This window comes from Podarcis vaucheri, assembly GCF_965113315.1.
Source record: "Podarcis vaucheri genome assembly, chromosome: 11".
NCBI lineage: Eukaryota > Metazoa > Chordata > Lepidosauria > Squamata > Lacertidae > Podarcis > Podarcis vaucheri.
This window is the reverse complement of record NC_138749.1, coordinates 65,957,903-66,163,721: the sequence shown is the minus strand read 5'-3', so window position 1 is coordinate 66,163,721 and position 205,819 is coordinate 65,957,903. Positions and strand designations below refer to the sequence as shown.

At 46.2% G+C, this 205,819-nt stretch overlaps 2 protein-coding genes across 2 annotated transcripts; one reads left to right on the top strand and one right to left on the bottom strand.

Moving 5' to 3' along the window:
- Positions 1–82,872: 82,872 nt before the first annotated feature.
- Positions 82,873–192,294, top strand: PGM5 (phosphoglucomutase 5; the record flags this gene model as incomplete). The annotated part of the gene is made up of 11 exons (XM_082241588.1): positions 82,873–83,133; positions 103,591–103,753; positions 105,407–105,553; positions 106,590–106,715; positions 114,805–114,995; positions 117,480–117,634; positions 154,584–154,699; positions 160,125–160,260; positions 162,374–162,557; positions 163,732–163,866; positions 191,954–192,294. 11 exons carry the CDS (start codon positions 82,873–82,875, stop codon positions 192,041–192,043), a joined length of 1,704 nt encoding a protein of 567 aa, XP_082097714.1. The 3' UTR covers positions 192,044–192,294.
- Positions 192,295–197,988: 5,694 nt separating this feature from the next.
- On the bottom strand, positions 197,989–202,624 carry TMEM252 (transmembrane protein 252). The gene is made up of 2 exons (XM_082241684.1): positions 201,518–202,624; positions 197,989–199,160 (listed from the first exon to the last, which is right to left on the bottom strand). Exons 1-2 carry the CDS (start codon positions 201,793–201,795, stop codon positions 198,890–198,892), a joined length of 549 nt encoding a protein of 182 aa, XP_082097810.1. The 5' UTR covers positions 201,796–202,624; the 3' UTR covers positions 197,989–198,889.
- Positions 202,625–205,819: the final 3,195 nt, after the last annotated feature.

Sequence of the window (205,819 nt, the reverse complement as noted above, 5' to 3'; positions counted from 1 at the left end):
TGTGGCCAACCAAGACTCCTAGATCCTTTTCACATGTACTTCTCTCAAGCCAGGTGTCACCCATCTTGTATTTGTGCCTCTCATTTTTTTTGCCCAAGTGCAATACTTTACATTTCTCCCTGTTAAAGTTCATCGTTTTTGTTTTGGCCCAGTTCTCTAATCTGTCAAGGTTGTTTTGCAGTGTGATCCTGTCCACTGGGGTGTTGGCCACCCCTTCCAGTTTCCCCCGGGATTTTATCCAATTTATCTGAATTTTCTCTTAACTCTTGTCTCAAAACCATTAAAATGTCTGCAATCTCCACCTTTGGTTCTGTCTCTATAACTGAACCCCTTCTCATCTGTGTGGGAGTTGCACTTCCTGCAACTGATTATAACTTTTTTTGCTGCCACATTGTTTTCCTGTAATTTATTTTAAGTAAATTACCTTTGTATGTTGCTCTTTTTCCTCTCAAACCTTTGTTCCCCTTGTTTCAATTCTTACTTTCCTCTCCTTTACTTGGAGAGGTACAGCCAGACCATCTAAATGTAGCTGGGTGTATATAAAAGGGGGGGGGGTTCCCTTCCCTGCAGTTACCACTTTTCACCACTAGATGCCCTTCTCTCCCATCCACTCCCTCCACCTTGCCTACCTCCCTCTTTCTCCTTTTGTCCTTTTATTATTATTTCTATACCACCCAGCTGAAGATCACAGGACAGTTTACACTATAAAAATACAAAAATATATACCATAATAACAAACAACTCCCCACACGCTTGCACACACACAAAGCACAATTTAAAAGGTCATGTTGTTGTTGTTTAGTTGTTTAGTCGTGTCCGACTTCGTGACCCCATGGACCAGAGCACACCAGGCACTCCTATCTTCCACTGCCTCCCGCAGTTTGGTCAAATAAAAGGTCATAGATTGGCTAATTAGCCCAAAGCCTGGGAGAAGAGGGATGTTTATGAAGGCACCAGGAGAGCTTTACCACAAGTAGGGAGCCACCACAGAAAAGGCAGAAGCTAGGCTATATCAAGATAGGGGTGTGGCTGGGTTACCAGCCAAAGCTGATGGAAGGCACTACGCCACTGAGGCCACCTGAGCCTCAAACGACAGCAATGGGCCCAGTAATATACCCCCAAGCTACGTACCCGCTGCTTCAGAGGAAATATAACCCCATCAAGGGCAGACAACCTCCCATCCATCAGTCTAGGATGAGTGTGGCAGGAGGCAAAGAACAAGAACTAAAAATTTAAACAATGCCCTGATTAAATGAATTGTGGTAAAATTAATCCATATGGATCAAGCGAGACAGATTGTGCCACACTCCTGGAAAGAATCACTTGGTCACTTGGCTGATCAAAAAAGGGTTTTTGTCGCAATAAACACAATGCTAAGATTAGTTTGTTTTTCTTCTTCTGTAAATCAAATTACATGCCATCCCTCCCTTTGCCATGGTTCCTGCCCATTGCCTCTGTCATTATGTGACCTGCAGTGATAGTCTTATCAGCAAAAGGGGTAAGGCTTCCCTTGGCACCTTCCCTATAGCTTTGTGTGCTGGACAGTAGCATCCAGGTGGTGACTGTTTTCTCAAGGAATTCCCTAGTCTCCTGGTACATTACAGGCACCAGTAAGCCTTTTGGAGGTCTCCCACTTTTGCATTCCACCTTTTGTTGCCAGAGCAAGCTCAGAGGAGGGGGAGACAGTGGTAGTTCATGGGGGGGGGTGTCTGAATGAGAGAACTATTACTTTCCCCAGTTACATCACTGCAAATGCAACAGCATTTCAAAACGGAATTCCTCCTCTAGTCTGGGTCTTGTGTGAGGATGCTTGTGTGACTGGTCTTTCTTGATCCCAGTGAGCAGCAACTGAAGGCTGAAACTAATATAGCCTTAATAAATCTCCGAATCTATTTTAAATTACATATGGGTTTTGTTCCATTATTAAGTCATTCTAATGCATTTTATTTCCCCCAGAGTGGCTGTGGGAACCGAGCCAGATGGGCAGGGTATAAATAATAAATCATAATTAATAATAATTATTATAATTATTATTTTCTACTTTAAATTCTATTCTAATCCATGAGCATAGCCAGGATTTTTGTTGTGGCGGGCACTGGCCATGCTTGTTGGGACTGATGGGAGCTGGAGCTCAGCAACATCGGGAGGGCAAAAGGTTTCGCTCGCCTGCTGTAAAGGAACCACAACTGAATGTAAAAAGATTCATTTGCACTTAGAAAATGTAAAGTGGACGTTTTTTAAAAAACAAATATAAGTACGTTGCTTGGAACCTCGCACGTTAAGAAGGAATTCATAACAGCTGGAAGGTTTGGCCAGTTCTGGAGCTCCAGAAAAGAAGTCCCTGCCTGGCTTCGAAGATGTTTCAGTCAGTGCCTCCCCTCTTTCAGAATAGAAGTAGCTTCCGGTTGGAAGCTGAACAAAGAGGATGGAGGAAAAGCTGCTGAAATGATGTGTCAGCGGCAGCCACCGGCCGCTCGAAACCGTCACGCGGGCGAAACACCTGCCACTCACCCGACACTTGCAGCCATGGCCAGCTCCCTTTGGCGCCTCCGGCCATCGCGTTTCCTCTTGTCGGCTATAGGAGAGGAAATGGCGGTGTCTCTGCCAGCCTTTCTCAACCTGTGGGTCCCCAGATGCTGTTGAAGTCCAACAACATCTGGGGACCGCAGGTTGAGACCCTTCTTGGAGCCAGGACACGAAAGGCAAAACGATTTTAACAGCTATAAACGCATTTCAGGCTTGGCTTAAATCTTAATAAGCTCCCCCAGCCCCAGGTTGCTTTAAACTTGCCAGGGCTTCTCATCCCTTAAGCTCCTGTAGTGGACCTTAAGAAGAAGAATCTTATCCATAAATTAAAACAATACTTTAAAAAGATAGTTAAAAAGACTACTCTTAAAAACTCCCTTAAAAGAATCAAGTCTTCAAAAAAAGTTATATGATCTACGAAAGTCCTTAAAAGAATCCTTCCAAAAGAATTTAACAATTATAATATAGCACCTTAAAGAACTGAGTAGTTTACCTAAAAGAGTCGGACACGACTAATCGACTAAACAAGTTTAATGCAACTAAAAAACAGAAAAAGGAAAGGGAGTTCATGATGGCTGGGAGTTTAAGAGGGAGATAGTAAAAGCACAACGTCAGGCAATACCAATGAGACGGAAACATGGAAGGTGTCTAAAGAAGCCAGGGTGGCTATCTAAAGAACTTTTAACTGAGTTAAGATTGAAAAAGGATGTGTACAAAAAATGGAAAAGGGGGGAAACCACCAAAGAGAATTCAAACAAATAGCCAGCACGTGTAGACACAAAGTCAGAAAAGCTAAAGCACAGAATGAACTCAGGCTTGCTAGAGAAGTTAAAAGCAACAAAAAAGGCTTTTATGGGTATGTTCGTAGCAAAAGGAAGAACAAAGAAACAGTGGGGTCACTCAGAGGAGAAGCTGGTGAAATGCAAACAGGGTGTAGCCTTATTGGAGTTCACCGATTGGTCTGCGTTGCTCCGTGACAGGAGGAAGGAAGTCAAAATGACACCGAGTTGGTTCAAAGAAAGAGTTTATTCTGCTCTCCGGATAGCAGAAGGCACTTGCGTGGTGAGTCCACAGCAAGTCCAAAGAAATGACAAGTTTCATGCAGTATTTATATCCTCCAGGCACCCTCTCCCTCCTTCCAACCACGTCAGCCTATGTATGCAGGTTGACATCACATATGTTCCTGCTCTGGTACTCTCAACCATAAAAGGGATTTCCTTCCTGCACTCCTGACCATAAAAGGATATTCCTGTTCCTACTCCTATCTTGGAGCAAAAGGTCACTACTTCCGAGAACATGCTCTGGCGTTAGTCCCAGACTTGGGTCTCCCCGTCATTTGTGGTCAGAACATAAGATATGTCTGTATCTGTTCTACTGGTAAAGTCAAGGCCAGTCTTGCCGTCAAACTGATAAGGGAGAGAGCTGTGTTCTTGTTTTGCATTTGCTCAACGGCTAAAGTTTATGCATTTTAGCTAAGGAGAAATGGGGATTTTGGTGCAGTTTAAAAATGCCTGCACAGTCAGTTTTGGGTTTGGGAAACCCATTCCTTCATTTCCTCCTCTTCTTTTGGACAGCCTTTCGGCTCGTCCCAAGGTACTGGCTGGTATTCTCGTGTCACTGCTATAATCTGGGGCCGAATCATTCGTGACATCATTTTACACATCATATTTTGCAAGCATTGCATTAAGCAGTGTATACAGGAGCAGAAAAGAAGCAAGATTAGTCCATTAACATCATTACAAGTCCTCTAAGCCACCCAAGGTTTGGAAGCCACTCAGTCAACCAAGACATGTCCCATCCCTTCCTGGTTGGGACAGGAGCATGGGCTACTTTCTCTCTTTCTGTTGCCAGGTGTCGAATAGCTACACCATGGTCAGAAATGTTAAAGCCACAGGCTCCTTCTGTCAAATTTAATGCAGCCCAAAATCCGGCGGAACCCAAAATCGGGGCCGTAACTGAGGACTCATTCCAAGGCACAGGGAGGATTGGTATTCCTTCCAAAGCATCTGTTGGTCCCAGAGTGCAGACCGTGCGATTGGTTCGGTTTGCAGAATAGGCTTCCATTTCTGCGTGTTGCGGGCACCCCATTCTCTTATTAGCCTTAAGTGGTTACCTCAAGTGGTGTGGGCGCAGCGATGGCCAGAAATCAGAAGACTACCATCCTGGCCAAAACCATGTCCCCCCACAGCCCTACCTGCATCATTTGGGCACAGGGATATATCTATTTCCTAATACCTTCTTCTTCTAATACCTGGGGTACCTCCCACAAAGCTATATACAAAGCTACATATTCAAAGGGAAAGAAAAGAAAATGTCCTATTTTTAGTCCACGCTGGATTTTTCTCTTGCCGTGCATAGAGATGCCAGCTTCCAGGGGTGGCATCAGCAGGGCAGCCGTCTGGTGGGTGCCGAGCCGATGCGGTGAGGAGAAGCGTGAGGCGGCGTCTGTAGGGTGAGTCGAAGGGGTTGGTGTAGATCAATTGTAGCAGTCCAATCTGATACTGCCTGGGGTTTGCTTCATCCTTCAAATCAGGCCTGCTGGGATATATGCAGTCAGGTGTTGGAGGGCCATCCTCTCCCATAGGTGGCAGCGTAACCGGGTTAAGAACCTCAGTAACTCGAAGCTGCAACTGCGGGTGCAGGAGCAGTGCTTGGCAAAGGGAGATAGAAAAATAAGTTCCTTTCATGTCCAGCAATGCTGGCCCAGCGTGAGGAGTGACGCACGTGGTTTCCTGTCCAAAGGTGAACTTGTCAGCTTTTGTAATCAGGGTGGCAGCAGTCACTGCTGTTCGCATGCAGGGAGGCAAACCTTGTTTCGTAGTGGTTAATTTTTCAGACAAATAGGCTATGGGTTGGTCATCATCAGGGTCTAACAAATTACCTTGATAAAATTACCTTGATAAAAAAACATATTTCGCCATGTGCAAATGGCTTTGGATACCTACTAGGTCCACAAATCACCATATAGCATATATTCAATACACACACAAAAACGACAATTTGAGCCCAACAAAGGACTGCTGGACATCCAAAGGACCCCATTACCCCTTTAATGCCTTCTGTTTCTTCAGCCAATTCCCATCCCTGTACTCAGCTGCCCTCAGGACCAAAGGCCCACTTTATCGCTATATGATCTTATATACTGAAACACCCCTAATAATAATAATAATAATTTATTATTTATACCCCTCCCATCTGGCTGGGTTTCCCCAGCCACTCTGGGCGGCTTCCAAAAGAATATTAAAATACTATGATACATCAAACATTAAAAGCTTCCCTAAACAGGGTTGCCTTCAGATGTCTTTTTTACTGTCCTTTTGTCTACTTCACCTCCTTTTCTTAAGTCCATTCTAAATTATTCAATCCCAACATCATCATCATTATTTTTTTCCCTTCTCATCCTCTCTCTCTCTCTCTCTCTCTCTTTGTGTGTGTGTGACACTGACACAAAGATGAAGTACATTAACAAGGTAACACAGGTGATGATCTGGCATCTGAAATCATTTACACAAACAGAATGCTTCAAAACACATTAAAAACAAAACAAAACATGTACCAAATGCTGGCTCTCTTCCAGGGCTAAATGTGATTGTAGCATATACACACAAATTGCTAGCAGAGATTAAATCACAAAAGAATGAGATCCTCTCGAAAGGTAGCGTATTACCGTGATTATCCTACCTTTGCCTCTTAAGATATGCTTCTGTTTTAAATTCTTTCTGCAGATTCTGTTGGGCTGCATTTGGAAGTTGATTGACCTTTTAAATAAACTATAGGACAGTCCTTCCTAGTTTTCCCCAATTATTTTATTTTCTCTGCAAATAATTTAATCCTTGATATACATATTCACGTGCTTAATTGACTTGGGACAGTAGTTCAGTTAGAATTATGGTACAACAATAAGTTAAGTGCTACCTGCTGTATGGCTGAATTTTCTTATAAGAAGACATCTGATGACAGTCAGAAAGGGTATTCTTATTAAACAGGAGAAATAAGCAACTCATGCTGACTAAATATAAACTCATTCCTGCATCTGTATATATCACACACAGAAGGAGACAGAGTGCAATTCAGCTCTTTAACACCAAGTCCCCCCCCCCCATTTCTATTCAATTCAATCCTATATAGAGCAGATGGGGGGTATCGGGAAGGGGGGTTGAGAGAGCAGGTACCAAGACACTGTTTAGGGGAAAGGTTCCTGCTTGTTCCTTTTCATAATGTGAAACTAAATATCTGACCTAGAGCACTAGGAACATTTTAGGGAACACCACCATGTCAGAGAAGGCTACGAAAGCATATGACATCAGCAGCCCTGATAAGAAGAAGTGCCTGATAGCTCCCATATTTGAAACCACAAAGGGCACAAACCACAAACGAATGAACACAGACAGTGGGGCCTCTTGCTTGGTGTGTGTTATTTGCGTTATGAATTAAGGTCCCAGTTTCCCAATACACACATTTGCTATTTCACCCCAACACTCTTCCTAAATGGATTCACACATTCATGCATTCAGTTGGGCCAGTGTTCACATCATTCTGTTTTACTTAGCATTTCGGTTTGAAAACCGAAGTTCCACTTTCTCTGCACTTCCTGCAAGATTGTATAGTTGAAGGAAAGAGCCTCTAATAGAGCTTTTGTTTGCTCTTGAAGCTGTAGACATTATTAACACACAAATATTGGGTTGGATCTACCCACTAGTCCTCTAGTCTAGTGGGAGGGGGGTAATTGCATCAATAAGCATTGAGGTATTTGTCTATCAACATCTTGATTCTGCTGTCACTAATGCATTTGACAACTTTGGAGGTTCAATCAACACAAAGAGCTTCAATATCTCCCTTTCTCATATAAGATGTCTGTTTTGGAACACTTTCCACAGCCTAATGTAAACAGGGAAATAAAAGTTATTTTGCCTAAGACCTCTCCTGGCATGTACACTTAGAAATCAAAAAGGCCCATCTCAATTTTCAATTAATAGATATCCAAGGAGTATCTTTCATGGGAGGGACATACTAAAAAGCGCACAAACAATATTCCAGGTCCCTAATCTTGCTGTTAATTTATGGATGGTTAGCTGTCCAGCCAGCCAAAAAGAGGGCTGCTCCATAATATATTATATTCTTAATTCTTAATTCAGAATTCATTAAAAGCTGGTTTTTACTCATGAAAACCTCAACGAATAATCTGAGTGCATTTTAACAGCACATGCAAGACTTTGACTAAGTGTGTCGCTGGTCACACACAGCCTTTATGCAATTCAGCTTTTACTATATTTAGTAAACTCTCTCTCAATAATAGCATTTTAATATATTAATTTCATTAATACTAATCAGCAAAAACACTCTCACCTTCTTTTCTACTTCCCTCTACCTTCTCCAGCCCAGACCACTACTTCACCTTCTGCATACAATTGTTCATCCCTTTTACAAATAAAAATTATACGCATTTCAAAAATATATCAGAAGAAAGGTAGTGCAAAAATCAATTTTGGTATCAAATAGTGTGCTATTCCTTATTTTAAACTGAGCTGAGATTTATAATAAAATCTAACTTGCACGCCCCTTTAAGTTTTAAAACACAGGTCTGCAAGTATTGCAAATTCCCTTTTGCTGCTACCTGCAAGATGTAAAGGTGTGTCAAATTTACAGAACCACCTCTATGATAACAAAAGAGGCCATATGTTTAAATGACACAGGTACTCTTGCTCTGGGGGGTTGGCCTGCTATGCAATATTTGGTAATTTGTAATTTTCCTGACTGTTCTCTGGCCCCATTTTAACCTGGTTTCCAGACTCCACCAAGGGCTGCATAGCCTCTTTGTTTCTGTGTTAAACACAGACACTGCAAGGGGGATAATTTACTGCTTTGTCCCCGTAACCCTCTCACTTCTCATCTGTCTGAACATGGGATGGGGGGGGGGGGTTAAAACCCCATCCCTTTTGACAGCACTACCTTTTCCCATACATTTGTACATTTTTACTTTTGATCAACATTTAACAAGCGGTTTCTAAATCCACCAGGGTACCTTATGCAACAGAGTCAATAAGAAACAATCTTATTAACAAAAACATCTTAACATACCAAGTACCGTATTTTTCGCCCCATAAGACGCACCGGCCCATAAGACGCACCTAGTTTTTTGGGGGGGAAACAAAGGGGGAAAAATTTATTTCCCCCCCAGGTGCGCTACGCTAATCCCGAAGCTTGGGGCGCGCTGAGCTCAGCGCGCCCCAAGCTTCTGGGTGCCGGCAAGGTCTCCTTCATTGGGACACAGAAAGGGCAGAACTGATCAATGCCTTCTTTGCCTCAGTCTTCTCCAATAAAGAAAACAATGCCCGACCTGAAGAATTTGGAGCAAATGATTCAGCAGTGGAAACACAGCCCAGAATAACTAAGGAGATAGTACAAGAATACTTGGCTAGTTTAGATGTATTCAAGTCTCCAGGGCCAGATGAACTGCATCCAAGAGTATTAAAAGAACTGGCAGATGTGATCTCAGAACCACTGGCAGTCATCTTTGAGAATTCCTGGAGAACAGGCGAAGTCCCGGGAGGAGGGCAAATATTGTCCCTATTTTCAAAAGGGGGGAAAGAGAGGACCCAAATAATTACCGCCCAGTCAGTCTGACATCAATACCAGGGAAGATTCTGGAGCAGATCATTAAGCAAACAGTCTGTGAGCACCTAGAAAGGAATGCCGTGATCACCAATAGTCAGCATGGATTTCTGAAAAATAAGTCATGTCAGACTAACCTGATCTCGTTTTTTGAGAGAATTACAAGCCTGGTAGATGAAGGGAACGCAGTGGATGTAGCCTACCTTGATTTCAGCAAGGCATTTGACAAGGTGCCCCATGATATTTTTGTAAAGAAGCTGGTAAAATGCGATCTTGACTCTGCTACCACTCAGTGGATTTGTAACTGGCTGACTGCCCGAACCCAAAGGGTGCTCATCAATGGTTCCTCTTCATCCTGGAGAAGAGTGACTAGTGGGGTGCCACAGGGTTCTGTCTTGGGCCCGGTCCTATTCAACATCTTTATCAACGACTTGGATGATGGACTCAAGAGCATCCTGATCAAATTTGCAGATGACACCAAACTGGGAGGGGTGGCTAACACCCCAGAGGACAAGATCACGCTTCAAAACGACCTTGACAGATTAGAGAACTGGGCCAAAACAAACAAGATGAATTTTAACAGGGAGAAGTGTAAAATATTGCACTTGGGCAAAAAAAAATGAGAGGCACAAATACAAGATGGGTGACACCTGGCTTGAGAGCAGTACATCTGAAAAGGATCTAGGAGTCTTGGTTGACCACAAACTTGACATGAGCCAACAGTGTGACGCGGCAGCTAAAAAAGCCAATGCAATTCTGGGCTGCATCAATAGGAGTATAGCATCTAGATCAAGGGAAGTAATGGTCAAAGGCCTGGAAACGATGCCTTATGAGGAACGGCTAAGGCAGCTGGGCATGTTTAGCCTGGAGAAGAGGAGGTTAAGGGGTGATATGATAGCCATGTTCAAATATATAAAAGGATGTCCCATAGAGGAGGGAGAAAGGTTGTTTTCTGCTGCTCCAGACAAGCGTACACGGAGCAATGGATCCAAACTACAAGAAAGAAGATTCCACCTAAACATTAGGAAGAACTTCCTGACAGTAAGAGCTGTTTGACAGTGGAATTTGCTGCCAAGGAGTGTGGTGGAGTCTCCTACTTTGGAGGTCTTTAAGCAGAGGCTTGACAACCATATGTCAGGAGTGCTCTGATGGTGTTTCCTGCTTGGCAGGGGGTTGGACTCGATGGCCCTTGTGGTCTCTTCCAACTCTATGATTCTATGAAAGTAGAACTCGCGTGACCTCCGCAATTACTTTTAAATCTCAAAAGGTGCATTGAAAGAACAGCGAAGTGGTTTTCCACGGAAATGTTTCTCTGCGCCGCGTCCCCCAGGCGCGCTCCCGGAGCCAGAGGGCAGAGCCCGGAAAGGGAGCGGGCGGCCAGGGAAAGTCCCTCCCGCCTGTTGGTGCGAGCCAGACACCGAAACAGGTCCTCGGCCTTTTTGAAGCAGCCTCAGGCCGAAGATGCTTTGCTCCTGCCACGTCTCCGGGCTGCAACGCGCTTACTGTTGCGTCACCATCATTATGACGTCATACACGCCGTGCACAAGAGACGAATACTGTCACCTTGAGAGACGAGGGAGGGAGGGAGCGGCGCAGAAATGATAGGGAACCAACGGGTGAGAAAATATTCCGTAATGGGGGACGCATCCTACACGTCACAAAAATTCTAGAGGGATTTTGTGGGGAAGGGCAATAACGCTGAACGGGAGACGTGGGGGCGGCTGGGGGGCTCCGTCGGGGGCGCGCCTCCCGTGGCAGAGCTGCTTTCACAATGTCTGCCCCTGAAGCGAGCGCTCGTGAGAATTTGGCCGACGTCGGACAGGGCTCCTGGGCTGCCCTCGCGGGGAAGCGGCGCCTGGCTGCCCGCGGCGCCCGCAGACACTCGAGGCTCCTCCGCGGCCTCCTTTCCTCTCCGGCCCCAATCCTAAGCGCGCTTGCCGGGGAGTAAGCCGCCTCTGGCACAGGGCGAGCGGCCCAGCCTTGGCTGCTCGGGGGTGGGGGTGGGGTCCCTAGGGGTCGGAAACCGTGGGCTGCGCTTCTAGTGCGCTTCGGAGTCAGCCTGCCTCGGACTGGACGGCCGGGCTTTAAAGGGCAGCTTCTGATTCGGAAGCGAAAACGGGCGTGTTCTTCAAGATTGTGATGTTACTAAGACGACAATTCTCTGTTGATATTTTTATTAAACACGTACTATGCTAATATATGGAAATATATACTTTGATACTTGTATGCAATATATGTATGCTGATGGCATTGTGTTAATTTTATAGGAAAACTATTATATTTGAATGGAATCAGACAGTTCTTTTTAAAACTTTATTTAAAAAAAAATATCCCCTGAACGTGCTCAAAAGAACTCCCTGTTTATATTTACTTTCGTTTAATAAGCTTGCAGAACATAATTTCGGAACTAAAAATAAATGGCAGCATAAAAAGTATCGTTTTCACACCAGTAAGCAAGAAACACAAAGTGTGGCGAAGCTCATGTTCTACAACTTGATACAGATTGATATGGATCTGCAGTCAAAGTACTTTACTTTTATCAAGTTAAATAGGCACCCAGTAGAAAACTGGGCACCATATTTGGCAGGATTTTTATATGGCGCTTGGGGGACTGCCAAATTAACTTTCCTTGAAGCTGTTTCCTAAATTGTAAATAGTAATTGTAGTTCCTTTTTAATTCCTGTTAAAGAACAACTACTCAGTAGTACTTCGTGCTAGAATTTACTATTTGATGCTTATAGTATTTGATTTCTCTGACCCTCTAATATTCGCATGTTATCGCTTCCCTTGTTCAAGGGAGCGGAAAATATGTTTGCACCCTTTCTCCATCTACTTCCTTTTGGAGTGCGGGCTAAATTCACCTAAGGGAATACAGAGTACGTGAGCGACCGACAGTAGTCTTGTTTGGTACTAAATGTGCATTTATATTAATGTGCTGTATTTGGTCTGCTTGGACATCTGTTGGAATACTGTTGGCAGGAGAAGTAGGAAGGATAGTAAAGAATACTTTTCTAACCCACGTTTTTTATAAATTGCTGTTCTTTCCTTGTTGATTTTTTTTTGGGGGGGCACTACTATAAACACAACATGGCTGTTTCCCCAGCATTTCCCCTAATTGTCGTCTTCTTTCTGCTACACCTGTGATGTTGCCTGGTTATCCCCCCCCCCCCGCAGATAATAATTTCCGTTTATATAATCTTTTTGTGTGGTGGTGCCCATCTTGGCTTGCTCTCTAGAGAGCTGCGAAATGCTTTATCGCAGTAATTCCCACTTAGCTAAGCACTGCAGACTCTCTCTTTTTCAAAAGCCAAGCCATGGATCTCCTACTTTTGAAAATGTTGATATCTCTATGATAGTTTTTGTTATGAGAATGGAGCCACGGACCCCCTGGGTGGGTTATGCGCACCCCCTGAGGTCCACAGACCACCAGTTGGGAACCACAGCTTTATTGTGTTGCTCTAAGCAGTAGCCTTTCGCTCATTTCCCCACCCTCACGTATTTTGGTAGCAGGTTTTGTGTTTGTTTGTGTTTTGTATTTAAGACTGGAAAACAAATTCAGATTTTGATTTGAGATTACAAATCTTGGTACTCCTGAATACTTTCTGAACCCTGACTCGTGCAAGTATAAGTAGTTGTTTTTAAACTGCTGTACTGGGCTCTAAATAGTTTCAGGGGTCACCTCAGTCAAAGATGATTGACTGAGGCAGTCAGTCTTAGGCAGGACCTTAGGCAGCCTTCTGCCCGCGTTGCTGATCCAGCTGCACGTCCACTTTCAAAGTCCGTTCTAGTCCAGTGCTCTGCCGGTAGGAATAGGGACACACATCTTCAACCCTGATGGTGACCAGTTTGCTCATGACAGCTGGACCTGCTTTCCGTGTTGTCTTCACATTTGGGAGGAGAGATGGCAACCTGCAGGTGTTGCACCCATGTCGCCCTTGTCGGTGAGACGTGATCCGTTTCCCCACTTGCCTATTGCTGTATATATCCTGTTTTATGTTCAGAACCTCACTAATGAAAGAAAAACCGCGTGTGCTTTGATTTCCAACTCGTGTTCCCCACCATTGCTCACTCAAGTGGCAGCCAATGGGCAGCAGGATCCCCAGTGGGGTAGCGTGGGGGGTGCAGGGGGGCCGGCCGCACCAGGCACAACATGGGGGGGGGGCGCTCGCACTCGCAGCTCTCTGCCCCTACCTGGCTCACTCGCTCTCTCTCACTGCAGTGCTGGCTGTGCGAATCCGATCCGAGCCGCCGGGTCGCCGCCCACTGTGGAGGGGGGGGTGCCAGGTGTGTGGTGCGGTGCGGAGAGAGAGCGAGGGACTATCTGGGGGAGGAACAGGTTAGGGGGCGCAAATTACTTGCCTTGCCCCGGGTGCTGACAACCCACGCTACGCCACTGAGGATCCCTCCCTCCCTCCCTCTTCCAGGGTAAGGAAAGTCCCCGCGGGTCTCCCTGGGCAGAGCCAGCGAGCCAGAGGCGGCTTGGCGCGGACTTTGCTCGCGATGAGTCTCCGTGGTGAGGAGGCAGCTTTCGAGCCGCTCCGCTGCCCGGGCTCCGATGGGGAGGAAGAGCTCGCCGTCTCGACGGCCGGACGTTGCTCCGCGGGCAGGAGGCGCCCTACTCCTGCATCGCGCTGATCGCTATGGCCATCGCGCAGAGTCCGCGGCAGAAGCTGTCTCTGCGCCTTCATCCGCGGCTGCTGCCCCTACTACGGCGAGCGCTTCCCCGCCTGGCAGAGCTCCATCCGCCACAACCTGTCGCTCCACGACTGCTTCGTCCAGGTGCCCCGCAAGCCCGGCCAGCGACTGGAGCCTGCACCCGGCCGCGCAGGGCATGTTCCGCCGCGGCAGCTTCCTCCGCCGCAGGAGGCGCTTCAGGCGGCCCCCGCTGCCTTCCCCGGCCGCCCCCGGCGCCGGGACCCCGCTCCTCCTCCCGCCGCCGCCCGGCTCCGCGCGGCCCCCGGGGGCGGAGGGGGGCCTTGGCCGCGGCCCCCGCAGCTGCTCTTTCAGCGTCGAGAGCATCCTGAGGGGCCCCTCGCCGATCCCGCCTGCGCTGCGCTCCTCGCGATCCCCACCCGAGGAAGGGCAGCCGCGCGCCCGGGTCGCCGCTGAAGGATGCGAGCGGTGCTAGCTCGGATTGCTCAGGCGCCTCTGTTCCTGCACAGACTCACTTTCTGGCGTTGCTCCTCCTCCGGGAGGGTTTCTGCCGACATCCCCATCTCAACTGGTCTGGGATTTAGGGAGGGTTACTCTTGGACATGAAGTGTTCACAGCGGCGAAGATCTGAAGAAAGGCAGTCTAGTACTTCCTGATGTTTTAAAATAACTCAGAAAAAGACTTTACTGTAGTATGTTTGTAGAATGGCTATGATGTGATAAACCTGTTAGTCTTTAAAGTGCCACCAGGTCACTGTTGATTACCTCTCCGGTTTATTCTGCTTTATTAGATGTTCAGTGACCACATTGTTGTACAGAGGAGCTAAAAATCACAACAAAAGCAAACATTTGGTATGAAAAGTTACAAGATTTCAACAGGAAGTTCATATATGCATTGACTGGAAATTAAGCAGCATAACTGCCTGAAAACCTTTATAGGTGCAAAAAGATTTGAAAGCAGGGTCGTATATGACCATCCCAATAACGTGAGCACAAAGCATCATGAATTGCACAATAAGAAGGGCAACTGAAGAGTCCCTAACAGCGCTACCACAGTTTGATGTTCTGAGAAATCTACTTGCCTGTGCAAAATTAATCAAAAGTAGAAACAAAATTGAGAATCACCCCATATCAGTTTACCAAAGATTTTTAAATGCCAAATGGATGTTAGACATATCTAAATAGAAAGTCCAGCTAAATATTTATTACATGTGACCTCGGTTATTGGAATTTGCTGTAGTGCATTGTTGAAGTGATGTCTTGTTTGGGACTCAGATAAAATTATACGTAAAATCTCTCACTGCCTCCATTTCTTCCCCTTCTATTTGCCAGGAGGTGATGGGCCCAGTGGCCATGATCTTAGTTTTTTGATGTTGAGCTTCAGGCCATATTTTGCGCTCTCCTCTTTCACCCTCAATAAAAGGTTCTTTAATTCCTCCTCACTTTCTGCCATCAATGAAGCAGAAGTAGATGTCTTTCTGGAACTCTCTAGCTTTCTCCATAATCCAGCACATGTTTGCAATTTGGTCTCTGGTTCCTCTGCCTCTTCTAAATCCAGCTTGCACTTCTGGGAGTTCTCGGTCCTCATACTGCTTAAGCCTGCCTTGTAGAATTTTAAGCATAACCTTGCTAGCATGTGAAATGAGTGTGATTGTGCAGTAGTTGGAGCATTCTTTGGCACTGCCCTTCTTTGGGATTGGGATGTAAACTGATCTTCTCCAATCCTCTGGCCACTGCTGAGTTTTCCAAACTTGCTGGCACATTGAGTGTAGCACCTTAACAGCATCATCTTTTAAAATTTTTAATAGTTCAGCTGGAATACCATCACTTCCACTGGCCTTGTTATTAGCAGTGCTTTCTAAGGCCCATTTGACTTCACTCTCCAGGATGTCTGGCTCAAGGTCAGCAACCACACTACCTGGGGTATACGAGCCATCCATATATTTCTGGTATAATTCCTCTGTGTATTCTTGCCACCTCTTCTTGATGTCTTCTGCTTCTGTTAGGTCCTTACCACTTTTGTCCTTTATTATGGTAATCTTTGTACGAAATGTTCCTTTCATATCTCCTATTTTCTTGAACAGATCTCTGGTTCTTTCCATTCTGTTGTTTTCCTCTATTTCTTTGCATTGCTCGTTTAAGAAGGCCTTCTTGTCTCACCTTGCTATTTTTTGGAAATCTGCATTCAATTTCCTATATCTTTCACTATCTCCCTCGCATTTTGCTTGCCTTCTCTCTCCCGCTATTTGTAAGGCCTCATTGGACAGCCACTTTGCTTTCTTGCATTTGCTTTTCGTTGGGATGGTTTTAGTTGCTGCCTCCTGTATAATGTTGCGAGCCTCCACCCATAGTTCTTCAGGCACTCTGTCCACCAAATCTAAAACTTGTTCCTCACTTCCACTGTGTATTCATAAGGGATTTGATTTAGATTGTATCTTACCGGCCCAGTGGTTTTTCCTACTTTCTTCAGTTTAAGCTTGAATTTTGCTATAAGAAGCTGATGATCTGAGCCACAGTCAGCTCCAGGTCTTGTTTTTGCTGACTGTATAGAGCTTCTCCATATTTGGCTGCAGAGAATATAATCAATCTGATTTCGATGTTGCCCATCTGGTGATGTCCATATGTAGAGTCGTCTCTTGTGTTGTTGGAAAAGCGTGTTTGTGATGACCAGCTTGTTCTCTTGACAGAACTCTATTAGCCTTTGCCCTGCTTCGTTTTGATCTCCAAGGCCAAACTTGCCAGTTGTTCCTTTTATCTCTTGATTCCCTACTTTAGCATTCCAATCCCCTATAATGAGAAGAACATCCTTCTTTGGTGTCACTTCTATAAGGTGTTGTAAGTCTTCATAGAATTGGTCAATTTCAGTTTCTTCAGCACCAGTAGTTGGTGCATAAACTTGGATTACTGTGATGTTAGAAGGTCTGCCTTGGATTCGTATTGAGATCATTCTATCATTTTTGAGATTGCATCCCAATACAGCTTTCGCCACTCTTTTGTTGACTATGAGGGCCACTCCATTTCTTTTGCGGGTTTCTTGCCCACAGTAGTAGACATGATGGTCATCCGAACTGAATTCACCCATTCCCGTCCATTTTAGTTCACTGATGCCCAGGATGTCAATATTTATTCTTGCCATCTCATTTTTGACCACATCTAACTTACCCAGGTTCATGGTTCTTACATTCCAGGTTCCTATGCAATATTTTTCTTTACAGCATTGGTCTTTCCTTTCACCTCCAGGCATATCTGCAACTGAGCGTCCTTTCGGCTTTGGCCCAGCCGCTTCATCAGCTCTGGGTCTACTTGTCCTCCGCTCTTCTTCAGTAGTATGTTGGACGCCTTCCGACCTGAGGGGCTCATCTTCCAGCGTCATAACTTTTATATGCCTGTTGTCTTTGTCCATGGAGTTTTCTTGGCAGGGATACTGGAGTGGCTTGCCGGTTCCTCCTCCAGGTGGATCATGTTTGGTCAAAACTCTCCACTATGACCTGTTCATCTTGGGTGCCCTGCTCGGCATAGCTCATAGCTTCTCTGAGTTCTTCAAGCCCCTTCGCCACGGCAAGGCAGTGAACCATTAGTTAGAACTAATGGAGGGATAATGTCATTCTGGAGAGGTGACTCCACAGAAGAAACAAGTACTAGTCACAAGTTAAGTGGTATGACAGGTGGCAGTACCTAGGAGTTCATAAATATCGACAAAGTAGCTAGCATGGTGAGCAGCCACTGGTTTTGGTGAAGCCCTCAGGAGTGTGGTGAGTGGTGTCATAAGTGTCTGTTCTGATAAGGTATCAGTCATCAGGACTGATAGTGAGAGCTATTCTGATGTTTTTTCTAATGTGCACAGAAACAAGGGGGGAAAAAGGTCCACAATTTTGGAGCAATTTCCTTTAGGCTAGCTTGAGTGTGGGCAAGATTTCTTCAGCAGGAATAAGTCCCACAGTGAGAATGTATTTGGACTGCCAGCCACTAAGCAGTTATTTACAGCGTTTAAAAATACTACCATGCTGCCTGAGCCAAGGAGTTAAAATAAATATCGGAAAACACTGAATTTTGCTGCCCTCTAGTGGAAACATTAATTAATCTTCCAAGATTTAGGATATCAGAGTCACAGATACCGAATGAAGAAAACTACCGTATTTTTTGCTCTATAGGACGCACCTGACCATAGGGCGCACCTAGTTTTCAGAGGGGGAAATCAAGGGAAAAAATATGATCCCCCCCCCCCAGCTCCGGGAGCTGCAGACAGGCTGCAGGCAGCCTGTGCGCTTCTCCCAGACCTTCTCCCTGCTTTTGCGGGAGGTGGGGGAATTCCCCCATCTCCCGCAAAAGCCCACAGGAGGGAGAAGGGACTGACTCGGCCAGTCAGTCCCTTCTCCCTCCTTGGGGAAAAGCCCCCAAGAGCGGCACACTCTTTAAAGGCTGCGTGGCTCCTGCGGGCTTTTCTAGAGGTGGGGGAAGGGAGTGATGCGGCCAGTCAGTCCCTTCTCCCTCCTGGGGAAAATCCCGCAAGAGCCACATGGAGCTTGTGTGCAGCTCTTGGGGGCTTTTCCCGCCTGCCTCCATCCTGCATTCGCTCCATAGGACGCACACATATTTCCCCTTGCTTTTTAGGAGGGAAAAAGTGCGTCCTATAGAGCAAAAAATACGGTACTTCTTTTTTTCATTTTTGAGAAATCCGCTGATGGACTCTGAAAGTTAACACATTTATGTGATACATCTAAATCAAGTTAAGCTAACAGAAATATAGTCGAACCTGTGCTGGATAACCAAAGTCAGCCTGCTCAGTTTCCTTCATGCCCCCACAGGAAGGCGCAAGAAAATCATGAAGTCAACAGCCCTCCCCCATTCTATACCTCTGGCACCTATAATTATGTTTGAAAATGGAGCTTCCAATTACCTATCATGGCTTTTGATAGATTCCTTATGATTTCATTTAATTCTTTATAAGCTAGGGGCTATCATCACATCCTATCACAGTGAATTCCATAAGTTATTCCATTTTATACTGATTAATGAGACAGTGTTTTTTCTCTCTGTCCATTGTAAATTTCTTTCATGTCCACTCCCAGCCACATTTTTGTCCCAGATATTTGAGCCATCTAGTGACTGCAGAGTTCATAATACAAATTTGCCGAGCTGGGCTGAAAGCCAAATGGAGTGCCATTTCCCCCTCAAAGTTTCCTTCTGTGTATAAGTGCTCAAAGACAAGTTAACATTTAATACCATCCCTTACTCTCTATGAAACTGAGAGCCATTCGTTTACAGTGAAACACATATGAACCAATTGAAATGGTCATGTAGTTTATTACCCTCCCCCAATTGCTTTTTTGCATGAATAAATAAATGAATTTTCACTAAATTAAACCTGGCTAAATTTGACATCTGCAAGTTTGAGGTGTGTATGTGTCAGACTACCCAGCCTCTCACACAAAGAGTACATAAAGACTACAGGAAATAGCACACATATGGTTGTATAATGATTTGTTTGGGGTTTGGACCATATGGCTTCCAAATGATTGGTCTTGTGTCTCAGCTGATATGGAGGGCCTTGTTTAAGAACAGGCCGTCCCCCCTCCCCATCCCTTACAATGAGTGGGAGGGGGGGGATCAGTGAGATGGTGTCAAGCTCCTTTGTGGCACTTGGATTGTCTTGAACCAGCAATAGGTTTCTAAACAATGTTGTCAATACCACTAATAATGAAACATATGTTGTAGATATTTTTCCACATCTATTATGCTCTTTTTGTCATATACAAATGACACGAGAAAACTTGATATATTTATTTGTATAACATTATTCTTGTTTATAAAAAAAAACCCTGATGAGAATAGTAGTAGCAACATTGTGGGTTCGTTTGGGTGCAGGGTTAGTGATGCACCCATTGGCACGTTCTGGCACCACCTTTAGGTTGTTAATGTATTTGATTTTAGCCTGTTAGTGACTTATTTTGATGGGCTGGGGAGTACTGTTCTGGTTAGTATTGTGTTGTGCTTCTATGTGTATGATTAAGCGGGGCTGCATTGTTTCAGTATGGGGTGGTGGTAGGTGTTGGCTTTGTAGGGTTGCTGGGGTCTAGTGGGGCAGGCTGTGTGGGGGAGATACTTGGGGTAAGGTTGTGGTGGGTAGGTCTGTGGGCTGGAGTGGGGGAGTGAGTAGGTTTTTGTTTGAGGTGTATGGTTGGGGTGGGGGAAGTTTAGAGAGATTGAGAGTGAGTTTTGGAGTGGTGGTGGGGACAGGATGGGGATGGGGGTTGACGGGTGTGCGTGGTAGGGGTGGAGAGGGAAGAGGGATTTTACCAGTCTGTCAATTTGGGTAAGTGTCTGGTTGCCATGTTTGGCATTCAGTGTGTGAGGTCAATGGGTCTTGGTGTCTTTGTCAGAGGTTTCTTTTGGTTTGGAAAGCTTGTGTGTATGTCATTGTGGAGTGTTGTGAGGTTTGGTTGGTTCTTTTTTTCTTCCAACTTTTCCCCAGCTGTCTTCCATTTTTCCATTGTGATCTTCTCCTGTCAGGTTTGTGATTGCCATTTGGGTGGGGGTCAAGGTTGAGGCCTTTTAGCAGTTGTAGGGCTTTGGGTTTGTTGGTGGCCATGAATTGCATTGTTTTGGTGTTTTTGATTAGGTGGAAGGAGAAGCCAAGGGCTTTCTGGTGGTTCCCTCATTGTAAGAAGTGAGGTTACAGGGAAACAGGCAGAGGGCCCTCTCAGTAGTGGCACCTGCACTGTGGAACACCCTCCCATCAAGGAAATAAACAAATATCTGACTTTTAGAAGATGTCTGGAGGCAGTCCTGTTTAGAGAAGTTTTTAATGTTTGAAGTTTTATTCTGTTTTTAGTCTTATGTTGGGAGTTGCCCAGGGTGGCTGGGGAAACCCAGCCAGATGGGTGGGGTATTATGATTATTAAAGTACCATTGGTACTTGAGTCTTGCTTTCCGAAGAAGTGAGATATGAGGCTCTAGATTTTTTTTCTTTGGTTCAAGATTTCTTGGGTGAGATCTTGTAGGGTCATGATGGGAGTGTTCCCATGTCAATGGTGCTTAGCTTCTTGAGGTTGTTCCAGATTTCGTCTTTTTTCCTGCAGCATCTGAAGCATACTATATTGTGGTTGGGGGTGCTAGTTTATGGCATAGGTCTTACAGTCCTGTGTGCCCTCTCCACATAATCTACTTTGAGCTCCAGGTCTGGGAACAGGTTTTTTTAGCTAGTTTATGATGAAGCTTGCTGGGCTTTTCTCCTCCTCTTGTTCAGGGAAGTTGTGGAATCAGATGTTGTAGCATTTGCTGCAGTTCTCAAGGTCGGCTAGCTTGTTTCTCATGTGTATGTTTTCCTTCTGGAGGTAGTTTATTTTCTCTTCTTATATCTGAGTCTTCTTCTCCAGGGTAGTGATGGGCTATGGGTCTTAAATGTTTCAATATTTGGACTTCCGGGTCAGCGCCATCGGTGAATGGCGGAGTTCCTCCGTTCGGAGGAACGGGCTCCGTGGAAACTGGGTCTTCCCGCCGTGGCGAAGGTGGGGACCCGCTAGAAATCCCAGGCGGAGGAAGCCTGGGAACGTGGGGTTCAGCAGGGCGCCAGGAGCGCCCCCCTACTCGCAGGGAATCCCATTTAGGGGCTCTGGAGCGAAGTGGGGCGAGAAGCGCGGTGCTGCTACTTTCACGGAGTGAAGCCGCACAGCCATTGCTGGAGAGCGCTGACTTTTTCCTATGGACAATTGGATTTAAAACAAGTACCCATGAGTAGAAACGGAAAATTGGATCAAGAAATTTCTTAATTTGGTAACGAAGCGGGAAGGTTCAAAACAGGAAGTCTGCCTTCCGCTTTTTGTATATAGACTAAAGCAAAAACTTTGTAAGCTAAAGCCTGGAAAGCTGTCAAAAAAGTCTAAATTTCCTTCATTTAGAATTACTGAAACCCCCTTGGAAGTAGGAGAAAGGGGGGGGACTTTGTTCAACCCTAGCAGGAGAGGGAGTGAAGAAGGATAAGTTTCCACCGTCTCTAACCTGGGAACGGGGTGTCAGAGACAGAAATTGTTGGAGAGGTTCATTGACTGTCAATGGAATATTTTGACAGATAGCTAAAGAAGAGAAACAAGCTGATTTCAATGTTGCCTTTTGCATCTTAAAGAAACAAAATATCTGAAAAATATCTGAAAAACGAAAGTAATTTTCCTTTGTTGGACTTGCCTAAAAGAAATGGATACAAATAGAAATTGTCTCTTCTAGAGGGAGCTTGTCAAATTGTTGCTGCAGTACATTTGAGGGCTCAACAGATGTGAGATTAAGACCGTGGGAACAGGCTTTTCTGACCTTGACTAAAGATGAGTTGGAAAGAAGAATGGGTGCTTGCCTTATGCAAGACAAGTGCCCTGCTGGAACAGATGCATGAGAAGATGGACTTGATGAATGAGAAAATGGATTTGACTGTTGCAGTTAATAACTGTGGGCAAATAGGGAATATTGATACAGAAATTATCCAGGGACCAACTCATGAATCTGTACTGACTGGGCAACTGCAGAAGATAATGGAGGAGGATGCGGTTGCACCCCAAATAATACAAATGGAGAGTCCCGAGGCTCTACAGGAGTATGAGCCATTGTTATTGAAGCTTGAAGTTGGAGTGGGCCAGGGGGCGTGTGGAGTTGAGGAGGTTCCCAACGTTGGAGAGACCTTGGAATATGCTTTTAAATACTTTTTGGACTATATTGAGGATTGTGGGGAGTGGGACTGTGGGGAATGGGCGGGTTTGATGAAGGGAGATGGAGACAATTTTGGCTTGGAATCCCCCAGAGGCCTACCCCTCAATGAGAAAGGAAAGAAACTAAGAAAGAGACCAACAAAAGACAAGGAAAAGGGCAAGTATAAACAAGAAGAAGACGAATTGCAGAAGGGACATGGAAGAGACTTAAGGGCCTCGGACATAAGGCTTCCAGGTTGATGGACTAGATGGAATGGACAGTAAGGACTGACACGATACGAAACCAGGAAGAAGGGACGTTGGATGAAGATTGGAAGATCTATAAAGAAAATTTCCTATTTGGGGAATTGGTTAAAAATTAATGAATATTAGGGGAAATGCTGGAATGAAACTATATGACTTTAGCAGAAATGATATCAGGAGTAATGTATATTTGATAACTAAGATTCAAGCTTTAAGGTGTTTTAGGGTAAGATAAGGTTAAATTAATTAAGGTAATGTGAATAATAGAATATGGGGAAAGATGGAAAGGATTGGTTGAGTTAATTATTAGATTAAATTAGGATAGGATAAATTTTTTTAACAAAAATTGAGAAAGATGGAAAGATTTGCTGAAATAACTAATTAAACTAGAATACAAAAAGGGAGGTGTGAGTAAGTCAGTGAAACAAGCAAATGGAAGTTTTAGATATGTAATCTGGGATCTGTGTTGTTTTCTTTTTTCTTTTTATCTTTTTGTTGTATTCTTGTATTGGTTTTTGTGTTTTTTCTTTCTTTTTTGTCTATTATAGTGTTGTTTTTTAATGTTTCTTCTTCTTATAATTCTGAAAACTACTAATAAATATTATTATTTTTTAAAAAATAAATGTTTCAATATTTGCCTCTTCTCTCTGTGCCTTTGTTCTGCTCCTGCTTCTTTTGAGTGCACTAGAGACAGCTGATTTCCCAGGAGCAGGCTGATTGGTTCAAGGACTTTTCTTGGACTATGGTAGCTGCATCAACAAGGGTGACAAGCTGAAAGATAAACAAACAAACAAACAAACAAACAAGCAAAAGGACAAAATGACAAATAAGGAAACATAAACAAACAAACAAAAGTAAAGCCAAAAGGAGAGAAGGGTGGTAGAGGATTACACACACACACACACACACACACGTATATCTAGAAGAGGGGGGAAGGAAAAGGGAGATGTATGTGGAGAGAGAGAGAAAATAAAAATGAAAATAAAACAATATAAAAATAAGTCTAGGACTTTAAGGATAAAAGTAAAAAAACAAAGTAGAATCAAAAAATCATAGAGTTGGAAGAGACCACAAGGGCCATCGAGTCCAACCCCCTGCCAAGCAGGAAACACCATCAGAGCACTCCTGACATATGGTTGTCAAGCCTCTGCTTAAAGACCTCCAAAGAAGGAGACTCCACCACACTCCTTGGCAGCAAATACCACTGTCAAACAGCTCTTACTGTCAGGAAGTTCTTCCTAATGTTTAGGTGGAATCTTCTTTCTTGTAGTTTGGATCCATTGCTCCGTGTCCGCTTCTCTGGAGCAGCAGAAAACAACCTTTCTCCCTCCTCTATGGGACATCCTTTTATATATTTGAACATGGCTATCATATCACCCCTTAACCTCCTCTTCTCCAGGCTAAACATGCCCAGCTCCCTTAGCCGTTCCTCATATGGCATCGTTTCCAGGCCTTTGACCATTACTTCCCTTGATCTAGATGCTATACTCCTATTGATGCAGCCCAGAATTGCATTGGCTTTTTTAGCTGCCGCGTCACACTGTTGGCTCATGTCAAGTTTGTGGTCAACCAAGACTCCTAGATCCTTTTCACATGTACTGCTCTCAAGCCAGGTGTCCCCCATCTTGTATTTGTGCCTCTCATTTTTTTGCCCAAGTGCAATACTTTACATTTCTCCCTGTTAAAATTCATCTTGTTTGTTTTGGCCCAGTTCTCTAATCTGTCAAGGTCGTTTTGAAGTGTGATCCTGTCCTCTGGGGTGTTAGCCACCCCTCCCAGTTTGGTGTCATCTTCAAATTTGATCAGGATGCCCTTGAGTCCATCATCCAAGTCGTTGATAAAGATGTTGAATAGGACCGGGCCCAAGACAGAACCCTGTGGCACCCCACTAGTCACTCTTCTCCAGGATGAAGAGGAATCATTGATGAGCACCCTTTGGGTTCGGTCAGTCAGCCAGTTACAAATCCACTGAGTGGTAGCATAGTCAAGACCGCATTTTACCTACTTCTTTACAAGAATATCATGGGGCACCTTGTCAAATGCCTTGCTGAAATCAAGGTAGGCTACATCCACTGCGTTCCCTTCATCTACCAGGCTTGTAATTCTGTCAAAAAACGAGATCAGGTTAGTCTGACATGACTTATTTTTCAGAAATCTATGCTGACTATTGGTGATCACAGCATTCCTTTCTAGGTGCTCACAGACTGTTTGCTTAATGATCTGCTCCAGAATCTTCCCTGGTATTGATGTCAGACTGACTGGGCGGTAATTATTTGGGTCCTCTCTTTTCCCCTTTTTGAAAATAGGGACAACATTTGCCCTCCTCCAGTCTGCCGGGACTTCGCCTGTTCTCCAGGAATTCTCAAAGATGACTGCCAGTGGTTCTGAGATCACATCTGCCAGTTCTTTTAATACTCTTGGATGCAGTTCATCTGGCCCTGGAGACTTGAATACAGCTAAACTAGCCAAGTATTCTTGTACTATCTCCTTAGTTATTCTGGGCTGTGTTTCCTTTGCTGAATCATTTGCTCCAAATTCTTCAGGTCGGGCATTGTTTTCTTTATCGGAGAAGACTGAGGCAAAGAAGGCATTGAGGAGTTCAGCCCTTTCTGTGTCCCCTGTTTGCATTTCACCAGCTTCTCCTCTGAGTGACCCCACTGTTTCTTTGTTCTTCCTTTTCCTACGAACATACCCATAAAAGCCTTTTTTGTTGCTTTTAACCTCTCTAGCAAGCCTGAGTTCATTCTGTGATTCAGCTTTTCTGACTTTGTGTCTACACATGCTGGCTATTTGTTTGAATTCCTCTTTGGTGGTTTCCCCCCTTTTCCATTTTTTGTACACATCCTTTTTTAATCTTAACTCAGTTAAAAGTTCTTTAGATAGCCACCCTGGCTTCTTTAGGCACCTTCCATGTTTCCGTCTCATTGGTATTGCCTGATGTTGTGCTTTTACTATCTCCCTCTTAACAAACTCCCAGCCATCATGAACTCCCTTTCCTTTTAGTATTACTGTCCATGGGATCTCACCCAGCACTTCCCTAAGTTTTATGAAGTCGGCTTTCTTAAAGTCAAGAAATTGAGTCCTAGTATGCTTGGCTGCTCCTTTGCGCTGTACAGTAAACTTCAGAAGAGCATGATCACTCGCGCCTAATGATCCTTCCACTTCTACCCCACTAACCAGGTCATCAACATTGGTTAGGACCAGATCTAAAATGGCTGTTCCTCTTGTTGCTTCTCCCACTTTCTGGACAATGAAGTTGTCTGCAAGGCCAGTGAGGAATCTGTTTGACCTTATGCTCTTGGCTGAGTTTGACGTCCAACAAATATCTGGGTAATTGAAGTCCCCCATTACTACTATCTCCCTTCCTTTTGCATGCTTGGCCATCTGTTCCAGGAAGGCATCATCTGTGTCCTCCGTTTGGCTTGGGGATCTATAGTAAACTCCCACAATGAGGTCTCTGTTATTCTTCTCTCCCTTAATTTTGACCCAAATGCTCTCACTTTGGCTTTGAGGTTCTAAATCTTGGATCTCTTCACAGGTATACACATCCCTGACATATAACACCACTCCTCCTCCTTTCTTGTCTGGTCTGTTTCTCTGAAATAGATTGTATCCCCCATTATTACATTCCAGTCGTGGGACTTATCCCACCAGGTTTCAGTGATGCCTATTATGTCATATTTAGTTTGCTGTACCAAGAGCTCAAGCTCATCTTGTTTATTTCCCATGCTTTGCGCATTAGTGTACAGACATTGAAGTCCATTAATCATTCCCCCGTGTCTCTTATTTAAGGATTTTTTCCTCCCACCACTAGGTCTGCGTGCTGTTTGCTCCATTTGGTCTATGACATTTGGATGATCATCTTCATCAATTGATAGACTCCTACCTTCAGGAGCACTGTCTCCCTCCCCCACATTAATCAGTTTAAAGCCCTCCTGACGAAGTTTCTGAGATTTTTGGCAAAAACATTTCTCCCAACCATTGTGAGGTGCAGCCCATCGCTTGCCAGAAGTCCATCTTCAAGAAACTGCAGTCCGTGATCTAAGAATCCAAACCGTTCCTGTTTACACCATTTGCGAAGCCAGCTGTTCACTTCCACTATTTTTCCCTCTCTCCCTGGGCCACGTCGTTCAACTGGGAGGACAGATGAGATGACAATTTGTGCATTTAGTTGCTTCAATTTCCTGCCGAGAGCCTCGTAGTCTATTTTGATCTTCTGGAGGCTATTGCTTGCAGTGTCATTGGTTCCCACATGAACCAAGAGGAAGGGGTATTTGTCAGTGGGTTTTATGATTCCTTGCAGTCGTTCAGTTACATCTTGGATCTTAGCCCCAGGGAGATAGCACACTTCCCGAGACATCTTGTCAGGCCTACAGATGACTGCTTCTGTTCCCCTCAGTAGGGAATCCCCTATCACCACTACACGCCTCCTCTTAGGTTTGGTCGGGGTTCTTCCATGAGCTGTCCATTCCAAGGTCGCCTACTGTGATGGCCTGGGATTCCGAGTCTGAGAGTGAACCGGAGGAATCCCAGCCGGCACAGGAGTCCCCGCCTCCAGGGCCGGCTGAACTGGGGCAAGGCCTAGATGCTGAGGAGCCTGCACCTGTGCCAGATCCTCAGGGGCAGGCACCAGGTGAGACCATTCTGGCCCCAGAGGTGCTGGAGGACTCAGTGGCTACAGGTGAGCCTCCCCCGGGGCCCAGTAACCCTTCGGCCTCTCCTGAACTGCAGAGGCTTACGGCAGAGAGGCGAAGGGAACTGGTCTCTCCCAGGAGGAGTGCTCGCCTTAAGGCCAGGAGAGGCGGGGCTCCTGGGGGCCGGGACCACCCCCGGCCTTAGAAGAAGATAAAGGTCAGGCAGCCCGGTCCCAGGTTGCGGGAGCAACGTCGTTGTGGAGTACCTGCTTTTACCCAGACCTAGATCTGCACTCCCGGTGTGCCTGTTCCTCGCCCGGCTTCCTGCTCCTGACTCTCCGGTGTTCCTGTTCCTCGCCCGGCTGCCCGCTGCTGACCCACCAGTGTTCCTGTTCCCCGCCTGGCTCCCTGCTTCTGCTCTACCAGTGTTCCTGTTACCCGCCTGGCTTCCTGCTGCTGCCCTACCAGCGTTCCTGCTCCCCCGCCCGGCTCCCTGTTTCGGACCTCGCGTCTCATCTAGTGATCGTCTACCCTGCTAGTGACTCTGGACTGAACCTTGGCTACGGTATTAGTACCTTTCCCCCCCCCCCCCGGGACCAGCACAGTTTGCTCCCGCCACACCCGCACTCCCTCTTTGTTGGGGTGCGTTCGGGAAGAGTCAGAGGCCATGGCCGACCAAGCGGCTAGACTGTTGGCAATAGCCCAGGAGAACCAGGCCTTGACGCACACCGTGCAGCAGCTCGGTAACGCGGTGATGGCACTTCAGCAGCGGTTGGACGCCCTACCGGCTCCTGGGGCCGACGCCCCGGCTCCTGGCAAGTACCCAGTGGCCTTGCCTGAGAAATTTGATGGGGCGTCGGCCAGCTTTCCCATGTTTCTTGCCCAGGCCAAGCTGTATATTAAGGGGCGCGCCTGGAACTTCCCTGATGACCGCACCAAGGTGCACTTTTTGATTAGTTTGTTAAAGGACCAGGCGGCCAAGTGGGCGTTGCCGCTGCTCAGGCAAGACTCCCCCTTGCTGGCGGACTATGTGGGGTTTTGCAATCTGTTGGAGGCCGCGTTCGGCAACCCCCAGAAGGGGAGTCAAGCCAACCGGGCGATTCGGCGGTTGAAACAGGGCAAGTCCACGGTTGCCGCATACACCACGGAATTCCGGCTGCTGGCACAGGACTTGACCTGGAATGACTCTGCTCTTCGGGACCAGTATCTCGAGGGGCTTTCAGACGAGATACTGGACCAGCTGGCCACAATGGAACGCCCCACCACGCTAGACACCCTCATTCAACAGAGTCTACAGATAGACGATCGGCTAGAGGACCGTCGTCAGGCTCGGGGCCGCCGGTACTTCCAGTTCTCGGCACCAGTTTCTACCAGCAGCCCCACAGGTACAGCTGAGTCATTGGAGGAACCTATGCAGCTTGGGGCAGTGCGGCCACGCCTCTCCCCCGCAGAGAAGTCACGGCGTTGGGAGGGGAATCTATGTCTCTATTGTGGCGGAAGCGGACACTATGCCCGGTCCTGTCCTGAGAAACGCCAGCCACAGGGGAAACCGCCAACCCCAGTAGCTGATGGCCCTGGCAACCTGGGGTCCCAAACAGCACAGAATGGGGCCGCACCAATTGAACTACAACACCTTATGGTTCCGGTACGTCTATACCCTCCAGGTGGACCCTGGATCCTTACCCATGCTCTAGAGGATTCGGGGGCAACCCACTCCTATATGGACGCTGCTTTTGCTGCCCATCATCGGGTGCCACTTCGGAACAAGCCAGAACCGGTACAGGTGGAGGCAATCGACGGACGGCTCCTGCGTTCGGGTGCCGTTACTCAGGAGACCCAGCCCCTGGTCCTGTGCCTCCAGCAGCACCGTGAGATGCGAACTTTGGATATTGCCTCCATGCCCCGGTTCCCCCTGGTGCTTGGGATGGACTGGCTGGAGGCTCACAATGTGCAGATTGACTGGGTCAAACGGACTGTACACTTCCCAGACCCAAGTTCTTCTGCTGAGACTGAGATGCTAGCAGCTGCGCCCACTGAGGAGGCTGCTGCAACGCTCCCCGCTGAGTACCGGGACTATCACGACGTGTTCGAGGAACGGGGGGCAGACCAGCTGCCGCCGCATCGGTCCTTTGACTGCGGCATAGACCTCCAGCCCGGAGTGCCCCTACCGGTGAGTCGCTTATACTCTTTAACAGAGCCAGAGCGTGAGGCTTTGCAGGACTTCTTGCGCAAGAACCTGGAGCGTGGGTTCATTAGGCCTTCTACCTCGCCCACTGCTGCACCAGTGCTCTTTGTTAAAAAGAAATGTGGGGAGCTCCGCCTTTGCCATGATTACCGGGCCCTGAACAAAATTACCATCCCAGACCGGTACCCCTTGCACCTTATTTCGGAGTTACTGGAGCGGGTGCAAGGGGCGCAGGTGTTCACCAAGCTAGACCTCCGGGGTGCCTACAATTTGATTCGGATCCGAGCCGGGGATGAGTGGAAGACAGCATTCGGGACCCGGTACGGGCAGTTCGAATACCTAGTCATGCCCTTCGGTTTGTGCAACGCGCCTGCTGTGTTCCAACGGTACATCAACCACGTGTTCCAGGACTTGCTAGACAAGTACGTGGTGGTGTACTTGGATGACATTCTGGTTTACTCCCGTGACCCGGCGCGCCACGAGGGTCATGTCCGGACCGTGCTGCAGCGCTTGCGCGAGCACCGTTTGTATGCAAAGCTCAGCAAGTGCGAGTTCCATCAGCGGTCAGTGGACTTCCTGGGTCACCGACTCTCACCAGGTGGGGTGCAGATGGATCCTGGGAAGGTGGCAGCGGTTCGAGAATGGGCGGCACCTCGGAACCGGAAGGACCTACAGCGTTTCCTGGGGTTCGCCAACTATTACCGGACCTTCATTGCGGATTATGCTCATCGCACCACCCCGTTGACCCGGCTACTGCGCCCCAAGACGCCGTTTTCCTGGGACAAGGAGGCAGAGGAGGCATTTCAAGGGTTGAAGGCCTGTTTCCAGAGAGCGCCAATCCTGCAACATCCGGATCCTTCTCGACCTTTTGTGGTAGAGACTGACGCCTCCAGTACGGCTCTCGGTGCCGTCTTGTCTCAGCAGTGCGGACCGGAAGCGCCACTCTTACCCTGCGCCTTCTATTCCCGCCAGCTCCTTCCAGCGGAGCGTAACTATACCGTGTGGGAGCGGGAACTACTGGCCATCAAGGTGGCCTTTGAGGTTTGGCGCCACCATCTTGAGGGGGCACGACACCCGGTGGAGGTGAGAACCGACCACCGGAACCTGGAGTACCTCCAGACCACCCGCAAGCTGAACCAAAGGCAGATCCGGTGGCCGTTGTTCTTTTCCCGGTTCCAGTTCCGGATCCGCTACATCCCTAGCTCCCAAAACCAGAAGGCGGATGCCCTGTCCCGGAAACCTGAAGACAACGCAGACACGGTACAGCAAGCAGTACCCACCACGATCCTACCACCAGCTGCATTCCTGGCCACTCAGGAGGTTGAGCCACTGCAGGCTCGGGTGCGGGAACAGCAGCGGGCCAACGCTTGGGCCCAGGAACGACTCCGGGAACTGGCCGAAGGGTCATGCCCTCAGTATCCAGGGCTAGTCTTGCATCAGGGTCTTCTGCTGCACCACGGGCACCTGTACATCCCACCAGGGCCGCTGCGGGCTGAGGTTCTCCGGATGACCCATGATGCTCCAGCAGCGGGGCACTTTGGGCGGTATCGGACCACCCATCTGGTAAGCCGTGAGTTTTGGTGGCCCCGTCTGAAGGCTGACGTGGCTCGCTACGTCGCTGGTTGTGATGTCTGCAGGCGGGTCAAGGGGCCTACCGGGCGACCCCCCGGCCTTCTTCAGCCGTTGCCGGTTCCACCACGTCCGTGGCACAGTTTCTCTGGACTTTGTAGTGGAGCTACCCCCGTCTCGGGGCTGCACCTGCCTTCTAGTTTTCTCCGACCATTTCACGAAGATGGTGCACTGTGCCCCCTGCTCATCCGTACCCTCAGCTAAGGAAACCACTCAGCTGTACCTTCAGCATGTCTTCCGCCTGCATGGCCTACCTGAGCATGTGGTGTCCGACCGTGGCGTTCAGTTCACGTCCTGGTTTTGGCGTGCTTTGCACCAGGCCCTCGGAACAGAGGTCTGTCTCTCATCTGCTTACCACCCACAGACTGATGGCCAGACGGAACGGGCGAACGCGGTGCTGGAGCAGTACCTCCGGTGTTACTGCAGCTACCAGCAGGATGACTGGGTCAACCACCTAGCCTTGGCGGAGTTCGCTTATAACAACGCGGTGAATGCGTCCACCCAGCAGACCCCGTTCCAGGCCAGCTATGGTTTTCATCCACGGTTGTTTCCGGATGTGCTGCCGGCATCTGCGGTCCCTGTGGTGACAGAGTGGCTTCAGGAGCTCCAGTCCCAGCAACAGCTGTTGATGGAGCAGCTGCGCCAGGCCAAGGAGGCGTACAAGGTCCAGGCCGACCGCCACCGCCAGGTGGGGCCGGAACTCCACGTCGGTGACCTGGTATGGCTCTCCACTCGCCACCTCCACCCTTCTCGACCTTCGCGGAAGCTGGACGCCCGTTTCACCGGCCCGTTCCCCATCGTACACCAGGTCTCACCGGTGGCATTCCGTCTCCGGTTGCCAGCAACCCTGAAGGTTCACCACAGATCCCTTCTGAGTCCGGTGGCCCCACCCGACGAGTTCCACCCGAACCGTCCCCGACCGCAGCCAGTTTTGGTTCAGGGAGAGCCTGAGTACGAGGTGGAACGCATTCTGGACTCCCGATACCGCAGGGGAAAGCTGCAGTATCTCATAGACTGGAAGGGGTATGGGCCGGAGGACCGTTCCTGGGAACCAGCGGCCAACGTCCACGTGCCTGCCTGCCTCCGAGAGTTTCATGCGGCGTACCCCAACAAGCCGGGTCCGGACCCTCAATTGAGGGGGGGCCTGGGAGGGGGGATGGTGTGATGGCCTGGGATTCCGAGTCTGAGAGTGAACCGGAGGAATCCCAGCCGGCACAGGAGTCCCCGCCTCCAGGGCCGGCTGAACTGGGGCAAGGCCTAGATGCTGAGGAGCCTGCACCTGTGCCAGATCCTCAGGGGCAGGCACCAGGTGAGACCATTCTGGCCCCAGAGGTGCTGGAGGACTCAGTGGCTACAGGTGAGCCTCCCCCGGGGCCCAGTAACCCTTCGGCCTCTCCTGAACTGCAGAGGCTTACGGCAGAGAGGCGAAGGGAACTGGTCTCTCCCAGGAGGAGTGCTCGCCTTAAGGCCAGGAGAGGCGGGGCTCCTGGGGGCCGGGACCACCCCCGGCCTTAGAAGAAGATAAAGGTCAGGCAGCCCGGTCCCAGGTTGCGGGAGCAACGTCGTTGTGGAGTATCTGCTTTTACCCAGACCTAGATCTGCACTCCCGGTGTGCCTGTTCCTCGCCCGGCTTCCTGCTCCTGAATCTCCGGTGTTCCTGTTCCTCGCCCAGCTGCCCGCTGCTGACCCACCAGTGTTCCTGTTCCCCGCCTGGCTCCCTGCTTCTGCTCTACCAGTGTTCCTGTTACCCGCCTGGCTTCCTGCTGCTGCCCTACCAGCGTTCCTGCTCCCCCGCCTGGCTCCCTGTTTCGGACCTCGCGTCTCATCTAGTGATCGTCTACCCTGCTAGTGACTCTGGACTGAACCTCGGCTACGGTATTAGTACCTTTCCCCCCCGGGACCAGCATACCTACACATTCCCTGAGGACTGACTTTGCTGCTCATCTTCATATACCTGATTGAGTGTAATGAGGGAGAGATCCTCAAATGAAGTTTGCTCTTCGTCTTCAATGCTAGGGGAGATCCTCAAATGGAGTCTGCTCTTCGTCTTCCATGCTAGTAGTCAAGTTAAAATTCAAGGGTAAAATTTTAAATAAAATTAAAGTGGTAAAAACAACAAAATGAAAAAGTGAAAAATGAAGTTGAAAAATGAAGAGTGTAAGATGCGATAGCATAGGAATGTTTTCTTTTATGGGTGGTGCACATCAGTTAATGGTGAGATATAATCTAAAGTAGGGTAAAAGGAACGAGATTTTAAATGTAAAAGAAAAATGGGGAAAAATGGAAAATATGTATAGGTATGTACACATACACAAAGTAAAAATAAAGGATGTTTGTGTAAGGAATAAAATCAAAAAGGTAGAAAAAAATAAAGTTTAAAAATAATAGAAATAATGGTGGCTGGCTTGTGGCTTTTCCCTGGCCCATAGTCCCGGCTCTTTTGGCTGAGTGGCCACCTCAGCCTTATTCTCCCTGGCCTGGTGGGGGGGTTGCAGCCAGTAACTGTACACGTGGAGACTATTTATTTACTGATTTATTTTTGTGGGCGCTTAGCTGGTTGGCACGCGCCTCTCCTTGGCCTGGGGATTCTGGCTCTCCTGGTGAGTTAGGAGCTGCAGCCTCCCCAGTTCAGCTGGTGGTGTGCAGCGGGTAAAATTTAAAAAGAAAAGGGATATTTAAAAGAGGGGGGGAAATAAAAGCAAAGCTTTTAAGCTTGGCCAACGATCAGGATGCTGGATCCGGAGCTCTGGTGCCTGGATCCCGAAGTGGGGGAGCTGGGGGGCAAGACCTCTCTGGTTTTGCCTCCCCCCCCCCAACGTGTGCACTGAGGCTGGTGCCGGTCAGGAGAGGTTTCCCTCCAAAGTGACTAGAATGGACAAACCTGGTGGTGGTTAAAGTGTCCCGGGAGACCTGCAGGGCTCAACGGCTGAGGCGATGGCCATCCCCTCAGGGGGAAGCCTATTGGGAGAGAGCATCATTTCAGGCTTCCCTCCTGGGCACCACCATCTTCCTCCCTCGCACGTGTCCTCGGGTGCCTCAACCTTGACCCCCCCACCTTTCTCAATTCCCCTTCCCTTCCTACACGTCTCCTTACTTTTCTTCCTTCTCCTGGGGGTTTTGTGGGCAGCCCTGCTTTGGGGGAGCCCGGGATCTACCAGATAGTGGGGGAGGCTCCCCTCAGTCTGCCATCTTAAGTGGAAGTCTGTATTTAATTGCTATAAGAGGAAGGTACAAAACTGGGCCTTCTCAATGACTGCACCTAAGCTGGGAAACTCTCCTTCTTAGGTTTTTGCTTATGTTCCTAGCATAAAAAAATCTGCCCATCCATGTGTTAACGGAAAAATCTGAGGGCTCCCTTGGACAAAAAGTAAAGACACCAACCAGGATAACTTGGAGCAAAACAGCAGCCTGTAGGCTTGGCCTTTATTAAACTGTTGCAACAGGGTGTTCCCTTCCCTTGCAAGAGAGAGGAAAGACCCAGAACAATGGGCTGCAAGACCTTATAAAAACTTTTGAAATTCCCCTCCTCTAGCTCAAGCCCACCCCCAGAAACATCATGCATACATTTCAGAAAGGAGGGGTTGACATCATGCATACATTACAGAAAGGAGGGGTTGAGGGAGGAGTTGTGGTGGTAACCTGAGTGTCCTGTCACCTGGCTGGTTCCTCCTTTCCCCCTCCCCATGAGTACTTTCCAGGTGACAATGGGGAGTTTGCAGTTTCCTGTCCCCAGAGGGAAGATCTGATCATTGTCCTTTGTTTCAGTCTGTGGTGAATCCACTGTTCTTTGTGATTTTGATTGTCTTCTGTCTGGGATTATCAGGGTTGACATAGCAACTGGGCAGGGCTCCTGTGGATGTGCTGGGATGGTGAAGGGATTATGGCTGACCAGAAACCAAGCCACCCCCCTTTGATAGTCCTTGTCACATGGAGTAAAAAAAATGGAAGAGTGCAAATCCGATGTATGGTTGATTTTCTATGAATTTATAACAGAAATGTGGCGTATGTAGTGTGTGAGTCTGAGTGTGTGTGAAGTTTGTACAAACAGAATGATTGGGGTGGGGGGGTTCCTGCTACACATGCCTAATAGCCTACTGCATAGATTGCACTTTGGTGCTGATTGCTGGTTTTTACTTTAGCAGGCTGTTTTCATTCACTTCAGTCTTTATGTGTTTGATTATGTGTTTTGATAGTACTTTTTGTTGGAATTGTATGTTTTATTGCTGTTAACTATCTTGGGTGCCTCAGTGTGGATAGTCAACTGAAGTAATAAATAAAACAATTAAAATAATCAACCACCTATTATGTGTATTTGTTATTTCTTTAGACCAGTGGTTTTCAACCAGTGTGCCGTGGCACCCTGAGGTGCTTTGAATGATGGTCAGGGGTGCTGCGGACAACACAGCCTCTGTCCTTCTTCCTTCTCTCCCTCCTCGGACGCCCTCTCGCATCTCGACCTCCAAAGCTGTTCATTGCAGCAGCAGCCCTGGCTACAAGTTCCCCAGGTGCTGGGTGCCAGGAGCTGAGGCGGCCTCAGAGCAAGCAAGCAGGGGAGGGAGCCCAGCCAGCCAGTCCGCCAGCCCTTGCCGTTGGGAAGAGTCTGGGCAGGCAGGCAATCACTGCATTGGCCTTTCTTGTGCTTGCTGTATGCAAGGCCTGCCTGGGAGCGAGGTGCCTGGCGCTGACGGGGAGCCTTTCCCGCACACAGGCCCAGCAGCACCTGCTGCCGCCACTGCCGCCTCCCAAGGTGAGCAAGGTGCTGGCCTCCCGTTCATCTTTGGGCCACTAAGGCTGGGGAGATCCCCTTGGCAGGCCCCTGTGGGGCAGTGTGAGGAGGCACCTCTCTTTGGAGCGGGGGGGGCAGCAGCAGTGAGAGGCTGCCAGCTCTGCAGGCAAAGGGGGACATAACTGGGCTCCTGGGCCCCACAGGGGTGCGGCAGAAAGAATGTAGTTGGTCAAGGGAGGTGTGAACTCAAAAAGGTTGAAAACCTCTGCTTTTTGGTTATTCAACCGTCATCCAGCAAAGCTGCAGAGATTGCATTTTGAACTGGAATATCTGTGTAGGATGAAGGGAGAGATGCACTCATGTACTCAGGTTGTTTGAGAGATTTCCCTTTGATCCATATAAGGGGAAAATGAACATGAGAAATCACTTTAATGGAGAAGATACACACACAAAAATAGCTTAATGAGTCAATTGGTCAATTGCTTACCATTGAATGGAATTATTATAAAAGGTCCAGCAAAAGATCACTGACGTTGCACACACTAGTCCTGGTCTCGCCTTAGTTTGATCACAGAACTCCAGATGGCACTATTCAACCACTTTCAAAAACATGAACAGAATATGTTTTTTAAAAACTTCTTTAATAAGGTACCTGAAGGATTAGGGTGCTCTGGTTTTCAGATGGCACAAGAACAGGGTGGCCCTAGATTAGGCAGAGGGAGGTGGTCACCTCAGCTGGCCAATACTGGGGGTGGGTGGGGAAATGCTGGAGGACAGAGCTGGGTGTCCCACGCAGTCTGCTGTGCGCCCCCGAAGCAAGCTTGGCACTCTCAGATGTGGTGGAGGATGCTGTCCCTATGCCATTGTTGAAGTAAGCTTGAAATGCCATTCCAGCCAGCATGGAATCGGGAGCCAGGCTCCATCCTGTCCTTTTAACTAATGCATCAAAAAGTCTTGGGCTGGCCCTGCATGAGCGACATTTAATGTTACAACTGTCTGATTCACTAGTGCATGTGGCCAGCAAACAATATTTATAAGAGAAGATACAATGCCAAGATTGCAAGTTTGAGCCTCACCTGAATCATTTACTTTAAATTATTGTGGGCTTTGTTTGAAATGAAGCCATACTGGTTGCTGCATGCAGACAGACGTGGAAAAACCAAAGTGGGCTATGCTGTCTTCAGAGAAGCAGGCCACTCCCTAGGTCACTGCTTTTGTACATGCCATTGCTTTTGAAGATACTCCAGGCAGTGTGTGATACTCTGTAATAGGAGCTGATTTAATGCTAAGGCTGTGAGTTTAATGTTCTGGATAATTTCCTTTAAATCTCATGAGTATGGAGCAGATGAGGTGTATTTAGGAAACCTCGCCTGATTTTACTCTCTTGGTAGCTGAGGCGTTTACTATGAAAAAAGCCTCTCAATAGACGATAAAAGTTAATTAAGAGAAAAAGAGAGATACAAAGCCAGGTGTAGTACCTGCAGGTAGTAAAGCAGGAACTTCAGTTCACCTTTACCAGATAGACATTAATTGCCATGAGGGCAAGGAAAGGCGACCACCTCAAGCAGCAGGATCCACAGGGGCAGCAAATCTGGTCTCCAAGGAGCACATTGCCTGCCGAGGCCACTGTTGTTACAGTGTCAGCGAGTTAGAGGCTCAACTGCCGCCTCCTCAGCAGCCCCCCCCCCCAATTGCAACCTCTGCAGCAGTGGCTTGGTGAATAGGAGGCACTGCTGGTCGTCTCCCACATTTGTTCCCAATGTAGATTTCCCCCCCTCCCCTTTTCCTGAGCTCTCCACTCACTCCTTCTTCCCTGGCCGGGAGGGTCCACCATTTTGTGGTTGTGTCAGATGCAAAAATATCTTGGACCCTGTTAGGAGTTGAGGAATCCTGTGGAGTCTCTGTTATGGACCAGAGTCATCTTAGCTGGAAAGTACTGGTAAGCGTAATGTGAAGCAAGGGAGACCATACTCAGAGAGGAATATGACAGCAGATGAGCCCTGTTTAAGTTGTGTGGTAAAAGCAATAGAAAAGTCATGTTGTGATATAATCTGTTCAGATAACATCCCAGTAAACACTATTTTTTCCTGCAGAGAGAAAGTAAACTAAGAATCTAATTAAGATGGCTCTATGACCTTGTTTAAAATAAATGCCCTTCTTTGCTAAAATAATGATCCTTCTGACGAAAGAAATTGAAATTTTTAACTCTGGGTTGGAGCCTATGCTTTTGTATGCCTGAATTACTGTTACCCAAATCTCTTGCTAGGAGATTTGTGCAATTTGTAATGTTGTGTTGTTGTTCATTTGTCAACTCCTCTTACATATGTTACAAGTGTGAGTTTCTCTGTGAAAGTGATTACCACCTTATGCTTTTAATATCCTGAAATATGTTACCTGTCCCTGCTAAAAAGCAAGCAGTGTCTGGCTTTTGTCCTGGATGGTGTGTTTTTTCTTTACTGGGTATAAGTGGCACTGTTTCAGCCGTAGGTGCCATGTCCAAGATGCCGAACTACCTTCGCCCCCCCTTAAATTATTTGAGGGGCCCCCTGCCCGGTTGATGCATACCCTGCAAGCCAGAACAGCCAATTCCTAGAGCAGAAGGCCATTGGCCCTTGCATGGAACACCAACAGCCTGCGAAGGGTTGGGGCAGCCTCACACCCACCTTTTCCCAGGGCAAGCCAAAAAAGCCCAGGTTCCATCAGATAATATTTTGTACCATTTGTGTGTGTCAACATTTCCCTTGCAGGAAAGGTGGTATACAAATGCAACGACTAACTAACAGATTAAGGAGGCCTGGGATCAGATGGGGGGGGGGATAAGGGGAGATTCAGTACCCTCCTTCTGCATGCACCTTGGAATATTACACACTGCTCCCTTCTTTATACAGTGGTACTGTTAAGTTGTGGGTGAACATATCAGATGACACAGCGATTCTTCAAACAGCTCTTGTTTATTCACAGGCTAGAACAGAACTGAACTGAAGGGTTCAGTCAGCCTGCTTATATAGAGCTCCACTAGAACACAACAGTAACAATTTTCTGTAACTATCCAATCACTGAAAGTCACTTTTGATCCCTTATTTGCATATGTGGACCTGAACTATCTACAGTACCCCCCTGCTGGCCCAGGGTGAGAACTTCAGTACCGTATTTTTCGCCCTATAGGACGCACTTTTTCCCCTCCAAAAATGAAGGGGAAATGTGGGTGCGTCTTATGGGGCGAATGCAGGCTTTCGCTGAAGCCTGGAGAGCGAGAGTGGTTGGTGCGCACCAACCCCTCTTGCTCTCCATGCTTCAGGAGAGCCCCAGCGCCAGCCCCACAAGGTCGGGGGACAGAGGGAGGCGGAACGCCGCCATCCCACTGTCTCCCGAAGTGGTTTGGAGGCTGACGGCGGGGAGAAGAGCGCTTATTCCCGCTGCCTGGCCCACCACTCCGGGGACAGCAGGTGCGTCTCCCTGCTGTCCCCGGACCTGATCTCCAGGCGGGCGGCGGGGAGAAGAGCGCTTCTCCCTGCTGCCTGCCCCACCACTCCGGGGACAGCAGGGAGACGCAGCGCGTCTCCCAGCTGTCCCCGGACCTGATCGCAAGGCGGGCGGCGGGGAGAAGAGCGCTTCTCCCCGCTGCCTGCCCCACAAGCGCCTGGGGGGGGAATAATTTTTTTTCTTTTTTTCCACCCCAAAAAACTTGATGCGTCCTATGGGCCGGTGCGTCCTATGGGGCGAAAAATACGGTACATAACACCCCTCCCCACCGAGATAAGGCGTTAGTTACAATCGTAATGGTTTCCTTATATATATGCCTGCCGGAAGGAGAAAACGAGGTGCAAAGAGCCAGAAGATCATTATTGGGACTCACAATTCCTCTAAAACAAAGAATCGCCGAGAGCCAACGCCATCTTCCCTGGCTCAGAAACAGCTCGCTCAGGAAGCCAAGAAAACGGAGCAAATTGAACAAACAGTGAGTAACAACGTTGGGGGAACCTTACCCCCCCTTAAGGAGGATGACAATGACCCAATCCCCCTCCTCCCAGAAAAAGCTAATCCGTCCAAGAGGGCAAGAGCAGGAGCAGGAGGGATTCCTCCCACTCCCAACGCTGACCCACCCATGCCTCTAGAACAAGATATCAGAGGAGCCTGCTTTCAACTGATTCCGGATATGCACCCCTACCAAGAGATTTGCATGCTGTCTGCAGAAACTATGGTTCTGGTTCTCCAAAGACTGAATGAAATCCTCACCAAAATAGTTAACATTGAGAAACAATTGGATACTAGTTCCTCCCCTTTAAATGCCCAAGGGCTTAAAAGGATGATAAGAAATGGCTTTGTTAACAACTCACCAACTCAATCTATGGATGAGGTGAGGTCCTGTCAAGTCTTGCAAATGAACCAGATAATGCTTGAGATTCACCAATACACTCATAGGTGGATGAACCGCAGACAAATTACTATGTTCTTGTCTCAGCTCCTGACATTACCGAAATGTAGATCTAGAAAATTTCCACTTCCTGCCTACCGTGAGAAACACCACGCGCCTATTTATGACCTTTAGGTCATCAGCCCTCCCATCTCGACTCATGGAGATAAAGGATACTCTATGGTGGTTCCATTCTCTCCGCCCAGTGAGGGTATTTACGGATGAAACAAGGAGGCAATTGGTCCCTTGCATAGAGTCAAAGCTAATGCGGATAAGGGAAACCAAGCTCAACACTAGAAATACTAATTGCCCGAAGGAAGAAAAGAACTTTGTAAGCCTAGAATTACAAGACCTGAAGAAGAGGCTAATGAATATAAAGACTGAGATTTCTACCTCTCTATTGAGCCTAGAGCACAATATTTAAAGGCGTCCAACAGCTCTTTATCCCATAGAAAGACTTAGGTGCAACTCCCTGTTCCCGAATTAGATGAGGAATTTGGCGCCTCCGACATTTCTATGGCAACAACATCTAAAGAACTCTATGTTGCTGACAATCTGGAGATATCCAGCACCAAATCTACATCTGGACCTTTGCCTAATGTTCCAAAAACTTATCAAAATGATCAACCTTCTCTGCTGTACTCCTGGCGAGACAGGATGGACAGATCTTCCGAAGCTGGCTCTTTATTGGCCAGTGATCCACATTTTATAGCACATGCCTCATTAATACTCCCACAGCCACAGATAGAACCAACAATCCTCCAATTAACCCAGGAGGGAGAGGGGGATTGACAGTTAACGAAACACCATGGGACTGCCCTCCCCGCTTGGGGTGCGGTTAGTTGGGTTTTATCTTCTAGGGATACTTACCTTATCAAACCTCCACCTCTTCCCATACCATTTTGACCCAGGAGTCCTGGCCCAAGAATGACTTGTTATTGAGGGGATGTTACCCCTCTATTGGGGAGGCTAGTATGGGGTCTGGGATTTCCAGGGCTAGGGAGGAATGGCGGTGGGGCTAGATATCTCTATTGGCGAAGGGTTTTGAGATGCAGTGATCCTTGAACCCCTTCCAATCTACGCCCTATCCCAAGGGATGAGGGTAGGGCGAGCAGGGATTACCCACCTCCGTCATTGGTGCTGTGCAATGCCAGGTCCATAGGCAACAAAACCGCCACCATGCATGACTTTTTTGTCTCACAGGGGATTGACCTGGCTTGCGTGACCGGAGACCTGGGTACAAGAAGGCAAAGTAGTCTCCCTACATGAGATAGCAGCCCCAGGTTTCTCTGTCCTCCATCAATCGCAGACTGTGGGTCAGGGGGGAGGAGTAGCGTTGTTAATCCGGGAGGATTGCTCTTTCAGAGCTCTGCCATCACCGGTGATCTCCGGCATTGAATCTGTTGGTCTCGTGTGGGGCACCAAGGAGAGCTTGGCTGTCTGGCTGGTGTACTGACCACCCAGCACACCAGCAGCCACCCTGTCAGACCTGCTGGAGGTGGCGGCGGGCTGGGCCTTGGAGTTCCCAAACTTACTGGTTTTGGGAGACTTCAACGTCCATGCCGATGCCGCTCCCTCCTCACAGGCTCTGGACCTAGTGACTTCCATGGCAACACTAGGGCTCTCCCAGTTTGTTTTGGGCCCCACCCATCAAGCAGGCCACACGCTGGATCTGATCTTTGGGGCTGGCATAGATGTGATCATGCTCCCTCCTGTGGAAGTGTCATGGTCTGATCACTACGCTCTGAAAGCCAAGATTGGCTTCTCGCTCCTCCCCTGCTCGGGTGGCGAGCCTATTTGGGCTCGTCCGCAAAAACTGATGGATCCTGATAGATTCCGACAAGCCTTGCGGGACCCAGCTCCTCCTGGCGACTCATTAGGTGACCTTGTTGAGGACTGGAATAACCGGCTCTTGGCAGCCATTGATGAGATCGCGCCTAAGCGCCCTCTGCGACCCCGTCGAAACCGGGCCCCTTGGTTTACTGAGGAGCTCCGAAAAATGAAGCGGGATCTCAGATGGCTAGAGCGACTATGGCGACGGACTCGTGACGGAGCCTCAAGAACATCTTATAGGACGCTTATGAAAGCCTATGAGATGGCTATGAAAGCTGCTAAGAAATCTTACTTTGCAGCTTCCATTGCATCCACTAGCTCTCGCCCGGCACAACTTTTAGAATAATTAGGTCAATAACGTCCTTAGGAGGACAACCAAATTTAAGCACAAATTCGACCCACAGTTGTGAAGCATTCACAAGCTTTTTTGCGGAGAAAGTCCTGTTGCTCTGCCGTGACCGCCCTGCCAATTTAGATACAGTGACTGAACTGGAGGCCCCTCGACTGACTTCAGGTCCAGTGTTGGACCATTTCGATCGGATACTCCCTGCTGATGTGGATAGATTCCTCCAAGTTGGTAGGCCCACCACCTGCCTCCTTGATCCGTGCCCATCTTGGCTGATTAGGGAGTGTCCAGATGTTGCGTGGACCCCCCTGGTTGAAATTATCAATTTGGCCCTTCACAAGGGGACATTCCCAGGGGAACTGAAGGAAGCAGTAGTGTGTCCACTCTTAAAGAAAACTTCATTAGATCCCTTAGACCTATCCAATTACCACCCAGTTTCAAATCTTCCATATCTGGGTAAGGTAATTGAGAGAGCTTGGTAGGTTTCTGGAGGAAACATTGGCTTTAGATCCATTTTTGTCCGGTTCCCGTCCTGGTTTTGGGACCGAGACGGCTCTGGTTGCCCTAACAGATGATCTCCGTAGACAACTGGATCGAGGCGGGTCAGGACTGCTAAACCTTTTAGTTTTGTCAGCAGCCTTTGACATGGTCGAGCATGATCTTCTGGACCACCGCCTCGCAGACGTGGGGATACAGGGCATAGCCCGTAACTGGCTGTGCTCTTTTATCTCTGGTCGGGGACAGAGGGTGGCACTAGGGAGGGAAATGTCGTCGCACCATTCCTTGGTGTGTGGAGTGCCGCAGGGCGCAATCCTCTCCCCGATGCTTTTTAACATCTTTATGCACCCCCTTGCCCAGATTATCCGGAGCTTTGGGCTGGGCTGTCACCAATATGCTGATGACACTCAGCTCTGTCTGCTGATGGATGGCCACACCGACTCGGCCCCGAACACACTGACCAGATGCTTGGAAGCTGTGGCGGGATGCTTTTGTGGGAGCCGATTGAAACTAAATCCTTCGAAGACAGAGGTCCTATGGCTGGGTCAGGATGGCATGGGGATGAGGGACCAACTCCCTTCTCTTGCGGGGGCCCAATTAGTGCCATTGCCTTCCGTTAAGAGTTTGGGTGTAATCCTTGACTCCTCCCTTTCCATGGAGGCGCAAGTTATAGCAACAGTCAAGGCGACATTTTTCCACCTTCGCTGCATCAAGCAGTTGGTCCCTTACCTTTCCTGCCCCGATCTGGCCACAGTGATCCATGTGACAGTCATCTCCAGGCTTGACTACTGTAATTCGCTCTATGCGGGGCTGCCCTTGAAGCTGAACCAGAAACTCCAGAGGGTGTAGAATGGGGCAGCAAGGCTCCTCACGGGGTCTCTGCCATGGGAGCATATTCACCCAGTACAGGGTCAGATTTAAGGTGCTGCTTTTGACCTTTAAAGCCCTTCATGGCCTAGGACCCTCATACCTACGGGACCGCCTCTCCCGGTATGCCCTACAGAGAGCCTCAAGGTCCATAAATAGCAACACCCTAGTGGTCCCGGGCCCTAAGGAAGTTAGATTGGCTTCAACCAGAGCCAGGGCCTTTTCAACTCTGGCTCCGGCCTGGTGGAACGCTCTGCCTCATGAGACCAGTTCTCCAGGAATTCTCAAAGATCACTGCCAGTGGTTCTGAGATCACATCTGCCAGTACTTTTAATACTCTTGGATGCAGTTCATCTGGCCCTGGAGACTTGAATACATCTAAACTAGCCAAGTATTCTTGTACTATCTCCTTAGTTATTCTGGGCTGTGTTTCCTCTGCTGAATCATTTGCTCCAAATTCTTCAGGTCGGGCATTGTTTTCTTTATCGGAGAAGACTGAGGCAAAGAAGGCATTGAGGAGTTCAGCCCTTTCTCTGTCCCCTGTTTGCATTTCACCATCTTCTCCTCTGAGTGACCCCACTGTTTCTTTGTTCTTCCTTTTGCTACGGACATACCCATAAAAGCCTTTTTTGTTGCTTTTAACCTCTCTAGCAAGCCTGAGTTCATTCTGTGATTCAGCTTTTCTGACTTTGTGTCTACATGTGCTGGCTATTTGTTTGAATTCCTCTTTGGTGGTTTTCCCCCTTTTCCATTTTTTGTACACATCCTTTTTTAATCTTAACTCAGTTAAAAGTTCTTTAGATAGCCACCCTGGCTTCTTTAGGCACCTTCCATGTTTCCGTCTCATTGGTATTGCCTGACGTTGTGCTTTTACTATCTCCCTCTTAACAAACTCCCAGCCATCATGAACTCCCTTTCCTTTTAGTCTTACTGTCCATGGGATCTCACCCAGCACTTCCCTAGGTTTTATGAAGTCGGCTTTCTTAAAGTCAAGAAATTGAGTCCTAGTATGCTTGGCTGCTCCTTTCCGCTGTATAGTAAACTTCAGAAGAGCAGGATCACTCGCGCCTAATGATGCTTCCACTTCTACCCCACTAACCAGATCATCAACATTGGTTAGGACCAGATCTAAAATGGCTGTTCCTCTTGTTGCTTCTCCCACTTTCTGGACAATGAGGTTGTCTGCAAGGCCAGTGAGGAATCTGTTTGACCTTACGCTCTTGGCTGAGTTTGACATCCAATAAATATCCGGGTAATTGAAGTCCCCCATTACTACTATCTCCCTTCCTTTTGCATGCTTGGCCATCTGTTCCAGGAAGGCATCATCTATGTCCTCCGTTTGTAAGTCCCCTGGATCCACTGCTGTGGGTGGAACATCCGCAAGTGGAGTTGGCGGAACGTCAGGCACAGCAGTGGTCTGAGTCTGTGGGAAGTCCGGCAGACTCTCTGAAGCGGCTTGGTTCGGCTCCATGCCGGCAGTTTGCGAGAGAGGTGTGGGTGGAACCTCTGTAAGTGTCTGTTCTGGAGCCACGAGCACAGTTGGGGGCATTGCGGTAGTGTCCAAGTCTCCAACCCTGCGCCTAAGCTGGTCTATGTGCCGGCGCCACAAACGTCCATCTTCGAGTGCCACCTGGTATGAGCAAGGTCCAGTGACTCCCACTACTGTGGCTGGCACCCAAGGAATGTCCCCCACAAAGTTCCGGGCAAAGACCTGGTTTCCTGGAACACAGCCTGGGGGTTCGGCCATGGCAAAGTCTGGGTGCAGCCGGTCAAGCGGAGATCTGATGCGGTGGCAGTTCAGCAGGACTCCACCCTGTGGCCGCATGAGGGGTGATGTGTTGCACAAACAAATATTTGGTGACCCGCTTGTGCCAGTCTCCTTGGTCCAGGCGCACCAGTGCCTCTTTTGCCAAGCACACCATTCTCTCCGCTTGCCTGTTGCTGGATGGATGAAATGGTGCCATTAGGGCATGGCAGATGCCCAGTCCCAAAAGGTATTGCTCAAAAGTGCCTGACGTGAACTGCGGTCCGTTGTGGGAGACAAGGACATCAGGACACCCATGCGTCGCAAAGAGGCCTTGCAGCACCCGGATGACGGCCTCGGTAGTGGTGGAGGGCATCAGGGCCACCTCCAGCCATTTGGAATAGGCGTCCACCACTACCATAAAGGTCCGGCCGCGAAAGGGGCCAGCCATATCAATGTGCACCCTCAACCAGGGTGTCTTGGGCATCTCCCAGGTGTGTCCCTTAGCTGCTGGTGGCACAGGCCTAGATTCTTGGCATGCTTGACAGGCGGAAACCCAGGCAGTGATGGCATCGTCCATGTTAGGCCACCAGATGTAACACTGAGCCAACGCCTTCATTTTGACGATTCCCGGGTGGCCAACGTGCAGAGCCTCAAGGACGCGTTGGCGGAGTCTTTGGGGAATCATGACACGGTCTCCCCACAGCAGACAGCCGCGATGAGCCGAGAGTTTGTGTTGTCTGGTTGCGAAGGGCTGGAACTCTGATGCAAAAGGCCCTTGTGGCCACCCCCTCCACACCCAGTTGAGCACACGGCTGATGGTGCGATCCTGGGCAGATGCGGAGGCCACAGTGGCAGCCGATACAGGCGCTGCCGGAAGATCCTCAATCAGGAGGAGCGATGAAGCAGGAGCCAGGTCTTCCACAAACGCTGGAAGAGGGCAACTGCTGAGGGCATCAGCATGGCCCATCGATTTCCAGAGGCGATGGACGAGCCGGTAGTGGTAGGCAGCCAGGAAAACTGTCCATCGCAGCATGTGCGGTGAGAGGACCGGTGGAGTTGGTCGATCACTGGCGAGGAGGCCCAGGCACGGCTTGTGGTCGGTGATGAGGTCGAAAGTTCCTGGTGAAAACCTAGAGAAAGCAACGTCTCAGTGAGTTTCATGTTTCAACACCTGGCACTCTGCTTGAGACCATATAAGGATTTTCGCAGTTTACAGACCATTCCCTTCTGTATCTGCATTCCATCAGGTGGAAGCATAAACAGCTCCTCCCCCAAAATCCCGTACAAAAAAGCTGTATTAATGTCATGGTGGGAAACATGCAGTTTCTCCTCCGCAGCGATCTTGAGCATCAGCCGAATGCTCTCATATTTAATGGTGGGTGAGTAGGTCTCGTGGTAATCCTGTCCTGGTACCTGTGAAAAACCTCTGGCAACCAATCTGGCTTTGTGTCTAACTACATTGCCATTCTGGTCTGTCTTGGCCTTGAAGACCCATTTGCTGCCAACCAGTCTCATTCCTGGGACTACCGGTACCAGTTCCCAAGTTTGGTTCCTGTTCAAGGAATCAACTTCAGCCTTCATGGCATTAAGCCATGGTTCAGCATCTTTAGAGGTTAACTCCTGAACCTCTTTGAAGCTTGAAGGTTCCCACACCTTCTCTGAGCTACTAAGAACAGCAGTTGCCGTCTTAGCAAACTCATCAGCAAATCTCTTTGGAGGTCTGCCCTTGGTCGCTCTCTCAGATCTGTGTACTAGACGCAAGTCTTCTGGACTCATCTCTTTCTTAGGAGAAAAGTGACCAATGGTGAACAGTGGTTCTTCCAGTTCATTGTCAGACGCATCAGATGGTCTGACTGAGGCCTTTGCACTCTTGTAGTCTGCTGTGTCATCACTGTTGCTGACACCAGCAGCAGTGCCGCCCACTGAACTGGAATCCGAACTCTGATCATCATCATCATCCTCAGCTTCCTCAGCATTTTCTGCTTGCTTGACATCACCTTCATCTTCCGCAGAAACTGCTGCTTGCCTTCTATCACTGTGCCATTGAGAGTGTGCTCACTTATGGCTTATGTGTGTGGTACGGAAGCTGTACTACCCGGGACAGGTTGGGGTTGTGCAGAGTTGTTAAGGCAACAGAGAGCATTGTTGGCTGCCCACTCTCCACCTTAGAGCAGATTTATGCCACAAGGTGCCATAGGAAGGCACTGGACATAGTAAAAGATCCATCGCATCCTGGTCACTGTCTCTTCGAGCTCCTGCCGTCGGGACGGAGATACAGGACGATGAAGACAAGAACGAGCCGTCTTAAGAACAGCTTCTTCTCCAGAGCGATCTCGGCCCTGAATGGGAAGCCTGGACTTTGAAAGTCATCTAATCTTCCTTGCTATATTATACTGTATTGTTTTAATTAGTGTTTTTATAGTTGTTTTGATTTTGTGTGGAGTGCCCTACCTGGGTGGATGGAGCAGCCAAGTAATTTCGTTGTCCCCGAGAGGGGGCAATGACAATAAAGATATTATTATTATTATTATTATTATTATTATTATTATTATTATTATTATTATTATTATCATCCTCTGGGTAACTCTGGAAAATTCCCACATTTCCCCCCCACTTAGGATTGTATTCAACACTCTTTGTGAACTTAATGGACTTAGAGTTAGTCATCCATACCCTGTATGCACCCTTTTCGTACCCCATGAACATACCATGTGCCCCACACTTCCAAAGCTTGTTGCTTTGTGGGGTGTGTACCCACATGTCAGAACCAAAGATTCTCATGTGCTCGATGTTGGGTTTTTTACCAAACATCTTCTCATAGGGGGTACAACCAATAGGTGATGACAATCTGCAATTAAAAGTGTAAACAAAATTCGCCAGAGCCTCCCCCCAAAACTTATCAGGGAGATTGGCATCATGCAACAAGGTTTTCATTCCTTGCAGCAACGTTTGATTTGCTCGCTCCGCAAGTCCATTCATCCATGGCGATCTGGGCGTTGACATGTCATGCTGGATTCCCTTCTCAGTCAGGAAAGCTTCAAACTGCTGAGAAGTGAACTCCCCACCCCGATCAGTAAAGAGACAGCCAATACGTTTACCGTGAACATTCTCCAACCAAGCACAGAATGCCTTGAACTTCGGAAATGCTTGCGATTTCTGCTCGAGCATAAACACATGAATGTACCTGGAAAAAGAATCAATTAGAACCATGAAGTACCTTGCTCCTCCTAAAGAGGGCGCAAGAGGACCAACCAGGTCTGCGTGCACTAGCTGGTAGGGTTTGGAAGCCTGCCTGCTAGACTCCTTGCCTTTTGGAGCAACCTTCACCTTGTTCTCTGCACAAGATACACATTTCATGTGAAACCTACAGGGTTTGATGTTCAAACCCTCTACTATATCTGGCATCTTGGCCAGTGCCTTCCAAGAGAGGTGACAAAACCTTCTGTGTACATCGTGAATGCATCCTGCATGAAGAACTTTGTTAGTTTGTGCAACACAAGAATCAACATTAGACACAACAGCACTGTCGTCATAAGTTATACAGAACAAACCATCCATAAACTTTGCATGCAAAATGTCCTCTTTGCCTTTTCTGATGACACAAACGCTCCTCTTGAAGGAAATCTCAAAACCACGCCCAGTAAGCTGTGGGACACTGAGCAAGTTGTCTGCAGCGCCTGGAACATAAAGTACACCTTTGATGGTAGTGTGCAGACTTGCCAGTTTCACAGTCCCTTCTCCTGCGATTCACAGCGTCTTTCCGTCAGCCAGGTGGATCTCACCTTCTTGAGGTTTGAAGGAGATAAATAGGTGGCGGTCCTTCGTGACATGGCGGGTACTACCTGACTCCACAACAAACCTGGCTTTGGCTTTTGGAGCAGTCTTTCCAGCAAGCAAAACCCTGTTTGCCACCGGCGTGGGCTTTTGCAGCTTGCCCCCCTGCTCTTGCCATCAGACTTGCCTTTAGCCTTTGGTGAAGCTGTGCCAGCAAACAAAACCTTGTTTTCCACTGGCGTGGGCTTTTGCAGCTTGCCCCCCTGCTCCTGGCCATCAGACGTGCCTTTAGCCTTTGGTGAAGCTGTGCCAGCAAACAAAGCCTTGTTTTCCACTGGCGTGGGCTCTTCACCCTCCCTCTGCTTCTGGCCATCTGCAGGCATCTGCCTCTGTTTACCTCTAGCCTTCCGGCCTCTGCAAAGGCGATGACCTTGGTTCCCATGAGAAACAGAGCTCTCAGCTGCCGACTCCTTGGCTCCCCCTGGAGGCTGGAATGCTGCCTGGGATGACGTGACAGTCAGCTCCTCCTGCAGCTTGCAACCGGTGCCCTCAGCATCCCTGCATTCACTCACATTCTGGGAAACAGCCAGGACCTCCGATGCAGTCAAACTCTGGGCTGGGATGACTGGCTGCTGGGCTATTTTCAAAGCATTCCACATCTTACATGCAGTCACGTGGCCAGCTAACGCCACAATTTCCTCCAGAGAGACGGACAAGACTATTACATCTATCGCCCTCAAATTTCCGGCCGTCCATCTATCTGTCAGAGGAACTGGAGGGGCTTCAGACACAGTATGCCACACTCCAAACTGACGCAGCAAACTCTCACACCATTTTGCCCAGGTTTTATAATTGTGCCCATTTAGCTTTGGGCACTCAGCAGCTTGGAAAAACTCCATTCCAGCTTTTCCTTTGAGCCGTGAGCCTTTCACACTTCAGAAATGTCTTATCTCAGCAGCCATAAATCTTGAGGCCTGCTGGGCTCGACTCCCAGACCAATTAGGCTGCCGGAGTTCAAAGGCAAACAAAAAAACCTTACTTTCGCTTTTCCTCCACATACCTCTCAACGCAGTCTGTCGCAGTCTTACTCTCCTGTAAGTGCCGTGAATCTGGGACCATAACCTGTTGTTGGGATACTGCCAGGGAGATAAAGTCCATCATGGCCCCAAGCCGTTTGCCGGACGATCCATCGATCTCCCGTAGTCACGCAGTATCAGCAATTAGCGACATGAGTTTCTTCTAGAGCTCATGCACACTTTATCAGCAGATAATGCACAGCCAAAAGTTGCACTCAGGAGAGCATTATTTACAAGCTTTATTCAGCGTTGATCAGAACAAAGAAAGACATGACTGCCTGCGCCACTGTCTCAGACAGAGAGAGAAACGAAAGCAATAGCAAACATAAACATCCTGTGAACAGGAAATACGCAGGCTGTGACACAAACATCCTGCTCCCTTTAAGGTGGAACGGAAATATCCTAACAGGAGCAGGCCCAAAAAATCCTTGAAGGCGATCCGGAACCAGCCAACGCCTACCACGGGAATGTCATTTCCCTGGTAGTCTCTCAGGTGTACGCGGTGAGAGTTGACTTGCCTTTTAGACACTCTGGGTACCAGTCTTTTGATGGTGCTCCAAGACACGATGGACAGGGCAGACCCGGTGTCGATTTCCATGTCACATGGAGCTCCTTCAATGAGCACCGTGACGTTCAGCTTGCATCACGTAGGCGAGTCGGTTTGGCCAATCGTGGTTCCAGACAGGCAGCAGCAGTTGGTGAGAGCGAAACAGCTTTCCTTGATGGACTGGAGACTTGGACTTGTGAGTCGGTGAAGGGGGGGTGTCATACAGAGCCTATCAGCAGACCTTAGCGATGTGGCCCCTTCTGGAACACTTCCGACAGATGGCCTCTATGAATCGACACTTGGCACGGGAATGGTTGCCTCCACAGCCAGCACATTCTGATTGGCCCTTGGACTTCTTTTGGAACTTCCTGCACTCCCGCTTTGTCTGGTGCACGTCATCGTCTTCACTGGAGGATGCCTCATCACTGCTGGCCTCTTCATGATGCACCATTGCAGATGGATGTCCCGGACCCCGCAGACGATTCAATCCATCAGGGCATCGTCTAAGTCTTGGAACTTGCAGTGCATTGCGGCCTGTCGGAGGGCAGCGGTGTAGTTGTTAATTGACTCCCCCTCTGCCTGGTTCCCATGGTAGAACGCATGGCGGGCAGCAATCTTGGATGGCTTTGGTGCATAGTGGTTGCGGAGCTTCTCTTCAATCGTGTCCCACAGTGTTGCCTGGACTGCTACAGGTGCAACCAATGCTCGGACCGTCTTGAACACCTCAGGCCCACAGAGGCTGAGGAATAGGCCCCGCTTACGCTCCTGTGATACTTCCGTCAGCTCGTTGGCTTGGAGGTAGCAGTCGAACCGAGCAAGGTAGGAGTCCCATGATTCAGAGGCTGGCGCAAACGGCGGTAGAGGCACAAGTGAAGCCATGGTTCCGATGCCGATGTGGGGCGATGGATGGAACACAGTGCTCTAGCCAGAACGGTCAGCTCTGAATTGGTTCTGTTCAGTGATTTCGCTCGGTGTTTCAGCTGAGTGATTCAGCTCCGCTCAGAGGGTGGCTGCATCTGGCTGTGCTCTGTTGTCTATCCATCCCATCTTCGTTGCCAGTGTTAAGTTGTGGGTGAACATATCAGACGACACAGCGATTCTTCAAACAGCTCTTGTTTATTCGCAGGCCAGAACAGAACTGAACTGAAGAGTTCAGCCAGCCTGCTTATATAGAGCTCCACTAGAATGCAACTGTAACCATTTTCTGTAACTATCCAATCACTGAATGTCACTTTCGATCCCTTATTTGCATATGTGAACCTGAACTATCTACAGTATCCCCCTGCTGGCCCAGGGTGAGAACTTCAGTACATAACAGGTATCTTGGGTTACAGACGGTTCAGGTTACAGACGGTTCATGTTACAGACTCCGCTAACCCAGAAATAGTACCTTGGGTTAAGAACTTTTCTTCAGGATGAGAACAGAAATTGTGTGGCAGCAGCAGCAGGAGGCCTCAGGTTAACCTGGTGCCTCAGGTTAAAAAAAATTCAGGTTAAGAACGGACCACCAGAACAAATTAAGTTCTAACCTGAGGTACCACTGTACGCAGACAGGGCAGACATAGAAAAAGAACTATGGTATGTTTGTCCCCACCACATCTACCGTAGCTAGGCACTCCTAAGTAAGGAGATGGGACTCAGAGCTCTGCCATTGTGATATCCACCCCCACCCCCACTCCGTCAGCATTTGCAAAAGGATCCTTAGTCCTCTGTGAGGTTTTCCCCATTGCAATGGTTAAACAAAGTATGTATACTGGGGGACACTTCCCACAAATTCATAAAGCATACAGAAGTATCTCCACTGTGAACAATTTAAATAGCTCAGAGCCTGATTAACAATGCAACACAGCAAAAGCAGTTAAGAAAATAGTTACAAGTTTGCTGGGAAGAATTAACGCTCACACAAGTGCGACACAACCATTTCTCAAAAACATTTCAATACTTGTTTTTGTTTTGTTTCAACTTGCCTTTGGCCACTAACTGGCTATTGTGTCAGGGAAGTTCCCCCACCCTTTTCTACTGTGCTTTTAAATGGTTTTAAGATTTTAAATGATGTTTTAATAGGATTACTCATTAAACTGGCTTGTAATATTTATACTTATTGCATGTTTTTAGTTGTATCTGTTTAATTTATGCTGTAAACTGCCTTGGGTCTTAAAAGAGTAATTTAATTTGACTTTATTATTTCAGAATTTCCTCACAATTAATATCAGTCATGGACAATCACCACAAATCTGATCCATTAAAATACAGAGGTGAAATCCTAATTTTTCTAGAAACCACAGAGCTTGAAGTTTATGTCTCACCAAACTAATGAAAGTTATTTTTCTTTAGACTATCACAGCAGTAGATAATGAGGGACAAGCTGGTGTTCCCTCTGTAATTTGTAATAATTTTTATACCTGTTATGTTTACTAGGGGTTGCTTGTGCGCAAGCAGGGCAAACCTCTCCCTGGCTGGCTGCTAATGTAAACTTTATCTGTCTGGAGAGCCACTCGTCTGTGGCCGCCTCAATCGCTGGCAGAATCCGTGAGTGGGCGTTTCTTAAACTTCTTCCAGCATAAAAGCTCCTTGACGCCCAGTCTCCGCCTTCCCTCTCTGCGCGAAAGCCTTCTGCGCAGAGAGGGCGTGGGCAGCGGAGGACCCCTTCCTTCCCCGCTTGTCCCAGGCAAGGAGTCGTGGGACTGCCTCGCCACATCCGACTCCTGCACCCCCTCTCCCCTGGACCTGCGTTTATTCTCTTCCCCAGAAGAGGAGCTGCTTCTCCCGATCCCTGGAGGCTCTCTATAATCCCTCTGGCTTTTGCTCTCTCCCTCCGGCACTGATGGCAGTTAATCATAGAATCATAGAGTTGGAAGAGACCACAAGGGCCATCGAGTCCAACCCCCTGCCAAGCAGGAAACACCATCAGAGCACTCCTGACATATGGTTGTCAAGCCTCTGCTTAAAGACCTCCAAAGTAGGAGACTCCACCACACTCCTTGGCAGCAAATTCCACTGTCGAACAGCTCTTACTGTCAGGAAGTTCTTCCTAATGTTTAGGTGGAATCTTCTTTCTTGTAGTTTGGATCCATTGCTCCGTGTCCGCTTCTCTGGAGCAGCAGAAAACAACCTTTCTCCCTCCTCTATATGACATCCTTTTATATATTTGAACATGGCTATCATATCACCCCTTAACCTCCTCTTCTCCAGGCTAAACATGCCCAGCTCCCTTAGCCGTTCCTCATAAGGCATCGTTTTCAGGCCTTTGACCATTTTGGTTGCCCTCCTCTGGACACGTTCCAGTTTGTCAGTGTCCTTCTTGAACTGTGGTGCCCAGAACTGGACACAGTACTCCAGGTGAGGTCTGACCAGAGCAGAATACAGTAGCACTATTACTTCCCTTGATCTAGATGCTATACTCCTATTGATGCAGCCCAGAATTGCATTGGCTTTTTTAGCTGCCGCGTCACACTGTTGGCTCATGTCAAGTTTGTGGTCAACCAAGACTCCTAGATCCTTTTCACATGTACTGCTCTCAAGCCAAGTGTCACCCATCTTGTATTTGTGCCTCTCATTTTTTTTGCCCAAGTGCAATACTTTACATTTCTCCCTGTTAAAATCCATCTTGTTTGTTTTGGCCCAGTTCTCTAATCTGTCAAGGTCGTTTTGAAGTGTGATCCTGTCCTCTGGGGTGTTAGCCACCCCTCCCAGTTTGGTGTCATCTGCAAATTTGATCAGGATGCCCTTGAGTCCATCATCCAAGTCATTGATAAAGATGTTGAATAAGACCGGGCCCAAGACAGAACCTTGTGGCACCCCACTAGTCACTCTTCTCCAGGATGAAGAGGAACCATTGATGAGCACCCTTTGGGTTCGGTCAGTCAGCCAGTTACAAATTCACTGAGTGGTAGCATAGTCAAGACCGCATTTTACCAGCTTCTTTACAAGTATATCATGGGGCACCTTGTCAAATGCCTTGCTGAAATCAAGGTAGGCTACATCCACTGCGTTCCCTTCATCTACAAGGCTTGTAATTCTGTCAAAAAACGATGCTGACTATTGGTGATCGCAGCATTCCTTTCTAGGTGCTCACAGACTGTTTGCTTAATGATCTGCTCCAGAATCTTCCCTGGTATTGATGTCAGACTGACTGGGCGGTAATTATTTGGGTCCTCTCTTTTCCCCTTTTTGAAAATATTTGCCCTCCTCCCGGGACTTCGCCTGTTCTCCAGGAATTCTCAAAGATGACTGCCAGTGGTTCTGAAATCACATCTGCCAGTTCTTTTAATACTCTTGGATGCAGTTCATCTGGCCCTGGAGACTTGAATACATCTAAACTAGCCAAGTATTCTTGTACTATCTCCTTAGTTATTCTGGGCTGTGTTTCCTTTGCTGAATCATTTGCTCCAAATTCTTCAGGTCGGGTACTGTTTTCTTTATCGGAGAAGACTGAGGCAAAGAAGGCATTGAGGAGTTCAACCCTTTCTGTGTCCCCTGTTTGCATTTCACCATCTTCTCCTCTGAGTGACCCCACTGTTTCTTTGTTCTTCCTTTTGCTACGAACATACCCATAAAAGCCTTTTTTGTTGCTTTTGACCTCTCTAGCAAGCCTGAATTCATTCTGTGCTTTAGCTTTTCTGACTTTGTGTCTACACGTGCTGGCTATTTGTTTGAATTCCTCTTTGGTGGTTTCCCCCCTTTTCCATTTTTTGTACACATCCTTTTTCAATCTTAACTCAGTTAAAAGTTCTTTACATAGCCACCCTGGCTTCTTTAGGCACCTTCCATGTTTCTGTCTCATTGGTATTGCCTGACGTTGTGCTTTTACTATCTCCCTCTTAACAAACTCCCAGCCATCATGAACTCCCTTTCCTTTTAGTATTACTGTCCATGGGATCTCACCCAGCACTTCCCTAAGTTTTATGAAGTCGGCTTTCTTAAAGTCAAGAAATTGAGTCCAAGTATGCTTGGCTGCTCCTTTCCGCTGTATAGTAAACTTCAGAAGAGCATGATCACTCACGCCTAATAATCCTTCCACTTCTACCCCACTAACCAGGTCATCAACATTGGTTAGGACTAGATCTAAAATGGCTGTTCCTCTTGTTGCTTCTCCCACTTTCTGGACAATGAAGTTGTCTGCAAGGCCACTTCTGGACAATGAAGTTCCCTGACAATACCTATTTTGTTTGTTTGTTCTGGATCAATCATTGATACTGGATTCATAGAATCATAGAACTGTAGAGTTAGAAGGCATCTAGAGTGTCATCTAGTCCAATGTTCGCACAACATAGGGCTCAAACCCACAACCCTGAGATCAGGCGAATGAAGGCGTTGTGACACCCAGGGTGGGACGTCGCTATGGAGCGCGCATTTGCGGCGTCCCTACGTACGATGCATGCACCATACGTAGCGACGCCACACATGCACTGTACATAGCAGCTTGCCTGCACCGCCACTCCAGCGCCATACGGATGGTGCCAGGATGTTCTGCTCACGGCTGCAGCAGCAAACTGAGGATCCTCTACATGCAGCTGTAGCGGTGACGGAGGGATCCCACCGCCGTCCATACAGCGCTCAACCGGCGCTTGCGGCAAACCGCTATGTACAGCACATGTGCAACGTCGTTGCGTACAGTGCATGTGTGCGACGCCGCACATGCGCTGTACATAGTGGTTTGCCGCTGGCGCTGGGATCCTCTACTCGTGGCTGCAGCAGTGAACGGAGGATCCTCCACATGTGGCTTCGGTGGCGCAATGGCTGCTTGCACATTCCTTGGGTGCCAGCCACAGTAGTGGGAGTCACTGGACCTCTCTCGTACCAGGTGGCACTTGAAGACGGACGCTTGTGGCGCCTGCACATAGACCAGCTTAGGCGCAGGGTTGGGGACTTGGACACTACCGTGGTGCCCCCAAATGCGCTCATGGCTCCAGAACAGACACTTACAGATGGTGAGGCCCCACCTACATCTCTCTTGCAAACTATAGCCGTGGAGCCGAATCCAAGCTACTTCAGAGGGTCTGCCGGACTTCGCACAGACTCAGACCACTGCCGTGCCTGACATTCCACCAACTCCACTTGCGGATGTTCCACCCACAGCAGCGGATCCAGGGGACTTGGTTTCAACGCCACCAAGGGTCGCGCCACAGCCTCAGCAAGAATTGGGCGGTCCCCCGGACTTGGGTACCGGTCCCCTGCGGTCTGGCAGAGTTTCCAAGCCCCCAACTTATTTAAAGGACTATGTTGTTGGACATGTAACACTGTTGGTCTAAGTATGTGGAAGTATTTGAAATGTAACCAATATGCTTTTGTGCCTAATTGAACCATTGCGTGTAGTGCTGTATATAAGGAAACCATTACGATTGTAACTAACGTCTTATCTCAGTGGGGAGGGGTGTTATGTACTGAAGTTCTCACCCCGGGCCAGCAGGGGGATACTGTAGATAGTTATGCAGATAAGGGAGTGAAAGTGACGTTCAGTGATTGGATAGTTTAGAAAATTGTTACAGTAACGTTGTACTGGAGCTCTATAAGCAGGCTGACTGAACCCTTCAGTTCACTTCTGTCCTGGCCTGTGAATAAACAAGAGCTGTTTGAAGAATCACTGTGTCATCTGATATGTTCGCCCACAACTTAACACCACGTAGTGTGGTTGCTGACCTTGAGCCTGACATCCTGGAGAGTGAAGTCAAATGGGCCTTAGAAAGCACTGCAAATAACAAGGCCAGTGGAAGTGATGATATTCCAGCTGCACTATTAAAAATTTTAAAAGATGATGCTGTTAAGGTGCTACACTCAATATGCCAGCAAGTTTGGAAAACTCAGCAGTGGCCAGAGGATTGGAGACAATCAGTCTACATCCCAATCCCAAAGAAAGGCAGTGCCAAAGAATGCTCCAACTACTGCACAATTGCACTCATTTCACACGCTAGCAAGGTTATGCTTAAAATTCTACAAGGAAGGCTCAATCAGTATGTGGACCGAGAACTCCCAGAAGTGCAAGCTGGATTTAGAAAAGGCAGAGGAACCAGAGACCAAATTGCAAACACGCGCTGGATTATGGAGAAAGCTAGAGAGTTCCAGAAAGACATCTACTTCTGCTTCGTTGACTATGCAAAAGCCTTTGACTGTGTCGACCACAGCAAACTATGGCAAGTTCTTAAAGAAATGGGAGTGCCTGATCACCTCATCTGTCTCCTGAGAAATCTCTATGTGGGACAAGAAGCTACAGTTAGAACTGGATATGGAACAACTGATTGGTTCAAAATTGGGAAAGGAGTACGGCAAGGCTGTATATTGCCTCCCTGCTTATTTAACTTATATGCAGAATTCATCATGCAAAAGGCTGGGCTGGATGAATCCCAAGCCGGAATTAAGATTGCCGGAAGAAATATCAACAACCTCAGATATGCAGATGACACAACCTTGATGGCAGAAAGTGAAGAGGAATTAAAGAACCTTTTAATGAGGGTGAAAGAGGAGAGCGCAAAATATGGTCTGAAGCTCAACATCAAAAAAACCGAAGATCATGGCCACTAGGCCCATCACCTCCTGGCAAATAGAAGAGGAAGAAATGGAGGCAGTGAGAGATTTTACTTTCTTGGGCTCCATGATCACTGCAGATGGTGACAGCAGTCACGAAATCTCGCTATGTAGAACACTTTAAAAAGTTTAAAAGGATTGCTCACAGTGAAAGGCAATTGCCATATAAAGAAGGACGGAGATTTTATTTTATTTTTGCTTATGAGACTTCAGAATGTTCCATGTACACTGATAGTGGCATAATAAAGATAGTGCAAATGAAACCATAGAAGGCAGCTTTAGGTGTAAGAATGCATAAAGTGCAGGTTGACATACAACCCTCTGCCTTTTTTGAGAGGTCATCAGAGTCCTGCATAAGAGGAAGAGAATTAATAGAAGAGAATTAATAGATGGCAGGTGATTGGAGGAGAGAGGAGAGTTGTGTCTCTGTCCACTTATGGCTTTGGCCCCATCAACACTGATGGTCTGCATTTCCTGACTGTTTTCCCTGGAGGGACTGTAGTCCTCAGTCCCAGAAAGGTTGCCCACCAAACAGCTCTCCCAAATAACATGGTGGGAGGTATGGGGAGGGTGAAAAAGAAAACAAGATGTTCTTTCTCCCCTCTTCCTGATGAAACTAACCTCTACTGCAAACCAAAAACAGTGCTATGAGGCTCCTAATTACTGTCAGGGGCTAGGGATAAAATATAGCATTCTGTTGCAGGTTCCCACTTATCATTGCCTCCATTTCTGTTTCAAGTCTTGGCATGCCCATGCAAACATAGTAAAAATAGCACCACACATGAACAAGACAGAAGGATCAGCAGACTTTGGTTTGCAGCACTACAAAAATATTTAGAAAAAACACTAAATGGGGGAAACAGCTCAATGGGGAGCGGATGAATGTCACAGAGTGATTTTCAAGACCTATGGGATGTTAATGAGCTCAATGGTGGAGAGGGGGAGAAGGGAAGGAGTTTGTCTGCTTGAGCCTCTAGCACTGGAGAGGGTGATTAGGACAAGTGGATTAGGACAACAACCCGCTCCTTTATGGGCAGGGGGAGGGAGAAAAAGTGTAAATGTCCTTTTCTCGCACCAAAAACCTTCCTACACCCGCTGGGAGTGCCAAACAGCTCAAAAAGGTACATTTTGTTATGGGTCCCCCACTTGTAAAGGTAAAGGGGACCCCTGACCATTAGGTCCAGTTGTGGCTGACTCTGGGGTTACAGCGCTCATCTCGCTCTATAGGCCGAGGGAGCCGGCGTACAGCTTCCGGATCATGTGGCCAGCATGACCAAGCTGCTTCTGGCAAACCAGAACAGTGCACGGAAATGCCGTTTACCTTCCCGCTGGAGTGGTACCTACTTATCTACTTGCACTTCGACGTGCTTTTGAACTGCTAGGTTGGCAGGAGCTGGGACTGAGCAACGGGAGCTCACCGCGTCGCGGGGATTCGAACCGCCGACCTTCTGATTGGCAAGCCCTAGGCTCCGTGGTTTAACCCACAGTGCCACCTGCGTCCCTCCCCCACTTGTACAAATATAATAAAAGTTAAAGAAACTCCCAAGGGTGCTAATGTGCCATTAGCAAAAACCAAGCAGTCTGGTGACTCCTCAAGGCCCAGTGTCAGTGAGTTACATTTCTCTCTTCACAGTAATTGCCACTTCACACTGCTGACATTTTTATGGTCTTTATTTACAAGTATTTACAGAAGTCATCACGAGCTAATCACCATTAGTCTGACTCTGTTGAATCAGATACCACCAATGACCTCTTCCTCCTTTTCGAGCACCTAAAGTGTGGGAACTTTATGACTCTCCTCTCCCTCCGCCTCTTCTCCTTGTGTCTGGTGGGAGCTGCCGTAAATCTCCCTCCTCCCTCCAATTCAGAGCTTAACTCTTGCGGTGCTTGTGAGGCTGCTGGTTCACTTCCCCCTCTTTCCTGATCCCCTGCGTTTACAGAGTCTAACATTTCCCTGCTGGGCTCTCCTATCCCCTCCTCTGCTGACACACATTCCTCTGCTGCTTCTGGTTCTAACCCAAAAGCTCTCTTCTGTTAAGTTGTGGGCGAAAATATCAGACGACACAGCGATTCTTCAACACCTCTTGTTTATTCAGAGGCCAGAATAGAACTGAACTGAAGAGCTCAGTCAGCCTGCTTATATAGACCTCCAGAACAACGTAACTGTTGCAACTTTCTAAAACTATCCAATCACTGAACGTCACTTTCGATCCTTCATTTGCATAACTATCTACAGTATCCCCCTGCTGGCCCAGGGTGAGAACTTCAGTACATAGCATCTTCCATGTCAGGGGATTCTAAACGTACTGATTCTGCCCTGACACCTAGTCTATACGTTCTTGATGCATGGTCCAGGTGGACCAACCCAGTGCTCCACTTGAACTGACAAAACTCTGGAACTATTTCCTGCAAAGTATGGGGAAGGATGAATTTATCTTTGTGAGGAAGGATCGCTGTCATTAAAATGAATGTATTGCCAAGAATGCTATTTTTATTCCAATCAATACCAGTGGTCAGAGGAGCAGAACACTTTAAGCATTGGCAAAAGGACATTTCTAAATTTATCTGGCAGGGGGGAAAGCCCAGAATTAAATATAAACTACTAGACGCCTCCTTCTTGGGAGAAAAGCAAAGACAAACCTAGACAGCATCTTAAAAAGCAGATATATCACCTTGTCAACAAAGGTCTGTATAGTAAAAGCTATGGTTTTCCCAGTAGTGATGTATGGAAGTGAGAGCTGGACCATAAAGAAGCCTGATTGCCGAAGAATTGATGTTTTTGAATTCTGGTGCTGGAGGAGACTCTTGAGAGTCCCATGGACTGCAAGAAGTTCAAACCTATCCATTCTTAAGGAAATCAGCCCTGAGTGCTTACTGGAAGGACAGATTGTGAAGTTGAGGCTCCAATACTTTGGCCACCTCATGAGAAGACTCCCTGGAAAAGACCCTGATGTTGGAGGAAAGGCAAGCTTTCTTTCTTCTTTATGTTATTGTGTTGATGCAATTTGGGAACCTTCTCCTTTTGTGGACTTTAAAAATTTTAAAACCCAGCCCCGGGCTGGCAGGGGAAAAGGGTTGTTTTTGCGGATACAATTTATAAAGTTGAAATAGACACATAGAGGCATTACTGGAAGATACAATTAAGCAACTGTATCTTGCACCTCCAGATGGGACTTTTGTGGCAATTTTGAAAGGGCTCTTCAAGCGGAAAAAGTTTTAAGGACTATTGTTAATTTACTGAGCTGCAGGAACTTTAATGGCGACTAAAACTTTCTTCCTTTCTCTTTGAACTGTAACAACACTCCCTCTAGTGGAGCTTTGGATTTACAAACTCCTGGGAACTAACTTTGTTTTGACTCTCTGCTGTTTTGTTATCTACTTTGAGGACTGTCTTTCCCATGGAATATTTCATAGAATCATAGAATCATAGAGTTGGAATAGACCACAAGGGCCATCGAGTCCAACCCCCTGCCAAGCAGGAAACACCATCAGAGCACTCCTGACATATGGTTGTCAAGCCTCTGCTTAAAGACCTCCAAAGTAGGAGACTCCACCACACTCCTTGGCAGCAAATTCCACTGTCAAACAGCTCTTACTGTCAGGAAGTTCTTCCTAATGTTTAGGTGGAATCTTCTTTCTTATAGTTTGGATCCATTGCTCTGTGTCCGCTTCTCTGGAGCAGCAGAAAACAACCTTTCTCCCTCCTCTATATGACATCCTTTTATATATTTGAACATGGCTATCATATCACCCCTTAACCTCCTCTTCTCCAGGCTAAACATGCCCAGCTCCCTTAGCCGTTCCTCATAAGGCATCGTTTCCAGGCCTTTGACCATTTTGACCATTTTTGACTTGTAGATCTCCTCTTTGGAGGAAAATTCCTATTGCAGAAAATAAGTCGCTGAACAGCACATTTCCATGGGTTCTTCCACTGAAGAAGAGAAAGAATCTTTGGACATGCATCGTCCATCCTCAAATCTTGTGACTACCTAATCTCTGGAACCCTTGAATGTGTGCCAGGGCTTGCCCAAAAGCCCTCAGCATCCTGCCTCACCACAATCTCAAGGCAACAACAGGCTTAACAGTATAGCCAGTATGTGTACAAGGCAAGAGCAATGCTGCTTTTGACAGTTTGACCTTGACTCATAGACAGCTGTGGTATGAGCGGCCATCTGAAAACAAGATCTGCAGCGAAAGCAGGGAAAGGCCAACTTGTACAAACAACTCTGACTTCTCAGTCTCACAGATCTTCAGTCCCTGCTGTTTTACAGGGAGCTGCACCTCCAACAACAGCTCCACTAAAGGAAGCTGAACAGCCAACAACTGAGGATATGGCTGCAGGGGGATCTGGTACCCTTCTAGATGAAATGTTACAGCAATCCGCAATTTTAAATAAGAAGGTTGACGACCAAACAGCAAAAATTGACTTAGCCACATCCTCAATTACCAAACTATCTGAACAAGTGGCTCAGCACTCACAAGCAATTGGGAATTTAAAAGACGCCACTTCTGAGAACCGGAAACTGGCCGAGGCTGCAAATGAGAAAGCTGATCAAGCAATTCAGAAAGTGGACGAACTGAAAGGAGAGGTAAGGCCATTACACAAGCACATCAGTGACCAGCAGGCCTACCTGTCTATGGTGGAATTGAGAAATCGAGAAAACAATTTAAGATTACGCTCTATCCCAGAGCTTGAGAAAGAGGATTTGACCGGCTATTTGACAACAGAATTTTCTAAATTCTGGGGTATAAAGGAAGACAAAGATTTTAAAATAACAACTGCGTTTAGATTGGGAAGAGTCGCCAGGAAGGACAGGCCCAGAGACTGTTTGATTATCCTAAGGACCAAACAGGAGAGAGACAAAATACTTGACCTCCACTTTAATAAATCACTTGAGATCCAGGACAGAAGAGCGGAAATTTACAAGGATATCCCTAAACAATTATTGGATCTCAGAGCTAACTACACTGATCTAGCTGGACTTTTGAGAAGCAACGGGATACCTTACAGGTGGGAGTTTCCACAAGGGTTATCATTTAACTACAAAGGAAAGAAGGTTAAAATTAAAATGAAAGAGGACAGCCAGAAGTTCCTACACGACCACGGAGAGGACCTGCAGAAGGGAACAGCAGTTCCTTGGCCTCCACCGCAATCTGGAAAAGAACCAACACCCTCGGACTTGGACAAAAAAGAAGACACCCCATAAAGAGCAACAACAGATTGATACAGGATGTCTCTGCAGCTGTATAGTTGGAACATTAATGGCGCAAATTCCCCGGAAAAACGCAAAAGGATTTTTCATATTTTGAAAAAAGAACATTTGGATATAATTTGTTTGCAAGAAACTCATGTGACCAGGCTCCACAGGAAGGTGTTAATAAACAAAAGATTAGGCCAAGAATTTATCTCATCAGACAGAGTCAAAAAGAGAGGTGTGATGATCTACGCAAAGGAGAACCTAGCACCGAAATTTTTGTTTAAAGATGAACAAGGAAGAATCCTGGCAATTGAAATACAAACTCAAGGAGAAAAAATTTTGATATTAGGAATTTATGCACCAAATGAGGGGAAATCAGAATTTTACAAGAAGCTGCATGAGACATTACTGGACTATCTGGATTATTCCAACATCATTATGATGGGAGACATGAATGGGGTGGTCTCTACTTATATGGATAAGTCACAGAACCAGAACTTAACTAAGGATGGCAGACTACCAAAAACTTTTTTTGAACTAACTGACAATATGGATTTGATTGACATTTGGAGGACGAGAAACCCCTTAGGTAAAGAAGGAACTTTTTTCTCTGAGGCCCACCTGTCATGGACAAGAATCGACCAAATTTGGACAACTAGAGGGCTGGCACCTAAGACTATAAGAGTGGAAATCTGCCCAAAGACCTGCTCCGACCATAACGCTTTGAAAATGGAAGTGAGACTCACTCCAGCCGATTCCTTCAGATGGAAAATGAATGACAATCTGTTAAGAGATCAAGAGATTGTAAAGAAGGCCCAAAAAGCTTTAAAGGACTATTTTGAAATTAATTTGAATACCTCGGTGGAAAAAAGAATAATCTGGGACGCAAGTAAAGCTGTTATGAGAGGGTTTCTGATACAACAGAACACGATCAAGAAAAAACTTTGGAATGGAAAAAAAGATAAGATATTAGAGAAGATAAGAGATGGAGAGAAAAAATTAAGATTGAATCCAAAATCAAAAGAGACTTTAAGAGAAATTAAATTCCACCAGTCACAATATACGAAATTGATAAACCAAGAAGTGGAATGGAAAATTAAACAAATGAAACAAAGATCTTTTGAATCTGCGAACAAATGTGGGAAACTGCTAGCTTGGCAGTTGAAAAAGAGACAAAAATTAAATTATGTTACCAACCTAGAAGTTGAAGGGAAAAACATCCAGAAACCGGGAGAAATTAGAAAGTGTTTCCAGAAATACTTTAAAAAACTGTATACCCAAGGGTCTGAGGAAGCGATTGAGATAGAACAATTTTTGAAAGACAATGGCCTACCAGAACTATCTCAAGAGAAGAGATCAACCTTGAATTGCAAAATAACACAACAGGAAATTGAGGATGCCATTCAGAACATGCAGCTAGGCAAATCTCCAGGCCCTGATGGACTTACCTCCAAGTATTACAGGACATTAAAAGACTACTTGATACAACCATTAATGGAGGTTTGTAACCAGATTATGGGGGGAGGGAGGGCACCAGAAACGTGGAAAGAAGCATTCATCACACTGATACCTAAAGTGGAAACTGAAAAGACTCAACTTAAGAACTACCGTCCCATCTCACTCCTAAACGTGGATTACAAAATATTTGCAGACATTTTGGCAAATAGATTTAAAAAAGTACTAAATGAAGTAATTCATAAGGACCAAGCAGGCTTTCTTCCAGGCAGGCATTTGTTTGACAATACCAGGAACATTATTGACATTTTGGAACTGTTGCAAACAAATATTAACACCAAAGCAGTGCTAATATTTATTGATGCAGAGAAGGCCTTTGATAATATTTCTTGGAAGTTTATGAAGAAAAACTTGGAAGGGATGGGAGTGGGACGGGGGTTTGAGAATGGAATAGAAGCAATTTATTCAGAACAAAAGGCTAAGTTGATAGTGAACAATGTGGTGACAGAAGAGTTTTATATTGAAAAAGGAACACGACAGGGGTGCCCCCTATCCCCTCTATTATTTATCTCGGTCCTGGAGGTGTTGCTGAATATGATTAGGAAGGACCGGCAGGTACAAGGGATACGGGTCGGAACGAAACAATATAAACTGAAAGCATTTGCAGATGACCTGGTTTTAACACTACAGGAGCCAGAATCTAGTACAAAAAGAGTTTTAGAATTGATTCAAGAATTTGGTCGGGTGGCGGGATTTAAGCTGAATAAACAAAAAACTAAGGTACTAGGAAAAAATTTGACATCTTCTGAAACAGATGGGTTTCAGAAGGAAACAGACTTAAACATTGTTAAAAAAGTGAAATACCTGGGGGTTAATCTGTCTTCTAAAAACTTGAACTTATTTAAAGACAACTATGAGAAATGTTGGTCAGAAGTTAAAAAAGACCTAGAAATCTGGTCAAGATTGAAATTATCCTTGTTAGGCCGAATTGCAGCTATAAAAATGAACGTCTTGCCAAAAATGTTGTTCCTGTTTCAAGCCTTGCAGATCGTGGACAGAGTGGAATGTTTTGGAAAGTGGCAGAAGGATATTTCGAAATTTGTTTGGCAGGGCAAAAAGCCCCGAATAAAGTTTAAAATATTAACTGATGCAAAAGAAAGAAGGGGGTTTGCCCTGCCAGACTTAAGGTTATACTATGAAGCTGCTGCCTTCTGCTGGATGAAAGATTGGATTCTGTTAGAAAACACTGATGTCTTAGATCTGGAAGGCTTTAACAATTCGCTAGGTTGGCATGCGTATCTGTGGTATGACAAGGCAAAAACACATGGAACGTTCAAAAACCATATTGTCAGAAAAGCAATATTTATGGTCTGGAAAAAATATAAAGACTTACTGGAAAGTAAGACTCCGAGGTGGTTATCACCAATAGAGGCCAAGGCTCGGAAAAAACCTAATATGGAGGCCGGTTGGCCGAAATATTGGGAAATAATAGAAAACATTGGCGATAATTGGAGGTTGCAGAGCTTTGAAAAATTAAAGGGTAAGGTGCAAGATTAGTTTCATTATGCCCAAATCAATGAGGTTTTTAAGCTGGATAAAAAAAACAGGATTCCAGGTGGAAAAATCGAAACTTGAGACAGAGTTGTTAGAACCAAAGACCAAGGTATTATCGAGAATGTATAACTTGCTGCTTAAATGGAATACTCAGGATGAGACAGTTAAATCAGCCATGATAAAATGGGCTCAAGACATTGGTTATAATATCATGTCTGAGGATTGGGAAAGGTTATGGACCACCGGTATGAAGTTTACGGCATGTAATGCCTTGAAAGAAAACATTATGAAAATGGTATACAGGTGGTACATGACCCCAGTCAAGCTTGCTAAGATATACCATTTGTCTGATAATAAATGTTGGAAATGCAAGGAGGCTGAGGGGACATTCTTTCACCTTTGGTGGACCTGTCCAAGAGTGAAGGCCTTCTGGGAAATGATCTACAACGAGTTAAAAAAGGTGTTTAAGTACACCTTCCCTAAGAAACCGGAGGCCTTCCTTCTGGGCATTGTCGGCCAAAAGGTGTTAAAGAAGGATAGAACCTTTTTTATGTATGCTACCACAGCAGCAAGAATCCTTATCGCTAAGTATTGGAAGACTCAAGATCTGCCCACACTGGAAGAGTGGCAGACGCAATTGATGAACTACATGGAGCTAGCTGAGATGACTGCCAGGATCCGAGACTTGGGAGAAGAAGCAATGGAGGAGGACTGGAAAAAATTTAAGGACTATTTGCAAAAGTTTTATAAGTTATACGAACTATAGGATTTCGCATGACTGCGAATGTTAGCCCCAGCAACGAGAGTGGAATATATACGAAATTGTTGTTGTTGTTGTTTAGTCGTTTAGTCGTGTCCGACTCTTCGTGACCCCATGGACCAGAGCACGCCAGGCACTTCTGTCCTCCACTGCCTCCCGCAGTTTGATCAAACTCATGCTAGTAGCTTCAAGAACACCATCCAACCATCTCATTCTCTGTCGTCCCCTTCTCCTTGTGCCCTCCATCTTTCCCAACATCAGGGTCCCCTCCAGGGAGTCCTCTCTTCTCATGAGGTGGCCAAAGTACTGGAGCCTCAGCTTCACGATCTGTCCTTCCAGTGAGCACTCAGGGCTGATTTCCTTCAGAATGGAGAGGTTTGATCTTCTTGCAGTCCATGGGACTCTCAAGAGTCTCCTCCAGCACCATAATTCAAAAGCATCAATTCTTCGGCGATCAGCCTTCTTCATGGTCCAGCTCTCACTTCCATACATCACTACTGGGAAAACCATGGCTTTTACTATACGGACCTTTGTTGGCAAGGTGATGTCTCTGCTTTTTAAGATGTTGTCTAGGCTTGCCATCGCCTTTCTCCCAAGGAGCAGGCGTCTTTTAATTTCGTGACTGCTGTCACCATCTGCACTGATCATGGAGCCCAAGAAAGTAAAATCTCTCACTGCCTCCATTTCTTCCCCATCTATTTGCCAGGAGGTGATGGGCCCAGTGGCCATGATCTTCGTTTTTTTGATGTTGAGCTTCAGACCATATTTTGCGCTCTCCTCTTTCACCCTCATTAAAAGGTTCTTTAATTCCTCTTCACTTTCTGCCATCAAGGTTGTGTCATCTGCATATCTGAGGTTGTTGATATTTCTTCCGGCAATCTTAATTCCGGCTTGGGATTCATCCAGCCCAGCCTTTCGCATGATGAATTCTGCATATAAGTTAAATAAGCAGGGAGACAATATACAGCCTTGCCGTACTCCTTTCCCAATTTGGAACCAATCAGTTGTTCCATATCCAGTTCTAACTGTAGCTTCTTGTCCCACATAGAGATTTCGCAGGAGACAGATGAGGTGATCAGGCACTCCCATTTCTTTAAGAACTTGCCATAGTTTGCTGTGGTCAACACAGTCAAAGGCTTTTGCATAGTCAATGAAGCAGAAGTAGATGTCTTTCTGGAACTCTCTAGCTTTCTCCATAATCCAGCGCATGTTTGCAATTTGGTCTCTGGTTCCTCTGCCTCTTCTAAATCCAGCTTGCACTTCTGGGAGTTCTCGGTCCACATACTGCTTGAGCCTTCCTTGTAGAATTTTAAGCATAACCTTGCTAGCATGTGAAATGAGTGAAATTGTGCGGTAGTTGGAGCATTCTTTGGCACTGCCTTTCTTTGGGATTGGAATGTAGACTGATCTTCTCCAATCCTCTGGCCACTGCTGAGTTTTCCAAACTTGCTGGCATATTGAGTGTAGCACCTTAACAGCATCATCTTTTAAAATTTTAAACAGTTCAGCTGGAATACCATCACTTCCACTGGCCTTGTTATTTGCAGTGCTTTCTAAGGCCCATTTGACTTCACTCTCCAGGATGTCTGGCTCAAGGTCAGCAACCACACTACCTGGGGTGTACGAGACATCCATATCTTTCTGGTATAATTCCTCTGTGTATTCTTGCCACCTCTTCTTGATGTCTTCTGCTTCAGTTAGAATTATACGAAATTAGATAATATTAATGAAAGAATCAATGTTTAAATGGTCAAAAAGGATAGTATGTTTGCTTATAGAGTAAACGGGAAATAAGGAACTTAAACTTAAATTGTAATTGAAAGTATAAAAGAAACACACGAAACAAGGTTATAATTTGCTGATAAATTTATTGTTAAGAATGCTCTGTGCGGGAGATGTGGGGAAGTCCGTTGGAAAGTTGAAATAAGTTGTTGAAATGGTTTGTTTTTTCTTTTTTCTTCTATCTCTTCTTCTTTTTCTTTTCTTTTTGCTTTGTTTGTTCACTCTTATCTGGAAAAATGCAATAAATTTATTTTTAAAAAAAAGAAAAGAAAAGAAAAGACCCTGATGTTGGGAAAGATGGAGGGCAGAAGGAGAAGGGGACGACAGAGGACGAGATGGTTGGACAGTGTTCTCGAAGCTACCAGCATGAGTTTGACCAAACTGCAGGAGGCAGTGGAAGACAGGAGTGCCTGGCATGCTCCGGTCCATGGGGTCATGAAGAAGAAGAGGAAGAGTTTGGATTTAATATCCTGCCTTTTACTCCCCTTCAGGAGTCTCAAAGCGGCTAACACTCTCCTTTCCCTTCCTCCCCCACAACAAACACTCTGTGAGGCAAGTGGGGCTGAGAGACTTCAAAGAAGTGTGACTGGCCCAAGGTCACCCAGCAGTTGCATGTGGAGGAGCAGAGACACGAACATGATGATATAAGGTACTTATTAATGGATTGGCTACAATATCACCAATTAAGTGACATCTTTAGGAGTGACAAAGGAGTGGGCTTTGGGAAAGAATTCTCAAGGTTTGAAAAAGAATTATTGGAGAACAATGAGAAGTTATTATAAAAAATGTTGTTATGTACTGAGAACAATAGGATCCAAATTGCAGCAGTCTGATTAGTCCTAGAACAATAGGATTCAGAATGCAGCAGTCTGATTGGTCCTGGAACAATGCAGCAGCATGATTGGTTGGCAGGAACCACCCAATCCTGCTCCAGATTGAAGTGAATCCACAACCTGATTGGCTTACAGTAGAATTCTGGAATTAGCCAATCATGTGCAGCCCATTGTGTAAATAATGTATATAAGGCAGATACTGGGAGGGGACTTCCATTCATTCCTCCTCACCACTATGAGCTGAATAAAGAGCATGAAATCACTTTGCGACTCTGAGTATATTTCACTGGCGACGAAGGTGGGATCCCGCTGAGCTGACTGCCACACACAGCACCGCAGCACCGCCACCTGCCGCACCGCTGCCTCGCACCGTGTATCCAGGCTTCAGCTCCGGGACACAAGGAACTCAGAATGGCAACCAACAGCAGCTTCTCGCCATTCAACCCAGCATCCAGAGACTGGGAAGCGTACTCCTCCCGTTTCACCTTCCTCCTGGAAGCCAAAGGGGTCACCGACGAAGAAGACGCCAAGAAGAGGGCGATATTCTTCAGCGTCTGCGGAGAGGAGACGTTTGAAATCGCCCGGGCTCTCCTTGCGCCTGAAGACGTCGCTACTGTTCCATACAAAACAATAATGGAACAGCTGAAGGGGCACTTTTCGCCACAGCCCTCAGTGGTGGCTCGTCGAAATGCCTTCTACGCAAAGCGACAAGCCCCTGGGGAAACCATAACTGGGTTTGTGACCTCTCTCCGCCAAGCCGCCCGGTTCTGCAACTTCTCAGAGCTAGAGAACATGCTTCGTGACCGCCTCGTCAGTGGCCTGAAGGATGAGAAGCTGCAACGACACCTCTACGCTAAGAAGGACCTAACGTTCCAGGTCGCTCTGGAGGAGGCCCTGGCAACGGAAGCTGCCGAGAGGTCGACGCAAGAGGCACGGCCGAGCCTGCCATCCCAACCAAGGGTCCACCACGAAGACCTCACCGACGACTCAGGATCCGACAGGGAGGAGGTGCACCGAGTACAGCAGCGCACTCAAGCAGCGCACAGACCACAGCTGCCTCGACGAGAAGGAGGAAACTGCGCAAGCTGCGGGGAGAGTCACGAGAGGAGGACCTGCCGTTTCCGCAACGCAGAGTGCAGGCAGTGCAGAAAATCGGGACACATCGCCCGGGTGTGTCGGGCTCGGCCCACCCAACACCAGGCATCAGATGACCAACCCAAGAGCCCCAGGTCCCGGGGCCCAACGCACCAAGGCAACTCGACGGAGCTCACGGACTGCCAGGTATACCAGTTGCCCCACCCCAACGTAGAGAAAATTTATGTAGAGGTACAGATAGAGGGGGCCCCATGCCGCATGGAGCTTGACACGGGTTCAACTCTATCCATAATCTCGGCAAAGACCTTAAGGAAACTGTGTCCTACTGGGGGTCCCAAACTCAGGCCGGCCCCATTCACCCTACGGGACTTCCAGAAATGTAAGGTCCCCACAACGGGGCTGGGGACCTTCAGGGTGCAATACCGAGGGCGGACGCGGCAACTGGACTTGCTTGTGGTCAAGGGCCCCTACATTAGCTTACTGGGATTGGCATGGTTTGGACCACTGGGGCTAGCTGTCACCGGGGTGAACCACACTACCTTACAAGTGGACGTGGACGCCATATGCAAGGAATTTCCAGGGGTTTTCGACGGGAAATTGGGACAGTATACGGGCCCCCCCATTGCGCTACAGCTTGACCCCGCAGTACGACCGGTCAGGCTCAAGGCCCGCCGGGTCCCGTTCGCCTTGAAACCCCGTATAGACGAGGAATTGGACCGACTCGTGGAGCAAGGAGTGCTGGAGCCAGTGCCTAATGCCCCCTGGGAAACTCCAATCGTCACACCCGTCAAGCCTAATGGTTCGGTCCGCATCTGCGCAGACTACAAGTGTACCATAAACAAGGCCCTCACGGCCCACGCATACCCAGTGCCAGTGGTCAGCCATGTCCTTGCCACCCTGGCTGGGTCGAAAATTTTTGGCAAGCTGGACTTGGCCCAAGCATATCAACAGCTGCCAGTAGATGAGGCCACAGCAGAGGCACAGACGATTGTGACGCACAGAGGAGCGTTCAGAGTAAAGCGGCTGCAATTCGGGGTCAGCGTGGCACCAGGCATATTCCAGAATCTAATGGACTCTCTCCTTAAAGGGATTCCTGGTGTCACCCCCTTCTTCGATGATGTGTTGATTGCCGGGCCCACACCAGAGGAGTTTGAGGACCGCCTCCGCACCGTTCTGCACCGTTTCCAGACGGCGGGTCTCAAGGTGAAGCGGGAAAAATGTCTACTAGGAGTGCCTCAGGTGGACTTTCTGGGATTTATGGTGGACGCAGAAGGGGTCCACCCGACTGGGGACAAGGTACGGGCCATTTGTGATGCCCCCGCGCCCAAGAGCAAGACTGAACTTCAGGCCTTCTTGGGACTATTGAACTTTTACCATTCCTTCCTTCCCCACAAGGCGGCGGTAGCAGAGCCCCTACACAGACTCCTGGACAAGCGGGCCCCTTGGGTGTGGGGCCAGCGCCAGGAGGCCGCATTCCAGGCAGTCAAGGACTTGCTTGTCTCAAACTCTGTCTTGGCACACTTCGACGAGAGGCTGCCGGTGGTGCTAGCATGCGACGCCTCACCCTATGGCATTGGCGCTGTCCTGGGGCACCAACACCCGGATGGAAGAGAGGTACCGGTGGCATACTTTTCCCAGACACTCAACGCAACCGAGCAGAACTACTCGCAAATAGACAAGGAAGGTCTGGCAATCGTGAAGGGAGTAAAAAAATTCCATGATTTCTTGTACGGGCGGCCCTTCACCGTGGTGACTGACCACAAGCCGTTGCTTGGCTTGTTTGCCCCCGAAAAGCAGACCCCCCAAGTGCTGTCTCCTCGCGTCCTCAGGTGGTCAATTTTCCTTGCCAGCTACCAGTATGCACTGATTCACTGCCCGGGGATGGCAATGGGCCATGCGGACGCCCTCAGCAGGCTACCACTACCGGAAACAGGCCCTGACCCAGCACCTGCACAAGAGGTCATGAGCCTGGAGCTGCTTCCCGACCGCCCCATTCAGGCACAAGAAGTTGCACACCATTCCAAGAAAGATAGGGTCATTTCCCGGGTCCTGGACTGGGTGTGGAGGGGATGGCCCAGCAGCAGCCCCGGGCCAGAATTCGCCGGCTACACAACCCGCAAACATGAACTGTCGGCCCACAAGGGGTGCCTGTTATAGAATCATAGAATCATAGAATCATAGAGTTGGAAGAGACCACAAGGGCCATCGAGTCCAACCCCCTGCCAAGCAGGAAACACCATCAGAGCACTCCTGACATATGGTTGTCAAGCCTCTGCTTAAAGACCTCCAAAGTAGGAGACTCCACCACACTCCTTGGCAGCAAATTCCACTGTCAAACAGCTCTTACTGTCAGGAAGTTCTTCCTAATGTTTAGGTGGAATCTTCTTTCTTGTAGTTTGGATCCATTGCTCCGTGTCCGCTTCTCCGGAGCAGCAGAAAACAACCTTTCTCCCTCCTCTATGTGACATCCTTTTATATATTTGAACATGGCTATCATATCACCCCTTAACCTCCTCTTCTCCAGGCTAAACATGCCCAGCTCCCTTAGCCGTTCCTCATAAGGCATCGTTTCCAGGCCTTTGACCATTTTGGTTGCCCTCCTCTGGACACGTTCCAGTTTGTCAGTGTCCTTCTTGAATTGTGGTGCCCAGAACTGGACACAGTACTCCAGGTGTGGTCTGACCAGAGCAGAATACAGTGGCACTATTACTTCCCTTGATCTAGATGCTATACTCCTATTGATGCAGCCCAGAATTGCATTGGCTTTTTTAGCTGCCGCGTCACACTGTTGGCTCATGTCAAGTTTGTGGTCAACCAAGACTCCTAGATCCTTTTCACATGTACTGCTCTCAAGCCAGGTGTCACCCATCTTGTATTTGTGCCTCTCATTTTTTTTTGCCCAAGTGCAATACTTTACATTTCTCCCTGTTAAAATTCATCTTGTTTATTTTTGCCCAGTTCTCTAATCTGTCAAGGTCGTTTTGAAGTGTGATCCTGTCCTCTGGGGTGTTAGCCACCCCTCCCAGTTTGGTGTCGTCTGCAAATTTGATCAGGATGCCCTTGAGTCCATCATCCAAGTCATTGATAAAGATGTTGAATAAGACCGGGCCCAAGACAGAACCCTGTGGCACCCCACTAGTCACTCTTCTCCAGGATGAAGAGGAACCATTGATGAGCACCCTTTGGGTTCGGGCAGTCAGCCAGTTACAAATCCACTGAGTGGTAGCATAGTCAAGACCGCATTTTACCAGCTTCTTTACAAGAATATCATGGGGCACCTTGTCAAATGCCTTGCTGAAATCAAGATAGGCTACATCCACTGCGTTCCCTTCATCTACCAGGCTTGTAATTCTGTCAAAAAACGAGATCAGGTTAGTCTGACATGACTTATTTTTCAGAAATCCATGCTGACTATTGGTGATCACAGCATTCCTTTCTAGGTGCTCACAGACTGTTTGCTTAATGATCTGCTCCAGAATCTTCCCTGCTATTGATGTCAGACTGACTGGGCGGTAATTATTTGGGTCCTCTCTTTTCCCCTTTTTGAAAATAGGGACAACATTTGCCCTCCTCCAGTCTGCCGGGACTTCGCCTGTTCTCCAGGAATTCTCAAAGATGACTGCCAGTGGTTCTGAGATCACATCTGCCAGTTCTTTTAATACTCTTGGATGCAGTTCATCTGGCCCTGGAGACTTGAATACATCTAAACTAGCCAAATATTCTTGTACTATCTCCTTAGTTATTCTGGGCTGTGTTACCTTTGCTGAATCATTTGCTCCAAATTCTTCAGGTCGGGCATTGTTTTCTTTATCGGAGAAGACTGAGGCAAAGAAGGCATTGAGGAGTTCAGCCCTTTCTGTGTCCCCTGTTTGCATTTCACCATCTTCTCCTCTGAGTGACCCCATTGTTTCTTTGTTCTTCCTTTTGCTACGAACATACCCATAAAAGCCCTTTTTGTTGCTTTTAACCTCTCTAGCAAGCCTGAGTTCATTCTGTGCTTTAGCTTTTCTGACTTTGTGTCTACACGTGCTGGCTATTTGTTTGAATTATGGGGAAGCAGAGTCGTTGTTCCCCAGCCCCTCCGCAAAAGGGTCCTCACAGCCCTACACGAGACACATCCAGGGGTAGTAAGAATGAAGGCCCTTGCCAGGAGTTATGTGTGGTGGCCGGGGATTGATGGAGAGATAGAGGCCTGGGTCAAACACTGCCAGGCCTGCCAAGAATCCCGCCCAGATCCCCCAAGGGCCCCAGTCCAGTCCTGGGAGTCCGCCCGAGCACCATGGTCACGCCTGCATGTGGATTTCGCTGGCCCCTTTCAGGGGAAAACATTCTTCATAGTGGTGGACTCCTACACCAAATGGCTGGAAGTCGCACTGGTACCGTCCACTTCCACGTCCGCAGCCATCCGGGTACTACGCAGGCTGTTTGCAACCCACGGGCTCCCTGACACTCTCGTCTCAGACAACGGGACTGCATTTACGTCAGGAGAATTCCAAACTTTCACAGCACAGAACGCCATCCGCCACATCCGTTCGGCGCTGTTCCACCCTGCCACCAATGGCCAAGCAGAACGCATGGTGCGGACCACCAAGGACACCCTTCGCCGCATGACGCAAGGGGACTGGGAGTACCGCCTTGCCACATTCCTTCTAGCACAGCACAGCACCCCCAGCTCAACGACTGGCCGGAGCCCCGCTGAACTACTAATGGGTCGGCGCCTTGCAATCAGATTGGACCGCCTTCACCCCGATAGAGCTCAGGATGAGGTAGTGGTGGGGGAAGGCAGGAACCCCCGGACCTTCGAGGCCCAGGACCCAGTGTACGCAAAGAATTTTGGGGCAGGCCCAGCATGGGTACCCGCCACAGTCACCAGGGTCACTGGCCCCGTGTCGTACGAGGTGCTAACGGATGGGGGGCAATGCTGGCGCCGCCACTGCGACCAGATACGGCGACGATTCCCGGGAGAAACCCAGGAGGAGGACAGGTCAGAGGAGTCCCAAGGGAACAGCGGGGCAGTGAGGCCCATAGAGCAAGAGGGGCCAGCAGGAGAGGCAGAATCAGTAAATACAGAGAGGACCCGTGAGGCCGAAAGGACACCAGAACCAGAACCACGACTGAGCGAGCCGGTTGCACCAGACCAAACAACCCCATCACAGCCAGCACCCTTGGAACACGAGCCAGAACCTGGAGCCCGGACCAGGGAACACCCCAGGCCGCAACGCACACGTAGGCCGCCGGCGTACCTCGAGGACTATGAATGCGACCTCCCGGGCAGGACTGGAACTTAGAGGGGAGGGGTGTTATGTACTGAGAACAATAGGATCCAAATTGCAGCAGTCTGATTAGTCCTAGAACAATAGGATTCAGAATGCAGCAGTCTGATTGGTCCTGGAACAATGCAGCAGCATGATTGGTTGGCAGGAACCACCCAATCCTGCTCCAGATTGAAGTGAATCCACAACCTGATTGGCTTACAGTAGAATTCTGGAATTAGCCAATCATGTGCAGCCCATTGTGTAAATAATGTATATAAGGCAGATACTGGGAGGGGACTTCCATTCATTCCTCCTCACCACTATGAGCTAAATAAAGAGCATGAAATCACTTTGCGACTCTGAGTATATTTCAAATGTATAAGCTACTGTTAGAATGGAACACTAAGGATGAAGAAGTTAAAGCTGTAATGATACACTGGGCAAAAGATGTGGTAATAATATGAAATTTAGCTTATAGGAGAAGTTGTGGAAAGAGGACGTAAAATTTACGGCTTGTTGTACACTGAAAGAAAACTATATGATGGTACAGTGGTGCCTCGCAAGATGAAATTAATCCGTCTCTTCGTCTTGCGGTTTTTTCGTCTTGCGAAGCATGGCTATTAGCGGCTATTAGCGGCTTAGCGGCTATTAGCGGCTATTAGCGGCTTAGCGGCTATTAACGGCTTAGCGGCTTTAAGAAAAAGGAAACAAACTCGCAAGAACTCGCAAGATGTTTCGTCTTGTGAAGCAAGCCCATAGGGAAATTCATCTTGTGGAACGACTCAAAAAACGGAAAACTCTTTCGTCTTGCGCATTTTTCGTCTTGCGAGGTACCACTGTATTTGACTCCAGTAAGGCTAGCAAAAATGTATAAAAACACTTCCAACATGCTGGAAGTGTAAACATAAAGAAGGTACTTTCTACCACATGTGCTGGACATGTGAAACAGTAAAAGACTTCTGGGAGATTGTTGTGTATTGAGTCAAAGGATTTTATATCTGTATTATTATTGTCTGTATTTGCATTAGGGTAAAGTAACTGCCTTTTGGTTCCAGAGGGTACAGCTACTATTGGTTCATTTAAGCTGCTGTATTTGGATCCTCTGTCTTATTGGTTCCCTCCAAAAGGCAGGACTGTGATTGCCTGATATTGTTCCCTCCAAAATGTATCTTTTCTTGCTAGTTCCCTGTCCCTATAAATGTAGCTTTCCTCTCCCCAGTCTTTAGTCTTGTTGCTTTAATAAAGAAGTGTTACTAGAGAACTGTCTCCAGCATGTTATATCAAGAGAGCTGAAATCACAAACCCCACGTCACAACAACTGGCGAGGAGGATGGGATCCGGAATGCTGAGGAGCGGTTAAACGCAGCCCTGCCTCAGAGTCCGGATTGCAGCTAAGAACAAGACTCACAGGCCAGCTGAGAAGACGACCCTGCCCACAGGACAATGGAGAGTCCAAGGGTATTGGAGCCCTTCCAGCCATCAGAGCCCCACACGTGGGAAGACTACGTCGAACGCTTCGAGTTCTTCACAGAGGCTCAAGGGATCACCGATGCCAGCAAAAGAAGGGCCACATTCCTGAGCTACTGTGGGCCTGAGACCTTCAAGCTGGCCAAGGCATTGCTTGCTCCAGCGAAGCTAAGTGAGACATCTCTCAAAGATATTCTTGCCTGCGGATGGAGTTTCATAAGAGGCAGCAGCATGCTGGGGAGCCTGTATCTGCATTTCTGGCTGAACTGCGGAAGCTCGCTCAGCACTGCGACTTCCAAAATCTGGAAGAGACTCTCCTGGATCGGTTTATCGGTGGTCTGAGCAGCAAGAAAGCCAGAAGACGCATCGTGGCTAAAGAAGAGGTTACCCTTGCTTCAGCCTTGAAGGAGGCCACCACCACGGAGAATTATGAAAGAGAGGAGCTTGATGCCAGTCGCAAGGCCCCTAAGCCACAGATAGAAGTTGCGCATGCCATGGACGAGCTAGAGGCTACTCCGAGCCAGAGCCCAGTCCGTGGGGTCGAGTCAGTGCGTCAGGCCTGCACAGTGCACAAAGATCACCGAGGCAGGTGCCCAGGTTTTGGCGGAAACCATGAGCGGAAGAGTTGTCGTTTCTGGGATGCTATGTGCCGGACGTGCGGGAAGACAGGTCACATCGCCAGGGTCTGTAGATCGGCGGCATTGGGAGCGACAGGAGCACCTAGACCGGAGCATCGCAGACCGCCCACAGCAACCCATTTTCTAAAGGACTGCCATTACGTAACGGAGATCAACGGGAGGGTCGTGCAGTTCCCAGCGCAAGGCAAGGCACACGTCAAGGTGAAGATTGAGGGTCAGCAGTGCGACATGGAGGTGGACTCCGGATCTGGATTCACTATCGTGTCGGACCAGACCGCGAGGACATTCTTCCCCAGGGGTAAGTTGCCCCTTCTGGAGCCCTTCCCGGCAACCTTGCAGTCATACTCAGTGGGCCGCATCCATGTTATGGGAATGTGTGCCGTGAGAGTACAGTTCCGGGACAAACAGGCTGTACTCAAACTGGTGATTGCGAAGGGCAGTCGCCCCAGTCTCCTGGGCACTGACTGGTTCCCCGCCCTGGGACTGAGTATATCAGGGCTTAATTCAATCCAAACCTGCCCTGAGATGAGCGAGGCATTATGCAAAGAATTTGCTGGTCTCTTTAATGGAAAACTGGGTTGTTATAAAGGGCCTCCAGTTGACTTCGAGTTGGACCCTGGGGTGGCCCCAATCCGACTCAAACCAAGGCGAGTGCCACTTGCACTGCAACCCAAGATTGAAGCAGAGCTGGATAAATTGGTCAAGCAGGGAGTTCTCTCACCCGTGGACTCTGCTAAGTGGGAGACTCCAATCGTCACACCCCTTAAAGCAAATGGGGAAGTCAGGTTCTGTGCAGATTACAAATGCACTATCAATAAGGCACTCAGGGGAAACTCATACCCCATTCCAGTCGTATCACATCTGTTGGCTAAACTGGCTGGGGGCAAGGTGTTCGCCAAAATTGACCTGGCACAAGCTTACCAACAGCTGCCAGTAACCCCACAATCAGCGGAAGCACAGACTATTGTCACACATAAAGGGGCGTTCAGAGTTAACAGATTACAATTTGGAGTTTGTGTGGCCCCAGGGATTTTTCAAGGGCTCATGGAACGCCTGTTAAGAGGTCTGCCGGGGGTCTTGCCATTTTTTGATGACGTTTTGATTGCTGGAAAAGACCCACAGGAACTGGTTGCGCGTGTTCGTGCAGTGTTGCTCAAGTTCAAGGAGGTGGGGTTGCAACTGAAAAAGGAAAAATGCAGTTTTGGGGTGCCAACTGTGGATTTCTTGGGGTTTAAAATTGATGCATCAGGCATCCACCCCACAGATGCTAAGATTAAGGCCACCATCGAGGCGCCACGACCACAGAACAAGACGGAGTTGCAGTCATTCCTGGGACTTATTAACTTTTATCATTCGTTCTTACCCCAGAAAGCTTCGGTAGATGAACCATTACATAGACTGTTGCAGAAAAAGAATGTGTGGCGATGGGGGCAGGGGCAGCAGAAGGCTTTTGACTCCTTGCGAGGAATGCTGAGTAGCAGGAGCGTCCTTGCTCATTATGACGAGTCAAAGCCTCTGGTCCTGGCATGTGATGCCTCTCAATACGGCCTGGGGGCGGTGCTAAGTCATAGGGAACCGGATGGGTCGGAAAAGCCCATCTCTTTCTATTCCCGTACGTTGTCGCCCACGGAGCGCAACTATGCTCAAATTGACAAAGAGGCGCTTGCAATTGTGGCAGGAATCAAAAAGTTCCATGATTATGTGTACGGTCGCCATTTCTACATTGAAACGGACCACAAGCCACTGTTAGGGTTGTTCAACCCGAACAAACAAACGCCACAAATTCTCTCCCCCAGAATGTTACGTTGGTCTATATTCCTGAACGGGTTCCAGTACACCTTGACCCATGCGCCGGGGAAACGGTTGTGCCACGCTGATGCGCTGAGTCGATTGCCCCTTCCTGGCAGGAGCACTGAGGATCCTGCTCCAGCGGAGCACATAATGATGCTGGAAACACTTCCGGGGGCTCCTGTAACGGCTACTGATATAGCTGAGAAAACGAGGAAAGATGCTGTTCTCTCCCGTGTGCTCACTTGGGTGGGGAGAGGGTGGCCAGGTGGTCCACATGAAGACAAATTCAGGCCTTATGCGACTAGGCAGCACGAGTTGTCCATGCATAAGGGTTGTCTCCTGTGGGGAGATAGGGTGATCATCCCAGCACCACTGAGAAACAGGGTTCTTGAGACGCTTCACATGGGACACCCGGGAATGGTCAGGATGAAGTCGCTAGCCCGATGTTATGTGTGGTGGCCTGGAATGGACCAGAACATAGAACAATGGGTACGAACATGCAAGGCATGCCAAGAGGTGCGGCCAGAAGTGGCCAGAGCACCAGTCCACTGGTGGGAGCAGTCCAGATCTCCCTGGAGCCGGCTGCACTTAGATTTTGCTGGGCCATTCCAAGGAAAGGTCTTTTTGGTTATCGTCGATGCATATTCCAAATGGTTAGAAGTGGCGATGGTCCCTAGCATGGCATCAGCTGCCGTAATCAAGGTGTTGAGGCAGCTGTTTGCAACCCACGGGTTACTTGAGACCATTGTATCAGATAATGGGGCAGCTTTTGTATCCCAAGAATTCAGGGCATTCTTGGCTGATAACTTCATAAGAGGGGTCACATCCGCGCCCTTTCACCCATCCTCCAATGGGCAGGCTGAGCGCATGGTAAGAACAGCCAAAGAATCCATTGTGCGCTTAATGGAGGGTAACTGGTCAGCTCGCATCGCGCGAATGTTATTTTTGCAGCATGCGACGCCATGTACCGCGACGGGCAAGTCGCCAGCTGAGCTGCTCTTGGGTAGGAGTGCTGGATTATGTCCACCCGGGTAAAATGCCAAACCGTAATTCAAGAGCAACCCCCCAGGCTGAGACTGACACAACAAGGTGTCTCGCCCCTGAAGATCTGGTCTGGGTGAGGAACTATTCACGAGGTTCGCGGTGGGTGGCTGGTGTGGTCACCCGGGCTAGTGGACCTGTGTCCTATTATGTGACCTTGGAAAATGGGCAAGTGTGGAAGAGACATATAGATCAGCTGAGGCGCCGGGCGCGCAGCAGGTAAGAATCAGATAATTCATCCCTGGCTAACGACGCAGAGCGGCAAGACCAGAGTGAAAATGGCCCAGAGGTGCAGTCACCAGGGGCTTCAGCAAATGAACCAGGGTCTGCTAGTCCTCACGATGACGAGGTACAGATAGGGGACCCTGAGATGTCTGGAACTCCATCTGTTCCTGACGAAACCCCTAGAGCAGCCCCTCTACCACAGGTAACACCCAATCCAGAACCTGCAACACCTGTTGTCAGGATATCAAGTAGAAGTTGTAGGACCCCACAGCACCTGAGAGATTACGTCTGCTGTGCTCACTAGGGGGGGATATTGTTGTTATATCAAGAGAGCTGAAATCACAAACCCCACGTCACAACAGAGATGATATATAATGAATTGAAAAAAATGTTTAAGATAACTTTTATCAAAAAACCAGAAGCCTTTTTACTAGGGTTAACAGGAGACGAAATACCAAAATATTTAAAAAGACTATTTATTTATTTATTTATTTATGTATGTATGCAACAACAGCCACAAGAATGCGACTCACCCAGAAGTGGGAGGAAGAGAAAGCCCCAACCAAAGAAGAGTGGATAACCAAGGTGATGGACTACGTCAAAATGGCAAAGATGACCGGGAAGATGATAAAAAATTAGTCAAGAGTGGAAAAAATTATGGAATATCTTAAAGACCATTGTAGATACTTGAAAACGTTAGCAGGATTGTTATAACACTTATAATGTAATATGATTTAAGGTAAAAAAAGCGATAAAATGGATTAGAAAAACGTAATTAGAGGTGATAGAAATAGGGGGAAATTGGAAACCAGGGGTGGGGGGAGGTCCGAGGGATTTAAGTAATCCCAGAAGTGTACAAATTAAAAATGATGTGAATGTATAAGAATATTGTTTTAAAAATGAAAATAAAATATTTTTTTAAAAAGGAACTTGACAATACACCCTTTGACCCAAGCGATATAAATAAAAGTGGCGGGCGTGTGAGCGAAGGCTTCCAAGGCGGGGCTTCTAGCCCGGAGCTCTTTTGTCGCCATTCCCTGACAGGGCGGGATCCCCGCCAACCAACGGGCTTCGCGCCGCCTCCGGTTCCCTCTCTTTCCGCCTTCTGATTGGCCGAGCTGCTGCTGCCCCTCCGCGCCCTTGTTCCGAAGCGGCCAGTTGCTTCGCTGGGCGCCCGGCGGCGGAGCGGCGTCTCCCGAAGCGCCTCTTTCCCGCGAGGAGGGCTGTGCCGGCGGCGCTCCGCCCGTGAGGCGCCATGGAGGGCAGCCCCATCCCGGTGCTGACGGTGCCCACGGCGCCCTTCGAGGACCAGAAGCCGACGGGCGGCGGCGGCCTGCGGAGACCCACGGCCGTCTTCGAGAGCCAGCGCAACTACCTGCCCAACTTCGTGCAGAGCGTGCTGTCCTCCGTCGACCTCCGCGACCGCCAGGGCTGCACCATGGTGGTGGGCAGCGACGGCAGGTACTTCAGCCGGACGGCCGTCGAGCTGGTGGTGCAGATGGCGGCGGCCAACGGGGTAAGGGCGGCGCAGCCTCGGCGCGGGGTCCCGAGTCAGGAAAGGAAGGAAGCCTGGCCGGAGCGAGGGGCTCTTTGGGCGGGGCGCGCTGGCTTCCTGGCCGAGGTGCCCCCCTCTTGCTCCCGCGTTGCCCTCCCCGCTCGCCGCCACGTACGGGGAGCGAACTCGGGGCCGTCTGCCGAGGCAGAGACTTTCTCCCCCGGGAGCGGCTGCAGCTTCCCCCAACTTGCCTGCCTTCTCCGATGTCTAATGGCACCTCCTCCCCATCTATGCCCTTGAGTCTCTTTAGGAGTAAGAGGCAGGTGGACAGACGTGGGATTGGCAAATGTGTGGAGTGCTTTTACAAAAGATTCTCAGCATTTTCGACATTTAAGAGGCACAGAAAGGTTCAGTATCCCAGGAGGAGATGTACCCTCATTTATTAATGCCCGACTTTAGATTTTGTCTCATCTCATCGTCTTTTGGAATAGCATATTTGTGTTTGAGGCAGTCAAGTCTGTCTGACCCTGTGCCTGCTTCCAGAGAACAATGTTACTGCAAGTGGAATTACTGTAAGAAGGTGAATATAGCTCTGGTTTGTTCCACTCAGATGGTGTCTGATATGTTTAACTTAGATTGCTGTAGTTTGGCTGCTTTTTTATGCTAGAGAGAAATATTTAAATATATATATTTAATAGTATATATATTTGCCACTGGGGATAAAAGCTGGATTTGGTGGTACACATTTTCGGAGTGGGAAACTTAAGAGAATATCATCTAAAGAGCTCTGGGCCTTCTGGTTTTTTGTTTTGTTTTGTTATGACCATGTGTTGCATGGTTTTTGTTTGGCACAAGCTAGCTCAGGAGCTTTACAATGCCTGTGCAGTTAACAAAAATAGAGCTTGAGGTTGATGTGTTCCTGTGAGAGAATGTAACATTCCTACAGCTGGAGATGGCTCTAGGCACTCTGGTACTCACAAAAGCATTAAAAAGTATTAAAATTTACCCCTTTGCCTGGATGTTGTTTTGGATGGTTGATTACCTCATGTCGCTTCTATGCCAAAGTCTCCACTTTTCCAATGACTTCAGCTTTGTGAGCTGGTTGTTCACTTTCAAAAATTCCCTTTCATCTGTGCTTCTATTAGAAAGTAGCCCAGACTTTCTAACAGCACACATAACATTGACCAAACCAGACACTGGGTCCCGATGGGTGACCATCAAGAGGGGGGCAAGGAGGTGCAACCTTGCTTCTTCTACTCCATCTTTCTGCAGCTTTTGATACCATTGATCCTGGACCCAACAGATTATTTGTTTCTCTGCCCCTGCCCCTTCTGGTACATAAACTTTCCTTGTTCTTTACAATATCAAACCTTTGATGTTTTCTTTGCCATTCAACTTCTGAGCACCAGATGCAAGTTTACCAAGGCGTTGTTGGGAACAGAATCTCTGCAGAGCCTACAAGGACCTTCATAGCTTTGCATGGTAGTAAAACTGCACTGCAAATGGATCAAATTTTGTGGTTTTCAGATGTGTAATAATACTGGAAACCAGTACCTCACATTTGGAAGTTAGCATCTTATTAACCTTATAGTGCCTTAACTTGACAATCATTCCATCTCTGATTTATTTCAGCATTTTTTCTAAACTATTTTGCCCATAACCAGCATATGTTTGTAACTAGAACACAGGGGAAAGCAGAAAGCTCAGTGGTGAAGCACATTGCAGGTTCAGTCTCAGATAGCGCTGGGAAACGCTTCCATCTGAAATCCCGGAGAGCCTTTGCCTGTCAGTGTGTAGACCGAGGGTGGGGGATCCTTGATCCCACTGGCCTCTCCTAAGGCCCCACTCCTTCTCCTCAGCCCTCTTTTTCTCTTCTGCTGAGTTATAACCTCCAATGTGCTGAGTAGGGCAAGGGCTTAAATCTCCCCTTCCCACAATCTCTCTCCATGATCAGAGTTTGCGGCTCAATAGCAGGGAAAATGGCATGCAGCTGAGTCCCACTGCTGAGCTGATCATGGAGGAAGAAACAGAACAATCAAGACATAATGCTAAGCATGCAGTTGAGTGCGGTGCATGGGAAAGCGGCAGTGACTGTACTCTCTTTCATTTTGTACGGTACCAGGCCCCCAGAGCAGCCATTTATGTTTTGCCATTCCCCATGGCAGCCATTTTATGACTGGTGCCCACAGTACTCTCAAAATTCAAAATATGCCTACTGGTTCAAAAAGGTTGGTGTGCCCTGCTCTACAGCAGTAGAAGTAGCCTTTGTAGTCAGTCACGGCCCATTTGTTTTGGGCCAAAGAGAGAAACAGGAACCAGATCATGCAGGTTTCACAGCTTGATGGTGCCTAGGCACTTTCAGTGGATCCTCTTTGCCCTTGCTTCTCCAGATACTTTGCTTTTTTACTGTTGCTTAGAAGCGCATCATAGGCACATTGGCCAACAACACGATTTTGCTGTTTGTATTTGCTTATTAAAAGATAACTCACCTGCACTTTTGCACTGTTGGGTGTTATATGGAATGTTGATTATGTTGTGGGACAATTGAGAAACAGGTTTTGATGTGAATGGTAGCCATTCTCTGTGCCTTTCTGTTGTTGTTTTATACCTTTAAAAGTTTTTTAATACACCATGTTTGTACCACAAGAACTATGTGTGTATGAGCAACAATTGAAAAAGCTAAGGGAAAGCTTTTGGCAATCTGTAAAAAAAAAGAATACTTATATTTTCTCCACCCTTTTAGTACAATTTGGCAGAATGAAGACAATACTATAATAATCTAGAGGCAAGTGGCTTGATTTCAAAAGCAGCTTCAGGGACAGAAAACAGGTCATAAAAGGATAAAAAACTACTCCAAAACAATTCACAGTATACTTTTATTTTTTAAAAAAATCATATGTAGGTTCTTCAAAAAAGACACACAGAAAAACACACAGAGATGCCTGAAAGTTTTCTGAGTTTGAGCTTGGAACTAGTTCCCAGTTTACAAGCACATCCACTCCAATCCCCCCAAGCCCCTCCTCTGCCTTTAAATTCCTCTTATCAGGCAGTACAGCTGAATGATGATGGCAGTACAACAAATGGTAATGCCCCTCCAGCTGCAAGAAGGAAGGTAGGAAATTGGATCTCTCCCTTCCCTTTCTGGCCAACTGCTAGATCAGCCGGGGAAGGGGGCTTCTGCCATTAACTGGGAGAAGAAATGTTTCTCAAGGACCCTTGGGACTGTCTCTCCCCTGCAGCATGCCAGAAAGGAAGGAGAGGGTGTAGATCTTCCTTCCTTCTTCCTTCTTTTACTGTGGATTGAGTGCCAACAGGGGAGATATGGGGGGGGGGGCTAGGTGAGAAAGAGAGGACAGGAAATTCTGAACTTACCGTATTTTTCGCCCTATAGGACGCACTTTTTCCCCTCCAAAAATGAAGGGGAAATCTGGGTGCGTCCTATGGGGCGAATGCAGGCTTTTGCTGAAGCTTGGAGAGCGAGAGGGGTCTGTGCGCAACTACCCCTCTCGCTCTCCAGGCTTCAGGAACACATCCGCAGCCTAGGCAGCCCTACGGGAGGTCCGGCAGGGATGTCTAGGCTACGGATAGCAGCCTGCCGCCCAGCGCGAGGAGCGCCCTGAAGCAGAGCGCCCCCCGCGCCAGGCAGACATCCGCAGCGTGGGGAGCCTTGCAGGAGTTCCCGGCAAGGCTCCCCACGCTGCGGATAGCAGCCTGCCGGCCCCGCAGGGGGGGGGCGCCCTGATGCAGAGCGCCCCTCACGCGGGGCAGACATCGGCCAGCCCCACAAGCTCGGGGGACAACAGGGAGGCGCAGCGCCGCCATCCCGCTGTTCCTCGACCTGGTTCTGTTTCCCCAACCTGCTTTTGGGGGGGAAATAAAGGGAAATTTTTTTCCCTTTATTTCCCCCCCAAAAAACTAGGTGCGTCCTATGGGACGGAGCGTCCTATGGGGCGAAAAATACGGTAAATTGGTTTGGGAAATAAAGCAAGCTTTTCCTGACTTCTGCGGAAATAAATTGGACAGCGGACAGCAGTCCAAGCAGTTCAGTTTGATTTGGGCTGCGGGAGTTCATCTATCTCTAAAAAGAATAAAAAGTAGTTATTAGCACATTAAAAACTGGGAGAGCTCAGTTGGTAGCGCATGCGACTCTTAATGTCAGGGTCGTGGGTCCAAGTCCCATGTTGGGCAAATGATTCCTACATTGCAGGGGGTTGGCTCCATGGTCCTTGTGGCCCCTTCCAATTCTACAATTCTATGATTCTGTTAAGGCCGTGATTTAGAGGAGAATGACATAACGACAATGGAGAATTACAAGAACTTTACTATCCACATTAAACAATCGTATGAATGAGCCCCAGGTTTTTTTTTCTTGAGTGCTGAAGTCAAAGGGTTCGTCCTTTGATTTGTGTTTGAGCAGCACCCCAAAACAAAAAGAGGGAGGAAGGAACAGAAAGATGGCTTCTCTGCTTAACCTAACTTTGATGTTCTTCCATTTATTGATCACCTATTCTTCCTCTTATCTTCCCTCCTTCTTTTCGGGTAGTAAAAAAAGAAGAATCCTAAACTTTCCCAAGGAATTGTTGACCACAAACATGTTTCTTTCATCATTCTCATCATTTGTATCTTTACAGCAATCCTGTCAGGTTGTTTGGCTGAAATGCTGTGAATGAGGTTTGAGGCTGAGTGTATGTATGTACCATATTTTTCGCCCTATAGGACGCACTTTTCCCCCTACAAAAATGAAGGGGAAATGTGTGTGCGTCCTATGGGGCGAATGCAGGCTTTCGCTGAAGCCTGGAGAGCAAGAGGGGTCGGTGCGCACCGACCCCTCTCCCTCTCCAGGCTTCAGGAAGCTATCCGCAAGCCTTGCAAACCCGGCAGGAGTTCCCGCCGGGCTCGCAAGGCTTGCGGGCGGCAGCCTGCAGCCCGAAGCCCGGGGAACGCTCCGGAGTGCACCCCGGGCTTCGGGCAGATATTGGGCAGCCCCACAAGCTCGGGGCACAGCGGGGAGGCGGAGCGCCGCCATCCCGCTATTCCCCGACCTGGTTTGGAGGCTGGCAGTGGGGAGAGGCAAGCTTCTCCCCACCACCAGCCCCACAAGCTCGAGGGACAATGGGGCAAGCCGCTGCCCCACTGAGGCTAGGGAGGCTCAGGGAATGTGCAGGCGACCTTGGAACGGACAGCTCATGGAAGAACCCCGACCAAACCCAAGAGGAGGCGTGTAGTGGTGATAGGGGATTCCCTACTGAGGGGAACAGAAGCAGTGATTTGTGGGCCTGACAAGATGTCTCGGGAAGTGTGCTGTCTCCCCGGGGCTAAGATCCAAGATGTAACTGAACGACTGCAAGGAATCATAAAACCCACTGACAAATACCCCTTCCTCTTGGTTCATGTGGGAACCAATGACACTGCAAGCAATAGCCTCCAGAAGATCAAAAGAGACTACGAGGCTCTCGGCAGGAAATTGAAGCAACTAAATGCACAAATTGTCATCTCATCTGTCCTCCCAGTTGAACGACGTGGCCCAGGGAGAGAGGGGAAAATAGTGGAAGTGAACAGCTGGCTTCGCAAATGGTGTAAACAGGAACGGTTTGGATTCTTAGATCACGGACTGCAGTTTCTTGAAGATGGACTTCTGGCAAGTGATGGGCTGCACCTCACAACGGTTGGGAGGAATGTTTTTGCCAAAAATCTCAGAAACCTCATCAGGAGGGCTTTAAACTGACTAATGTGGGGGAGGGAGACAGTGCTCCTGAAGGTAGGAGTCTATCAATTAATGAAGATGATCATCCAAATGTCATAGACCAAATGGAGCAAACAGCATGCGGACCTAGTGGTGGGAGGAAAAAATCCTTAAATAAGAGACACGGGGGAATGATTAATGGACTTCAATGTCTGTACACTAATGCGCAAAGCATGGGAAATAAACAAGATGAGCTTGAGCTCTTAGTACAGCAAACTAAATATGACATAATAGGCATCACTGAAACCTGGTGGGATAAGTCCCACGATTGGAATGTAATAATGGGGGGATACAATCTATTTCAGAGAAACAGACCAGACAAGAAAGGAGCAGGAGTGGCGTTATATGTCAAGGATGTGTATACCTGTGAAGAGATCCAAGATTTAGATCCTCAAAGCCAAAGTGAGAGCATTTGGGTCAAAATTAAGGGAGAGAAGAATAACAGAGACCTCATTGTGGGAGTTTACTATAGATCCCCAAGCCAAACGGAGGACATAGATGATGCCTTCCTGGAACAGATGGCCAAGCATGCAAAAGGAAGGGAGATAGTAGTAATGGGGGACTTCAATTACCCGGATATTTGTTGGACGTCAAACTCAGCCAAGAGCATAAGGTCAAACAGATTCCTCACTGGCCTTGCAGACAACTTCATTGTCCAGAAAGTGTCAGGGAACTTGTCAGGGAACTTCATTGTCCAGAAGTGGCCTTGCAGACAACTTCATTGTCCAGAAAGTGGGAGAAGCAACAAGAGGAACAGCCATTTTAGATCTAGTCCTAACCAATGTTGATGACCTGGTTAGTGGGGTAGAAGTGGAAGGATCATTAGGCGCGAGTGATCATGCTCTTCTGAAGTTTACTATACAGCGGAAAGGAGCAGCCAAGCATACTAGGACTCAATTTCTTGACTTTAAGAAAGCCGACTTCATAAAACTTAGGGAAGTGCTGGGTGAGATCCCATGGACAACAATACTAAAAGGAAAGGGAGTTCATGATGGCTGGGAGTTTGTTAAGAGGGAGATAGTAAAAGCACAACGTCAGGCAATACCAATGAGACAGAAACATGGAAGGTGCCTAAAGAAGCCAGGGTGGCTATCTAAAGAACTTTTAACTGAATTAAGATTTAAAAAGGATGTGTACAAAAAATGGAAAAGGGGGGAAACCACCAAAGAGGAATTCAAACAAATAGCCAGCACATGTAGACACAAAGTCAGAAAAGCTAAAGCACAGAATGAACTCAGGCTTGCTAGAGAGGTTAAAAGCAACAAAAAAGGCTTTTATGGGTATGTTCGTAGCAAAAGGAAGAACAAAGAAACAGTGGGGTCACTCAGAGGAGAAGATGGTGAAATGCAAACAGGGGACACAGAAAGGGCTGAACTCCTCAATGCCTTCTTTGCCTCAGTCTTCTCCGATAAAGAAAACAATGCCCGACCTGAAGAATTTGGAGCAAATGATTCAGCAAAGGAAACACAGCCCAGAATAACTAAGGAGATAGTACAAGACTACTTGGCTAGTTTAGATGTATTCAAGTCTCCAGGGCCAGATGAACTGCATCCAAGAGTATTAAAAGAACTGGCAGATGTGATCTCAGAACCACTGGCAGTCATCTTTGAGAATTCCTGGAGAACAGGCGAAGTCCCGGCAGACTGGAGAAGGGCAAATGTTGTCCCTATTTTCAAAAAGGGGAAAAGAGAGGACCCAAATAATTACCGCCCAGTCAGTCTGACATCAATAGCAGGGAAGATTCTGGAGCAGATCATTAAGCAAACAGTCTGTGAGCACCTAGAAAGGAATGCTGTGATCACCAATAGTCAGCATGGATTTCTGAAAAATAAGTCATGTCAGACTAACCTGATCTCATTTTTTGACAGAATTACAAGCCTGGTAGATGAAGGGAACGCAGTGGATGTAGCCTATCTTGATTTCAGCAAGGCATTTGACAAGGTGCCCCATGATATTCTTGTAAAGAAGCTGGTAAAATGCGGTCTTGACTATGCTACCACTCAGTGGATTTGTAACTGGCTGACTGACCGAACCCAAAGGGTGCTCATCAATGGTTCCTCTTCATCCTGGAGAAGAGTGACTAGTGGGGTGCCACAGGGTTCTGTCTTGGGCCCGGTCTTATTCAACATCTTTATCAACGACTTGGATGATGGACTCAAGGGCATCCTGATCAAATTTGCAGATGACACCAAACTGGGAGGGGTGGCTAACACCCCAGAGGACAGGATCACACTTCAAAACGACCTTGACAGATTAGAGAACTGGGCAAAAACAAACAAGATGAATTTTAACAGGGAGAAATGTAAAGTATTGCACTTGGGCAAAAAAAATGAGAGGCACAAATACAAGATGGGGGACACCTGGCTTGAGAGCAGTACATGTGAAAAGGATCTAGGAGTCTTGGTTGACCACAAACTTGACATGAGCCAACAGTGTGACGCGGCAGCTAAAAAAGCCAATGCAATTCTTGGCTGCATCAATAGGAGTATAGCATCTAGATCAAGGGAAGTAATAGTGCCACTGTATTCTGCTCTGGTCAGACCTCACCTGGAGTACTGTGTCCAGTTCTGGGCACCACAGTTCAAGAAGGACACTGACAAACTGGAACGTGTCCAGAGGAGGGCAACCAAAATGGTCAAAGGCCTGGAAACGATGCCTTATGAGGAACGGCTAAGGGAGCTGGGCATGTTTAGCCTGGAGAAGAGGAGGTTAAGGGGTGATATGATAGCCATGTTCAAATATATAAAAGGATGTCACATAGAGGAGGGAGAAAGGTTGTTTTCTGCTGCTCCAGACAAGCGTACACGGAGCAATGGATCCAAACTACAAGAAAGAAGATTCCACCTAAACATTAGGAAGAACTTCCTGACAGTAAGAGCTGTTTGACAGTGGAATTTGCTGCCAAGGAGTGTGGTGGAGTCTCCTACTTTGGAGGTCTTTAAGCAGAGGCTTGACAACCATATGTCAGGAGTGCTCTGATGGTGTTTCCTGCTTGGCAGGGGGTTGGACTCGATGGCCCTTGTGGTCTCTTCCAACTCTATGATTCTATGATTCTATGAGGCTGTCCCTGAAGGTAGAAGAGGGAGACGGAGCGCTCCGTCTCCCTCTTCTAGCTTTGGGATGGCTGCGGGGGGGGGGGGGGAGGAATAAATTTTCCCCCTTGATTTCCCCCCAAAAAAACTAGGTGTGCCCTATGGGGCGAAAAATACAGTATGTAAGTTTCTTTGGTTCCAGTCTGACACCAACTACATTACACTGATCTTAATTGTGGCAAAATGATCAATCACTCCCCTCTTGGGAATAAATTCCACCTCCTGGCTTAGTCACAGTTTCTGAATATGTCAGCACTGACCATAGTTAATATTAATGAGGATTACAACATTAAACTTTATAAAATTCAACTGGCTGCCAAACATCATAGCTTTTTCGTCTGTGACATTGCTAAAATCAGATCCTTTCAAAACTATTCCTTCTGCTATTTTTTTAATCCAAATTCTGTTTGTTTCCTACCTTGGTTATTGCAATCACGAGTGTTTCTTACTCCTTAGTTCCTTCTTTTGAATTCCTCTTTCATCATAGGCTTTTATCTTAAAAAATTTCATGGTCTTGTTCCTGCTTATCTCTTTTCTCTAATTTCTTCTCTGCTTTTGCAACTTTGCATCTTGCATTTGAATAATCAGGAACTAACATATTTAGTTAGTTAGGAACTAACACTAAATATTTGTCATCACTTGTACATGCTCCTGTCCCAAGAGGAGAGATTTTGTCCCTGACTTCATGCTGAATATAGTGGTACCTCGGGTTACATACGCTTCAGGTTACATACGCTTCAGGTTGCAGACTCCGCTAACCCAGAAATAGTGCTTCAGGTTAAGAACTTGCCTTCAGGATGAGAACAGAACTCGTGCTCCGGTAGCGCAGCGGCAGCGGGAGGCCTCATTAGCTAAAGTGGTGCTTCAGGTTAAGAACAGACCCCCAGAACGAATTAAGTCCTTAACCCAAGGTACCACTGTATTTGAAATGCAGTATTGTGGGATGTGAAACACAAGAGCATCCCTAGAGTGGACATAAAAGGGGATGTCTGGACCAGCCAGTCGGAACTTCCTGTTTCTCCTAGGCTGGGACAGACTTCCTCTGCATGTGGCTAGAGGTGGGTGTGACCTCACCTGCCCAGGTAACAAAAGAGCAGGACTGGTCAGCCATCTCTCTCTCTCTCTCTGACTACATTCATTGAAGAAGCAATATCTGTGTTCCTGTGGAATCGGCGACCCTGCGAAGTAGGACAATCTTATTGGTGGGACACCTTTGTTGGTTCTCGATGAGTGTCTGACCTCTGATACTACGACCGCATCAGCTTCCTCATCCCCCTCCAACATTGACATATCTCCATCTGAATCTTCCTCTTCATCTCTGGTTCTGCCAGGAATCTGGTCCTCTGTTTTTTCTAGTGTGTTGCCTTTAGGAGGGGCTATGACACTGGAAGGCAGCTCAGGACTTTGTCGGGATAGAGAAGGAAAGTACACAAGTTCTTTAATCTTTTCTGAGTCCTCAGAAAAATCCAGAACACTAGTTTTAGTATCAGCTTTGCTGTGTTCATCAAAATATACTGCATGGTGCGCATTTGTCTTACCAGTTTGTAAGTCCATAATTCTGTATCCCTTGCCTCCAGAGGTGTACCCCACAAGGATACCTGCTTGTGCTCTGGAGTCAAGCTTTTGTCTGTGTTCTTTGGGGACGTAGTAGTAACAGACTCTCAAACACACGTATGTGCCACAGATTGGGAACTCTCCCATGCCAAAGTTCGAAAGGTGTGCACTTTGCCCTCTTTGTTGGCAATCTGTTCTGGAGATACACTGCTGTATTCACTGCATCTGCCCACAGCTTGTATGACAGGGATGCATCCTTTAACATGCATCTGGTCATTTCCACGATGGATCTAAACTTTCTCTCAGCTATGGAATTCTGTTGTGGTGTGTAGGCAATTGTGGTTACATGTTCAATTCCCTCCTTCGCCACAAGAGTCTGCATTTCACGTGAGCAGTACTCGCCTCCATTGTCAGTCATTAGCATAGCTGGAGTTCTCTTGAACTTGTTTTTGACCATGGCTATGTATTTCTGGAACATTTCCAGTGTGTCACTCTTTTCTTTGATGAAATACACTACGCAATAATTGGAGAAATCATCAAGAAAAATCAGTATGTATCTAGTCCCCCCCCCCCGCCCCAGTAAGGGAACACTCATTTGTCCACATAAGTTACTGTAGACTATATCAAGCACTTTAGTGCTTCTCTGCTCTGTGCAACGTGGAAATGAAGGTTTTACAGCTTTCTCAGTAATACAACCTATGTATCAATGTTGGAATTGTGTTGCTAGCTGTTACCTGCAGTCCTTTTGCAAGTTTATCCTTCTGTAAGTCTAGAATAAGGGACGCGGGTGGCGCTGTGGATTAAACCACAGAGCCTAGGGCTTGCCAATCAGAAGGTCGGCGGTTCGAATCCCCGCAACAGGGTGAGCTCCCGTTGCTCAGTCCCTGCTCCTGCCAACCTAGCAGTTCGAAGCACATCAAAGTGCAAGAAGATAAATAGGTACCGCTCTGGCGGGAAGGTAAACAGCGTTTCCGTGCGCTGCTCTGGTTCGCCAGAAGTGGCTTAGTCATGCTGGCCACATGACCCAGAAGCTGTCTGTGGACAAACGCTGGCTCCCTCGGCTGATAAAGCGAGATGAGCGCCACAACCCCAGAGTCGGTCACGACTGGACCTAATGATCAGGGGTCCCTTTACCTTTTTAAGTCTAGAATGACGTTAGTGTCTCTGTGTCCGAGCCTTCTATGCTACAACTGCAGGTTCGCCTCACCCTTCTGGCTTGAACCTTTGTGGATCTCTCTGAAAGATCAGCCTCATATACACCATTTATTAGTTTAGCTTGAACAAACACTTTACCATTCTTTGTAACCTTGCATTGTCCATTTCCAAACGTTATCTGGAAACCCTTTTTGGACACACTAATCAGATTGCGGCTGAGCTGTAGAGCTTACAGGACTCTTTCCACTGTAGTATGTAAAATTTGATTGTCTATATTAAATTTCAAATTCACAGAACCAGCCCCTCTCGCCTGGACAATATTTCCATCTGCAATCTCAATTTCTGATCCTACCGCATCATTTATCTCATGTGAGCTGGCACCATGATCCAGGATCCATTTACTGCTTTTATTTTTGTTTTGGGTACTCTACAGTTCTTAGCAATGTGGCCTTCCTTCTTGCAATTGAAGCAAACTACTATTTTCTGTGTGTCTTTGGGCCTTGCAAACTGCCTAGACGTATAATTGCTGTCTTTACTCCTAACATTTCTTTCTAGAAGACTCAGCTCTCCCTCTGCATCCTTCCTCAAATAAGTGGTCAGGACCCTTCTTTGTGGTCCATTATACTAACAAATGCATCAAATCTTGATCCTAGGGATGATAACAGAAATGATGTCTTCATTTCCTCATCAAATGGTTTAGGAGTAAGCTGAATCTTTTGAATAATTTCAGTAAACTGTTCATATGCTGTGTGAATTCATCTTTAGAATTCATTCTGAGTCTAATACTCACGTATTAACATTCTGTAGGAGCTCTTCATGGTGTCTCCAAACATGCGCTCTATATCACTTAAAATTTGAGATGTACTATCTTCAGAATTTATCATTGAGAGGTGTTCATCATGAAGCCCATTCAAATGATGAATCTGGCTTTACTGTTCTTTTCTTCCCAAGCTCATATCTTGATTAAATCACCCTCATCTGTGGTTGTAGGCCAGGGGCTTTTTATAGCATCCAGGACTCCTTTTGTATCTAGGTGTGCTATTAAGCGTTGCTTACAGTTCACAAAATTATGTTCATTTAGCACAGGCAGGCCTTGGCCTAGATCACTATCAACATCTACACTAGCCATCTCAAAAATATAAAACAGATCTTCACTGCCTTAGGTAACTGTAACCTCTGAGGGAAGGGAGGGGGTTGCTTAATCCCCACTGGATAACCAGTAAGTAAAAAAAAATTATGCAACTCTGGGCCCATAACCCATGGTGGGAAGGTTTACTTTAGCAGAGTTAAACAATCCCCATTATAAGTTTATGCAGCGATCAGCTTGTTACTGACTCATCTGAGTTCTACTAATAAAGATGCCTTCCTGGTTAAAAATCCCTTTGAATCCCTCTTAAAGAATGCACACACAAATCTGATTCATGTTAATATAAAACTAGTTTACTCTCAGATTCATGTAGGTTTACAGAGCTGTACCTGAAGACAGGCTTAGGTTACATAACATGCTAATAAACTATACCAGAGGGAATTTGGTCCTGAGGTGACTGCAACTGAGCAGTTATCTTTCAAAACTACCAGCAACCAACAAACTGGTTGTCACAGCAACCAGTTAGAACATGGAGGCTGTTAGTCCTCTGTCGGAATGTTGCACTTGACTGTAGCTTTAAATCCCACAATATCTTGATATATCACAATGTCTGAAATAAGGGTGAACTATATAGAGGTGAATGGGGTCAACTGTTACCTAGGCAGAGAGAGGAGGAGGAGAAGAAGAAGAAGAAGAAGAAGAAGAAGAAGAAGAAGAAGAAGAAGAGTTTGGATTTGATATCCCGCCTTTCACTCCTCTTCAGGAGTCTCAAAGCGGCTAACAATCTCCTTTCCCTTCCTCCCCCACAACAAACACTCTGTGAGGTGAGTGGGGCTGAGAGACTTCAGAGAAGTGTGACTGGCCCAAGGTCACCCAGCAGCTGCAGGTGGAGGAGCGGAGACACGAACCCGGTTTCCCAGATTACGTGACTACCGCTCTTAACCACTACACCACACTGGCTCTACACCACACTGGTGGAGAGGAAGAAGCTGCCAAACCTCGTGTTGATTTGTGGACAGGGTGGAGTGGAGATGGAAAGCAGAAGAGGAGATGGAAAGCAGAAGAGTGAGGCGCTGGAGGGGGAACCTGCACCCCAACATCCAGATTCTCAACACAAGGTGACACAGACAAACGCATGCGCATATACACAGAAGGGTAACAGGAATCGGGAGAAGCATTGACTGGCTTCATGGATTTTCCTACCGCAGTTCTGAGAGTGCAGGAGGAGGAATGCCTCCCTGGCCAGCAGCATCCTAGTGCATTTGCTTCCCACTTGGTTGTCTCCTCTCAGCCTCTCATGATGTGGTTTGATCTGGAGCCTCGTGGTTTGAGAGGGTGGGAGTGGAAGGGGGGGTGTCAAGCTGCCATCTTCAGTCCAGGTAGGGAGGAGAGGCAGCGGCAGGGGTGGGGGAGCAGCTCTGAGGTGAAGATGCACATCCGCTGAGGCTGCTGCTTCCTTCCTCCTTGGGAAATTGGGTGCCCTCCCTCAGTGCGAGGGGAAGGGATTGTGGCGCTGGGGAAGAAGGCGAGTGAGCAAAACAAAGAGATGGTGGTGCGCTGCTTGTCCTCCCCTTTTCCAAGCTTGGGTATGTGCAGTTTGGAAGAGGGAAGTCCCCTTCCCTCTACAGATTTTAATTCCAGCAGCAGTGACTTCCTGCCAAGAAAAGTCTCAGTTCAGCTGAGCCACCCCTTGGGAAGCTGTCAGTCCCCAATCCTTTTGTTAAAATTTCCCTCAAATTCTATTCAGATTCACCTGACAATGTATTGCCAGGTCAAAACAGGTCATAATGTGGATTCAAAACCAGTTTTGGACGATATATTGATGTATTTCCCAGCCCTAGTGGCTGGTTGAAACTGCTGAGGATGGGGGACAGAAGGATATCATGGAGAGTCTGGGACTGGGGAACAGAGAAGGATGACAGTCCTTCTCTCCTGCCCCCGCCTGGATTCAGCTCCTGCAGTTGGAATAGCAGGACCCCCATTCCCCCCTTTCCTCCCAGGGAAAGGAGTGCAGCACTGGGATCTGGGGGAGTGAGTGTCAGCAACCCCTAGGAGCAGAGGAAGCAGAGTCAGAATCGGAGGGCATAGCCTGTTCACCCAGGACCTTGTGATGCTCCCATTGTAGGGAACATCCTCCTCCTCATCATCATCACTTTTAATTTGTATACCGCCTTTCTATCTTACAATACTCAAGGCGGTTTACAAGCTGAAGAAACAAAGAATGTACACCTTATAACAATCTAATGCAACACAAAAATGTGATAATAAAACAGACACATCCTGCCCAAATTCAGTGCCTTGCCCCATCTTTAAAAGCATATGGGGGTGCATGCCAACCTATTGGAACCACTCAGTTGCTCCATGCAGTTCTGAACTCCTTACCCTGTTCTTGGACTTCTTAAACAGGGCAACTGCTTCTAGCCTGGCTGGCCCCACCTTTTCTGTCATCAAACCAGAACTTAGTAGCTGCTGGGACTTATACCTGTTGCTGACCCTGCCTCCCTTTTTTGCCTTCAGTAATCTCCCGCAACAAATGGTTTACATTTAAGACTTTCTTTTTTAATCCTCTTCCACTGAGTTTACACATAACCTCAGATAAATGAATAGTTCAAGGGACTCTGAAGTTATTTCTATATTAAGCAAAAATAATGGGTAAATAAAGCTTTGAAATTATAGCTTTCTTAGTTGGTTTCTGCTTAACACCAATTTTTTGTTGTTGTAAGAATGGGTTGAACAGCCACAATTCACACTATGTTTGGCCAAGACTCTCCTCCTGGAAGAGAGGGGAGTGGTTGTGGGCAGGAGCCGAGCTCTGCCTCTAGCAGGGGGCGTTGCCCCCTGCCTCCCACTCACGTGGCTGGCGCCCACGCCCATCGGCAGGCACCCAACCAGGTGCCTCCGAGGGGGCGTGTACAGCAGCCTAAATGCTGTGGCACCAGCCCCTCCTCGGCCTCACTCTTCATCGTCCCGTCGCGAGTCAGGATCGTCGTCTCGTCCGTCTGCCCAGCAGTGACGGCCACATGGATCTAACTTCGAATAGGACCTTTAGCAGAGAGGTTTTGCCTTACCTTTTCTGTTTTCTGCTGCTTTTCCCTTTACTATCGTTTTATTTGTGAGGGATAGGCTTCATTTATTAGAGCTGATTTCGTTATTTGAGCCTTTGCGTTCCCCGGGGTTGCGGCTCCCATTAGTTACTGGGCTTTACCAGCCTATCCTACCATCACCCCCCATCTCTGCCTTAGTTTTTTTGAAACTTCCCCGTAGCTTCCCGCTCCTAGCTGCACCGCTGCTACACTCTGCGTTTTGAAGCAGCCCGACCTTTTGAGCTGTGTGTGCGGGCGGAGTGTGTGTGTTAATTTACCCACTCTGCGTGTCCCCTTACTTTCCTTATACTTAATTTGAATCTAAATTCTCGATTGGGTGTTTCTCCCTGCCTCCCCATCCAGCGTCTGTTCTAACTATTTTGGACTCCTTAACGCTCCTCCGACAAAAAATCGGACAGTGTGTGTTTGTGTGTGTGTGTGTCTTCAGCATCGCTGCGCTGCTTGGGGGAGGAATCTGGGAACTTCCTGTGTGTCTGCGGGTGTTCGCGGCATAGCTGCGCTTTTTGAGGGAGAATTTGGGTGCAAACTTTTACTCTATTTATTGTTTAGCGGGTGCCTTTACTTAATTGGGGTGTCTGAGCGATTGCAGAGGCCTGTCTTAAAAGCTGCTTCCCCCAGCACTTCTCCTTGGTTCACCACTGTGTATGTGCTGAGAGCGTATGCCTGAAAGATCGACTGTTTGACTTTAAGTCTGCTGCTGGGCGTGTTCTGAGTCTGTGTGGGGGTTCTCTGAGTGCGTATTGCCCACGTGGTCAGTGTGCATCTCCGGCAATTTTTTCCCTTCCCCAGTTTAGTGTTCTGGCCGCGTTTGTCTCTTTAAACTGCGGTTTCTCTGCTAAGGGGCTCTCATTAAGCGGCTGATTTTAGAACTGTTTGCGCATTGGTTTGGGGGGTGCCCATGGTGTCTGCGGGATCGCTACTGCCTGGTTTGGCAAGTGCAACCTACCAGGCCAAAGTGTTCTGAAGTGCACTGTACTCTGGCCTTTATTTTTAACACAGAAATCTGACGCGGTGAAAGCTGCAGGTCCCAGCGATCAGTCATCTCTTTAATCAAGCTGAAATGCCACCGTGAAAGGCAGTTGCTGTCTGTTCTCTCTCATGCCAACTGAAGAGCTAAGCATACAGTTTCAGATTCTTGCATCTTCATGGAGACTCCCAGATTTCCATTCATTGCTACCTATATACCTCCATGTACAGTGGTACCTCAGGTTACATACGCTTCAGATTACACACTCCGCTAACCCAGAAATAGTGCTTCAGGTTAAGAACTTTGCTTCAGCATAAGAACAGAAATCGGGCTCTGGCAGCGCGGCAGCAGCAGGAGGCCCCATTAGCTAAAGTGGTGCTTCATGTTAAGAACAGTTTCAGGTTCAGAACGGACCTCCGGAACGAATTAAGTACTTAACCCGAGGTACCACTGTAGTTGAAAAGTTAATGGGGCCTCTTGGATTGCCAATCTAGCCACACAGAGTTTGGCTGTGCAGTTTTTTGTGCATACCACATGGGATAAGTTCTTTCTCATTAACTTTAGTGTTGTTATGTCATTGACCAGGATAGCTGACAGCAGATTTTTCTTAATAATGTCAGGATCTTAGCTGAATATCTGTACTTTAGAGCGCTACATAAACTAATAAATGGCTGTACTAAGAAAGGATGTAAATTAGTGTTGCAATTTAATTTACTGGTACATTTTTGTAATGATAGTTTGATTTTAGTAGCATTTCTTCTTAAAAAAACTATTTGAGATTGGAAGACCACTCGATGACACAAATTTTCAGGCCAGTTCTAGTCTTACTGCAAAATTAGTAGCTTTGGGTGGCCCAGATAAGCACTACAATGTGGACGCAAACCTCATACATATTGTCAGAGCTGCCCAAGGTCCCAGCTCACAAAGGACCAACGCCAGTTCGTTGTTATATACAAAAGTCTTTATTGAAGTTCAGTTTGTCTTTCACATCAGCAGCGTGCAGCTCTATGTCTGAAACTCTAGACCGCCGAAGCTCCGTCTGAGTCTCCTCCCCCCATACCCCAGTTTAAGACCCTAGCCTTGCTCCACCTCTTCCTCCGCTCTTTCCTCCTCTGGGTCCGCCTGTCAGCTGGGGTCTCGCCCTTCCTAGACTCTTCTGACGCTGATTCCCCTGAGTCTTCCCCCTGCTCCCGGCGGGCTTTAGGACCTGGTTCCCAATCTGGGCTTTCTGCTGTCCCGCGCGCCTGTACATTTGAATTTGGCACGCGCGCCCAGCCGGTAACCTTCCTCCTGACCGTTACACTGCTCCTGTCACTGCTTCCCCCTTCGGGGAGGCTAGCTGGACTTGACCTCCCCTCCGTTCCCCCACTCTCCGATAGAGGCGTGGTCGGTCTCGACTCATCTTCTCTCCCTGCTGGAGGAGCCGCTGGTCCTGACAGTTGGGACTCTTCCCCCCCCCACTACGCTCTGGTGGGGAAGCTGGCCCTGATCTCCAGCTGCTGCTTTGGGAGTCCCCGCTGGCCCCCCTTGCCCTGACCATCGGCGCCTCCTTCTGGGAATCTTCTGATTCGCTGGAGAAGCTCATGGAATCTCTCGGGTCACTGTCATACTCTCCTATGCTGCCCTCAGATCCTTCCCCTTCGCTCTCCATCTCCTCTCTCCCCTGTGCCTCTGTCCCTGAGCCCCTGACACATATCAACTCTTTTTGCACATCTTCCTTACTGAATCAGAGTTGCTGGCATCTGTTTGTCTCAAAAGACAATGGAATGAAGTCAAAGCACAGGAGAATCACAGTGCCTGCTGTGGCTGCAGAGGCTAGTAACTTGTGACTGCTGTCCCCTGCCTTCTTTTTGCTGTATTAGCAGCACTGAAGTGACCTCCCTGGAGTGCAAGCCTGGGCAGTGTTATGGAGGTCCTGGACTGGCCAGACAACAAGACCCCTCTCTCAGCCTCACTGATAGGGTTCAAAGGCAAGCTTAGCTGCAGGAGTTGTTGGAAGGAGGTGTCTTGGGGACTCGGATTTGTGTAGGGTTGACTCCTGAGCCTTTTCTGCTCCCAAATATGTCTTGCAAGGCAGCAGGTACGTATTCCTCCTCAGGGTTTACTCGCATAGTCTTTCTCATGAATAAGTATAGCTGCAAGTCAGCAGAGGTTGGAGCCTCTATTTGTCTTGTTCCTCAATCCGACAAAGCCTGTCTTCACGTGGAGGGGAAGTCCCTAACTCACCAAAGGGTTTGAGACCCAGTCGAAGTCATTACCCGCGTTGTGGCTGCTGTCATGGCATGCTTTAAACCATATTATGGTGTTATGGCTGAGTAGGGATTTGGACTCTGGCTTCCTGTTAGATATGAAAAATGGTCCATCAAGACTTTGAGTCTTCTGGATCCTTAATAAAATGACCTTGGACAAGTTGGTGAATTAGGAAAGCTTTATTATGCTTGCAAGCGGGTGACCTGGTTACACAAAGTGTCAGAGGGGGCACACAGAATCAGGAAATTATACAAGTATTTAAAGTCTCGAAGTTCATTCTCCCCCTCCCTTACAGAAAAGGTGTGGAAAGTCCCCAGCGTATCTTGTTTGTTTAATTAGCATAATAACATCCCATTTCCCTTACTAATCATTGTACAAATATGGTCACAAGCCCCCCCCCCCAGATAACTTTATTAACATATCAGCAGAACATTTTTATTGCAGACCACAAGCTACCCTAATTTCTATGCTCCTATCCACTGTATGTTAAGTTCAAGCCACTTCCATACTTGATGAAGACAAGTGTTTAACCAACAGGCAATAGCACTGTATGTTTGTTTAACCAACAGGCATAGATTTGTGCATAGATACGTGTTCATGTTCCAACCGTGTAGCAAAATCATGTGTACTTGCAAAGTTCTTGTAAAGTTCACTTTGTGGTTAGGCATCTGTTCTTTTGAAGTAAATAAAGCATCAATAATTGCTAATGCTAAGGTAAAGAATTGCTTTTAGGTTAGAAGCATCTTATTAAAAAATGGCCAAGCTATAGTTTACTGAAATGATTACACTCAAATAAATGTTTGAATAAGTTGAATAAAAACATCTTATTCTAAAAGCAATGAAGAGGCAACAATTATCTCTGAGACTTCCCAGATCTGCTTATGCCACCCTGGCTCTTGCATCATATCATTCTAGACAATGCTAGGTTGCAATCACTCTTTTCTAGTTACCATATCTTTTAATCTTATAATTTAGGACATGATTCTCAATCTGCACATTTTCTGATTTCAATTTTGTAAAAATGTTCATACAATTATATCTACTATATAATAATATAATATATCTACAAAAGTTATAATCTGCAGAATTATCTCCTCACTGAAGTTATGTCTCACCCCGTTATATTCTTTTAGATTCCAGGGTTTTAAAAAATACATTTTTTGTTGCAGGAATCATTTTTATGATTATGTTAATTAAGTAACATGAGAATCATTTTAATATTGCTGTTCATTAAGTCTTATGACAGAGGTCAATGACAAAGCGCATAGAAGCCCATTGCGCCCCTTTTCCTGCCACTTGTTGCTCGTAGTACTTTATTTTTGTTAGCTGCCCTGTGACCATTTTTGGTGAAGGGTAATACAGAAATCTTTTAATTAATAAATAATTTAAATAAAATAATTTGTATACTGAATTTATAGATGGCACTGTTTCTTCATTATGTTTGTTTGGTATCATTGAGCATCACTCAGTAACTCAACCCCATGCCAACAAAATGTGATCTTGTTCTTTTTATCTGGCTTGTCTAGATTGGAAGATTGGTTATTGGTCAGAATGGCATCTTATCCACCCCTGCTGTTTCTTGCGTTATCAGAAAGATCAAAGCAGCCGGTGGGATTATTCTGACTGCTAGTCACTGCCCTGGAGGACCTGGAGGAGAATTTGGAGTTAAGTTTAATGTTGCCAATGGAGGTATGTAATTTTAAGATTTATGTTATCAATTTTTTTAAAGAAAGCAGATTGAAAATAGACTTTTATACTTGTCTAAAAATTCAAAAATACTGTTTCTATATTTTTCTAAGATTTTAATAGATTCAGTGATTTTAGTGGGTTGTATCCTAGAGAAACCAACAGGTGCTCAGTGATCAAATGTCCTGGAGGCTTTGCCAACTTCTTGAAAAGGATCTAGGAGTCTTGGTTGACCACAAACTTGACATGAGCCAACAGTGTGACGCGGCAGCTAAAAAAGCCAATGCAATTCTGGGCTGCATCAATAGGAGTACAGCATCTAGATCAAGGGAAGTAATAGTGCCACTGTATTCTGTTCTGGTCAGACCTCACCTGGAGTACTGTGTCCAGTTCTGGGCACCACAGTTCAAGAAGGACACTGACAAACTGGAACGTGTCCAGAGGAGGGCAACCAAAATGGTCAGAGGTCTGGAAACGATGCCTTATGAGGAACGGCTAAGGGAGCTGGGCATGTTTAGCCTGGAGAAGAGGAGGTTAAGGGGTGATATGATAGCCATGTTCAAATATATAAAAGGATGTCATATAGAGGAGGGAGAAAGGTTGTTTTCTGCTGCTCCAGAGAAGCGGACACGGAGCAATGGATCCAAACTACAAGAAAGAAGATTCCACCTAAACATTAGGAAGAACTTCCTGACAGTAAGAGCTGTTCGACAGTGGAATTTGCTGCCAAGGAGTGTGGTGGAGTCTCCTACTTTGGAGGTCTTTAAGCAGAGGCTTGACAACCATATGTCAGGAGTGCTCTGGTGGTGTTTCCTGCTTGGCAGGGGGTTGGACTCAATGGCCCTTGTGGTCTATTCCAACTCTATGAGTCTATGATTATTTTTAGATATTTTATACATGCCATTATTATTGTCTTTTGCACAATCTGGTGTCGTTTGAAACCTACTAGTATGAAGTCTCATTTTTATATACACGGAAGTCCTTTGGATGGTCACCCTACTTGGTCATGTAGGGTGTTGTGCAAGCCCATAGAAAATTGTATTACATTTATTTATCAAACATATACCCTTCTTTTTCTGGCAGTTCAGTTTCATGTAGTCCTGAATATGAGTGCATATTCTCATTTGCATCAATAGAAACATCCATTTCGTTCCGTCGGGCTCAAATTGATTTTGCTATGCCAGCAGATATATGCATGTGTGTCAGTTTAGTGTATGAGAGGCTTTGTGTGCATGTAGCTTTATCTCACTGAATTGGGGTATTAGTTTTGGGGTCAAAGCTTCTTTGAATGCACTTGTATTTTCTTCTTTTTAGTTCCATGTAGTAGACTAGGAAAATTAACTATTATTCACCAAATTCAAAGGGCTTAATTACATTTCTTAGGAGATCAAAGGCCAGAGACTTAGGCTGTTGACCCATTAGAATTCAAGACAATGATAAAAGGAAGCATTCTGTAGGCTACAAACATCTACAATGTAACTTTCATGTACTGCTGATATGTGTGACACTATTTTAAGCTTGCATTGTTTCTCAGTTTAACACTATACCAAATCAATACTCTGATCCTGAGCATATTTTACTCCAGCAGTTTTTCTGAGTGTGTTCAAACTACCTAGACTGTACTGACTTTATAAATGTATGCATTTGTAATTGCAGGACCAGCTCCTGATGTTGTTTCTGACAAAATCTACCAGATCAGCAAAACCCTGGAGGAATATGCCATTTGTTCGGACCTGAGAATTGACTTATCTCGGCTAGGAAGACAAGAATTTGATTTGGAGAACAAATTCAAGCCTTTCCGTGGTATTGTATTCTTTGTCATAGCTTTGGTCTCCATGTTGTCATGTAAATATAATGTCTCCCAGCTGCTCAGCTCTTACAATGAAGTTAGATTGTCCATTCCAATCTTTAGGAGGGCTTTCCCCCTATGATCATTTGAGGGTTTCAGGAAATCTTTGATACACCTTATTATGCCATTTTGGAGTCAATGTTTCACAGGCTATGATTGACATCCAGCGCAGCCCTGTAACTCACTGAATTTACTTTAATTGTATTCTTATTTCATGTTAGCTTCTAGAACTTTATTTCACCGGGCATATTCATTTTTAGCTTCTACTTGCTGAGCTTTAAACTTTAGCTTTACATTCTGATTCCTTCATTACATTCTACTCAGTTTTGATTATGGTAGGTTTTTGTTTTTATTACTTTAGGTTTCTAAATCAATTGTTTGTTTGCTTTTAAAACAACTGCTATTTTTATTTGTTGTTGCTGTTATTATTTTGTTCTATTTTAAATAGAGGGCAACATTTTTGAAAAGGGAGCATGGACATTTCTAACAGATATAAATACGATCCAGCCAGAATTAAGCACCAAATCCAATTTAATATGATGGGAAAGACATGAACATGTGCTTAACTTCACTATGGAAATCAACAGGACAGCAGTAATAAATGTTGGCTGGCTTGATACTTACAAATAAATGATTTTTTGCTGGAACATGGGTGTCACTTCATCTCTAATTTCATCCTAGACAACACGACTGCCCAATTTACCCTTGCCTGTGGTCCTATCTCTTGGGTATCCTCCTTGATTATGGCACCTTGCTTAGCCTTCACTTCGCAAATAGGATTTTTGCTTACTCCTAGAATATCTAGAATATTGACAATAGGAGGCATCTGACATCACCCCACAATAACAGGAGTATTTTTGTGGGCACTTGGCTGCTGTATTTGCTTGAGGCATTGATGGATTAGGCCCCAAAGTTTCTCTGCCATCTATTTTCAGTTGCTGAAAGACAACATACACTAACTAGATATTTCTTGGACCTTTATTTGCACAGTTGAAATAATAGATTCAGTGGAAGTCTACCTCAATCTTCTACGGACTGTCTTTGACTTCAGTGCCATCAGAGGGTTGCTAACAGGGCCAAATCAACTTAAGATCAGAATTGATGCCATGAATGGAGGTAAGGAGGCCCATTTTTATACATGTAAAATGCTAATATAATGAAAATAAAATGTTGTTTCAAGCATGAGCATGATAGCTAGGTAGTTGCTATGCAGTAATAATTTATACAGCAATCCTAAACAATGCTCACTAGAATAAACACATTAAACACATTGGGTGGTGTCAGAGCTGCCACCCAGTCCCAGCTCACATAGGACCAAGTCCGCCAGCGTTCACTTTATAAGAGTCTTTATTAAGTTACAGGTTTCATTTCCGAACTGCAGCGTGCAGCTCTACACCTTCTGCCCTAGGTCGGCGAAGACCCGTCTGAGTCCCCGCCTCTTGCACACCAGCTTAATACCCTAGCCTTGCTCCACCTCCTTCGCCTCTCCCTACGTCTCTGGGTCCTTCTGCCCCCCTGGGCCTCCTCCCTTCTACTCTCCTCTGACGCTGACCCCCCTGATCCTTCTGCCTCCTTGCGGCGGGCTTTGGGACCTGGCTCACTCTCCGGGCTGCTTACTGCTCCGGCTTCCGCTGCATTTGAACTTGGCGCGCGCGCCCAACTCTCTACTTTCCTCTTAACCGTTGCCTCGCTCTCTGAGGAGGGCGTGACCACCCCTGACTCGTGCCCTCCCTCCTGCTGACAGCCTCCGGAACCCGATGCCTGGCTACCTTCCTCCCTGCTGCTCTCAGTCTTGAGCGTGGGTCCCGACTTCCAGCTGCTGCCGCCCTCAGTTATGAGCGTGGGTCCCGACTTCCAGCTGCTACTCTCTGAATCTCCTCTGTTCCCTTCCTCCTGGGGTGTCCCCCCGGATCCCCCCCTTGCTCTGCTCACTGGGGCTCCCTTTTGGGAGTCCTCTGACTCACTGCTTAGGCTTGGAGATCTCGGGTCGTCATCATCACTCATTTTCCCTTCGGATTCCTCCCCCTCGCTCTCTGCTTCCTCCCTTCTCTGCGTCTCTGCTCCTGAACCCCTGACATCCATCCCCCCCTCGAAGCCCCCCCTTCCCCCCTCCCCGCTTTCAGGTGTGGGTGCTGGGTGCTCCATCATCACGGGAGGGAATGCCGCATACAGTTCGCTCCCCGTGGTTGGCCGCCAACTGAAGACCTCCGAGTCTTCCTCCTCGCGGTCGCCGACGTTGACCTGTTCCGCTTCCATCTCTGTACCGCCGTGCTCGAACCCAAGGTCCTCCCCGAACACGTCCATGTCAGTCTCTGCGTCGGTCGCTCGACCTGGCATCTCCAGCCACTTCCTGCGCCATTGCTCCTCCTGTCGATCGTCCCACCAATACGAGGTGTCTGACGCCGCACCCGCCGGCGATCCTTCTGGGGAACGGGTGCTCAGTGCGGGTTCCCCGTCCGAGTCGAATCCATGGAACGTGCTGGAAGAAAGTGTGGGCGTGAACAGCCAGTCGTCGAAGAAGCTCGCTGGCATGGGTCTGTGTGGGAAAAGGGCATGAAACTCGTCCTTGAGCAGGGGTTCCTCCAAAGCGTAGTCTGGCACCCAGCTATTGGCGCTGGCCCGGGTGCCCTCTCTGGCTAGGAGGTATTCGACTCCCTCTTCCCCCCATCTGGAGTCCAAAATCTCCGTGACCTCGTTGATGGGGTCTTGCTGCGTCACCCCTCGCGTCTCCGTCCGCTCCCGGAACGGACTCGGTGCCGTCCCTGGCTCCTGGAATCTGTGAGGTGCCTTGTAGGGAGTGAGCACCGACCTGTGGAACACCGGATGCATTCTGGAACCCTCCGGCAGCACCAGTCGGAAGGCTACCGGGTTGATCTGTGCTTCGACTTGGTACGGACCAATTTGCTTGTGCCCCAACTTCTTCTTGGCTAGTGACCTGGTCGGCACTGCGTGGGCTGCCAACCAGACCCAGTCTCCCACTTGGATCTCTTCGCCAACCCGCCTGTGCTTGTCAGCTTGCACCTTGTAGGCGTGCTTAGCTAGCTCCAGCTGCCGTCTGAGTTGATCGTGTACCGCCTGCAACTCTGACGCGAACGCGTCCGCCGTCTGTGGTTCTCCGTCCCCCACTCTCTCCCGTCCCGGGAAGGTTCTGGGATTCCTCCCATTGTTGGCGAAGAACGGCGTCACCCCTGTGGACACGTGCTTCGTGTTGTTGTAAGCGAACTCGGCGAGCGGCAGGTAATCCACCCAGGTCGCAGGTTGTTGATTGGCATAGCATCTCAGGTACTGCTGCATGATGGCATTGACCCTCTCTGCTTGCCCGTTGGTCTGCGGGTGTCTTGCTGATGCCAGATCGACCTTGACATTTAGAAAACTCATCAGCTTCTGCCAGAAATTCGAGACGAACTGGCGCCCGCGGTCGGACAGGATAGACCGCGGCAGACCATGCACTTTGAACACGTGATCTATGAACAGTTTGGCGGTTTGTTCCGCCGTGGCCACCTTCGCACACGGAATGAAATGTGCCATCTTGGTGAACAAGTCCACCACCACTAGTACAGCTGTCTTGCCTCTCGAGCTGGGTAGATCCGTAACAAAGTCCAGGGCCACTCTCTCCCACGGTTCAAACGGCGTTTGCAGCGGTTCCAGCAGTCCCGCCGGTGGTTTGTGCACCGGTTTGGCCCTCTGGCAGGTGTCGCACCTCGCAACGTAGTCCGCGACTTCCCCTCTCAGTCTGGGCCACCAAAAGTCCCTTGCGACTAATTCCACCGTTTTTTCCGTGCCAAAGTGCCCGGCCGTGGGTGCGTCGTGCAGCTGCTGCAGTACCCTGGCGCGAAGTTCGTCTCCCGGCACGTAGATGGCCCCTTTACGTAAGAGCAAGCCGTCTCGTATCTGGAACTCGTCGCCCTTCGCCGTGCCCTTGTGCACCTCTGCCATCTTCGCCCGCGCGAAGGAGTCGTCCTGCAACGCCCGCCGCACCGCATCCAGGTCTACTGTGGCTGAAGCGCACGCCCACGCTGTTGGCGCGAAGATGTGCATGGCTGCCGCTGGCGTCGCCTCTTCGAGGTATTGCGGTTTGCGGGACAGTGCATCCGCCATGACGTTGGTGTCGCCTGGGACGTACTCTATTCGGAAATTGAAGTCAGCAAAGAACTCCGCCCAACGTATCTGCCTCTGGTTCAGGAACTGAGCCGTGCGCCAGTGCTCCAGATTCTTGTGATCCGTGCAGACCTGCACCGTGTGCTTGGCGCCGATCAGGAAGTGCCTCCACGCCTTGAAAGCTGCATGAATGGCCAGCAACTCCCTGTCCCAGATGGTGTAGTTCTGCTCCGACTTGCTGAGCTTTCTGGAGTAGAACGCTCCCGGCCTCCAGACCCCCTGTGGGTCCCTTTGCAGCAGGACAGCTCCCACTGCTCTATCGGACGCGTCTGTCTCTACCCGCATCGGTTTGCTGGGGTCGATATGCAGCAGTTGCTCTTCCGACGCGAAGAGACGCTTGAGTGCCTGAAAGGACTGCTCCGCCTGCTCCGTCCAGATGAATTTCTTTTTCTTGGAGCTTAGCGTGTCCGTAATGGCCGCCGTCTGCATCGCGAACCCCTTGATAAACTTGCGATAGAAGTTGGCGAAGCCGACAAACCGCTGGACCTCCTTCCGATTGCGCGGGCTCTTCCAATCCAACACCGCACGAACCTTGGCGCTGTCCATGGCTAGCCCCTTGTCCGACAACTTGTAACCCAAGAAATCCACCTCCGTCGTGTCGAACTGGCACTTCTCCAGTTTGGCGTACAGTCTATGCTGCTGCAGCCTCTTCAGCACCTCCCGAACATCTTGGTCATGGGCTTGCTGCGAGTCGGAGAATATCAGGATGTCATCCAGAAAGCAGACGCACTTCTTGTAAAGGAGTCCCGCCAACACATGATGCATGAAAGCTTGGAAACAGTGAGAACCGTTTTGCAATCCAAACGGCATCACTCTGTATTCGTAGGTGCCCAGAGGCGTGAACATGGCTGTCTTCCACTCATCGCCCTCCCTCATGCGGATGAGATTGTACGCACCTCGCAGGTCCAACTTGGTGAACACGCGTCCCTTGCGCACCGTCGCTAGCAGGTCGTCAATCCTGGGCATGGGGAAATCAGAAGGCTTGGTCATCTTGTTTAAGAGGCGAAAATCCACCACCAGTCTTTTCTGGGGCGTGTCCTTCTTCTTCACGAAGAAAACAGGACTGCCCCCTACTGCCCTGGACTCCCGGATGAAACCGCGCTGCAAATTGTGATCTATGAACTGTTTGAGTTCCTGTAATTCGTCCTCAGACATGGAATACAGCTTCCCTTTCGGCAGCGTCGCCCCTGGTAGGAGGTCAATCTTGCAGTCATATTGCCTGTGCGGTGGTAGCTTGTCAGCCTCTTTCTCGCAGAAGACCTCCAGAAAGTCTGCGTATTTGTGGGGGACTGCTTGCAACGTTCCCAACTGCAGTTGTGATTCCTCCTCCTCTCCCTCCTGTCTGGGCAGGATGCAGTGTTCTGCGCAATAAGAGGAGCCGAAGATCAGCTGTCTCTGGTACCAAGCCAGTGTCGGACTGTGCCTGTCCAGCCAACTCATGCCCAACACAATGGGCGTGTCCGACAGTTGGGTGACATTAAAACTGATGACTTCCCTGTGGTTGCCAAGGCGCATCACCATCGGTGGCGTTTGCTTCACCACCTGCCCCCCTAGCAACTCTCTGCCATCCACTGTGACGACTTGCAGGGGCAGAGTGGCAGGCAGTAGCTGTATAGCGTGCTGCTCCACAAAATCCTGCGCTATAAAGTCTGCGTTGCTTCCAGAATCCACAGAAAGCGGTACTTCGATAGTGACGCCATCGGGTAGCTGGAGAGATGCTGTGAGCTGCACTACTGGTTTGGGTGGGAGGGGGTCCGTGGGTTGCAAGATCGCTGGGGACTGCTTCACTGATGCGTCTGGCTGGGCCCCAGTGCCTCTGTCTCCAGCCAGACATCGTCGTTTCCCTGCTGTGGTTCTCCTTGCTGCGTTGCTGCAGTCACCATTGCTGAGGCTGCAGTGTGCTTGTGGAGCCTCCGGGGACACTCTTTCGCCAAATGGCCTGGATCCTCGCAGATGTAACACTTCCTGTTCCCTCTAGGAGGCTTCGCTTTCACTGCTGTTGGTGCTAGGGCTCTGGCTGCTGACTGAGCCCTTGCACCTCCAACCTCCATCGGTTCCCCTCCCCCTCCTGGCGGAGGTGTGGATTGCGCACGCGCTGCTTCTCTTGGAACGAAAGAGAAACTTCTCGCTGCTTCGCGCCCTCCACGTCCTTCATCTCTGCACCAGGGACGTTCTTCCAGCCTCACCCCCACAGTCAGCGCCCTTTGGACCACCTCCTGCGTGCTTCGGGGCCTCTCCCCCCTTGCAATTTCATCCTTGACCGCTGAGCTTAGACCCTCCCAGAACAGGTCTCTGACAGGGGGCGAATCCCGGTCCCACTCTAAGGCACTGACCAGCGCAAAAAAGCGGGCGTGGTACTGCCGGACGCTTGCCCTCCCTTGTTTCAGTCCATGAATCTCCCGTCGGGCAAGATCCACATCAATAGTAGACAAAAAACACGCATCCATCGCTTTGATAAAGGCATCTGCATTCTGAAGCGCCGGATCTTTATCCCTCCACAAATTGCGTAGCCACGCTTTAGCATCCCCATGCAAATGGGATAGTATGAACCCCACTTTCTCTTCCTCATCTCTAAAGTCTTTTGCCAGCAGTTGCAGTGCGCACATTACGTCTGCTCGAAAATTGGGGTACTGTTGTAAATTCCCATCGAAGTGAGCCACAAGCCCTCCTGCTCTCCGTGCCAACCCAACCCCCTCCGGTCTGGGTCCTGGCTGCCCGTGTTTAACCCATGCTTCAAACCTGGCGTGGAGATCTCTGTAGGCGGCTGCCGCATCCTCCTCCCTCTCCTTGGATGCCAGTACCTCCGCGTTCAATTGGGTAACTGCCTGTTGCAGCGCTGCAACTTTCTCTGCTTCCGTCATCTCTGCTAACCGTCGTGAGCTTGCTCCCAAACACCGATCCCCTCCTCCAGCTGCCTCTCTCTCCGCTGCGAGATATCAGGTGTCCGAAGCTTTTAGGAGACGGGTCTTACTGTCAGAGCTGCCACCCAGTCCCAGCTCACATAGGACCAAGTCCGCCAGCGTTCACTTTATAAGAGTCTTTATTAAGTTACAGGTTTCATTTCCGAACTGCAGCGTGCAGCTCTACACCTTCTGCCCTAGGTCGGCGAAGACCCGTCTGAGTCCCCGCCTCTTGCACACCAGCTTAATACCCTAGCCTTGCTCCACCTCCTTCGCCTCTCCCTACGTCTCTGGGTCCTTCTGCCCCCCTGGGCCTCCTCCCTTCTACTCTCCTCTGACGCTGACCCCCCTGATCCTTCTGCCTCCTTGCGGCGGGCTTTGGGACCTGGCTCACTCTCCGGGCTGCTTACTGCTCCGGCTTCCGCTGCATTTGAACTTGGCGCGCGCGCCCAACTCTCTACTTTCCTCTTAACCGTTGCCTCGCTCTCTGAGGAGGGCGTGACCACCCCTGACTCGTGCCCTCCCTCCTGCTGACAGCCTCCGGAACCCGATGCCTGGCTACCTTCCTCCCTGCTGCTCTCAGTCTTGAGCGTGGGTCCCGACTTCCAGCTGCTGCCGCCCTCAGTTATGAGCGTGGGTCCCGACTTCCAGCTGCTACTCTCTGAATCTCCTCTGTTCCCTTCCTCCTGGGGTGTCCCCCCGGATCCCCCCCTTGCTCTGCTCACTGGGGCTCCCTTTTGGGAGTCCTCTGACTCACTGCTTAGGCTTGGAGATCTCGGGTCGTCATCATCACTCATTTTCCCTTCGGATTCCTCCCCCTCGCTCTCTGCTTCCTCCCTTCTCTGCGTCTCTGCTCCTGAACCCCTGACAGGTGGTATTCAACTAATGTTTACTCTGATTAGATCTATTGAAATTAATGGGCCTAACTCATGTTCTTTCATTCCAGTGGGTCTACTCTGAGTAAAACTGAATTGAATACCACCCATTGGGACTTACTTCTAAGAAAACAAACAGGATTGCACTGTTAATGTTACAAGTACAGTGTTCAAAATGTTTTGAATATATTATCCAAGTAATCTTTACAACAGGGGTTGTCAACCTGGTCCCTCCTGCCCACTAGTGGGCGTTTCAGGATTCTAGGTGGGCAGTAGAAAGTTCTACAGCACAAACTGAATCCTCCTTCCATCGAGTGCTGGTGGGTGGTAAGGAAATTTTTTAAGATGCATTAGTGGGAGGCAGATATAAAAAGGTTGACTACCCCTTCTTTACAACATAGCTCAGTATTCTTATCCCCGTGGTTGGGGTGAAGACGAAGACTGAGAAATCTCCTATGCCAGAGACAAGTCTGAGTGAAAGGAACTTTATGTAAAGATAGGATATTTCTTCAGATGAAAATTTAAGATTGCATTGAGTTGGCCCTGATAAAGAACAGTCATAGGAAGGGACAGGTCATATTGTATTAACTCCATGGCTTTGCCCTGGGTATAAAAATGGAATGAGACAATGTCTTTTTTGTCTCGTTCCACAAAACTCTAATGTTATGGAATAAGGGCAGTTCTTAAAACAGAGAGTTTCCGGGAACCCCAGGTTCATGTGTGAAATACCGCCTTCAATAACTGCAGATTCAGACACTCTGGTGAAGTTTTCTTACTTACTATGCCAGCTATGGAAGGTACATAATTGCTGGCCTGGTTATCCAGTGCCAAAGCTTTCTCATATGACTGTAATGTACAGGCACTTTTAAACACATACTTTTCCACAAGCACTCTATTAAGACTGTATCATGTGACTTTCTGCTCATTTTGCTTTGGCGTTTGTTTATCTGAATAGAGATAAATGGCTTCTTATGAAAAAGGGATTTGAATGCTATCAAAAGGGTTATTTAGTAGAATTGTTAGACAAGTTGAGCACAACTGGATTCCTGTGCTTTGTGATATTCCAGTGCTCCCTTTCAGATTGAGAATATTTCTCATTCAACAGAAAACTGTCCTCTTTTTTCTGAAGCCTCTGTCATAACTTGTAGTGAAGTTTATGATGTCCTGTTTAATATAAATTCATCCCATTTCTGTTTGGTGAAAATGGTGGGTGTTCTATCTGGACAGTAATTAAAAGATGGTCCCTAAATTGGAAAACAATTATTTTTGTAGTGATGGGTCCCTATGTTCGGAGAATCCTGTGTGATGAATTAGGAGCTCCTGCTAATTCTGCCATTGACTGTGTTCCTTTGGAGGATTTTGGTGGCCAGTATCCTGACCCAAACCTGACATACGCCACTTCTTTGTTGGAGGCAATGAAAGGAGGAGAGTATGGCTTTGGAGCTGCTTTTGATGCTGATGGAGTAGGTATTTGTGTAAGATCAGATTTGGTAGTTTAAGAGTTGTCTTTATTTGTTCAACTTTGACATTCACAGAGGGACTTTCAAATAAATGCCTATTTAAATGTGAGAGAAACTGAAGGTCTAGCTACCAGCAATGCCCTTGAAAGTTCCTCTGCTGTTCATGAGCAGCTCAGTTTTTCAAAGATTACTCAGTGTTGAATCAATTCAACTTTATTTGCTTACACAAAGGTCACAAGTGAAAACTATCAACCAGCTCTCATGCTGCTGGAAATGAAAAATAATATTTCATATTGGCCTGAATATTACCTGCACGTTTCCCCCCAAATTCTGACCGTGAAAAGTTAAAGTGTGGCTTATATTTGCGACCTTACGCTACCAGCAAAGTGGCATGACTCCCCCACCCAGAAGCAGCCGAGGTATTGTTCCCCCCCCCATGAATTTTAAAGTTGTGTCTTATTTGCGGGTGCGGCTTATATTTGGGTCAATATGGTACATAGATGTTAAATTCAGTGAGGCTTACAGTTTTGAACATGTACTGCAACCACAAAGTCTTTTTTTTAATGGAGGAACTAAATAAATGCAAGCTTGTACAAATATTACTTTAAAACAGAAAGATACTTTGGAGGCGAAGAGTATTTCGAAATGCTACTTTGGGGGCACACTTTCATCTCCTCTTTGAAGGGCGCAGTTCTATTCACTCTAGGTTGCATCTCCATTTCAGAGTAGTGAAACTGGAATGGCTTCTTCAATCCAATTATTGCTCCCACTCTCCTCATCTAGCTTCTGATCCTTTCCCTTCTGGGTTGATCTGCCTGGAAAGACTTCCTGCTTGGTGGATGGAAGATTCCCAGGGCATGATCTGATAGGCAAGAAGTGCCGGGAGTTCTCCCCTTTCACTACATGGTTCAAGCAGGTATAAAGGAAACAGCTGATAGCCCCACTCTTGAGTAGCAAGTTTGAGTAAGGGTCTAATTTCAAAATCTATCTCACAGATAAAGACCGTTTACTGTTTCCAAGCAGTGGTAGTTGCAGCCCAGCGCAGCTCCTGGAGAGCTGAGGGTGGTGGTGGTGGTGGTGATAAAAAGACTTGCCTGTGCAGCAGGTTGACATCTCGGTTGGCCTCAGCCAGCCACAGGGGCTGACGGAATTGCCTTCAAAATTCAAACAGACCAATCCAGGCCCTGGTGGGTGGGGCAGTGCTTTGACGACAGACCTGGCAGAGCCAGTCTTTGGTCACTTACGCCACTGGGGCATAAAAGCCGGCTGCATTGCAAGCAGGAAGGGCAGTCTGGAATGGACACCCCACCTGCCCACCTTGTATGTTGTGGCTCTGCCTGGAGCTAAGAGGGCAGCACACATGTCTGGCCTTGCTGTAGAATTACTCGGTTGCCATCTTTGGGGCCAGGGAGGAATTTGCCTGCAGACAAATTGGGCCTGTCTGGAGGATTTCCCTTCCTCGTAGCAACTGTCACAACATTGGTGGAAAAAGGCGTTGGTTTTGATCCTTACTCAAAAGCTAGGAGGTGGGTTGGTGCCCCACCCCCAGATTCAGGATTAAAATTCAGGGTACCCCAGTAAAGAAGTCCAGGGGTAGAGTTCTGTCTGAAAGCCCAGACGGGGCTAGTGGGCAGTAGAAGATTTCAAATGGTGACCTGGCAGGATTTGATTTGTGTCAAGGGGGGAGGCTTAACTCCAGGATTGACCCTGACAGAGTTATCAGCCAGCAGTTGTGTTGGCTGATTCAGGATACATATCCAATGCCTATGCCAAAACCAACTTACACCTGTAATCAATAATGTGGTTGCCTTTTGATCCCAAGCTGGTGTCAGCCATTTTCTGCTTCTACACTTCCAAACCCCTCCCCTCAGTGACTCCTGGCCCACTGTGCTTGGGTCTGCAAAAAGTTGCTAGTGAAATATATTTCTTTCCTGATTTTCTAGTGCAGAATGGTAGTGCCCTTTTATCTTAATCAAACTCCATGTGAGCCAATAAATAGACCATGGTCCCTCCAGAAAAGATTTGTTTTAGGGTGCGAAAGAGACAGTATAATGTTATGAAATATAAAATTTATTATAAATCATGTTTCCCCTGATTTAAAATGTTCCCCAAATGTATTCAAACAAGTTAGAATTTCCCCTGAGTTTTGGAAACAACAACAACAACTTATTATTTATACTCTGCCCATCTGGCTTGGTTTCCCCAGCCACTCTGGGCAGCTCCCAACCAAATATTAAAAACACAATACAGCCTAATCAAGCCTAATCAATAGAAATATTATTTTTTAATGGGAAGCATATACGTACATGTATCTCAGTGCTATGAGACTGGAGCCAAGGGAGAGTTATGAGCCACCCTTTTGCTGGATTGTGTGTGAGGGAATGTAGAAAGACCCCCAGCTTGAAGATGACCAATTTTACAGTTGTGGATGAACCTCTCTACTTATTTTTTCTGCCCTACCCCTAATACGCTTTCTTTCTCTTCCAGGACCGCTATATGATCCTAGGTCAAAATGGTTTTTTTGTGAATCCTTCAGATTCATTGGCCATCATTGCTGCCAATCTCTCCTGCATTCCCTATTTCCGCCAGATGCCCGTGCATGGGTTTGGTAGGAGTATGCCTACTAGCACAGCACTCGACAGGTAAGGCAATAAGATTCACTAGTGTGACTGATTCCTCAGAGACTTCAGCATCGTTCACCAGAATGCCAGTAACACCAAAAGCAGCTAATTAGTGATACAGCTTTCAATATAGACAGCAAAATATTCCAATAGGATCCCAAACAAGGATTGATGTACCCCCTTATTAAAAACCTGAAATTGTTAGTTCATTTTAAGAAGTATTGTGATTTGGATTTTTTTATTTTATTTGGCAAATATATGTAAAAGGAAGAATATATATATTTTTTTAAAAATGTGATCTGCTGTGACTGTTTTCTGCCTGTAGTTTTATGGGCAGGACAAGTTAACCTTGATCAAAACAGTTGGCCAGCATCTCTCAGGTGAACTGGGCTAAGTACCTGAAAATCGTTACAACCTTCCTTTTTGCAGCTCCTTTTACCCAGAACAAGTCTATTTGCTGAAAATTGTTTTTGATTCATATGAATCTATAGACATGTACACTAACCTCAGCAATGTAATGGGAATGATGTACAGATCAGCTCTATTGCAATATTTCAGCTATTTCCTTCTTCTGAACAGTAGTCTAATCAACAGTTCCCTCATGGTATTCAGAGGGCCTCATTTTTAAAAAAAATGAAAACTCAAAGCAAAAGCCTAGGTCTTGTCCTTTTGTCCACAGATGGTTTTTTGATATTAACAGAAGGGGAGGGGAGGCAATTTTTGCAAATTTCCTCTGGTACTCTTGCCCCTCCTAAAATATAATTGAGAGGATCGGCGAACCCTCCAGAATAGGGTTACCAGACGTCCTCAGTTCCCAGGGACAGTCCCCAGATTTGCAAATATGTCCCCAGACAAATTCCGTCCCTGGAAAGTCCCCAGATTTTATTAAATGTCCCTGGGAAACGTGGCAGCAGCAGTGGCAGTCTCAGCAGCCTGGAGCCAGACTTCATTGAAAAAAATCTGGTAACCATAGGCTAACTGGAAGCAGGAGAGAAGTTGAAGTGGGGAGGGAAGGAAAAACACTGAAGGGACAAGAAGCACGTGTGAGGGGAAGGAGGTGGCTAACTGGATTCAGGAGAGGGGAATTTAAGGGGGGGGGGAGGAAAGGAAGGCAAAGGTTCTTTCTCCCCCAATCCAGCCCCCCTCTCCCTCCCACCTGCATGTTTTCCGGCTGCCTGCGCGTCCCTGGCAGAGAGGAGGAGGGGGCGGCAGCGGCTGTCAGCTGCACTCCTAGCCACTGGAAGCTGAGGCGGGTGAGCTGGAGCCTGCGTGCAGTGCAGCTAGGAAGGAATTAGCAGGAAGGACACAATCCATTCCCCTCCGCTTGCCAAAGAGCTGGGGATTTCCCTGCTCTTTGTTGCATTTGTCTGCCACCAGTCCCCTTGCTCAGCGCGTCTGCTTACTACGAGGTGATGCTGCTGTGGCCGGTGCTGAGCAACAGAAGGGGAAAGGATCATGTCTGCCTGCTAATTCCTTCCTAGCGGCGTCACCTTGCAGCAAGCAGATGCGCTGAGCAAGGGGACTAGTGGCAGACAAACGCCTCCTGCTTGGCAGGGGGTTGGACTCGATGGCCCTTGTGGTCTCTTCCAGCTCTATGATTCTATGATTCTATGAACAAAGAACAGGGAAATCTATTGTGTTTAGCATGTGTGCCTGGTGTGCATCTTGTTTTGTTGGCGCTCAGTTACCGGTACATGTTGTGTGCCTGTGCTTCGCTGAAGGAAAGGGGAGAGTTCTGTTCGTGCTTATTGCCCATGGTTCCACTGCGGCTTTTCAGCCGATTCCCCACACCTCACTTTCAACGCATCCTGCTATGTGAGTTTGCTCCTAGAGAGGAGCAGCGCGCTGCGCTTGGCATCCCGATGCTCATGCTCATCCCTCCCCTTTATGCCCCTTTCCTCTTTGGGCCACGCCAGCCGCGCTCGGATTCTTTTGAACGTGTGTTTCTTCCACTGGATTTAATACATTGCATGGTGGGTTGTTGTTTTTTTTAATCAACCAAGCTCAGTTTTAAAGCAAACTTTCTTATTTTTTAAAATATCTTTTCTCTCCCCCCCAAAAAAATGTAATTCATTTCATTTATTTATTTATTTGAAAAGTAAATTTTACATTTTTTTATGTAAAAAAATCTGGTAACTCTACTCCAGAACAGTGTGAAAGGTGGTGCAGGGGGAACTGGTGACAATCCCCTCTTTCTGTGAGCAGAGGCCTCTGCTAGACCAAACCCTCTCCTGTGAGCAGGAAGACTCCTTCCATTCATGGAAGGGCACAGTTGGATGAAACCCTAGGCAAACAAAATGTTCCTATGATCAAAACTCTAGGCTTTACTTGGTTTTTATGGTAAATTGCAAATAGTGTCTATAAAGAAAAAAGTCAATTCCAGATTAATTTGGCAGAATAAACTGACACAGGCAATTTCCCAGTGTGGATTGTGACTTCTGTTACTTGGAAATCAGATCACCATCTGAGGATGAATGCAGATTGATGTAGAACATGAAATAACTAGTTGACTCAGTAGGCTGTTTCTCTTAATCCGGACTGTAAAGAAAAATAAATGATAAGAATTTTAAGTGCCATTATTCTAATTCAGCAGTGATGGCTGTATTCAACTATGTTTTTCCAACTTGTTTATAAATATTCTGACTTAATCAATCAATTTCTTTATTCGACCGATAGTCAGAATTAAAACATTACACAATAATTATAAACTATAACATCATAGGGGGTACATAAGTAAGGTAGGGCCACAGTACTAGACCTCTCACAGATAACCCACGTCAAAGCATTCAGTTATACGTTTCCGACACATGAGTGCCAGGAAAAGAAATTTAGCCACTGACAAGGTTGTTTTCCCAGAAGACTTATTTAGCAGATATGCTGTCTGCTTTCCTCTTTTTACTTATATAAACAAAACAGCACAATTTCCTCCAAGCTGGAACTCTGCACTGATTGTGTTAATTCACAGACCCGGCCAATTTTAGACCAATTAGCCTGCTAAATGTTATCGGGAAGATCTATTCAAGATTTCTACTTAACAAATTAACGACCTGGATGGAAAGCAACAATATCATCGCAGAGGAACAGGCGGGTTTCCGCCCCGGAAGATCAACAACAGACCAAATCTTAATCCTAAATCACTTGGCCACCAAGTACGCTGGCAATGGCCTAAAAGCCCTCCACGTCGCCTTTATAGACTTTAAGCAGGCCTTTGATCTAATTCCCAGGAACCAGCTATGGACAAAATTGGCAGCGACTTCTATCGACCGCCGCCTCCTCTTGCTGATTATTAATTTGCATACAAATACCCTCTTGAGGATTAGGATAGATAGTAAGGGGCTAGTCTCCAATCCGGTTGTCACCACTAGGGGGGTAAGACAGGGCTGTTTAATTTCTATATTAATTCGCTAGTGGTACATATGGCAAATGCTGATTTCCATCCACCAAAACTGGCAGGATGAGCCTTAAATGTCCTACTGTATGCGGACGATGCCGCCCTATTAGCTACCTCCCCCATCGGATTAAGGAGGATGCTTCGAGCTCTTCATAAATATGAGACCCAACACGAGCTCCAACTAAATTATGCCAAGACCAAAATAATGGTCTTTGCTGCTCGACCGAAACCTAATTTATGGTCAATTAATGGTATTCCTTTAGAGCAGGTCAGTTGCTTCAAGTACCTGGGTCAGGTTGTAAGATCAAATAGGTCCTTCCTGGCGCACAGAGAATACATAGCCTCGAACGCATCCAAAGCAGCCCTGGTGATTAGAACCCTGTACTCCAAGAAACAGGCACAAACTGTCAATGTTGCCTTACGACTCTTTAAAATGAAAGTCCTCCCTCTTCTGCTGGTGGGCATTGCCTTGGGCTCACGTAGGGATTTTGAAAAATTGGAATCTATCCAAACCCAATTCCTCAGGGCCATACTCAGGATCCCCCCCTCCGTGGCAGGCGCGATCATGAGATTGGAAACCAGTTGCCAAGCCTTTAGGTATGTGGCCCTGAAAGCGAAGCTATGGCTATGGCTCAAGCTCTGTTTCAGACCGGTGGGTTTAGAGCTGCTAGGGGTGGACACCACCAATCCTTGTTGGCTTTAATAACATCTATGGAAATAAGATCGTCTCCGGGTGCCTTGCCCGCCTCAAATTGGCCTATAAGTGTTTCCACTTCAGAGCAGGTAACAGGATCCCACTCTGGCAAGGGGGCCAAATCTAACCTTCCTCCGCTGGCTGCGTGAGCTGGAGAAGAAGCTTTCCCAGGTGTCAGCTGAAATTTGGGGTTCTATCCTTGACAATGGTCTACCCAGGTATTTGGAAATTTGGTGCCAAAAGGAGGAGGGATTTCTATTTTCTGCAGCTTTTAGAAGGTTCTTCCAATCATTTCTTTCTACCGCAAGCTTCTTTTCCTTTAATAGTGCTTTATACCTTCTCTTGAGGTTCATAAGGTGACTACTAGGTGCGGGGTCATTTGATGCCCTATATGCCAAGAATTCATTATATAGGTTGTTCTTGAAGTGCCTACATTCCTCGTCAAACCACTTTTTATGAGAGAAATGGTTATTATTCATTGCCGGGGTCTTAGCCAACGAAGGTTTTAGCAGTTCTACTAAATTGTCATATATTGGCAGTGGCTCAACTGCCTGGATAAGGGAGTCCCTTGTCTCTTGCAATTGGTCAGACCAAAGGAGTTCATTTATCCGTTGAGCCATATTGTCGGTCCATTTTAAGGCAGTGGGCCTCATCTGAAGCTGGTTATTTGTAATAGGCACACAGAAATAGGTAGCCAATTCTCCATCCAGGAACAGAGAAAGTTCTAATGGAAAATGGTCTGGAAATATTCTGACTTAATTAAAACTGCACATTGATTTTGTAAACGTTGGTTTCTGAAAATGTTATGTAGCTAAGACAGATTTATTTATTTATATTTTTAATTAAGATAATACAGCAACAGTTTTCGTTAGGCTATAAAAAGAAGGGAGATCTGTGCAATGCCCTGCTTATCTACCATATTTTTCGCCCTATAGGACGCAATTTTCCCCCTCCAAAAATGAAGGGGAAATCTGTGTGCGTCCTATGGGGCGAATGCAGGCTTTCGCTGAAGCTTGGAGAGCGAGAGGGGTTGGTGCGGATAGCAGCCTGCTGCCGGGAGCGTGAGGCGCGCTGAAGCAGAGCACCCTGCGCTACAGGCAGATATCCACAGCCTAGGGAGCCCCCCCAAAAAAACTAGGTGCGTCCTATGGGCCGGTGCGTCCTATAGGGCGAAAAATGTGGTATATCCAGATGTCAGTGCTGGTCTTTCCCGCACAGGGTGTATACGATGGGTTGTAAAATATTCCATTACATCTGGTGGCTGTCCTCAAATAATCTAGCTTCTCACTAGAGTAAAGCACCAGTCACAGTGACTGAACAAGCATGTGAGGAACCATCTTGCTCTGTTCATATTTGAAAGAAAAGATAAGACATTCTCCCACATTGTCTATTTTATCCGAAGAAGCTTTGCTACAAATTCTGAAAATTTCATTCCTCACATGGAAATGTTGCTGCCAGTACTTTGGTTTAACAGGAGGGCAACCTGTAAGCACTGCAGCAGCACATTTCAACACCTCCAGTGAATATTGTCTAGTCACAAACCCCCAGTGTTTGCAGCATGCCAAAGTTAGCAAAGCATTGCAGTCCTGTAAGTATTTTCTGTTCAAGTGTTCATTGAAGTGATGTGAAAAATACTTGGTTAAGGAAAATCGTGTATAAACGATTTCTATATTTCACATTATCCATGAATTTGTGTATTACAAGGTGTCAAGAAAAAGGCCCTCCCCTTCATCTAATTTGAGGAGTGTTTCTTTTTTAAACATTGCCTTCCACACATACTGGAAGAGCTAAATTGTCTTTGTAGATTATGCACTGGAATGCTTACAGCTTCCTCACTTACTAAGCTTCCATTGGTGTACATATTGTGGACATTCAGCTAGTATGCTACTTATGTTTACATTTGATGTGTTTCTCGAGGCAAGTCCAGCTCCTTTCCTTTCTGCTGCCTTTGATGCTGGATATTGGGTGACTTGATGTGTCATGTAACATTTACATGTTTAACAAGATAAGGCAACTGTACTTTTGACAGCTTGTCTACAATCTCATCACAGCTTGTAATGATGAGTACATTCCTTTATGCCATGGTCACAACAGTCCATATTTCTGACATGTACAGGGTTTTCTTTTTTTTAAAATAGATATTTATTAAAAATTTTCCATTTAAAAAAAAAAAACCAAAAAGAAAAAACAAAAAAGAAAACATACAGTTTACAATCCTTATTTTTCTATAACATATTTCCCTGACTTCCCCACACCTCCCCTTCTTATATTCCAATTCAAATTGTTAATTCAACAAGTTCTTATCCCCAGTTTTTAACCTTTTTATATTTAATTGAGTTTAAAAAACCATTTTTTCAACATCAAAATTTATACATCAATGTTCATTCTTAAATCTTAAATCCTTTTCTAAAGTCGACCCAAATTTCCCTTCCACGAATTCCCCACATTTCATACTAGTAACAAAACAGAATAAAAAGAAAAAAGATGGATTATAATTATACACCCTTTGGATCCCCAAACCCCACCCCGTCCCCTTTCCCGGTTTCAATCCCCAACAGATGTCCATCAGTCTTAATCTGCTATCAGCCTGGAGATCTCACGTCCGAGGCTCTCAATTCTCTCTCAGTTCCTCTCTGCCGGTTTTTTTTGATAGTCCTTAATATTAAACACCAGATCTCAGAGATGCTCTGGCCCGATTGGAACAATGTTTCTTCCAGCCAGACCTCCATACTTAAAAGTGGAGCCCAAATCTTGTTTCTTATTCCTTTCAAGTCCAAATGTCCCCAAAGCTCCAACTTTCACCTTAATCAAATTTGTAATCCTTAGGTCTTCAGATCTCCACATAAGGAGATCTCTCCATTCTTCAATCTCGAGCTCAGACCAGATTTTCATCATCAAGTTCTTATTTTCCTTTGTAACCATCATGTCTCTGGACACGTTCCAGTTTGTCAGTGTCCTTCTTGAATTCTGGGCACCACAGTTCAAGAAGGACACTGACAAACTGGAACGTGTCCAGAGGAGGGCAACCAAAATGGTCAAAGGCCTGGAAACGATGCCTTATGAGGAACGGCTAAGGGAGCTGGGCATGTTTAGCCTGGAGAAGAGGAGGTTAAGGGGTGATATGATAGCCATGTTCAAATATATAAAAGGATGTCACATAGAGGAGGGAGAAAGGTTGTTTTCTGCTGCTCCAGAGAAGCGGACACGGAGCAATGGATCCAAACTACAAGAAAGAAGATTCCACCTAAACATTAGGAAGAACTTCCTGACAGTAAGAGCTGTTCAATAGTGGAATTTGCTGCCCAGGAGTGTGGTGGAGTCTCCTCCTTTGGAGGTCTTTAAGCAGAGGCTTGACAACCATATGTCAGGAGTGCTCTGATGGTGTTTTCTGCTTGGCAGGGAGTTGGACTCGATGGCCCTTGTGGTCTCTTCCAACTCTATGATTCTATGATTCTATGTCGGGCCTTTGGCTCTCCTTTGTCATCTGCAACATTACATCTCCTCCTTCCTTTTCCTCAGAAACAACATGTGTCTCTTTCTCCGCACTCTCAAGATTCTCAAATTTCTGCTCTTGTCCAGCTGCATAAACTTCCTGGATCAAGTCCTTATCGAATTCAATGAATTTGTTTGCTGTTAAGTCCAGAGTTGCAACGTTAGTAGCCAAAACATCAATTGGCCTTGTAACTTTCCCAAGAGAAAGAACACTGTCCAATTTAGCTTGAATTTTCCCTCCTTCAGCCATTCTTGTAATGTCCCAAAAACCCCTCTAGAGGGATTTTGGTTACTTAGTATTCCTTCCAGTTCAAATCCAAAAATCAAGTTAGTTTGTATCGGTTTTTCCTTATTTTCAACAAAATATAGCCAAATTGTAACGAATATAACCAGCAGAGACAGTGTAAAACAAAGTTCTCTTTTCCCGTCTTGACAGCTAATTTGACAGCTGTCAAGCTCTTCAATATCTCTTCAGCAGGCTCTCTCGCGGATCACTCCCGGGTCTGGGGGGGTGGCACTTCAGCTCCCCAAATTAGCTCTTATCCTACAGTAAGATTACTTAAACTGCTAAATCGTGAAATTAATGTCTTTACTCAATAAAAAAGATAAAATCCTCTTGACCTTAGTTAGCTGGTCCTTGCTTTAGATTATGTATAAGACGGGGAGACGGACTTCCTATTTGCGCCTTCCCCGATCGTGCCTAATTAAAAAAAAAAAAATTCTTTACAAGTCCAATTTCCGTACTACTCACGGGTTGTTGCTTTAGAGTCCAATTGTTCATAAGAAGAAGTCAGTGCTCTCCGACCATGGCATGCGGCTTCACTCTGCAGGAGAAGCAGTCGACTCTCAGCACCGCGCCACTCACCCCGTCCCCCGTTCCGAAGCCTTTAAAAAGGCTCCTTCGCGGGTCGGGGGGCGCAAATGGTGTCCGCCGAGTCACCAGGTTCACAGGCTTCACTGCCTGTGATTTTTAAAGGTCCCCGCGTCGCTGCAGCGGCAAGACCCCACTCCTACGGAGCCGATTCCCTCCGGAGCTCGGAGGGAATCCGCCATTAGTCGATCGCGCTAACCCGGAAGTTGACATGTACAGGATTTTCTTTTCTTCATAATAATAATGATGATGCATTTATTTATTTATTTATTTATTTATACATACATACCCCGCCCATCTGGCTGGGTTTCTTTAGGATATTAGTTTTCTGCCAAGCATACTAATGACTGTACTGTTTCAGCCAAGAACTCTCCATAGATAGCAGCTGCAAATGAATAACCTGTCAAAACTGTGGGATAATATTTTAGGTTGGAGCTGCTCTTAGATACAGGAGCTGGTGCTTCTTTGTAGATTCCTTCTTAATGTTGATTTTTGTGTTAATTCAAAGCAGCTAAAAAAATTCCTGTATTGAGTCCTTGGTGTCCCTGAATTTTCTCAGAGTTTCTTAAAGTCAAGCAGACTAAATTTTTCTTGAGCCCTTCCTTTTTTTTATTGCTATAAAGGTATTTGAAGTCTGAAAAGGTTAAGATAAATGAAAAACTAGAAAAGGACTAAATTTCATCGAACCTTTCCCCAGATAAATGAAAGACTAGAAAGTGCTGAGTGTGTGGGCAATCCTGTTTTTAGTTAATATTCAGAGATGGAAGTAGAATAGCAGTTAAACTTATTTCTGCTGTGGCCTTGCATACTGAGAAGTAATTTGGTAATTAAGTTATCATAACTCTGCCTAATGTCCAGTACAGTCATACCTCGTGTTGCGTTTGCTTCATGATATGTTTTTTCAGGTTGTGTCCCGCGGTGACCTGGAAGTACCGGAAAGGGTTACTTCTGGGTTTCGCCGCTTGCGCATGCACAGATGCGCAAAATGACGTCACATGCATGTGCAGAAGCGGCAAATTGTGATCCGCGCGTGCGCAGACACGGGTTGCGTTCTTTTCTGGTTGCGAACAGGCCTCTGGAATGGATCCCATTCGCAAACCAGAGGTACCACTGCAAAGCTACTGTAATTACTAGAGATAATCATAGACATGGGTTATGGAATATAAGTTTTCACAGGAGTTAAAACTAGTAACAAAGCAACATTGTCAGAGCTGCTCCCCGATCCTAGCTCACAGAGGATCACGCTAGCCAGCGATCATTTTGTAAAAGTCTTTATTGAGTTACAGTTTCCATTCTCAAGCTGCTGCGTGCAACTCTACGTCTTATGGGTTAGACCGGCGAAGCTCCGTCTGAGTCTCCGCCCCCTGTACACCAGCTAAATGCCCTAGCCTTACTCCACCTTTTCCGCCTGACCGTTCTTCTCTGGGTCCCTCTGCCCCCCGTAGTCTCTTCCTTCCGGGACGCTTCTGACGCTGACCCCCCGGACCCTTCTGTCTCCTTGCGTCGGGCTTTAGGACCTGGCTCCCTTTCCGGGCTGCTTACTGCGCCACCTTCCTGTGCATTTGAACTTGGCGCGCGCGCCCAACCTTCCACTTTCCGCCTGACCGTTTCTTCGCTCCCCGATGGAGGTGTGGCCACTCCTGACTCATGCCCTCCCTCCTGCTGCGAGCTGCCAGAGCTCGGTACCTGGCGCCCTTCCTCTCCACTGCGTTCTGTTGGTGATGCTGGTCCCGATTTCCCACTGCTGCTCTCTGAGCCCCCTCTGGACCCTTCTTCCTGGGGTGTCCCCCTAGGCTCCCCCCTTGCTCCAGCCACTGGCGCCCCTTCCTGTGAATCTTCTGATTCACTGGAAAGACTCGGAGATCTCGGGTTGTCGTCATCACTCATCTTTTCTTCTGCCTCCTCCCCTTCGCTCTCTGTTTCCTCCCTTGCCCTCGCCTCTGCTCCTGAACCCATGACAAACATGAATTGCAATTTTAAAACTCCTGGTTATGTGAATTATGCTGTTTTGTATGAAGGATGCTGTTTTCTTATGGATAGCTTCTTTCTTTAAAATATCTACAGTTGCTTTTTAAATAGTCGCAGAAGAACAGAAGTGTACAGAATAATGTGAGAAGCTGCTTTGCAGACAGAAACTTCAAGGGCAGCTGTAAATAGGGAGGTCATCATGCCTGCTTCGGTGCCAGAATTGAAGGGATAGGTCTGTTGGAAGGGAACTTCATAATTTTGAGGTTATTGCTGAGAAGATCCTGACTCTTGCGTATGCCAGCCTAACTGATTTTAAGATTGTGCCCTTGAGAAGGATATTGATGGCAGTAGATCTAGGCATGATGATAGGAGTGAAGGTGCTGCCTCAGAACACCCATACAAATCCCTTTGATCTTGAAAGCATTCACTGATGAATGCTAAATTGCATACCTAGCCGCAGAGTCCCCTGCCCACAGATGGAAGTAGAATAGCAGTTAAACTTATTTCTGCTCTGGCCTTGCATACTGAGAAGTAATTTGGTAATTAAGTTATCATATTGAAGTGGAAAATGGCCACAACTTTATTGATTTCAGGTGTAGGTAAGCCTTAAGTGTAGGTGCAGCATTAGTGTTAGAACAGTTGTGGATAGGAATCTATCCATTGGCAAAATAAGGAGATGTTTTCAGACCCACCCACACAATTGGACTAAACATCTCTCTCTCTCCTCCTTTTGCACTATATGGTGACCTCCTTTTCTAGTTCATGCTTCTAGTTAATGCACAAACTCTCCCTTGCAAAATGGTTTCCAAGACCAGGAAGGGAAACTTCAGCCTTCTTGTTTTTGTACACTCTTGTGCTGATTGTCGTTGGTTTTCAACATGCATAATCAAAGAGTGATAGAGGAGAGCACACAACTCTACCTGTTGTTTAAAACAGGAGCCTTTTCTTAGAAGCCACAGCTCTATGGCATAGTCAGTCTTTGGCGTCAAAATGACTAGGTCCTGAATCCCCTTGCTACTAGTTACGATGGTGGTAGAGTTGTACAGTACAGACCATCTTCAAACTTGCCTCTATTGCTGGGGAGCAACAAGAGGAGAGAGCTGTTGCTTTCATGTCCTGCCTGTGGGCTTTACGCAGGCATCTGGTTGGCCACCTGATGTGGGAACAAGATGCTGGATTTGATGGGTCTTTGGTTCTTGCTATGTTATATTCAAGCCCTTGAAAAGAACCACTGGCCCGGGGGGGGGCAGCTCATAGCTTCCAGCTTGAAGCAGCAGGTTGAGACACTTGGTCTGGCCACCTCACTGGTTGCAGTAATCCTTGTGTGACACCTGCCCAGAGGTCCCAAAGTGCTATCTCTTGCATTGCCTGGCTTTTTGACCTCACATTGTTAGCATTCTTTAATTTTTTTCCTTTCTCTTTGCTCAAGATATAGGAAGTAGTTTTATCTTGCATCTGACCAATGGGACACTGGCTCAAGGAAGCTTATGCCACCAATATATTTATTAATGGTTTAAATATGACACAACTCTTAATATTTATGTAACACGTGTCAGGAAAATAAATAGCTCCTGCAGACATACTTTAGTCAGTCTTTTAAAAAGTCTCTGTACAGGGTGTTATCTCTGTTCTGCAGAACAGAAGGGGCCTGTCAACATTTTATTGTCTTGGAATAAGCCCACTATAGTTCATGAGCTTTCTTTACTTTGATTGAATGTAAAATATGTTGGAAACGATGGGATTTATGAGCCATAGTCACCACCTTATTGCTGTTCATGGCATTGATAGGTTAAAAATAATCTGTTTTCAGTTAAGTTGAGAAAAATGAGTATGTGGAATTCATACTCAGCTGACCCAGATGAAACAGGGTGACCTTTTAAAAAAACTATTGCTGAGCAACTTATGTAGCACATCTCCCTCTTCCTTGTTTTCCACTGGAACGCTGCAAAGTCAGGCACCAGAACTATGGTCAATATGCAGTGCCTACGTGTTTAGTTCCACACAATAGGAAGTAGGAACTATGAGCCAAGAGCTTTTGTTTTTGGAAAGCTGCTGCTAAGTCACAAATCTTTGTTGGAAATGCTTGAATTTTCTAGTTTTTCCCACAATAGCACACACTGTTCCTGCCTTTGTCCTTGATTTGTAGAAAACATGTGAATGATGTTTCAAAAGCTGACAACTGCTGACACATGGAGAAGTATTTTTTTGAAGGATTTTAGTAGTTAGAGCATTTCATGGGGAAAAGTTGCACACCATACTGAAAATTAGATAATCCCCATGTATCCAAAGTGGATAATCCCCATGTATGTTTCCTAAGCTCCTGAGAAGGAAGGGCAGTATATAAATGTGATAGATAATAAATACAATCATAGGACTTGCACATGGTAGTAGTGCAGATGTGATCCTCCACGTGCAAAAGTAAAGATGGCCTGTTGGTCTTGTCACAAGAAATCTTCATCATTTCTATCATGTAACATAGGAGAATGGCTGGAATCACTTGAAGGGGGAAAGTCTAAGTCTCCCAAGAACATTGTTCTAAAATTGAGCAGGTTGTGTGTGCAGAGAAGCAGTAGCTCTCTGTTTCTTGTCTGGATATTGCTATTTAAAGGACTGCGGCTGCCCAGCACAGAAGACCATCTGCTGCGAGTGTTGCAGAATTAGCCCCCTGCTTTGCAGGAATGCTTCTTCCACTGGCCCTTGGGCAGGGCCCTGGCAGACTGACTGACTGACGGCAGCCTTGGAAGTTGAGGCAGCCAGATGACCTTGGTTGGAGGACTGCTGGATTGGGTGGCTGTTATTCCCCATCTGTTTAGAATGTTTTCAACTGCTTTTAATGGTCTTAATTATTTTTAACTGTTTTTAACTGACAACTTATTTGTGGTCAAAGTTAGGTCTCTTTGTTGGATGTGCCTGAGAGGAGAGGAGTGAGGGAGAGCAGGGGGCCCCAATCACAGTGGTTCAAGGTAGGGGGAGGTATGGCATGGGGGGGGGCAGGCCGAGTAAGGGGCACACAACACAGGCAGTTGGTGACTGTGCCGTGTGCCAGCCCCTCCTCCATCCTGGGGAATTGCAGTTGTCCTATCGGCCAGCCCTCGGGTCTGTGGCTCCTGTTGCTGAATGCCAGGGCCTTGGCTCAGTCAGGGAGACCACTTGCGCTCTGGACCCTTGCCCCTCTTGGCCTATAAAAACCAGCAGGGAGGGGACAGCTGGCTGGGCCAGGGAGATGGTTAATGCCTCTTTACGAGAGGGGGTGGTCCCTGCCTGCTTGAAGGAGGTAGTGGTAAAGCCACTTCTCAAGAGACCTTTCAGTGGCTTTTGATACCCTCAACCATGGTATCCAAATTAGGGGTGGGTGACACCACTTTGCGGTGGTTGCACTCCTACTTGGATGGTCATTCCCAGAGGGTGTTGCTTGGGGAGTATTTTTCAGCCCCGTGGAAGCTTCGATGTGGGGCTCAATTCTCTCCCCTGTCCTGTTTAACATCTACATGAAACTGCTAAGTGGAGGTTTGGAGTACGTTTGTCAGCAATATGCTGATGACACACAGCTCTACTTCTCCTTTACATCCTCAGATGAGACAGTGGAAGTGCTGGGCCATTGTCTTGTCTTGATAATGGACTGGATGAGAGCCAACAAAGTGAAGCTCAATTCAGATAAGACGAAGGCACTGTTAGTGGGTGGTTCCCTAGACCGGACGGCTGGGAGGTTGCCTGCTCTTGATGGGGTTACACTTCCTCTGAAGGAGCAGGCTCATAGCTTGGGGTTGCTGTCACTTGAGGCTCAGGTGGCATTCCTTCAGCTTTGGCTGGTGGCCCAGCTATGCCCCTATCTGAACAGGGATAGCCTAACTACTGTCGTCCATGCCCTGGTAACCTCAAGGTTAAATTACTGCAACATTATATGTTGGGCTGCCTCTGAAGATGGTTCAGAAACTTCAGTTAGTGCAGAACTCAGCAGCGCACTGGGACAAGACCATTTGAACGTATTGCACCAATCCTGGTCCGACTGCACTGGCTGCCAATTAGTTTCTGGGCCCAATTCAAAGTGCTGGTTTTGAGGTATAAAGCCTTAAACAGCTCAGGGCCGCAATACTTCAAGGACTGCCTGTCTCCATATGAACCTACCTGGACCCCGAGATCATCCTCTGAGGCCCTTCTTCATGTGCCTCCTCCTTGAGAGGTCCAGAGGGTGGCAACACGAGAACGGGCTTTCTCTGTAGAGGCTCCTTGTTTGTGGAAGGCTCTCCCCAGGGACGTTTGCCAGGCACCTTCATTATACACCTTTAGGTCCCAGGCAAAAACATTCCTCTTTAACCAGGCCTTTGGCTGATAAACATCCAGTGCCCTTTTAATGATCAGTGTGTTGCAGAAGAGGGCATTATTGGGTTGTTCTTTTTTAAATTTTTATTAGGTATTTAGTGTTTTTATATAGCAATTTTATCTTGTGAACCACCCTGAGACCTGCGGGTAAAGGACAGTATACAAATTAAATTAATAATAAATAAATAAATAAATGATAAGGAGTCCAGCTATAGGTTTTGGCACTTTTAAGCCTCAAAACTATTAAGATCTGAGGGTGGAGTTTTCATGTACAGCCAAAGAAGACCCACCCCATAGAATAACAGCTTCTTCTGACGCAGCTTTCTGAAAGCCTAGTCTTAGCTTAACTTTGATGCACAACACAAATGTGCATGCTCACATGGTTCTGCACTGCTGTCATGATTTGTTCTGAAGAGCTTGCAGTTCCTGTGGCATTTATACTCTCTTTCATGCAATGCCAAACTCTATGTAATTTCCTCTTTGCAAATCTTCTGTACGCAGGAATAGGAATTATCCCCATCAAATAAGGCATAACACACCTGCTCCCGTTTGCATAGTTTTATGGTTAATAGTGTTTTTGTAATGAAGCTCATAGAAAGCATTTAAAAATCACGTAGTTGAAAATTCTGTTGAATCAGACTCAGAAAACTCTCAGTAGATAACTCACAGGTATTGTATTTTAAAATTTTCTTCTGGAACTCATTTCTCCACAGCAGCAAAGTCTTTTCTCAACACTACCAAAATGAAAGTTTCCAAGTTATCATTATTTACACAGGCCCATCTAACTTGGCACTGGTTTTTTTCTTAATTCCTGTGGTATGAATGTTTCTGTCTAGATGTGATAAAGCACTGTACTGAAACAATTTAATCTTCATGATTTATTTATTTTTGAAAAGAGACAGGAGGAACCTATCTATGCACAGGAAAGCATAGGATTGGGCTCAAATAGTTGGCCTTTGAGTCTGGGGACATTTGGCCTGATTATCGTTCTCTAGTATTCTGCAGACTATCAGTAATTCATTCACAGCACATGGGGAGCATTTCCAAGCCAAATTTGTGTGTAATAAGCTTGCCATGGAGCTCTAAAGTAATCTGCCTGGGGTGAGGCTTTGAACATTGCCATTAAAGGAGATAAAAAGAACAAAATATACCAAAAAGGTCCAAAGGGACACAAATGTAACTGGGCATATGAGAGGAGGTGTTTCCATGTCCCGTGGCCTTGTCCGGTGGGAAATGCTAGTCACAATGGAGCAGAGGAGGCAGGGCCGTCGTTAGCATATGTGGCGCTGGGGTGCAAAGATCCACCCAGCGCCCCCAAATTTAGGGCAGCCTGGAGGGAGGGAAGCTTTCAGCGTGGTGGGCAGCGGGTTCCCCAGGCAGGAAAGTAGTGTGCGGCGCCAGGGGAGGGGTTACAGCATGGCCCTTCGTCGGCCTAAAACGTCCGTCTGTTGGACGAGTGGGCAAAGGAGCCACCCCTTCCCACAGGCGGGCTCTGCAGGGCAGGGAGGGGAGAGGCTGGGATGTTTTTATAGAGGAAGAGGTGGGAGAAGAGTTCCTAGGAGAAGAAACGCTCGAGGTGAGGCAGGCATCCCTTGGTTTATGAAGAGCGCCCTCTGCTACGGGGCAGCCCCCCTCCACTGCTCCCATGGGGCCACCCCTAGAGGCCGCTGCAGCCCAACCTGCGTGCCGAGGCAGGGCAAGGCAGGGGCGCTACGTACCCAGCAGCAGCAGCAGGCGGTGCATCTGCTTGCATCCCCTTTTCTGCTCCTTGAGCGCCCGGTTGATGCTTCCACACTCGCCTTGCCTCCTCCTCCGCCTCCCGCTCTCCCAAGGTCTCTGCAGCGCCAGCAGCTGCTGCTTCGCCGCCGAGCCTGACTTGGGCTTGCCCTGAGGTGCTGCCACAGCTGTGAGGGGTGGCAACGACTGCCGCCCCTTGTCCTTCTCCGCAGGAGCCGCCCCATTGCCTGTTCTGTTCTGCAGGAGCAGCAGCAGCCTGTCTAGCTCCACCGCGAGCACCTTCCCGCCACCACCTTTCTGCCTTCAGATTCTGCCACTTCTGCCACCGCCGCTGCTTTTCCCCATGCTCCCCTCGTCCTCCCCCGGCCAGGGCTCCGGGCAGTGGCGGCCGAGCCGGGACTCCGCCATGGGCGGCAGCAGAGGTGACTGTTGCTCAGTCTCCAAGGTGGTAGTGGTGGCAGCGACAGCACTGGAGATGGAGCCACTTCCATTGTCGCCGAAGAGCCCCAATGTATTTTGTTTTTCTAGCTTGATTAAAATTATTTATTATTTCATGTCAGGTAGTTAAGAGCATGGGTAGGCAACCTAAGGCCCAGGGGCCGGATCCAGCCCAATAGCCTTCTAAATCTGACCCGTGGACGGTCCGGGAATCAGCGTGTTTTCACATGAGTAGAAAGTGTCCTTTTATTCAAAATGCATCTCTGGGTTATTTGTGGGGCCTGCCTGGTGTTTCTACATTAGTAAAATGTGTGCTTTTATTTAAAATGTACCTCTGGGTTATTTGTAGGGCATAGAATCATAGAATCATAGAGTTGGAATAGACCACAAGGGCCATCGAGTCCAACCCCCTAAGTCCAACCCCATAGGAATTCGTTCGTTTTTCTTTTCAAAATATAGTCTGGTCTCCCACAAGGTCTGAGGGACAGTGGACCGGCCCCCTGCTGAAAAAGTTAAGAACTTAGGCGGCTTCAGCAACGGGCGCCTGGCACCCCCAGAATTTGGCGCCCGGGTGCCCCGCACCCCTTGCACACCCGGGTAAAGACAGCCCTGAGAGGAGGAAACAGGAAATTGATGTTAATTGAGATGCAGCATGTTTGGTTGATTCCCTTGGAGCTTGGCTGGTAGTTGAACAACTGAAGAGAAAGGAAAACCTGGGTTCCTTTGAAAACCTGGGGCCCCTTCTCTTTCTTTGAGGCCTGACTGGAAACTGTGGTCCCCAAATCCCACACTCTCTGCTGAGGCCTGTTGCAATCTGCCTGTGCCATGTGTGCCATGGTCTATATGCCAACCAGTTCAGGGCAGTTCTGATTCTGACTGCCTGATAGATATGACTTTGCCTCATTACAGATTCACAGAGGAAACCCCCTGGCAATGCTTTCTACCCTTGCACAGTTGTGAATTTGAAGGAAGTGTTCATTCATGTATTAAACCCATGATGGACAGAGAAAAGAACAGAGTCGTGGGGAGGATGCATGCAAGCACGAGGGAAAGAGTGAGATATGTGACAAGGCCCCTTGTGGTCCTATGCAGCCTGCTGTCAGGCCTGGGGCTTGTTCAAAGCTGCTCTCATTTGCTGGAAATGGAGGCTCTGCCACCCTCACTAAGGAAGGGAGAAAAGGACAGCTGAAAGCTCCTGGATGGCACAAACCTTCAGACATTGCTGAACAAAAACTCCTATCAGCCCCAGGCAGCTTAGCCAGCTTAGGATGTTGTGAGCCTTGTAAACAAGCAATCTCTGTTGACTACCCGTTTTAGGGTTTTAAAGGAAAGCATCAGCACTTCAAATTAGACATGGAAGATAATGGGCACTCAGGGAAGTTTTTTAAAAAAGACTGGTGAGATACCATCTGATAGCAGCTATCTGAAACTATCCCGTTCATTGAGTTCATTGTCTGAGGCCCTGTTCGAAGTGCCTCTGCCTTCAGTGGTTGGACTAAGGATAAAGTCTTCACTGATGTGCACTTCAGTTATAAAGTTATAAAGGGACATGCGTGGCGCTGTGGTCTAAACCACTCAGCTTCTTGGGCTTGCCGATTGCAAGGTCGGCAGTTGGAATCCGCACGTCGTTGCTCTATCCCAGCTCCTGCCAGCCTAGCAGTTTGAAAGCATACCAGTGCAAGTAGATAAATAGGTACCACTGCGGCCACATGACCTGGAAAAGCTGTCTGCAGACAAATGCCAGCTCCCTGGCCTGAAAGCTGAGATGAGCACTGCACCCCATAGTCGCCTTTCACTGGACTTAACCGTTCAGGGGTCCTTTACCTTTACTCCAGTTACGGAATATCCTTCTCAGAGATGCTCAGTTAGTACAAATACCCTCATTTATTTCAGGTGATGAGTTAAAATGATTTTATTTTTTCAAGAATAATTATTTTACTCTCTCAAACTTTGCACAGCATGAGGGAGGCATGGCTTCCTAATGGATGGAACATTGCTTTATCTGAACGTCTGGTCAGACATATAGTCTGGGGAAAGCTAAATCGGACAGATTGGACATGGCCCGGTCTACATTTTTTTATTATATAAATAGAGAGAGTCATATAAGTACTCTTTACATGACTCCCTCCTCATTGTGGTTAGGCTATATAAACTATATAAACTCATCGTAAAATCTTGGCTGTATGTAAGTAACCGCATCTTTGTAATTTGTTCTTTATACTGGATATGTTCCGTGTATAGTTCTGTTGTTGTTTGTATGGTTATGTGTTAGTTTATACATATGTTTATGATTAATCCATTGCTATTTATCTAGAAAAAGAGGTGCCGGAACTCACCATGAAACCTCCTTTGTTCTCTTATAATGGCAATGGTGCCCACCTGAGAGGTGCTAGAATTGAGTTCCAACACGTTCTGAGTGAAAAAAGCCCTGGTTAAATTAATGTAATTAAAATAATTAAAAAAAAACCATTTCCACAACTTCTAACAGCTGCAGGGGGACAGGAAGTGGGTGTTGACTGGGAGATAGATTGTAAGGGCTGCAGCCAGGCCACAGAGGATTCCCCTCGGAATTTGGGTGAGTGCCTGGAAACTGAGCTGTAGAGGAAGAGAGAGGAAAGACAATTATTGCTTAACTCTTCCCCCGCCCCCATCTGAGGCCTGAGTGAGAGCCTTACCCAACAATCCTGTGCTCCCTATGAATTCTGTGGTCCTCCTACAAATTATTTTAAGTCACCAAACTGCCATTTGGTGATATTGGTTTCCTTAAATTGAGATGTTTGAAAGAAATGTTCTAAACTGGTGGTTGTACTGAAGATGGTCCCTGAGAACCTTTTATTTCCTTAGTACTGTAAACAATTGTGCTAAAATCCAGAGGGGCACATGCCAAATTTCCCATACATATTGCAAAATCAAAAAGCAGTTTATTTGGGAAAGATTGAGGGCACAAGGAGAAGGGGACGACAGAGGATGAGATGGTTGGACAGTGTTCCCAAAGCTACCAACATGAGTTTGACCAAACTGCGGGAGGCAGTGGAAGACAGGAATGCCTGGAGTGCTCTGGTCCAGGGGGTCACAAAGAGGCGGACATGGCTAAATGACTAAACAACAACAACAGTTTTCCATAAGACTGATGCCAAGTGGAGCTCTTTTGGAAATGTAGGCAGTGGATATGTGAACAAGGTCAAGCTGAGTTCCCACAAGTTGGCCTGTGGGGTCGCTTGCTTGCGCACACTATTCAAGACTGTTTACTCTGGAATTTCCTGTCATTTGGCAAGGGGGCTGGATTAGATTGCCTCTTTTGCTTCATTCCCGTTGTACGCTTCCTCAGCTCAGTGCTTCCAGTTATCGGTCCTGTTTGCGAAGGCCTAAGATCCCAGTCCTTTTTCAGATCATAAATTTGAGACGATGGAAGTAACAGCTGTAACACTTGACCATTTATGGGGGATTGGCAGTTGTTTGGTTCTCCTCTGAGTGTATAAACTTTATACCTTTTAAGGGAACACAGTACATTCAGAGTGAAGATATCCAGAAGCCTAAACTTGCCACTGTTACAGTGTTAATAGGGCCAAATGAGAAGTTCAGGCATGAGAATCCAGCACTTAGAACAGAGAGGGAAACTAAACCTGAAAGTTCTTATCTTAATCCAGAAATTCTAGGTATGATCAGAGGGATTGCAGAGTGAAATGCTGCTTGAACTATTGCTCACAAATTCCTGGTGGTTTAAGACACTATAGAGAGAGGATGCTTAGGGCAGAGAGAAGGAAGTGTTCATGATTGCTTCCCTTGAAGGATTCTACTAGAAGTAATAGACTTAAGACTGCAGTCCTGTGCATAGACATTGGCTATGAATCTCCATTTAATTCCAGGCTTATTCCCATAAGACATGCCTGATGTCTTGTGGTCATCCACACAGCATAGTTCTGTGCTGCTACCATAGACATTTGCGGTGACTTTATGAAGAAGCTTACACACTCTTGAGTCTTCCATGTTGCATGGGCTGCGTACCACCTCCCCGCTTTATCTGACTCCCAGATAGACAGGACAACAGGACTTTGGATCTAACCAGGCCACAACTTTCTTGATTACAGATGTAAAGGTTTCGGCATAGGCATTGGGGATAACTGTTGACAACCAGCCTGCCTGCTGGATGTATACCTTTATTGGGGTCAAGAAATACTGGAGCGAAGAATGGAAGTATTGAAATAAAAAAGCTTTTCTTTTTAAGTATATTTTCATGTTAGTTTCTCTGAACTTAAAAGATGCAGCAGATTTTTATACAATATTTTAACTTCTTCTGCTTTAAGAGGAGTTAGTATTATTGTGTAGTTGTTGGTGTCAGTTTTTAAAAACACACATACCATGCAGCCTACATTGGAATTTCACATATACAGTGGTACCTGAAACTGTTCTTAACCTGAAGCACCACTTTAGCTAATGGGGCCTACCGCTGCCACTGCGCCACCGGAGCATGATTTCTGTTCTCATCCTGAAGTAAAGTTCTTAACCTGAGGTACTATTTCTGGGTTAGTGGAGTCTGTAACCTGAAGTGTATGTAACCTGAAGCGTCTGTAACCCGAGGTACCACTGTATTTGCTATTTAAATAAGAATACACATTTGAACTTCCTTCAAAGGAGAGCCAAATAATCCTATACTGCAATACTAATTTTTTTTAATAGGCACAGACTTGTTTCTGAATAAGCATGCATAAAATTGCCCTGCAAATACAGGGGGCTTCTCTTATCCTACTGGAATGTTTTACTTCTTTAAGCAGCTGAGTTTCAGTAGTGATTCATGAGAGGTGGTTGGGTGGCAGCTCCCTCCTCCTGGCACGGGTGCTGTCACTCGCTGGCACTGGCACTCCTTAGGTGTGCTCCCCTGACTTTGCCATTGCCCTCTCCCAGCAAGTGTTGGAGCTGCCAGTACAAGGAGGGCAAAGCTCCTGCTTCATGCCTCTCCTTGAGCCCGGTTGCTGCTGAGTTGAGCCCCACTATCACAAACTGCTTTTGAAATGCCACTCAGTTTCCGAAGCAGTTTGCCATGCACTGATGTGGGAGATGTTGTTCAAGGAAAATATCAATACTAAAATTTCCTTGGGCTCATATAACAAGTTTTGCTACTGTTTAATAACACCATAAGTGGACCACAAGTTTTTTTTGATGATCCCTGGAACCTCATGCAGTTGCCTCATTTCCCCATTCTATCAAAGTTCCTTACTTCCTGCTCCTTCCCCACCCCACCCCTGCTGGGGCTTTTTAAAGTAGTTTCCTCTTTTTGTGTGGTTTCAAGAGTAATTGGGAAGGCAGTATTCTATGTGGAAAAAAATCATTTGATATTGTGCGGGAGAGGAGAGAAAAATCTGGTTGTATGGATTGAAGAAATGATGTTTTTCTGCCAGCTGTCTGAGAAAAAGTTGGTAGATTTCTGGTGTGCATGTGTACATGTAGATAGCTGTACCGCATGTAAGTATAGCACACTAAAATTAGAAAGGAATTACTTTCACTTTCTTTCCAGCTGTATTCTGTTACACAAAAATAAATAAAAATCCTCTGCATACTTATTTGCAGTGCTTTCCCCCCTTAAAAACTGTTTAGGGGTACAGTACTCTCAATTTCCTACTCATACTGAAATACTGGCCCTCAATGAGGCCAAACTTAGATTCACAAAATATTTAGGGTTATGTGTACCCCTGAGCCCCCCTGAAAAGGCACTGCTTATTTGAGAGTAACTTCATCAAACCCAGTGGGATTACTTCTAAGTAGACAGCATAGCACTGGGAATTCCAATCTTTAGTAGCAATGGTGAAAGTTTGTTTGGAGGTTCTAGCAGGGGAGCGCAGCTATCGTCTACCCTTGACCGAAGAACGGTTCACTCCTTCTACCTGGGATGGTCGTCCTCTTCCATTGAGTGCGCAGCTTCGGGAGGGGAGCACATGGAGCGGTGAGGGAGGAAGGGGACACCCGCCTGGCCAGCCAGATCAGCCAAATCAACCCTGGCGATCAATGGGGTGACAGATGTCGCAGCCAGATCCCCCTCACATCCAGCAATGGCGAAAGTTGAAGTATGGTGGTCTTCATTCTGGATTAGTTGATCTGGAACACTTTTGTGTGGCCATCATTGGCTCCAGCTCTACTAAATGCTGCCATGCAGCCCCAACTGCCCACCCCTATTTACATTAAATAGAAATTATTTCCAAGCTTTAGTCTTTATGCCTGCTGGCTTTTTAGGGCTACTGTGTGTATGGGCTCCTGCAGCCTAGAAATATATGTCATTATCATGCAAGCAAAGCTACAGACAGGAACTCACTGCAATTCTCTGTAACGCTGACAGTAAAGATAAGTGTTCTTGGTAGATTACCTAGTACATACACCGTACATTCCAAGCATCTTCTAAGAGTGAATCAAACACTTTGTTCCATTCAGCAAGAAGAGGTTTGAACATAATCTGCTGCAAACTGTTGTGTGTGAATCTTTGTGTATATATAAGCAGTATAAACTTTTGAAGTAGCATTGAAGCAGAGGGAGAAAGCAAGTTTAATGTCCCCCTCATATAAATAATCTACTAAAACAAGTTAGTGGTTTTGTGCTTACAAAAAATGGCAATGTTTAATGTTGGAAATTTTTGTAGACATGCTTTATAGGACCCTGGTGTCTTTAGAGAGTATTTATTCAGATTTGTTTCTCATGTGTACCAGGAAAAGACATGTGGCAGGCGAATGCACCAGCTAGCCCAGCTTTGCAGAAAGAAACAGTATGACTTAAATCATGCTTAACTTCCTCTCACTTGGTGCAATGGAAGAGACAGTGATAGCAAGTACAATGTGGTATCATAGAATCATAGAGTTGGAAGGGACCCAACCCCCTGCAATGCAGGAATTTCAACTAAAGCATCCAGGACAGATGGCCATCCAAACTCTGCTTCAAAACCCCCAGTGAAGGGTTGAACATTCCACTACTGAACAGCGCTTGCCGTCAGAAGTTGGAATCTTATTTCTTGTAACTTGAAACCATTGATTCAGGTCCTAGGCTCCAGAGCAGAAGAAAACCAGTTTGCTTCATCTTCCATGTGACAGCCCTTCAGATATTTGAAGATGGCTATCAATTCTCCTCTCAGTATTCTCTTTTCCAGATTAAACATGTCCAGTTCCTTCAGCCGTTCCTCATAAAGCTTGGTTTCCAGACCCTTAGTTGCCTCCTCTGCACACATTCCAGCTTATCAACACCCTTCTTAAATCATGGCACCCAGAACTAGACATTGTATTTCAGATGTGGTCTGACCAGGACAGAATAGAGTGGTACTATTACTTCCCATGTAATGGCTGTTTGCTAAAACACAATAAACCAAACCAAACTGAACTTCCCTTGATCTTGACACTATACTTCTGCTGATGCAGCCTAGATTAGCATTAGGTTTTTTTAAGGTTTTTTTATTGGGTTTTATAAACAAGAACGTTACAGAAATAAGGATACCAAGTTCTCTCATGTCATTAATGAACATATCAGAGTGCTCTGTAAATGATAGTTAAAGCCTTTATATATCAACCTTTTGGTTTTTTTAAAAAGTAATATTTATTAGAATTTCGAATAATACAGAAAACAAAAAGAAAAAAAAGATTTCATCCTTTACAGTCCCATTTTCAATAACTTTTTTCCGTGACTTCCCCTCACCTCCCCTTCTTGTATTCCAAGTCCAAATATTTATCCAACAAGTTCTTATCTCTAATTTCTTAACCTTAATTTGTTATTATGTTTACTTATATTAAATTTTTAACCTTAATTCATTATTATGTTTAGTTCAATTTATATATCAACTTTTAACTTATGTACCTCAATCATTTATGAAAAACATTTTCTAAGGTCGACCCTATTTCCCTTCCACGAATTCCCTATTCTTGTACTATTAGCAACACAGAATTAAACACAGAATAAAGAAGTTCAAGCCCCCTTTGGATTTCCAAACCCCACCCTCCCTTCCCCGGTTTCAATCCCAAAACCATAGTCCATTAGTCCATCTATTATTAGCCTGGCAACCTCACGTCCGAGGCCCTTAAATCTCTCTCAGTCCCTTTCTGCCGGCTTCTTTGAAAGTCCCTTGTATTTAACACCCAGTCTCGAAGGGGCACTCTCTCTATAATATCCATGTTCCTTCCAGCCAGGCCTCCTTGTTTAAAGGTGGAGCTCAAGTCCTGTTTCTTAGATCCAAATGTCCCAAAAGCTCCAGCTTCCACCTTGATCAAATTAATAGTCCCTAGATCTTCAGATCCCCACAAAAGAAGATCTTTCCATTCCTCATTTCTAAGTTCAAACCAGGTTTTCCTCTTCCAATCCTTATTTTCTTTTATATCCATCTTGGCAGGCCTCCGGCTCTCATTTGCCTTCTGTAACATTTCAGCCCCTCCTTTCTGCTCCTCCTGTTCAGCGTATATCTCTTCCTCCTCCTCAGTCTCTAGTTTCTTTTCTTGTCCAGCTGCCTGGGTTTTGTACGCCAAGTCCTTTTCCAACTCGATAGATATATTTGCTGTTGACTTCAAATTTGTAGCACTTGTAGACAAAACATGACCTTGCTCGTACATCTTTCGCAGCTTTCCCATGAGAAAAACAACCTCATCCAAGTCAGCCAGTATTTTCCGACCTATTTCCATTCTTGTAATGTCCCTGAACCCCCTCTAGAGGGATTCTGGTTATTTAGTATTCCTTTCACTTCCAGTCCAAAAGTCAAGTTAATTTGTTTCAGTCCTTCTTTATTTTCAACAACTTGTAACAATATAACCGGCTAAACCAAAGCTTTCTATTTTTTCCGACTTTGACAGCTAATTTGACAGCTGTCAAAATCTTCTGTATCTCCTCAGCAGGCTCCTCTTGCGGATCACTCCCGGTCCCGGGAAGGGTGGCACTTGATCAGAAAATAAGCTCTTATCCTCCAGCACAGTAACTTATACTTTTAAATCCGTGGAATTAATAACTTTTATCCAAAAAGGAATAAAAGACTCTTCTCTCGACCTTAGTTGTCAAATCCTTGCTTTAAAATGTTTACAATGGGGGGAGACGGACTTCCTCTTTGCACCTCCCCCGCTCGTGCCGAATCCACAAAAAAGGAAAATTTTTTAATCCAGTTTCCAAATTACTCACGGGTTGTTGTTCTTGGTTTTTAGTCCAAATTTTCAAAGGAAGAAGTCAGCGCTCTCCGACGAATGGCATGCGGCTTCGCTCAGCAGGGGAAGCAGTAGACTCACAGCACAGCGCCGCTCCCCGTCCCCCATTCCGTAGCCTTTAAAAAGGCTCCTTCGCGGGTCGGGAGGGCGCTAACGGTGCCCGCCAAGTCACCAGGTCCACGGGCATCCGCGCCCGTGGTTTTTGAGGGTCCCCGCGTCGCCGGAGCAGCAGAAGCCGACCCCTGTCGAGCAGACTCCCTCCGGAGCTCGGAGGGAATCCGCCATTCGGCGATGGCGCCAACCCGAAAGTCCTATATATCAACCTTTTGTGCTCTTCCACACCTGCCCAATATTCCTGACCATTCTTTTGGATTCTTTTAGCTTCTTTTAAATTCTTACAGACTTTTATATTCACCTTCTGTTTTAATACCTTTTAGCTTTACAAAACACGTTTCAGATTTTAAATAACTGTATTGCACCCTTTTATGTTGGTCTATGACTATAATAAAGATTTGTGTTGTGGTGGTGGTGGTTCCTGGGTGTTGTTGAGTTGCTGAGCTGAACAGGCGTTGTTGACTGGTGGCTTTTACAGAGCGTCTGGATTAGGCAGCCATTTTTTCACATCTGGACTGTGTTTTCAGGGCTTCTCTGGAGTTTCTGTGGTTCCTCAGCAGTGTTGGCAAAGCAGGGGGCAGACAAACAGACAGTCAAGTAGACCAACAGACAAACAGTTGACATAAAAGGGTTAAGGGGCAGAGATGCAAGAGACAGAGGGAGTGGGGCCAGAGGGAGGAGGGGGGTTATTGTGGATATCCCTGTGCATACACATGCGCACAATGGGGGGGGGGAGTGGGGTCCAGTTAAGGGTGGGAAAGGGGATTAGGGATTCGTAGTAGAGAGTTACAAATTAAGACTGGCAAGGTTGTGTTTAGGAACAGAACAAAACAAAACAAAGGCAAAAGAGAAAGCGGAAGAGGAAGAAAAAGGAGAAGGAGAGAGAAAAAACAAAAAAGGGAGGGGAAATTAGAGTAAAATATAAAGGCGAGAGAAAGGAGAGAGAAAGAAAGAAGGATAGAAAAAGGGAAAGAATAGTATTAGTAATGATTAAAAAAAATTGCAGTGGTGGTCCAAGTTATAGTATGAGGTAGGTGGCCACAAAGTGTGTGTTTGAAAGTGATTGGGGAGATATATGTGCGTAGGTCTGTGATTTTTATTATTGCTATTATTATTTGTTGGGAGAAGGAGAGGAAAGAGAGGAGGGAGGGGATGGATGGGGTAGGACATTTAAGAGGAAAGAAAGAAACAAAAAGGAAAAAGAAAGGAAAAAGGAAAAGAAAAATATGAAGATGTTGAGGCGGTGGTGCCTGAAAATAGTATGTGTGTGTGTGTAGCTATCTATCTCAAATGTTCAAAGTAAAAAGTAAAATAAAATAAAAAATATGTAGAAAAGCCCTCTGAGAGGGGGAAAATAGTGTGTGTGTGTGTGTGTGTGTGTGTGTTCTCTTTAAAGAGAAAAGGGCAAAGAAGGGGGGAGGGAGAGAAAAAGAAAAAAGGGTCAGGAATGGGAAAATAGCAATAGCAATGACAATAATAAGGAGAAAACGTTTTGTTTTAAAAGAGGATGGTGATAGTAATAGGATGGCGGGGGGGAAGGACTCCCCCAACAAACAAACAAACAAACAAACAAACAAAAAAGGACTCAGATTTTTATGTCATTCTTTTTCCCCCTATTTAATTAAAAAAAGAGAGATAAAAAAGTGAATAGTAAAAGATAAAGATAAAGAAAAGAAAAATAAAGAAAAGAAAAAAGAACAGAAAGTCAGGGGTGAAGCGGCAATCCCAGGAAGTGGCCTTGTGTTGGTTCAGGGCTCTCTTCTGGGCGCCACCATTTTAATTCTTAACAGAAAAACTTGAGGTAAAAAAATTGGGGGGAAGGAAAAAATGTGTTATTAAGAAATATTTTTAAAAATTAAGGAAAGGGAATTAAGATTAAAAATAACAATGATGGCTGTGGCGGCAGTGGCCCTCCTCAAAAAGAGAGAGAGAGAGGAGGTTTTGAATAAAACCCAAAATTCGGGGGGGGGGGCTGCACTCTCTTTTCTTCCAGGTGTCCTCCTGTGCAGCCTCCCTCTGGGCCCTGGCCTGCTCTTGGCGCACCAGCCGCTGGGCAGGTGGCCTCGGGTCTGGTTGCTCATTGCCAATATCAAACATATAGAAGAACTAGATCAGTTTTGAGTGAACCAGGGACATGTTCTGGAACAATGCTGTTGATGCTTGTTTATTTCACTCCAAGCCCAAGATATTCTGAATCCTGTACCATCACCTCCATAGCTGTCTACAAATCACTTAGCCAGTCATGTGGTGCCTTCCAGCCCTAAGTGCCCCAAGAGTAAAATGTGTGCCAGTGAAGTAAAAAGGTAAAGGTAAAGGTACCCCTGTCTGTACGGGCCAGTCATGTCCGACTCTAGGGTTACGCGCTCATCTCGCTCAAGAGGCCGGGAGCCAGCGCTGTCCAAAGACACTTCCGGGTCACGTGGCCAGCATGACGAATTATTATTATTATTTATTTGTACCCCGCCCATCTGGCTGGGTTTCCCCAGCCACTCTGGGCGGCTTCCAACAAAGATGAAAAATACACTAAAATGTCACATATTAAAAACTTGCCCGAACAGGGCTGCCTTCAGATGTCTTCTGAATGTCAGGTAGTTATTTTTCTCTTTGACATCTGATGGGAGGGCGTTCCACAGGGCGGGTGCCACTACCGATAAGGCCCTCTGCCTGGTTCCCTGTAACTTGGCCTCTCGCAGTGAGGGAACCGCCAGAAGGCCCTCGGAGCTGGACCTCAGTGTCCAGGCAGAATGATGGGGGTGGAGACGCTCCTTCAGATATACTGGACCGAGGCCGTTTAGGGCTTTAAAGGTCAGCACCAACACTTTGAATTGTGCTCAGAAACGTCCTGGGCTTGGACTGGATCATCCCTGGGATATATTTAAACATACTTAGCTTGGACTGGATCATTCCTGGGATATATTTGGATGTTGCAGTGAAAATGTTTAACTGCTTTTTCTCGGAGCACATTTTGACTTCTTTTAAATGATCTTCCTAACTTGAGTGGATGTAGTTACAAAACCTAATCTCACCTTTAGATTCCGCCTTTGCCTGGAAATCTCTATGGAGATTTTCCCTTTACATTCAGTTTCATAAACTTTGGAATTTAACATCTAAACGGAACCAAAATAAAAGCTTGGATCATTGCCACAAGCAGTTCAGCACAGGAAGATCAAGGAGAAGCCAGTGACCATATTGGGATGATTGCCTAAGGCTTCATGATCCATGGCTTATGAAGCTGTAGATAAGCACTTGGGCCAGGCACGCCTCCTCACGTCTTTTGTCCTCCTTGTGTTCTGACTTCACTGCAAATATTCTAGTTTACGTTCAGCCAGAGTTCCCTGACTCCTTCTTATTTTTGTTATTATTATGCTTTATTTACCATAGTTACATCCATACATCAAAGTCTGTAAATCAAGCTCATCAAAATAAAAAATACCAATAAAGAAATATATATCTTCATATATATTTCATTGTGGGAGTTTACTATAGATCCCCAAGCCAAACGGAGGACATAGATGATACCTTCCTGGAACAGATGGCCAAGCATGCAAAAGGAAGGGAGATAGTAGTAATGGGGGACTTCAATTACCCGGATATTTGTTGGATGTCAAACTCAGCCAAGAGCATAAGGTCAAACAGATTCCTCACTGGCCTTGCAGACAACTTCATTGTCCAGAAAGTGGGAGAAGCAACAAGAGGAACAGCCATTTTAGATCTGGTCCTAACCAATGTTGATGACCTGGTTAGTGGGGTAGAAGTGGAAGGATCATTAGGCGCGAGTGATCATGCTCTTCTGAAGTTTACTATACAGCGCAAAGGAGCAGCCAAGCATACTAGGACTCAATTTCTTGACTTTAAGAAAGCCGACTTCATAAAACTTAGGGAAGTGCTGGGTGAGATCCCATGGACAGTAATACTAAAAGGAAAGGGAGTTCATGATGGCTGGGAGTTTGTTAAGAGGGAGATAGTAAAAGCACAACGTCAGGCAATACCAATGAGACAGAAACATGGAAGGTGCCTAAAGAAGCCAGGGTGGCTATCTAAAGAACTTTTAACTGAGTTAAGATTAAAAAAGGATGTGTACAAAAAATGGAAAAGGGGGGAAACCACCAAAGAGGAATTCAAACAAATAGCCAGCACATGTAGACACAAAGTCAGAAAAGCTAAAGCACAGAATGAACTCAGGCTTGCTAGAGAGGTCAAAAGCAACAAAAAAGGCTTTTATGGGTATGTCCGTAGCAAAAGGAAGAACAAAGAAACAGTGGGGTCACTCAGAGGAGAAGATGGTGAAATGCAAACAGGGGACAGAGAAAGGGCTGAACTCCTCAATGCCTTCTTTGCCTCAGTCTTCTCCGATAAAGAAAACAATGCCCGACCTGAAGAATTTGGAGCAAATGATTCAGCAGAGGAAACACAGCCCAGAATAACTAAGGAGATAGTACAAGAATACTTGGCTAGTTTAGATGTATTCAAGTCTCCAGGGCCAGATGAACTGCATCCAAGAGTATTAAAAGAACTGGCAGATGTGATCTCAGAACCACTGGCAGTCATCTTTGAGAATTCCTGGAGAACAGGCGAAGTCCCGGCAGACTGGAGGAGGGCAAATGCTGTCCCTATTTTCAAAAAGGGGGAAAGAGAGGACCCAAATAATTACCGCCCAGTCAGTCTGACATCAATACCAGGGAAGATTCTGGAGCAGATCATTAAGCAAACAGTCTGTGAGCACCTAGAAAGGAATGCTGCGATCACCAATAGTCAGCATGGATTTCTGAAAAATAAGTCATGTCAGATTAACCTGATCTCGTTTTTTGACAGAATTACAAGCCTTGTAGATGAAGGGAACGCAGTGGATGTAGCCTACCTTGATTTCAGCAAGGCATTTGACAAGGTGCCCCATGATATACTTGTAAGGAAGCTGGTAAAATGCGGTCTTGACTATGCTACCACTCAGTGGATTTGTAACTGGCTGACTGACCGAACCCAAAGGGTGCTCATCAATGATTCCTCTTCATCTTGGAGAAGAGTGACTAGTGGGGTGCCACAAGGTTCTGTCTTGGGCCCGGTCTTATTCAACATCTTTATCAACGACTTGGATGATGGACTCAAGGGCATCCTGATCAAATTTGCAGATGACACCAAACTGGGAGGGGTGGCTAACACCCCAGAGGACAGGATCACACTTCAAAACGACCTTGACAGATTAGAGAACTGGGCCAAAACAAACAAGATGAATTTTAACAGGGAGAAATGTAAAGTATTGCACTTGGGCAAAAAAAATGAGAGGCACAAATACAAGATGGGGGACACCTGGCTTGAGAGCAGTACATGTGAAAAGGATCTAGGAGTCTTGGTTGACCACAAACTTGACATGAGCCAACAGTGTGACGCGGCAGCTAAAAAAGCCAATGCAATTCTGGGCCTCATCAATAGGAGTATAGCATCTAGATCAAGGGAAGTAATAGTGCCACTGTATTCTGCTCTGGTCAGACCTCACCTGGAGTACTGTGTCCAGTTCTGGGCACCACAGTTCAAGAAGGACACTGACAAACTGGAACGTGTCCAGAGGAGGGCAACCAAAATGGTCAAAGGCCTGGAAACGATGCCTTATGAGGAACGGCTAAGGGAGCTGGGCATGTTTAGCCTGGAGAAGAGGAGGTTAAGGGGTGATATGATAGCCATGTTCAAATATATAAAAGGATGTCACATAGAGGAGGGAGAAAGGTTGTTTTCTTCTGCTCCGGAGAAGCGGACACGGAGCAATGGATCCAAACTACAAGAAAGAAGATTCCACCTAAACATTAGGAAGAACTTCCTGACAGTAAGAGCTGTTCGACAGTGGAATTTGCTGCCAAGGTGTGTGGTGGAGTCTCCTACTTTGGAGGTCTTTAAGCAGAGGCTTGACAACCATATGTCAGGAGTGCTCTGATGGTGTTTCCTGCTTGGCAGGGGGTTGGACTCGATGGCCCTTGTGGTCTCTTCCAACTCTATGATTCTATGATTCTATGATTCTAACCTGATCTCGTTTTTTGACAGAATTACAAGCCTGGTAGATGAAGGGAACGCAGTGGATGTAGCCTACCTTGATTTCAGCAAGGCATTTGACAAGGTGCCCCATGATATTCTTGTAAAGAAGCTGGTAAAATGCGGTCTTGACTATGCTACCACTCAGTGGATTTGTAACTGGCTGACTGACCGAACCCAAAGGGTGCTCATCAATGGTTCCTCTTCATCCTGGAGAAGAGTGACTAGTGGGGTGCCACAGGGTTCTGTCTTGGGCCCGGTCTTATTCAACATCTTTATCAACGACTTGGATGATGGACTCAAGGGCATCCTGATCAAATTTGCAGATGACACCAAACTGGGAGGGGTGGCTAACACCCCAGAGGACAGGATCACACTTCAAAACGACCTTGACAGATTAGAGAACTGGGCCAAAACAAACAAGATGAATTTTAACAGGGAGAAATGTAAAGTATTGCACTTGGGCAAAAAAAATGAGAGGCACAAATACAAGATGGGGGACACCTGGCTTGAGAGCAGTACATGTGAAAAGGATCTAGGAGTCTTGGTTGACCACAAACTTGACATGAGCCAACAGTGTGACGCGGCAGCTAAAAAAGCCAATGCAATTCTGGGCCTCATCAATAGGAGTATAGCATCTAGATCAAGGGAAGTAATAGTGCCACTGTATTCTGCTCTGGTCAGACCACACCTGGAGTACTGTGTCCAGTTCTGGGCACCACAATTCAAGAAGGACACTGACAAACTGGAACGTGTCCAGAGGAGGGCAACCAAAATGGTCAAAGGCCTGGAAACGATGCCTTATGAGGAACGGCTAAGGGAGCTGGGCATGTTTAGCCTGGAGAAGAGGAGGTTAAGGGGTGATATGATAGCCATGTTCAAATATATAAAAGGATGTCACATGGAGGAGGGAGAAAGGTTGTTTTCTGCTGCTCCAGAGAAGCGGACACGGAGCAATGGAGCCAAACTACAAGAAAGAAGATTCCACCTAAACATTAGGAAGAACTTCCTGACAGTGAGAGCTGTTCGACAGTGGAATTTGCTGCCAAGGAGTGTGGTGGAGTCTCCTACTTTGGAGGTCTTTAAGCAGAGGCTTGACAACCATATGTCAGGAGTGCTCTGATGGTGTTTCCTGCTTGGCAGGGGGTTGGACTCGATGGCCCTTGTGGTCTCTTCCAACTCTATGATTCTATGATTCTATGATTCTATACCAAACAAGCAGATTCATAATACAATTTAAGGTCTGGGAGGGCAAACCCGCCTCTGTCTTTCCTTCATGTTTTTAACTAATAATTTAGTTTTATTCCTATTTAGCTTAAATTCTGCCACTTCCCCAAATTTCTGAATTTTTTCTATTACTTTAGGGAGTGAAGTTTTAGGTTCTTCCACTGTTATCACTAGGTCATCTACATATGCTTTTAACTTGAATTCACTTTTCCCAGTTTTTTTACACCTGTGATCTCTTTATCTGCTCTTACGTACTTCCAGGGCCAGGATAAACAATAATGGTGATAATGGGCATCCTTGTCTCGTTCCTTTTTGGATCTTACAATCATCCGTTAACACCAGATTTATAATTAGTTTGGCTTTTTCTTCTGAATAGATTGCTGTTATTCCTTTTAAAAACTTAGAACCACTTCTGATTTGTTCTAACGGCTTTGTCACGAACTTCCAAGAAACATTATCAAAGGCTTTTTCAGCATCTATAAACATCATTGCCGCTTTCTTTTCATTTTTAGCCTCCAAATATTCTATTATATTCAAAATATTCCTTATATTCTCCTTCATTTGTCTCCCTGGTAAAAACCCGGGTTGATCTTGATGTATATATTCATTTAATGTTTTTTTAATTTATTAGCTAGAATATTTGCAAACAATTTGTAATCGTTATTTAACAAGGAGATAGGCCTATAATTTTTAATTTGCAGCAAATCTGTGTCTTGTTTTGGAATTACTGTTATATAGGCCTGTTTCCATGTTTCTGGGATTTCGCCTGTGTTCAATATTTCATTCATAACATCTTTCAGTGGGTTCGCTAATTGTTCATTTAATTTCTTGTAATATTTTGCCGTAAAACCATCCGGGCCTGGAGACTTGCCATTTTTAGAGCTTTTTATTGCCTCAAGTAATTCTTGCATTGTTATCTGGAAATTAAGAATGTTCCTGTGCTGGTCCCGCTGGTTCCTGGGTAGGTTACCGTTATCGTAGTCAAGGATCAGTCCTGGGTCACTAGCCTGGAAACAGTTCACAAGGAGCGAGGCGAGGTCCGAAGCAGGAAGCCGGGCGGGGACAGGAACACTGGAAGGTCAGGTCTGGGTCCGGGTAGGAGCAGGTACTCAACGACGACGTTGCTCCTGCAACCTGGGACCAGGATGACTGGCCTTTATCTTCTCTGAGGACAGGGGCGGTCCCGGCCCCCAGGAGACCTGCCTCCCCTGGCCTTAAGGCGAGCACTCCTCCTGGGAGAAACCAGTTCCCTTCGCCTCTCTGCCCTGAGCCTCTGCAGTTCAGGAGAGGCTGAAGGGTTAATGGACCCAGGAGGAGACTCACCTGTAGGCACTGAGTCCTCAATCACCTCCGGAGCCAGAGTGGATTCAGCTGGTGCCTGCTCCTGAGGATCCGGCACAGGTGCAGGCGCTTCAGACTCAAGGCCCTGCCCCAGTTCAGCCGGCCCTGGAGGCGGGGACTCCTGTGCAGGCTGGGATTCCTCCGGTTCACCCTCTGAATCGGATTCCCAGGCCATCACAGTTCCTTTGTTCTTCTTTTAAATATGACATATTGCTACTTCTGATGTACTCTTCTATCTTAAATGTTTTTTTCTTTCCTTTGTCTATACAGCTTAGAAAAATATTTAACAAACCCTTCTCTTATTTCTTTCAGCTTGTCTGTAATTCTGCCATTTATGTTAATTTTATTTATGGAGTTCCTTTGAACACTTTTTTCAACTGCCAGGCTATCAACTTCCCCGATTTATTTGTGTGCTCAAAATATTTTTGTTTTACTCCTTTTATTTTCCAGCTAATTTCCTCGTTTATAATAATTGAATATTGGGTTTGTAATGTTTTGATTGCCTGTTTTACTGCCTCTTTATTTGTCTTATTTAGCAGCTGTTTCTCCTTTTTCATAATTTCCTCTAATATTTCTTTTTTTATTTTTTCTCTCTCAGTTTCCTTTTAAATGAGTTTTGTTGTATAAAGAGTCCTTTCATTACAGCCTTGCTTGCATCCCAGACCATCTGTAACTTTGTTTGCCCTTGACTGTTTATTTCAAAATAATCCGTCAAGGTCTTTTTTGCTTTTCCGACAAATTTTTGAGTCAGTATCTTTTGGATAGGGTTTTAGTTTTAGAATTTACTAGATCTGATTCAAATCTGGAAGTCTCCGTCAAAAATCCTCTTTTTTATCACATTTGAAGGTTTCAAATAATTGATAATATTGGAACCAATCCGAGCCTTGATCTCTTAACTCTTCGAAATTTATTAATTTAAAATGGTTCTCTTCCTCTATTAATAATGATTTATAGACAGGCCAATTTCTGTTTGTGTTTTTCCTTTTAACGACAAGAGCTTCACTTGGGGAGATCATGGCACCTTTGGCTCGAGAAGGTCCTTATATTTTTCCCAAACGATGTAGAGGGAATTCCTGATGACGTGATTCAAAAAATTCTTATGAACTTTAACCTTTCCGTAGCCCAGGTATGCATGCCAGCCAAACCTGTTTTTGTACCCCTCCAGGTCCAACAGTTCTGGATTTTTGAGTGTGCACCACTCCTTTAACCAAGTGAGACAGGCGGCTTCATAGTACATTCTTAGGTCTGGCAGAGTTCCCTGATTCGGACACAGCAGGGAATACTCACTTAATACAAGCAAGGATCTTTGTGCTAAATCCAGCATGTCACTGGAGGACTGAGGAGCACCCACAGTGCTGAACCATGGCTTCGTAAACCACAGTTGGACAGATTTGCCTGTATCCCACATAGTCACCATTTTCTGTAGCAATAGCTTTGAAGAAGGACTTGTCTTCCTAATCGTAACATATACTGTACCTCCGTGTTCAAATGTTCAGTGTTTTATCTCCTCCATATGTCTTTTTTATGTAACTTGATTTTAAATTTCTCATGTCATATTATTCCTTCATTCAGTAGCTTCAATATTTTTACATGGTGTCCTTTAGAAGTGCCAAATAGTAATCATTTGCTTTTATGTCAGTGGATTTTGCCTGCTATCTGTAGTGCAAACACAACTCTATCCCATTCAGTAGACTCTTTGGATAAAGAGTGCTCAATTCTCAATAATGCCATTCTTAACTTAGAATTTTAGTTTCTGATAATGGAAACATAAAATGGCCAAAGTAAATGGAATAATTTATAATAATAGATTTAAAGCTACACATTAGGTTCTGCAGATGAGTTTAAATACCTTTGATGTCAGTAGCTGAAAATAAAATATGTGATTCTAAAATCTGAATGTTGTGATTTTGTATGACCATTTATGGCTGCCATATAACTAGAATGTAGTTGTTGATTTGAGTATTATAAATCATGCACAAATTGTGTCAAAATTAAGTCCCACTGAGTACAATGGGTATTACTTCCATGTAAGTTCACATACATCAGATTTCAACCTTAAGTCTGGGATTTGCTAACAAAACTATAATCCATAATAAGGCATGGCATGTGGGAGTAGATCAAACACCTCACCTTGATAGAATAAGTTGGCATCTATGCATGCAAACCACTGGACCATCATGATGATGTGGTGTTATCTGATGTCTTTTTAGGGTGGCAAAATCAATGAAAGTCCCCGTGTATGAAACACCAGCAGGCTGGAGGTTCTTCTCAAATTTGATGGATTCTGGTCGATGCTCGCTTTGTGGAGAAGAAAGCTTTGGCACTGGTGAGACAACATATGTTCTGTGAAGCAAAACTATATCAAATGCAATTCCATTATGGTTTATTGAGGATTGTACATTTTAATCTAAACCTGCATTGTGACAACCAAACCAAATGCTTCTTAGCAACCACCTGTGGTGGTCCTTTAGGGTCTCATTTAAACTTTGTAGTTTCCTGCCTGTATTGGGAAAAAAATACATAGTAAATGGGCTACTTCATCTTGGTGGCTAAAAATTGTGAAGGCTTGCATTAGTCCATAATCTGAAAAAAAAATCCATTCTATTGCGTAATTGATCAGGAATCTGTCAAATACCCTTGAAAAACTCAAGCTTTTAGATATTTTCAGAAGTACAAACTGAAAGAGATAGCCCATATAAATTCACTGATATTCTTCTCGCTAACTGTTATGGGTAACCAGCTTGCCATTCCCATCCTATAACACCAAAAATGCCTGAAATCTAACCTTGGTCTTTCAATCATTTATTTTTTAATGCTTTGTTTACCAGCATTAACATGCAATGAAAAAAAAATTTTTTTACGTATGAATTTAAAAGCACCCATTTCCTCCCTTATTAAGCAGGCCCACACTTCAGTAAAATCAGTGTGTATGTTTTGTTGTTTGTTTCCAGAAAATATTTTTTAGTTCAGATGAGACCTGTTCATAAGGCTGCTGCATTCATAAGAGTGCTGGGTTGAAGCCTTTACATATATTCTTATGATAGTATTTGGCTTTGCATTAGTCACAGTAGCAAGATGAAAGTCAAAGTCTCAAACTGATGGTATTGTAGTGTATAATATGCCTAACATGTTTTAACTATGTTTCTGCTTGGAATCCTTGGGTGATAGCCAAGTAAAGAGTCGACCCACTAAAATCTTAACTCAATTCATTTCATTGGGTTTACTCAGAGTATGACTAATGTTTAATATCACCCTGTGTCTCAGGGTTGGCCACTGCTGATTCTGCATTCTCAGTTCTGTATTTGAGAGGATTTCCCCATATTGAATGGGCTGCTCCGTAGTCAAGCCAATAAGAAAGAAGGGCTTTCCATCTGTCTGTGTGTTTACATCTCAGGGAGGTTGTAAGGTTTGTTCTCTCTCATCACACCAGAGAAAGTAAACCTCAGCTACCACAGGAAACGTGGTAAGCACATCAAAGTGCTAGTAGATAAATACTCCGGCGGGAAGGTAAACGGTGTTTCCGTGTGCTGCTCTGGTTCGCCAGAAGCGGCTTAGTCATGCTGGCCACATGACCTGGAAGCTGTCTACAGACAAACGCTGACTCCCTCGGCCTATAGAGCGAGATGAGCGCGCAACCCCAGAGTCGTCTGCAACTGGACCTAACGGTCAGGGGTCCTTTACCTTTACCACAGGAAACACAAGCTGTGTAGAAGCTTTTCTTATTGCAATAGGAGAGGGCAGTTTTTGTTATTTTTAAGTAGCTGTCAATAGTTATTTAGTTAGTAAAATTTTATATTAGCACTTAATTAAAAATATATAAGTAGTTTACATATAAGTATGTGTACTGAACTGTAAACATATGCTAGGTTATATAAAGAACACTTTAGAGATTGAGATGAGCAGTAATGTATAAATTTAAGGTGGGGCTTTCCTCTCCCATGATTACTTGTTGTAGCAATATGAGCTTTTTCTCTTCTATGTTAGCATCTGGTTTTCCCAACATTTCCTTATATTTGGCAACTGATCCAAATATCAGTACTAAATTCTTTACCCACATTGGACAATAGAGGCAGACTGTGGCAGTTTCATGCCATGCTGGTCTAAACTTTCTAATTGCCCCCAAAGTGATTTGCCTTTCTCTATGATTAAATGTCCCCTTCATGGATCACTGCCTTGCCGTGGCGAAGGGGCTTGAATAACTCAGAGAAGCTAGACATCCTGGAGTGTGAAGTCAAATGGGCCTTAGAAAGCACTGCTAATAACAAAGCCAGTGGAAGTGATGGTATTCCAGCTCCCCTATTTAAAATTTTAAAAGATGTTACTGGTAAGGTGCTACACTCAATATGCCAGCAAGTTTGGAAAACTCAGCTGTGGCCAGAGGATTGGAGAAGATCAGTCTACATCCCAATCCCAAAGAAGGGCAGTGCCAAAGAATGTTCCAACTACCGCACAATTGCACTCATTTCACATGCTAGCAAGGTTATGCTTAAAATTCTACAAGGAAGGCTCAAGCAGTATGTGGACCGAGAACTCCCAGAAGTGCAAGCTGGATTTAGAAGAGGCAGAGGAACCAGAGACCAAATTGCAAATATGCGCTGGATTATGGAGAAAGCTAGAGAGTTCCAGAAAGACATCTACTTCTGCTTCATTGACTATGCAAAAGCCTTTGACTGTGCCGACCACAGCAAACTATGGCAAGTTCTTAAAGAAATGGGAGTGCCTGATCACCTCATCTGTCTCCTGAGAAATCTCTATGTGGGACAAGAAGCTACAGTTAGAACTGGATATGGAACAACTGATTGGTTCAAAATTGGGAAAGGAGTACGGCAAGGCTGTATATTGTCTCCCTGCTTATTTAACTTATATGCAGAATTCATCATGTGAAAGGCTGGGCTGGATGAATCCCAAGCTGGAATTAAGATTGCCGGAAGAAATGTCAATAACCCCAGATATGCAGATGACACAACCTTGATGACAGAAAGTGAGGAGGAATTAAAGAACCTTTTAATGAGGGTGAAAGAGGAGAGCGCAAAATATGGTCTGAAGCTCAACATCAAAAAAACGAAGATCATGGCCACTGGTCCCATCACCTCCTGGCAAATAGAAGGGGAAGAAATGGAGGCAGTGAGAGATTTTACTTTCTTGGGCTCCATGATCACTGCAGATGGTGACAGCAGCCACGAAATTAAAAGATGCCTGCTTCTTGGGAGAAAAGCAATGACAAACCTAGACAGCATCTTAAAAAGTAGAGACATCACCTTGCCAACAAAGGTCCGTATAGTAAAAGCTATGGTTTTCCCAGTAGTGATGTATGGAAGTGAGAGCTGGACCATTAAGAAGGCTGATCGCTGAAGAATTGATGCTTTTGAATTATGGTGCTGGAGGAGACTCCTGAGAGTCCCATGGACTGCAAGAAGATCAAACCTATCCATTCTTAAGGAAATCAGCCCGAGTGCTCAGTGGAAGGACAGATCCTGAAACTGAGGCTCCAATACTTTGGCCACCTCATGAGAAGAGAAGACTCCCTGGAAAAGACCCTGATGTTGGGAAAGATGGAGGGCACAAGGAGAGGGGGACGACAGAGGACGAGATGGTTGGATAGTGTTCTCGAAGCTACCAGCATGAGTTTGACCAAATTGCGGGAGGCAGTGGAGGACAGAAGTGCCTGGCATGCTCTGGTCCATGGGGTCACGAAGAGTCGGACACGACTAAACAACAACAACATGATTAAATGTCCTGTAAAGCTGTACCCAAACAACAATGTCAGCTTGTTTTCCTTAGTAATAATATGTAAACTGTAAACTTTCAGAAATGTAAAGCCTAGATTTATAATAAAAAGGAGACTTCAGCCTGGTAAATGAAAGTACCCTTTCTGCTGTAAAAGGACAACTGGGGTTTTTTTGGATGGGGAGGATGTGCCACTTGGCTGTGTTCTCAGGCTTGCTTTCTGGCAGCAGATCCTGGAGGTCAACCCATGCTATTGGAACTTATTCCTTTTTTGTAGCAGCAGAAGGGAGTTTGTCAGATGAATTTAGTAAGTCGTGGGCATTACGAGCAATGACTTGGGCTTTGAAAAAGAAGGTGCAGCAACAGCCATCACTGCCCAAAGTTTCATCAGCAAACTGTTAATCACTGTTAAGAAAGCCGTGCACATGATTTATATGTTTGAGCTAATCCTCCTTGGCAGCAACAGGAATATTTTTTTACTTCATCTCCAAGCTTATGCAAACAGCAGACAGGTCCTTGTGCAGTAAATTGAATATGAAGAAGTCCTAAATAAGGAGAGAGAAATGGAGCCATGCTTCTTATAAACTAGTGATATATTTTGGATAACCCAGCAACTCGTAATTGAGGATTTGCCCAGGCAGATTTGCAGTGGAAGGAGTCAAAGAGTTGTAAACACCTCTGAATGGCACAGAAGAAGCTGCTTCAACTGTGAAAGAAAGGGGAGGACAGGAGAATTTTGGTGGGAAATCCAGCACTTTGCCTCTGATACATTCAACATAAGACATTGGTAAGATATACAACAGAGAAATAGACATGATACAGGATGATGCAGAAAGTGATGAAAGACAGAACAGTAAATTATGAGCATGAAAGCAGCAGCAGAAACCTCAGGAATAAATGACATTGCACAGAAGTACAGAAAAAAGAATTATCAGTTCAAGAACTTAGTGTTTGCATTCTGATTTTTCATAACAAATGCGAATTCTCTGCATTGTTCCTTCATTTCCAATTGTGCGAGATCTTTGCATATTATATGTTAATTTTTCATGCACTCTTGTGTTTTGAGGAATTTGACTACCGTGAACAGAATTTTCCTCCATCTGGGTGGATTACAAATACATCAAAGCTTTTTCTGAAACAAGACCTCTGTTACCTAACAGTAATTCTTAATTCCAGTAATTAAGAACAGTAATTCTTACCTAACAGTAACAGTAATTCTTACCTAACAGTAATTCTTAATTCCACAGTCAGGCAATACTGTACATTTATTAGGATCAACCAAAATGTCACAAAATAGTGAGCAAGTTTTCTAGAACACAGTGATAAACATATCTATTAATTTGTAACGTCTGTTTGATGTTTCTGAATCCATCCTAAAAGGTTGTTGCCTTCTTATCAAACAACTTTGGATCAAGTTGGGTTGTTTTTTTAAAAAACAAAAATGACCTGAACAATAGGAACACAACTGGAAAATAACAGAGGCTGTACAGATGTGCCATTTTGATTTAACTTCTTGGCCTAAGGTATTATACTTAACAATAGGTAAAGGGTAAAGGGATCCCTGACCATTAGGTCCAGTTGTGACCGACTCTGAGGTTGCAGCGCTCATCTCGCTTTACTGGCAGAGGGAGCATGACTAAGCCGCTTCTGGTGAATCAGAGCAGCACACGGAAACACTGTTTACCTTCCTGCCAGAGCGGTACCTATTTATCTACTTGCACTTTGACATGCTTTCGAACTGCTAGGTTGGCAGGAGCAGGGTCTGAGCAACGGGAGCTCACCCCATCGCGGGGATTCGAACCGCCGACCTTCTGATCGGCAAGCCCTAGGCTCTGTGGTTTAACCCACAGCGCCACCTGGCCCTTTTTACTTAACAATAGTATAGATCTTTTCCAGGGAACAGAGCCAAGACTCTAATCCCCCTTATAAAGTGAATTAACAGCTACTATACACCAGAACCTTTGTTTTCCATCTTCAGCATTATATTTTAACATGCAGTGTATTTTTTTATATTTTTCTCTTAGGATCTGACCACATTCGAGAGAAGGACGGACTTTGGGCTGTCCTAATTTGGCTGACAATCATAGCAGCTCGAAAACAGAGTGTGGAAGAGATTGTCCGAGAGCACTGGGCAAAATTTGGCCGCCACTACTACTGTAGGTAAGAATGGCTGATGTATAGAAGAGTCAGTTGCATAATGCAATGAATTTTGTGTGTGTGTTTGTAGAGAGAGAGTACAGTGCCTGTAGGACCATATCCTCTTAACAAATTATAAATTATAAAAGTAATCATTCATATGTAGAGGTGATTATTGTCAAACCACAACCCACAACTTAAATCTACTACAGATATATGCAGTGCTGATTTGTGTTTTGGTAAGGAGAACGTGGGGCCATTGTAAAACTCCTGCAGGCAGGCATGGATTCGGCATGAATTCTTTTGTAGATTACAGCCAAGGCATGGAGTTTGGTTTAGAATCTTTTTTGGAAATGGATAGGGTAACAATGCCTTCAAAAAAAAGCAAGGCCAAACAAACTATTTTAATATGAATGGTATGTTTATAAAACTAGGAATTTTTTTTATAAGTCATCTTGTGCCTTTGGGAAAGCAATGTTTAAGAAATGCTTCCATAATTCTAATTATAGGAGCTGTGGCAGAACAAAAGAGTTACCGTATTTTTCGCCCTATAGGACACACTTTTTCCCCTCCAAAAATGAAGGGGAAATGTGTGTGCGTCCTACCCCTCTCGCTCTCCAGGCTTCAGGAGAGCCCCACCACCAGCCCCACAAGCTCGGGGGACAGCGGGGAGGCGCAGTGCGCCCAGGCTTAGCCGTGGGATCCCGGCCTGGGCTCCCACGGCTTGCGGAGAGCTGTATGTTCTGGGGTTGGGGGAAGCTCGGGCTTCCCCCGCCCCTGCGCCTGGGGGGGGGGGAAATAATTTTTTTTCCCTTTATTCCCCCCCCCCAAATTAGGTGCGTCCTATGGGCCGGTGCATCCTATAGGGCAAAAAATATGGTACATGGAGTCCTTAGCAAAAATTGTAGAACTCTTTAGGCACTTATTGTGTAAAGAGATTGTGGCCAGCACCAGAACCACCATCAGCTCCTGATAATATTTTGCCCTCTGAGGTCGCTTAGGTATCCCTCTAATACACCCCCCCCCATAATTCTAATAAGCTGAAAACGTGCTGTCCCCAGCCATACAAGGAAGTTAAAATTGTCTCCATTCTGAAATGAAATACTTTTCCAGCCAATGAGATTATGCCAGAAATTAACATGTAAAGCAAGGAATAAAGCCATTTGTCCAAACTGTCCTTGGTTAATGTGGATGAAAGCATGGTGCTTTCGTCCTCCCTGTGGAAATTTATGGAAAGTGTGACGGCACACTGAGTGGGTGGGCCCAGCTGTGAAACTATGATGGATAAACTCAAGGCTCCGGAGCCAGAGGTCTGTCTTTAGCCTCTTGGTCAGAGGCTTGGAGGCTCTAGTGCTGGGCAGAGTTTGGGCACAGGTGGCAAAGAGCCTCCTTAAGGTTTGTGTGTCAAGAAGTGACCTTATGCTTTAGCAACTTTCTCTATGCATTTTCATAGATTTGTAGCACATTGGTTTCATTTTTCCTGTCATCTTATTCTCCATTAAACCTTACAAGTAGGACCTGCAACAAAATGTTGCAGTGTGTAGTTCTCCTGGTCAGGATGCCAGCCAGCCACACCCTATCTGAGTCCCCTCTTTCCCCCTCCATGCAACCCCTGTTTTTCATTTCCCCCTTTCCACAGTGAGGGCTTATCCACACTTCTGTTTGCCCTGCCACTTCCCCCACGGAAACTTGTGCATTAGTGCTGAATCAAAACCAATGGCAGTGGGGTTTTCTGCAGAGGGCCTTTTGTTCTGATTTAGCGCTAAATTTCCAGGGGAAAGGCAAAACTGTTTGGATCCTGCCTAGAAAGCACGGGACAAGCGGGAAACCGCTCAGATGCAGACTCCCTAGGTGCGGGGCAAGCACAAATCAGCATTTCATGCCAACTGAGCATGCTCAGTCTTCAGGTTTTGGCTCCCAGCTCCTCTCCCCTTTTTTCTTTTAACAATTCAGCACTTCTACAAACCTTCCTCTTGTGCATGAATGCTGCTATTTTCTCTACAATCACACTTGAAGGGTGAGTTTGCTGTTAGTATTAAGCATTTGGTGTAGACTGACCCTTGCCATGGAGGCAAAGGTTTTTAATATGTTGCCATGCCACATGTTTTTGCTATTCTTTTAATTCCTTCAATTCAAGATTTGATTATGAAGCTCTGGATCCCAGGACAGCATATTTCATAATGAGAGACCTGGAGGCTTTGATCACTGACAAATCTTTCAGTAATCAACAATTTGCTGTTGGAAGCAATGTCTACAGTGTGCAAAAAGCAACCAGCTTTGAATATGTGGATCCCGTTGATGGGACTGTGACCAAAAGACAGGTATGAAAGGCAAATAAAGATATGGGGTATGAAGGGAAGACCGCCCCCAAATTGGATGAAGGTGCATTTCACCACAAGCAGAGCTCTTTCTCAAGAAGCTGTCGGCACCCAGTTTTCATGAATCACTTCCCCAGCTCCATGCACATCCTATTCAACAGTTTTCTGACTCTCAGAGGAGTATATTCAGGGGGAGAGAGTCTGCTGTAATGGGGAGGGAACAAAGAAAACAACTTCCACCAGCCCAGACAGTCTTAACTCTGGATCCAACCAAGTAATTTGTACATGTAAATAGGTAAAGGTAAAGGTACCCCTGCCCGAACGGGCCAGTCTTGACAGACTCTGGGGTTTGTGCGCCCATCTCACATCTATAGGCCGGGGGCCAGCGCTGTCCGGAGACACTTCCGGGTCACGTGGCCAGCGTGACAAAGCTGCATCTGGCGAGCCAGCGCAGCACACGGAACGCCGTTTACCTTCCCGCTGGTAAGCGGTACCTATTTATCTACTTGCACCCGGGGGTGCTTTCGAACTGCTAGGTTGGCAGGCGCTGGGACCGAGCAGCGGGAGCGCACCCCGCCGCGGGGATTCGAACCGCCGACCTTTCGATCGGCAAGCCCTAGGCGCTGAGGCTTTTACCCACAGCGCCACCCGCGTCCCTACATGTAAATAAAAATGCTATTAACTGAAGCTGTAGCTAGCACATGGATAGTTTTCAATTGCATAAGTTGCAAATTAGTGCAGTATATTCTGACTTAGTATAGAATTATGTTAAATGAGTAAATATAAGAAAGTTTAAGTATTCTTACCCCTCCCCTATAACTTAAGCTAATTAATATAAAAAGAATAGACAAATTACAATAAAGCAAAAGAACTGTACAGCTGGGAATATGCATACTGAAATTTATCATTCCAGAACACTACAAAATATATGCATGTGTTTCACTCTTGTTCTTTTTTTCATTCTGCTGTGATATATTAATTTAGATAAAGTAGTTATATTCCATGTTTTGTTGAACTTATTAGAGTGGAGTTGTTCTCTTTTTCTAGTTAGCCACTGTACAAATCTTGGCAGCTAGCTATAAGATTAATGAATATTCCTTTGAAGCAGCTGTTAGTTGACAGAATGTTCTCAAAAATTCTGTTTGCACCATCTATAAACTGTATTTACTTTTAATAGGGGCTAAGGATAATTTTCTCGGATGCATCCAGACTCATCTTCAGATTAAGTGCTTCTAGTCATGTGCGAGCCACTCTCAGGATCTATGCAGAAAGCTATGAAAAGGACCCCAACAAACACGACAAAGAACCACAGGTAAGTGCAGTTGGAGATTTCTTTTCCTAAAAATTGCATGCCTTGTAGGTGAGAGGAGGCCCCGAAGGAAATCAGATGGGTTGGACTTTCCACTGTATTGCCTGTGACATCTGCATACAGTTTGCATTGGATGTGAAGAGGACCAGCAATGTGGATGAGCTGTTCCTGGAGATCAGATAGCACGACCACACCTGAAATGTAGAAGTTCTCAAATTCCATTTGTACATGCAAACAGGAGCATTGTTGCTGCTTAAAGCATACCCTTATACTGACAGTTCCATGTGGCAGGCCATTTCTGTGAAACCATTGTGAAAATTACCAAGGTTGAGGACACTGCTTCACACAGACAACAAAGGGGCATAGGAAGTAGCCTAATAACAGGTCAGACCACAAATACCAGATTGGCTACTCTGAACATAGCTGTCAACGTTTCCCTTTTTTAAAGGGAAATTCCCTTATTCCGAATAGGATTCCTTGCACGAAAAGGGAAAAGTTGACAGCTATGACTCTGAATGGCAGTGGGTCTTTGCTGCCCAGGTGTGCTGAGGACTAGCCATGTGGCTGGCACGCTCAGGTTGCCCGAGCTCAGGTGTCCGCCTCCTACCCAGCCCAGCACCTTGTCTTGCGGAGGAGCCTGCGGCACTGGTGGGCAGGCAGGCTGGCCGAGCTGCGCTGAGGCTGCAGGGGGTGGGCAGGCAAGCTGCCTCCTGGCACCTTTTGCCCTGTGCCTGGACTCACCATGGCAGCTGCATCCAGAAGTGTCAGGGAGGATTCTGAGGAGCAATGGACAGAAGAGGAAGGCAGGGAGATGACGCAGGAGGCAGAACAGGGGGCGGAAGCAGTCGGGGAGAGTAGGGGCTCAGGGATGCGGGAGAGCCCTTCAACCACCCAGAGGCTCGGGAAGGAAGCTCAGGAAGGGAGGGGGCTTTCAATTCACTACAGACAAGGAGGGAAATGAAACATAAGGATCAAAGACGTCTCAAGCGATTCCCACGCCTACTTTGTCGGCACGGGAATCGTAGGAAGCCACTCCCCGAATCTGACTCAACAGGTTCAGACACGTAATTTTGAACTGTAGCTGTTCTTGTATATGTGTAATAAAGACTGTAAATATCACTCTGATTGTGCTGGAGTGTTCCTGCGAAAGGGAAACACCAGCTTTACAAGAAGCCCGCTTTCTATTCCTCCTCTGCTTCTCCACCACTGACCACAATGTGGATCCCTTGGGAAACTACATGGCAAGACCGCCTGGCTGGCCCGGCCCAAGGGGACTCACTGCAGCCTCCTTCTTGACAGCATCTGCCCCCATGTCCCTCCAATGGAAGAAGCTACCAGGCTGACTCATCCAATTCCCCAGCCGGGCCCTGAAATGTGGCAGAACAAAGTGGGAGAGCAGGCGCACATGCCAAGGAAACAGGCCCCACAGCGCTGGCTTACCTTTCTCTCTTGCAGTGTACAAACGCCAGGCCTGCCTGCGTAGAGGATCTGAGGAAGGTGGGAACCACACTCCGGCTCACCCCGCTAAGGGGTCGGGGGAACTTTCCCCTTGTGTTGCTTTCACTGAGGGAGAGAGGGGTTTTCTAATTATCCCCCTCTGCCTTGCTTTGGGTGCTCACTAGAAACCCTCCCAGGAGCAAGGTAAATGGTAACAGCTCTTTCCCATCCCTGCACACTTTAAGTAGTAACTCAGTGGGCTACACAGCCCACTTAACTGCAGAGTAAGTCCAAGACCTACTTCTGAGTAAATTAGGATCAGCACCATGCACTACCATATTTACTTGAGTCTAATGTGCCATCAAATCTAATGAAAACCCTAATTTTCGAAACATAATTTGGCAAGAAAAAAAAGGTGCACAACTCAAGTTGGTTAGAGCAGTTTGCTGATAATGCCAAGGTCACAGGTCCAATCCTTGCAGCTGCATATTCCTGCATTGCAGGGGGTTGGGCTACATGATTCCAACTCTACAATTTTATGAAATATGGCATATTTTCCTCCACAACTAAATTCTGTTCTTGCCATATGGAAAGCCTTCATGTGGTTGCATTTTAAGTACCAGGCATCCTGCTGTTGGAATGTATTAACTGGACTTGAGAACTGCCTACACGAAGGAGGCTAATCTCTTCACATGAGCAATCAAGTGAAGAAAGGGCAAGATAGAAAGCAATATCACAGACCACATATGGAACTTAGAATGTTCAAATCATGCAGAAAAATTAACATTCCCAAATACTTGGATTTTAAGTTGAGCTTTCAAATAAAGTTTTGTGTTTATTTCCCCCCACCTTTTCTACAGTTACTTGAAGTTATACATAGCTTGATGCTTATATGTCAGGCTTCAAGGAATCAGTTTCCTTTCCTGTGGCAGTAGATAAGCAGAACAAAGGAAAAGGAGTCTTCTTACCAGTTAGAAACTATTATTAGAAACTATTATTAGAAATAATCACAGCGAGAGAACAAAAAACACATCTCCTAGTAATGGCAGTGCTCCCAATTAAGTTCACTCCCCTCTCCGTCCCTACCAATATACATCACTCCTACGTCTTGTAATCTGAGTTTGGAGCCTCTGCACTTTCTGTTCTGTCACTTTCTGAGCTCTTTGGGACTTTGGGGAAGGGGGGTGGATACTATCCAGAGACTGTGAATCTGTTAACTCTCTCTCTTCTAGTGTTTCTTCTGCTAGCTGTTCCCCATTCAGTATTTCCCAACCTCTGCCTTCTGAACTATGTCCCCCTGCAAACCACTATTCCAAATCTATATTCTCTTCCTGTTCCTGAGAAGATTCAGGATCAGGAGGAGGGGGAGGCTCCCACCATTCTTCCTCAGTGCAGCCTTCTTCAGCACGATCCCTGACAGATGATAGCTTCGCTAGACTGGTATATAAATTGTGGTTTCTGGGTCATCATTACCAGTTAAGGCCATTCCCTGTTTTAGTCTGTGGGAGCAGAAACAGAAAAGTCACATGGCATCTAAAAGTCTAACAGTTTTATTTTGTTATAAACTATAATGGGCCAAAATTCACCAAATTGGAAGCATAGTTTTTATATATGCCATGATAATAAAGAAGATGAGTAAGGATTTTTTTTTCTTAACTAAGTTCAACCAAAAGGCCTAGTGATGCAAAAAAAAATTATGCATATAATAAATGAAAAGGAGACCCACTCAAAAGAGGATAATGCCCAGCTAGTAAATGGAAAGCAAGGTGAATAGTGTGCACTACGTAGTTTGGCTTGCCAATACAAGCATTTATGCATGTTCAATATGTGCGCAATTGTGCATAAGCACATTGTGCCAAACCTGGAAGTGATCCAAAAAGGGGCAGGGTGGAGGCGGGGGCAATACGGTGTGTGTGCAGGCATTTTCAATGGTGTTTCAAATATGTGATTTCAGTTAAATGTGCAGTGGCTTGGAAAGTAACCCCCACATAAATGGGGGTTGCCTGTAGTCAGGGTTGTTTGATTGATATTCTCTGAGTGGGAGCTAATGACTTGAAAGATCTCTTCCTGCCTAAATGCAGAACCTTACATTTGTCCCTACTGAAATTCGTTTTGTTAACTTGGGCCCAGTTCTCCAATCTGTTGAGGTCATTTTGAATTCTGATTCTGTCTTCTGCAGCAATAGCTACCCCTCCCAGTTTGGTGTCATCTGCAAATTTGATGAGCAGCCCCTCAATTTCTTCATCCAAGTCATTTATAATGTTGAACAACAACAGTCCCAGGACAATACCCTGCAGCACCCCACTTGTCACTTTTTGCCAGGATAATGAGGAACCATTAATGAGTACACTTTGGGTTTATTTAAATAAATTATCCTTTAAATCTATTTAAATAAATTATCCTTACTTATCCTTATAATCAACATGGTTGAGATCAGGTTGTACATCACTGGCTAATTGGAGCTAATTTCTTCTGCTTCTTTCCCTATTTCCTGAATAGAAACTAAGAAAGTTTGTACTGCTATGCTGTAAAAGATTTTAGGCCTACAGACAAAAATCTTTACTATTACAAACATTTGCTTTTTGCCTATACAACTTAAGTCATGTAAAATTACATCTATGTGCACTTTACACAAGTTGATGTTAATTAGCGTCTTCATTTGTGACATGTTTCCATGGTAGAAAGGAAGGAAATACAAATATGTCAAGATTTATGTGCTGATGAGAAGCTTAGCTGCTTCTCCTTTCTATTATTCTTTGCTAGCATGCAAATCTAAATTAAAATTCAACATTTTTAAAATAACTTTCTGTCAAGCCAATTTGTCTGCAGAATTACTTAGCTAATGCATCCCAGTGATTCGCCACAATAATATTACAGTTGGGAAACATGAATACCAAAGTCCAAGCAAGTTCTGTATTCCTTGTAAGGAAGAAATGTGAAGCAGCTTTGAGAGTCCTCTTGTATTTATAAACAAAATCTGTTCTAAAGAGGAGGGAGCATTTCAGCAGAGTGCAGCCAACATCTGCAGGATCATACTTGCTTTACAGTTTTGTCAACTGGTGAGAAACATTACAAGAATACCCTTCTCAGGCGATGAGAGGGCAGTGTAGCGCCTGAAATTTGGGTTTATCCTTATCTGCAGAATAGCTATCATGATTTACACCTTTGCTCTTAATGTAGATACTAAGAAATCGATCAGATGCTTTAAAAAACTATAAAAATGCTAGTTAGCATAGAATGCTGATTACTGAAAGAAACTGTGTTAAAAGAAAGCAGGTTAATTATCTGCTTCACATAGGACCTTTTCTTTCAAATTGCTGCCTCCCACACTTTCCCCTCCCTCCATCCAGATTTTATCACAAACCCTTTTTGGAATATATGTGATACGAGAAAATCTGGATTGAGGGGAGGGGAAAGTGATTTAAAGGAGAACATAATGTAGACAATGGAGAATTCATGAAGGTACACAAAACTATCCACATTGGAGAACAGTATGAATGAGTCCATAGAGAGCCAATGGAGGCGGCAGCATGAAAAAGAGAGAGGAGCCTGGCGCGTGAAGCAGGTCGAAAGTAGATTCTTTTTGAATCTGCTCACTAAGCCAGTGCTTTATATAAAAACAATAAACCAACATGAAAATTTGTATTTAAGTATGTTTTCTATCACAAAATAAACATTTAAATACATATTTTATCTCAATATGCACATTGCTAAACATATTTGCATTATATTTGCATATTTGCATATTTGCACAAAATTCAGAGAAGTAAAATCCAAAGGATCTTTATATTCTAATACACAGATTAGGTCAGTTTCACCCTGAAATTCAGAGAACTCTAATTTCTTAAGCATCCCCAGCGGAAGGGAGCTCTTCTTTAAGTGTCTGCTGTGAACTGGAAAATCGTCCTTTTCACCAGGACACTGGAGTCACAATGTTATTCTCTAAAATTTACAGTGCCTGGAACCTTTAGATATCAAACTGTAGTTTGTTTTCTACAAACATAAATCACCATATGTCTATGGTTTATGATAAATATCACCATTTATATCACCACTGCGGCTTGATATCTAAAAGGCTAAGTGTTCCAGACACTGTAAATTTTAGAGAATAACATTGTGACTCCTGATGTATAACTATGGGCATGGCTATAGATTGTTAATGGACCAAATTTAATGGAAAATTTAAGGTTAGATTGTGTTAAGATAATTTATAGAACAAAAATTGAGAAAGATGGAAAGGATTTGCTGAAATAGTTACCGTATTTTTCGCACCATAGGGCGCACCGGACCATAGGGCGCACCCAGTTTTTAGGGGGGGAAATCCAGAAAAAAATCTTTTCCCCCCCCAGCCCCAAAGAGCAGCGTACAGGGTGCGCACAACCTCTCCCTGCCGGAGGGGTTGCGCGCAGCTATGGAGCAAGCCAAGTTTTGGCTTCCCCTTTAGCCCCATGCAGCCTCTCCTTGCTGGGAGACGCTGCGCAGGGCTAAAGAAGCCATAGCCCCGTGCAGCCTCTCCTTGCGGAGGGGCTGCGCGCAGCTATGGAAGAAGGCAAGGCAGCGAGCGGGATGGATCCCGCCCGCTGTTTTGCCTTCCACTTTAGCCCCGCGCAGCGTCTCCGCAAGGAGAGGCTGCACGGGGCTATGGGAGAAGGCAAGGCAGCGAGCGGGATGGATCCCGCCCGCTGTTTTGCCTTCCCCTTTAGCCCCGCGCAGCGTCTCCGCAAGGAGAGGCTGCACGGGGCTATGGGAGAAGGCAAGGCAGCGAGCGGGATGGATCCCGCTCGCTGTTTTGCCTTCCCCTTTAGCCCCGCGCAGCGTCTCCGCAAGGAGAGGCTGCACGGGGCTATGGGAGAAGGCAAGGCAGCGAGCGGGATGGATCCCGCTCGCTGTTTTGCCTTCCCCTTTAGCCCCGCGCAGCGTCTCCGCAAGGAGAGGCTGCACGGGGCTATGGGAGAAGGCAAGGCAGCGAGCGGGATGGATCCCGCTCGCTGTTTTGCCTTCCCCTTTAGCCCCGCGCAGCGTCTCCGCAAGGAGAGGCTGCACGGGGCTATGGGAGAAGGCAAGGCAGCGAGCGGGATGGATCCTGCTCGCTGTTTTGCCTTCCCCTTTAGCCCCGCGCAGCGTCTCCTTGCGGAGGGGCTGCGCGCAGCTATGGGAGAAGGCAAGGCAGCGAGCGGGATGGATCCTGCTCGCTGTTTTGCCTTCCCCTTTAGCCCCGCGCAGCGTCTCCTTGCGGAGGGGATGCACGGGGCTATGGGAGAAGGCAAGGCAGCGAGCGGGATGGATCCTGCTCGCTGTTTTGCCTTCCCCTTTAGCCCCGCGCAGCGTCTCCTTGCCGGGAGACGCTGCGCAGGGCTTTCCTGGCTTTTCTGGGAGGTGGGGGAATTCCCCCACCTCCCGCAAAACCGGCAGAAGCCGCGCGCACTTTAAAAGGGCTGCACGGCTTCTCCTGGCTTTCCTGGGAGGGGGGAGAAGGGACTGATGTGGCCAGTCAGTCCCTTCTCCCTCCTGTGGAAAAGCCCGCAAGAGCGCACGGAGCTTGTGTGCGGCTCTTGGGGGCTTTTCCCGTCTGCGTCCCCCCCTGCATTCGCTCCATAGGACGCACACACATTTTCCCTTGCTTTTTAGGAGGGAAAAAGTGCGTCCTATGGTGCGAAAAATACGGTAATTGAACTAGAATACAAAAAAGGGAGGTGTGAGGAGGTCGATGAAACAAGTAAATGAAAGGTAAAGATATGGAAATATTGGATGTGTTTTTAATTGTTTTTGCTTTTGTTTTTGTTTTGATGTATTGTGTCTGTTGATTTTTTTTATATGTACTGTAATGTATTGATTTGTATTGTTTACTTTTTCTTTTTCACTTCTTTCTGTAAACTTTTAATAAATATTATTTTTTTTAAAAAAAGATTTCACATGTAACATTGGAGAGAGCCCCAACCATTACACTTGGACTGAATACAAGATGAAGTCTTTGCAGAACTAGCATGTGGCTCAAACCTGCGGTTGTATTTCTTTTCCAGGACAATCTCACTCCATGAGATTGTCCTGGAAAAGAGAGCATAGTTCTTAACCCCAGCTTAGCAGAGATGGTGTGGTGTCTTGGTGTGTGGTTATGATCCAGGTTGTCAGTAGGGTGTCCAAATTAAAGACAGCTACTGCCCTTAAAATACTTGTGTAGAAGTGGGAATTGAGCTGCACTTTCAGAACTTGCCAATTCACAATGGAGCCCTTTCCTCTTTTTCACTTGGCCACCCTAGTTGCTAGCAGACCGTATGAACGAACAGTGATGGTGGTTCAGTGCAGCTGAGGCCCATTCTCTCACATGCACCTTCTGCTCTGGCAAAAGGGGGACAGCAGAATGGAACCCAGCACCAAAAGAATTTAAGTCATCATTCTCCCAATTCACAAACTGTGGCTCCCAGCCAAATTGTTGGGCTCCCAGCCCCCGCCATCCCTAGCCTGCATTCCTAGATGATGGAAGTTGTAGTCCAGCAACACTGGAGGGTCACAGATTAGTTATCCTGATCTAGAGGGACTACATATGCAAGTAACATAACTGACTACACATAATTGCTGCTGCACCACCCTGACCTTGACTCTGCTTGGTGCAGGTTTTGCTAAAACAGTAAATTGTCATAACTTTAAACATGTTGGTAGTGCTGCTAAGTAGAATTGTTTTCAGTGTGGACACCATTTAACTCAAATGGAAATGCATCATGGGAAGAGACAGGACTAACTACTGCTTTTCACTCCAGACATACCTGAGGAGACCTGTAGTGCATTTGTGATAACTTTGCAGCCTGTAAAACACACACACAAATCTGGACATATTTCCTGAACAAACCTCTGGCAACAGAGTAAATTCTTTTTCAAATAATGTATTTTCCAAAGTACTGTGAGATGAACAAGAAAACAATAGGAAATGTTCTGCCAATGTGAAACACTGAAATATTTGAGACATTTTGACCCATCTAATTAAGACTAGGGAAAGAACTCTTGTTTAAGAGGCTGGGCCAGTTAAAGGACATTTCCATGTTAATTGATGAAAGCAGGATTAACAGGAGATAGTGAAAAACGAGACAGTGAGATAGTTTTGATTTTATGGTGTCCTGTTTTATCTCTATCTTACTTAGGTTAACAACTATGCTTGTTTCTTCTTTCAAGACCTATATCCAACAGAGACTCATTCTAAGGTCTACACACTACAAGAGTTTCCAGCTCTGTTAAATGGCCCTTCTCCTGTGCCTTTGATGTAGCACCTTGCATGTAGAAATTCAATCAGCACGTTTTCCCATAGCACTATATCTCTATGTAATTACTCTGTTTAAATGCACAGCACCATCCCCAGTTTATGTTTTTCAAAAAATAAAAAGGTAGCCTTATCAAAAAACATGCTGTCTACATTTTGTGAACATTACGTAGAATGCCTTCAAGTCTCCTATTTGAAAGGTCTGATCAGTTAGGTTTTTCAAAATTCTAGAGCTATTGCTTTACATTAAATGTCTAGAGACCTCAGTTTCCCTAAATATTTAACTCTGCCAAGAATTTCAGAGACTATAGAACACTTTCCTGTAAATTTAAATTATGTACAAAGACTATTATGAAGCTTCTACAGAGTAGCACTCTTAACTGTATTCAGATACAGTTAATAAAGCTGAAATATACAGTCTCTGTGGCATTTGGTAGAAACAGCCAGATACTGCGTTGCATTCAGAATTCTGGATTAATTTGCTTTAATTCTAAAGTGTAGCTTCCTTACATCGCCCTTTTTCCCATTACCTCTTACTTGCTTAAGCAGCAGTTTAAAAAGAAAGACAAATTATACTAGTTTATCAATGACAGTGGGAACACTGATCCTTTCTAGCACATTATGGAATTATTAGTTTTAATGGTTTCATCAATAAAGTGTGCACAAGTTCACTTCCATCAAAAGAGGGGAAATAATCATTCTCTGAGATAAATGAAACCTGGTCAAAATGCAAAGGTAATTGTGTTATCTGTGTAGCAAGCAAATCTCAAAAATAGTTGTGAAACTCACTAAAGATAAAATTCAGTCTATGTTAGAAATAGACAGAATTAGTGTAGCTTAAATTAAAACCATGAATGTATGTGTAATGATTTCAATAGCCTTGGGTTTTGTTTTTGAATTTTCTGGCCATTGCAAGTGGAGCATGCACTGATAATTTTGTTCTCCATGGACCTAGTGAATCCCCTTTTATAGCCATCTAAGCTGTTGGCCATCACAACAACGCTGCAATCCAGTTCCATCAATTATTTATTTTTGTGTTCATTTTTATTTTAAAAAATAAACACAAATGCTCTGTCTTTCTTTACTTGTCCAAGGAGACTCCCAATATTGTTAAAAGACTAAAACATCATCATCATTATTATTATTATTACTATTATTATTATTATAAAAAAGCTTTGTTCAGACTGTGATGTACAGGTCTGAAGGTCCTGAGTTGCTGGAAGATAATAAAGGATTTTAAAAATAGGAATAAAACATTAAAACTTCAGCTAACAAAACAAAAACTAAGCTGCAAAGAATAGCAAAATACAAAACAGTCTAGAAAGCAAAATCTATGAAAACAACACCAGAAAACAAAACAATGAATAAAATTGACACATCACAGTGACATAAAAGCATCTTCCCCTGCTATTAAAACTAGTTATAGGATGAAGGCGATTCTAAGAAGAAAGACTTTTCCCATCTGCCAGGATTTTGTAAGGGAGGAGGCATAAGGGAGTTACTACAGGATGAAATGTGCTCTGTAGGAATTAATGGAGTTGATTTACCAACCTAAGCGAGGCAGAGACCCACCTGCGCACAACCATCATTCACACACCCATGGTCAGAGTTAGGTCCTGTGGAGTGCAACCCTATCTGAAACAGAATTAATCTTTGTTCCTGTATCAATAGCTCTGACTCTAGCTTCTGCTAGACTGGATCTGACTTCTTGCTTAAAGGTTTACCAACCATATGTGGCCGATTAAGAACTGTGATATATATTGGGGGAGCAGCCAAAACGTTGAGCTTTTCTAAAGAGATCAACACACCCCACCCCACCCCCACCCCCGTTTGTTGAGCTTCTTTAGGGAAATGCTGGGGAAATATACCCCCCAAAAGAGGACATTGGGGGGGCAGGTTTCTCCTGGGCGGGGTAGAACCTCAGTTAATTGAGTAGTTTCGTTGCTTTTCAATAATTTTTGTGTTACTTTGAAAATAAGTCTCTTGCTCATTTTTCAGCAAATCTGTAGTCCTATGCTATAGTCCAGCACAAGCATCATTAACACCACTGAACTCTGTTCATGACTGTATCTTATTCTGCACTAGATTTTGGTCGTGATTCTATATGTAAGTTTGAAAGGTCTCTTTATAATGGATTGAAAGCTACAAGTCTGGAGCCTGCTAAATAGTGGAGACTGAGCCCCTCCATGTCCCAGGGTCATTTACTAGCCACAATTGAGGTATGAACAGGACCTTGGACTTGAATGCACTGTCATAATTTCATTATATGTCTTTATCAAGCCAAACCATGACTATGCTAAATTTAGTTGTGTCACACTGGGCCTGATTTGATCTTGATGTAAAGGAGAACAGAATAATAAAGTGATTAGCATGTATCTTTGAATCTCTATCTGAACTATTTTTAGCTGTATATTATTGTACTTTGACTTTTTCAGTATTAATTTACAAACTGTAAAATATATTCATGGTCTAAATAGATGCACCGTCCAGTAAAACCAACAGAGCATGTGTTGATAAAAGTTGTTTCCCCAGAAACACTTGTTTGGATATGTTGCTACCTTACTAAAGATTTGGACTTTGTTTAGTCAGTTATTTAATTACCCACAATTACCGTATTGGCCCAAATATAAGCCACACTTTTTTTCCAAATTCCATCCGTGAAAAGTTAAAGTGAGGCTTATATTCGCGACCTTACAAAAATCCAGTATGTAGCCAGGAGTATGGGGCAAACAGTGCTAGGAGCGTGGCGAAGCGCCCCCCCCCCCCGCGCATAGTCCCCCGTCCTCTCTCCCAAGGCCGGGAAGGGAGAGAGCAAGGAAGGGAGCGGCTTATATTGGGTATTGTTTTTTTTCCTCCCCCCCCCCACTTGACTTTTATAGTCAGACCAATATGGTAATCAGGTAGTGGGTTTGGGTTTTTTATTAAAAACATTTTTTACAAAAGGTTGGAAGAACTGTGGCAGTTTGTGTCATCTTTGATGAAAAGCAAGAGGGGAGAAAGAAAGGCGACCACTTCTGCAGTCCCTTCTCTCCCACACTGGAAGCAAGATGGCGTCTTACGCAGTACTTGTGTGTGTGTGTGTGTGTGTGTGTGTGTGTGTGTATCTAAAAACAACGTATGATATTCTCTTTAGAACCGTTGTTTTTTTAATATAAGCACATTTCTACAAATGTAATAAACTAGAATGTATACAATTAATAGACTAAGAGGATTTTCTTTAATAAAATGTCAGTGCTATAAAAACATACTAGCTTTCCCACAGCATTCCTTATGGTGCCTGGATAGACATCCTGAAGCCTGTAAGTTTGCTGCCTGAATGGGCTGCCCAAGGCATTCATTTGCAAGGGTTCTACTTGCAGCTGAGCACCCCAATTTTAAAGTGCTACCGCCCTGGAATGGGGTGTCTCTTTACATTCCATATGCAACAATATTTACACAGCAAGCAATCTCTCCCTATGATTTCCCTCCCAAGGAGTACATAGTTAAGACGGCATTCCTGATCCTTTGGGTCCAAATGCCCACCAGATATCCACCCCTTCTTGGGATTTTATGGGGCCCCTGATATATTTGAGAGAGCTGCATAGGCGTTTGTTAGTCCCAAGTGTTTTTAGTTCTCACATTACAAAGACCACAGTGCCTAAGGAAGCAAATTAAGCCAAAAGACAAAGCGTTGTATTTTTTTGGAGCTCAGCGTCTATCAAGATTTTTCCAAGGTCTGATTTAGGGTTGTTTCACTTGAAGCTAATCCATTCAGATTAAGATAGGCATTTATAAATGAAAACAACCTGTCCTTCATCTTTCTATGACGTGAGCAATATGAATGAATGAAATTTATTACAGTCCCAGACCAGATTCACATACCGTACTAAGCGAACATAAAACACAATAGAATTAAGTTTGAATTAACAACCAAATAGGACAATAAACAAGGACGCAGGTGGTGCTGTGGGTTAAACCACAGAGCCTAGGACTTGTTGATCAGAAGGTCGCGGTTCGAATCCCCGCGACTGGGTGAGCTTCCGTTGCTTGGTCCCTGCTCCTGCTAACCTAGCAGTTTGAAAGCACGTCAAAGTGCAAGTAGATAAATAGGTACCGCTCCGGCGGGAAGGTAAACGGCGTTTCCGTGTGCTGCTCTGGTTCGCCAGAAGCGGCTTAGTCATGCTGGCCACACAACCCGGAAGCTGGATCCCGGCTCCCTCGGCCAATAAAGCGAGATATGCACCGCAACCCCAGAGTCGGCCACAACTGGACCTAATGGTCAGGGGTCCCTTTACCTTTATGACAATAAACAATACGAATATGACAGCCATTAGAAATGTGGTTTAGGTCTTAATCTAAAATATTATCTAGAGTTTGTATCTGAGGCCTTAGTCTTTGTAATAGCATAGCTTCTTCCCTAAGTTTTATGGCAGCTGCGCAAAATTCGGCCACCCTTAGCGTGATCTCTGGGTCCCTATCCTCTATTAGGGATTTTAAGCATTGAGGTTCAGACCCACTTGGAATCTTCTGTATAACAGGAAGACCAAGCGAATATCCTCATAAAATCGACATCATAGCAAGACATGAGATACGGTTTCCACCTCTATCAGGCCACGGGGCAGACTCGCTCCGCATATGATTTACCTACATATCTCCCCTGCAATAAGGCAGATGGCAGCATGTTGAATCTAGTGAGGGTGAACGACCGTCTATTTTTAGATATTTGTAATTTTGACGGATAAATTTCTGGGGCAAAACCATTGTCTTTGATTGCTGAGTGCTTATTCATTTCACTCATATGACACTGAAATTCTACATCCCAGATTGGCGAATTGTTGCTCTGGATTTCTCGTAACCTGTGCCTGTGACGAAAACCCCATGCCTTTTAGCTTTTCATAAAATGTAGTTTTCCATTTTGATTGATAGTGATTGATAGGGTTAAGGATGCCAGCCTGACAGGAAAGAAGAGTTTTATCCAGTAATGGATCTTCAGGATCCATATACGAGCACTAACAGGGATTTGACCGACCTCCAAGCGGACAGCTATATTAGACATGTAAGAAAGTGAACAGCTGGCTTTGCAAATGGTATAAACAGGAACGGTTTGGATTCTTAGATCACGGACTGCAGTTTCTTGAAGATGGACTTCTGGCAAGCGATGGGCTGCACCTCACAACGGTTGGGAGAAATGTTTTTGCCAAAAATCTCAGAAACCTCATCAGAAGGGCTTTAAACTGACTAATGTGGGGGAGGGAGACAGTGCTCCTGAAGGTAGGAGTCTATCAATTGATGAAGATGATCATCCAAATGTCATAGACCAAATGGAGCAAACAGCACGCAGACCTAGTGGTGGGAGGGAAAAATCCTTTAATAAGAGACACGGGGGAATGATTAATGGACTTCAATGTCTGTACACTAATGCGCAAAGCATGGGAAATAAACAAGATGAGCTTGAGCTCTTGGTACAGCAAACTAAATATGACATAATAGGCATCACTGAAACCTGGTGGGATAAGTCCCACGATTGGAATAATAATAATAATAATAATAATAATAATAATAATAATATAATAATAATAATAATAATAATAATAATAATAATAATAATAAATTTTATTTAAATCCCGCCCTCCCCAGCCGAAGCTGGGCTCAGGGCGGCTAACAACAATCAAAATAGTTTAACATTCTAAAACATTCATTATAAAATTAATTAAATCAAATTAAAATCAAATTAATGGCAACCATCAAGCAAAATTTTGTGCAGATTGCCAGAGGAGGGGGTCAGGCTGCGCCCTGACGAAAGGCCTGGTGGAACAGCTCTGTCTTGCAGGCTCTGCGGAAGGATGTCAGGTCCTGCAGGGCCCTAGTCTCTTGTGACAGAGCGTTCCACCAGATTGGAGCTGCGGCCGAGAAAGCCCTGGCTCTAGTTGAGGCCAGCCTAACCTCTCTGAGGCCTGGGATCTTTAGGCTGTTTTTATTTGCAGACCGTAAATTTCTCTGTGGGACATACCAGGAGAGGCGGTCCCGTAGGTACGAGGGTCCTAGGCCGTATAGGGCTTTAAAGGTCAAAACCAGCACCTTAAACCTGATCCTGTACTCCACCGGGAGCCAGTGCAGCTGGTACAGCACCGGATGGATATGATCTCGCAGCGAAGACCCCGTAAGGAGCCTCGCCGCGGCATTCTGCACCCGCTGGAGTTTCTGGGTCAGTCTCAAGGGCAGCCCCACGTAGAGTGAGTTACAATAATCCAGTCTGGAGGTGACCGTCGCATGGATCACAGTGGCTAGGTCAGGGCGAGAGAGATAAGGAGCCAACTGCTTAGCTTGGCGGAGATGAAAAAATGCCGCCTTTGTTATAGCTGTAATCTGCGCCTCCATGGAGAGGGAGGTATCGAAGATTACACCCAAACTCTTCACGGATGATGCTGGCACTAATTGCACCCCCGCAAGAGACGGGAGTTGCCCCCTCAATCCCATATCGCTCCGTCCCAGCCAGAGGACCTCTGTCTTCGAAGGATTTAACTTCAACCGGCTCCCACGTAACCATCCAGCCACAGCTTCCAGGCATCTGGTCAGTGTCTCTCGGGCCGAGTCAGGATGGCCATCCATCAACAGATAGAGTTGGGTGTCATCGGCATACTGATGGCAACCCAGCCCAAAACTCCGGACAAGCTGGGCGAGGGGGCGCATAAAGATGTTAAAAAGCATCGGGGAGAGAATCGCACCCTGAGGCACTCCACACACCAAGGAGTGGCGCGATGACAATTCCCCCCCAAGCGCCACCCTCTGTCCCCGACCGGAGAGAAACGAGCGCAGCCATTGAAGGACTGTGCCCTGGATCCCCACGTCGGCAAGGCGGCGGTCCAGGAGTTCGTGATCGACCATGTTGAAGGCTGCTGACAGGTCTAGAAGAATCAGCAGCCCCGACCCGCCTCGATCCAGCTGCCTGCGGAGATCATCTGTTAGGGCGACCAGGGCCGTCTCGGTCCCATGACCAGCGCGGAAGCCGGACTGGAATGGATCGAGAGCAGATGTTTCATCCAGAAACCTACCAAGCTGTTCAGCAACCGCTCTCTCAATCACCTTACCCAGGAATGGAAGATTCGAAACCGGGCGGTAATTGGATAGATCTAAAGGATCTAATTTTGCTATAAGGAGCTGATGATCTGAGCCACAGTCAGCTCCAGGTCTTGTTTTTGCTGACTGTATAGAGCTTCTCCATCTTTGGCTGCAGAGAATATAATCAATCTGATTTCGATGTTGCCCATCTGGGGATGTCCATGTGTAGAGTCGTCTCTTGTGTTGTTGAAAAAGCGTGTTTGTGATGACCAGCTTGTTCTCTTGACAGAACTCTATTAGCCTTTGCCCTGCTTCGTTTTGATCTCCAAGGCCAAACTTGCCAGTTGTTCCTTTTATCTCTTGATTCCCTACTTTAGCATTCCAATCCCCTATAATGAGCAGAACATCCTTCTTTGGTGTCACTTCGATAAGGTTTTGTAAGTCTTCATAGAACTGGTCAATTTCAGTTTCTTCAGCACCAGTAGTTGGTGCATAAACTTGGATTACTGTGATGTTAAAAGGTCTGCCTTGGATTCGTATCGAGATCATTCTATCATTTTTGAGACTGCATCCCAGTACAGCTTTCGCCACTCTTTTGTTGACTATGAGGGCCACTCCATTTCTCTTACGGGTTTCTTGCCCACAGTAGTAGATATGGTAGTCATCCGAACTGAATTCGCCCATTCCCGTCCATTTTAGCTCACTGATGCCCAGGATGTCAATATTTATTCTTGCCATCTCATTTTTGACCACATCCAACTTACCCAGGTTCATGGTTCTTACATTCCAGGTTCCTATGCAATATTTTTCTTTACAGCATTGGACTTTCCTTTCGCTTCCATGCATATCCACAACTGAGCGTCCTTTCGGCTTTGGCCCAGCCGCTTCATCAGCTCTGGATCTACTTGTACTTGTCCTCCGCTCTTCCCCAGTAGCATGTTGGACACCTTCCGACCTGAGGGGCTCATCTTCCAGTGTCATAACTTTTATATGCCTGTTGTCTTTGTCCATGGAGTTTTCTTGGCAGGGATACTGGAGTGGCTTGCCGATTCCTACTCCAGGTGGATCACGTTTGGTCAAAACTCTCCACTATGACCTGTTCATCTTGTGTGCCCTGCTCGGCGTAGTTCATAGCTTCTCTGAGTTCTTCAAGCCCCTTCGCCACGGCAAGGCAGTGATCCATGAAGGGATCCATGAAGAAAGTAGGAAAAACCACTGGACAGGTAAGATACAATCTAAACCAAATCCCTTATGAATACACAGTGGAAGTGAGGAACAGGTTTAAGGATTTAGATTTGCTGGACAGAGTGCCTGAAGAACTATGGATGGAGGCTCGCAACATTATACAGGAGGCAGCAACTAAAACCATCCCAATGAAAAAGAAATGCAAGAAAGCAAAGTGGCTGTCCAACGAGGCCTTACAAATAGCGGAGGAGAGAAGGCAAGCAAAATGCGAGGGAGATAGTGAAAGATACAGGAAATTGAATGCAGATTTCCAAAGAACAGCAAGGAGAGACAAGAAGGCCTTCTTAAACGAGCAATGCAAAGAAATAGAGGAAAGCAACAGAATGGGAAGAACCAGAGATCTGTTCAAGAAAATCGGAAATATGAAAGGAACATTTCGTACAAAGATTACCATAATAAAGGACAAAAGTGGTAAAGATCTAACTGAAGCAGAAGACATCAAGAAGAGGTGGCAAGAATACACAGAGGAATTATACCAGAAAGATATGGATGTCTCGTACACCCCAGGTAGTGTGGTTGCTGACCTTGAGCCAGACATCCTGGAGAGTGAAGTCAAATGGGCCTTAGAAAGCACTGCAAATAACAAGGCCAGTGGAAGTGATGGTATTCCAGCTGAACTGTTTAAAATTTTAAAAGATGATGCTGTTAAGGTGCTACACTCAATATGCCAGCAAGTTTGGAAAACTCAGCAGTGGCCAGAGGATTGGAGAAGATCAGTCTACATTCCAATCCCAAAGAAAGGCAGTGCCAAAGAATGCTCCAACTACCGCACAATTTCACTCATTTCACATGCTAGCAAGGTTATGCTTAAAATTCTACAAGGAAGGCTCAAGCAGTATGTGGACCGAGAACTCCCAGAAGTGCAAGCTGGATTTAGAAGAGGCAGAGGAACCAGAGACCAAATTGCAAACATGCGCTGGATTATGGAGAAAGCCAGAGAGTTCCAGAAAGACATCTACTTCTGCTTCATTGACTATGCAAAAGCCTTTGACTGTGTTGACCACAGCAAACTATGGCAAGTTCTTAAAGAAATGGGAGTGCCTGATCACCTCATCTGTCTCCTGCGAAATCTCTATGTGGGACAAGAAGCTACAGTTAGAACTGGATATGGAACAACTGATTGGTTCCAAATTGGGAAAGGAGTACGGCAAGGCTGTATATTGTCTCCCTGCTTATTTAACTTATATGCAGAATTCATCATGCGAAAGGCTGGGCTGGATGAATCCCAAGCCGGAATTAAGATTGCCGGAAGAAATATCAACAACCTCAGATATGCAGATGACACAACCTTGATGGCAGAAAGTGAAGAGGAATTAAAGAACCTTTTAATGAGGGTGAAAGAGGAGAGCGCAAAATATGGTCTGAAGCTCAACATCAAAAAACGAAGATCATGGCCACTGGGCCCATCACCTCCTGGCAAATAGATGGGGAAGAAATGGAGGCAGTGAGAGATTTTACTTTCTTGGGCTCCATGATCACTGCAGATGGTGACAGCAGTTACGAAATTAAAAGACGCCTGCTCCTTGGGAGAAAGGCGATGGCAAACCTAGACAACATCTTAAAAAGCAGAGACATCACCTTGCCAACAAAGGTCCGTATAGTAAAAGCCATGGTTTTCCCAGTAGTGATGTATGGAAGTGAGAGCTGGACCATAAAGAAGGCTGATCGCCGAAGAATTGATGCTTTTGAATTATGGTGCTGGAGGAGACTCTTGAGAGTCCCATGGACTGCAAGAAGATCAAACCTCTCCATTCTGAAGGAAATCAGCCCTGAGTGCTCACTGGAAGGACAGATCGTGAAGCTGAGGCTCCAATACTTTGGCCACCTCATGAGAAGAGAGGACTCCCTGGAAAAGACCCTGATGTTGGGAAAGATGGAGGGCACAAGGAGAAGGGGACGACAGAGAATGAGATGGTTGGATGGTGTTCTTGAAGCTACTAGCATGAGTTTGATCAAACTGCGGGAGGCAGTGGAGGACAGAAGTGCCTGGCGTGCTCTGGTCCATGGGGTCACGAAGAGTCGGACACGACTAAACGACTAAACAACAACAAACAACAAAGGATCTAATGATGTTTTCTTTAAGAGCGGACGCATCACTGCCTCCTTCAGTTCCCCTGGGAATATCCCAGTGCCAAGGGACAAATTGATGATATCACCCAGGGGGGTCCGCACCTCGTCTGGACACGCTCTAATCAGCCAGGACGGGCACGGGTCAAGAGGACAAGTGGTGGGCTTTCCAGCTTGGAGGAGTCTGTCCACATCGGCTGGGGATATCCGGTCAAAGTGGTCCAATACTGGACCCGAGGACAGTCGAGGGGCCTCCAGTTCCTTCATTGTATCCAAGTTGGCAGGGAGGTCATGGCGGAGCAACAGGACCTTCTCCGCAAAAAAGCTCGCAAATGCCTCGCAGCTGTGTGTCGAATTGCTATTTAAATTTGGCTGTCCTTCGAGGGACGTTAAAGACCTAATTATACTAAATAATTGCGCCGGGCGAGAGCTAGCGGAGGCAATGGAGGCCGAGAAGTAGAACTTCTTAGCAGCCTTCACTGCCATCTCGTAGGTTTTCATAAAAACCCTATAAGATGTTCTTGAAGCTCCGTCACGGGCACCCCGCCATACTCGCTCTAGCCGTCTGAGGTCCCGCTTCATTTTCCGAAGCTCCTCGGTAAACCAGGGAGCCCGGTTTCTGCGGGGTCGCAGAGGGCGCCTAGGTGCGATCTCATCGATGGCTGCTAGGAGCTGGATATTCCAGCCCTCAACAAGCTCAGTCAATGAGTCGCCAGGGGGAGCAAGGTCCCGCAAGGCCTGACGGAATCTATCAGGGTCCATCAGCCTCCGCGGGCAAGCCCAAATTGGCTCGCCACCTAAGCAGGGTGGGGGTGGAAAATCAATCCTGGCTTTCAGTGCGTAGTGATCAGACCATGGCACCTTCATCGAGGGAGACATGATCACATCTATACCGACGCCAAAGATCAAATCCAGCGTGTGGCCTGCTTGATGTGTGGGGCCCGAAACAAACTGGGAGAGCCCTAGTGTCGCCATGGAAGACACCAGGTCCAGAGCCTGTGAGGAGGGAGTGGCATCAGCATGGATGTTGAAGTCCCCCAGTACCAATAGGTTAGGGAACTCCAAGGCCCAGCCGGCCACCGCCTCCAGCAGGCCTGACAGGGTGGCTGCTGGTGCGCTAGGTGGCCGGTACACCAGCCAGACAGCCAAGCTCACCTCGGAGCCCCACACTAGGCCAACACATTCAATGCCGGGGATCGATGGCGATGGTAGAGCCCTGAAAGAACAGTCTTCTCGGATTAATAATGCCACCCCTCCCCCCCGGCCCACAGTCCGCGACTGGTGGAGGACGGAGAAACCCGGGGGCGCCATCTCTCGTAAGGTAACAGTTTCCCCTTCGCGCACCCAGGTCTCCGTCACACAAGCCAGGTCAACCCCCTGCGAGGTGAAGAAGTCTCGCCGGGTGGCGGTTTTTTTGCCTATAGACCTGGCATTGCACAACACCAGTGACGGAGGTGAGTAATCCTTGCTCACCCTACCTTCGTCCCTCGGGATGGGGCGCAGATTGGAAGGGGTATGAGCATATCCATATCTCGATCCCCTTCGCCTATGACATCTGCCCCCACCGCCATACCTCCCTCGCCCCACTACGGTAGCAATCCCAAGCCTCAAACCAACCTCCATTTACAGAATAGAAAACAAATCAAATCAAAAACAATTGTACCAACACAACAAATCCCCACCCCACTCAATAGCTAATCCCAAACCAAAATAAAACGGAACAAAATAGAAATACATCAATAAAAACCACCGTTCACGGTGGTACAACAAAGTAAAAAGTAAAAACCCCTATAAAACATTTTAAAATATATAAAAACATTTTAAACATTTGCCGCGGCAACACCAGTGTCCTTAAAACAGTAGCGGTGGCGAGTGTGGGCCCCGCCCCCTAGGCCTGGAGGAGTGTGCCTACAGGAGGGAGCGGCCTTCCTCAACCCCCACGGTGAAGCCGCAGCAGTGGTGTCCCGGTGCCTCATGAGGCCTCTTAAGACAGGAGAGTCCTCCTGGGCAGCAGAGCACAGCAGTCCCTGTGAGTCCTTCAGGCCCAGCCCTGGGCCAGGTGGTGAGTGGCAGGAAGGAGCAGGGCCCTCAGACACTCACACAGGAATGTAATAATGGGGGGATACAATCTATTTCAGAGAAACAGACCAGACAAGAAAGGAGGAGGAGTGGCGTTATATGTCAGGGATGTGTATACCTGTGAAGAGATCCAAGATTTAGAACCTCAAAGCCAAAGTGAGAGCATTTGGGTCAAAATTAAGGGAGAGAAGAATAACAGAGACCTCATTGTGGGAGTTTACTATAGATCCCCAAGCCAAACGGAGGACATAGATGATGCCTTCCTGGAACAGATGGCCAAGCATGCAAAAGGAAGGGAGATAGTAGTAATGGGGGACTTCAATTACCCGGATATTTGTTGGATGTCAAACTCAGCCAAGAGCATAAGGTCAAACAGATTCCTCACTGGCCTTGCAGACAACTTCATTGTCCAGAAAGTGGGAGAAGCAACAAGAGGACCAGCCATGTTAGATCTGGTCCTAACCAATGTTGATGACCTGGTTAGTGAGGTAGAAGTGGAAGGATCATTAGGCACGAGTGATCATGCTCTTCTGAAGTTTACTGTACAGCGCAAAGGAGCAGCCAAGCATACTAGGACTCAATTTCTTGACTTTAAGAAAGCCGACTTCATAAAACTTAGGGAAGTGCTGGGTGAGATCCCATGGACAGTAATACTAAAAGGAAAGGGAGTTCATGATGGCTGGGAGTTTGTTAAGAGGGAGATAGTAAAAGCACAACGTCAGGCAATACCAATGAGATGGAAACATGGAAGGTGCCTAAAGAAGCCAGGGTGGCTATGTAAAGAACTTTTAACTGAGTTAAGATTAAAAAAGGATGCGTACAAAAAATGGAAAAGGGGGGAAACCACGGAAGAGGAATTCAAACAAATAGCCAGCACGTGTAGACACAAAGTCAGAAAAGCTAAAGCACAGAATGAACTCAGGCTTGCTAGAGAGGTTAAAAGCAACAAAAAAGGCTTTTATGGGTATGTCCGTAGCAAAAGAAAGAACAAAGAAACAGTGGGGTCACTCAGAGGAGAAGATGGTGAAATGCAAACAGGGGACACAGAAAGGGTTGAACTCCTCAATGCCTTCTTTGCCTCAGTCTTCTCCGATAAAGAAAACAATGCCCGACCTGAAGAATTTGGAGCAAATGATTCAGCAAAGGAAACACAGCCCAGAATAACTAAGGAGATAGTACAAGACTACTTGGCTAGTTTAGATGTATTCAAGTCTCCAGGGCCAGATGAACTGCATCCAAGAGTATTAAAAGAACTGGCAGATGTGATCTCAGAACCACTGGCAGTCATCTTTGAGAATTCCTGGAGAACAGGCGAAGTCCCGGCAGACTGGAGGAGGGCAAATGCTGTCCCTATTTTCAAAAAGGGGGAAAGAGAGGACCCAAATAATTACCGCCCAGTCAGTCTGACATCAATACCAGGGAAGATTCTGGAGCAGATCATTAAGCAAACAGTCTGTGAGCACCTAGAAAGGAATGCTGTGATCACCAATAGTCAGCATGGATTTCTAAAAAATAAGTCATGTCAGACTAACCTGATCTCGTTTTTTGACAGAATTACAAGCCTGGTAGATGAAGGGAACGCAGTGGATGTAGCCTACCTTGATTTCAGCAAGGCATTTGACAAGGTGCCCCATGATATTCTTGTAAAGAAGCTGGTAAAATGCGGTCTTGACTATGCTACCACTCAGTGGATTTGTAACTGGCTGACTGACCGAACCCAAAGGGTGCTCATCAATGGTTCCTCTTCATCCTGGAGAAGAGTGACTAGTGGGGTGCCACAAGGTTCTGTCTTGGGCCCGGTCTTATTCAGCATCTTTATCAACGACTTGGATGATGGACTCAAGGGCATCCTGATCAAATTTGCAGATGACACCAAACTGGGAGGGGTGGCTAACACCCCAGAGGACAGGATCACACTTCAAAACGACCTTGACAGATTAGAGAACTGGGCCAAAACAAACAAGATGAATTTTAACAGGGAGAAATGTAAAGTATTGCACTTGGGCAAAAAAAATGAGAGGCACAAATACAAGATGGGTGACACCTGGCTTGAGAGCAGTACATGTGAAAAGGATCTAGGAGTCTTGGTTGACCACAAACTTGACATGAGCCAACAGTGTGTCGCGGCAGCTAAAAAAGCCAATGCAGTTCTGGGCTGCATCAATAGGACTATAGCATCTAGATCAAGGGAAGTAATAGTGCCACTGTATTCTGCTCTGGTCAGACCTCACCTGGAGTACTGTGTCCAGTTCTGGGCACCACAGTTCAAGAAGGACACTGACAAACTGGAACGTGTCCAGAGGAGGGCAACCAAAATGGTCAAAGGCCTGGAAACGATGCCTTATGAGGAACGGCTAAGGGAGCTGGGCATGTTTAGCCTGGAGAAGAGGAGGTTAAGGGGTGATATGATAGCCATGTTCAAATATATAAAAGGATGTCACATAGAGGAGGGAGAAAGGTTGTTTTCTGCTGCTCCAGAGAAGCGGACACGGAGCAATGGATCCAAACTACAAGAAAGAAGATTCCACCTAAACATTAGGAAGAACTTCCTGACAGTAAGAGCTGTTCAACAGTGGAATTTGCTGCCAAGGAGTGTGGTGGAGTCTCCTTGTTTGGAGGTCTTTAAGCAGAGGCTTGACAACCATATGTCAGGAGTGCTCTGATGGTGTTTCCTGCTTGGTAGGGGGTTGGACTCGATGGCCCTTGTGGTCTCTTCCAACTCTATGATTCTATGATTCTATGAAAGGATCTCTAGTAGGGAACGATAAAACTTGGTTTGAAAGGTTTCCATAAGGAGCCATAAGTCAGTGCCATATGAAATTGATACTTGAAACACTTTAGCCATGTATTTCTTTTGAAGTTCATTTCAGTTATGAGTCCTTTTATTTATGAACAAACCACCCTGAAGCAATTGCCACATAAAACACCATAAATTGAAATATAAACTTACTGTAGCACTTCCAGTTTTCATGATATTCTTCACAGTTGTGTGTAGGCCGGTGTGTAAGCTGCCCGCTTCTGATTTGTGACAAGATGGAGTGTCTCTGGCCAATATTATACAGCTGTAGCTGTGTTTCTTTTCTCCTTAACTAAGAGAGAACTCTAAGGCTAATAGTCCACATACAAAGTTCAGCTGGCTGGGAGCAGATCTCAGCTCCACATGAAATCCTATCATAATTGTGGCATTGAATTAATAGGGTTGCTCTTTTGGGTGTATTACTGTTGGATTTTGTGAGAAAGAGTGATATCAAAGGAGAGGAGACAAACACTTAATGTCTTGCAGATGGTACTTCAAGTAATCATAACTGGCTCATGCTATAAAGTCTTCTCATCCCCAGTAGAGCTTGCAAATGTAGGAATTCAAAAACTGGCAATGGCAATGCTTGGAGATTACTGTTGTTGTTGTTTTCCATTTAATCATCCCTGGAGACCATATAGTTTGTGTATTTGCATGGGAGAATTCCCACAATTTGTTCTACTATTCAAAAAAAATTGAATCCTTTTTCCCCCAGAGGACAAAATATGGTTAGTTGTTTTACAAGCCTGTGTTCTGCATGTTGATCATAAAAGTACTTGGCAGATAAAGTGGTATGTGTTGTTGGTAGTGGAGGGACCCTGCCCAATTGCACAAAACCTTTGAAAAGCAAACCAGTGAGGTGTTGCTGGCATGATATCCTCAACTTGATTCCATGCAATTCCTTGCTAGCATAATTGACATTGCAGAAGGACTGCCTGCCTTTTTCGCACCCTCCACATTTGTGTCCTCAAGTTACATCCCAGCTTGCTGTTCATCTGGGGCCAACTTGGCATTTTGATATGATATCCAAGCCTTCTCCTATATTATACACAAGAGCTGTGTTTCTGGCAGAACAAAACATAGAGAGCATTCTGGGTCACAAATAGAGCCAAAACAAATAATGTAGCTAGCTGTAGTTCAGGCTGTATATGTGGTGCCATACACCTGCTCTCATTGGCTTTTTGCTACTGAAAATCCTTTTCTGATTTTAACATGAATTACAAAAACCTTGGTAGCTCAGATCTGTATCTACACTTTGAGCACAAGCCAGAGAAAGGCGGAACACTTTAGATTGCTAAATTACATGGATTGGAATTGCTGAAACACTCTTAGCAGTGTGATCCTTTTCAGCAGACCTTGCATCTTAAGTGAATTAGACTAGAATAATTACTTACAATTTCTGGAGTTCAGAGGCTTTATTCATGGAGGAACTATTTTTAAGATGAGTGGGAGGGAGGGAGAAAATAACAGGCATCTTGTCTAAAGATGTTTTTTTTAAGAAGCGGTTTAATGACCGCCTCTTTCAGCAGGTCTGGGAAGGCTCCCTCACAGAGGGAAGCATTCACCACCCCGCAGAGCCCATTGCCCAGCCCTTCCCGGCTCGCTTTTATCAGCCAGGATGGGCTAGGATCAAGGATACAGGTGGTCGGTTTCACTTGTCCAAGCAGCCTGTCCACATCCTCGGAGGTAACAGATTGGAATTGAAGAGTGACTAGTGGGGTGCCACAGGGTTCTGTCTTGGGCCCGGTCTTATTCAACATCTTTATCAACGACTTGGATGATGGACTCAAGTGCATCCTGATCAAATTTGCAGATGACACCAAACTGGGAGGGGTGGCTAACACCCCAGAGGACAGGATCACACTTCAAAACGACCTTGACAGATTAGACAACTGGGTCAAAACAAACAAGATGAATTTTAACAAGGAGAAATGTAAAGTATTGCACTTGGGCAAAAAAAATGAGAGGCACAAATACAAGATGGGTGACACCTGGCTTGAGAGCAGTACATGTGAAAAGGATCTAGGAGTCTTGGTTGACCACAAACTTGACATGAGCCAACAGTGTGACGCGGCAGCTAAAAAAGCCAATGCAATTCTGGGCTGCATCAATAGGAGTATAGCATCTAGATCAAGGGAAGTAATAGTGCCACTGTATTCTGCTCTGGTCAGACCTCACCTGGAGTACTGTGTCCAGTTCTGGGCACCACAATTCAAGAAGGACACTGACAAACTGGAACGTGTCCAGAGGAGGGCAACCAAAATGGTCAAAGGCCTGAAAACGATGCCTTATGAGGAATGGCTAAGGGAGCTGGGCATGTTTAGCCTGGAGAAGAGGAGGTTAAGGGGTGATATGATAGCCATGTTCAAATATATAAAAGGATGTCACATAGAGGAGGGAGAAAGGTTGTTTTCTGCTGCTCCAGAGAAGCGGACACGGAGCAATGGATCCAAACTATAAGAAAGAAGATTCCACCTAAACATTAGGAAGAACTTCCTGACAGTAAGAGCTGTTCGACAGTGGAATTTGCTGCCAAGGAGTGTGGTGGAGTCTCCTACTTTGGAGGTCTTTAAGCAGAGGCTTGACAACCATATGTCAGGAGTGCTCTGATGGTGTTTCCTGCTTGGCAGGGGGTTGGACTCGATGACCCTTGTGGTCTCTTCCAACTCTATGATTCTATGATCCCATGTAACAAGACTAGACAGAACTCTATCACTCTCCTGCCCTGGCCCTGCTCCCACGGTGGAGTCTACCTCCTTCTGAATCTGAGCGACTTTATCTGCAAAAAACTTTGCAAAAGCATTGCAGGAGATCTTGGGGTCCCTACCAGGCCCTGGTGGTGCAGGTGGTTCCAATAGATTGCGAGCCACCTGAAAAAGTCTCCTGCTGCTGTTTCCTGCTGGTGCAATAGAGGCGGCGAAGAAGGCCCTCTTTGCCGTCGCCATTGCCACTTGGTAGGCTCGACGTTGAGCTCTAGCCTGTTTCCGGTCTGATTCAGAATGAGTTTTCCGCCACCGGCGCTCTAGCCGTTTCAGCGATTGTTTCATCGCCCTCAGCTCCGGGGAAAACCACGGGGCTGTCCGGGCTCCATGTAATCGGAGAGGGCGCTTCGGAGCCAGACAGTCAATAGCCCTGGTTAACTCTGCATTCCAGCGGGCCACCAGGGAATCAGCTGAAAGGCCATCGACTTGGGATAAAACATCCCCTACCACTCTCTGGAAGCCAATTGGATCCATTAAGTGGCAGGGGCGGACCGTGCGAATCTGTCCCACCTCCCTGCAGAGGGGAAGGGTCGCGGAGAAGTCCAGTTGCACCAGGAACTGATCTGACCATGGCACTTCTGTTTCACTTTTAGTTAATGTCAGATCACCAACATCAGTAGAGGTAAACACCAAGTCTAAGGCATGTCTGCGGCTATGAGTTGGGCCAAATTTATTCAGGGACAGCCCCATGGAGGCCATGCTTTCCACGCAAGTACTGGCTAGATTGCTAGGCAAACAGTGCCCTCATGTGGTTTAAAGTAATGCATACATTAACGACAAACTCAAGAGAAGGAAATGCATTTGTTTTTCACCAACAATCCTATGCGGATATAGGATTGACTCCTAGGTAACTTGCAAATGTTATGGAGTAAATGGGCTCTTTATCTGGCAGGGGAAATTTGTAATATTTGGCATTACAAATGCACGTCTGCCCTTGTGGAGCTGTGTGTTACTGTAATTTTATGTAAACGCACTTTGTATGTCCATGAACTTCCTGCTCTTTTATGCTGTAATCCAAACTGATAGGCCCGTGTTGTATGCACAGCCCGGCTGGCTGACTTGGGAACTGCAAGCACTTGCTGTGCCAGCCTGCAGCTAGAGTAGCAATCAGCCCAAATCAGACCTGATGCTGTCACAGGATGGTAGGGAGGCTGGCTCTGCGTCTGCAGGTCCCAGGCTAGCTCAGTCCACCCAGAGCACCCTAGTGGAACAGAAAAATCCTCCGGTAGCGAGCAACAGTGTGGGTGGAAGCCCAACTCACACACACCATTGCATTACAATGAGGATTTTGATTGCAGTGTTAGCATATGAGCCACCACTGATTTAAAAATATATTAACAGAAAGGCTTTTTAAAAGTGTAAATTCATTATTATGCCTTCCTTTAAGCCGTTTTTCTTTTTTCTTTTTTTCTTTAGGCTGTACTGAGTCCTCTCATAGCAATTGCGCTGAAAATATCCCAGATTCATGAGAGGACCGGTCGTAAGGGTCCTACCGTCATCACCTGAACCAAGGAAAGATTGCTAACCCCAGGCCAAAATTGAGAGGGGAAGGGAGAAAGAAGACTTGTCAAATCATATTCATTTTTTTGCCTTATATTATTCGAAGGGTTTGAGGGAGGTGGGAGGGAGCAAAATTCAGTGCTGATCACTAAGACAGCAATGCATTTGCTTCTGTGCTATGGCTTCAGCATCTTATTGTACACATAAATAACCAAAGAGAAAAGTTCATTTTATATTAAGACTCAGTTATTGCAAAATGCCAGTGTGGCAGAAAAATCTCGTGCTCTGCATTTGCAAAGCAGGAGCAGGCTGCATACTCTGCAATTTGGCCTTTTGAGAATCCTCTGCTTTAATTCAAAAAGAAAGTACTCTTGGTAAGTATGGAAATGTTCTGTCATGCTTTGAAAAGGCTCAGAAGCAAAAGGAGTTGTTTTCCAAGCACAGTTTGGGAAGGGGCAGTTCACTATTTTGAACTAGAAACAAGGCTGTCGGTCACTGCGGCCGACTGGAAGACTCAGCTGCTGAGAGGTGACTTTCAGTGCCCAAGATGCACCACACAAAGCAGTGTGTCAATGAATGTGTGAAAGCAGTGCCATATATGCAGGAGCTGCACATGGGGGTGTTCTAATCCTTACATGTGTAGCCCAACCCTCTGCATGTATCCTTAGGGCTGTGTAAGTATGACAGAATTACAAGCCTGGTAGATGAAGGGAACACAGTGGATGTAGCCTACCTTGATTTCAGCAAGGCATTTGACAAGGTGCCCCATGATATTCTTGTAAAGAAGCTGGTAAAATGCGGTCTTGACTATGCTACCACTCAGTGGATTTGTAACTGGCTGACTGACCGAACCCAAAGGGTGCTCATCAATGGTTCCTCTTCATCCTGGAGAAGAGTGACTAGTGGGGTGCCACAGGGTTCTGTCTTGGGCCCGGTCTTATTCAGCATCTTTATCAACGACTTGGATGATGGACTCAAGGGCATCCTGATCAAATTTGCAGATGACACCAAACTGGGAGGGGTGGCTAACACCCCAGAGGACAGGATCACACTTCAAAACGACCTTGACAGATTAGACAACTGGGCCAAAACAAACAAGATGAATTTTAACAGGGAGAAATGTAAAGTATTGCACTTGGGCAAAAAAAATGAGAAGCACAAATACAAGATGGGGGACACCTGGCTTGAGAGCAGTACATGTGAAAAGGATCTAGGAGTCTTGGTTGACCACAAATTTGACATGAGCCAACAGTGTGACACGGCAGCAAAAAAAGCCAATGCAATTCTGGGCCTCATCAATAGGAGTATAGCATCTAGATCAAGGGAAGTAATAGTGCCACTGTATTCTGCTCTGGTCAGACCTCACCTGGAGTACTGTGTCCAGTTCTGGGCACCACAATTCAAGAAGGACTCTGACAAACTGGAACGTGTCCAGAGGAGGGCAACCAAAATGGTCAAAGGCCTGAAAACGATGCCTTATGAGGAACGGCTAAGGGAGCTGGGCATGTTTAGCCTGGAGAAGAGGAGGTTAAGGGGTGATATGATAGCCATGTTCAAATATATAAAAGGATGTCATATAGAGGAGGGAGAAAGGTTGTTTTCTGCTGCTCCAGAGAAGCGGACACGGCGCAATGGATCCAAACTACAAGAAAGAAGATTCCACCTAAACATTAGGAAGAACTTCCTGACAGTAAGAGCTGTTTGACAGTGGAATTTGCTGCCAAGGAGTGTGGTGGAGTCTCCTACTTTGGAGGTCTTTAAGCAGAGGCTTGACAACCATATGTCAGGAGTGCTCTGATGGTGTTACCTGCTTGGCAGGGGGTTGGACTCGATGGCCCTTGTGGTCTCTTCCAACTCTATGATTCTATGATTCTATAGTATTGCAGCTTTAAGCAGATACAGTGGTACCTTTGGTTATGTACTTAATTCATTCCGGAGGTCTGTTCTTAACCTGAAACTGTTCTTAACCTGAAGACCACTTTAGCTAATGGGGCCTCCCGTTGCTGCCGCCGCCACACGATTTCTGTTCTCATCCTGAAGCAAAGTTCTTAACCCAAGTTATTATTTCTGGGTTAGCGGAGTCTGTAACCTGAAGCATCTGTAACCTGAAGCGTATGTAACCCGAGGTACCACTGTACTTTATTTCCCTGATTTATCATGAATAACAAGCACTGTTTTATACACTATTTGAAACCTGGCATCTACTATACTCATGCACAGTTTGTGCAATTGAGACTTTTGAATTTAAAATGTGAAGGAAGAAAATAGACATCCAGCCAACTCTTTGATGAATGAAAGTTCCCCTTTCCCACCCAGCCCCCTTCCCAACCTCCCTTCTTTCAAAGGATATACCAACTATGTTACGGTTACTAAACAGTCCTGAAGGAGGCCTCCTTCTTTAGTATTTAGCCACTGCAGCTGTCTTGGCAGAGACTCTTGTCCGTCATTAGATTTTACACATTTTGAAAAGACTGCTGGCACGCTCCCTCCCCCCCCCACTTTTAAATAAATGAGCTATTATAAATTGGATTCAAAATATTCGGATACTGTCTCCCAAGATGAATTTGTGTTCCACTTCTTTGAGTTTGAGTAATTGGCAGAATTTGACTTTACTACGCTGGAAGAGTCATGGGATCCCTTTAAAAAGCCATGCTGCACATTCAAAAGACTGTCTCTGCCTGGAGTGTTCAGTTATCACATGCTGATTTAACAGAGTTCTGGGACTAAATTGGCATTACAGTGGTACCTCTGGTTACAAACTTAATTCGTTCTGGAGGTCCATTCTTAACCTGAAACCATTCTTAGCCTGAGGTACCACTTTAGCTAATTGGGCCTCTCACCACCACCACACTGGTGGCGCACGATTTCTGTTCTCATGTTGAGGCAAAGTTCTTAACCCGAGGTACTACTTCTGGGTTAGCTGAGTCTGTAACCCAAAGTGTTTGTTACCTGAGGTACCATTGTACTCTCTGGTTATAGAAGTGCATAATAGCTGAACACTCAGAGACTTTTCCAACATACTGTTTTGAACTTGCGAAAACTAACTTTTTAAAGGGGTCATATGCCCTCAGATATTGGAAATATGGTGGGGTTAATCCTCTGAGATTAGGGGAAGAACAATTCTGGGCAGATAAGATACATTAGCGAAATGTTGAAGTCCTGGTACAGCATCCTCATGTTTCCTGCTTATGTGATTCCCTTAAATGCCAGCACAAAATGAAATGAAGGAAGTGATGCATAGTTCTAAGCAGGGCTTTTTCAGCAAGAACTCTCCGGAACTTAGTTCAGGCACTTCTCTAATTCACTTAGCTGTCTGAAAGCGGACCACATGCTTTATCAGAGGGTCATAGCATGACACATCATGGAACAGATGCAGCAGAGGAAAGAATGTTTGGGTACACCAAATGGTTCTTGTGGCCACGGAAGAACATGAAGGCTCCAGCCATGGCACACGACACTGAAATGATAAGAACTCCTTTGTGACTCCTTTGAATGCTTTTCTTTGCTTGTCATTTGTTGAGATGACTTTGTGATATTTTAGTAGCCTAGTAACATTAATTGCAATTGCCAAATGTTCCTTTTTAGTGCAATCTGAGTGATCTTGTGCTTTCAGAAAGGGATTTGGTTTATTCTGATATTTGTCAAAACTTACTATGACATTGAATAAAGTGAAATGCCATATTTTTGCCTTGCATGAAATTGCTGATAATAAGACACAGCTTGGCCTTATGCATCACAGGGTTTTTTTAGCTGTGCCTAAGTAAATGAAGCACTGATTGTTTTCTCACTTCTAAAAGCACAGTGTTTTATTGCAGTCTTATTAAACATCTTTTTTTTGTAAATCTAAAAACGTGTTATGGTTCCTGTCTATATAGTACCTGTACATCCATAGCTCATCATTCTGTAGCAAGTTGTTTATTTGCTGTGCTGTAACAATGGCCCTCTATATATCGACTCAGACACACACATCCATCTCCCAAGTGCTGCAGGAGCAGAGGGGATAGTGAGCCAGACAGGAACTTCAGAGCCATCACCATCCCTAGCTTAGTTGCTTAGGAGGAAAGTGAAGCACATGGAGACACTTGCTTGGATCAGGGCCTGGCTAAAAGACAAGAAAGGTGGAGTAGAGCCTCCAGCTCCTATATAAGCTCCCAGTCTGAGCAGCTTCACTGCTAAAGCCATAGCTTCTACTGGACCCGTCAGGCCTGGGCAATGGACAACAGGTCTGCTCAATATCACATTTTAGCTGCTTCCTAGTGTGAAAATGAATTTAAATGTTCATATGGTGTAAGAGGTTTGGGGAATTTGCTCATGGATTTCTGGAGCATTGGGTTTACTAAGTTGCTTTCGCTCTTAATTTACAGTGCTGTCACAAGGATAACCTGACTGCTCACTGCTATAGGAACTTATGAGATGAATCTAGGAACATGGCAAACTGCCTTCTATTGAAGCAGATTCTTGTCCTTCTAGCCCAGCATTATTACACTGAGTCTGTGTAAACACTGCTAACTTAAAGCCCCATAGTAAGTGGCAAAGGGGCACTTTAAAAAAATAGCCCTGTGCTTAAGAGCACACAGATGCAGAGCTCCTGCGCTGGCTGCGTGGGCCTCATGCATCCAAACCATTTGCTGCCCCACTGAGCCAGGGACCTTTTGCATTACACCCTGCAGGCTCATCCAACTTCCTTTTGCATCACGCCTTCCAGGCACGGGTTTGCTCTTATAAGCGGAAACGCTGTTTGCTGCTTGTTCCAATTCAGCGGTAAAACGTAGGTTTTCCCCGGGAAAGTGGCAGGACCAAAATATGCCAACACTCCAACACAGAGCTTTAAAGGCCGGACTTGTGCCTAGAAAAGCGGCACAAAAGGAAGCCTGGATGAGCCCTAGGTTTGCATTTCCATGTACATCAGGGTTTTTTTAAGGTTATTATTGCACAGTCTATCAGCTGCTAGCCATAGACTATTTTTGCCAAGTTTTTACAGTCTTACAAACCTATTTATTAATTTGTACTCCTTGAACTAGGGACCTAGTAGTTGGAACTCAAGGGAAAGCCTCCAAAGTAAGAATTCTACCTGCATTATTCTGCTTGGGAATTTTTTGAAACATTGACAAGCTATTGGTTCCCTGGACATTTTGCCTTGATGCATGTAGTTTTGGAAGAGGGTTGGAAGGGCTGGAACTCTTGCATAGTGGTAAGATGAAAGAAGATGCAGGAAGATGCAGGAATGCCTATGAAGACATTCCACTAAAGGGCTTTTTCAGAATTTCTTTATTCTGCTAAACTTCCTTTCGTCATGAAGTAGAATTATAAATAATCGTACCATATAAGGTTTCGACTTACTGAGCATGCTCAGAAGGAATGTGGTTGGTAACTGGAGGTGAAATCTAATCCTGCAATAAAATTCTAGCAGACCACGAGGAAGCTCCTTTGTCTAAAATGGTATCTAGTATGCATGCTTCCCACTGTAGTAACTTTAGAGCAATCACAGGGTTAAGTGCCTTATAAGGAAATGGTGTAAGAGGAACTGTGTACGTACAGTGGTGCCTCGCAAGACGAAATTAATCCGTTCCGCAAGTCTCTTCGTCTAGCGTTTTTTTCGTCTTGCGAAGCTACCCTATTAGCGGATTAGCACTTAGCGGCTAAAAGGCTATTAGTGGCTTAGAAAAAGGGGGGGAGGGGGGAAATCGCAAGACTTTTTCGTTTTGCGAAGCAAGCCCATAGGGAAATTCGTCTTGCGAAGCGCATCGAAAAACGAAAAACTCTTTCGTCTAGCGGGTTTTTCGTCTTGCGAGGAATTCGTCTTGCAGGGCACCACTGTACTTTGGATAGTAAATTTAAACTTCCGTGCAGAAATAAATATTTTGGACTACTTTTTCAATCATTGTCTCGTGGTTTTTGGCTGTCCATGAGACAGAGCAAATTATTGTTTGCAACAATCAAACAAATGCCACTTTTCTTTGAAGAGTTTTCAAGTACAAAATTTATTGTAAGAAAAACAAAAATGCAATGCAATATTAAACATTATGTAAACCAGTTACCTCAGTAACAGTACATCATGGTAAAATAACAAAAGCTAACTGTGGATTATTGATCATCCTCCAAAGTTAGCAATGATTATTTTTTATTAAGTTGATGTCAAAACTCCACAGGAGATACAAAAAAAGAAATGTGATTTAAAATACTGCATATGGACCTAGGGTGCATGAATGCAATTTCTCTCACATTGCAAATGTCCATGGCCTTCATTCTCCAACTGCCCATTTAAATCCATGTGCTGTCAACTCTGTTTAGGGAGCCCCTCTGCCGCCTCCCCCATTTCTGAGAGGCAGTTGCACTGGATAAACAGGTGTAGGAAAATTGCATAATTGGAAATTGCTGGTTGACTTCTTCATACAAATGCCCTTTCCCCAAAGCAGCAGCAGAGCTTATGTGCATGCCTCATTCAACAGTGCTTTGCCTGGGGGTTTCTTTTGTCATTCCTTTGAGAAGGCCCCTCCCTCTGACGGGCACTTCCTCCTGCTACTGTTGTTGATCTTTACAGGATAGGAAATGACAGCAAGGCCTGACCCTAGCATAGGCAGAATAAAGCTACAACAATGTAAACAAACATACCCAGTTATTGCAGCTAGCCAGCAATACTGGATTGGACTCAGCAACATTCTTCAAAACTTTAGCAACTTTACCCAGGCTTTCTGTCAGTTACTGCAGTTACTGTCTTCACCCCATTGCATAGAACAGTGCTTGCCTCTCTTCACTTCGACTACTTTGCATCCTGTGCATTAACCCCAGCCACTCTCCCAAAATAGCAGGCACGGCTTATCTCGGCCTCACGTCCTCTGGCAGGCTGTTCCCTCAGCAGCTGGCCTGTGACACGGATGTGCAGCAAGGCTCTTCACGCGTGGTCAAGTTATGTTCTGCAGCCTGCCCCACGGAGACTTCATACGAAGGCGGCCGCTGTTCCTGAGGGCTGGCTTCCTCCAGGAATTCCAGGCTGCTCTCTGTGTAAAGAGGTGGAGGTATGTTGTACATGTCCTTGACTTGCTCCTGGGGGCAGATGGGCAGTGCAAAAGTCTGCTTTTCGGGATCAGTGCTATCTTCGTATGATGGTGGGTAGAAGTCAGGCCTGCACAAAAAACAGCCGAGACAAAAAACCACACACTGCTTAAAATGGTTCTGTCTTGAAATCCTGACAGTCTCTATTCACTGTTTATATAAGAATAGTCTACAACCACCTGCGGCCCATATCTGCTCACCACATTCTCTGTTCTACTCAAAATCTAGACAGGTGGGACCCCTCACCACCATTTTCAAGAACCTCACTCAGGCACCCAAAGGATCTAAAGTAAGTGAAGAGGAGTGGGGGCTGAGGAGGAAGGAATTGGGTGGGAAGTTTTGTGTTGTAGGCCTTCAGAGCTCTGATATGTTAGCAGTTGTGGGGGGGACCACCTCCCAAACCCCTAGATTCAATAAAGGGTTAGAATCTGAGCAAACTGATAAATTCCTGAATATACCCAACTCCCTTCCTCCTGAGGCCAGCCTGGAAATGGCTCTCTGGGGCTGGATTGTTGACGAAACAACAGTGATGATGGCCTTTCAAGGGAAGATCCTTGAATCTTTGAAACCGGGATTGCCAGGGTTACAGGCAGCACAGGAATACGTGCCTTTTGCAGGCAGCTTTTGAAACCCAGGGTGACAGGTCTAATGATTTCTGGAAATAAGAATCAGACAGTGGGGAGAACTCCATGCATGTTGGCTGGGAGAAGCTGCACTGAGAGACCAGAGAGCCAGGCTGGCCTCTGGTCTGGACTCAAGCTTGAAATGTAATGTTCTGCACCCCCTCCGTTGACGACTTTAGGCAGTAAATATGTGCCTTAATTTTGAGAAGGAAACAAAAACCCTGGTTAAGTGGCAATACACATGGAATCTCGTGAACTGCAAAGATTGGGGTGTCCAGTAATAATATATTCTTATGGCAGTGTGATAAAGCTCGACCGAGGAATGGTGATCCTTACATTTGCTCAGTTGATATGTCCCTTTCTTCTGCCCCTCTTTGTGAACAGAAAATGCACATTCTGCCCAAGCTTATTTCTGCAGGGTGATTTATTTTGCAGTGCAGGGTGCAAGCTCTTTTGAAGTGTTCAATCTTCATGGTTATCTAGACCATGGCATGTGCCACGTCCTTTTTATAGAGCTTCTGCTTTGCCTATTGTTTATGGTCCCGTTACCACAACAGAACAGGAAGTGACATTTGTATCCATGACCCACTAACAAACTCTGCCAGGCTGGAGGCCAACTTAATTAAGTGCATCGGTCTTCACTCTAGGAATGGCAGAGACTCTTACGCAGAAATCTCAAAAGCAGCTTGAGCAGATAAAAGTGAGCAACTTTAGCCTTTGTTGAACACCACTAAAACAAAGAGCTCAGCTCCATGCAGTGCAGCATGTTCCTGATCTAGAGAGACTAAGCGAGCACATGCTACCCTTTTCCCAAGGAGCACAATGTAGGTCTTTTTAATGCTCATAACAATCTCTAGCTAGCTAGACCACCCAGCCACAGCCATCCAGTGATTTTGGTCTGTGCAGAGAACAGGATTTGGTCTTCCTACATACCAGCACTCCTTTGCATAACAGAGCACTATATGTGGTGGCAAATATTCCAGACACTATAGCCCATGGAGTCACTTCATATTGCCATCTATATACACTTATATAGGAAGATATAGGAAGGAAAGACTTGTAGATATACAATTAATAAAATACTGCGCTAGCAGACTCAGGGCTCAAAGTAATGAGAAGGAAATGAATTTGGTGCATATGGCAGTAATAGCAGAGACAGAAGGAAAGCTGCAGAACATACTTAAGAATTCAGTTTTGCAGCCTAAAAATAAATGACAATAAAATAAAGATTTTTAAATGGCAAGTAGAAAACTACTTGTTGCAGTGTGTGTATGTGTGTGTTTTGAGTAAATGCAAAAGAATTAAGTAACCAGGAATCCAGATAACAGAGGAAGGTAGATACAAGCTAAAAACTAAAAGCAGAACATACATGGCAAAATTGACATTTTTAAAGAAGAAATGCCTGGTGGCAGGAGGTGTAAGCTTACCTCTCAAACACAATTTTTATATAAAAACATATGAAACATATATATGACATGTGAAAAATAGAAGAATGGAAACTAGTCTGGAAACATTTGAAATGTGACATTGGAAAAGCATGTGTAAGGTGGGTTAGATAGGGAAGCCAAAGAAGAAATATTGGTGGGTCGGGACAAGAATCAGTGCAAATGATGAAGACACAATCATGTAGGATGGGCTACATAATAAGAAACAGTGAACTACTCAATGATATAATTGAACATAACACGGAAAGAAGAAGGTCAAGGACCAGATAAGTTTAACAAAGCAAACTGAAGAGGAGTATTTCATGAGAAGTGGAAAGGAATCAAAGGCCAATCGTTGGAATGCAATACATGGAACATACCTGTCTATGGTACTAATCTGAGTCTCTTGAAGTCTGGGACTTCCATGCATAAGGCTGTGGAATAAGCCCTTGTGCTTACTGGCTTCATGATAAGTGCTCCAGAAAATCCCAGAGATGAGAAAAAAGAAACCCAAGGGTAATAGGAAGTAGGCAATAGGCAAACTATTGCACTTGCAAGCAGAGGCACTTGTAGAGAAGCAATAGGCTCCTAGGCAGATGAAGGCAAAGCCCAACAAGAGCACAAGCAAGCGGAGAAATGAGAAGATGTTCTTGGACATCTTTGCAGATTGCCTCAGTTTCAAGTGTTGGGTAGGTCTGCTCCAGCGCTCCGTCAAAGTTTTATAGGCTCAGGGACCCAACTGGCCTTTGGACAAGGAAAAGAAGCAGGTAGTATTATGATACTCATTAACCATTTGCAGCTGCCGTAATATCTCAAGAGATTAATTTATAATCAAAACACTGCTCAGGAACTGACAATAAATGCTTCCTGTACTCTTCTGCTGCCAGCATAAACTCACAAACCTTTCCTGCCTAGGATGCTAATGGCCAGTGACTGGAACAGAAATGGAAGACTCCTTGGGCCAAACCAAACAATTTGTTAGTGTCCTATCTGTGCCTTAAGTGCAGGAAACTTTCAACACATATTACCAGCAAAGGGTGCGTATAATCCTGCTAGTATTCATTCCACAGTTGTAATTTGCTAGCAGTTTGGTCACATTTTAGCTATAGGAAGACACTGAGCTCCTCTAAACAACTCTACTTATGGAGCATTCATCCTGATCTTTGTATGCAGAGCTTACACAGAGGTCATACTATACCCGGTCTTTATTGAGCATTTGTTTTGATTTGTTTTCAGGGAGGTTATACAACAATGAGTAGCTCTCTTCATTTGCTCATTCATTCATCCCATATTTTTCAATGCATTGCCACATCACTTTCCAAAGTGTCCCAAAGTCCATTTCATTTCTAAAGTGGATTTGTTGCACAAGGGCAACCGAACATGGCCGTAGCCAGGCTTGATGTTGAAGGGGAGGGGTAGAACCGAGCTGCTAGTTACATATTTTTTTTAATTTATTTTATTTTAGGGGGCAGCTGTCCCCTGCCCCCCTCCCCGGCTATGCCCATGCAACTGAGCACTTAAATCCCCTTTGATTACACAAACCAAAATTCACAGTACAGTACTTGCTTGAAACACTCCTGCAAAATAGTGGCAGTCTGGAGGCACCCACAGCTGAATTCAAAGCCTGCAGCCTCTTGATGATTTCCCAGTAGAGCTTGCTCCTAAGGCAGTTGATTAAAATGTTGGAAGTGGGATCTTGTTCCTGTGGCCATCATTGCACACGCTACCTGGAAAGCACACAGGAAGGAATGCACAAAGGTATCAAGGCCATTGAGTGAAAAGATACCACCCAACCAACAGTCACACCATAAAACTCATTATAAATCAACCTCGTTCCAGTTCTACTTGTGCCAACTTCACTGTTGTCATTTGTGATGCAGGGTCTGCCCCTATGAACTTGACAAGGAGAATGGAATGTACCAGTTGCCCAACAACAGCAGTAAATATATTCAGGAGAGCTGAACCTTCAGTGACGCGAGTGGATGAAAGTCCTCAAATCTGTAGAGTCAGAATTGAAGCCATGGTTCCTTTGCAGCATGAACGTCAATAAAAACAAAACATGACACAGCAACTAAACAGTAATAACCTAATTTGTTCAATAGCTGCAGCTATCATATTGTTATGAGTTTGCAGGTGCCAGACTCCCCTAAATTCCTGGGTCCAGTAAGTGCTAGAATTTACCTGATGAGGTAATTGAATCTCCCTGAGACCTCTGGGTATAGGCGGTATAATAATAATAATAATAATAATAATAATAATAATAATAATAATAATAATAATAATGGCCTGGGAGATGAGCCATTGGGAAGGCAAAGGAAACTCAGGAGAGGAGCTCTGGGCCAGACGGCAAATGGGTGGGGCAGTATTAAAGCCCATATGCTGCCTGCAAAACATGGAGCTCAGGTTGAGGGTGGGTTGCAGGAGAAATGGAGCACTAGAAATGACCCTAGGAAGGAGGAGATGTGGAACCCTCTGGAAAACCCTTGGACAGTGCAGGATTTTGAAGAGCTACTCAGTTTTACTAGCATTCTCACACACTGCCTCAGCCCCTGCCTTGACCCAAGACTCTCCCATTACCCTTGAGGCCCAGGAGCAGAGATGGTAGTGGAAAACCCAGACCCAGCTGCCAGTAGGCTTCACCCTCAGGGGTCCACTCAAGAGAAAAGTCAGAGAGGAACCAGGCATACATTGTAACCTGACAAAGGAGGGCCAAGTTGTTGAGACATAAATCCCTCGGCCTCTTCTGTAAGGAGTGGGAGATATTGTAATAGCTTTTTCTGTGTTGGTCAGGATTACTTGGCTCTGGTTTCTAGTCTATTTTCTGCTGTTGGCTTCTCCCTCAGCTTGGCTTTGGTGCCCTGCCAGCATCAATATGCTTCCGCTGTGGGTCCTGTTTCCATGCCAGCTAGATATTGCTCCTGCTCAAGTTCCTGCTTGCTTGGTCACCAGGTTTGAGGAATAGATCAGAATAGACCAGACCCAGCCTGGTTGCTGGGATCCCACTGCAGTGTCACTCCCCCCTTGGCACTGTAAAATAAGCTCAGCTGGGGAGGAAAGTCTTGAGGGGAGGATTCTGGAAAGAATCAATGGATGTGGAAGGGCTAAGTAACCCTCTCTGAAAACCTCCATGCAGAAGCAGCTCACCAGGTGGGCAGAGCTACCATGAAAGGTTTCCAGGAGGTGTGTCACTGTTCATAGAATCATAAAATCATAAAATCATAGAATCATAGAGTTGGAAGAGACCACAAGGGCCATCGAGTCCCTGTTAAAATTCATGTTCTCCCTGTTAAAATTCATCTTGTTTGTTTTGGCCCAGTTCTCTAATCTGTCAAGGTCGTTTTGAAGTGTGATCCTGTCCTCTGGGGTGTTAGCCACCCCTCCCAGTTTGGTGTCATCTGCAAATTTGATCAGGATGCCCTTGAGTCCATCATCCAAGTCGTTGATAAAGATGCTGAATAAGACCGGGCCCAAGACAGAACCCTGTGGCACCCCACTAGTCACTCTTCTCCAGGATGAAGAGGAACCATTGATGAGCACCCTTTGGGTTCGGTCAGTCAGCCAGTTACAAATCCACTGAGTGGTAGCATAGTCAAGACCGCATTTTACCAGCTTCTTTACAAGAATATCATGGGGCACCTTGTCAAATGCCTTGCTGAAATCAAGGTAGGCTACATCCACTGCGTTCCCTTCATCTACCAGGCTTGTAATTCTGTCAAAAAACGAGATCAGGTTAGTCTGACATGACTTATTTTTTAGAAATCCATGCTGACTATTGGTGATCACAGCATTCCTTTCTAGGTGCTCACAGACTGTTTGCTTAATGATCTGCTCCAGAATCTTCCCTGGTATTGATGTCAGACTGACTGGGCAGTAATTATTTGGGTCCTCTCTTTTCCCCTTTTTGAAAATAGGGACAGCATTTGCCCTCCTCCAGTCTGCCGGGACTTCACCTGTTCTCCAGGAATTCTCAAAGATGACTGCCAGTGGTTCTGAGATCACATCTGCCAGTTCTTTTAATACTCTTGGATGCAGTTCATCTGGCCCTGGAGACTTGAATACATCTAAACTAGCCAAGTAGTCTTGTACTATCTCCTTAGTTATTCTGGGCTGTGTTTCCTTTGCTGAATCATTTGCTCCAAATTCTTCAGGTCGGGCATTGTTTTCTTTATCGGAGAAGACTGAGGCAAAGAAGGCATTGAGGAGTTCAGCCCTTTCTGTGTCCCCTGTTTGCTTTTCACCATCTTCTCCTCTGAGTGACCCCACTGTTTCTTTGTTCTTCCTTTTGCTACGAACATACCCATAAAAGCCTTTTTTGTTGCTTTTAACCTCTCTAGCAAGCCTGAGTTCATTCTGTGCTTTAGCTTTTCTGACTTTGTGTCTACACGTGCTGGCTATTTGTTTGAATTCCTCTTTGGTGGTTTCCCCCCTTTTCCATTTTTTGTACACATCCTTTTTAAATCTTAACTCAGTTAAAAGTTCTTTACATAGCCACCCTGGCTTTTTTAGGCACCTTCCATGTTTCCGTCTCATTGGTATTGCCTGACGTTGTGCTTTTACTATCTCCCTCTTAACAAACTCCCAGCCATCATGAACTCCCTTTCCTTTTAGTATTGCTGTCCATGGGATCTCACCCAGCACTTCCCTAAGTTTTATGAAGTCGGCTTTCTTAAAGTCAAGAAATT

Coding starts and splice junctions, on each gene's coding strand:
- TMEM252 (XM_082241684.1), bottom strand. CDS start 201,795: ATGTCCAAGAACATCTTCTCATTTCTCCGCTTGCTTGTGCTCTTGTTG. Junction 199,161..201,517: donor CAGATTAGTACCATAGACAG/GTATGTTCCATG, acceptor TTTTTTGTGCAG/GCCTGACTTCTACCCACCAT.